We start from the raw sequence: 288,358 nt of genomic DNA, 5'->3' as shown, positions 1-288,358 counted from the left end.
GTGCGGGTAAAAAAAAAAAAAAAAAAAATATAAAACAAAACACAACAAATTTGCGTGGTACGAGCGTAGGTCTATATTGTCACCCCCTCCGAATAACCTTTCTGTCGATGGGTGTATTTGTCACACGCAGTGCTTAGTAATTTTTTTTTCCACCTCAGTGCACACAAAGGATTTTCGTGTATAAAACGAGACGGGCAATTTGTATCGTAAACAAACACACACACACACACACACACACGCACACGCGCTAGCGGGTGATTACGTTACGAACAAAATGGTTCGCAAACGCGTCGGGAAAATGTTGTACAAAAAAAAAAAAAAATAAAAAAAATTAACGCGTTACCTCGTCACGAATTCTCTAGTAGGGGTCGGTAAAAAACACTCACACGCGCAGCATTGTTCGACAACATAATGAACGAGCATTGATTGGAGACGGGAGGCTGCTCTAATGAACCGGTAAAACTGCAACGTTTTGACCGATGGGCACGGCGCGGTGTTGCAATTATTTTACGGCTGCATATCGGTGGAGGGGAGGGAAATTTTTTATTTACATTGTATTTTTTGTTTTTTTTTTTCAACCCTCCCTCACGAGTTTGGTTTATCATTTTGTTTTTACTAGTTTGGCCACGAAATGATGGATGGTCCCGGCTGTACATATTTTATTTTTTTCCATACATGCACTACTATATTATACTCTTCTTTTTTTCTTTTTTTTTTTTTTTTTTTTTTTTTTTTTTATTCAACTCCATTCCTATATGTATACGTTTTCCCGTCTATCTCGTTCTCTCGACTCGGCTTATCTTGTCATCCTCGCCCGCGTTTTTAAACCATCCGCCCGTTCCTCCCTCTCGCCACTGCAGTCAAGCTCTAATAACTACACCGTTGAAGCCACTGGAATATAAGCTCCTTTATCATTTGATCCGCATCCTGACTAGGTTATCTTTGAAAAATGCATTTATGTGTTTATTTTATTATTTTGTTTTATTTGAATCGATAATGAGCTTTTGGACCATTTGAATGGGTAGATTACCTACTAAGGATACTTTGCGTCTTTCCCTAATTTTTATCTGCCTCTCTTAGTGGAAACGACCGTTACTCACCTGTCAATTATTCAAAGCTCTGATTTTTGTTTATCGGTTTATTTTCTTGGAACTCCTTTAAAATATTTAATCTCAGCACTATAAATTATGTTTTTTTTTTATTATTATTATTATTGATTTTAACAAAAATAAATGCTAAAATGCTACAAAGTTATCGCTACCCCAAAACACTTTTAAATATATTGGATTTCATTTTTTCAATGCGATAAAATGTGTGTATTAGTTTTAAAACGTCTTGTGAAAAATGTCTGAAATTTGATAAACGCTTTTGAAAGTTAACATGGTACGGATGACATAGTTTATCACTATATAAGCCACTCTTAACATTAAGGTTTAAAATTGATGACCACCTGAGGTTTCTAACAACTCATCCTATCTTATACGAGTATATGACCTATTTAAAGCCTCTTACCGATAAGTTTCGATGTGATAAATTTCGAAATTGAAATCGGGAACAACCCAGATCTTATACAAATTTTTCGGATAAAAAAAAAAAAAAAAAAAATATCCAAAAGCTTTAAATTGAAAAAAATGACGAAACTATAATTTATTTAGTTTTGTGTGTTATTAAATAATGGTAATTAAAATTATTTTAATGCCACAAAGTTTTGTACTCAAAAGTTTTATTAATTATGTTAAATTATATAATTTTTACTTTGGAAAAAATATCATTATCATAAGTACAAAACCCCTTATTTTCTATTCTTTGTGCGTATACAATTTATAATTAATTTTTATTCAACACATATTGCTTGTTAACACACCGGTACATATTTTTATTCAGTGGTTTTATTTCCAAAGTCAAAGTAAAAAAAAAAAAAAAATCATGTGTGGATTGTTGAATTTATATTCAGTCGTTTTTCGTATTAATTAAAATAAATAACGAAGTAATAAATTCATATAATTTATAATACAAAATAATATTTGGTATGCCTTAAATCATTGTAAATAGTCAAGTTACCTATCTATTCTTAACGAGAAGAGTCATTCTATTGTCTTCAATACTACAGTACTATTCGATTATATTTTGTCATCATCATTAAGTACCTAGTTCGCGGTCATAGATGTATTCGATTTGAATTCAATGATAAATTATTGCCCATGAAATACATTTCAGAATGGCAACGGCGTTAGCCTCAACTCTTCAATGGCATAGTATAAAACTATAAAATAAAGCTAAAATTTTTTATTTAGATATAGTAAGTAATGATATACATAACAAAAGTTTTGAGTTCATGCGATTGATATATTTTGAATTCGTTGAATTGTTCATTCAAATATTCTATTTTGTCAAAATCAGCAATTCAGATGTCTACAAAAAATAATGCATAGTATGTATTTTCGATATCTTTGAACTGCTGTTAAAAAATAAATTAAGAACAACACATATACAATTTTAAAAATATAAGAATAAAAAATAAAAATTATATATTATGTAGATAAATTGAAAAAAGCTTAGAATTTCAAGTTTTTAGGTTAATTATTAGCGGTTTTAACAAAAATAAAATTGATATTGAAAAAACATATGCGTAAATATTCCTTATTGTTCCTTGTTCCCTTTTTTCCCCTAAGAAGTATTGACTTTTTTCTTTTTACTCCTTTTCTCTAAAGTATCATCTAGATAAAATTTAGTACCAGAAACTAACTTCAAAGTTCAATATTAAAGCATAATTACCGTTTCTAGTCATCTACAAAAACATATCATTGTAAAAACCAATATTATTACGTTCAGAATTTAAATTAATTAAACTCAGACAGAAATGTGTTTAAAATATTAATTTATTCAAGTGCAACGTACTATAAAAAATTAGTTTGCCGAGTAGAAGCAATTTAAAAATAAGAATAAAGGGAAGTGAACTCACTAGTAAAAGTTCGATCGCAAAGTTGCTTTTATTAGGACTTATTTGTTTTTAATTAAACAAAAAGATATTTTACTGATTCGTTTTTCTACAAATTCTTGTACCGTACGTAGGTACAGCTGAAATCATTACTTAAAACTGAATACGTAAAGCAATGTTTATGTATATCACAAAAAAATAAAAATAATAACGTAAAAAAAATTTTGTATTTTTGTATTATAACTCACAACATGTGTGTATACAAATTAATAGATTTTTAATTGTCTTCTAATTATAGGTACTATAAAACATATCCAAGTTAACTCTTTAGACATAAAATCATCTATGTTGCGCACCTATTTGGCTATTTATTATATTATGCACAACTGAACTACATAGCATACAATCAATGAAACACTTTACATAATACTAATTCGATAAATATTGTAAAAGCATTATTTAACTCGTATTACACGGATTACAATTTGAAAATACAAAACCAGTGTTGATGATGCATCACATAAAATGATTACTTCACACACCGGTAAAAAAATAAAAATAAATAAAAAAAAAAAAAAGGAAACGGCTAGATTATAATATTTTTGCACACGGCCAAAGGTGTGCTGTAAAATCCTTTTAAGGTCTGCGTACCGTGATTTTCTTTTATTTCCTCTTTTTATTTTTACATCGAGTTGTTAAAACTTTACAAACTTATTTGAACAGCTGAATAAATTATCTGCATAAATAATGTAAGCTAAATGGATGTTTTCGTTGAAAAAGTAACACGCTTTTAACTTAATTCTCTGAATATTATCATAATACTTTTTTTCAACTTGTTAGGTCGCTGAAACTTTTATTTCGTTATGATTGGTTAAAAAACGCAAATCCCTCATGAGCATGAAAAACGACGGCACGTTCTTTGGAAATGCAATTCCCAATTGCGTGTGCGCATTTTTATGCTAGTTTATACTAGTAAACATTTCCAAATTAATTATATTGTCCATTTGTTATATTATAATTTGTTGTTGTAGAGATACGTAAAATTTAATCATTTTAAAACACTCTGGTCTCTATATAGTGATAAGGTAATGGTTATCGTTTTGTTTTCCTTATATATATATTATATTTATTTATTTATTATATGAGTATCACGTCGTTTGTAGCGACCACTAGGGAAATATGCTTATAGTACATTGAGCGCACATTATAAATAAAATTCACTTTACACGCATTATATCATGTGTAGAATCCTTTGGAATAAGATTTCTGATGATGAGATATTAACGTCTCTCTATTATATTATGTCGTCGTGAAATTTCTCGAAATTTAACCGATCAAGATCAATATTATTCTCATGTTATGGTATTACTCGTAAAACAAACAACCCAAGCCAAACTATCCGACGAAAATACGTACAATATGCAAATATGCATGCGTGGAATTCAAAGAATTTACATAAAAATACCACGAACAGAAAATATTTATTTTATTTTGAATGTTTCTTTTCAATATAAGCTTCCCATTTAACTTTTTAATTGTAAAAACTGAAATGATTTTTTTCTGTACTTTCAATAGGTTAACCCATACAATAAAAAAAAAAAAAAAAAACACAGGTATATGGATTTTTGGCATTAATTCAACAAAAAGAAAATCGTTAAATAAGAATTTCGATCCGTCACAACGTTGCCGTATCAAAACTTCAAAATGTGGATGGACAAAAAAAAGACCAAATGCCATTGAGCTAGAAATGCGGTAAACTTCTTGACCGTATTGTGTACACTCAAGTCTCACAATAGGCATAATCGTTTTTATCCGTTCTTTCCTTTGGTCGTATATTTTATTTGCTTTTCTTTTTTTCTGCGTGACATTCATAAAAAATCGTTCGTGAATTGTAAAAATTCTAACAAACCACTGGCGTCAAACATTTATTTGTTATATTCATAGCCGGCCTTACCGTCACCAGCTATTCTAGTTATTTCATATTATTTATAAAGGAATTTTACCTGCTTTTATGAAATAAGTTTTACCAATTTTTTACAAGCTTTTATTATTTGTTTCAGATTATTTTTATGGTGTTAACAAGAACGCTGTACCAAATTTTGAGTTTTGGTTGAAAAAAACAAATTAATTTAGGTGAGTTTTTTATAATTGTATTATAATGCGTAATTTAGATTTTAATTCAATGGCTTATTTTATGTTTTTATTTAAAACTTTGTTTAATGCATTTCATTATTGAAATCCTAATGACACGGTGGCTTAGATAAGCAAAATAGATATACAAGTATTTGCGTAATAATAATATTAATTATTCGGCTATCTCTAATTATTAATTATTTTAATACTATTTTGTGTTCGTATGGTTCAATAATACATTTATATTTACTATTAACAGTTTTGTAAATAATAAATCATACACTCACACATAAAAACTTTATTTTTTCGCTTGACCTGCAATTATCTTACCACATTTTTTTTTTTACCAGTAAAATGCTTAAGTCTAAGCGACTTTTTAATTGCCACAATTTCAAATTCTATTGAACTAACTACACCATTTTTCTAATTTTATTGTACCGTACATAATATTATTAGTATGCCTCTTGATTTGGAAGTCATCTTTGTAGTAATAAATAAATTGCTTAAATACATTGCGATTTTATAAATTAATGTATTTTAAATAACTATTTTAAAATATTATACAAGACTTTCATAAATTACATAAAAAAAAAAAAAAAAAAAAATGAGAATATTTTAAACATCAATCAAAATATACATTTTTAATTGAGTAAATATAAGCATAATTCCAATTTTTGAAAAAACTTATTACAAAGTATGAATATCTTCACTCAAAAATGTAAGGTTAACTATTGAATAATTCAGAGACATAATAAAACATGCACATTTAATACACATTATACAATTAGTATCAAATATTAAATAAGTTATTATCGAATAAATCGATGACAAAGAAGAATATTATGCCAAGGACGTAAATAATGACGCTTATCAAAAAATAAATTACAATAACTTTGTATGCATAAAAGTCCAAGTATATACATAATACTTTATTATTAAATTATTCAGATTGAAAAAAAAAAATTTAAATCCGATAAACGTTTGTACATTTTGAATCATTATACTTGAAACTCAGAAATGCGTCATTAGGAAACGTAAAGTTTATTTTTTATTTCCTTTTAGAGGGCCTCTTTCTTGTCAATCGTCATCAGTTCACAAAAGTAAAGTGTCACGTTTTTTATTGAACTATCGACAACTGAGTCTCAGATAAAAGATTTTATTCGTTTTTTTCACTTTTAATTATTTGGAACATTTATAGCAAGCTACACAGTAGATTGACATTAACGAAATTAAAGTAAAACTTTATAACCACTACGTATGCCAATGACCAATTGATAATTCAACCGTCCCAAATTTACAGACAATTAAACTCCTACACGTATTTGCAATCATTTTAAACTTCTCGACCACCTCTGGGGTTAGTCGTAATGGATATTATAAATAAACACGTTTTGTTTTCAAAGATCGTATATAAAGTTCAAGCATTGCTTAAACATTCTAAGGCATTTGTTTATTCTATACTAAAACTATGTTAAGGCGGATTGTTTTAGTTGGTCTATTCATTTCAATTATTTATGATATCTGGCTATAATATAACCGTTATAAATCAGTATTTGAAAATAATAGTGAATATTGAAAAGTGACGCTATGGATATAAACTGTCCTCAACTGTGCTGTTTCCATTAATAATAAAAATTGTCAACAAAAATAAAAATAGAATTATAGACAATTATTTATAACCATAATATCATTAATAATAATAAGCGATATTACCTAACACATAGAATATAGTATGAATAATATCCGTAGTAAACCTTTTACACATAATAGTATGATCTCATAATTACCTACATATATCATAAATTATATAAAATTTAACAGTAGTTGACAAAACAGATGGATTCAAAATATTAAAAAAAAAAAAAAAACAAACATTGTTAAACTATATTGATGTAATAAAAAATTAACCAAACAAATATTTATCGATATATTTGATCAAATGAAAACAAAGATAATCTATCGTTAACAGATTACAGTTGGTGTTACGATGTCAGTGTAGCTAAAGATTTTTACTTATACTTTATTTTTAACATATTATATTATATGTTTATATAAATAAATATTATCCTAATAATTAATTAAATAAAATTTTAATTAACGATACTTACACTTTACAACTAAATTTATACATCCCATATAATATTACGGATAGTCACAAGATTGATGCGATTTTACGTGATACTATTTTGCATGTGTAATAATAGTATCATTATTACGAAAAATAATATTATGCTCTCGACTCTCGAGCCCCGCATTTTTGATAATCGATGTTTGCATATCGCGGTGGTCGTAAAAATTGTATGTACCTAATGTAAGTTGGAACGACGGCAGACCCCTGTAGTAATGTTTTCGTTTTAATGTTCGTTCATCAAAGTGATTTTTAAACAAACTTTGTTTATTTTCTATTTTATGTAAAATAAGAACGAAACAAAAAATAAAAAATAAAACTGTGGTTTAGGGGGAAGTGGAAAATTTAAATAAACCATAAAAGTCTTGCGGGATGAAAAACACTATAATGCGACGAATGTGATCCCCTTCGATGCTAATACCATGAGTCCCCCACTACTCTTTTCCCGTCTCATAACCGTCCAATCGCTCTCTCCAACACTTTTCCTCCGTCCACCCTCACTCACAAGCTTCATATCTCTAGTGATTGAATTACGATGACGAATATTTGATGTGACTCCCGACGTCAAAATAAAAGTTTCACTCGGTGGTTAAAAGCCTCCGGCAGGAAGTGTAACAGCGACGAAAGCGAATTTTAAGCAAGGAAGAATACTGAACCCGAAGACTAAACTTGAAATTCGTTTCACAAAAGAAACCAGTAATTGGAGTTTCGATGAGAAGTTTTTTTGCGCCAAGGCCTATATCTTAAAATATATTACTTGTCACGTAGATGTTTCAGTCGAAGCTAAAATATATTTAGCCACGGAGATGTAATATTGTCATGCATAGAATATAATACACACCTACGGGCAAATAAATATTATACTTAAATTCACTCAAAAAAAAAAAATAAATAAATAAATATATATGTTTTATTTATATATACATTTGCTAAAGATTTTTAATGAAAGTCAATTTTTTCTCTTAAAATGTTTCTATCTCTCTCTTTTCCTTTGTGACTATCTCACCACCTTTCTCATCCACGGCCCCGTGTTTTTATATTATATTTCCACGAGTTTAATATTTTTCACCCCTCTTCGTGCTCTATCTCACTCTTTCCTTCTATATATATATATATATTTATATTATATACATATCATATAAATATACTGGAAGTGCGGGCAACGGAAGAGACCGTTCTGGGTGATGGATGACCCCGCATCTCTCTCATTCCGGTCAATCCAATAAACCGTGCACGGCCATATTTCACGGTTTTTCTCTGCTCCACTAACCTCTCCCACCACATTCTTTTTGCATCCAAATACCATCACTACTACCACTTTCATTTCCTCCTCTTCCGCCAACATTCACACACACACACCTTCGTCACCACTTCAATGCCTACACCATTACTACGCAAATCTCTATGGAATTTTTTAATCTGTCCAATCTCGTTCGGGCTCCATGATTATCCCATATCGGATTTCGAGATCCATCATTTTGGATAGCTATAATTCGTATACGTCGTTGTCGACGTACTACTATATAATATATATTTATATACATACATAAATATTTAGTTATTTCACTAGACTAGGATGACTCGAAAGGTAAGACTGATTGAGAAGCTTTAATTACTTCACTGAGATACCAAAATAAATAACGCGTGTAAGTATTTTTTTAAATTAATATTGCCTTTTGAATAAAAAGTATAACGAGTAAGCCTAAATAATATCATTGTGTTTTTTATTTTATAATTTATTTTTGGTTTAAGTCATTAATGGTTTTACTGTAGAAGCAAAACTTTGTATAATATATATAGGTTGTAGGTACTATATAGAATTTTAGTACAGAAAAAAAGAAATAATAATAATTTAGTCTTAATTGTTCTGTGACATTAAAAGAGAACGAGTTTTGTGTGTGTGTGTGTTTGCATAGAACATCCCTTTGAATAACTTTAAGACTGAATCAGATTACCTTGCAGATTATTTTATTAAAATTTAAAATTAGTATACATTTTTATGTGTCGTATATTCATCGATCATTAAAATATACATTACGTGGTATATTTTTTTTTTCATTTTTTATAATCAATGTAAACGAAATAATACGCGTTTCATAATGGCTCTATAAAAACAGAATGGGCCCATTAAAAGTAATTTATATCACGGTTTACTTATTTATTATCGCCGTGTTGAGTAGCACACTGTTGACATTAAATTATAGCATATGATGCAACTTGCTTACTTGCTGACGCTGCCGTCGCGAAAATCCCGTAGCGAAATTAGATTTTCTCGGTAATTACAGAGAGTCAACTTAAATGTCATCTTCATATCATAAACTAGTTGCAAAATAATCATATTATGTCTCACTCTGATTTTTGTTGTCAATACTGCATATTGTAATATTATTATCATTGTTATTATGTGGATTGCAGATCATTCTCGATTCAAATACGTGTGAAGTTATTACGATACCACACGTTAATAATATAACTATTGTGATTATTTGAAACGAATATTATACCATTAGCACGTAAAAAATAATCTTTTTAAAGAAAATGGAGATTACGTATTATATAGAAAATGTATTTAGTCTTATTGTCAACAATTATGTAGATATTTTGACATCAAACATTTTTTTTTTTTTTTTGTACACTATATTACTCAAACATTGATACTGTTGATGTCTTTACCAAGTTTTCTTCTTTTTTTTTAAAAAACTATATTTGTAAGATTTGGTCGATTAATTAAATTAATCATATCTATTATCTTTTTCATTAATTCTGACCAATTTTTCCTTTTTCTGATTCTTAACTGTAGGAATAAATGCAAACTTTCCGTCGAATTGACTGTTCGGTTTTTTTCCACTTGATTTCTTTCCATACAAAGTAAGTATACTGATCTTTTATTCAAATGAAATATTTACTTAACACAGTTTATATTTTTGATAAATATCTTTAAAATTAAGATCATAAATCATAAAACACGAACATATTGACACTGTAATCAAAGTAATTTTTAGTTCTATAAGTATTAGTTAGTACAATCAGGGGTGGATTTAAGGCACTGCGAACTATACAGCCGTATAAGGCGGCAAATATTTGGAGGGTGGCTTTTTATACGCAGCGAAATTGTATATTTTAATATTTATTCTTAATTTTTTTCTTGAAATTTTCATTTTCGAAATAAATAATTAACATTAAAACTATACTTATATAACCAAATAGTTATTTAATAAATTTATTTTATTTTTTTTCCTGTAGGTATAATAAAAATAAAGAAAAAATATTATAATTGAATCAAAACGTTTTTTATCGAACTTAAGTCAAATGAAAAATTAAGTGCATAATACATAGAAAATGTTATTATGTAAGGAAATTTTATTGTACAGAGATGATTTTTTCAAAATAAGGGTGGACATTTTTTTTTTTTTTTTTTTTTGGCATAGGGGCGACAAATTTTTAATCCACCCTGAGTACAATTAATTAATTTTTGCTACTTAAAAACAAGTTAAAACTATTAATCATTAGCATATTATTATTAAAAAATAGTTTCAAGTCTTTAAATTAATGTATTGTTCATTGAATTATTTTTGAAAAATATTTTGATCCATTAAACCTGTAATTACTGTATTATACGTATAAACTCAAATCATTTTTTACAATCACTATTTTTTTGTTAATTAATTTACATGTTTATTTTATTATTTTTTTTTTTTTACCTGAAACCGTACAATAACCAAATAAATCTTCTTGACATCAGATTTCCTTTGTTGTCCATTGAAATGCTATTTAAATATGAGAACAAGTGCTGGTAAATGTTCAGTGATTTATTAGCGGACGTTTGGTTCAGAATGTATATTACATTTACTCGATGAAACGCTTTGTATGTCCAAACGAAAAACATTATTTGGCAGCCATCCAACTACGTTCCCTTGACAGGAATAATATCCATTTCAAGTGCACTTGGTCTGTGAGATTATATGTGCTAAGCTTCAAAAGAAACCAAAATCGTCCAAGGGAGCATAATATCACCAGCCAGCTATACGGTCAGAGGGGGTTCATGTTCGTGCGTTTGTCATATGCACATTCAACCCTGCTTACCCGGGCCATTAAAATTGCAACTAATGCACTTCTCGTTTATTGTCATAACTATATAGAGTTTTTTATTTTACAAGACTATATTATTATTATTATTTCGAACGGTTATCTATCAAAACTCGTTAGACAAAAACGGTTTTTTGTTTATGACATAATACATTTCTGATAATCATTGTAGACAATGGAATTTTATTAAGACTATGCAAAAACATTTTTTTTTTTTTTTACTGTATTTGTTTCTGACGTGATTACTTCTATATTCTTTGAGCCAGTGAAGTAGATTAAAAAAAATTTACTATTATTATTTATTTTTATTTTTTAATACTATAATTCCGAACGTTACAGAAAGACATTATTTTTTTATTGATTGACGATTTTTAATAATAAAATTAGTTCAAAATTAACCTTTATTTGGTATTGTAAGGGTGTGTGTATTTTGACCATAATTAAAAATTGGTATTGATAAGAAAAAACAATTGTTTTTGAACTTAAAATTAATTATAATAAAGCAAAAAGGAATTGAATCTTTTTTTTGCGAAATGGTCTGTTTCAGAATGTTTGTTTTGATGACGATTAATATATTTTTTCCATTTTTCAATTGAATAACGCAATAGTCTAGTACACAATAATATAACGCGTATTCTGTCTGCAATTGATAAAAATTAGATCATGGCAAATTATTGTTTCTACAATATGATATAATATATTAAACTCGATGTTTTGAGGATACACGGTAAACGGTTGATAAATGTGTGTGGACAAAAGTCTATGAAGCAGAAAGGCATATTATGACTTTTTCTGCGTTTTCAAATATTAGCTTTGCTGTGGTTTTATAACAATAATCGTTGTATTGATTTTAATGGTTCGTTGAGTTTCAAATCCTATGTGCTCATAATATATATTTGTATTTTTTTAATCAAACGAAATAATATTTCATTTCGAGATAAATAGTCTGAAAACCATATTATGCTGGCTGGGTGGATATTTATAAAACACGAACGGTTTTGAAATAATTTCAAAATATCTACACACGCCATATATTACTTATCTATTTATAATAAATATCAAATTGTTGTTGAAATTTTATAACATATTATTACACCAATACTGTAAAGCATTAGTGCATAAGAGCGTTTACGATGAAAATGAAAAACAGAATATTAAAGTGTTTACCGTATATTTTTTTTGTAGTTTATTGTCGTGTTTTTAAATTTCTACGAACGTAACGTCATGAAGTTCAGCTACATTCAAAACTTATTCTGACAATTATTTGGAGCACGCAATGGTGCATTTCGTCGGAAGTACGAGTGAAATTAAAACGTGATTTTAGATTTTGAGCTGAGCGATAAATGTATTGATTTTATCGTATGTGTGAGGTTTTTTTCTTATATATAAGTACCTACACAATAAGTTGTTGATAAAATGTTTCTACTTTCCAAAACACGGATAGTTTAAGATAAAAATTGAATGTATTTTATACTTTAAAGAGATCAAAATTAAAAATTCCCAGTACTTATTTTCATAATTTAATGGAAAAAACAAGCAAACAATTATGAAAAAATGGGAAATTTTACATAAATCCAATCAAGTTTTTGACAAAATCGATTTTGTTTTTTGATATAACTCATAAATGAATAACCGTAAAAACTCACCAAATGATTATATTATCATTTTAATTAAGTATACAATTACATTTTCAACATTTTTCAACTCTTGTTGAGTATTGTTTATAGGCATATGAAGTTTTCAAATTTTTCAATTTTTTTTTTTATTGATTTCGATAAAAAATTATTCACTGAATCCAAATTTTTGAAAATGTAATATAAGATCTCACAAAAGTTATTTTTATAATGTACAAAAATATTAAAACTATATACGCGCAATTATTTTTATATGTATTCGTCAAAATCGTAAAAAATTGCAAACTATTTTATAGGTAAAAATTCATAAAAACTTTTATTTTTGTATCTAAGCTTTGAAAATTTAATACAAGATTTTTCAAATGTAGTTCATATTGAAATCATAAAGTATGAAAAATATAGAAAGACAATTATAAAGACTTATTTAAACGATAAATAACGATATTTTAATTATTTTGTTATATTTTAAAAACATTTTTTTGTGAGAACTTAAACTTAAATGTATTTTATATATCCTGAAAATTACTGTACACAATAAAATATTAGATCTATTTTAAAACATTACTTATTTATAAGTACTGTGAATGTATTTTAAATTGTTACTATTTCACAGATTTACAGTAATATTCTAGTATGTAATTACCTACATTGTTGGTTTTATAAATTTAAATAATACAATATAATTGTATACATATAATTATAATTATTAGGTACTAATAATTTAATAAATGCAATATTTTTGGGAGAAAATGTATCTTTCTACTTTTATACTAAAATTAAAATAAATTACTATAATAGTTATATCAAATAAACATATCACTTGATGATTTTATGCTAATAGACCATTTCCGCTTAGAATCATTTTTCGTATACCATGATTTATCATCGAATAGTAGTTATCCACTCGACGCCCCATGCACAGCAGAGCCTGCCTGCGTACTGTCAACCTTCTATTTTTCTTCAAATAGTTTTTTGAACTCATTTTATTAACATTCGAGTATTTACTAATAAAATTATTTTAAAGGATTATTTCAAAGAATATTATTTTTATTTTTCATATTTTCTAGTTGGATGAATGTATAATGAACAATTTTATTCGCCATTCATAATTTAATAATCATTATTAAAACATAATTTTCAGTTGACCTATATTTTATTGTTTTTAATTATTTTACAAAAAATCAAACTCTATACCCATTTATATATTTTATTGCTGGTATGTTTTATGTTCAAATTGTTATTCAGCAAATTTCTATGTAATTTACTACTATGATCAATCAAATTACTCTTGAGTATGAAACCAATTTCGAATCATTTTGAAGTTTTCGAGTTCAACGTTTTTGATGAATCGATTTAGTAAATTACTTTTCAATCGTGAAAAAAGCAATGAAACCATAATAAATTATTACATATATCGGGAAAATCGAGGTTTCTCGTACTAACATAAGTGTGAGAAATTTGATTTTCGAGTAGACATCTAAATAGGTACAAATTATAATATTATAATGAATATAGCGAGTATTGCGAAATTTCCCCAGCCGGAGTATCTTTCGAATAATCCCCATCAGGAAGTTCCCATGCATCGGTTAAAACTGAGAAAGGATCGCCGTTAATTTTGTTTTACCCAAAATGTAGTACCTGCCAATATTTCTCATTTGCGAGCGGGTAAACATATTTTCGCGTTAGTTGGTTACTAATAAGCCAATTCAGGATAAACTCTAAACGATATTATTGGATTATCAAACGTTGTTCAATGGACGTAAATAAAAGCTAATGAAGCATATACTACTCGTATATTACAACACAATTCGAAGCTATTAAGCTTCGGCCTCTGCAACCATCGCTTCGGTCGTCAAAACTAATATATTTCGTGCCACCCGACCTTTTAACGCATTTTATAGTTAAAAATATTGTTGTCATATATACGCAGTATGGTATTCGGGATGAAGAGTCTGTCAATTGGAAATAATTACCTAAGTGGTCAGACGTAAAATGAAAAAGGGAATCTATTATCGAACGAACGACAACCGTATGGGCAATTTAGATGTAATTTAATCCCTTTAAGTCGTTAGCTTAAAGTTTTGTCAAGTGTCAGATTAAAAACAGAAAACTATTTTAAGGGTGAAATCGTTGTGTCCTAAATATTATGTTCAACGTGGTTTGTGATATTTTTAAAATTATTGACTCAATTTCGTTAGCTTATATTGATTTGAAAGTTTTTGTTTTCTTTGTTATGTTTATATGTATTCATATATTTTAATCATAGTACTATTCAGATTTATGAAAAAGTTCAGTGAGTGTAAATTATTTTATCACTGTGGCCCAATATATTATGTTTGGTAGTTTCATAAATGCTACATTTATTTTATTACTTTGCTGGATAAATATATATATAATGTATTTCTTATTGAAATTATTATGATTTCATATACTATAAAAAATATATTCCAATAATATTGCAATGTCGTTATTACATTTTTTTTTTTTTTTTTTATTATTATTATTATAGTTTAAATATAATTTTAATTTTTTAATTTTTTTCATATTTTTTTTTTTTCATTGTAATACATTGTTATTAAAATGTTAAGTGAAAGGTTTAAAAAAAATAACTTTTACATCCAAATTCGATAATACAACGAGAACCAAAAAAAAAAAAAAATCTTAATGCGTTTTAATCACGTTTTAAGAGCTAACGCTATTTATAAAAATGATCGAAAGTAATATGTGATAATCATTATAATAATTTATTAAATGGAAAAAAATGATTTATTCATCAAATTGAATATGTAATTTACTTAAACGTGTTTAACCGGTGGAAATATAAAAAAGTTTTTTCCTGCAGTGCAGTAGTAGGAAAAGAGTCGTGTGTAGTTTTCTTCTGGTTTATGTATAAATTTTAAATATACGCATTTTTATTTTTGAAACGACTCACCATTTATAAATGTATAATAATAATAATAATATGAAAAATAAGTGTAAATAATGACTTTGTGATTTCCAGGAACAATTCAAAGCGTGTGTGTGCTTTTTGTGTAACAATATGTAGAATGAGATGTTTTCTTTATTTTTGAACACAGAGATTTGTGAATTTATTTTCGTTCCGTTATTATGAAAAGCAAGTCTTTTACTTTTCTCACGTACATTTGCACGTATTCGTATTATACTATTATATGTATATGCAATAGTCTACGTATACTAGGATCTTATTATCGAAGAGTTTTTCGAAAATTCAATTTTGATCACGACGACAACAACAACAGTGGTTAACCAACACAAAAAAAAAAAAAAAACACAAGAGTAAATATTAAAAATCATAATGTAAGGAAAATGAATAACAATAAGCAGGTAACACGATTCGTTATTTATACGTTCGTGTGCCATATGTGTGTATTGTAATATAATAATTTATAATTATTATTGTTTACCACCGGCGAATACGCTGAGCGGGGTAGCGTGCAACTGACACGGAAATTGGTTGTTGCAAATAATGCTTACGGTGTGACAACAGCGTTATTGTGCGGTTCTTCGTGTGTGAAAATAAAAACGGTATGAATCATGTTTTGTACTTAATATAATTTAGGTTTGCCTTTGCCAGCTACTGAAAATACCAGCGCCCGTTATTATTATTATTGTTATTATCTTTGTCGTCATTTTTGTTACGGTATTAGTGCCCCTGCAGTAACCCTGTCGCCATCGCAAAGTATTGTTCTTGAACGATAAAGTTCTTACAACCCCACACCCGCCCGCCCAATCACCACTTCACCAATGTGATCGAGCGCACGCACGCTAGATGGTCGGTTATGCAGGTATAGACCCCCGCGAACGAATTAACCCGGCGGAGACGGGTGGGTTGAAGAAAAAAAATGAATATCGTTATAATAATAATAAGAAAAAAAAAAAAAACTGAAACAATTCTCAACTGACTATAATACCTACTATTGCCGTTTCCGTTAATATATATTTCCTTCCATTGTGTGTACGTCTCTGTTAGGTTCAGCGGGTTGTACGTTACATATTATTTTTATTATTATTATGATAATGCGACAGTAAAAAATAAATGAGAACACGGTAAAAAAATATCTATTTATAACGCCCGCAGCATGGTAAATCTCGGTTCTATCGAAACGTGCAGTAATATTATTATAATAACATCATGTATTGTTATTATTGTTATAACAGTACAATATTATTATTATTATTATTATTATTATTATTGTTGTTTGTTTACGTGAGGGTTCGGATGAAACGACGAAACTCGTCCGAAGTCCAGTTTCCATACTAACGAAGCAAAGAGCGCTGTGTATGTTTTGTAGTAAGTCAACGATACGATGTACGGTGTAATTTGAATTTTGTAGTATTTTTGGTTAAACATTATACTACAACACAGCTCTATGCTTAAAATTCAACGCTTGCGGAAAGAAAAATGTTGTTGCGTCCAGTAGGCTTTTGTTTCACAACCGCACGTCTGTCTGCGCATGTACGGCGTCATAGTTGTCACGGCGATGCTCTCTTCAGTTAATGATTTCGAGATTCAATACTAAGACTAAAAACAAATACATTTAACTGTCCGTTCAGAATCTGAAATCGTATGTTTGCTAACAGCGGACCAATCGAGAAGAATATAACGCGATTTGTTTTGGACAAGATTATTGTTTTGCTTTTGATGGGCCTTCTTGGGGTAACCCGTGAACGTTGTGGTTTCACTAATAGTCATAATTAAAAAAAAAGAATTTCAAATCCGACACAACTGCAGCGGCGGTACAAAGAATGCACAACGATAGTTTAGACGGTTCTGTGGTGATAAACTGTAATACACATTATAATTATTATCTGCCACGTCCAAAGCAGCCGCAATCGAATTATGAAAAAAGCATAAACCGCACATTTCACGCATATTGGATAAAAATAAAAACCACACGCTGTGATCGTAATCATCCGAGCGTAATAAGTTTATCTTTGCGTTATGCAAACGCGGACTTCGCTGAAATATATGTTATTGTAATAGGCACAGGGTACATACTCAAATACTGCAGCCCATCACCGCGTCCATTCATAGACCATATTATTATAGTGGCATATAGTGCGGATATTCACATCCAGTTTACAAAGGACGCGTAATTAATGTCCGTACCGTACACGAGCAAACATTAAACGTCGAAACGTCCCTGATTATAATATGCCGAGCTGATGTGTGCAAACGCTTTTAACACGAGTTCAATATATCGCGTTGCTGGTGTAGTGACTTTTCCGCAAAACAAAAAAGTTTAAAACTAATCGCGTCCGCGTTTTTACGGCCGCCCGCTGTCTAATAGACCGAATTTTAAGTTGATAAGTATCTGTTACGATATGGTTTAAGACAATGAAAATTCGTTTTGTATCCCTCGAGCATAAAACGCGAGTTTTTGTTCCGTTTCGTCAACACGGTCGTTTTCTATATAACAGTGTAGTACGACGTATCAACGACTTCTCGCGACAGATTTTAAACATTTTCGATTCCGAAATCAAAAATGTTATACACCATCACATCTCATCGTAACGCAATTATAACAGTGTAATTACGTATCCGTTTAATATCCGGATTTACAATATGTAAAATAGTTTTAATTGCACAAGTCACACCGGAGCCGGAGAGAACGCGAACGATGAGACGGTGTTCCAAAACAATTGTTAGTAACTCGCAGATAATAATATCACCGATATCGGTGCGTGAAAGATTTAAAACTATAATACTCTTTTTTCGAGATCTTACCTCACATCGCGTTGTATTCGTTTGAGTCCGTCCGCCGAATCTGTGCGGTGATTCGAAAGTTATGGGCCGTTCGGGTTGATTCTAAGCTATATTATACGTACGAGGGTCGAGTACCTATAACCACAATTTACCAGGCGGTAAAATGATTTCATTTTACAGGATAGAGTCCGCTTATCCGTATATTTCCTCTCTGCATTATCGGCAGGTGACAGTATAGGACAATATATTCGATGCGTGTGTGTGTGTGTGTGTGTGTACTATTTATTTTTTTTCACCGGTGAGGCGGATGGCGTCAACCCGAGTTTTATCGGATAAACGGGGACGAAACGTGGAAAAGATAGTATGGCAAACTACCGGAAAGTTTTCCGTACGTCGGAGACGGGAAAAAAAAAAAGCGAAAAAAAGTCACCTCGCAGGTAGGTCGTGTACTCGGTAACCTGTGATTTATGCGCACCGTATGCGATTTTCTGCGGTCGCACGGAAGTGTTTTCGGGACATCGAGGAAAATACTCGGTGCACACCTCGCGGCAATAACAAGACAGCGGTGCGGGGGCGTGTTTGCGTTTCGATAGCGGCCCCTAGTATTTACGATTTTTTTTCCTCCGCCGCAGCCGTTAACTTTGAGTTACTGCGAACCGTGGGGCTAAAGGAGGAACGACGACTATAGGGCATCGCAGGGAGCTGGATTTCTCGCAAACCTCCTCCGGTGCGGCGTAAATGCCGTTTACTTGTCCCCGGGAAAAAAAAAAAAAAAAAAAAAAAAAAAAAAGAGAAAAACCAAAAACCACAGCCTGTAATATTAATAATAATAATAATAACAATAATATTATTATTATACACGTATATAGGCGATACGTGTGCAGTTCATTGTAGTGTGTGGCCCTTGTTGTTGTTATTATTATTATTATTATTATTATGGCGAATAATCCGTCGCCGAGTGTGCGGAATAGGCTTTTAAAAACAATACTCCTCTATATATAGACGCTTAATATGTATATATACAACACGCGCCCGTCGTGATGTCGGGTTGTCGTAACTGTTATTATCCGGCCACGTCCAAAAACCACCGCTGCTCTCCGAAATAATACAATATTAACGATTGCTATAATATAACGAATGCGGTCCCCCAGGTATATAACGTAATAACACACACACACAAACATATATATATATACATTCGCATGTATATACATATTAAATTATACACGCTTAGGGTGCGGTGCTCGGTTGTGCGTGCGGACGAGATAAGTATATAGAAATACAGAAGAAAATTCGTAGTCGTAGTATAACATAGATACTAATTTAATATATTATATTATTATGTGCGCGTCTAGGGGAAGGATTCATGGCCCGGCGATGGGGGGACGGTGGTGAGCGGGAATCCGAATGCACCGGCGGGGGTTAAAACGGGATTTCCCCGCCCTCTCTCTTTTTATTATCCACCAGGTAACGTCAATAATGATAATATATATATATAATATATAGGTATACATATTATATATTATAATCATCGCCAGTATTCGATAGATACAATAATATACGATAATGCATTCGCGTACACGAATTTTCACCCGAATAAAATGCCACCCGGACTAATAAATTATTTTAATGCTATATATGCTGTATGCGGTGACTGTTTACTGCAGTCGTGTTTTCATAAGAATTATTGTTTTCAATTTTTACCAAGGCTTTCTCACACGTAACGTATGTAGGGAGTACCTACGATGTAACGCAAATAAAATGTATAATTCGTAAGACCGAAATCCCGCTGCATCACTCCCGGTGCGAATACGCGTTAAGAATTCATAAAACATATAATATCATATGTAACGTTCTCGTATATAATAATATGTTCGCATAATAAATCACACGTCTCTTTATATATGTATTTTATCGTTTAACACGATTTATTAACTGTAATATATATGCACATATTTACGTGAACGCGGCTATGATTTTTAAATCGAAAAAGAAATCGTCCCAAAACGCGTACCGAAACATCCGAACGCACGTTTCACGAATGTTGCAACTGTCTGGCGCAGAATGACACTTCTGCACGGATTTTGTCCCGCACATTGTGTACGAACTTCCTCCATTAATCCCGTGACCTCTTTGTGAGTTCGCAACATAAAAAATATATAAAAAAAAACCATTTCCAAAACAGAGTTATTGTTGTTTTATGATTTGCGTCAATCGGTTTGAAATTTTCCATTCATACTTATACAAGGTGTACTTATTACTTGTACGACTGATTATAAATATCATACTATTTAAAAATTAAAACGTTTATAATCAATAAACGGGCTATAAAGTATTTTGTAATCGTTATTGTTAATTCGTGTAGACATTTTTTTTGGAAATAGGAACACCTTTATGATTTGTTTCACAGTGCGGTGTGAAATGTGAATAGATAAAAATAGGTAGACACTTACATATACAAATTATATTTGTAACTTTTAACATGTAGACAATTTAAGAGTTTAATTTGTTTTGATTTCACTTAGTATTTTTACTCGCACATAAAATAAGCTTCAATACATTGTATTTCTTTGATTAGCTAAGTGTTTCCAAAGATGGTTTAAAGTTTTCCCAACAGCCAACACTGTTGACATGAGTCTTTAAAAATTTGTCCATCTAAATATTACAACATATTTAGATATAATCTCAATTTGTTTTTCCTCCATTTACGTTAACTTTATTAAATACAGATATACTAAATTTTCATTTTATAATTTGCATAATATGCATATTTAGTCTGTTCAAAATCTGGATCGTATTTATTTTTTCATTCTGGATGTGCGCATTAATCATTTATCATTAACCGATATTGAATGGTCTATGAGAAAAATGGTCTTTTAATTTGCACATCTGTTGTTTCTCTTTTCAGAGAATGAATGGGTATAAAAAAAAAAATAATATGAAAATAATTGTTATTTGTGTGTATGTGGGCATGCTTGTATATAAATACGAAAATAAATTATAAACATACACATGGTAGAGGGTGAAAGAGAAAAATTGAAAAAAGTTAATACTTATTATTTTATAAAGGATTTTTAATTTTGAATATAAAATTGTATTTTTATTTTTTTATTCTTTTTTTTTTTTTGTTTGCATTTAATTTTTTTCATTATTCTAATAAATAATAATGTAATACAAATCATTGAAAAAAAACCTTTACTTTTAAAGTGTAATATACTTAAGGTTAAGTTGTGTAATGAAAATAATTGGAAACATTTCAAACTTAGTTTTAAAATATTTTATTTGTAAAAAAAAAATGTTAGTTTCTTAAAAAAAAAAAAATGCATTGCAAAAGTACTCATAAAAACTTACTTAATGGAAAACCATCAGAATATATTAAAAAATATTGCGCTTACTCGGCAAATTTTTATTTCATTAAAAAGTTTAAATAATAATCAATTTGTTACGTGTGAATTTTGTTTTTGATAATATTAGTGATGTTTGATTTTCATTATACTCGTATTTACACAAAACCATAATGATTTATAATAAAAACCACTCTTTTATAATAGACCTAGCGGTATGATGATAAATTGTATGTCTAATATACTTACCTCATGTAGACTCCCAACAGTTTGATAAAAAATTTTAATTATCACAAAAGTGTAACGAAAAGTGAGAAATGTGTACATCTTTGTTAAATGATCAATTTGATTAATTTTATTTATGACTCATATATATATATATATATATATACATATATATACCTAGTTTAATTATATAATGGCTATAATATTATGATGTGTGTGTATGACATAAATAGTTTGATAAGTGGAATGTTTTTATTTTTATATCCTTATTCGTACCTATCGATAAAATCACATTGCGGAACATAACGGACATATAATAATATCAATGGTAGATAATAATAATATATCGCTGTGCACTGCAATAATTCCATTAAATATTACGTTTTGACTTTTCGACGCGAACGGTCCGATTTCGTCCGATTCGTTTTCTGTGCACCGTACTTCAACGAAACCGGGTCGGCAGTGCATAAAAGTATTGTACCTTAAATTCGTTATTTATTAACCATTGTCCGTCGCGTGTACGCGTACTTTATTCAGTTACGACGAATTTGATTTAAAACGGTCGTCAGGGAGGTATACACAAGGGTATAAGAACCCGCGGCCGTTTCATACTCACTCGGGCCCGGTTCGATTTCTTATTTTTATTTTATTTTTTTACTATTTTCGCTCGCGAAGGCCAACGATATAGTACCTACGCACGAGCGTTTCCGTCGGCGAATAAAAGACGCGTATTTTTCTTATTTTTTTTTTATTTTTTTTTTATTTCGACGAACAACAACCTCCGCCGCCATTTCTGACAACGCGCCGCGTACCGCGTCTATAGTACTTACGCGAACGTACAAAAAGGGGGAGAGGGTGTACTCGAAAACCACGCGGATTTGCATATTCACCTCTAGCACAGCGCGCTTTGTACATTCGCGTCACATACGGTCCATTCGTATTGACAGCAGCTAATCTGCCGTAATGCGCGTACCACGTGCGACCAATAAATACAAGACGTGTACGTCGCGTGGCGGTTATTTTATTTCCTATTCGTTTCGTCTCGGCGATTAACGTTCTCCGCAAAACCGAAAACACTGCGGAGGGGAAACGAATTGCGCTTACCCACGCTCCCGGTTTAATATCAAGCGAATAGTAATAATAATAATAATAACAACAATATTAAACTACGACACGTAATATATACCTAATATATATATGTATAATACTATGTCGTTTGTGACGTCGTGCCACGGGAGATCTCGCGAAAAGCCCACTCGACATAATGATATAAGCCGCCACCGCAGCCGCGAGTTTCTGTCTCAACGCGCGTCATAGCCCGCGGCGGCGCCGTTTCCAAAGTTTTCCCGACGCTCGCGTTTCCCGTCCTCCTCGTTAAACCGGTCGAGAGCGATATTTTTTGCCGGTCGTCGGCCCCACCGTTTTCAATTCGGTACAGTACATAATTGTAGTGTAGATGTCCAAATAATTATGATATCGCGTTTCACGCGTCTGTACGGTTTAACTGGCGGCGGAGTCGCGTGACGACCGAGCTTGGCCTAAGATTTAAATAATTGCACACGCTTCCGTTGCTGCAAATGGGTTCCGGCTCGGGCAAATATAATATGACTAGCGAGCTCAGACGCCATTACTACTGCACCGCAGCACAGTAAGACTATACAACCACAGACGTGCGGCGACGCGGGCCGTGTCGTCCAACCTTCTCCCCGAGTGGTTTTTCCAAAAGTCCTTTTCCCCATCGTCGCAAATTTTATGACGGTATGTATAGCTGTACACACGCAGAACAGTATACGCCTACGCATCGTCACCGCCTATATATATATATATATATATATATATATTATTACATCTCGATCGGCCCTCTCGCCGTCGCCGCCGCCGTGCGGAATACATATTATATGCGTATGTATTATATATATACCGCGTGTAATGAAAGCTCCGTAAATACGACAACTATACACGACTTTATATACATATACATGTGTGTAATATTATAAGTTGTACTCGTATTTACTTTGCACGTCCTTTTATCCTCTACCGACGGTCCGCGACACGTTTAAACTGTAGGTATATGTATAACACACATCATACACTTGAAGCCCACTCGATTCCCAAAACATACACGACGTGTGTTTCCCGTCTCACCGCACGATCTGCTGTAAATAATTGTAATATATTGTATATTATATATTATATACACCCAGACGACCCCGATCTTGCGCGGATTACCGCGGACGGCCGTTGTTTGCACTCGGAAAAACATCGAGGAATTATAGCCCGCGGCGAATGAACGACGACGATTGGATGAGCACTATTGTTAATATAATAAATCATCGTTTTCTGCAAACAAAAATGTACGATTCAATACAAGAAAACACGCGATTGTCGCTGGCCCGCGCGTGACGGCGTGGATTACACGCGATATCGGATCAGAAAACGAAATTAAATGTGCGTCTCGCAAACGTTACGATAGAGGACCGATAGGTACCTTGCCTACTATACGATAGTCCCTCGTGGAGTCACGTAGTGTATTTACTCAGGTGCATTGATTTCCAACTAGTGCTTACATTATATTGTATAGGCGTACGTGTCGTTTTATCGCCCTATACGCCGGTCAGCGTTGTTTACGTATTACGAAATACGTTTGGCGCGTAATCGTAACGGTTTTAGAACCGGAAACGATAGACTTAACGCGACGTATATTAATCCAATTAATTATTATTACGTGACTGTCATCGGAGTATAGACGTCCAATATTTGGTATACGTCGTCGAACCACTCGAGCGGGGCTTACGTCTTGGTAGTTTTATAATGTGATATATTATCACAGGAATTGGCTTTTTTTTTCGCTCTCCAGCGGTTGGACCACATATTTTTACCAGATTCTATAGCGACATACGCAGCGGGCGCAAAATATATAAATTTCAGCCCATGTATTTATTTTTATTTTTTTCTCATTCTTTTTAATGTTTTGCTGACGGCAAGCTGTGAAAAACAATTAAAAGATAAACTCCGACGACGAAACTTTGCCCGTTTATGTGTTTGAACGGATGCCAGGGATTTTCCGGGTGAACGACACGGTCCCGTGGACAGATGGTGCGGGAGACAAGTCGCCGCCGTAAGATTTTGCTGCAATAAAAATTGTATTCTATACGATAAAAGAATATAATATATATATACCTTGGCGAGGCGGAGGAATGGCAAACGGGATGGAAAAAATGAACGGCGAAAAAAAAAAGGATTTGATAGGAAAAAATACGAAAAAAAAGAACCCGGAGAGGAATATTGTGTACATCGGTATTTTGATTTGATTTGGCTGTCGCAAGACGTGTCCTGAAACGGTAAATTCGTGGACGTTGCGGTGGAAAATTGTTTCCGAAACTTACTCCACGAATAAAATCACTCGGGGCTGACAGTGACGTGCCCCAATCACGTGGTATACATACATATATATATATACGTATCTATATTATACAAGTAGGTACCTATATATATATATATATCATACGGCTAAAGTACAAAATAAAATTTCGTACGCGTGATATTATTATAAATTGCCGAGAAGCCTAACCACCGCGCTCTCGCTGTCGATTATGACTTTTTGGTAAAAAAAATACGTATTTTGTTTTGCAGGACACGGGGAATAATTAATATTATATATACACTCGTATAATATAATATGCAATGTAAAAATGCCGCTAGGAGATAACTGATAATATTGTATCGTTGACCGGCCATACATTTTGTAGAGGTTTTATATGATGCGTATTTTGATTTTAGTTTTTTTTTCCCCCACTGCCATTATACGTGCGTGTCACCACGAAATAATATTTTGTCTTCAATACCTAATATAAATTAAATCAATTCAAGAAACAAATTCCTGTTGGACGGTGACGTAAACTTCAGCTTGTTGATATAATAATATATTTTAAATGGCTTTCAGAAGGATGAAGGACTTGGAAGCCAACGGTCATAAATGCTGTCTTATGACAGTGAATCACCGGAATATAAAAACGTTTAGCTATTATTTATTATTTAATAGTGTCGTTAAATAATTGATAGTATTTTATGTGTCGTCAATTTTATTCGAAAGTACATATTGTTAAGTCACAGTTTTTATTATTTGAGTTTTATGGAATACACTCGTAAGCGGTGTGTTTACTTAACATTTAAACACTGCTGTGTTTTTATACGTCAATACTAATGTGATATTGTGAATCGATTACGCAGGTTTTGTGCATGCTTCAAAAGCTTTTTAAAACGTAGATACGTTTTTTGCTCGTATCGAATAGTATAAAATAAAAATTATGTACCTATCCATTTACTATAGTATAATAATATTATCTTTGTGCATTGCATATTATATATTTATAATTTTAACTTGATTATAATACGTCTATTTTAATCATACATTAAACTTTCAACTATTCGAGTGCATAATATATAATATGATATTAATGACGTGAGTTGTAATATTATAATTATGAAACTAAGTTTAGTGTTTTAACGGATGAATGACAGTGCTAGTGCCTATGTGGATAATATATTTCATGCATACAATTGAAGTTGACTATCGTGGCAGATATTTCCTCTCATTTATATATGGGTCAGCTGGAGCGCCAAAAATATTGTACATTTACCTACCCGTAGTGTGAAATTGGCATCTACAGGGATTTTCAGTAATTCACTTAATACCGAAATAATGTAGTTTTCAATAAAATGAACCCATTGTATGAAAATTATTTTGCAATAAATAAATACATGTACAAATTTACGAATATTGTAACATTTATGTGTATACTATAATTTTAGATTAAAATCAAAATTCATTACTAAATAAAAAAAAAAAATATAAATATATATTAACACAGGAGCAAAAGCTACATCGCAGTAATTGGAATATAGAATACATCGTAAAATGTATTTCACGAAATATGTCACGATGTAAATATCGTTTATAAAATGAAATTTTATTTTGTATTGAATGTTAAATTCATTAAAGATTCATTCAATAATTGTATAATTAAACTTACTTACTATTTTAAATTGATTTTAATAAACATAAATAAAAAAAAAAAATTAAATTATTTTATTAATTTATAAATAATTTTAAAAACTAGAGCTGGGTTGAGTAAAACATTTGTTAGAGTTTAAGGGTCTTTAAATAATTAATAGGACTTTTGTGTTTTAACATAAAATAGTGACCGATAACTGATTCATTAAATTTTAATGATACGTCGAAATCAACAATACTGTAAACAGTATTTATTTTTATTATATTTTCACATAAATAGTAACAAAGTATTACACAAATTTGACACCGGTAAAAATATATAATAGTACTATATTATAATTTTCTATTGGACATTTATTCATTTTATATATTATATTATAGTTATTGGCTACTAGTGTTATTACTTTTTTTTTTATCACATAAAATGTTGATAGAATGTGGTTTGGTTTTATAACGGTCGTTAATTGGGTGTAACTTATCGATTAGATTTTTATTCTCAATTTTGTTGACATGTTAATATTTAATACGCTTATGGTTTATTTTATTCGTTACTATACATATATTATGAATAATTATGATATAAATTGATCACAATCATTTTCAATAAGACTAATACGTATGTATTATATTATTTTCTTAGTTTGAGTTTATTATATAGTATCAGCTCAAACATCAAACATTCTACCCAATAAAATAAAAACTGTATCTATCTGAGAAAATAAAAATAGCATTGATATTTTATTTTTAATTTAACTCTCGTGAGACGGTTTTTTCGTTCTTTCAACCCTTAATAATTCTGGTACTGTACAAAACGAAGACATTCATAAGCGTATGTCATGAATTTCAAGAAATGAACTCAAAACTTACTTTGCATTTTCACATTGCATATTATATTCGACGACTATTAAAGAAATAACTTGGAAATGTCGGCACTGTTGATATTCTTGTTATTAACTTAAGAGTTTGTGACGACACAGTTTAATACTCGATTGTTGATTGTGTGCGCTGGAAACGCATTGTTTTAAAAAAAAGTATCTAGAAAATAAACCATAATATTTGATTAATTTGTTTTTCTCAGGAGACATAAGAGTACGTCTTTATTTTATTATCTTCTATCAAGTAAACCAGAAACGTTTCGATTTTAATGAGATTTAATATTGCCATAAATTAATTTACTTTAGGAAACAATTTGGCGTTAGATAAGTATATATTTTAGAGTGTATGCAAATTATACATCAATACACATTTGTACAATTCCATTCCGTTATGCATACATTAAATAAGTTAAATAATAATGTTACGATGAATGAGATAAATTATAATACATCTTTATAAGGAATTTAATTCATTACTTTGAAATCAATGCTTGACATTTATAAGTGTGAAATATTTTGACAATCCGTAAAATCATAAAATATTTTGTGTTATGGTAGTTTTTGTATGATTAATATTGATCGCAATGTCTTACTGCAGTTATCATAAATTTATAATAATTTTTAATATTTGTTTAGTATATTTTTCTTGTGAACAGTATTTTGTTTGAGTTAAGTATATTAATTATATTTAAAGATTATATTTGTTTAACATTTTGAACCACAAAATGTGTACATAAAATGATTTAATATAATTAAAATAGTTGTATACAAACAACAAAAATAATATTTAAATACGTATTTACTTATTGTGGTTTTAAATGGAAGTATCAACATGTTTGGAGTAAACTAAAATATATAGGCAATGCAACGATATTTTGAAATGAAGTTATCCCAAAAAGTATAATATTTGAATATCACTCGGTGTTTGTTTACAAAAAAATAAATAGTACATATTGTACAACGTAAAATTATAATTTTAGTTTTTAACACAATGTATATGTATTCCTAACGTACGATATCGTTATAGAACTAATTAAAACAAACAGTTTAATTTATTTTTAAAGCATTTGTAACTTTAGTTTTGTGTGTGTTTCGTAATTTCATTACGAAAAGTGCACGCAACTTAAAAACTTTAAAAAGTCTAAATATTAGTGAGAAAGAACAAGAGTAAAAGTAAGCGAGATAAAGCGAGTGTAATATATTTCCCCCTCTTTTCTCATAAATTAATAAAGTAGAAGATATAATTTTATTCACGCATTTTCCCCTTGATAAAATACTATATGCTTTTTATATTATTTGATTATAAACTAATGATAACGATATAATTTATCAGACGGACTTTACGCCATCCATATTTATGTGCTTAAACTTTTTGATATTCGATAATGAAACTTTTTAAAAACCATTAAATTTGTCCTGTCCGTACCATGAATCATCGTGATATATACTAGTTTAATTCAATGCCCATACAATATATACTGTCGTCCGCGTTTACTAGTTCGCGTTATTAAGATATACGACTAGCGCGTGGTTAAAAAAAGAAAAAAGAAAAAGAAATCCTTTCATATAGTTCAAATTTAGCACCGCTGGTAAATTATACACTGATAACTATATAGTATATTAGCAGGTATAATATGATGCATAGTATCATATTATATTAAGAGCGAGTCCTATTGTTGTACAGGTTTTATTTATTTCTATCGAATGCCAAACAATTTTGTGCACCGCCGCTATCGCTACATTAACTCAATTTCGTGGCGCAAGCACAGCGAAAATAAGCACGTTGCACATGTATATAAGAACGATACACGCCGAAGGCTTGCCACATATTTGCACGCGTTACATCGCCAACAAACCTTTACTTGGGGTTGGTGCGTTATGGGTGTGTGTGTGTGTGTGTGTTTAAGGAGTGCTTTCTCGTCGCAACGCTCTGTCGGTTTATTATTTATTTATTCTAGTTTTGAAATTCACTTTATTTCGTCACTCGGTCGATTTAAAAATAAATTGTACCCCTTAACGTGTTATGCAAATCGAAGCACAGATATTCAGTGTATATTATACACGCACACAAAACAACCCGTGTTCGACCAACCGTGTTACACAATTTTGTGCGACCTACGCGCAGTGGCATTCGCTCGGGGATAAGGCTTTTCGAAAAGCCGGTTAACTATGTGATCGGCCTATGTCCTCACCATTATATTATTATTATTATTATTAGCATTTTCGTCCGTATCTTCGGCCCATAGTAATTTAATCGGAAACGTGTTCTGAATATAATACCTGTGTATAAATATATGTACGCTTACTATTGTTGTCTCTAATCTATATAATACGATAATAATTACGTCATATTATTACAAAAATCAATTCACAAAGCCCTGTTGTACTGTTGTACTGTAACCAGACCCTAGGATGATATTGTTTAGAAATGAACGGATCACCGTACAGTCTATATAGTTCTATGGCACACGTCTGAAAATAACGAAGGCAGAAATAGAGCTTGTACTTCGATGTCCCCTTGTCTAATACATTACCTGTAGTACAGGTACCTACAGTATAATGATGCATACATACAGATTTTATCACAATAATAAATATGATAATCGAATATAATGGACTTCCGGTTTGGGTCGCTCGTAAAAGATATGCGATTGTTTATCGCCCCGTGTTTGGACACCTTCAAGACGATCCGTTCCCTGAAATTCGAGGACATGCATTGTTCATTTGCTTCGATATAAGTTATTGGATTATGTTAAAATTGCGTTGAAGCAACGACGGAATTGAATTACAAAGTTAATTTTACAGTCTCCCGCGGCCATCACAGCATTCGCGGGTGTTAAGCGCTGTGAAATTGACGATTAAACGAAAAGTATACTGTGATCCATATAATATATACTTTTTTAGTAATTTTGGATATTTGATCATGTTGTATAGTAAGAACGCGACAAGAAGAGCCAGCATTTTTTTTATAAACATTAAAATAATGTCTATAGAGTAATATATCCATCTAATGTTGTTATACTATAGTGAGCTAGAAATGTATTTTAACATTGTGAAAATTTTCAATTGTCATTTTCTAAAAACCTTATGTTGAATCACGAATGAAAAATATTATTTTTAAAGATTTTTATCTATTATGTATTAACCATACGTCAACCGTCAATTTTTTTCAAAACATTTTTTACAACTAGCAATTTTTTATCATCACCTCTCTTGACACGTTCCATGACCAGATGTCAGTACCAATTACCAGTTTTTATTAAGACTTTTTGTTAGGCCTTTACGAAAAATACACGGCATACGCCACGGAATACACGAAGCAAACATTGTCGTTAAAAAAACACAAAAAAAATAGCAAAGAGCATAAAAATAATCAATAAAACAATTAACCTGTGAATCGTAATAGAAAAACAAATGTAGCGAAATATATTAATACGCTACATTTAAAACAGTGGCGTAAAATGTAGCAAGTTACATTAAAAATAAGTTAGTAGTGGTAATAGAGAGCTGCTGTTATAAACATAACTGCAGTTTCGTCTCGACCACTGCATAGTTTTATTGTAGCCGCCGTAGATTAGCTCGGATATTATATAGGTAAACGCATTATCATATTGTATAAATACCTGCAACGACGTCGTTGGCACTGCCTTGTATTTAGTTAAATTGCTATAAATTTTATCAAATGTCTAGTGGAAATGACATTTCGATCAACTCGTTCTACACTCAGAATTTCATTATAATAATACCGCACGCAATTACCGCGCAGTGATATTTTAGACACGGGCGTATATTTATTTTAACTTGTGAACACAATTAATTGGCATGGCGAGATCCGTTAGATGTCAAAAGTTTGAATTAAAAAATAATAAAAGCTCGTACCGCTCGCTCGCCGTGAACGGTGGATGATTAGTGAATGTTCGGGACACCCTCCCCACACCATACACACCCACCCACCCACACACACACACACACACACCCCACTATGTCGCCGAACACAGGATTCCGCAGCCTCTCGGCGACCTGGTGTTAATCTCTCTCCATTCTCATCGTATCGGCCTTTTGATCCTATCCTCGTCGTTGAGTCCTTATCGGCATTAATAAGATTGATGGCATTCACTGTAAATAATAATATGTGCAGCACGGTATCCCGAATGGCGTGTCGCGGGTTGAAGGCGCTCTCTTTCGCGACTACCCCCAAACGTTTTCTCCGAGTCCTTGCATGTATCAAAGTCAAAGTGAATAATAATGAAATCAATGTAACTAGAAATGGTTTGTCAAAGCGGGTGTGCTTTGTTATATTGTATAATTATATTTTCAAAGAATACGATATAGTGGCGTTGATATTTCGTCACGACCCACTACGCATCGCAGTTATAATAATGATAACAAATTCGATTCAATATTATCGTACAATAATAATATAATGATACACTCTCCGAGTCCGGCGGACTCGTCCTGGTCGCAGGTACGTCGTCTGATGGCGTCAGATTTTGTCATTTTGGTTTATCTGTTTAGGAACAACTCAATTTCGTTAACGAACTAATCGTTTCCGAATCATTTTGTATAGGTACCTATATACATAGCTGTTTACGATCAAATTATATAGGTATCTCATTTCGGAGAAAACTTAAATGCATTTCCACTATCGTAATAATAATAATCATAGTAATAATCGTATCCTTTGTATAAATCACGACCACTGCAGGAGAATAATAAAATTCGTGTTATATTTACAAATAATAATAAAAATAATAATAAAGCAAAAAACTATTCTACTCTCAAACATTTGGTTTTTTTTTTTTTGAATCATGCATTAAAATCATTAAAAAATATATAAAACCAAGTGAGCGTTTTAAAAGTAATTCACGTTGATTATTTCAGTATTTCACTGTACGTCTACTTCAATAAATACAACGACCGCTTTTAGTTAATTCATTAAATATCCGGTGAATTTTGTAAAATGTTTTCATGATTAAAAGTACTATGAGACAAATAAATAACTAACACTTTACTTATACAGAATAAGTGAAAACTTATAACAATACTTACGGTCTTATCTATGAAATGAGGAAATATTATTCTTTTAAAATTGAACTCATTAGTGAGGATTCAAGATAAAGTAAAATAAGTACCTTGAAATAAATTTCTTAAAATAATCAAGCATAAAATTATATCCATTGAAATAGTGTTATTTGCTCTAAAATTTAGCAGTTTTATGTTGTGATTAATATCTAAAGAATCCATAAATCATCATTAACATTTCAAATGCATTCAAATGATTGTTCTACAGATTGTCCATACAATATTAGATCTCAAAATAATCTTTTTGAATAATTAGATATTATAAGTAAAAATTTACTTATAAATATTTTATATTTTAGATTCTAAGTGATGCGATGAATGTATTGATTTTAAAATTATGGTTTTTTTTTTTATGTATATGCACTATAAAAAGTTTAAAAAAAAAATGATTTTAGTGTAACTCGAAAAGATATACTTGAAATTTTCACTAGATATAAATATAAATATTTTATTTACAAAATATAATTTAAACTGTTTATTTAAAAATTCGAAATTTTCACTTAATGTTTTTATTTTGTGTCAAATTCTCGTGGAGACACTTTTATATCTATTAATATATTTTACGCATGACAATTAAAAATGCAATGTTTTTACCAAAAACTAATTCAATCTCTAATATTACTAATTGTAAACGGAATTAATTTACCTAACATAACAATATCTAATATAAGGAATAATTTGTGATATTGGCTGATAGACTATCTTCGCTCAGAATCATTTTTCTTATGCATTTATATTATACCATAGAATTCAAACTTAACACATTCATTATCATGTCACTTTTGAGATTTACTGTATAGCAGAATAGTTACAATTTGCTCAATTTTTTATATTTAATTTAATAAAACATGTTTTCTTATAAAGAACCATGGTTATACCAAAAGCGGGGCGAGTCTAGCTGAAAGTAGTAAGACACCTAAAAAGTTCATCTATATAGTTACATAACAAAAATTATTTTATAAAATCAATTTTGTCGAAAAAGGTAGGGAAGTATTTTCTAACGGATACATTATGATTAAAAATGTGTAAGTCTTATTAAATCTAACACGAGAAGTAAAATTTAAGGAAAATTACTTTTGTAATAAGTTTGAAAACAGTTTAAATCATGTAAATGAAGTTGTTAATATTTTCGTTAAAATTGAGGCCTAATCGATAAAAATTTTTAAAGTAATCACTATACACGAGTAAAATTGTATAAATAGGGATTTTATTTTTTTCCTATTATTCAATAAGAGATAATTTATATTACCTTAAGCATTATGTTATAATGATTTATGTTTCTGTAAATATAACTTTTAAGATTATAAATATTTATTTATTTTATTTTCAAATTTATAATACGATAAAAAATAATAATTACTAGATACAATGATGTGTTTAACACAGTGCAGGTTATACCATATCATGTTTATATTATATTTAAGCAGGTATAGTTATACATTTTTTGTTGAAGCGTGTGTTTTAAATATTTGGAGAGTGATTAATTGAGTAATTCATTCAATGGACTGTTAATAACACGTCGAGTTCATTTTTAATGTAAATAGAAAATAACTGTAAAGACGTATTATGCACATTTGAATTTTGATTTTGCCGCTGTTTTTGAACAAATTCACATAGATACATATTAGATGGAAAATAAGACAATATAACGAGTTAAGTAAAAACCGTTGTATGGCAAACATGTTTATTACCAACATCGATTCCAAGTTATAGGACATCGCTTGGAAAACAGGGTTTTTTTTTTTTTTTTTTAGTTTTCACATAACTCGTAAGTTGTAATTTATTGAATATTTTCTAAAAGCCAGAAAATAAAAAAAAAGATATTAAATTACGGTTTTAAGAAACAAAGTCTTGTGTCGCACGCTCTCTTGTATTATACAAAATGAATTGCCATTTTAAAATTACTAACAAATAAAACGACGTTAAACTACCTACCTACATTATATTTTATATTATGTTTATAGTATAATACAGCGTATGTGTCCTATTTAATATCATCAGCAAAGTAACTATGTTATTCGAATTCCTTAGTTGGTATTTCATACTTTGTAATATATTATTATCTAATATCATATTATACGTAAGTACTTCGATCGCCAAACCTTGGGAACAAAACAACCGTCGGTGAATTCATCATTAAATATTTTACTATAATAATGAGCGCAATGTAAAATGCTTGTTCAAACGTGATAATAATAATAATATTGTCACTAACTTCGTCCACGCGTTGATGATTCGTGTAGCAGAGGTGCCTACAATAACGATAGTAGGTACTAATATGTTCGTTGCCGAAATGCAGTAAATTCCAATAAATCAAACTTTCGTCGACCGGAAGACACAATGCGTTTGATACTAACCTCATTTTTTTTATTATTTTCTCATTTTATAGATAGGCCGTGATGTGTACACAGTGTACGCGTATTAGGTACGTACGGTGATTGGACGAACGGTGTGCACAGAGTGAACACGACGTCGTTGTTTGCTGCAGGTACAACGTTGTAATGTTTATATGGGTTATATGGGCGAAAAAGGCTGTATTAGAGTTTTTGGCGTGTCAGTATGTGAAGGTTAGAGTTGGGGGGGGGGGGGGGGGCGACGCGGGTATAAGCGTACACGCGATTCACTGAACGATGCATTTTATAGTAATAATAATAATAGCATAATATGTGGTACTGAAAACGATTTCCGCATGACGGCTAAGAGGATTTCGTTCTGTCTACTTTCATTAAACTCGGTGGTGTGTGCCATGTGTGTGAGTACGTATTATCATTATAATAATCAGTCGGTGCGAAACGCGAGCGGTGATTAGACGTGATAACATTGCACGGCGAACCGTGTTTCCGGGGCGCGAGGTGGTGAAACTTCGGCTGTTTGGAATGAGAGCCGACGTCGCGGAAAACTGAGAGAAACTATGTATAATGATAATAATACGAGGTAGCAGTAGCGCCGTAGCGGTAATAATAATAATAATAATAATAATATATAATATTAAACAGGTATTCACAATCGATATTTCCCGTGAGACGTTGACGCGGACGGTATAATATACGATGTCGGACTGCGACGTACGTTGCGGTAATAACGTAGGCAGGAAGGTATATGGTTCGGTCGTAAAAATATATTATAATCTCTTATAAGCTCGCGTCTGGGTATCATATCCTACGCGCTAACACCCCGTCACAGATACTAACCCTTTGACGATGTCGTACCATGGCCGACCGGATGTCCTCTGGATCTGTCTTCCGCGAAAATTCGGTCAGACCTTTCGTAAAACGCGATACAAGTAATAAACGTTCGAATGACTGATTTTCACGAACAATATTGTGTACATTATTTATTTGTATAATTATTTATTATACGTCCATAATAATAATAATAATAATAATAATAATAATATATTTCATACAATATTATATTAAAAGTGTGTTGTGCGGTGGTCGCGTGTGTACGTTACGGATTGATTGACACGACCGAAGGGGAAAAAATCGTTTTCCGTTTTCGGTTTTCTTGAACGGATACGATGTTATCTGGTTTAAACCTGAATGACGTGAACGTTCCGGACTCGATCCGTTCGGAAAGCGTACACCTACTCGTGTTTATTGTTTAGATTTCGAATATAAATAACAGGCGTCTTATCGTAATGCGCCTGCATATGCGTATTATTATTTTGATTGGTTTCGTTTTCGGCTTTTGTCGAACTCCGACGTGACACATTCGATCGAAGATCATTGCAGTACCGACGATAATATATTAGGCAAGTACCTCTATATACTGTGTTTTATACGACAGCTTACGTCGGGTAAAGGGGCCTATGCGATATGTCACGAATGCAAACTTTTCAGGGAAAATGTAAATTGTATAGCTAAACAACACGTATACGTCAGAGAAGTGTAATGATTACACTGATAACTGTGTGGTTTAATATGATTATTACTGATTAATAACGACATGACGATGACGTCATAATATATTATTATAAGTTATCGGTCATTAGTAAATTATTTTTGTCTAAAATTAAATTGCGGATTACTAATAAGTTTTCACTTGTATGCATATTAACGTTTAATTGTATAAATAACTTGAGTATTTTATAAAATAACAAAGATTTAACTGTCAAAGGAACTGGCTTACACCTCTCTAATTTTTTTTTAATGTTAGTGAATTTACAGCCAGCTAATAAAAAGCAAATAATAAAATTGATTTTCAAATATTTTTTAATTGTAATTTAAAGTGGTAGGCGTGTAATGAAAAAACGCATAAAACTCGTCAATATTAAATATATTAAAATTAAAAATAGTTACTGATAAATATCTTGATGCACTATTTTTTTTTTTTTTTTTTAATTAGGAAGTATTTGTTTTCCTATTACGAAGTGACTATACAATATAAAAAAAAAAGTGACTTAAATAACCTAACGTTTCATTTAAAATATCAAGTACGTACCTATTGACTAAACTTTACATTAAACAGCGTAACGTGCCAAACACATTTTTGACTTATCATTAGTAAGTAATGCTAGTAATATAATAGGCAGAATGGCGACTCAACCAATTTGTTTACATGAAAACATGATAATACAATATACATACATATATGTATAAAATACAACGATCAAAGGCAATACTGAGAATTGTTTCCAGAGATTTTCCAAGATTTCCGTTGTGTAAATCGAAGTCAATTAACCATAAGTTATAATGGCGCAGTGTACTACCTGCGTGTTATGGAACTGCTATAATATTTACATTAATATCAGTTGAATTATGTATAAAGGGTATACATTTTATCATATTTATACGCAAATAACGATGATTTGTTAACGGACCTTTATTTCGTTATATTTATTGGTTTATTACCTATTGTTATTGCGAAAATCTTAATTAAACGAATTGTGTATTTATAGTTTGCATAAAATATATACATAAATTATACTTAATACAATATTTATATAAAAATAAATATTAGATTTGATTTTAAAATTTAGTTATTTTATTTTTTAGAAATCAAAATAGGTATATCAATTAAGATAGATTACCTTATAATAATAATTCTAAATCTTTTAATATAATTTAAAACTCATTTTATAATTATTATAAACATTTAATTATTTTATAAAACTTATTATATTTTAATTTTATTAATACAAAAATTTGTCAATTAAGTAATGATGTATTTATAACAACGGATGAGTTGAGTAGTTATTTAAAAATAAACTAATTTTACTGATCACGATCACAGTATAAAAAGTTAAACAAAAATTCTAGTTAAACATTGCAATATTTTGTTCGAAACACACATTATTTTTAAATTTTTAACTTCTTCTATAAGGTGGTCTTTTATTTATTCAAAAATAAGTTTTCCGCTTTAAACTGCTTTGAATGAATTGTGTATAATGCACTCATGATTAACAAGTTCGGAAAACACACGACTGAACGCGTTTTCTGTTTAAATCAACTTACGATTTATTCGTGAACACCGGTGTTGTTGCTCCAAAATTTACATTTAGTCGGAGCAATGTGAAAAGTTATGAACAAACTTCATGTTGGTGGTAATTGAAAATAACTTAGGTAGGTAGTCTTGTAAGTTGTGTTATCTGATATGTGCGAGATTGTAAGAATTGCGCTGGATTCGATTTAAAATATGTAAATTCTTGGAAATTATGATTCCTAATTCCTAGCACAGAAAACAATCGATTGTTTTAAGACGTTAGTGTTTCGATACGTTAGTTTCAAAATGTATAATATGTTAAATAGATTTTGGTTCATCGGTGCATCAATAATTTAAATAGGGAATATTGCTAATTACCATAACCATTATAATATCGTATATATACATAAGTAAAATATGTAAACAATAATTGATGACGGTATAAAAAATTTAAAAAAAAAAAACAATTTTTTTCTTTTTTTACGATTTAGTAAAAGCGTACGAATACTTATTTTTATGATATATATTTTTTTTTTTTTTGTTTCATTCAATAACGTTCGTTATTTATCGTACTATTGTGAAAATAAAAGAAAAACCAGCAATGATGATGTACATGATGCTCAGAAGAATAGAACATTTGTTTCTCGACACAGATTTCGTAGGGATATTGTGCCAGTAACACGTGGACTGCTTACGAGTGCGCGTGCTGCAACAGAAAAGTGTTGGCGGAAACACTGTTGACAGAGTGAGGGCGATTGCAGCGTGTGTATGGTGAGTGAATAAGAACCCTTCAGGGGGGAGGGAAAAAACTCTAAGTGCAAATGATGTGTTAAAAAAAGGAGGGTCGTAATGACGAGGACAAAACAGCAGATGCGTATATATATCTTTATATAAAGTATAATATATATTACATAGTGTATTATACATCGCGTGTAATCGGAATTTTAGTGATTTCTGTACAGTGTATGGACTGTATAGTATATATATATATATATATATATATATACGTATAATCTTTCTTTTTCTCTATTTATCTATCTACCTATGTGTGTGTGTACCGTACACAATAATACATTGAAAACGCCTCGAGAGCATATACAGGTATAACATGTGTAGCGTATCGATTCGGGGGTTGGATGCGAATAGTTGTTGTGAATAAGTACGTGGAATTCTGACGAGCGTTGTTCAAGACGCGACCCACAATGAAATAGTTCACTGGCAAACGAGCATCCACACACACACACACGCTAAAAATTTAATTAATACGTAAGACGTGCTAAAATCTAAAACACAATTGTACGAGTGTCTCTAAATTGCCCCTCGTTAATTTTATCGAATTAAGGCAGCGAAAAATATCCGAGATAGAGAAATAATGTTTCGCTCAGCCGGAGGACTGCAAAGGTTAGCTGCAGGTCATCGGGATCCAGGGATTCGAAAGACGTAACTGCGAGACTGGCCGTAAATAACCACGGCTCGGTCTGAGTATACGTGTTAATTTTATGTTGCGTCTCCGCGTATAAGGGCGTGACTGGACAACAGCGTCTTCACGAAGAAATCGACACACGTTTATTGTTGTTCGAAAGTTTTCGAGAGAACTAGTTAGCGAAAACTCGGAAACATAAACAAGAATCTTCGCGAACATCGTAAAGAAAAAAAAAAAAAAAATGCTCATGATGCGCCGTAGTATATTACATAATATATATAGGTAAGTACTGTGATGTCGTAGCCGCATGTGTGCGACGTTTTATTGAAATATAGCGTACGACAGAAGAGCAGCCTTGCAAAAATTTTCGATTTTTTTTTTCTACAAAATAAACAGCTTGCGTACAAGCTGTAAGTAATGTATACACACACACACACACACACACATATATATATATATATATTTATGTGCTTACGTTTAAATTCACTGTATATACCTAATATAATAATATAAGCTGCGTGTATATTTTGATGAATTAGTTACGTGCTATTTTGACGGCTCGTTGGATGTGAGAACGGTGATTTGGCGGGCAAGGTAGGTAACAAAAAAAAAAAAAAACGCTCGCTGTTCCTCGATAAATACGCGTATTAAATATTTTGCGTTTTATTTATTTGTTTGAAACGTTTGTTCGTCTTTGTCCTGTTCTCAACGAGGCGACGTTTTTCTTAGCTTCATAATATCACATATTCGTATTATATTTACGTGTGTGTGTTTTAATATTCGATACCCGATCGATTTTGAACGTTAATACTGTGGTATAATATTGTACAATTTAGGATAGTAATTACGCACACGGATACGCAGTCTACAACTCGTGCATTGGCCGAGCGAGCTGTATGTATACGAACCCTATATAATGTCGAATCGTTAGACAGTTTTCCCGACAAAATAACGAGACTGGTGGTGAGAATTATATATCCGAACCACCTGCAACTTGCAGGTGTGTATATCTCTTTAAAATAACATGAATATACGGATGGGCGATTAACTTGTAACATTTGTTACATCCAATAAAGACAAATAGTATATACACTTTAAAATTTACCGACACCTAAAATACACACTCGGCACTAACTTCTTAAACAACACACGGCAGTGAATCGACGTTCGCCATTGAAACGTGCGTATTCAAATAATAAATTTACTAATTATTATTACCACTTCCGTACAGTAAATTTCTGTTTAAAATATATTGATAATTATTCTAGATTTATAGACGAAACCGGTCTCTTTATTGACATTAAACACCTCTAGCAGCACTTGTGCGCTCAAACACATACGAGTAGCTGTGGAAAACTTATCCTTAAGGGGTATAAATCCTTCCTCGGAACACTAATAACTTATATAATAATAAGGTTCCACCGAACGCGATAAAAACTATAGTCAGACAGTTAGTGTGTATTATCTGTACGCGCTTTGAACATAATATCATAATATATATTGTGATGCGATGATAATAAATGAAACGCGTTACACGCGAGGCGTCGGATGTACACCACATGAAACGCGAGTAGACACTGTGGAAAGGCAATTTTGACGCAGACTCGGGGACAAACGGAAGAACGATGTCACGATCGAGACTATACACTGCGCTAACGTGCGAGCGCGAGGGTTGTTTGTTTTAATTGATGGCATGTGCAATTTTAAACCGTTATTGAGTAAATTGTTATTGCGATACATCATGTGTGCACCGCGGCGTATATAAATACGAGTAATACGACGTAGAGTGCTGCACAGACCGCCGAAGGTGATAATAATATATGCGTATACATACAGTAGGTATACGCACATTGGGGTTGCTAACAAATCGTGGTTTTCGTCATAGTTGTCGTACGTGTTACAGTGGTAAATATATACTGCGTATAATATGTGTGTGTGTGTGTGTAAGGGTGGCAGCAGGGGTAGTCCAACACACACGCACACACACACTCGTCGGAATTGTTTCGGGATAGCTGCGATGTTTAATTACACTTGACGAACCGAAACTCCTGCTCGCCGCCGGGCCGGGGGGAGGGGGATAAGGTGGCGCGAGACGGAGAGAGAAAGGGAGAAAGGGTGAGACGAGAGAAGAGTCGTATAACGACTGCAGCAGTAGGACGATCCGGATGGTGGTGGCAAGGTATTTGTGTGAAAAGGTAAAAAGAGGAACGCCGCCGCAACTATCATCGCCGGGCGGGGGACGGCCGGGAAGACGCACCGCGAAGGGTTTTTGGCGTTGGCGCGCCAAGGTCCATTAATTATTTAAAGCGGACGGGCAAACAAGAGACAGAAACACACAGAGAATGGATGTACACGCGTCCGCGAAACACGGGCCAACGCTAAATAAACTGCTACGGCGGAGTCGCGTGATGGAGGTGCGGCAAAGGCGGAGTAACGGTAAAGTGTGTTCTGGCGGTCGGGGGTTGTCGAGGGGAAGAACGGCGTAGGCCTACACCGCCACCGCCGTCTAATGCTCTTCATTGCATCGGACGGGGGAGGGGGAATGGTAAAGGTTGTCAGAAGACTTTGGAAAGTTCACCGCCGTACTGCAGTTCGTTGAAATATATTATCGATTTAACAAGTAACCGGGTATAGAGTGCTGTCGCCAACGGAGATTTCACAGCCTCCACTGCCGCCACAGTTCTTAAATTTTTTTTTTTTTTTTTTTAAGATGAAAATAAAAACGAATCGATTAATCGCGCTTTTGAAGAGTGTCCCGACGGCGGTCATCCGCGGCGGTGTTTCGAGTTTTTTGATTACTTTGCCCCGTCGTCCTAATGATTTTGATCTGCAGTCGTAGTCATGGTTTCCGTTCTCGTATTTATTTGAACGCAGTTAACAAGTCAAACAGATGTTCGCGATATTAATATCATAATTATACTGAATGAGATCATTTCTTACGATGTTGTCTTAAATATTGTCTCACAACCGACAACCGTTATAATGATTGAATACTCGTATATTGCGTACGTCATTTCCACGCTAATAGTATTCTCTCGATGATATTACCTGCCAATTAATGTGTTCAGAGCAGTTTTTTTTTTTAATTTTTATTGTTGTTTGCTATGAATTATTTTATATTGTTTGTAAAAAAAACATGTACAAGTCATTCATTCACAAACAAAACGAATCGTTTTTTATTCAAATTATTTTTTTCCCCGTGTTTATAATATACTTTATTTTAATACTTTGTTCTACAGTTTTACGGGTTGTTACATTTTTTTTATCTGTAGTGCCCTGTTCTTTTCTTTTTTTTTTTTATCTTAACCGATGTGATTATTGGTAATCGTCTAGCATATTTTCGAAGAAACGTTCGAATGGAAGTTATAAGCTATTGCATTTGCGAACAAATTAAAATATCAGTTTGATAAAACGTTTCGCCCTAACGACCAGTATAATATCTGATAATTTACACCGTCAAAGCATCAATAGTCTGCAATATTTGTATTATCAATGACATTACCATAGAATTACATTATTGTACCCTTAACGTAAACATATAATAATATAAAGTACCTAATCGAATAAACATTAATTATTCTAATCTAATATACTATATATAATTTATACATCAATCATAACAATCGAGTGTGTAATCGATAATTATTACATATCAGTTGCCATTTAATAATTGACATGTACTATAATAATATTATTAAGTAGATTTCCTACTAAAAATTTCAATTTCATTATATTTAGTGGTACTGTCAATTATTGCGTAAAAAATTTTAAGTTTAAAACAAATAACGGTCAATGGTACCTACGCGATTTAATTACCCTCAAATACTAAATAATTTATTGACACTAACTTTTCTCACTCTTTACTCATTTGTCATATGTCAACATATATTTTACCTCATCGAGGATATTTTTTTCTCGCCCATCGTAACGCTTTCAAGCTGTAATTAATTGTTTGACTTTTTTTTTTTTTAACTATAATAATATACCACGCAAAGTGCATTAAAGCAACGCTATTAACACTTTATGTATAGTCGTTTAGTTTTATAAATTATAGGCAGACGCCGGCTACTAGCTGTTGAATAGTTTCATTAAACGTCGTTAAGTCACAATGGATTTAAACGGAGTTTAACATTTTTAAGTGGTTTAACAACTAAATAATTAAATCTCACTCACTGCAACGAATCTCGCTAAAATATTTCTAATATCAGGAGAGGGGAGGTTGTTTATTAAATAGGTACGTGTTTGAACACTAAATAATAAAATCCACTCGAAACAACTATTGTTTTAATTAGTCAAAATACTGGTGGCTTGTTCGACAAATTTTCTTACCGAAAGTTAAACGGCTGATGCCGAACAAGTTTATTGTACTGACCTGATCCACCATACTTAATTAACGTTATTAATATAGTAAATTGGTGTTGGAAAAACAATATTCTGTGGACTTCAAAACTGTTGTTGACTGTGTAATTAATTTGGTTCACACTAATTATTTACTCTTTGAGAATGTATAGTAATATTGTATGTACTATACGCCAAATATCAACACGCGTAAACGTTTACAAAATGTGCGTTTATTGGAACTTCTGAAAGTCAAATTCTATCGATTAGTCGATAGTTTATGTGTGCGTGTCTGTTATTTTTGATACACTATATTATAATATTATTATTACCCGCTTTCGGTTTCGTGTTGGGGTACTTTTCGGTACATTAAATATTCCGAGTGGCTCGCGCGTTTAAGATAATGACATATAATCATGACAAAAACACTAGTGCGCTTCGGGATAATACACACCAATTTTCACGGGACGGGCCCATATATTTCCCCGGCACAGCGATTATAATTTACAACCCTGAGCTGTACTGATTTCCGTCGGTAATTTAAGATACTGAACTCAATGGAAATGTACATACACTTTGAATAGGACATTTAGAACGTTGTAATATACAAAAGCATGTCTAAATTGTGATTTGTAGCGCTATATTACTTTCATTACTTTTCACTCGGTAGATAATAATAAATTAATGATAACAATAATATATTTCAAAACAGAAATTATTCTTATGCATTCTCGTTAATTTAAATATTTAACATTTTTCATCCGGTTCTCGAAAATCCGTGCATTCCAATACTTTTTACAAACTAAAATACTAAAGGTTATATATACCAATATATAGCTATATGTACGCATATGTGAATTTATCTACCCTTTTTTCAACCGTATGAAATATATCTCCCATATTTATTTCACTGAAAATATGTTGTATAGAAAAACAATTAATTTTCAATCGTTCCACTTTTTTTCTATTTAATGTCTTCTCTAAAAATAACTGTAGAAAGTATAAAAACGAACAACGGAAATTAAACCTTTTTTAACGATTTTGAAGAAGCTAGTTTTTTAATAAATTGATTAAAATATAACTTGTAGGATTCCATAATTCTCATTTATAAGGTCATTTCATCGATTGATTAAAACAAAATGTCTTTATCGTATACTATACATTTAATTTACGGTATGCGTACGTATTACCTATTGTGTACGTTCGGTATGAATTATTTTTAATCAGTACTCTCGGCAGTACGTACACGATTAAAATACGCATTTTTTTTTTTTTTTTTTTTTGATCGAAAATATTTTGTATTTTAAAAATGATAAATATTTATACCATTCGAAACATTTATATTATGTTATTTTATAATTTAATTTCTAATTAGTCTGTAAAAAGTGGTGCAATGTTTTTATACGTACAGTGTAATAGTACACCGTGTAGAGTTTGCACTGTTTCGTATTTTCAGAAGTAATAAAATCACAAACAAGTTTGAAATTGTTTTGTGAAAAAGTAATTTTAAAATGATTAATGACTCGGATCTACTAGATATCCAATTGAAAATACGTAACTCGTGGATTATCCAAATTCCAAATTCATATATACATGTCTAATGTATATATATATATAGTATATACATTGTTGTCAGCTACACCGTAAAATTAATAGCGTTAATATTAAAGATTTATGTTTAACTGTGACAATAAAATAAATAAAAACTCGTTAATTTCACTTTTATTTATCACGGTTTCGACCTTTTCCGTGTACATAATATTATCATACATTATACTATACACTATATTATGTTTAACGAGATCGCTGTTGATTCTTGTTCGATTATAAATCATTAAAGATACATAGTTGAACGGTTAAATAGTTCGTTAACTCGTAAAATAAACGAATTAACGCGGTGCAGTATCGGATACGCGTATAATATACGTACGAGTACATAGATATATGTTATTGTACAGCGATATAATGTCACTACATTAACGCGAAACAAACTAAAAATCATTATTTTCTGAAAACGTTTTACGTTGCGGCGTATAACATACAGTGCACCGAGTTTAATTCCATCGGTTTAGATTTTTCATCATACCGCAGTCATGGTCACCCGAATGACCAAACATTCAATACGATTTATATGTAAAAGCCGTGCGCGCGTACAATCGTATTAATATAATATTGTAATAATGAGCATAATATTATTAAAAAGCACGCGTACGTTCATTATGTGCGAGCCAAAAACCATTATTTCATTGTCAAATATCACGTATATCATAAATAACATTATATTACACATCGAGCTCGATAAACGATATTATTATAATAATAATTGGTTTTACAGTCTCTTAAGTTTTTTGATACCCCGCCGTGTCAATACCATACGCTTCGTCACGCCACTGCGCTACCGCGGCAGTAGTATATTTATTAATTTCAACCATGACTGGTTAAAATAACCAAAAAATAGATGCACACACAACCCGTAACGATGCTTTTTTTCTAATGGATTCTGCGGGAGTCGAAATAACGCAACATGTATATACTGTATATTGCGTACAAAGTATACATAAACGATGTGTATAAAAATATAAATATCATCCCACGTGGCTTCGAGAGGCTATTTGGAATCCCTTTTGCACGCGCTTACCCGCCACCACGCGCGTGTGTGTGATATGTACGTATGATTAAGGGCCAACACACTCACCCTGTAGAACTGCAGTGTAGGAGCTACGGTTGAGCTCGAGTCAATATTCAGGTAACTTTGGATGTCACGAAGGGAGGGGTCCATAACATTGTATTACGGTGACCGAATCTGCCCTCTACTATCTGCCGACTGTCTATCACGCGCTATGTCGTAACCTTTATAGAGACGAAGATGCTTGGGAAAACATATAAAAAAGTAATACTCGTATAAGATATTTTTGGGGATGAGAGAGAGAGAGAGAATGAACGAGTTCATTATTAATTTTTTACTAGGTACTTTGTGGTTTTATGCGAGTTTTTAGACATTTAACGGTGGTGATACCGTCTTTTTCGACCGACGATTTTCCTTTGTTTTTCCCTATCGGCTACCCCCGCTCCCTTAACCTTTTCCACCGTTGCCAATTGCGATTCCATACGTATTTTATTGTGCGGAAAACGGCTTGTTTTCAGACTCTCCCTTTATTTTTTCCTTTTTTTTTTTTTTATTATTATTAAACTTTAATTCGTTTTCATTCGTTTTCCCCCTAGATCGTGAATATATGCCGTCAAAAGGGGAAAAATAAAACGTTAAAAAAGAAACAGACACAGACCCATCGCCGTTGCGTACCGTATAATAATGTCACTAAGCAATTTCTCTCCTTTGCGATGAAACTATAAAAAAAAATATGAGTGGTTTTCAATATAACTACTACAATATATTGTAGATATTATATTATCCATAACTAAATTACCCTTCCTTCGGTGTATGTGACATTTTTAAATCAATTATGGAACAAGTCGATTGCCACCATCACTGCTACCACTGAAGTCAGTATTATGGCACAGGGGGTAGCAGGGACATACTTTTTCCTTTCGGAAATTAAAGTTGAAATAAAACGCGTTGGACATTTACGTCCAAATTGAGTTTTGAAAAAATAAAATATATATGATGCTAACATCATACAAACCAAATTATATTACTTCATATAATATAGTTTTATTATTTTTATTTTTATTGATACGTAGTTTTCTTCCAAAACTGTTTGGGAAAATGTATATTGAATGTTTTTAAAATTAAATTTACAGTAAAAAATGTTGAAACTCTAATAGTGAACCGAGGCAAATGGTTTATAATTTATATTAAAAAACCTAATTAAATTTGAAATAAAATGTTCTGAGAAACCCATCTATATATATATATATATATAATATACATGTATACAATGTCTGTAGAAGTTCAAACCCATAACTCACCATACATATAGCACTCAATATTGATTTAAGGCGGTTAAGCTTTTTACTAGGATCGAATAAATTTGGTATTTTTTTTTTATCGTCAAGTGTTTTAATTGAAAATTCTAACCAGGTACACGTTGACTAAAGATATTTATACATAACTAAAAACCGTTAAGAAGAAAATAAAACAATAAAAAATGTGGATAATTATATAGTATCAACGTTTTATAATAATAGTGTTTGGTGTTGCAATCGTTTCAAAAATAAAATATTTCATTAATTATTGCGTTGATAAAATAGCGTTGTATTAATATCAATTAAATTTACATAGAAACCAATATAAATGCTAAACTTTTTTATAAAATACAATGCAATTTTTAAGTCAACATTATATTGAGATTATATCATCATTTAATAAAACTACTATTTACTTTTTTTGATCAATGTATACGTACGTCTGGAATTGAATTTTAACAATAATTTTAAAATGTATGACATTATACCAATGATTAAGTACCCTATTACAAAAGCGTTATATCATGACTTTAGGAATATAATGATACAAAAACATTAATCACAAACTATTTTATAAATTTTAATATATATAATAATATGATCATCACTAAAAATGTGTTTGAATAATCAGATTTGTGCAATACAAAATTAAATATTTATGTACCAAGTAAAATAGTAAAATAATTTTTACTAATCATGCAGTAATTTTAATTGACTGATATTTTAATTGGTTTATGTTATTTTTCTAGATTGTTACAAGTGGATTTTGAAAACATAAACTTAAATAAATCAATAAGGTAAGAAATATTTTACATAATATTATTTATTATACCAGTATATAGTTAATTTAAGATTACAAAAGAATTAATATAGTGATTTCACCCATTTTAGTATGTTAATGTCACGTTGTTACAGCTGTGATTGATCCATAACTCTTGTTAAAGTTATTTTGAATTGATTGTAAAACAAGAATAATTCGATTTTGAGACGAAGTCAGTCGAACAAAATCCATGGTTAAAACATGATTACAACAAACGAAATACGATCCTATTTTACATTTAATACGGTGATTGATGTGTTAATTTCTACAAACATTTCAAACAAAAAGTTAATAATATTTCTCCAGTACATTTAATAAATAATGTATATGTATGAACATTTAACTAGACTAAAAATGTTCAATTAAAAGTAAAATAAATGAAAGAGTAAAATGTTAATGTAACTATAATAACATTCGGGAATACGTAGTAGTAGTTATTGTTGTACATAGAAACATAACATTACAATAATATTATAATTCCTTAATACAAATACTATAATTAAGTTACGATATTATTTGAATACGATATTTGTATTAATCAGAGGATACTATAGTTTATATGATAGTTTATACTATTCCAATGCAAATACGTTTACTTGCTCTTATGTATTCAATTTAGACTTATATCGTACATTTAAAGTCCTATTCAAATAACAACTGTATAACTTATGTTTTGAACTAATAGAAATATGATAAATGTAATTATTAAAAATCAATTCAAATAATTTTTTAGCTTTTTTATTGCATAGATTTTAATGAATTTTAAATATACTTTAATACATACATTATTGAATAGTTTTTACTCATGAATATGAATACGTATACACCGGACATTATACTGCAAAGGTTACTCTTTTTTATAAACTAAGTGAAAATCATAGCAAAAACTAAACTTTTCATTATACTTTAAACTATTATCACATTAACACTTACATTTTCTTCAATATTTACATGTTTATAATATTGTATTTTATAGCGGACGTTAAATATGTATTATACTTTTATATAATTATTTAAAAATACTTATGAGAACTATTCTAAATAAATTTTTACTAGTATTTAGTGAAAATATATATAGAACATAAAGGCAGGTTAATATGTCACTTAAAATTGTGCATAGTCTATTCACGAAAATTTAATTAGATTCAACGACTCTTATAATTTAATTAAAAAAATATATTTTGAAACTAAAAATTAATGATAAAACTACTAAAAGTATAAAAATTGGCTATTATTAGTTAATCATCAACATTTTATTTTTTTTAATTTATTAAAAAATCGATAGCCAATTTCTAATTATACAATGATATATCTATTGAACTAAAATCAACCTTTATTAATTAATTCTCGGTTTTTAGGTATATTATTGTATATTTATTTTTTTATTTTCCAATTTTGTTTTATACGCCCAAAAGGTTTTTGCTCTCTTGGAATCTGGCTATTGTAACATTTTTTATATTTATTTATTCATTTAATATTTATATATATACAATATACAAAGTTAGGAAGTAAGTGAGAAATCTGCATTTTCACCACATGACAAAGTGGTCCCCTGTCAAAGAAAATGGACAAGAAACTTTGGTCACCCCACGAGAAACCCTATTTGATCCTATCCTACATATACCTACGCTAATATTCTTTCACTTTCACTCACTCTCAAAAGCCCACCGAAAATCTAAGCACCTCTAATCCAGTCCGATATTTGACCCCAAACATTTGAGTTTGCACAGTGGACCTCACTAAACAAACGTACCACTTTTGCCAGGACTTGATTTTCTTATATATATATATATATATATATTCTTGATTTTGGTAAGATAAACACACTGGGCTTACTAATGCACTGCCAGCTCTTATCCGGTTAAAGGAACCGTCGCATCGTCCCAAAATCGTGGTTTGTTTTACAATCGATGAAACTTTTCCTCCCAGTGCATCTATTATAGTGGAAATGTGTGTTATAGCAGTGTTGGATTTATTAAATTCACCAGAGAAAATAATTTATTCGTGTTTAGTTTTCTCATTTAAAAAAAAAAAAGAAAAGTTTATTGCTATTTTTTAAATAATTTTTATGTTGATTTTTAAATCAAATTGCAATTTTTAACTCAAACTCGTAAATACCATATAATCATATACTCATGTTTGTATTCAAGAATATAATTTAATATTTTGCTCTTATTTTTAAAGTTTCTTTGAAAAAAAAGAATTGTAATATATTATTTATATGAAATAAATATAATTTCAATAATATAATGGGTTTATACAATAAATTAAAACATATAGATATTTTGATTTTTTTTTTTTTTTTGACAAATGCTTTATCTAAACATATTATTTTGCTTAGGAATATTTTAATTGTATTTAATTATGGGATTTCTATATAATATTATAGCACCTATTTAATAAATCATTATATAATAATGAATTATATTTTTTAAACTATTATACGACTATATAGATTTAAAAAACTATTAATGCTTTTATCCTATTATACTACTTTCTGCTAATGTTTGAATCGATATGTTTATATTATTTCTATGAGTCATTTTTAAAAGTCTTATAAATATTAAAATAATAAAACTTCCTCTTCTTAAAATTATATTTCAACTGCTGTATTTTTTACATTTTATATTCCCATAAACATTTCATTACAATTTATTTTATTATATTGGTTACTGATCACTGGTTTGCGGCTATATTACCAATGTAAGATTAGTGCCAAACATCCGGTCTCTGATCCTTATTCGCGCTGTTTTTTTTATAACTTTTAATAAAAATGAATGTTTCAACTTTTCGAAATTTGTTCATAATATTTAACGATAGCGTTATGGTTTTATGATTTGCAGCTACTTTTAGAGTGTAACTGCTAGCGGCTGGTGACATATTATGTATCTTCCCGGTTAAACATTTAGGTCAATATACGGTTGTAGGGTGGTTTGAACAATTCTTGTGGATACTATCATAGCTTTCTGTTGTTGTGCGTGAAGAAAAAAAGCAATTCCGAAAACTTTAGCCGTTCGAAAAATATCATTGTAAGTTTTGGCGGCCGTTTAATCCACCTTAATTGGAACAGCGGTTCGCGCCGGACTCAATAAATAACATAGAGAGGGATAGAATGAAACTTAAAACCTCGTTTTGTGTAATGGGAAAAAGTTTTTGGCCACCACCACCGCCATTGCCGCCTGTCTGAGCCCTGGGCGTTTTTATGAAACCAGCTATAAATATGAACGGTTTTCAGCCCCAGAGTGATGTTATATACGTGAACTCGGTGAGGAAAATGATGGTGTCAAGGGATTTGATATATTGTTCAGCACGGACGTTTTCTCACACATTGGAATGGCGTCGGGAAATCACAGTTTTTTTGAATTATAAGGGGTGTGTATACTCAGGTCAAATCTTTTTTGATACTCACAAAACACTCATGATGGTACAATATAGTACCTATTCGGTATTCGGCCGTCTGTATTTAAGACGATAATCTGTATTTTTTTATCGAGAAGATGCAGATATGAGAGGGGAACAAAAATAGAGGGATATATATATATAACCTGCACGTAGAGTAACTGTAAAAGAGACAAATAGAGTTGGAGCCAGTAAGAGAGACTTAAAAAAGCACGATAAGTCGGCTTTCCCCAAGCTCTTATCGTCGTCACCGCTGCAACGTTCCCTTTAAATATTTAAAACATTTTAAAAGAGCTCAAAATGCATTATACGCTCGACTTGTGTAAAACTTACATTCCCTTTGCAATGGTTTTTTTTTGAGAATTCTGATTTCCATCCTTTGAACTTTTTATTTAATAACATTTAAATATTTATCTTATCCTCTAAGTTTTAGTTATTAAATTAAATTATAAATAGTACGCAGCTTGTTTTTTACCGAAACTATCAATATTTGTTCACAAGTATGAACATTTGTTGATTGTGTCATAGTAAAATATGATAAAACTTTTATGAGTGATGTTATGAAATAAATATAAGAAAATTGACGGTTGTATAGGTACATTTCATACAAGTTAAATTGTATAATCTAATATGTATAATATTTATTATTTATACTTGCATGGTATAACTATAAGATATATTTTAAGGACAAAATATGATGTACTGTTTTTAAGATTATAACTGGTAAATATCTCTTAGCTAAATTAAATCTTGCTGTTTTTTTATTTAATGACTTTAAATGTATGTATATATGATATTATACGAGGCACAATAATTTATCTATCCAGAAAAATTTAGACAATAATAAAATATAATAGCAGTACATTATATTTTTGTTAATTTTATTGAGTATAATTTTTTTTTATTATTGAGAATTTTAAATCACATTTTTAAATATATCGTGTATAGAGAATAACATTTTGATTTAAATAAACCAAAATAAACCCCATTTTAATTCAGCTTTCACCAAGAGCTTTGAAAAAAAAAAAATATTATAAATTATTTATGTATATTACACGTGGCACATAAGGTTAGATTAGGTATAAATATACCGCGAAAATTGAGTGTTTGCCAAACATTGATTTTTTTCCCCGTAGGATCTCACGTATATTTTGCGGTTTTCCGTAGATTTATCACGTTGGTCTCTCCAAACCCTTCGGAAATAAATATAATATAATCCTTTACCCATTATAGGCCAGCGGGTCCTACTCTGTCATACTATCAACAGGAAGTGGGAAACCACAGAGCGCGCGAAATCATAAACCCTCATAATTTTAATCGTATGATAAAATATAGCGTATTGATAAGGGCACACGGCCGAGTTGAAAATTCTGATGGCCGCAGAAAGCACAGAAACACATGCAGGACACGTTTATATAAATAATATTATTCACACACGACACACGATACGTAATATACGTACTGTACGTATCCACAATCAGAGTTCTTCCACGCAATAATTTACCGCCGATTTAATGCGTTTTATGTCTGTCACACCAATAATTTAATGTGTATTATTATTATATTGTAAAACCGCGGGGTATCCGCAACAATCGGTCAACTATATGCGTTTATAATCGTATTGTTGTGCGTATTGCGTACCTACCTATATCGGCTATATCATAGTTTTTGAAATCGATCATTTGTTATTTCTGATTTTATATTTGTTCGTATGTGCGTGTTTTTTTATTTCGAGCTTTAAAAATGACAAAAAAAATTATCAAATGCGCCGTCGTTTGCGAAATATTGATCGACCGTGTGTAATTAGACGTGAATACGACGAGCGGATGATATAACGACTTTTGAAGGAAAACTTGCTCATAACAAAAAAAAAAAAAAAAAAAAAAAATGAAAATAAAATAATAATATTCATATTATGCCCTCTAATATATAGGGAAACGACCTTTTAGGGTTGGAAAAATTAAAATTAAAAAAAAAAAATCGAAAAAAAGGTCCATGTATTTATAAATCTCACAGAGTATACCATGCTATTTTTTGTTGACATATTATTACGAGTGAGCTTTGAAATATACGTATGGAACAGCCAAGTACGAAAGAAATTGTAATATACAAATAAATAATAGTGCCTGCAAATGGTACACGATAAATCTTATCCTAAATATATTGCAACATTATAAGCGGCATTTACATTTTTGACGTAGGTACTATTTTTCTTGAGCTCGCCCAGTAAACGGATTTCATTATAATAAGTAAGAAATTAGCTTTATACATTATTATTAATATTAATAATATTAGATGTCAAAATCATCAATAAAAAACAAAAAAAAAAAAACCACATGCACAATATTCTAATCTTATAACATTTGTTTGTTTGTTTGTTTTTTCAATTCCGGATTTGAATTGTATTATGTACGAATAATCATGAAATTTTCATTTAGAAATTAATGTTTAGTCATAAAACTAATCGATTTTACAAGAAAAGACGCGATTATATTATTATCTCGTGTAAACCTTATTTATTATTTTTAAAAATTGGTTTTTTTCTTTCTTTTTTTTTTTCTACACACAATTTAAATTGTGTTGGCAAAGTAGATATATAATTGAATCTCATTTCAAGTTATATCTTAATGAGATCATCACAAACTAAGTATAACAATTGCGATAATATACCTTCCCAAGTACTTAATCCCTAGGGCAATGATATACTATGTTTGTATAATACACAAATACATAGATTGTATAAATTTGACTTTAGCGACTGTCTGGCCACGCGCTCTATCTACGATATGGCATTTACGCAGATTACTCGAGTATTACTGCAGTATACTTTCACTAGAACTAACTAATACCTATTACTGATTAATACTGCGTAGTATACTTCCAGTTCAAATGTTTTATTCTATGGCTAAATATTTAATACTGCTTTGAAGTATCTGTTGAGTGTTACTTTTGAATTTAATTAAGAGCAAACATGAATTTGACATCAACGAGGATGAGTGGGGAGCAATAAATAAACGCTGAGCTCTGAATAATAACTAATGTAAAACGCGTCGTCTCGTTTAGTAGTAAGTAATTTTTTATTATTTCAAAATGGCGAAATCCTATTATATAAAACATCTATCCTACTAGCCCTTTGCCGGGATCAGTCGCGTGCAGTACACTATAAGGACTCCACGAAGCACGCAGCTTAGTTCCCGTATACAAGAAGAAAGTTTTCTTCTTTTATTATTATTATTATTATTATTATTACAAAGCCCCGTGTTTACGGTAAAAAAATAACCATAATCCACCAACAGCTTATACGGTAACGCGTAATAAATAACAATGTATTGTTCAAAATTTATGTATTTTTCAACAAGCGGCAAAGTTCAAAAAATATTGTTTGCAACCGTCGTCTCCGCTGGTTTCGCAATATTTTAAGACGTGCAAAGTTTGAGCTCGGTCGTATACTTACTTTCTTTTGTAGATGCACTTGATCCGATGTACAAACTATGAAATGATAACTCGTATTTACTATTTTACATGCACGACAAATACGATTTTAAATCATTTGTTTGAAATATAAATTCATAAATCTCCTTATAAAACATTTAGTACATATAGTATTTCTCGAGAATTATTCAATGTTCGTTTTCCCATCATATCTTCGACGAAAAGATTATTTTTCGAATTGTTTGAACAATGTTTATACATTTGTTTAATATTGATGATTTTATCGTCGTCTATTTATAAACACTTAAATAATATATTATTGATTCAACGTAACGTATATTATATTTTATTTGAATAGCTACACATTTCAGTCAACAAAATATTTATTCACAGAAGATATAAGGAAATAATTATTAAACCGTACCGTATTTATAAATAAGTACGTCGTTTATTTTAATTTAATACATTTATGAACGACATCAAATGCGATTGTTAATTATTACATTTGTATTTACTGACGAATTTTAAGGACAAACACGTGTAAAAATATACTGTCATTATGGGCGGTACTGAGAAGGTATTGTACGTTAATCGTACTCGACAAAAAAACTTTATTTAGATTAAAAAATCGTATTAAGAACATAGTTATTTTCTTTTGTATACATTTAAACTGGATGACGTAAAACGGCGACAACCCATTATATCATTATAATCGCGTACGACACGTACCTAGTAATGTATGCAATATATATAATAATGTCATTATGTTATTATATTATATAGTGTATACAATAGGTGTGCCTACCCTAAATTATATAGTATATATTATATATGTTTGTGTGTGTGTGTGTGTGTGTGTGTGTGTAGTATTCGTATTATAATGCTGCAACGAAAACGGTCGGTTCGCTGCCGATAAGTCTCTCTTCGCGCGCGACGAAAAGGGTGTCGTTCAGCAGGCAGTACAAAAGAACTGTTTTAGAAAACGGCTGCGGTGGCGGTGGCGGCGTAGTCCTCGTGTGCGAGGGTGAAGGGTTTGCGACGCGTTTTATTCGGTTCGCCGGGTCTGACGACAACGACATAATAATAATAATATATATATATATATAAATGCATCACCGCTTCCGTAGTTACATAATTTTGCGCAAAGACTGCAACGAGGACGGTTGAACCAAAAGAGGGGAAGAGACGACGACGCCGTCGTAAGGAGGCGTCGGGAACACGCACGTAGACAAGCGCGGGACAGCTCACGGCGGGGTGGTGCGCACCGCGAGGGTGTGAGACAAAAGACGCGCTATCGGGCAATTAGTGATGGAGTTCGAGGATAATGTGTATGATGCCTGTACATAAATATATGCGTGTAAAATATTATACGAGTATACTCTGCGCGTGTATGTGTGTGTGTGTGTATGTATATTATAATGCGTATGTGTGTGTTATACGTACGCGTGCGTGCGCGTGTTATTGTGTATAGGTGTCGTGCTAACCAACACGACAGGAGGCGAAAGTGTGTGTGTATATGAAAATGAAAATGAAATAAAAAAGCGCACACGGCGAGGGGGACTCTGCACTCTGCAGTGTGGGCATTGAAATCTTTGAAAAGGGTCTATATATATATAGAGAGAGAGAGAGAGAAGAGACAAGAGACGCTGCGCGCGAATTCACCTGTTTGTGTGTTATCATGACGGAAGGGGGAAAAGAGAACCGAATAATAACGGTTGTGCCACGGCCCACGAGGAACCACCTCAGATTCGTACGATATTATTATATATATATATATATAATGATGATGATGATAACAATAATGTTATGTGTGTTCGTAGTTTTACGCGAGGACAATGGCTCGTAGACGAACACGTTTAATGTTAATAATTAATGCCCGGTCGAAGGCGCTATGTATTTTATAACGCGCCCGTTTATATATATATATATATACATTTATATTTTATATTATACCTATACCGTTGGGATGATCCCGTTCGTAGTCCGAATACGTGAGACGAATTCGAGAAAACATTCCGTTTTATACGGCGCGTTATTATTTTTATTTTTATTTTTTTTAATCAGCATCTCTGACACGTATATAATAATATAATATATATACATTGAGCGGCTATATAGAATGACGACGATTCCGGCGCGTGGGATTCGCATGTGCCCCCGAAATATTTTAATATCCTCGCCGAACGCTTTGGACGAGCGGTGGTGTCGGTGGCGGCGGCGGCGGCGGTTTTCGATATGGCATTTTTCGTCGAATAAAAATGTTAATGAGAGACAGAGATACCGGAGACACGTGTATAATAATATATATTTATATATATATATATAGATATAGATATATATTGCCCTATAGTTCCGCAAGACCACGACCGCGGTATATTATAGTCACGTGCGAACGACAAAAGCTCCACTACGTCGATATTATATATTATTATACATATTAGGTTCGTGAAACGCATGCGAAAAACAGTCGTCCATTCAGCCTCGACCGATGTCGCACTTATAATCACTATCTGTATTATTATTATTTCCGTTCACACCTTGTACAAAAGTTCATTACGTCGGTATATTTTTTAGTCCCTTTATAATTCATATATTATGTTGAGTACAATTGATATATATATTATATTATATTATAGTCTCCGCGTCTACTGTCTACGTATACTATAATATCATGAAAAATTAAATATAGGTATCATCGCAGTTGTGTTAGTTTTGCGCAGTATGCGCATCTCCTTCACCTCCGGCCTACGACGTAGTTCTCCACTTCTGATTGGTTGATTTAGTCTCCCATGTTATTATTAGATATTTTATAGATAAATTTTTTGTCAATTTTTATTTTTATTATTTTTTTTTTTTAGCATAAAATACTGGCTGAAGCACATGATAATTATATTTTATTCAGTGACAGAAATAGTTAAGTAGGTACACATAATAAATTAGGTAACGCGATTTACGAATTACGACGATAAAATTGTTTTTTATAAATCTACCAAAGAATAATCATTTTTTTTTTTTTTGATTATACTGTGGATCTAAAATGAATTGAGGACATTTTGTATTTACGCAGCAATAATAATATCAGCCAATAATAAGTGGAGAACTACGGTATAGGCGGAGTGAAGAAATATTTGAGCAAGGGCCGACTGTGTATCAAAAAACTGTGATAATACCTATCTAATTTGTCATGTATAATACCGTGTGCGTTTATAAATAATAAAAAAAAAAAAAAAAACAGCGGACTAATGGACTAATGGAATAATATAATATAATATCTATGATTTATGCACGGCGTACAACTGCGGAACAATGTGATGAAATGTTTTGTTGGCAATTTAAAAACTCAAACCTATGCATTTTCGATAAAGTTTCGTCTGGAAAAATCAGTTCTACGATCATAATATTATTATATCACGACTAGGTATACCTTTAAATTGATATCATTAGATAATAAACAATTGATGAGTAGCGGTTTAATCACGTGCTTCCGGTACAGCTATTGAAAGTATGAAATCCGGTACTGCGGTGTCGTTGCTGAATTATTTACACGATTTCTTTCGACCCATCGCATCATCCCTGTCGAGAGCTATAATAATTATTGCTCATGAATTCTGTAATAATAATATTCAAATCCGTTAAAACGGATTGCGATTGAAGTTCGGTCTGTAGAGAATGAAAAGTAGCAAAGACCTGCGATTCCCCGGCGCGGTACCGAGAGTGCCGAGCAATGTAGATTTACGTGAAATCGAAGAAAAAATGACGAACGTCGAGTTCTCGATGCACGATCCGCCATTTTTTAATAATATTCTTGTCCTAACGGACACCACTCAATAGTGGACCTCTCCAAATAGCGGACGGTTTTTTGGGAACAAACTGTATATACTTTCTACTAACTTAAATATAAAACTATTAACCGTGTGTTATTCGATAAAATATTGACAATATTAAAACCATTTCGATATTTATCGACACACAATAATAATTATGTTGTCGATATTAAAAAATCGATCGTGTTTTGGGTGTGTATTATTGTCATGTATTACACGCGAGTTCCCGCTTTACCGGCTTTATCGCTCGCAAGTCGTAGTCTTACATATCATTATATTTTAGTGTTTCCCTAAACTACCAATGAACCGTAACTGCACATCTCGCCAAAAACCGACGATGCTCTTATTGAGAGAAGGATAAATCGTAATAGTCTTACGGTGTGTCTTAGCGACGCAATACGCAATTATTTATTTTTCAATTGCGATATCAGGTGTACAATGTAAAAATAAGTATAATCTGATAACAGTTTATTTTTAATCAAATGAAATGTTATTGAAAGCGAAACAAAATAGTGAGATTTGGTCACGGTTGAATTTTTAAGACATTGTATCTTTAAATTTTTTTTTTTTCAAAATTACCAACTGGGATAATACAATAGTATTATGATTGATCAACGAATCATACAAATTATACAATTATTGTCAAAATATCATTGTAAAAATATCGAACCACTAAATAGATTTTTCACTCGAAGATTTTAAGTTTTGAGTGGTTGTACACAAAAATAATGCAGGACGTTTATAAAGATTTCTTGAATGGTAATTAGTGATTACATCTCCTAACATCAATTATTTTTCTTATATGATATTATATTGTTATAATGTAATTAATATTATCGTTTATCAAAAATATCTCAACTCCCAAGGAGTTTCTCTGTCTTTACTGCTTAGTGCTTACATACGTGAATGGACAATATCTTAAGATTTAAATATATATTTTGCGTGGTTTAAGTATTATAAAACATATGAGCATGTAACTAAAATATCTACGTACCAAATTAAATAAATATCATTGAAATACTTTATATTTTAACGATTTTATTTATTCAAATAATTATTTAAAAATATATCTTGTATCTTTTTGAAAATGTTCAATACACTTTTATATTTAGAGATAAACATTGATATACATTATCTAGAATCGAGTGTCCCTGCGTTACACACGTGTTGCTTTATATAGAAAAACAAAATATACATTTATTATGCTTACTGCATATAAAATCGATCAATAATCGTGTAGGCATCATTATGTATGAGTACGTATGAAAGCTATATTTATTCAAAACTATATCACGACCGGATGTTTATAATATGATATTTTTTATTGTACTATTATAATATTCCTGGTAGGTATGTATCAGTTTTCGTGTCTTACTCGGCGCTTTAGGACGCGAGATCATATTATTATAAATTTATGAACAAATCATAACTACCTGATATCTAGTTATCGTGATCATCGATTTTATTATAATCTATTAAGTAGTTAAGTCTATGTCACGTAAACTACGAGTACTCAGTGTTATTATTATTTATGAATATACAGTATACACTACTTTTAGCTATTAATATTTTTTTAATAATACGCATAATATACTTGTTTTCCAGTAATTATTATTCATGTAAACAATACGTTAAATTATTAACATCGATGTCTGTATGTTAATTCATTTTATCAAAGCTTAAATTTAATCTTGAAACTTCGTGGTTTGCTTGTTAATTAATGCTTGTTGTCTGTTGAGCCGTTCGATCTACAAAAAGTGTACCTTCCAATAATATGATCTTCTCGGAATAAAATGACGATTCGTTATTTTTGGTTATAAATTAGTACGTATTATAAAAACTTGAATATAATTTAAAAAATATAAATAATCTACAAAAATCCTCGGTAGACTTTAAAATAATAATAACAATAATTTTGTATTTTATTTCACAGATATGCATAGTATACATAATATAAATACATAAAACAAAAAAAAAAACAATTTATAATAGTTGTGTTTTTAAAAAACATAATTCAATCAAAAAAATAAAACTAATATATTAACTAAACAATTAATAATATTATCTTTAAAAAAAATAATATCATAAAAGTTATAATAGAAATTTAACATTAGTATTAATTTATTTTTCGTAACTATTAAAATTGCCGATGTTAATACCTAATTGATTATACGTTTCAGTGCTAATATTAAAAGTATCACTTTTTCTAAATTCTGTATTGCACTTACTTCATTTAAAGTACCAGTTTACAGATCGTATCGAGAGCATCCAGTTATAGGGCAAAAACATCAATAATATACGCCTTAGTATCATACTACGAAATTTATTTTTACAGTTGTACCTATTATAATATTGCAATACGCTGCTGAAATTTTAGACTAACTGCACTAATTGCTTGTTTTACCTTTGAAATTGCATTGGTATGCATGTACGCGTACAATACCTGCGTACACTTCATATTTGATATATGACCGCGTTTTTCTAATTACTAGCAAAACTAATCATGAGTAAACAAGTAATAATTCCAACGTATTTTTTTTTTTTTTTAAACTATTGGACGGGTTCATTTCTTCGTTAAATTATGTATCACGATAATGATAAATAATAATCATTTTAATGAGTCAAAGACACGACAGTCATGTTTTCTCGTGATTTTATCAATTTCCTCACTATCATAACTAGTGGTGTACATGACGCAAAAACGCTGTGACATGATTTATTATGCGAACAGTAGTCTTTATATTTTGGTCCCTCTTTGTAAACAACATGAACGGCCTACTCGTAAGTCACTGCTCCACCCTAACCATCATATCTTACAGATTATATACCTACCTAACTCCCCCAAATGCATTATGAGGATTTGTGGTATCTCAAATAATTAATACGTGATTAAAACCAACAAACATATAAATTCGTTACGTTTCCATGATAGCGGTTTAATATGAAATGTCAAACACATTGATTAAATTGTGTTTATTTTAATCATGAGGTGCATAGCGATTAGCGTCCAATAAATCAATAAATCGATATGGTAGGTTTATTCTTTTGTACCTATATATTTTTTACCATTCGTAAACGTTAAAATTCACTATAATTTTGACTGTAATGGCCACGGTTTTAACAAATCGTACTTAAAATAATTATTTATTATGCATAATACTATCTTCTGTACAAAATAAAATAAATAAATGTTTTACCTTTTTTTTACGTATCAGAAGCGACATAAATAAAATGTAACTTTACGTACATACCGTATAATTTAGTAGCATCTAGTTAAATAAACACATAAAATGCAAATAAATAAATGTATAGAAATCACCTCCACGTGGTATATCCTAGGCCACGGTGGTGATGTGATCATTAACTACAAATCGTTTCACCATAGCGCATACGGTATTTTTATCGACCAATCATAATCAATTTGAAAATGTTTCACCTAATAAAATACTTAATAAATAATATCGTTGTAACTGAAAATTGATTTTTAGAAGTTTTTGTACACAAACACGGAGGCATAACCAGGCCTCATACATTCATGTAGTTACTAAAAACCCCTTGAATAATATATTATAATAGTTGTATACGAATATTCTCCTATAAATTCCCGAATATTTTAAATAAACATAATGTAATATTTAAGTTAGTAAAAAATAAAAACATACAAACAAAATACTTGTCTTATAAAATATATGAAAAACACATTATGTTAGTTTATAAATACTTAATCGCATCCTACCTAATAATTTCTTATTTACTTCAAACATAAATAAATCCCTTCTTTATAAATGAATGGTTTTTATTATACTTAAAGAAAAGTCAAATATTATTTTTAATTGTTTTTTTTTTCAATTATTTAAGCGTCAATGTATTGGTTTTGATTTTTGAAGTACCTATAATGGTAATAGTATTTTCAATGTTTTTCAACATATTTTGCTTTTTGGTAGACATCAAAAAATCGTCACTAATAACATAAAAACTACTTAAAATATGTAAATTCAATAAATGGTAAACGGGTAACCGTTACTACGTTTTTCGTTGATTTACGCCGTCAGTTATATTTACCTACGACACACCGCCATCCGATTCGCGCGACGACTTACGATCAGTCGTATCGTGGTCCGCGAATATTATAATTCATGTTTTCACTACACTATGCCGTGTAGAGTGTTGTACGTAATCAACTTTTAATAGTCAAGTGTTCTCTATTTCACCTCTTGCCGGATGTAAATTTTCCGAGGTACGCGTTCCGGCCCATTTGTAAAGGTACCTACCATATTATTATGGTACATACTTCAGCTACCTATAGTACATAATATACGGTTTACAGGTTTCTTGTGTGGAATAACAGCGATAGTTGCACACTGCACCTATATGAAATGTGCTTAGAATTTACCGTTTTTACGTATAACGTGTGCCGTTCGTTTATGAACCCGGAAAATCTAAGTGAAACCGTCGGTAAAACTGCGCGGCGTAACGTAATAATGTGATATATAAATATTAATGAGATAATATTAAATTTTGCATTATCGTCGATTCGCATTATTCGTGTATTCATGTAGACACATTTTTTAATAGGAATAGGCGTATTATCACTTATTATAGATTATATTGCTACAGTCATATACTATATAGATCACGAATGCTATTATAGACGTGCGCCGTTATATTGAATTATTGTGGTCTGCGGCAGTCATTTACGGCTTGGGGCGTAGGACGCGAATTCGGCGAAACGAAAGACAAAAGCGCCGCAAGTATAGGCCGTGTCAACCCTTAGATAACGGCGAGTGCACATGTCAGCGTGCCGCCTAATATAATTAGGTGCCTAATTTGGTGAATTCCTGATAGAGATACGAGCACGGCTTTTTTATTTTACATAATTATCGCGACAAGTCGGTTTGACGCGAACGAATAACTTAGTATTGAGACTGTCAGTTATATATATATTATATAACGATTGTAAATAGCTAATTGTTCCAAACGGGTCGGATTTTTTCAATACGATTGTAGTACATATATGTAGGTATTAGTTTGCTATTATTTATAAACGCGGTATTGAAAATGATGTGAAACGTAACGAAAATAACCAAATTATTATTGTTTAATAGGTACATTTATAATAATATAAAATCGCGTAGGTAGTCGAAAACGAATTCTTATGGAACACGACTTTACTCTTTCGGGTACATTTAAAATCGTATTTGGCGTACGCAAAAATGGAAATAATTTTAAACGCGAAAATCGGTAAACCGCGAGTGGGCGGCGGAACAAGCTACAATAAACGTCGTCCTTGGTCGATAAACGAAAAGCCGCTTCCGTTATCTGTGTTGTATTATAGTAATACGCAGTCCCGCGCGACTTATATTCCGCTCACGCTGACGTCGCGACTACCTACGTTTGAAATCGAACCGCATCGTCTGCCATCGAACACGACCGTTTGAAATCGACCGGCGTGCTTTGTCTGACCGAAAAAAAATAGGAATTTTATGATATCATCATCATGCTCTCTGACGGAGTGTGTAACGCCGATCGATAAACTCACGTGCGCATTATTACTTTTGTTTTCTATTTCGTAGTGAAATATAATTCGGCGTTTGTGTTCAGCATTAAGCGCCGAGCAGTGCGTGACAATAATATATTATACGAAAACTAACTGACGAAAAATTTGACGAAGGGTTAAATTAAAAAATAAAATAAGTATTGTTTAAGACCTACCGGTATTCCGTATCCGGTCCACAGTAAACGAGTCGCAACGTTCGCGAACCACGATTTTTCCAGCCAGTGTAAACCGTGTCCTTTGCCCGTTTCGGTTTTGAACTCTTGTTTGAAATCGTTTGGAAATCATTTCGAATACCGTGCAGATATCATTACGTTATTTTAGGACCACTGATAATATTTTGAGGGCTTTATTTTATTTCATGCGGGGTGGCTGACCCTACTACCTTTCCGGTTTACTGTAACCATCACTACACGTATTGTTTCATCATCGTCATCGTGTACTACGTGAATACTTTATTAATGATATTATTGTATAAAGCTCATGTTGGCTGGGTAAACAGTAAACACGCATACGATATTTATGTCATTCGTGCGTATTTACCTTTATATGATGTATTATTATTATTATTATTATCATTATTATTGTTATTGTTATTTGAGTGTCCATAACATTATATTCTATAATAGTTTTCAATCGGTTTTTATCAAAGTTTACCGGTTTACGCCATCATAAGATAGCTGTTACACTCGAAATTATATACTAACTGTTATTAACGACTCGGTTGTAAAAATATTGTTACAGAAATAATTGACAATAATTATGTATGTACATGTTTAATTTTTTTTTTTTTTTCATGTTGTTAGCTATTTTTTAATTCAGAACTAAAATATTGTTGTATGACATAATCAAGAGCTTAGAATTCGACGATGATTATTTTAGTTAAGTATTTATTTTCTTCGTGATACTCACCGCGTATATTATGATGACATTTAAAATAAAATTATAGGACGGACACCATATATAAAGTATGCCTTTAGACTTTGGTGCACGTATTGCATTGAAAAACGAGGCTATACTGTGTTCCCGTTTATCGGCTTTTATGAGATTTTTTTTAAATCCACCATTTTTTTTTTTTTTTACTTTGCGTGTCTCCAATGCATAATAGCCCCGTGTATCTCGAGGGCTGGTGACCTCGATATTATAATATTACATATTCCGTTGAAACCATTAACCGCCCGTGGTGATTTTGATCTCCCCCGAGGTATGAGAGGACAAAAAAACGTTTTACATGAAAAGGATAGCATAATAAAGAGTTGTGAAGCAAAACCCTGTTCTACAGTTTTCGAACGTTAAAAAAGTCTAACAAAACTCGAACTAGTGAGAATATTTGACCCTATTTCGCAGTTCCGTACCGCCGAAGAACTTACAAAAAATACATGTTTGAAAATGATGGTATGCGATGATAATGAATATTAAAAATGGGATTAAAAGTCAAACATAAAAATTACATAAGTATAAGCTATATACTAAAAATTCAACAAATCATTCTACATTTCTACGGTCAAATTTCTTGCACGTTTAAAGCTTTATAATTAATGTTTTCGTTTAGTTATTTTTAGTGTAGTTTGTTTAATTAAAATTAAATGATTATTGTAACTTTCAAATTACATTTTTACTGTAGACATTTAGAGCTGAGTAACTTTTGAAGCGTAGCATGACGATAATAGATTCTCAAGAATGATCACGGTTATCAAAAACTTCACGAAAATCAATTATTACGAATTAATAATAACGTAAAATAATGTCGTATTTCAATTATGTATTTTAATTTTTAATCAATTACAAGTATAGAAATTACAATTCAAAAACAAATTAAATTCTAATTTTATTTTAAAAATCAATAATATATATACAAATTAAAAAAAATACATACTTTGTACGTTTACGCATTTTCATTGAAATATTATAATTCATATTCATTATCTATGATAAATAATAACTCAACTTAATCTAACCTTATCGTTTAGATTTCTGTCCTGTTCAAACTAATATAAATTATTTATATATATTTACATACATATAAATAATCATAAATATAATACTATACTTTCAAATGAGTGATTTGTACTATATTATTTATTGATTTATTAGCCACTTATAACGTATTCATGTGATGTTTTGTGAATATCTTAGAAATAATAATGGAAATAACTTATTTTGTAATTTAAATAAATATGAAAGTCATTACCATGGACCAATGAATATTTTATTTTTTCTCAATCCTATTTTCTCAACGGAATACTCTTGCAAGTTCCTCATTCACAAGTTTATTATAGTATTTATTTTATTATTTTATTGATATTAATTGTTTTGTAAAACTAAATTTATTTCCTTAAATTGTATTTGTAATTTTATGATTATTATTGCTCTATACTTGATTTACTCAACAAGATTAGTTTCTTTGGTTCGTTTATTTGATAAGAAATCAAAAACCGTGTGTAAACTTTTGTAACCTATTACATAAGTATAACACATGTATCATATTGTAAAATTGAATCTATGAAAGGGAATTGTCCAAGATAAGCCTATTTCAATCTCAAATTATAATTTATTAATTATTTTCCTTTACTAGTTTGTAGTTTTTTTTTTTTTTACTGGAAGTACAAAATAAAAATCAAGTATAAAGGTATCTGACCAATTTCGTGGCTGATTCTTAATTATTCAATTTTGGTAGTCATATGTTAATAACCTTTTGAAGTCCAACTAATTTTTTATTAGCATAGTATTATGAAATTGACGTTTATTTCAAGAGAGAAATATTATAACTATACATGCGTTTCTGATGTGTTTCTTACTTTTGTAGTGTTGTAGACTCGATGTCCATTAAAATAAAAATTTGTGTTTTTGTATTGATTATTTTTTAACATTAAGTAGTATTATTCAAATTTATATTTCTATGGACATTCTTTTATACAAGTAGTGGGATTGATAAAAATGATCAAATACGTGTTTTCCTTTTCAAATTGTCATTAATTTAAAGTCATGTGGGTTTTTTTTATCTATTGATTATTTTCAAGCTCCAACAGCAATGGTTAATACTACAGATTTTTACTATGAGAGAAGGTATGGTTTTGGAACACGAGTATATGTGGCGAGGATTTGTCTCTGAAAACTCGGATAGTTACCCATCCGGGAGTTAGCAACACCGACCAATGCTTGACCTCAGAACATATTAGTGACATAGGCCAACCACTGTGCCACACCAGGCCACCATACGAGTTTTATGTATTTTATGTAGGTCTTAGCAAATATAATAAAGATTTTCACTTTAATAGACATCAGGTCTACCACGCTATACAAAATTAAAATCTATTCTGACACCGATAAAGTTAAAAAACAATTGTTAATTATAATTGACGTTCTTTCTAATCAGTATAAATTCTAAAACGCTAATTCTATTATAACCCATAATAAATATTTTTGTACTACATATACAAATTTAATACATTAAACATATTTTTAAAAATAAATATAGACCTGTTTATGAATATTGTGTATATTATATATTCACTAGACCCTAAACAACTTTTAAATTTATACCTACATATGAGCTTATAAGATTGATAATAATAGTTAATATTTACGCGTCCATTTACGATTTACCTTATATGTATTTTTTTTAAAGTTATACAACAGAAATAAAATAAAACTCTATAGTATATTTGAAAAAAAAACTAAAAAAATTCTTTTTAAGCTAAAAAGGTGATAAAAGTTTTCGGTTCCTTGTAATAACTAATAACTCAATATTAGAATTTATACGTAAAGATTTTGAAATGTAACTTCTTTAGTTCATTGAATTATGAAATGCTTATAAATATTGAACAGTAGTTTAATTTTTAACATTAGTTAAGTATGACGTGGCTGTCAAGTAAATTTAACAGTTACCTTAATCACAATGTCACGCAGCTAAAATTATTTTTGGAGATGATAAGTGAAAACGCTTTTGAAGAAATATGGCATTATTTAAATTGAATGTCAAATATTTTTGTATATATTTTTGTATAAAACGTGACTTGAAGAATATAATATGATTATTATTTTGTCAGTAGTTATATCTATTACAGAATATACCTAGAGTATATTTTATAGCTACAACTTTTGGGAATTCACTTTGGTAAGTAGGTATTTTCTGAAGTACCACAAATTGAAATTCGGCACTAGTGTCGGTCAAATAGAAAGGGATTTATCTTGCGAGTTTTAAATTTTAAATTACTGTATTATTTAATGGATTAACGGAAAAGTTGTTTTTTCCGAGTCCTAATTGAATCAGAGGAGATCGCCAACAACATCTGATGGGTGAATGAAAAAATTAAATCGCTAAAGACCATCGCTGCTGAGGGATTTAATATTTTTCTAATACACAAGAGGTGGGTTTATACAATAACTGTGAGTAAAAGGAAAATAAATCCATGGGTTTATCGCTATAAACAAATATTTTTATTTTTTTGAAATATACTGTTTACTCGAATTTTTCTTCCTTATGCTTTGTTTTTATGACAATGAATAAATAAAGTAATTTCCCGTCTTGCCCGGTTCGAGATAAAAAAATAAAATTCGATAAAGCCTTATTTTAAATAACTCCCTTGGCCTTTATAAGCTTATACACGGGACGCGCATCAAGTGCTTTTGAAAATAGAACCTATTCTCTGAAGGAGAAAAGAGAATAGCACAGTAAAAAAGTCTATATTTCATTTTAACAACAGCAACAACATCGTCGATACTCATTCCGCCAATCTTTACTACAATGCGGTCAACAAACGATTGAAACATCGTCATAGATGTTCTAAAACCAACAACTGTTCGATTTAATATTTATAAGAAACTGTATGTAAAATTCACAATGAAATAAAATTCATATTCAACTCAACACCTTCACGAGCAAAGCAATAACGCATAAAGAAAAAAAAAGTCGAACGTCTTTATTTCACACTGGTATAATAGTTATATGATTGTAAATTACAACCTGTGACAGGTCGGCTGACAGCTGTGCCTCATTACTGGGTTGGCAGGGTTATAAGGGCAGGGTTGGAAGCTATATATTTCAGCACCCCCCCCCCCCCCCCGAAAACCCCCCCCGTTGAGCCATATGAGTTATTGTAAAATATTATTGTCGAGGGGCCAAACATAGATATTATTGCATTCTAAAATGTTGTGTGCACACCCGCCTGGTCGTTGTAAATAGGGGATAGGAAGTGACGATTTTACTGCGTCATTCATATATAGCTACACGTCCTATACACAAAAACAATACCGTATGCGTACACCTCATATTTAGTCATTATTTTGTGCACGTTCGACAGTGCAGTTGGATGTTTCAAAATGACATGTGTACAGTCAAAATGCCTTTTGCTAGTCGGCAACATTATTTAATAAAATATGGAAGGTTTGGACTTTAGTGCAGAACATACACACACACACACACACACACACACACACATACACACATACGAGTATGATAATATTATGATGCGTTTATATTATGCAGTAGGCAGTGTCACGCGTTGTTTTGACAAATTGTATATCACTCATTTTGATTTGAATGTGTTTTATTATTTAGCCTCTTCGATTGCGATAGTAATTTTAATTTTATCACATAAACATTTAACAAGCCAATAACATAAAAATCTGGAACAAAAACGCTTTAAAATACAGCAATATCTTTATTTGATTTTTGATTGAATATTAAATTTGAACTTTGAATGTCTATAAAAAAAATAAGCTTTTTTTTTATAGTTTTTGGTTCCAATATGAAATACGTATGTGGAACCTTGTATTAAATTGTTAATATTTTTTACAAACAAAAATTTGAAATAAAATCAAACATTTTGCATGCTTATAAATAACTCAAAAAGAGTAAAAATACTATTTTAAAAATAATATCAATCATCAAAAATACCAATATAAACATTTGATGAAAATTCCAAGTAAGTAATAGCAGTTATATTTTTCTGGATAATTATCATATAGTATAAATAATAATAATTTTGTGGAAAAATTCGTTTTATGTAAAAATTCCCGTTTTTCTCTAATTTGTTTTTTCAGTTATTAGAAAAAAGTACTTCTAAAAATAACTTTTGATCCAAAGTACCAACTAGATTCACTATTTTAGAAAAAATGGTATTTAAATTGAAAATTAAATGATTTTATCTACTATATAGTATATTTAGATGAAAATAAATAAATAAATAACACATCTTTGTAAAACCAATAAATATTTTATCATCTGCTTTGATTTAAAAAAAATATTATATATTTATTAATTCAATAAAAAAATGAATAAATTTTAATACCAATGACTTGTTCCTAATTTCTTTAAACTTTAACAATTATTGTATATATTTTGTAAGTAAAAGTACATACTTAATTATTATAATATTTTAATATAATATATTGTTTACTATGTTATAGTATGTTTAAAGTTATTTTATATTTTTAATTTCTTAGTTATCTAGTGTTTAAAGTCTAAGCTATTATGCGATGATAAACAATTATTTTGATTCTTAAATATTGTGTTAATAAATTGGAATTGAAAATATTAATACAGTAAAGTCAGTAAAATATTTAGATAAAAATCGTATATAGTCGATAATCGTTGTAGATAGCTATTTTATGATGAAGTAGAGATGTCTTATACTCAATTTTTATACTACACCAGATTTCAAGTTTATCTATTTATTACTATTGTTATTATAGGTTTTTTACGAGGTAAAAACTTGAATGCAGTATTGAAAAGGTATAAATATAATAAAATAAAAATGAAGTAGTTGAGTTTACTGTTTGGAAAAAAAAATCCTATTGACACTTTTTTTATTCGAAAATATAATACTATACAAAAGCAACTTTTACGTTATAAATAGATAGTAAGATAGTTAAATAATGTGTACGCTTAAAAATATAACTATAGTTTTTAATTAACCTAAGGAATATTTATTTGAAAATGTAAATGATTTGTATTTAAATAGAATAATAAATTTGAATTGTCATTTTTTATGCCCAAATAATACAATTTTATGAAGAATAGTAGGTATCACATATTTCACAATGACAAAAAAAAAAAACCTAGGAATTTTATTGTAATTTAAATTAATTAGAGCAAATTTTAGTTATTATTTAATGATTTATCTTTTTGTATTGTTTATTTATTACGCATATCATACATTTCTAATATACAGCTACAATAATACAATATGTACCTACTTTTATCTTACGCATAAACATAAGCTTGTAATAATAATATGTAATAAAATAACACTAATACAAATATTATTTGACTATTTTCACTTAATGTAATTGGGTGTAATAACGCTTTGTAATGAATTACTTTTATTAGTTTTTATGGTTCAGCGGCAATGTACCAAGAACTTTGCGTGTTTAATACCATTCATAATTTAGAATAATGTTTCCTCCTTGAAATAGCATTCATAAGCTGACCATAATTGATAATTACACACCATTTGATTCAACACACTTGTTCGGTGGATTGTAGTGTATAAATTATTATTACACTTAGGGTGCCTCAGTCTAGTTTTAACCCTTACTAACCGAAGAAAAATGTTAGTATAATGGTAAACTCCGATATCCCGCTTAAACTTTCTACTCCTTTGACTACTTGTATTGAATATGCGTACTTTCTGACTATCAAAGATTTAACAATAAGGCAATATTGCTGAAATACTTATTGAAACACATTTTTCTTCGCTAAAAAGAAACGAAAATCGTCCAACAATATTATGAATGGGTTTGACACGATGGGCTTTACACAACTTAAAAAAATTCCACAGTAAATAGAAAAAATAAATTTCATACTGATTTTTGATAGATATTGAACGAATAATATTATTATGTTTGGAATTTTTATTCTTGATTTTACAAAATACAAGCATATGATAATACTTTAAAAATACCAAGCAATGTTTAGAATTTCATTATCGAAGTTTGATGGTATAGTAATTATTTTTATTCCCCGGGGAAACTTGGCTGGACGGAAAACCTTTTTAAAAGAAATATTTTTGCAATATTCGATTATAATGTATTCTAAAATGTAGCTTATCTTGAATCGATTAAGGACATAATTTATCGGATAGTCCGAAGTTAATGTTCGACGAATAAAACCGATCATGTTTCAAAGAATATAATATTGATATTGCGGATGTAATCCAGTTGTATTATAATGTATTCAAAAATGTATATAATTGTATGCTTAAAGTATTAGATCAAAGTAACTTGTTTAGTTTATTAAAAAGTTAGAGAGTTTTAGTACGAAATTTCTCATGCTATATATTTAATATTTATATATATATATATCTGAAATCCAGTTTTATTTAAAGCTCTAAAAATTCGTTACTGGAGTATACATGTTTTTGACAGCATTTATGTAAATATGAGCGAAACGTTTGAAGTGTCACGGTGCACGTGCTTTTTTACCATTTTTTTTTTTTTCATTTACTCTTATGCCATATTCTTTTTTTTTCTTATGAATATTTGGCTACCGCCATCACTATCGCCGTGTGAACTTCACAATGCATCCCCACAAATTTCGTTTGACAAAACAGCCGAATATACGAGAGTGAAAAATATTTTCTACCACAAAAGGTATTCACGTCGCTGCCACTGGCTTCTGCATGTAAACATAATAAATTATAATAAGAACCATTCATTTAATAAACATTGTATACATAAAGTGCTTGAAATATTGTAAGACGGCATCCAGTGAGTATGAACCGTTGGCTATTTCTGGTATCTACTCACGGTGTGTCAGTGACAGATTAATAACGTGCGGCGGAATATGGTCTACGGATTAATAATATTACGAGTATTACAGACAAGAAACTTAATTATGCCAAGTTCAATTTAACGTAGGCATATATTTAAATTAAATTAAATTACCCGTATGATATATTTTACTTTACCGATGGATTGGTAACAGTACACCCTGCACAGAGCAAGCGATGAAACGAGACTATAATTAGGCACACTTGTACCTAAGGTACGTATTAGATCGAAGGATTATTTATTATACGTTTACAATTATTATAATCAAAAACAGTTACACTAAATAAAATTACATATGATAGAACTCCGGAATAATATAAAACAAATGTAAGATAAAACACGAGCATGGCATATAAAATAATGCAATATATGTTCATTATAATAATAAAATATAAATACCTACATGTGAAACGCCATTAAAATATTAAAATTAATTAATTTATTCAATTTATACGCAGACTTGAATAAATTCCAATTCCCAGAGCGTTAACTTATTGAATACATTACTTCATATTCTTGACGATTCAAAACAATAAATTCATTTTCAAATATGACACTTTTACAAACATCATACTTTGTTTTAATTAATTTCAGGGTGTGACGTTTTTGAAATTTTAATTGGATGTTTATTAAAAACTTTGTAATTATAAATAATATAATAAGTGTTTATTTTTAAAATAAGATTTAAAAGCTAATCTTAACTACATATTTTGTAAGTTAAACGCGTTCTACCCTAGTCTATTATTATCCTTATTGATCAACGACGAAGATGAAACTCTTTGCATATAATACACGTCGTACTACAATATTATGATATACATTTCGAACTGATCAAACTGCTGTGTATTGTATTTATAGTTTTTGAAACCTGTAAAAACGTGGCTATTAGAAAAATAAGCAGGAACAGTTGAAATGTTAATAATTTATATTTAAAAGTAACGTTAATTAATTTTACTCTACCGTGAAGTAGGTACTTTTATCGGATCACCGCAAAAGCTGTTTATTTTTGTTAATAATTATTATTGTATTTATTTGTACCCTCATAATAAATGTGGAGTTGGCATATGGTATACACAAGCGCACACATACGCGCAAGCGCGGGCGCCCTAGCGTCGGTGTAGGGGTGTACCATGTACGGACATAAGGCATTATATCGAAATTAAATTTGGCGTCAACATGGTTTTTGGATTAATTTCAAACAACATCCTTGGATTATTTACGACCAGCTGTTTTGTTAGGAATTCCAATAATATCCCGCGTATGATTTAAGTGAATCGACGACATCGTCTACACACTCTACATCGCTGTTAAGCGACTCGTATTTTGTACGCTATACGGCGATAAACCAGCAATTTCTAACAGTCACAGAAACCAGAATCGCGTTAGTATTGTTGCGTCCGTGAAATTTATTTCCCTGCAAATTCTGAGATCGTGGCGATTAATATCGTGTCTTTAAAATGTTTTCAATGATTGTATTCAATATTAAAATGAGTAACGATTAAAAAAAAAATTTAATGTTTTAATTCATTTTCATATTTCGTTAACGCTAATTTGTAATCACAGCATTAAATATGGCGAATATGGCGTGATTCTTCAAATTCTTAAAGGAATACTAAGTATGTAAATAATCTGATAACTAGTTACCTACATGAAGGTAAAGTAAATATATTATAAATTATGTTTAAAATTTTAATAGAATACTTAATAAGATAAACCATCTAAAAATATACATTTTAGTATTTTATATAGAGTTAAAATGGCACAGCAGTATTATCCAGGCGTATATTTTATTTAAATATTATTATTGTAAAATAATAAATATTAAAATAACGTATTATGGTTAAAATTCCAGGAACAACTACATTATATTATTTATAGATATTTTTAAATAATTCATAATAGATCTGTCAATGATATGTTAAAAATATTTATTTTTTTTAAATAACTATAATAAAAATAAAAATTATGCTTACATTATTTTTAAATAATTAAAAAAAGTACCTGAAACACTGCAAGTACATACATTTACATACCGATAATTTTCTCAAGACTACCTCAACTTAATGTTATTATATTTTTATATTTAACTTCTCTAAGACGATGTATTAAAGCTTTTTATACTATATTATTATTAAATTGTGCATAATTTTAGATTTATTCAATGTAAAAAATTTTAAAATATTTATTTACAATTATAAAGAAAATAAATAAAGTTGAAAATTAAAAATTTAACATCTAACTTAACCTGATACGTTGTATATTTTTTAACATGTAATAAAAAAATATATTCCGCACCACAAAGATTGCCTTTTTAAATAACATTTTGCTTGGTTTTTAGTGGCATAGTTAATTAGTCAGGTCACTTTTTTCATTAAAATGTTGTCTAACTAAACGTATTAATAATAAATATCTCACTTTTTCATTGTATAGATTTTTTTTTTTTATTATTATTATTTACCGTTTTTAATTTATTCCGTTGGGCTTAATTGTGTTTCCCAAGGGACAACTCACCTTTCGGATAATATCACTCCCGGGACAACGGTTTTGTGTATAACTGACATTCGTTTCTAACTGCGCTTACGCGATCGTTATTATATTATTATAGGTGTGTACATTTCACTAAACAGATAAATGTATAAAATAGAATTGAATAGAATCGTTCAAAAATTAAAACAGATAAATTTTTTTTCCTAAAAAACTGTTTTTTTTTTATATAATAGCTTATCAAGATAAACACGTTCAATTAAATATAATTCGGTTCGAAAACAAAATAAAATAATACAAACTTGAAATAACATTATCTACTGAGGTTGTGAAAATGATTACGATAAAGATCACCATGAAAGTATAATGGCCACTGTTTCAAAATATTTATGTGCAATTTATGTTTCAAAAACAACCGGATATAAGATAATAAAATTGTGTGACGGGTCACACAGAGAGAACAAAATGATTATTCTTAAACTGTTTTGTTTTCTTAGGTGTTTAGCTGGGAATCCGGAGGATTTATTACACACGCATTGCCAATTTTCTTTACGAGCTTAAACGTAAAAATAAAATTTTACTATTATAGGTTTGGCAATTTGGCATAATATGCTCTATAATAAATATTAGTGTTCCATTTACAATACATTAACTTTAATCTAGGACTAACGCATTGTTACAATGTGCATCCCCCATTGTTAAAAAATAACTGTGATATTCTATTAATGGTAAAGAATGCATTATGGTGATAAGTCATAAATCATGTTTACATCTTATTTCTGAATATCTTATCTTAATTATTGCTATATATTAGCCATTAGATCTTTTAGTTTAACCATGGCTATTATACATGATGTTGTTAAATATTTTATGATTTAAAGTGAAAATAATTGAAACAATACATTTTTTTTTTTTTTTTTTTTTTAGTGGCCAATAAATTAAGTACACATAATCGTAAGTATTTTTAAAACTAATAAATAAAATTATAATATTTTAATATAATATGGTATACATGTTTCAATGCGGATACAAATTTTATCATTTTAGATTTTAATAACTTTTTTTTTTCACTGTGCAGTAAGTATTGTAGAAAAATATTTATTTTCCTATAAATATTTTAATTTAGTTTAATTTGCTTAAAATAAAAAAAAAAAAATGTTTAAGTATTAACATTTTTTATTTTTTTTTTTTAATAAGACTAAACGAGTCTTAGTAGGAATTAAGGTGTAGATTATTAATAAAGCATCTTAAAAAAAAAAAATAAGAATAAAGAATAGGAAATTATTTAAAATAAGTCTTCATAAAAAAATTATTTAATATTCAGAATATAACTTTTACTTTAAATTAATAACTAAGCTCCGAAAAAAATACATAGTGTGTACTCAGCCACGATACCTAATATAATAATAATTAATATATTTTTCATGTTTGAGATACAATTATAATGCGTTAGTACCTATTATAACACCCTCTACTGTGCACAGCTTCTGATAAAGTTTAAGAAATGTTGAAAGCCTTTTAAAATGTCTACAACTAAATTTACTCCTAAACATTTCTTTTATTGATGGATTATACTTAAGATACAACTTTCAGATTTATTAAGTTAAAACAAAATATTTAATTTATTATCTGATTTTTTTTCTCATACCGTGAAAGTTATAAGCACATTAATAAATTATATAACTAAAATTAAGTATGACACTTACTGCCTTTAAAATCGAATTAATTAATATTTATAACTACGATCTACAGATTATGAATAATTTCGAATTCAATGCAAAAAGAAGTATTAAATTGAAATGTGCACAAATCATTATTGCTTCAAGTATGTTTGGAAGAAAAAAATAAACTGCGATAAAATAAATAAACCTTTTATAAGATCCTACAATCATACTTCAAAAATGCTTGGAAAAAGTTTTCCAACTTGTAAAATTATGCGATTGCTATTAAAAGTTTAAGGAGAAAAATTTTTTTTTTCAAATTACTTTAATCATTTTCGATTTTATACACACGACACACATTTCCGTATTTCCGTTTAGCCCGTTTAGGTATAGTAGTGAATTATTGTTTACACCAATGTTTTTTTTAACGATATTAAGCGCGCGATATTCTTATACTTATTTAGATCCGCTTAATAACAACAACATAAGGAAATTACCGTAATCTTTATGGATCCGCCGCAGCAGCGATTTGGTGTAATAATAACATTACGTAATTATAACACCATTAATGGAAATTCTATTCACATTAATGGTGTCGCGATTAGCCTGTTAGCGTCGTGAAAAGTTGTGTGTAAAATATACACTCGCGTATTTACTGTATGTATAAACCGTGAAGTTCCTCGCCGCTAAACGGAAATTACAGCGAAACGTTTTAACTTTTGCCCGAATAACGTCGTCGTTGCTGTAGGATATAAAGTATGTTTAAAAACTTGGCCATTTCCATCCATTAGTCGGATGCTCGGGAAATCTATGAGTCATTGAAACGCGCGCGCGCGCGCACACACACACACACACACACACACGCTAGTCAGACTCACTCGCACCGGATCGCACAAACACTTAAAGAACTATACTGTGCGTACAGTGTATAATGTACATCGCACGCAATCCCTTCGCGAAATCCGACGACTGTGAGACGGGGAGAGAAGTGCGCTAATCTCATCCCGCGCGGTATCCGCCGCTCGTCTCATCCCGCGCGGTCGCCGCATATCCATCCCCTTCGCCGAGTTTAACAACACCTAGCAACTGTCATATCCACTACCCCACCGTCCTACCGCCTTGACGTACGCGGCTCACCTCTGGGTTCGTCATCAGCGCCGATCGTCGTGCTAATTGTCACAGTCGTTTCGGGTGGATAGTTAATCCGCAAATCGCGATTATTTGGCTAACGGTTTTATTAGGCATAGGTACGACGGATTACTGCGCGTTTTTGAGCGATGCCGACACCGCGGCATAGCGAATAACAATAACGGCGGTGATAATAATAATAATAATAATAATAATATAATTTGTCTAATAGTAAAATATCATAAAACGGGTGTACCCCTAGTACTGCAGTCGTACTATTGTTTTACTCGAAATTATTTAAAATAGAGCTTATCTTTAATTATTAAAATCCACCGTGTCACGTATTTCGATAAAAAAAAAAAAAACCGTTTTTATTTGCTGAAATTACGAGAGATGCGTACGACTGTTTTTTTTTTTTTTTTTACAAAAACAACCAAACATTATATGCATATACCCCGAAGAAGAAATGACAGAACATATTTATAATGCTAGAGCTCTTTTTTCATGAACATGTAATATCATTCGTTATTTTTTAATAAATTATTATTGTTCTATACATTTTATAGGAGATGCGTACTAAATAATTTAGTTGAATTTACGTATGATGACTCTACTGTTTAATATGTGTATTGTACGGTTTCAAGTTGAAACAATAATAATATAATGAAAGCTACTGCAGGCAATACCGTATACTTCATCCAAAGCTCGCTATATGCTATTTTATGACAGTTTTTCCTTGAATTTGTTCTTATTTAGTCGTCGTAAAAGCGTTATATATTATTATTTCCGGCGTACTGTATCCTAGTAAAGTTTTAGGTGATAGCTTTCATCTTAAAACACAATTCAACTACGTCGACACAGTTATTTTGTTTATAGTACTTATAGTAATTTTTGTTTGCAAATAAAGTCGATTTGTCTACAACCTTTATAAAAATATTGATAAAATTATATTATTTAAAACAGACAAATCACCCTCAATAATGTCTACCATTATAGATAATAAATAATATATACTTAACACTATTTTCTATACCTGCACTAAATAAAATATGAGAAGTAATTATACAATAATGGGATAAATTATTTATTAATCATGGTAAATTTAATTTATATGGTACGACCAACGGATAATAAATTATAATATATACTATAATATTATTTTTTTTATTTTACTTATGTTTTTGTTGTTATAACTATATTAACTCATTATAATTTATTATAAATAATTATAATAAAATTAATTAATTTAATTGCACAGTCATCAGAGTATTAGTTGTTCTACTATAACCTCTTTCAAATGAAAATATGAGAGTAAAAATGATGATATAACTTTGTAATCTCAAAGCCGATAATAAATTTAAATTTACATAATTAGATAAAACTTAAAGGCCGACCGTTTTAAATTAATTGTTTTATTTAATTTAACGTTTATTTTGCTGCTCTAAATATCTCTGGATACAACGACGTGGCAATTAACGACGCCCGTGTCTGTTTTTGAAATTAACGGCCTTTCTGTTACAGACTTCATTCTGGTGAAAGAATTAACAGGGTGAGGAGAAAATGCATGTGGATGTTGATGAAAGAAAAAAAAATAGTAATTTGCAAAAAGTGCATTTTAGTAATCGAATCAATTATTATTTTTTTCACCAATAAAATAGATTTACAATATGTAAGCAGCACAATAATTTTGTGTTACTGTGATGACTTAATTATTAATAACGAAATACCTATATATACCTCAACTTTTAAACATATTTTAAGAATCACAATTTTGATAGAATACTTAATATTTAAGTTAATAATAATAATAGGTTCTTTTTTTTTTTTTTTTTAATATTGTTGACAAGGTTTTCCCAAAAGCGTAATATTATTTCGCACCATACTCGAGTAAAACTCTAAGTCAAATCCACTTTAAGCCGTATTTAATGTTTAAAATGTATCTCAAGTACCTAAGCATGTCAGCATATGCACACACAGTATAATGGTAAGTTTTTATATTATGCGTTTTATCACCTCATACTATAATATAGCTATGTATATAGCTATACTTGTATAATACACTGTCACATTATATTATTTCTTGTCATCTTTTTCTGTAACGGATTTTTTTTTATATTTTCAGTCACGTACCATTTTAATAATAATACCTGGTCGATTTTAAATTTCACTACTTAACGAAACGGTTGCAAATAAATTCACCTTAGATATTATTTGTGTATTGTAATATAATAGCGTCTCATTATATTTCCAATTGTGTTTATATTAAACTACGTATTGTTTACTTTTTTATTTATTTAAACAATATGCATATATGGTCGTTTTTGAAATTTAATTTCTTTTGAATACAAAATAACGATCATTATTTAATAACTAATACACTTGAGTCGCTATTTAATATTTGAAATATCTAATATACATGTTTGGTTGATCATATAAACATATTCATTGAATTGTGTCCGGAGCATATTTTAAAGAATAAAAAAATAAAGCTATTTACGTTTAGACTAAAAAAGCTTTTCTGGATTCTTTTTAACCAAATGTACAAAATAATGACGATTATTACGTATTAAAATTCAATTAACATAGAACCCTAGTTTTTAAACTAAAACTAAAACATTATTTACTTAAAATGAGTAGTTAAACGACGTTAACCTGAGAGTGATTTTAAAAATTTAAAGTAGGTAATAATAATACGTAGTCATGTATGCATAGTGTAAACCACAAAATATTTTCCATTATTTTGACTAAAACTATATTTTGTTATTATTTAAATATATTATTATTATTATTAAGTAATTATAATATCTTCAAAAAATTTTTGGGATTAAAATTTAAATCTATTCACGAATAGTTTATTCTTCACTATGATTAATATTTTCATTAGAAAATAATGTAATATATTCATAATTATTTTTGTAAATACCTTAATATACATTATAATTAACTGTATATTTGTATGATGTGAACTTTATAATTATATTTTATGTAACAAGTATACCCACATTCATAAATTATTTAATCAATGCTAAACACTGTTAAAATGCATTAGTTTGATTAAAAATGACGAACCATTTGCTAGACAATGATTCTATCGTATTCGTTAATTCATCTTTTTAAATTTATATACTTTACCTGTATGGATAATGTATATTAGACAATTTGAAAAATTGTGAATATAAATTTTTAGCAATAAATCAATTAAATAAACAAATTTTAGTATATTTTTGATTAAAATTTTATTAACAGTCAATATTGAAATATTTGAAATGTATAAAATTGTATAGAATCATAAAATAATAATCAATTAAAATATTTGTATTTATCTTAAATGTTTTAAATTATTATAAAGTTTATCAAATGAAAATTAAGGTAAAATAATCATATTTAAACATTACCGAAGAAATTTGGTCGTTGTATTGGATTATATTTTTTAAGTACTGTAACCTTTATGCTAGGCTATTTTATGATATTATAAACTTAATAAAAAAGTGATTAAATTTTTAGTTGAGTGGATTGAAATATATTAGGTATATATAATAGTTTCAAAATGATATATATATATATATGTACATTTGTTTTTTGGACGTAACTATTTTCGGAAAAAAAGTACTTAGAAAGTTGTATAGGTATATATATATATATATATAGATTAGAAATTGAATACTGCAGATGGTGCCTACTTGAAATAGATCATTATTAGAATTGTTCAGTAGTTTTCTAGGCAATTTTAAAAAGACTATGGGAAAATAATAATATTTATTTTACACCTTTTTAATAAAATTAACTTTAACTTTATTGAGTGAGTTTTTTTTCAAATAATTAGTACATTGATACTTATTTACTAGTCTTAATAGTTTTTGAATTTAGAAATAGTTATTAAGGTAATTTGATGACTTAGTATAATTATATGTAAGTAATGCATATCCAACAATCATAATTTATTTTCATGTGCACTTAAATTTTAAGAACGTCTTATAACCTATATATATAATCAACCTAGTGCCATTTCAAATGTATTATTTAATCTTATTTACCATCGCTTTAAAATGTTTATTAATATAATATAATACCGAGAGAAGCTAAGTCTGAATCACTGGTCATATATATTTGTTAACTATACATAATTTTAATGATATTTATATAACTAAGTGTACATAAGATTGAATTAACAGTATAATATTGTACATTTGTACTATTGTAATAAAAATATAGGACTTATTTAAGTAATACTAAAAATATAACGTAGATTAAAAGCGTTATCAAATAATAATTATAGTATTTATATCTACTGGCTACTTTTATTTTACATTTGAATGAATGTTTAAATACGAGTTAATTATTCAATTACATTAAATAATAATAAAATTATCATGTTTACAATAATTGATAAACATCTTTTTTTTTTTTTTTTAGTTAGATTTTATTCGAAAATTTATCATTAACTGTTTGTATTTCAGTATTTGTTATAACAGAAAAAATAATATATAGAAAAAATGAATTATTAAAACTTAAAAGTTATGAAAATTGGTTTTGGTTGAAAATGGTGTGAATGGTATGAAAAAATATGATCTCGTTTTCGTGTGCTAAAAAAATTCAGATGTAATAATGAATTGATTTGTATATTCAGCATAAATCAAAATTCTTTATGTACCTATGTACACTGTACACATTTTGATTACTTTACATTCAACCCTCACACACACGTCTTATTATGTATGTTTCTATGTATCTATATATAAATCGGACAAAATTTATATTATTTATTAATTTATGACTTAGTAAATTAATATCACGTGAAATAATAATATAATTTATTACACAGAAATTATATAGTAAAAAAAATTGTATTTTTCAAACAATTTAATTAAATAATTTTTTTCTTAGAAAGAGAATATAACATCACAATGTTTGATTTTTAATTAAAAAAAAAAAATAAACTTATAAGAAAATGAAATACGTACATAAATATATTGTACTGATCTGAAAAAAAGTATAAATCATAAATAGTAAATAGGCACAATTTGTTTAAACACATGTTCAACATTTTATTAAGCAGGTTCGTTTTCCAATGAATATTTATATTCTGTAAAGTGATAAAAATTTAAAACCAAATATAAATAAGTTGAAGAATTATTGAAAAATAAAAGTATAAAATAAAACTAATGGTTAGTTTATCCACATATAAATGATTATTGACGTTATCTATTAGTCGTTAAAATAGCTGTAAAGTTTAAACTTTTATAGATAGTATGGCTATGAGGCTGTGAATTACATTTAATGTATATATATAATATAGGTATATATGTCCAAAACTTTCCAATTCCCTTGTCGACGCAACACCAGACGGTCGTTTAGAGACTTTGTTTTTGGGCAATTTGTAATTACACCACGTGATGCATAGAGATTGATCGATTTGAGTTAAATAATTGTTCAAAAGGAGAAATAAAAAAATAAAACCCTTTTGAGCTTGATTACTGGACATTTATAATGTGCACAACACACACACACACACACACACGTGTACATAGGTCACAAGCCAGTAGCCACATACAAGTACTACAGTGACATCAAGACAAAAAAAAAAAATGTCTATTTTATTATATTATAAAAGTCATTACGACGCCTGTTGGTTTAATTAAACGTTAGCTATACGTAGCGGTGTCATGATTGGAGGGTCTGCGGTGCGTACACGCATTTTATTGGTCGTTTTGTGTAATAACGAAGAAAAAGGGAACCCATGTAATCGTGTCGTATTAATATAGAAACCCTGACATTTGGTCACACTTTTCACCCTCAAATTGCGTTGTTGGATGAAAAAAAATCTGTAGGAAACAATAATAATAATAATAATAATAATAATAATAATGGTGATATAAATAACGTTCAAACAGTAACTCCTGATTTCATAAAACATTGTTATGATTCACGAGGAATTTATGGGAAAAACGAAAGATTTTTTTTCTCAGTTCCTTTTCACATTATTAGCACATATAGTAATAAAATATAAAAACAAGTGACTACATAATACAATTCTGTAATTTACGTGATTTGAATTTCTCTAAAACGATATATGACCCTGACATAGGGTCAAAGAGAAAAAAATAAATCATTTGGATAAAATTGAATTATATGCGCCGTACAAATGAAAACTAAACAAAAAAAAAAAAAAACAAATTGGTACGTGTTTTATCCGAATATCTCATCGAATAAATAGAGATACATACTCGTTTGATATAGAGGTTCATATATATTCCAAAGTGTGTACACAGGACTTTTTACAAATTCTTAAATTATGGAATTGTCTTTCTTTAGTTTCCATAAAATCATATACATATTTTATGTTTTTTTTTTTTAAATGTTCAGCATGATAAAGCACGTATACCACTGATCCTACACTAATTATAACGTTTGCGCCGTATGGTTATTACTCAATTTATTAACAAGGATTTAAAAAAAAAAAATTATAAATTACTCAGCGAATTAATTTTAACGAATATTTAAATAAAGAATACTATTTCATTTGTTGTATTACTTTATTATGCCTTACTGAATACCTATATTTTACTGAAAAATATATTTATTCTGCATTCAATGTCAATACAGTATTTATATTGTATAAAAACATAATGCATCATTAAAACATAGTCAGGTTGTTAATTGAGTAAATTATTGTTCTAAATAGTATTAAAAACAATGAAATATTTTGATAATCATTTAAGCAATGTTTATATTATTATATATGTTACGCATTCATACACTAATCTTAAGTCAATAATTCTATATTTTGTTTTTCATATTTTTCTGATGGTGATAAAAGGTTTACTTATGACAAAATTATGTTATACTATATTTAGAATTAATACTTTTAACGCCAATCAAAACAACAATCCACCGAAGACAACAATATTATGTTTTCTGATAGTGACGTTCTATAGACCAATGCAAACTGTTGACTATTATTTTGAAAATATGAAACTTTTATTTATGTGTGTGTGTGTGAACAATATTATTAGTGGTAATAATATAGTGTCTTGACCGCATTTTATTATAACGAATATTTTACAATTCTTTTAATTCTCTCTCAATCTATTTCTTATTTGATTATATTTAAGGCATCAACACATTTAATGTGAAATAAACTGATTTTTTTAATTAGTTTGGGTTTCACGGGGTTGGCTCCACCAGAACAGTTTTGCGTGAATCACTTATTTTTTCATGGCGTTGCTTTTCCCATTTGATCAATATTATTATCTCTTTGGCTTTAAATAAAAAAAAAAAAATAAACATTGTGTTTGAATTTCATAACAATAGAGTTATAATATAAATAATTTAATATTTGTTAAAGATATTAAAATTACTGTTAAAATACTAGTAAAAATATGAATATACATTTTGTCATTTTGTATATAAATATTAACAAGAGAATTGACAAATACTAGGTATACATACACAACTACTATAATTATTGAAATCTTTTTTGACCTCGCAGTTTGAAAATCAAAGACTTATTGTGTTATAACTGTTATTATTCGCAGTTATTATATTTCATGGCTGGCGTCTGGTAATGTCAATACCCACGAATAATTTTCTACGGAATAAAACGTTTGTCAATAGTATCTAAATGCTACGCGAGTGTAAATATCGGAGAATTTCAAACCAAGCATCGAGTTTTCGCGAAAAGTCATAACTCACAAGAACTACACATTCATGAATAGATAATATAATAAAATGTGCGCGAGTACCTGAATAACAACAATATCTCTGTAAAATGCGACATCGTATTATTATTATTATACCTACACATAGACGTGCACAATATTATGCAATATAACTGAAATGCTCTCAAACAGTGGAAACCAGTGTCGGGGGCTTACTCGTATATTATGCAATTGCATCAGTTGCGGGTGATTTTGACACAATCTCGCGTTGCCGGCTCGGAGACGACGAGAACGACGAGTGGAGGTGAAACGGTAGACAGGTTTACGGGGAAACAACATGTACTAGTCTCTCGATTTTTTGTTGAAAATAAATAAATATAATCCTTGTCTGCCGTGATATTAAATATACACTATGGGTGTTCTACTACAGCGTGATGTAAAGATTGGCCAAGTGCAAAAACTCGTAACATTCAACTCGCACCGAATACCTACGGTTGAATGGACGCTAAACCAGTGAATGTTATTCACACGTTATATATTTTATATTGTACCTATATTATAAACCTTCTAACAATCGCCAGAAAGGATTTTCCGTTTTATTTATTTCCCCTTATTGTCGACGAATAACATATTATTATTATGACCCGCAACGGAATTTCGCGCGCTCAGTTGCCGCGTATACGTATATAAAATAATGTGCGTATAAATTATACATTATTATTATTATCATAGGTGAGTGTTGCAAGTGTCGTTTTTTAAGCCTTTACTATACGCGTATAAATTATTCATGGCGTGCTTGTTAGATGTGTGTGTGTGTGTGTGCGTGAAGTATATGAGTAGAAAAACCTTTGTGGGCTCCATCAATATTCGATGTGATATTATTCAGTACTACAACGCCTGTGGGAAGAATACGACGCGTACTCGGTTTTATTATGGAGGTTTCCTATCATAAAATAATGTCATTGCCGGTGGAACGCTTGGCGCCATCCCGCGGGCGATTTCGTGTGCTGCGGCAGCCGAATGTGCTGCGCTCTTCCTAAGGTCTTTGCGCTTTCGAATGGCCGCCGGAGCTTTTCACCGCTTGAACGCGTTATGTGTACCTACGTGTTATGTAAATAGTTTTCGCTCGTTTATTATCCTCGAAAACTTATCACGACTAAGTACATATTGTTATTATTATTATTATTATTTTTTTTTTTTTTACGTAGTTTCATGTCAACGATAATCTTCAACAACTTTTGACAAAGCTTTTTGAGAATTTGTTTACCTACTTTCCGAGTACACATTTTATAAAAGATATTATTATTTTATCATAAACTACTACTATAGTCACTTTTTACGAATAATATTGTTGTTATTTCATAGTTCCGACATATTTTATACGTGCTTAATAATATTAATATATTACGCGTGGTTTAAAATCAGTGTTCATCTTAATAATTTATCCAAAAACAAAGAATTGTAAATAATTTAAACTAATTCCATGTTCTCATATTCTTATATCATTCAAAAATGAAACGTTAATACCTACCACTGTTTTTTATTCAGTGTTTGTTCGTAATATTTTTGTTAAAAAAAAATCCTTGATTAAAGTAAGAACCATACTAATAACTTTTTTAATTTTGGTATATAAAAAAAAAAAAAAGATAATACAAATTATTTGAACTTTATTTGAAAATCATTTCAATTATGTTGAATATAAACCAGTTTTTAAAATGTATTAATAGCGTTAAAAATAAGCACGAAATTGTAAACTCAACAAAGGGCATGGTTCATTAATTGATTTTCAATAAAAGTTTAGAAACGAATACAATTTCATTTGTTTGATCATATTATCAGTGATCATTGTAATCATCAACATATATCAGATCTCACAAATACGAGTACAGTGCAACAAGAAGTAAACATCGATATCGAACCCTTTATCATCTAACACGACAATATAAACTGAATAGTTGATTTTAGCACCATTGTTTTTGTTTTTATACTAAAACTAAATCAATACTACGAAAATACCTCTTTACCATTAAATTCTCGAGAATATTTCAAATGATCGATTTATGACAATGCACTAAATGGTCATGATGATATTATTTCTTGTATACGTACATATAGCACAGTTGATAACAAATTATTTGAAATTTAAATGTACGATTCATCGTAAATCAATATAGGTACTCGTATTATAAACTTACTAAAAATACGTATTTCAAAATTATCTCACATAAGTCGATATTAATTAATGTTGCTTTAGAGATTATAGTATAATATTCTGTCAAACTTATAAAATAAGACCATATTTTTACAAATAAATTTAAAATTCTTTAACGAACTATAAAAACTTTACTATGGTGGAACAATCCTTTAGGTTAATTATAAAATATAATGTGCTTTGGTATATTTATTAGTTGTATGCACAAAATTATATATATTTTAAGTATAGGCAGTACAATGATTTTTAAACGAACTTTTCAAATTTATATTTAAAAACATTAAAAAAAAACTGTTGCGAAAAAAAAAAACTATTTAAATATTATCATAACGTTAATTTTTTTAATAGCACAAAAGACGAATGAACGAGTATTAGTTGATGGAAATTTATTTAATTTTTATCCATTACGATGTAATATTTGCATGGCAGTGTTAATAGCAGGCAGGACATTTACATAGGTAATTGACGTAGAAGACTATTATAGTTTGCTGTTTAATACAGCGGGCAATTGTTTTCATTACTGTTTTGTTTTACACTTTTATTCTTTTCTTCATTATATACTTTAAGCACACACAAGTAATTTAGATAAATAACACTATATTATTTCTATAGGTATTCACACAAACCATTGTAATATAAATACAATGCATATAATATATTATATTTTATACACACTCAGTTATAGAATTGATATTTCCCACAGACTGATGGTCTTAAGCTTCTATTACACCCAATCCTTTACGGGGATTTATCTTTATTACTATTATTATTATTATTATTATTATTATTATTATATATACATAAAAACACACACACATTTTTTTTTTTTTATCGATATGATTAAAATCGTCGTCGCATTTGATTGGATTATGTAGGACATAGGGGGACTAACCGCTGCAGAGAATATAAAATACTTCACACGGTTTTTTTTTTTTTTTTATCCTGTCATAGCAATTTTTTTGTCGATCACATTTGAAAAACGAGGGCTTTAAATCCTCCGTCGAAGAGATTTTATGCACTGTGAGATATTTTGTTGGTACGCTCGCAACAATTTATTGATAATTAGTGATTGAATACCTCATAATAATTATTAAAAAAATATTTAAATATCAAAAATAAAATAATAATATAAATTCAAATTCATTTTATTTGCTACGGATTAATATCATTCAAGTAGGTACTATACTAAATGCACATTCATATATCAAATACATAACTCTTTAATTGTTTCAACCGCTGTGTATACATATAATAGGAACTAGAAATTAATTTGTTACAATATGGATACACATTTTCAAAAATAATTTACACAGATCATCGTATATTATGATTTTATATTTTTAAACATTAATCCCCATCATCGAGAGATATATTTATTTGTGTTTAAAATTTCAACTGTTTATTACGTATGAATACATATTATGAAAAGCTTATAAGACTATGATTGAAAATTCTGATTAGATGATTTCTCATTGACTTTTAATCATGATTTTCACCAAAATCAACGTTTAAATTTGTTTTCAAATTTTATTCATACCGACGTACTACATTGTAACTAAAAACAAAATAATGAAAAACATTTTTTTAGAAAATATCTGTGTCATTATAGTACATAAGCTTTAATAATAAATTCAACAAAATTTAAAATATAATAAAAGGAACATATATAATAATTTAGGGTAGATTAGGATTGTACCCTAGCTGTAGCTATACAATTTCCAAGACATAATTATAATCAATCAAATAATAATAATAATAATAATAATATATTTTTTCTGGAGAAAAAAGTTTTACAAATATGAATATATTTGAACTACGATGATGCTCAGTGTTGTTATATTCTTAAAACGTACATTTCGAAGTTTCAAACTATTTGTACTCATAACTACAAATAATTTAGTTTCCTGGTATCAAAGATTTCAACAGTGCACTTATTATTTCAAAACTACATTTTTCATTATAATTTTCCTGAAAAAGCACTCGATGAATTATTAATGAATATTAAAAATTCGTTTAATTACACCATTTACAATGTTTCTATTAATGCTGGTTGAGTAGCATTCGTGGTCAATATGAAATATTTTTATTTTTTTTTTTTTACTTGTTCACGACGATTTTGACCTAATTAACTAGTTCCGAACCCAAGTGACTCATAACACGCGAAATCGCTGGTGGTTTTGTTTTAAATTAGTTTTTTATCGCCCACCAACAGCAGTTGTAAAAACCTGCCAGAGAATTATACGTGGAAACAGTCTGTATGCTTTACCGCGGCAATCAAAGGTTCGGTCCACCCGCACATCTATCTCTTCCCCTACCGTGTACCAACCCAATCCCATAAAACTGAAAAATCGCATTTTGTAAATATTTGTACTGAGGGGGTTTGTTTTTTTTCCAACGTTGTCACTGCAACTGCTGTTGTAATAGTATAGTAGTAGTAGTAGTAGTATTAGTAGTAGACAAAAAAATAATAACACGAAATTGCGTGTTAGGTATTTTCCTACCTACTCCGCTTGCTCTTCAAGGGGGTAAACTTTTTCCATTTCTCCGTCAAAATCAAATAAAAGTTTCTGTTTCTTATATATACACACTCATACATTCACATCACAGACGAAAAGCGTATGTGCAGGAACAGCAGCGAGTGAAATTTTTAAACGGAAGACATCGGGATATATGAATGTGGTACTTTTTTCGTAAAACGTACTGCTCCTTAGTCCTTAATCTTAAAATATATAAAAGCAATAATAATAGTAACAGCATAAAGTTACTACTTAAACCTCGAGGGGACGGTTTGTTTTATTTATTCTACATTATTTCATTTACTTCTTCACCTCCAAGTTGTACATCTCTCAAAATCTTAATAATATAATAAATCAACACTTTTGCTTATATCACATTTTATCATATTACAATATGATATATATATATGTATGTGTGTGTGTGTGTGCGTGTTTATATGTGTTTGTGTGATGACATTATTTTTATTCTCGTAGTTTTAAAGCGTTCTTACTTGGTAAATTGTTTACATATTGTTAGAAAATAAAAATTGAATTTCGTCGCACGCGCTTTGCCAACCGAAATAATAACGTCACTTTGCGTCGGTTAAAAGAAAAATATAAAAAGCTTTGTTCGTATCTTTTTTTTGTTTAGAAATCATTAGTAATGTAAAGAAAAAATATTTGAGAAGTTTTTTATGAGGAGACTGTAGTGAAAAACGACAGTCTTCGAAGATTTTGTGTACAAAGCCCCAAAAAGTCTGTTATGGAAAATCAACCCTTTTTCACCTATTTTTCCTTAATATTCAATTATAGAATGCTTGGAATCATATGGCATTATTTCGTTGACATTTGAATTATTTGGTTCGTCAGCTCTTCTTCTTTTAAATGTCAATAGTTTGATTCTCGTTTTTTTTTATAACTCGACTATTATATACAATACAATATATCTCATTTTCACAGATAACATTCTGCAATGTTAGGTATTATAAAATGATTGAAATGAAAAATGATTTGTTATCGATATTTTATAAATTTTAACTGTATATAAAATGTAATATTATAAATTATTTAAATTAAACAGATTTACAAATACATAAAATTTTAAACATTTATTTATAAATCTAACAACTATTCTCACACACTGTTTAGAATGACGAATAAATCAATTTTAATATCTATGATATTATGTTATTTTGACTACATTATGTAACAATAATTAATTTTTCTTACACATTATTCAGTAGATATATGTATTATAGTAAAAAAAAAAAAACATAAATGTATGTTTTTGTTACCAATAGAAAATAAAATATGAACAAAAACCAAAAAAGTGATACCTATATTTTATTATGATGATTAAGGTTAAAGTATAAATTTGAAAACTAATCAAAAAATCATAATACTTGATATAATGTATTTATAGAACAAATAATATATAATAATTAAGATATATTTTTCATTTTAAAGGTGTTCTGTTTTTATGATTACAATTACGAATATACTCGGTAGTGCTTTGCTATTGTTTAAAATGAATTTACTTAAATCATTATTTGAAAAATTGAGGTTTTTTATTTCTAATGCTTAACGTATAAAATAATGATCAATTAAATATCATATTATATTGTATGAATACCTATATATCGATTGAACTATTGTTTCTGAGTTCAATAGGGTTGACATGAAATCCGGTCAGTACACTACTACAGAGTAGAACTTGTTCCCGGTTGTCAATAAAATGTTGTAAAAAAAAAAAAACCCATGAAAATCACATACATCAAAACACTGGCATACAGATGCCCGTAAAGTATACACACACACATACATATAATTTCGGTGGGTCAAATATAAAATATAGAACGGAGTGGAAAACGGAGAAATATTGCAATAATTCTTTACGATCGAAAAAATTATACCTACCTTTGTGAAGTTATCAATTTAAATTTTGAACGTTTAAATCCAAAAAATACATTGACAATTCATAAATCCTGCACATACATTATCGATTTAGGTTAGGTCGGGCTTAAAACAGACAATTGGCATTGAATCATTTTTGTCATTGTTTGGTTTTTACTTTTACGTTTCCGAAATTATGAATTCATGACAGCGTCATTGGTCCATTAGCGTTCTATACACCATCTAGTATGGATATAACATAATACAAATTATTTTAGAAGAGACCTGATATTAACATTTAAGTAATAATATAGGGGGCGAACTCGTCATCGTGCAGGGGGAGGTTCGCCCCCGGGGGAATAAATCTCCGCAGCGGCGGCGGTGTCCGTCGCTGTATCGAATGGACAAAGCTATGTATATGGTATTTGGCAATGTTGACCGAGATAATGGAATGTTCATGTCAAATCGCGACCTGGGGGATGACGACGGGCAGGATCAGAGAGATGGGGGCTTTAGTCTCGACCCTTTTGGTTTCTGTACAATATATTTATACAATATCGATCAGTATATAACGCGTATGTGTGCGCGCGTGTGCGTATCGCATAAAACTCGCACACATCCACAAAGGCCTATGACGTTTGATTGACTGTCCCTCGTCCTTGTCAGCCCGCCTCTTATTTTTCATGTACATGGAAATGCACCAGCGGCAAGACGACAGTACGATACACATACTCACTCCCTATCTGCATTGCACGAGCTGTACATTGTATTACCAGAGTTGAGATCTCTGTCCTTAATGCCTTTAGCTCACTATTAACTACGTATTATAATGCATTAAAGACCGGTTTTCAAATTTAATTCCCCCCTTTTTTTTTAACCAGCTTTAATATGTATGTGCGCGAGCAAAGGTCTAGGAGATTAAAGACCACTAAAACACATACAACATATAATAGGTATAGCTGTTGTACGTAGCGACGTATTTTTCGTCGTCTGCGTGGTATGATGGACAAGCGGACAGGTGGTCGACAGAGTGTGGAAAGTAGCGTGCGCGAATTATACGAGTGCAGTGTAAACCGTGCTAGAGGTGGCGACCGGAGAGCGAATGCTTTTGTAGACAGAGTTAATCTAGATTAATAGAGTTCAATATAACCCTCGGTACAAAATACATGTACAATCTACATACATATGTCATACACACATTTAGATACTTACATACGAGTAATATGCTTTTGTAAGTGTAGTGTGCAGTGTGCTATTGTGATCATACAGTACGCTACCTCTCTGTTGAACGCTAGCTGTGCACAACTTTATTATACCTACTCCGCTAACCTTACAGATTTTATGCGCACCTTAGCATCGTATGGGAGTGTAGTTTTTCAAAATACATAAGACATTTATGTCAAAACACATTCCATTGATCTGATTTTGATATGTTATGAAATCGCTACGTCGGGAATGATCATTATTTTTACGTATTTTTTATTCCTTCGATCATTTAGTCAATGACGGAATCATTCAACACGTTTAAAACATTTGAAAAATTAATTTTTTTTTATTCAAACATCATTACGGATATAAAAAAAAAAAAAAACAGTGAAGTGGTTCCGTATAACGGAATACACTATGTAGGTCCGTAATTATGTAATTGTAACGGCACATTTTTTTTCAATTAGGACATGTTATATAGACTTTAATTTTTACATTTTCCAATTTAATGTTTAAAAAAAAAAAAACTATAAACTATATTGTCGCTAACTATACGCCAACAAATATAAATCATATATTCAAACTTATTACGTATAATAATATACACGTACGTATTATATGTATATATTATGTGATATAAGAGTATTGAATAAATTTCAATAATCTATACTCTAGAGCCCTAATAATTATAATATATTGTTATTTTAAAAAGCATAGTTTGTATTTACAGTAAAAAGTTTTCGTATCAAAATATACTATCTGGGTTTAGATATAAAATATATCACAATAACTTTATTTAAATTATATTAAAAATGATTTAAATTTAAAATTATAATTTTTAATAAAAGCTAGCTGTACGAGTTTAGCGTTAAGTATAAATATTTTAATATTTTTTCGCATCCGTTTTAAAAATACTATGTTACTTTTTTAATGTATATTTAATTATTTAACTCAACAAATAACTTAAGAAAAATTATAAAATGTCAACAGATGGTCTGTTCTCCCAACCATAATATTTTCATCATTAATAATGGTAGAATATAAATTGATAGTTTTTACAACTGTTTTCCTGACTTTTACAAAAGAGTATTGTATAAAATGTATGCCAAAAAGGTATGTTCTTTTCTTGTGATTAATATTGTCATTATATTGATTAAAGTATGGCTATAATAATATGTGTTCTCTTGTTCATAATATTTATTATTCTTCACATATCCAAAAAATAATGTGGAAATTCCGGTATTAAATTTAATTATGAATTTGTTTTATTTTGAATGATACTATACGTCATTATAAATGTATTCTTAATATCACATTATATTATATCAATAGTATAATAACTATAATATTCTAGCCGATCTTTAAATGAACACTTTCATAAAAAATTATTAACCCTGACAAGTGTTTAAATTTGTAATGTAATTATAATTAACACAATTTTTCATGTATCTCTAATCAAAGGCATCAGTCATTTGCATAAAAAATTCCGTATTATACGCGTTAAAATGAATAAGTATATACGTAAAAACCATTTGAGTTTATCAATCCGGTAATCAAACACATGTCTTTGAAGAGTTTAGGTGTGTATTTCGAGTTATTTTCTCGCATGTTTATTGAATTTAATTATTATATATTAATAAAAAGTTTTAAACATTCATATTCATAAATAAAAACAGAAAATTATTGTTCATTAAATTCTAGTATAATATATTGAAGAGTTGAAAGGTTTTTCAGTCATATAAATTAAAAAAAAAAAAACAAACTTTTTAATTACAATTAAATGTATAATATAAATCAATTCATTTTTTATCAAAATATTGACCTAATATCGTTACTTTATTTATGAATTATTGTTATATATCAAACTTTTTAATTTGTTCTCATTTTCATAAATCAATTTGTTCCAATAACACAATATTATTATTAAAATGAAGTATTTATTTCCTTAGACATGTGGTAATAACACAGATATCTATTGCCTATAATGACATTTTATTCCATTATATTATTCTGTATTTGGTTCAAAATCAAAACAAATAATATCGGAATGATTATATTATGTATTCGTCACAAAACGAATTGAACACGAAAAACTTTTTCCCGCTTTCAATAATAGGTCTATTTCGGTTCAACGAGTTTTAACTCGATTCGCACAAGTATATAGTAATGGGTTTAATACGTGTGTGCGTATTAAATAAAGTATAGTCTCCGGTGATTTATGTTCTTGTATTCGGCCGACCTAGGAGTGTCTACTATTCAGGCAGACGGAGTATTGACGTTCAAATAGTGTGTTATTCGAGTGCAAAAAGCAGCAAAGTTCCATCCGTTAAGCGTCCATCCAAATCATGTTTCACTTCTTGCGAACGCATTTCGTTGAACTAGTGGACCGTGTGTGTATTGCCAGGATTCTCGAGACAGAGAGTCAATTACGTAGTTGTCACAAAACAGAGCTTTTTAAATTATTTTCGAAGAACTTGGGTGTGAGTTTGTGCACACGAGTGTATACTTGGATACTATATATGTATATAATATACTACTTGAGCATAATACAGTAGAGAGAAAACAAGCATTGTATTTTTACACAAGGATAAAGCAGGAAACGTTCGTTTGAATAAACATCATGGCTGATCAGTTTCTACTCCCATCTGAGCTTCTCCCCTCCTCCTCCTCCTCCTCCTCCTCCTCCAAACAGCCCAGTACAGCCGAACGTAAGTGTTGTGTATGTGTTTAACAGCCGTAGAAATAAAATTTTCTTTTTTCTCTTTACTAACGATTGCTTTGAAGTACCTGAACACATATTTTACCTCCCTCCCTTTTTTTTTTATTAATTCCATCCCAGTGATAATTTGACCGGCTTACACGACAATTTTCAACACTAACAACGTTTAACAAATCGTAATTATTTCGTAAGTCTCAAAAGCAATGTTTAGAATTGACAGTTGATTTGCAAGAAAGCACTTTACGATCCTTCGTTAAACTATGTAACTCATAATTTATTTAGGAAAAAAACTACTTTAAAATTACAGTTAAAAAATATTTCGATTTAACTGCCTAAGAAATAGTTATTTTAGTAAGTACCTAAATGACATCCATCGCTTATAACAATTTGTTAATTTGCATAAATCAGTAAAATGTCTTTTCTGTGTTTTATATACTATATTATAATATTAATATTTTATGAAAATAAATCTAAATTGATTATACAGACGTATTTTTTGAAGCGAATTAATTATTTATTTCATATAACTTAGGGATTGTACATGACGTTTATTATAAATAATAAAATTAATTGCTGAGATATTAAATATCAAATACCTTCATAGCTTTAAATATGAATACTTTTTATTTGATAAATCAGTATCTTTACGAATTTAATATGAAAAAGAATGTCATATTTTTTTGGCGTCTTATTGTATTTGGAAAATTTGGATAATACAGTCTAAAAATTATTTAAATCTTTCATTTTAAGATGAATAGAAAAATATGAATTTTCATTGCTAATACAAAAAAAATTAAAACTAGTTAAGAATGTTCTAAGAATTAAGTTGGCAACTTAGACATTTTTTAGCTCTACTTTTTAACTCTAAAATCTAATTATTGCTTAATATACGTATGAACCCTCTAAGTGAACGTAATAAATAAAAAATGGAATCACGTAATTATTTTGCTTATTGTAAGCACAGAGTTCGCCTGTAATATACCAAAAAAAATGTGTATATATGATAATAAATTTGTATCGTTTTATACAAGAAGTACGCAGCATATATTATTAATCATTAATCGTCATGTAACCGTACTTATTGTTTGTATTTTAATTTAATTTATTCTATTCTATTAAATAAATACAAAATGACTAGACATTTTTCTATTATTTTTTCAGGTGTTTTTGTCGTTAAAACGAAGAAGAAACCAGCCCGGTAAGTCAAAAAATTAGTGATATTTTTTTTACTATACTTATTATAGTCTTTATAAATAATATGATTATTGCAACTATATGGATGTGTATCTTCTATATTATTATTATTATTATTATTATTATCATTATCATAATCATTAACGCTAACTATTGTCATTATCATTATTTTCATCGTTGTCGTTGTTATGGAGTGGAATTTATACTAGTTATTCGTGAGAGGCATATAAATTATGCGATCCCAAAATATTTTCTTCTCCCCCTTCCATCATTCTCTCACTCACTCTCTTTTTATTACGCGGATGTTATAAACTGCCAATAAATTAGTCGTGACCGTCGCATGCCACATGGCGTTTGAGACGACAAACTATACGAGCAACAAGGGGTACAAGTCCTTTGCAAATAACGTAATAAATGCCGGTGGACAAAGCATCGCACCACTAGAGTTATTCAGTTGTGACGTTAAACGCTTTATCATAATAATATGTATTACGTCCATACATTATTACTTATAATAACAGTGTTGATGTGCAGCTCGTTATTTTGGGTTTTCTATAAGGCGAGTTGACGAATTTTGGTACTGCTAAAAATTATAAACTAATAAAACTATTTGAATCGAATGATGGATTTAAAGCAAACAAAATAATAAAACACTGACAGGTAAATAAATAATACACGAATGAATAACTGTAGAAACGTATAATATAATGTGTACATTCATTTACTCTGAGTATTTATAGTAAACGATATTTTATCGATAAAGGCTTTTTATTCAATATTTTTTATGAAAATTCGATGTATTCGGAAAATGGGCGTTTTAACCACAATGATTTTAGAAAGAAACACAGTTGACATTCCATTCGTTTCAGGATAGTTATTTGATCACTAACTTAATACAAAATAAAACAAACATTATCTTTATTATTAATCAGGATACTGAAATTACTACTTTAGTGATCAATAAATCGTGAAAAAATGTACGTTGTTCGTTCAAAAATACTAAATGGTTATTTATATTTGTTTACATTTGTGTTTGATTCGAATTAAAAAGTGCTCGTTCTCAATGTTGCATTTGATAATTTACTTTGCCATAAAAACATTTAATGAAGTAAATATTAGTTGTATCGGTTTTTTTTTTTTTATAAATAATTCTATTTTAGGGTTTACATCGTCCACGAATGCTAAATTGTATTTTAAATATAACGGGTACACAGACAATAATTAATTTTTAATATTGACATTTTTTCGGGATTTATTTTTATTTTTTAATACCGATTCTGATCACGTGTATTCGTGTATTCTAAAATGATATGATGAACTAATAGATATTTTTAAACTGTTTTTGGCGTAATTCAAATTAAAATAAAAGTAAAAAAAATAATTTCACTGATATACATAATTAGATCATTAAAATATTAAGTTAAGAATGTTCTTCCTAAAATTACTATATAAAATGAATAAATTAAGAGCAGTTTATCTAAATTAAGAAAAAGGTTTAGCAAGAAGAATATTTTATAATTTTTAAAGGTTTTAATAATCCTGAATATTTTTAAATTAAGAAAACATGTAAAATATAAACATTTTTTTTTAAAAAATCGTTAATTATTTCGAGTAATTTTTTTTTTTTTGTAATATTATAGTGAATTATAATGTTAGAAAAATATATATATACATATATAAATACTTATCGAATAATTAATATAAATTCAAAACAATACAATACATTTAGGTATCTAAACATTTTTAATTTTTTTAAATTCTTCAGTAAAATAATAAAAAAAAGTGTACACAAAAATATAATGGCAATGTTTTTTAATCACTTATCAGAATATTATTAAGTGATAATTTTTAAAACGAATTCACTAGTATTTCCTGGTTTAATTTTGCGTATTTCCAATAATATGATAGTTTAATTTAATCAAACGAAACTCAGTAAATCGCTTTAAAATCACATAATATTGCGATTATCCATCAATATTAACTTTCTGTTAAACAATACATTAATTGTAATTTATATGTACTAAAGTAGAATCATATTGTATAACAAGAGTCAGCAAAGTGCTAACTCGCAACTTTTTTGCATAGGCTTACAACTTGTTCATAAGAATAAAAAACAATAATAATTAAGTTAATAAAACACTACCAGTGTATAATTTGTGGCTTCCTTTAAAAAAAAAAATAAGATAATAATATTATTTTATTTTATTTAACCTAGATTATGCCTTATAAACGTATAATAAATAATAATGAATTTTATTCATGTTGAAATATATATTTTTTTGACGATCTTAAAGTATTAAATCTTATATTATTTGAATTATAATTTTTAATTTATATGTATTGGTATAAATTCAAGATACAACGAACAACATAATACCGTCTACAATATGGTAAACAATAGACTTTAAATACACAGTTCTCTACATTAGTCACAATTATAGTACCAAAGTTTGTATCCATAAAATAATTAATAACAACTAAAATCAAAATTTATGATTTTACTCTGCTGAACAATGAATACAATGACTCGTTGTGTGTCTTGAAACTGCTGTCGCGTCATAATAGTGTAATACATATTACAATATCTTCTTAAACTATGCCATATGTACCACCCCAGTGTTTTCCGACAGATTCTTAATGATATAAATTAGACATTTAGTCATAGTCAATTAATCTTTGAGAAACTTTACTATTAACTTTCTTTGTGAATTTAACATTTTGTAAAAATAAAATTTCTAATTAAAATTGACAACTAAAATATAATACTTAGATATTATAATTTATAGTGTATAAAAAACGAAGATTGTCTATTTTCTTCGCCATTAATTTTGTTATAGATTATTATTTAAGTTTAAGGTTTACAAAATTGATTATATTACTATAACTGAATTATTATTAACTTATTTGAAAGTTTCTCCACACCCTTAATTACTCATAACTGTCAACCCACTCTTATAATTGATATTAAATTTATCATTCATGTTTTCTATCTTTATAGTTTATCATATGCACTTCAAAAACAGACCATTGATAGTCTTCTCAATAAATTAATTTGTTTTAATTTTTTTAATGTTTACGGTTTATTTAAGTACCATATAGCATATTATATGAAATTATATAATACGAAATCAGTATATGTTGATGTTGAATGATATTATAGGTATTTCATTTTCTATAATCTCTATACGAAAACCACGAACAAAACAGATCAAAGACGTCCATATCACCTATTATCGATGAGTACTAACATAAATATTCAGTAAACAATGCCACTTATAGATTGCTTTGTGTTACTCTGCATGGTGAGCATTTTTGGTTTGTATTGTCCTTTTGTTTACTCCGACATCGTTATATACGTAAAACCCTAAGCTCTCCGTTTAATCGCAGGTGTTTAAAGTTTAATTGTTTAAAATACAGAAAAACTACACCCTATGTAAGTACTTTCTATTTACATACATAAATTATTATTATATTATATTAGGTGTATTACTAATTTATGTAAATATTCAGTTTCATTTTATTGACCACTTACTTAATATAATATATACTAATACACTATGATTAGGGTACAAAGTCTATTAAAAATATGTAGTTTACAATTGTATGTAGATTATATCGTGCCCAATAACTAGGGTATATTTAACGAAAGTTAAAACTAAAATATTGTGTGAGTACTTAATTTTTTTAAAGTTACTCAGCTTTTTTAAAAATTAAAACAAAACATATTTTCATACGGTATATGAAAATTCATAATTCTTATAGTTACATCAGATTATTTAATTTTATTATAAAGCTACGTAAATCAAATTTGCTTGAGTTCACTGATTCGTAAAAAGAAAAAATGAATGTACAGAATTTATAATATCATGAACCATCAACCAATAATTTATATCCCATTTTTAGTTTATGGTTAAAAGTGATTATGTAGATAGTGTGACTGACTTATAAGTTAAAATAAAGATACTAAAATGTCTAAAAATGTTAAAAGAAAATTCACTTGCTTGAAGTAACTTTTTTAATTAAAATTAATAATATTTGAATATCCCATTATCTATTTTTTAAACGTATATATAATTAAATGAACAACTATAGAATAGATTAGATATTTAAAAGTAGATAGATTATAAGAGGGTTTGTAATTGAAAATCATTGTAAAATATTTAAAGCATATTTAATATATAGTTGTCAATCGATATTAAAGTTCAGCACATAAACATTTTAGTAACTATCTTTTTTTTTCCTAAAGAAGTCAAGAATTATTTGTATGGTTATTATATGTTTAGTATAGATAGTAAATATACATATAAAATAAAGTATTTTTTAGTTTTAATATATGAAACAGCAGTGATTGTAAAGAAAATTTTAAAAAAGAAAAAGATACCACTAAACTAGATATTGCTACCTATTTATTTGCCGTAAACGATACTTACACTTAATTGTTTTATTAATTAAAAATCAAAAAGTGTTTATTAATAATTTTAATTATTATTTTTTTAATATGCGTAATATGATTATATGTAAATATTATTTAAGAATTTGTTTACCAACAAATAATTTAGAGGACGAAATGTATAATGTCTTTAATTTTAAAGGGATTTCGACAGTATTCGTTAATTAAATTATGTACTATAATTTTATATCATAAAACGTATTTAATATGAACTATAAAATATTAAAATAAATTATCAAATAATCTTCTCCAATAAATTCATATGATTGTCAGTCTATTATTTGTTTTTTGTTTAAAATAATGTATTAGGTATTTTTTTTCAATTTATGATGGTGTAATAAATTGTATATATATTATATTTTTTTTTAATAAATCTAAAACATTTATCGTATTTAGTATTCCTCCGTGGCCACATATCTAAAATCACATGTGAAGTAATAATAATTTACTAACGCTTTTCCACTCCTAAATGATTGATAGTTACAACAATGCGTTCCTCTAGGACTATTGGATATCGAAGGGGCTCACACGGGAACATAGAATTGTATTATAATGTGCCATATTAATTTTCATCTGTAAATAACACACAATGATCGTGATAATCAGTAACCTATAACCTTGTAACTATGGTAACTATACAACCTCGATATTACTATATAGGTGCATTATATTGTGATTATTATAGCAACGTCACTCACGATGATGACGGTGTCAAAACTATTTTAGACAATCTAAACACAAAACCACTATCCATCTAACTACCTTTCTATTAAAGAGAGGCGGTATCGTTAACACCTTCGGATAAAGTCTAATTGTAAAATAATTTTATAAAATATGAGAAATAAACAACAGTAACATTGATAATAAATTAAGCCGCTCTTCTGTATAGTGAGTATGTAGTCATTGGGCCGACCACTATAATGAATGTATTAAATTAGAATTTAATAGAACATTTTTGCAAATAAATATCATTTACGTATTCACTATACAATTATAAAATATTTTGAGAACATTTTTCAGTAATTCATTTTTGAGTTACAGTAATTACGATATTTCAATTTTGACGAAAATTTGTTTTGCGCAAGAACGTTCTATTTTTTTAACTGTTTGTTTTATTTTTACCTTTAAAAAATGCCAACAAGTTACTGAATTTTTACTAGAAACTACTACGGAGAAAACATTTTTTCACAAAAAACGTAGAATTATATACACATAAATCATTGCTAAACCATTACACTAATCGCTCCACTCTGAATCTAAAAATATGGAATCGGATAATAAATTTAATATATTATTTTATCAATACTAAAACAATTCGAGTTTCTTACTCAACCCGCAATAAACGTTTATACAACAGGTATCCCAAAAATAGGCAATAACGATTGATCGATAAATCACAAGCGTTAGTGACACTTTGGAGCAAAGCGCCGAAAACAAAACCAAATAATCGTCGGTGTATCCACTGAGTTCAGTGACCCTGCCGCCTAAAGCTGCGTGTCAGGCTATGTTCGCATAAAGTATTCACCTATATTAGAATTTCTGTTATACGCGTATGCACATATTATAGTTGGGAAAGGGTCGTTTTTCGTATCGTATAGGTATAATCTAGTGAAATTTCCACCTTATATCACGACACGGTTGAAAACCCTATTTACACAAACACTCTTGCGTACACAAGCACTGGGTTCTATTGAAAAACGGGTACAGAAATGTGAGTGTGTTGTAGTGGTGGTGGGGGGGGGGGAAATGGGGGGGCATATTTCCTAGGTTATATAATACAGTACGGTACCGCCGCCATCGTAAAACCGTCGGATTAAAGAGCCTCTTTCCCGGGCCACACTTAACTGTGATTTATATTCATTTATTGGAAGCCGCGGGCGCACGTAAGTGCTCCTCTTGTACCATGAATTATAAACCAATAACAACTTAGATATATCTAATGGAGGAGATTTTTTCTCATCATCTCCCGTCCGTCCACTTATCACCTCTGCGAAATGCGCACCTCGTCCTTTTGCCCTTCGTACATCCTCGTCCGCCGACGCTACTGATTTCCTCCTATAAATCATCTCTTATTATTATCTATTGCCAGACTCGTGATGTTTATTAAACGGGTGGACGTTAAGAGCATACACACGCGTATGAAAATATCGTGTGTCTACCGAATAAACTTGTATGCACTAACATCGTATACGCATCGAAACTCAAAAGGCTTCGAAGTTCATTTCTTTTTATCAGAATTATCCTCTTTTAGTTACTTTCTGTATAATACATTTTTCATTTATTTTTTTTTTCGTCATCTATCTTACATTGCTTCATTGGTTTTCTGGCCTCCGGAATAAAATGCCTTTTTTTTATGCAAATAAAAATAATAATCATGAGAAAAATCAAAAATCTTTATGCGTTATTTGTTTATTTGTTATTAATTGTATAACTTTAAAGTATTATTATTAAAAAAAAAAAAATGTGTTTTATAACATCTATATTTGTTATGAGTTTTAATTTATAAAAAAAATGTCCACAAATTTTCTAATAATAGTTATAAACTAATGTTTCTTTCAATCAATATAACATTCATTGTCTAAATAATTTTGTTTTTATTTTATGGATTTTTTTTTTTTTTATCGTCAACAAATATTAAATAACTCATAAAATAAATTAAAATAATACAATATTATGAGATAATATTACAAGTGCTGACGCTTTGGCTATTGTGAAATTCAAACGATTCCTTAAAAGTATAATGTTTCTTTTTACTATTTAGTGAAGTGATAATTTAGCGAAATTACTGACGATAACAATACAAAATAAAATTCTTTATTGTTCCAAACTTTAATTTTTATATTATACATTTTATAATATTCAATTTAACTTTCATAATCGGACAAAATTGTATTATGTTCTTCTATTCAATATGAAATTTTGAATATATGTATATTGTATTTGTAAAAAAAAAAAATGTTAGATTAGAGTTTAAAATAGTTTGACTTTTAAACGTATAAAATAATACTGAAAAAGATATATGAATTTTAAATTTGATATTGGAAAAAGTATGATTTATTAACATGATTTTTGTAATTCAAAAAATAACACATTGTAAATATATCAATTAAAGTTTTAAAATTGACTGGCTGTATAAATAAACTTAAAAACCAAAAATAGTAAAATGCTTTTTAGAAATATTGTTAAATGAATTCCAAACAATTGTTTTGTAAATCAGCAATTAGTTCAAACTTTGTACTAAAAACTTCAAGTTTCACGATGTACCTATTATATAAATAACCATAATAATAAAATTACAACTTGTAACAAATGTTTAACTTATGTAATTAATTATGTTCATAATACTACGTTATGAACTGTATTATTTTGGAGTATAGATTTGAACTTTATACATTAAATAAATTTAGAAACAATTTAAAATCAACAAATCAAAAATATTGTTTAAAATGTTTAAAATCGAAAACACTGTTAGTGGTATTCTGTAAGAAAACAGTTAAACTTGTATTATATTTCAGATTCTATGTGAAGTTTTTTTTAAGTTTACACGTGCAAATGTATATATTATTTTAGATTTAAATCGGAGTTTAAAGGCTCTGCACTTCATTAAGTAGTTCTTAGTGAATTAAATTTATTATTAAATGTATGTTAATCCATTGTGATTCTAAGCTTTGTTAAACTGGTGCACACTTGTATATATTTAATTAACTAATATATATATATATATATATATATATATATATATAAATTTATTATTTGTATTAAAATCAAACTTATAATGGTTCAAAATAAAATTAAATAAATTGAATAAATTAAATAAATATTGTCGATAAAAAATTCGATATGTTGTGTGTAATTTTAATTTATTTAAACTTTATTTGTTAGTAATGAATATAATTATATAATTTATTACATCATATGTGACTTAAGCGTTTACTTTCTTTAAAGACTCTTCAAAAAATATTTTTAATTTCTAAAACGCAATTGTCAACTATGAGTTATACTTAGACAGTTAGATTTTAGTTGATAAAATTGTTAAATTTGTAAGAAATTGGCAAAATATTCACGTATAATTATATGGAACTACCTATTTCTTAGTTAGGCTAATACCGTGGAAAATTTCTATTGACAGGGATACTAGGATATATTATTATCCAAATTTCAAGTATTATAGTTATTATTAAATATATTTAAGGTTTATTTTTTTGCATAAGTTGTATATATTATAATGAATTGTATTTAATGTTTCAATAACAATATAGTTATTGTAGTGTTATTGTTGGTATCACGAAACAATGATCAGGACTCTAAATTTCAGTAATTAATTCAATACTTTATTGTACACCATGATGGTTATCATACTCTCGCAATACGAAATACTAATTTAACTAAATATTTTGCATGTAAATATAGGTTTGAAAAAATGTTCAATATATTTTACCTTTAACATAAATTACAGATTAGCTTTTAACATAACATTAAACATTTAATATTATGAATTTTACTTTATGCATGATATTTTCAAAGTATATAGATTAATAATTTGAATAATATATTATTACCTATTTATATCATAAATGGTATGAACCTATTTACACAATTTTACAATAAGTTGTATTTATTGAAGTTCATAATATATATATATATAATATGTAGATTAAGTTAAATATATTATTATTATAATAACTGAGTATTAGTAATTTAATAAATTCAACGTTTTTGGGAAAATGTGATTAACCCACTGTAATAGTAATTGTAAAATAAATTACTTTGACAACTATATCAAAAAAAATATTATGTAATATATTTAATAATAAATGCTTTAAGACCGTCTCCGTTCAAAATAGTTTTCCTATACAATGATAATATAATAAATCATTCAAATTAACATATCCATTAAATTGATCCACTCAATACCTACTATCAAGTAGAGTGGTACCCACTTACTCATATTTTTAGAATTTAATTTAATTTTTGTCTTAATTATGACCATCTGACTTCGTGTTAAAAGTCACTGTTTATAAATTTAAAGAAAGTCGTAATATTTTTTGGCAGTGAGAACAAGTTGTGGTGAATTTATTGGCTATAATATTTGAAAACTTTTCATATTGGCTTTGTAAATAATATTTGGTTGAGTGATGAACTGGATACTGTCCAGTTTTGGTTCTATGTCCTGATTATTTATAATATAAAAGTATTGCTTCTCTCCTGTAGTTGAATTATTATAAATCTCATTCTTTATTTGTTTGTCAAAGCATATATGGAATATTTCCAAAGAAACATTGTTTGTATAACTCGTTAAGTAGGTAATGTTTCAAGTAAAAATCTTTAAATTTATAGCTCGGAACAGAATAAATTCTTTGAAAAATAATTCCATTTATAAGAAAAATACTTACTAAGATTCTATGAATACAAATATGTTTGAATTTCTATCAAACTTTAGAATTAAATAATATTAAATATGATACCTATAAAATTTATTTTCTTATTCTCACATTTGTTTGAGTCTTTTTGCAAGTTAAAGTTCATAAATCATAATTCTATAAAATTTATATTTATAAGTTTGTTAGTACTAATGCTTTACTAGCCATATCTTACTACTGCTTTAAAAAAAAAAAAAAAAAAATAAATAATAATAATAAAATATATCATTATAAATATGATCGGTATTTATTGTATAAAGGGTATACAAATATTTCAAAAGGATGTTTTATATATTTTAGTATATTCTAAAAATCAATGGTGCTACTAAGTAGGTAACCATTTGTCTGGATATTTTTTTTTTTTTTTTGTTCCTGCGAGTTTTTCAATCGAATGAATATATTTTTACTTAAAGATCAAAACATAGATTTCATACATATTTAATTTGATTGTATAATATAATATTATAATATACGGAATGAATTCATTGAACAAACGGATAACCAAATTCCAAATATTGAACTCTTTACATTTAATAAACAACACCCCCATAGGATCAGCCAATACTAATATTCATAGTCGATAAAAATTTAAGCGATGTATTGCTATTATTTTACTCTTTCTGCCACTACTAGGTGAAATAATGTTTCTGTATATTTTTAAGCTTTAATTATTTTAATAATCAGCTTTGTTTATTTACTTTGGAACCAGTGGTACTATTTTATAATTTATGTAAGACGCGTTTTGTGCGCCCTCGGGTTTGCTACAATCATCGTTGGGCCCATTTACACGGATTGTTACGATTCGTTAGGTTTTTGCATTTAAAATGCAACACAACAGTAATTCTGTGTTGATTCTTTACCGTCTTTTTTTTTTTTTTTCATTTTTGTCACAGAAGAACTTCAAAACAGGATTAGCGAATTCCCCAAAACTTTTGTTTTTGCATATCCATTGTCACAGTTAGCTACCGTCGTTGCATCCGGTTTTGAGTCACGATAAGCGAATCTAAAAATAACAAATTTTCAACGTCCCGAGCCCAACCACCCAGATAAAAGCTAATATCGAAGTATTGGCTATATGTCTATACACCATAGGGTCTGTCGATATAGCAGTAACTTTTTTCTCCCCTTTCTGTTGATATATATACTCTCTTTCGTATTTTCCTCTACCCCGTAAACACATTCTCTTTTCACTTCTATTCACTATCTTTTTCTTTCTACTTCCGCATACGTTTGGAAGGGCGACTTCTAAACACCCATGCGTGTGTATATAATAATATATATATACATATATGTGCGAGTTTGTGTATGTGTGTGAATCATGGGAGCTTTATTTAGGCTCGAAAATAAAAACATATACGAAAAAGACGCCCCCAATGGCAATAAAAAATACGACATGAACTGTTGGAATACAAACATGCTTTTTCATTTTTTATTTATTTTTTTTAACTGTCCCCCCACAACAGTTCAATACGCGAACACGAGGCATTTTTTATTGCAGACTAAATATTCATATACATTTTTTGACTCTAGCAATAGCACCTTTGGTGAAATAACGCATACATTTTAATGTATAGTGATAATATTTTATTATAGTAAATAATAAACTATTAAACAATTTTTTTTTTTTGTTTTCGTGGAATGATTAGCAAGTAAATTTGAATGTTAATAAATATTATTCAATCTATCGTTCAAGCGTAATTTAAATTTTTACAGACATTATTTGTATATTTGTCACTTAAATTTTTGAATAATTATTATAACACTTATAACTTATTACTTTTCAATGTATTGTACTATTAACTTAACAAATCTTAATAAACTTTTTTGTAAATATACGATTGGTACGTATAAAAATGGTGTTAGACGGGGCTCTGCAACTAATAAACTTGAAACTTAAATTAACAATAAACTAGATATTCGTTAATTTTTCATCTTAATTGTATAAAAAACATATAACTTAACCGATTGTTATAATACAAATATGTGCTAAGTGAAATTAAAATGATTGTACATGGATACCTTGGCAGAAATATTTACCAATAATTGGAGACACTTACTATTTTGTTATTTAATACGAGGATTAAAGGCATTTTATCTTTAGGTAATCTGAAGATCAAATAATTAAAGTAAGAACCAAAACGAGCATGAAACTTCTTATCTATTTTTTTTAATTATGAAAAATGAGTTGCTATACCGAAACTCGAATACATAATATTTTATTAAATGTATCACTAGTATTAATGATTCGTAATAATGTATTAATGAAAGATAATTAATTCAATAAACATGATTATAATTGAATTACGGTTCTATTATATTTTTTTTTTTTATATAGCGATTTGAGTATATATAAAAAAAAAATGGTGTAATAATTCTCTGGTTTTTCACCTTTACTAATTTACATCACTCTGATATTTTTTGAAATATTAAATATGATTATAAAATGTTATAGATTAGCAGGAAAAAAGTTGAAAAAATTCATTTTTAATATTAGATTATTAAAAAAGTTCTGTTTCACCATACGACTTCGTTTGAAAAAAAGAATTATATTTTTTCTATAGAAAATACACTTGAACGATAAATATAATTATATTTTACTTTAGTTAAAAACATTAAAATATTCTCGTGTCATTTTTTACTAAACTACTGAAGAAAATATTAAATTTTAAATATAAATTTCTAAATTAATTAGTTACTCATTAATTGCGTTATAAAGTCAATTATAAGTGTAATATATGCATAAAAAAGAAATATAAATATAATGATTGGCCGTAATACCGAATACGTCAGTATATTTATAGATATCAATATGTATAAAATTAGTTTTACTGTTACGTTTTTTTTTTATTTAATTTCATCAAAAAGATTTAGTTTTTATTATTGCCAAATTTAACTATCTACTTTAAAGTTATACAGTATAAAATGTAAACACGTATAAATATTTTTAATTTAACACGGCCCTTAGAAACAGTGGCCACTGTGACCACTTTGATAAATTTGCAATTTTACATATTTTATTTATTTTTACAAATAAACTGTACATTTATCTATATAATTACTTTAGATAAGTAAGTGTTTTCTATTTTTAAAAGTCTACATAGCACTGTGCTTCATAAGAATAGCTGGTTCATAAAATTATAATAAAATAACTCATATATTCAAACCTATCCTTTCCCCTCATAACTCGTTAAACGTCAGCCTGTAACGATTTAAAGCACTTGATTGTAGATACAAAAAACAAAATAAATAAAATCCAACACGTTCCAAACAAAAAGAAAGAAAAAAAGAGAAATAAAATAAAATAATAATAAAAACCTTTAACGTATTTCAACGCACCACTTAACTTCACCAACCAATAAATAGTTTGCTACGTAAATTTTTTTATTACTATTCAAACATTTTTACAAGCGTCTCCATAACACTTGAATGATATTGAATAGTACATTCGTTGAAGAATTTTTTTTTTTTTTTTTTACATTTATTATAATCATTGTTTGCACCAGCAGTAGACGAATTTTATTTTATTTTTTACTATCATTTCATTTAGAGCCGTGCAAGTGTATAAAAACAGCGTCGTGAAAATATTACTATGTCGAAATATAGCGGAGCGAAATAATCTTATCAATGTTCAAATTTATGAAATGAAATATAAGATAAGTCCCGTTGTCCCGTCAATTGGACTGGCATGCAGGTCTACACGTCACGCAATCGACGTGGTCCATTCAAATGAATAAACTCAAGAGACAAAACTACAATGAACAACAACCCACAAAGGTTCGCGCTTATTTGAAATAATGAAGTAATGGACTTTTATTGTCCAACAAAATACCACTTTAAATTAGCGAACAACCCTCGTGGGAATACGCTATATACATATTATATCGTGGTCTCCGTTGTGGTATACATGGCATAAACTCCGCAAGAAACAGTCCTCAGAGTACTAGCGTTAAGCCAAGTAATAGTTTTCAAGATATAATATATCATGTTTAAAAGTTTATTATACAAAAAGAGTCACTTCGACCTTTCTCTTGGAGCAGCCTTTTACCGCTATGCCGTATATATTCTCGAACCGTGACGGAAAAGGAATGCTTCCTCGTTATATTACCATAGGGCAATAAATTTTTATTCCAGCTGCTTCGGGGTGATTTAGCATTAGTCCTCAATTTTATTCGGTACACTTTTTCCCCTTTTAATTTCATAAACCCTAGTTTAATTAATGCGCGTATGTATCAAATTATACTGCATAATGTATTCAGATAAATAAAATTATTTATTTTTGCATACATTTTACTAACGTAGCGTTCGAAACATTTGCTTGAAAATCACTTTTATCCACATGGCACTTCGTAATTTTATGTCTACCTTATTTACGAAATCGATGTCTACATAAAATGAATCACTGTACGGCGTTTTAGTGAAAACGATTTAGGCGCTTTTAGGAGAAATAAAATTATTTATATATATATATATATATATTAACCGATACAATTACATATAAGCTTGCTAATTTCAACTTATTCTTAATAAAAGAAAATTACAAAAATGAATAGTTAAACATTTTTAATTTTAATACGTTTTAAAGGGTTTAACCTAATTATTATGCACAGACTTGATGACTTAAAAAAATTAATTAATTATAAAACTTAATGAAAACTAATCATATTTATTTTTAATTATTTTATCGTTAACTAGACATAAATATATATATTTTTTTAATCATTTGAATACTACTATATCCGTATAACTACTGTAAAAGTTAATCAACACTCGCTGATAATTTATTGATAATACGTGTAAGTACTTATTATGAATATTTGTAAACAATGTATTTGCGTTTTACTATCAAATGAACATTATCGAATCAATTCGATAGGTATTGAGTGTCTGAAGTAGATTTATAAAAATTTGTTAATCGGCATTTTTTTTTATATTTCTTTTTTTTTTAAATCTAGTTGAACTAAACCAGTATTTTTTCAAACTAATATAATTTTATAGAAGCATGATGGGGTCGGTTAAAAAAAAAAAAAAATTAGTTTCACTAAAAGTAATCTAATGCACTTTGCCTCTCATCGTACGCTAAATACACATACATATATATATATATATCATATACAACGAGCGTAAAGCGCAGCTGCTGTATGTTTATAACAAATGGCATATGTATGTATATTCGAGTTCCTAATTGAAAAGGATTTCTACCATCAAAGCTCCCACTAGCGCTCTTGCCGCCGCCGCCACAGAATTCGACACGGATCAAGATATTTATACCCTCAGTGGCCGATGCACGTCAAGTGTCTGATAAATACACATCGCAGTCGCACGGCTAATAATAACAATAGAAAACCGTCGAATTCCGCAAAATCGTGCTGTGATTAAGTATATATATATATAAATATATGTGCGTGTGTATGGGTGTATATTTTACTACGATTGCGGAGTTGGGTGCGTGTTATTGTTTTGTCGGTGAGCCTCCTTGAAACAGAAGCCGCCTCATGGAATAATAATCCTCTGTGCTGTATTATTATTAACGAAAGTGGTCGCTTGTTTGCTTTTTTTTTCAAATTCCACTGAATTCCGTTCGACAAGTGCTCCGTTCTGAACCAAAAGCTATTTAAAAAAAAAAACTTTTCGATTTAATAGTGGACGGTGAACGAGATGTTTTTACACATCAATGTACTACCTACCATTAAAGTTGTTTCTCTGCGGCGTCGACTTAAAGATATTTCCATACAAAAACACTATTTGTGATAATAAGTATTGGAAATATTTTTTCGTACATCGAAAAATGTACATAATTTATTGGTCACGTTAATTATTAGCGTTTATTAATAACGCAATTACAAGTGGCAGTTCACAAAATTCTTTTAAACATATTATTAACACTGTTTCAATAAAAATATTTTAGTACTCTAACTTTAATCTATTGCGCGTTTAATCAATCACATTCGAATTTACTTTAAATATGTTTCAAGTTACCCCCATCTCCCTCGTTATACTATACAACATTCAAGAAGGTTAAAATCAATATTTTGTTTTCAAAACACGTCAGCATTAAATTATTAATTCAATTAAATATTTAATGCATAATGTATACAATATGCAACTGTAATTGCATGGTTGTTTATTCGAATTTGATAATGTTAAGTACATTTAAAAATAAAAGATATTTTATTATGTGTCACTTGATTGATCGATGACAACTAATTCAATTTATTTTCTGAAAATCATATTTAAGAATAAAAATATATTTTTGGCGTTTATCTTTAATTCTTGAGAAGTATAATATGATCGAATTATATTTTAATAAAAAAACATTTTCTTTATTTTTATTACATTTTTTTTTCAAGTAAATAAACCATTTAAATTTAGATACCTATAGTTTATATTTTATAATCTACCTTTGAATTATTTATGCTTTTTAAAAAATTATCATATAAACAGTTTTAAATAAATTTACTTTGTATTTTTGTCTTCTATATTATTTCCTTTCATATTCATATATTACTAAAACACATTATGGTAATAATGATTACGCTATCATTGTAACATGTCATATTTACTCTTACCTGTCACTAATTATATATATATATATATATATTCAAACACTGAATATTATATTAATAACAAAACATTATTTCTTTTAACGTACAAATTATGAAATCGGGGATGCATTAAAAAAACTTCAATAATTTTCATAAAAAATAAATAGTTAATTAATAATAATTTCTCTTGTTAATAACTCTACAATAAACTTAAACATTACAAAAACTACAATGAACAATGAGCAATAATATACCATCTATCGTTCATAACTAACATATAAATTACATTATATTATTATTAGGAATTGAGATACTTAGGATCCAAAACAAAATACTAATTTATTATTAAAAGCTATCAAATTATTATTTTAACAACATAGAGTTATATTAAAAATAATGTTTAAACCAAGTTTATTCATTAATATTTGGAGGATTTATATCTACAAACATAGTGAAAATTGCAAAATAGTGAAATATTCCCGGAAGGCGTTACAATATAGGAAATGTTTTCGTCTGTGAACTGATCCCCTTATTTCTAAAAACATAATCTCATATTTAATGACCATGTGAATTCCATCCATATTTTATTACATGCATTAATTTGAAATGAATAGGGCTATCATTATTAATTTATATTAAGTGACAATGAAATAATGATACCATAAAGTTTTACAATTAATTATCTTGACGTGTTTCGTGTTTATTTTGATAATATAATATTTTATATGACTTTTATTTTAAAATGTATTGCTTATTTTATTGATATATGTATGATTTTTTTTTTTTTTTAGATTAGTAAACAGTCTATAAAGATACTTTGTGATTACATATTTTGCATAATTAATAATAAAATTAATGAAAATTGTTCATTGATATATCTACAAGATAAAGTCTCTAGATAGCCTTATGAGGGCATTAAGCTAAATCGAGCGTTAAACTGAATTGTCAAATTTAAATTAATTTTTTTTGAAGTTATCTATAACTGACACTATATATCCCATATATTATTTAACCTTTTAATTTTAATTCTGGGAAGACGAGAAGAGAGGTTTAATTTATTTAATAGCATGAACCCCTGAATAGTATTAATTAAATTATTATAATAATAGTATCTGTTTTTATAATTATTTACCAATATAATAAGCCATAAATAATAAAAACTTATTAAATAATTATATATTAATTATCATAGTTAAAAATAATCGATACGTTGTTTTCTAAAGGTGTATAGAAATCCGTATTTTTAAAAGCTAAATATTTATTGTAGTAAATATCGATTAATATGATAATATGTTTCGTCAGGGCACCGTCATCTTATTTAATCTGTCCAAAGGGTGCATTATTCTAGTCGTATTGTCCGTAGTCAGTCTGTTTAGGTAAACAAAACAACCCTTTTAAAACCACTGTTATACGTTTGTAGCTGCTCCCATTTCCTTGTCATCTATTTGATGGTTTAAATAATTACAACTACCCGTTACCGCAAAACGCATTATGAAGAGTTAAAACTACTTTCATTGTCATAGAGAACATTATCAAAAATTAAAAAAATAATAAAAAAAAACCACCGCAATGGTTTTTTTTTTTTTTTTTAATTTGACGGTGATCATATTTAAGTTTTTAATGTGTTCCTTCTACTATTTGACTATAAAGCAACGGAAGGACTTTGTCCCTATTAAACTTCACTTATAGTCATTTAAATTATACAGTACCTACTCACTATACATGATCACGAGCCCTCCATAATAAAAATAACGACCACACCTTGCCATAAGAGCGTTCGTATAAATTTAATATATTTTGAAGTGATGTCTTGATTGGTTTCCGTTAACAAAATTATATTACTTGTGTGCGTATATATAGTTAAGTCTATAAGTCAACGCGGTATACCACTGTGACCACGCTTTTAAGTCAAGTGTAGTCAGGAAATAATACCATCATATATGTGTAGACTAAAGTGTTCAATGTAAACCCATTAACGAAACATTTAAATATTAAAATCCAACTAAATTGATCGAAAAAATAAGAAAGTAAAATTATTACTATTTATATAATTCTAAAATCATTTACAAGTGGGTCAAAAATAATTGCCTTTACGTGATAAGGCATTAAATTGAATAAAATATTTTTAATTAGTAACTTTTTTTTTTACAAAACATTTTTATCATCATTTAGTTTGTATATAAATATGTAATTCATAATATTATTAAATTATTTTCTTAAAATAAACTAAATAAATGTGAATAGTTAATTATTTTATTTGAAGGGTTTCTAGCGAATATTTTAAACATCGAATTAGTTATACTAAAATATAAAATATACACTGTATAGATAAAACTTGTTGGTGTATAATTAAAATATATCTTAATAAATTGACGTGTGTAAATAATATTATTAATATTAGGTAGGCGTAATATAAAACGTTAAACATGGCTTACGTAAAAAGGTTTATATTGAAAGATATTTGTATTCAAATCTCAAAGCATTGTATAGACGACAATTCTTCGGTGTACAAGATACATGACAGGACGTACACTTCGTAGAGTTCACGAACTAGTTCGTTATTTTTCTCATTATTTACACCGACTTGTCAACGAATGAATTGTGCTCTACCGTCGAATGTCATTGGGATAATAATATATACCCTTGGTGTAGTATAGATATCGATATGACTCAGCCAGGCATGGTATAGGGGCGTACGTCAAACCACGGTGTATATAATACAAGGTTTCAGGTTTCCAAATTTTGGGTCGCTTTCGGTCAGCTCGCAGTGAGAACGGTCTTTAGCTTTGTTTTATACGCGTATAATAATATGTGCATCCCCTGTATGTGTGTTTTAGTTAAGAGGACGCTGTGATGAATCAGAGTGTAGAGCAAGGCACGTGGCGAATCATTATTGAAAATGGACTCCTGTAGGTTGTATTAAGTTCGCGCTAATACATCTGCACTAGACAAAATCGTGGTTTGGCAAACCGGCAGTATCCAAGTACTCCTTTGAAGAACAGTTAATGAATATATTTTCCTTTGAAGTTGATCATTTTCTTAGGGGAACTGATATCGAGTTATTCTGCCGAACTTTGCGTTAAACAGCTGGGGAGAGGGAAAAGTGGTAAAAAAAAAAAGTAATAATAATAATAATAAAAATGCCAAAACAAACGATGGCTGAACTGGAAACATGATAATTAAAACGGCCACCACCGTTACCGTCGAATGCAAATACTGTTGATTAAATACTGTAACGTTCCTGAATAATAATTACGTTCGATGAATTTTTTATATAATTTCATCACACCGAATTATATTTTATTTCGTTATACGCACTGGATAAATAACAAGAGGTTTCACGATAAAAAAAAAAAATGAAGACGTGCGTGATTTCCGTAATCGGGATGAGTTTGAAAACAAGGATTTGTACAAACACGAAATTTTAGTGAAATTTATGGAACTCTTAAGTCACGTCATGCTTTCATCACTTTTAAAATTATTGCAGAAAGACAAGAGAACAAATTGAAGAGTGAGAAATCCAACGATAATTCGATAATTTTGACCGAGTTTATTATTTTAGTGAAATTCTCGAATTATTGAAATTCATATAATGTACAAGTATATAAATTTGCATATATTTAAATTTTATTTTTTTAAGTATACCAGAAAAATTCAAAAAGATATATGGATGCAAATAATTATCTGTAGATATTTTTAATTGGATTTTAATTCAAATTATATTTCTGTATAGTATGTTGAAGAGTTATTATCGTATTTATTTTGTGTGTGTGTGTGTGTGTTATTTTGAACTTAAATTTGACCGACAGATAATGCCAGTTAAGTCTATAGCGTTGTATATAGTTATTTCTATTTATGTAATTGTTTTTCTTTAAATAACTAAGAAATATAATACATCGTAAATTATATACCTATTGTAATAAACAAAATAATATATTTTTTTTTTTTTTTGAGTTAGAAGTTTGGGTTACGGGCTTATTTAAAAAATAAAATAATAATATGTCAAAATTATAAATAACTTTGTACTATTAAATAGGTAAGTATACCTTTAAACAATTTTGACTTTGTAATTTTCCTTTTTCCTATTTGAACGATGCGAGACGAATATTTAATAAAACAAAATGTCGGATAATTCTAGGAAATGTAATACAAAATACTGAATTGAATGCATTTTTCGGTTAAAAAAAAGCTATTTATTTGTTGTATGAATCCTTAAAACATTTTTTAATTTACCTGCACCCTTTGATTCATCCCTTCTTTCATTGTTTAGCTCTCATCAATAGAATATAATATGTATAGTATCCAAACTTTGAAATTATACTTATTTTACAAATTTAATTTTAAATTAATTAACTTTGAGTATTTTTAATTAAAATAAAATAAAAAATAGAGTATATCAAATGAAAAAAAAAAGTGTTTGATATCATGATAGATTTGTTAGATTTAAAACTTCTGTATTGCATATGTATCCATTAAACCTTTTAGGGTTAGGTTATATTTTTGTGAGCTAAGTACATTTAATAATGAGTTACAAAACTTAAATTATATATTACAAAATTATATTTCTATTAAACACAATATTTTTTTAATATAGCTATAAATTAATTCAGAGTATAATAACTAATCTTGCTTAAAACTGATAAAGATTTTATTAAATCTTTAAGTTTGCTTAACGTCTTTTTGTACTGAAATTTTTCTATGTAGGTACAGATAAAATAAAAACAATATAATCTGTATTCATTGTATAATATATAAATGTGTACCCACATGTAAAATAGTTTTCTGTAACAAAATATATTTTATAAACATTTGAAAACATCGAAAATCAAATTTTTGAGCGAAACATAAATAATATAATACATGTTTTTTTTCTTAAAATTAAAATATAAACTATTAATAAATACAAGATACTAATAAATTTCTAAGAATGTATTTAGTAGAATGACTGCGGTAAAAACCAAATTAAACTTTTTAATTATTTTAAATTTTAATTCATTGTTATAAAATATTTACATTGAAAGCAATTCATTTTTCATTCGTCAGTATAAAAACTAATACTCATGTTTATTTTTAAAGCTTTTCTTTTATAGTTTTTGGACATTTAATTATTTTGGAAGACGAAAATATTTATTTTATATTTTTACACTGAAATAAATAAATAATTTCTTTTATTATAATTTTTATTTTAAAACTATGGTAAAAACATTTGTAATGTATCCCAGCATTTAAAAAATTATCATTTAAAATATTTTAGGTTTGCACTACTATATTAAACAGTTTAATTTAATATTAAGTGTATATTATTAATGTATTAATTTTCTAAGCAAAACTCTTCAGAAGTGTCAATTATGAGAATTTTACTTTGATTTGAGACTTTATTAAATAATAATGACTGTAATAGTGTATTTTAACTGTCAAGTAATATCGTCATTATTGTATAATTAAATATTAAATATATTAATTTGGTTTATTTAAAATAAGTGATATTGACATAAGAACTTTTATAAAATAAAAGAATAATAAATCGTGTATAAAAATACTAAAATTTTACATGTGTTTTTGCTAATAATTAAATAAAAAAATTTACTTTTTACGTATTGCACACACATTAAATCGAACAGTATAAAATAATTATTACCTAGAAAAAACCTCTATAATCAAAATCGTGATTTAAAGAAATAAAATTTAAACTTTGTCAATTTATATTTTTACACAAAAATTATGATGATAATTTTATTTTAAAAAACTCAAAACGTCGTATATCAAAACTCAAACATAACGTTTTCAATTTTAAAATTAAATTGTATAATATTTTGTAAAAAATAAAAATACTGTCAAAAATAGGTATCTAGTATCTACTACTTTAGAGTATAATATTTATATATTATAGTGTTATTTATTTTCTAAATACTTAAAATAGTTAAACAAAGAAGAATTTAAGCTAATTTTAGCTAACTAAATATTGTTTATCTAAAACGCAATTGCATATTTACTTAATATTTTAATTTGTGTTATAAAAAAAAGTTAAAAATAGTTGATATTAGTAATTTTAATGCATATAATATGCATTATGAGCGTTAAAATTATCTGTAAATATATTTTCTTTGGTTATGATAAACAATAAAATTTGTAAAAAATAATTTTTTTATCATAAATAATCGTTTTTAAATAATATCAATTATATTACTTAATATTATTGTAACAAAATACATTATCCAAAAAATACCCCTTGTATAATATTTTATTTCCATAAATTAAAAATTAAAATGAAAACATTTAAATATTTTAGAATTCACCTGTCCAATTTATTTTAAAAATTCATAGTAGACATTCTTATATTTTATCATTTTGTTTTTCATAATTTAATTTATTTTTAAAAATACCTTTAGTTGTTAATGAACCTACTAGAAGAACTTTTTTTCCGACAACATATTTGATTTCAGTTCATATTCGTTTCGCACATACCTACCTTCAAAAAAAAAAAAAAACTCTTATTTTGTCAGAAAATATTTTTAGTTTCGTGTTTTTGAACTTACAATACGTGATTTTCCTTACTTTAAGTTCTCACCTGGACATGCTGTATTTTATTTGCGTGCAAACGACTTCTAACACGCCATGATGTTGCATAGATATCTCCAATCTACAATTTACCATTTGTTTTGGTAAATTGAATAAAACTGTCTGTTCGAATTTGAATTTCAACAGTTCATAATCGGTATTTAACGTATCCATTATTATTATTATTATTATTATTTCTGTATAAAGTTTCTACAATTGTCACGCAACACAACTTTATGCTCTATCAGTACTTACAATTGAAATCATTTATAAAGTGTACAAAAACATATTGTTATTTATAATAATATAAATATGTTTTTTTTTTTTACTATTTTGAGGGTATAAACACTATTAACTGGCAATTGTTGACTTAACATCAAACATTATACATTTTTTATTTCGATATATGTCATGGTCAAACATTTTAATACAATTAACTTGTGACATGTAAGTTGCATTATGTTATACAATGTTCAAATTTAACTCGAGTACTATTAATCTAATAATTTTTTTTTTTTTTTGGGGGGGGGGGTCGAATAATTAAATCAATGGCAGTGTACTGAGAAATTAAAAAAAGATACTTATTAATTGTTGTGAAAACATTTTTCTTTTAATGTTTTTTAGATAAAAATTACAACTATTATAATAGGTACCCGCATAATATTTTAATATGCTTATTTACATTTTGAGTGGAATAATGAATGTGTTGGCTTTACAATGACGAGTATGTGAATTTTGTTACCTTTTGTATGCTTTAAAATTTTGTGAAGGCACATTGCAGGTGGTTTGTAGTTGTAAAACGAATTTTTTTAGGAAGATGGGAAAAAAGGGCGTTAGTTATTAAAAATATCCTGTGCTTTTCTAAATAATCGAAAAAATTAAAAAGAAAATTATTAATATATAATTAATTATGTAATTTTGAAAACATTTTATTTCGATTTGTTCTATTTATAGGTCTATAGCATTTTTTTGTTATTTTAACAAATGATTTAATTCACAAAATTTCATATATGGTATAATTTATTATTTACCTATACTTAGAGTGATTATTTTTTAAATTATTATATTTGCATATATTTTGATAAGTAAATGCTGTATTATACAAAACAAATTGCCTTTAATATAAAATATTGAATTCATACATTTTTGTTTATGATCTGTTTTCAAATAATAAGACAATGGAATTTATTTCTTTCTGAAAAAATGATTTGATAAAATTTAAATTTATTGAATTTCAGCCAACTTTTTTACTAAATAAATTTCCCTTCAATAAATTCGTAAGGGCCCTTATATGACTTATTTTATTTTATTTTTTTTTTTTTGTTTTAACTTCCAACACCTTCCGGTCATTATAATATTACAACAGGCCTCGGAAATCAGATTTCCGGTAACCCGTCCTCGAGCCAAAACCGTCATCAACAAACACACAGACCCACGAGCCCGTTAAAAATAAATAATAACGAACGAAATGGATTAGGTACCTCGTTTTCATATGTACCCATAATATTGTACATAATTTGGTCATTATAACGATTTCGATCTATAATAATACCACAGTCAATACCTCGCCGAATCGTTGAACTGTCCTCTCCGCTCTACAGCGTGGACGCGGCCAGGAACACGTTATCGCTCAATTTTATCGAAAAAGATTGCGTGTTCGGCGGCACTAGCACGGGTGGGCAGAGACCACAATTTTTTAGCGCGATCACGATTTTCATCGTCGAGTGTGCGGATGTGCAATGGTAATTTATGTCTATCCCGACACCGGCTAGGTATATGGGTATGGGAAGAGGGTGCGTTGATGTCCGATTTATCGCGATTCAAAGGAATATGAATATTTAAAACCGAAGGGGACGCACATGTTATCAGCTCACACCTTCGAATTCACGGAGTCCTGTACACGGACATCGCGATATACCGCTACCTATACCGAGGTTGAATTGCCACTGTAGCCTCCATGGTTTATATGCGCCGTAATAACAATGATACACGTTCTCGGGAGACCTACCGGCAAATCCCGTCGGGTCGGGTGCGCAGTGATGCGCCGTGCTGGAGGAGTCGGTGGAGGTCGTATACGTATATAGCGGGGTTGGCCAGTTGTTGTGGACCGTGTTGTGTTAATGGCTCGGAATAACACTGATAACGACGAGGATCATCTCCTGCGCGTCCTGTTCGCCCTTCCTGTTGCCTACAAATTACCCCATGCCCGAAACGGTGGTCGGGACTGTCGGGCCGTTGTGAATTCCCGAGAGTCGCGACGCCTACTGCGCGCAATAATAGTGGCGCGAACGCGTGTGGCTGATCTTTTGTCTCGGCACACGCGTATAGGCGTTATTATTGGATTTCCCACGTGTCCGATATTATGTGTAGTACTGTGACCGCAGAGTATGCTTTAAAACGAAGTTCGAACAATGTATTCGCTTTGAAAATTCGATTCCGATATTTCATGTAGTCCATTCGAACACACGTTTATACTTTGTATACATAAACCAAACTGCAGTTACCAACCGTAAACCACGCAGCATACGTCTTGATCGTTTATTTCAAAAAACAATGTTTTAAAATAGGTTCAATTTAAGTTTGTTTAATTATTAGCAGCACTAAATGTTATGACTTATGAGCAATAGTATTGTCTTGATCTAATATTATTATTATTATTGATGGTACATCGTTTTATTTAAACTATACGTACATATTTTCGTAGTACTGAAAAAAGATATTTTTATCTCATTTTATAAAATAATTATTATTAAGTTATTTTTAACGTGTTTAGTGTATCGAAAAATCGTCATTTTAGTATGATAATTTTCAGATTTAAATATCACCTTTATCATTACGAATTTAATTTTAATTGTTTTACGTTTGGTTATTCTCAAACCTAATTTTCCATAAACACAAAACTGATACTAAGAGTTCATAGAAAATATTTTATATTATATGTATATAACAAAAGCTATGAAAAAAAAAATAAGTATCTGTTGTAGATACTTGAACATTGATAGTTTTGTGAATTAAATTAGGTTCCTTAGTAACTACACAGTTTTATATTTTGTATGATAAATAACTAAATATTCATGAGACTTTGTGATTATACAGTCCAATGAAGTTCTGAAAACAAAAAACCTAATGAAGTATTTCAAAGATCCTTTATCAAATTATTTATGTTCAAAGAGACCAGTAAAAGTTTGAGTTTAGTGTTTCTTTATACCGTCGTATGAAAATGACAACATTGTTTCTATATTATATAAGTTATATATTTTTTTTTGTTTCTATGAAACAAAAATTAATATTATGTAAATCAAAATAATATTTAAAGTACTATTTTTACTAAAAACTGCTTAGATGTATTTAGGTTCAACAGCAAAGGATACGGGATAAGACTCTATGTTTTACAAATAAGCTTTAAATACATTGGATCTTTAACTTTTATATAAATTAATTTAAAAAATATATTTAAAAATATTTATGTTAGTACTTAATTATTAGTATAATATCAACGACTCCCATTAAAAATACATAATCAAATAAAATATTCCCTTTAAATTACTGTGTTCTTTCTTCCTAAAATATCATTGTAAAATGTTCGTAATTTTTATTACCGATTCTATAGAGTTATAAATTATAATGATAGTCATTAAATTCCTACCGACTGGGGACATCTTAGTAAAAAGGTCATTTTACTTTTATATCGTTAAAGGTTAAGAATCCACGCGGTCTTTGCACATTATAATGGCACTGGGTTAACGGGTTGTCATCGCTTAAATTAGTATTCCGGTAAAAGGGCGCGGTTTCCCTGTAAAAATAATACCAAAGCTCCTAGACTAAAGAAGTATTGATGGGCTAAGTGAACGTGGCAAAAACCAGTAGAAAAAATGAAGGAAATCAACTAGAAGTTTTTTCTCGACGAGCATGTATAATAATATAAAATTACGGTTTTGGGGATAATGACGATTGTGCCGGAAAACAAGAAAAATCGCGTGACATTGACCAACGTCACGCTAGCAAACTTCTTACTTTTTTTTTACCGTTGTTCTAATGAACTTTGTTTGTTTTTTATTGATGGTAGAATTATTACGATATATATTATTATATATTGTACCTATTGAAAATAGGGTTTTAACCCGTTTAATGAATTATTTTACCATAAGTCGTTATAAAGTTTGAATTTATTACAAGAATGTTTGAAGTAGATCTTCCCGAATAAAATATGTTATACTTCATGTAATATAACTTACTATATTTTTTTGAATTGCATTATATATAATTATATAATAATAGAGTAATTGATTTTTATCGTATTTCTAGCCAACAGTCATCAGCTGAATTCATCGAAAGTTATTATTCTCTTAAATAATATTATTCATACACTACATCATATTATATTAGATACCTATGTATACATATGATATTCGCAAACAAAACATAATGGATCATTGGTTAACTTCAAAGTGACATTAAATGATAGGAAACGTATAAAATGAATGATTTCATGGCATGTATGTTTTGTTTAAGCAGAGGAGTACTAATTTAAAAGCCTGGAGCTAATTAGATCAAAGACTTTATTAATATAGGGTGATTAATTAGAAGGGAAATATACATTAATCTATTAGCCAACATAATAAAGTATTCTCATAAAGTTATATGAAAGAAACATATTATATTGAATAGTTTCATTTGGAAAATTATTATGCTATAAAAAAATGTCGCATTTATTTTAATGTGAGTTCCTCGAATGAAAATAGAAAAGTGTATTAAGGTATTTTTTTTCGTTGTATTTTCTAATACAATATTTCTTTCAAAAATCAATTTTTTCTTTTAGCAAAATTTATATAACTTAATTTAAATTATTTATATTTTCATAAATTATATTTAGATAATGAAAATATCATAATAATACACTTAAATGACAACTAAAGTTTGATTTCAAATAATTTTAATGAGGAAAATTTATTATATAGTATATCTAGTTCAGTGTGAGTAGGTAGATTTATAATCTGTTTATCTGTATAAATTATTATCATTTAAAAAGTATATAAATCCAATTAAATGGCAGTTCATTTACAAATTTAAGAAAGCTTGGATGATACATTTTAGATCTTAAATTTCACCATTTAAATAATAAAATAATATATTTATTTTTGTGTTTTGTTTTATATGTAATATATATTCTATTCACGCTTACATATAGCAATAAAATAAAAATAAACCATTCGACAAAGTCTTTCATAATGATATAAAATATTATTGTGTAATTATCAGGAATTATAAAATTATTTTTAAGGTAATATTTCATTTTATTATATAACTATACATATATTTTTATTTATGGAAAAATAATATTAAATAAATATTTTTTTAAATTTGTCTACACCTTTCAATTCCAGACAAAAACTTAGAAATAAAAAAAATAAAATAAAAAATAATCAAAACTTAAAATTAAATTAATTTGAATTATGTGTAGTTAACTTACTTACCTTCTAATAGAAATCAACTTGTTCACTGAAGCAGATATTCTTTTATCTTATTTTTGTTATTCAAAAATTTATTCTACGTTTAAATCTTAAATGACAAAAAAAAAAAAAAAAAACTGACTTGTGATTTATTTTATTAGTAGTATTTTAATTATACAAGTTTTTTTTTTTTTAAACATTTAAAAATATTGTAAGTTGATTGTAATTTAATTTATTAACAACCATTATTTATTTTTTTTTTTTTTTAAGTATCATACTAATAAAATATTTTAAAATATAACAGTGATACTGGTTTTATTACATTGTTTTTATTTTTATGTGAACTATTATAGTAACTTTTCAATTTATATAACTTAAATAATTAATAACAAAAATAGTATACGCACTTAAACCCAATTGAATATAAAATTTGTGAAACAAAGATTAGGTTATTTAAAAATAATTTTAAAACCATAGTTATTTATGAAGTTAATTTATGTAATCGATTTTCGTGGTAGTACATCCCAACTTAACTTAGTAAATTCCTTAACAACTTCAATTGTTCTAAATTTAATTGGCTTTACTGCATATAGTGGTCTTAAATATACCTATATAATTATACGTAATTTCTCGCACGGGCATATTTCCAGTGGTTAAATTGTTATTCAGCAGCTACCGCGTACCTTCAACACACGTTTACGGCTTGTACGTAAAAATAAAAGCTTAATAAAAAAAAAAAAAAGAAAAGAAAAGAAAAAAAAGTCCGACTTGGCCACGTAAACGGTTTGGGTATTATAAACGTTAAATTATTAATTTTCGGTGTTTAAACACGAGTGGAAGGAGGTGAAACTATTCGGGTTTACGCGGGATTATTATTGCACCGGAACCCTCCGAACAATTCCAGGACAAAACGCCACTTTGCATATTTAAAATATCCCAGGCCGTCCGGAGTTATATTAAAACATACCGTGGTATATTCTTAGCATTATTATTATTATTATTATTATTATCATCATTATGACTATAACCACTGGGAGTAGGTAGAACAAGTCGAGGTGGGGGAGCGACCAGAGAGGGATGGTTGCATTTTAAAATGTAATCCGTTGTGTGTGTGTTGTGTTGCCGTCGCTGTTGCTGCCATAACGAGTGGCACACAGGCACCCAACACGACCGTCTATGCCATCTTTGTTTCCGGTCCGTCGCTCGTACACTCGTTATCATTTTTTTTTATTGTGATTTCCCCTTTTCACTCGAATTAATATAACGTACATAAATATATGTATAACTATAGTGGTCTCCGGTCGTGTTGTACTACAAAACTTCCCTTGAAATATTGTTTTTAATGCCACTCTTAATTGCGGTGTGCTCTTTTGTACTTACGTGACTTGAAAAGACACCAGATGATGTGTCTGAGACGACCGACCAGCGTATTACGACGGCTAATATCGCTGTTGCAGTTGAACGTTGTGCGACACGTGTTTTTTTTTTCTCCGAGATTGGAAACAAAAAAGATATAGCACAACGATATCACATTAATAATATCATGTCAGTTGTACGATTTAACGTCAACTCTAATTTTTTTTTTTTTTATTTTTAAAATACTTAATATCTTTTAATTACAAAAAAAAATGTATACTTCGATATGATATGGTATTGCACTTTATGTCTTATACATATAAACACATCAAATATAAAATCAGTTTACGCATAGTAAATTTATCTGAATACCTACTTATAAATGTACGAAAAGCAGGTCAAAATCACCATATAAAAACTAAATTCAATAAATCTGTTTTTCCATACATTTTTATTCGGAAACATTGAAATGATTTAATGCTTTACGGTCGAATAGCGAACAACTTTAGTAATGACAGAGCAGAACATCAGTCGACAACATGTAATGTATGCAAAAAAAATTTATTCGGTCAGTTGAAAAAATAACCTTCAAGCAGTTTTTTAGTGGTATATTATTGTAGGTATGTACAAAAATAGAGATTTGTGCAGTGCCTTGACGTAAAACGCAGACTTGCTAGTCGAACCGATTGGGCCAGCTACCTTGAATCATAAAAACAATAAATTATTGCAGTGCAACAGCTATTGTATCTCGGGTTCGATTTTCTACTATAAAAATGTTCTTCGATTGGATTACTGAGTTATTGCGGGGGGTTAATAGAATACAAACGTAGATGTAATGTGGTTATTCACAAATGTCTTGTTCCTTACACCATACAAAGGCAACTACATATTTTATACAGAATAATATTATCGTGACGTATTCTTTACGTTTGCCTATGTTGAATCGGTAAATCATATGATATCTGTCTAGCTACACGTTAGGTTCACGAAATAAAAACAGAAAAATAACGACACTGATTTTTTTTTTTTTGTTTGTTTTACAGATCATTGACAATGCCGCCGGCTTTGTACGTAGTGTTTGCCGTATATGTGACGTTTGTCGTATTGAAAACCAACGCCATTACCATTGAAGAATTGCCGCCAGGTAAATTGTCGATATTTCTTCGCTTATAGATATAGATAAATAACCGAGAAAACAGATATAAAGAGAAAACAATAGACACCGCTGTTGTTTGTTGATATCTCGGCAAACCCGTAGGTAATATGGTAATTTACCGTTTCTCACCGACAGCTTGTCATTAAAAGTTTATTTCCACACGAATGGTGCGTAAAATAAGTAATATTAAAACGCTATTTTTTTGCAATCCGGCGGGGGAAAAAAAACTTTTGAATTTTGTCGAATATATTTCAAAAACTTATTGTATTCTTTTCCAAAAAAAAAAAAAAAACTCATAATTTCAGTATTACTTTTGAATTTTGTCCTTGCAACCTCAGCAGCAAAAAAAGTTATACCGCATTTTATTAATATATTTCTGACGCTGAAATTTATTCGTGAAAGAATTACGCCACACATTGGGTTTTATTTGAATTTAAATTTAACGCCTGTGACGCCAACGCCGCATTTAATGTAGTAAAAAAAAAAAAAAAATTATCGAATCAATATCGTGTGTTGTGTAGATGAGATTAAACGTTGTATAGGCGTCGCAGTCGATGTAATACCAAAGAGGTATGACTGGGACTATAAACCAGAATATAGGACGACGGAGTAGTGTAACCGCCGTACAATGAGGATTATCCTCGAAAACGAACAATCGAGTGACGCGGAACCGGAACAAAAATAAAAACGTGATCCTAATCCTCTTAATAATAATATAATAATCGCGTCTCGAAAGCTCTTCGGGCGCTCTTCCAGGATAACTCGATACGGTCTGCTCCGGGTAGTGCGTAATACCCAATAGTCTTCGGGTCGACGACACGCGCGTTTGTCGTTGTGTCGGCGCTGTGTGTGTGTGTGTGTGTGTGTGTGTGCTTGTGCTGTGTGCAGCTTTTACGGCGACGGACAGAGTGGTGTGGGATGTGCACGATGACGTGGAAAACGCGACGATTTCCGTCGGACTACGAGAGAGAACCGCACGAGATATGATGATGATATAATATCATTACGGCGGAGTCGAGCGATTCGGGGCCGGATGGACGACATCCGATAGCATCGTATACCTACGCGTAACACACCCGCGTACTTACACCGCTGCGTATATCACTGCGCGTGCATATACCGCATACAGTCGTGTACGTACCTACATAACGAGTCGCTATACGTACGTATACTTAGGTACACGCGGCTGAGGGGGTGCAACGTCTGTCTAAATCAGATGCCGAGGAGGATATAGGGCGGCGTGTGTCGGCGATACGATCCGGTGCAGGCTGCAGAGGACTGCAGGGCTGGGGTGTAGTCGGCGTTCAGGTGGGAGACGTGTTTTACACGGCCCGACGCGGACGACAGCCGAGGAAAGTGCTGCGTTTTGTAAGCGCGCGTGTAGCATTTCTTGTCGTCGTGTAACCGGATCGACCGCGGAGGGATTGGATTTCTCGAACGCGCGGGCGTTACCGCTATCGCGCCGACACTTACAACCGTGTATAATATACAAGTGCGTTTGTGTGTGTGAGAGAGAGAGTTGTATACCACAGTCGTGTAGCCACGTCGTAGATATTATATATATATATATATATTTATATATACCTATACATTTTAGAGGGTGGATAGAATAATATTATCGGCGGCGGCGGCGGCAATAGTGTGAGGAGTTTTCTTTGTTCGACAAATCGATCACGCGGCGGCACCCATACGCCGCTGTAAAACATTATGTGAAACGCTAGCCCGCGAAGGGCCTCCGACTTGCAATATCGGCGGAGTCGTCGTTATAACAATATTATTATATTATGCAAAACAAACGGTTATTACTGGCGCGCGTAAACCGCATTTTTATTTACCGCGATATATTATTACTATTATTATTGTTATTATTATTGCGACTATTTGATGATGATGATTATGATAATAATAATACCGCCGCAGTGTTGGGAGCGTTACGTCACATTTCGTTGTACATGAGTCGAAACAAGGTTAGGCATACGCACTATTCATGAGCCCAGACCGTTTAATTTGATTACCGAGTCTCCCCCCCAAAAATGCCCACGTTTGACGACTATTCAATATAATTATTTTACCGCTTGTAGAATTGGAATTATTTGAAAGTTAATAAGATTCTACTTTGGTCCGGTTTTGGAGACTATTGTTAGTTTTTACATTTTAGTTTCCCGTTATAATAGTTATCATGATAATAAAAATAATAAAAACGCAAACATAAATTTTTGATTTTTTTTTTAATCTTATATCTATGTATAAAAATAGCACGAACAGGATTATTAAACGTAATTTATATAATGTTTTGTGTATTATAAGTATTTTATTGTACAATAGATGCTATATTTCATGATAAAAGGAACAAACATTTTTAAAACACCAATAGGGAGATGTGTCTAAGTCGGTCAAAATTAAGCACCCCTAAAATACGACTAAATATCAGCCTGCACACTGTAGGCATGACTAATTATTATTATAGTACCATACGTCATGAGTTAATATTAGTGCTTGCATTTTTAGAAGGGGTGCAGTGAGACAGAGTTTCTCTGCTTATTTTTTTTTTTTTATTTTAAAAGCACCTCAACTAATAGGTAAGTAGTACATAACGGCTAAGGAATATCAAATATCTAGGCATCTATCTAGACAAAAATCTAACTAAATTTGGCCTACCATATTAATGCAAATCATTAAATCTACATCTATATTCTCTAAGACATCGTCTCTGCTCTAATATGTCACTATATTCAAAACTTCAAATTTATAAATTATATGACCAGTCATGTTATACAGTATCCAACTTTGGAAGTGAAAAAACCAAATAATTTTATCTTATAATCCTTCCAATAATAATTAACCTACGAATAATAAAAGTTGTTCCATGATATATCAGTAACTACAACCTTCAGAAAGACCTAAGAATGCAAACACTTCCAGAGCTTGCTTCTTACTGCTTAAAAAAATTTCACAGTGACACTCAAAACCATCTTAACCCTATTATATCTATCTTCATAATCCTTTCAACCCTATTAATCCCTAACGCTGACTTGAAAGAAACTGGGCTAGAAACCTACTCTAACTCAGCTTAGCATTCATTATACTTTACTCTTTTCTTTCTTTATTTTTTCGAAGTGGGGTCAATGGATTAATTCTTTTTTCGTGTTATTCTTGCCTTTTATACATATATTGTGCTAAAAACTTACTTATTGTATTAACGTATACAAATTGTATTATGTTCTTAATAAAAACAAATAAAAATAAAATAAATGACTAAATGACTATTGTTTAAAAATATAAAAACTAAATTACTTATAACTTGTCGTTATTGTATACATTGGTTTATTGTAATTATTTGTTTGAGTTAGTTGATGGTTAGTGATAAGAGAGGGATTTATTTTCCATCAAAACTTAGGATGCATATTTTTTAAGTCTCAAAACTCCATCTATTATCCATGTTTGTGGGTGAATTTTTTTATTTTATATAGTTATAAAAATTATGATAATATAGTGTAAATTATTGATACAGTAAATGCTCGATGATGAATTGGTACTCGTTTATACAAATAAGACTGTTGAGCGTGCGACAATGTGTAAATGGACAATAACGACTCTGGTTATACATTGTTTGTTTAAAAAAAGTATTTATAAGTACTCATATTGAACAACTGGCCGTCTGAAAGCATATAAGTTTGACTTTTTCTCTAGTTCTGTATCAAATAGAGTTTTGTTTATAATATTATATTTTAATTTTATTGCAAATATAATCATAAAATGCCTGTAAAATATAAAAATGCCCAACAATTCATTGTAGTTATGTATATCTACATATTTTATTACATCAGAACTCTTTGGATTGCAAATATTTCACTTTGAATATAGGTATGCGTTATTAAAATTGTACACATAAATAACTTAGTCAAATTTAAATGGGTAATATGCTTATGACTTCATGGAAAAATAAATTACATCGAAAAAATATCGTACGTACTCGTATATCAAGTATTGTCTCTAACAAAAACTTGTAAAGATGTTTTTTTGAAAAATTTATTTGTTTTTGATTTAAATTGTTCTCGGAATTTATTTTCTAATTTTACATAAGTATGTTACGGTTAATTGAAAAATGTGAACGATCTCCATGAAAAGTATAAAATATTATAATATCGCTCTGTCAAAAACTTTAAAATAAAATAATGAATAGTATGTATTTAAAAGTTCTAAAAATATGTAATCAACTAATACGTCTTTACAATGATTTTAAATTTAGAGTAAAACGTTAAATTTATTAGTGATGCGTGCAATTACTGTTATTTTTTATTGTAATTACTCATAACTTTTTAGTATAGTTAAACAAATGCTTTAAAAATTGCATATAATTCTATTGTAAATAACATCTAATTACTGTATACTTTCTAAAGGTAATTGTAGTTATATAGTTTCTTTAAGTGTTCTTTAGTCTACAGAATACTTGACAAAAACTATCAATGCGAAAAATGGAACAGTTAACAGTGGAGTTTACAAATTTTATGTAAACAAGTCTGATATATATATTTAAAATATATAAGATACGTATTTAGTCAAAGCAGTTATTTTGAATATTAGTTTTTAAACAATAATTACGATTCAAACTGTAACCTAAATCTAATAAAGTAGGTTACCAAGAATTGCTACAAATCGTTTTGTACAGTCTTACGATTACTTATCACTGCAAACATCTTTTTATCTTTTTTATTATAAAACAATAATATACCACTTAGTTTACACAGGTAAAAAGTTAAATTACAAATGAGTATCACATGCCTAATATCTGTGTCATGTCTGGATTTTATTATCAAAATGTTTTAATTTTTCTAAATGTATTTTTATTTTTATGATAATTAACGTCATTACTTGAGAGATGTTACGAATTTATAAATTGTGTATAGCATAGCAATTGCACGTGAGCAGCGTGTGGTATACGTGTGACATCTGTGTCCGTTGTATGCATAAAAGACAATAAAAACATGCAGTGAAGAGTGGTGGTGGTTAGGTTAGATGTGGTAGGGGATTGAAATGTGTTATAAAACTTCTGGTATTGTTTTACCATGATACTTAGAAAAGGTTATCGTGTGATCGGACTAGCAATATGTAAAACGTGTGCGCATACCTACACCTTTTCGTGTTTTTACCGTCGTACTTGGTCTGCGGCGGTGGTTGGCTGCAGGAAGGGCGTTTTGAATAAATTTTTTCGTACAACTTTATACATGTATTTTATGATTACGTCTAAAGGAGCATTTCTTATTTGTTGTGAGCTAGAGAAACGGATATACGTGCCCTTTAAAAGTCACATAAAATTGGCGGGTCCGAAACAGACGCATTGCGTCCCTTTTTCCCTCCTATTACCCACGCACTACATAACTCGACTCAACTTCTTATACATACATAACTGTTATTATTATTATTATTATTATTATTATTATTATATGGTTGCTTTGGTTATACGTGAGAAAAATTATATGGCCTTTGCCAATTTCATATATACTCACACATTTATACGTGTATATATGCCTAATGTCATTCGAATACAGCAGCAATTCCATTTTAAACGTTCTCTCTTTGGATTGACCAACACGATACGTCCATTTGAATTCAAAATTCAGTGTGTTGTACCAAAAACCGATCACCAATGCTGTTGAATATTTTATTTTGAGCTAACAAATATTTTTCATTGCGGATTTTTATCATGAAATATTATATAACTGCATATATTTTATCACTCCATTAGTATCTCTTTGATAGACAAAATAAATATTAGTATAAATATTTATTTTATTTTAACAATACTTGTTTAAACAGCTTACTAGTATTTCTAGTATATAAACGCAATGCTTAAAAAAAATATAAATTGAAAAAAATATGCAATTAATATTATTTTTTATTTATAAAAGCAGAGCAACTTTTAAAATATTTTATGAATATTACATTTAACTTCCATATATTATTTAACGTAAATTACACTAGTAAGTATCTCGTTAAAGAATTTTGATATAGTATTAACATGGTTTTCGTAATATAATTTTTTATAATGTTTATTAATTTTCTTATTATAATCATATTCTAAAATAATAAATATAGTAATGAATTACTATACGTTAAATTTAGATATTTTCATCGTAACTTACGTAGAAACAATCAAGTTTTGATTAAAATCTTTCAATATACTTGGTATTATGAACAGTTAAATTTTTATTTAACATACTTTAAACATAAAATAATATAAGCTTAGTTAATAACTAGAGTTTATTTCTAGCATTAATTATTTTACCATTATTATTAAAATGTATTTGATTGCATTTTTAATGATATTTGTATTTTAATAAGTTTTAATTTTAAATAAAACTGTCAAAAAATATGTCTCATATATTTTTTAGTCTTTCCCAATTACACTTTTGGCATTTTATAAAAGTTTCGCAGCCCCTAGAGAAAAAATAAAAATAATGTTAAAAACCGTTCCCTCTTTCCATGTTTAATGTATTATTCTACGGAATACGCAAATATAAATAAAAATGATATAATAATGTTATTATTTATTAATAGATATATTTTCTTATGTTTCCATTTGGTTTATAAATTCATATCTAATACAGCAGGGAACCAAATTAAAATTGGATATTGGATAATAATATATTATTGAGTATTCATAGTAACAACATGGTTCTTCGAAAAGTCTATCCAAATTACTATTTGGTATTATACAATATACATGTTATTTTAATGATACGAAAGTAGGAACATAAAACCCTCCAGTAACACGCGGGTTTGATTACTTCTGTATTTGCTACTTATAATGTTCTCTAACGTGCACTGTATACACATAACTGATTAATGGTTATTATTAAGCAAAGTAATATCTATGTATTTATACTTGATATTAATATGATTTATAATGAACATTAAGGAAATTCGTATAATTTAAACTAAAAAAAAATAGGTTGTCCATAGTAATTTAATGTTATTAACATTAATTTGCTTATAAATATATATTGCAGTAAAACGAGAAAAATAATTATAGGAACAATATTCCTTTGGAAATTATTAAATTAATATTTGTCGTTCTAAATAGTGTAGGTATATCATGTATCTACTATCACAAAAATGTGTAAAATATAATATTTAGTTTAAACATAAGAAATAACTAAATGGATATATTTTGGCTTAAGTGAAATACAAGCATAGAATAATAATAAACCTTTTACGCTAATTGTAAAATTTTCTAATAAACCAAATCTGCTATAAATAATACATTTTATAATATTTAAATTATAAATTATATAAGACAACATTTGATATTTTATAGTTGTTGAATTATAAAATATCGAATACCGAGAATTATTAAATATTTTAAGACAAGTTAACATTGTAACAGATAGGAGAAAAAAATTAAAATATAATATATTTTTCGCTAACAAAAAGATTGTTTGAGACACCCTGGATCTGTTAACACAATATTTCGTAGTACACGATTAAATACCATTATACATATACCCATTTTTTTTCATACACCTCACCCACCTTGTCTGTGAATACAAACCAGTATAAACGTTGCCCTTTAATAGTAAAGTTTAAATATCGTGTTTACTCTCCTTCCAAGTGCAGCTGTGGATAATCCATCTTGGAGGGGTTGTTTTAAACAGCTTCCGGCTAGAAGCAAGAAAATAATAATAAACGAACCAGACACGATAATGCAGTATATATATATATATACAACCAAGTAGTCGTGTTTAAGGGGAAAGAAGAAAAAGAAACATGCCGTGTCGCATCGCCGTTTTCTCCCTAACGATGATAACAATATAAATCGAATATTTCAGCTATAGAGTCGTTATTCTACGTGAATTTTGTTACGCCCTCGTTCCATCCGACTTCTCCGGTGGATGTGTATCAGTATACATGATAAGGAGCAATAACAATCGATCCAGGAAATTATTTCACAAATCTTCGAGGACTTCTGTCCGGGACTCCAGATATGGTGAATGAACAGTGAATACAAAGTGTACGCGTACTTTGTTCGTATCTAGACTACCATTGACTTTACCTACGTTATGTTTGAGATGTGGCGGATAAAGGCCACTACAATGGTGGGGTAATTCAATTTATTGCCGGCGCTTTCCAAAGTCATTTTTATATCCATTTGTCCGGGGAAACGACCGCTGTAAATGATCACTTCCAGCGTTTATATATTTTCTATCATTTCGCTATTATCTCCCAGTTTTACCGATACCGCCATGCAACCGGTCATCGCCTAAGGCACGGAACCCGAATATTAAACGACGCCCATGATTTTTAATGTCTTTGTTCCGTTTAATATTCTAAGCCAGGTGAACGTGGTTTATACTTTATCTTACCCGACCTTCCATTTTTTATGACTTTTAGACATTAAACTCACAAAACGTAGTCAAAAATGTATATAAAAATATAAAAAGAAATAAAAGCCCTCATGCATTTTATTTACCGTCAATGTTTGCTTCGATATGACCGACTCGTACGGGTACCATATAGGTATTCGATTTGAATGAAGGTCGTTATCGTAGAGTTACAACAAGCATATCCTTTAAATATCTAAAAACATTTTGAAATAAGATGTTTCTTGTGAAAAAGTATTATATCAAAATTATTAACAACAATAAATTTATAGTAACCTCTTCTTATGTGCAAGGTAATCTATTTAATTGTTATGAATCACTATTTCGAAAAGGTTTAACCTTTTTTTTTTAATAATTTTATGTCTTGGAAAATAACATTTCCGAACATTTTTTACAATTATTTATTGATATAATATTTATGTTTTTACTTTTTTTTAATGACGTTATAGTAGTTATGTTTTTAATTAAAACTTCTATGAAATATTTATTTTAGTATATCCCAATACATAATAACTGATTTTCGAAGGAATGGTTAATTATGTGTAAATATTTAAAGTAACGATGGACGGATTACAGTAGTACAGGGGTAGGTATCTCGTAGGTATCCACTGGATACTTCGCTTATCTAAACTTAATATCCTTACACATTGTAGTTAACTAAATATTCGTATAATATTCGATGATAAAAATATACATTGTCATTCAAAAGTTTAAAAAACTTAACTAAGAAATTACAAGAAATATATATATTTTTTTAAATGTTGTTAAAACGAAAAATATAGAAAAATAATTTTTCCAAATAAATTAAAATATAGGTATATTTAATAGTAAGTGTAGACACTTATATAGAATCACCTTGTATTTTAATTATTGTCAAATATAAGACATTTTTTGTGAATAAAATGCATCGATTTTTCATTTAATATTGCCGACGAATCATTATCATAGATCTACACATGATATTGAATAATAATAAATATAAAGAATAGTATTTTCGTCTTGGGATTAAAAAAAAAAAATACAAATATCACCATAAAAGTATTTCAAAATACACTTAATACATAACAAAAAAATACACTTACTTATATTATAATATTTTCTTTTATATTCTTCCAAAATAATTTGAATGTGTATTTTTAGAATTCTTGTGTTGAATATCTCCTTTATTCTTTTTAAAATTCAACTTATTCAAAATGTGTTTGCATGTTTGAGTAAAAGTTGCAACAACTAAAGGAGGAGATGCTGTGTGTCGATTTTCCAGGTTAATACGTGTTGCCCCTTCCATATCAGTACGTGTTTGGAAAACATGATGTAGCCTCTGCTCAACCCCCAAGACGCAATCCCAATAAATATCTTCGTAATTTTAAACTATAAAGTTTGGTATTTTCCTGAGTAAAATGATTTATCATGCAATTATTATTTGCCTTTGCTATGTCGAGTTTATACATATAATAATACAGTCTTTGATATTTACAAAATATAAAATAAAGTAATTTATTCGATAAAATTATAATAACCATTTGATTATATATATCAATATTTAATTTAAAAACTAAATATTATGACATTATTATATTGAGTAAATAATTTAACTTATTTGAATCTTGTCATCGTTAACATGGTAACTTAGTTTTAAGTCTCATTATATCAGAATTTAATGAAATTAAAATGCAGTTTCATGTAAGTATATAAAATAACTCTATCTGATTTTTGTACTAATACGATCAAACAACTTTTTCTTTTTTTCTCCCGCATAAAATAAAAGTACTTTATTAAAAAATATACATTCAATAAAATTACCTTGTACGAATAATATAAGTATTCTAAATACTTTATACTTGAAATAGGTGCAGCACATCTTTATTCACTCAAAACGATAATTCACTTTTAAGTTGTGGTAGGTCCTGTAGACTGATATATTGAAAAATGACTATTACACGTCGCATTAAGGCTACATTCAAAGTCACGCGCCGACGCCCGGGGACGTGCAAAAAAGTTTAAAGAGACATTTTCCGCGTTGTGATTTACTGTAAAAATGGCAATACGCGCGATAAAGTGATTTTCTAACGCACACATTTAATTTACTGAGACATCCATCATGCGCATGGTAAAAATACTGTACACAAGCACAACACTATAATAATATGAAGTGCATTATATGCACAAGTTCATTTAAAACTTTCAAATTTAGTTAATGTCCCGGAAATGTATTTATCTACAGCCTGGTTCCGCGGAGGGCCGGTTATTCCTTGTTAATTTCCTGAACGAGCCCAATGCCGGGGACCCGGCCACTTTGTATTACTAATGCGTTTATCTTGTCGTCGTTTTCGGATTTATTGCCGGTTGACGTTTAGTGCCCCGAGTATGTACGTACGTGTGTAATATTGAGAGAGAAGGGATGGCTGTTTCCCTTACGGTATCGTCTACCACGTGCGCGGGGATTGTAGGGGTACGACCGTCCGATACCCTACCCCAGGAGATACGCCTCCCCGTAATAATTTCACCCTGTCAAAGTCTCGGGCCAAAAGGAGATATATACACCCAACACCGCACCCCGCCAAGCTCCCTTGGACATTTTCAGTCTGTGTTATTGTTATTATAAGGGTCATTTTCTTTGAAACGATTTTTTTCTTCCCGGACCTTACATCCTCCTATGGTCGTCAGCCAGCATCTTTATTTGTTTCCGAATTCCAAAAACTACCACTATACCATGTACACCGGATATAATAGAGGGACATCGACCCTCAAGCATTTCATATACATAGATTGTTTTGTATTTTTTTTAATTTAAAAAAAATTATAATAAGAAAGAAAACAATTTTAGTATTCAAACAAAAAATATGTAGGTATGAAGGAAAACAAAATTCTTTAAATTTATGTATATCGACTAAACATTTTTGTTAAAAATTATGTTTCATGTATCTGAAAATAATTTTAAATATAAATTTAATTGGTTTTGGAAATATGTATACACTCCTAATATGTTTTTTTTGTCTTCAAAATAAATTATTTTGGTATAAGAAAGATTCCATGCCCTTCGCTGTTATTTGTTTAAGTATTATTTTATCAATATACATTAAGACCAATCAAAAATGTTAACCATTTTTTAGGTATTTAAATTGTTCAAACGACTGAGAAAGGAAAGAGTTAAGTGTGTGTATACGTTTTTTGGTATGTTTGAAGTCCTTAAATCAGACTAAACAAATCGTCTTTCAGATATTTACTACGTAAGCATGCTTTTATCTCGAGTGCATTTATAATTTGTCACTTCACGAATCTGACCAATTCGTTGAATTTTAATCGAATTCATATTAACTAGGTTTACGACTTATTAATATTTTTATGTAAAATAATTGTATGTACAATTTATATTGTTTAGAAAAATGTAAATTATTATGCTTTAAACTTTTAACTTGAAGTAATACACGTTTTTGTCTAATGTTATGCTAACTATGTTTTTTTTTTTTTTTTAATATGCTTAAAGAGTTTAATAAGTACTTCACATTCAGAATAATATCTAACTTATTATGTTGTTATTATATTTTGGATAATCACTATAATACTGCATATCCTATTATAATTCGCACAAAAACGCATTATTAATTCTCTCTCTCTAATAGCTTTTTTTTACTATCTAACAATTGTGAATAAGTGCCTATTATTATGCAGACAAGAAGGAATGCATTTATCGTTGTTATATAACCTTTTACAATGGGTATATGAGGGTTGTTCACCAAACTAGCTATGTGTTTGTTATTGATTTGCCGTATAACGATAAAAAACTTAGCAATCGTATCAAGTAAAGAGTATACTTGTTTGCTATTTTAGAAACTTGAAATAGTTCTATACAGATTTTTTTTAGTTGAGGAGTAGAAATATCTAAAATTGTTTTATATTCAATCAATATGACAATATCGTCTTATAACTAGTACTTGTATTGTTGAAATAGTTTATGAATATTTAATAAAATAAACATAAACTAATTTTTTTTTTTTTTTTTAATTGGCTTAACTACTCAATTATTCAGTTAATTTGGTCAGACAGCACTATGACATTTCGTTCTTTTAATGGGTGAATAATATTTTTTATTTTATTTTATTTTTTTTGTTTTTTTAAACTGTGATTTGTGGTACTGAACTATGTGCTAAAACCCAACAGTCAGTTATGTCGATTGTTCTGATGTCACCAGTATTTATAAAATGACAATCAATTTTATTTTATTTATGGTAATTTTATCTTGTATTTTATAATTAAATCATCGTTTATTATTTCACTAGGTACCTAACATTGAAAGGATTTTTAACGAAAATAAATTATGAATGATGTGTAAGGTCAATTTTTTTTCCAGTGATTTCCATACCCCTATTTCAATACATACTAATCAATATAAAAGTACATGTCCAAATTACAATCATTTCTAATTGCATCGATTATAAAACAAATATTGTAAAATTAAAGAAGAAAACAGCTAAATGTTTTGGAAATAAATTTACTGTAATATTCAAACGTCTTTGGATTATCTAGAGTAAAGAAAGCCATCATAATACTTACTACGATTCTTAACAGTACAAATTCTTAGATACCGAACGCTCGGATATCATTCGAATGTTTTCCAGAAAAAAATCGAAACGATAAAAAGTATATTATTGTAATATTATATACTATGTAATGCTTGAAGTGTACTATACTACATTAACGTTGTATCTGCCGCGAAATAATCGAGTGGGGTATTTTATTTCCTATGCTGTTTGCGAACGCCGAACCCTAGAAATAATATTATGAATAAAATAAAAGTTCCCCGCAACGCAAAGGCGATCCCAGTAAATAGGAACACTTATTTATTCGTTACCTTCTGGCAACGCCACGTCGTGTGTGCAGTATGTAAAACAAAAAATAAATAAATAAATAAATAAAAACCTACTGCGTTTTATTTCCGGTTGCACAATATTCTCGATGTCAGTCTAGACCGCAACGCAACCGTACTCGGCAGAACGATAATGTACGATAATGCACGCGAAGTACGGGTAGGTACTTCCTCGTCGTCGTCGTCGCCATCATCTCTATCGAGGCACGTACGTTGCAACACACGATAATCGTGTCGCGATCGCTCAGAATCGCAGCGCGCGTAAATAGTATTGTGCGTTATAACATTAATAATTGCATCGATTACAATATAATATAATAATATCCGTATAAACGTGCGTTCGGCGGTACGAAACCGAATTTGTTATGTAGTAACAATAATATAAATGCCACCGACGACACAATTAGTTGCGGGAGGAGTCGGTTGTTGTACGTTCTCCTCCTATCCGCAGCGGCCGGACGGCGCGGTTTAATTTGATTTTAATTACGTTTCTGCGGCGGTCCGCGGTCGGGGCGGATCGTGGGTCTGCAGCGCGCGCGATTTATTAAACGGCCGGCGACGACGCAAACGACCCGTGAAATTCGAGAAAACCCTGTCCGAGATTCTGAGGCCACTCCCCACCCCCGTTTTCCTTCCACGTCCCCTTTCCCAGAGTCGTATCGTTTTCCGAGTCCTGAGAATACGATCGCCCGGCGTTTCGGCACGATAACTCTTGAACAGTCGCCTGCACAATAATGCTGCACACGGGTTATTTTCACGGTACAAGACGATTGCTGGTGCAGGGTACCCGATACGAGAGTGAGAGTTATTCGCAGGGAAATGGTTATTATGATGGGGGGGGAGAGAGTGGGAGGGCATCGCGTGGGACTCGGTTAATTTTCATTGTGGCAATATGGTGGGAGGGGAGGGTGTAATAATAATACTTTTCTCGTGTACGACTGCTGTCCGAAACGTTTAATTTTTTTTTTTTTTTTTTTATCATTTACAGTTGTTATTATCCCGCGTGGTTAGGTTTAGTTATGTATTTATATGCGTTCCGGTCACATAATATAAAATGTGAACTAGTGTGCGGTTTATACTTTGAATCATTTAATGATTTTAATATCATCTCGATATAATTTTTATTTTGATATCAGCTTGTATATTATTTATTATTAACTAATTTAATTATAATATGCTAAAAGAAAATTAATACATATCTAATTAGGAAAAAATAACTTATACCAATAATCCAATCTATGTAACCATTTTAAATAGATAATATTCTAAAACCATTCATTTAAAACATAATTTTTGAAGTTGAATACTGCTATTATGGACCTTATAGTTACATGTAAAAAGTTCAAATATAAATATTTACATTTTAAAAATATTATTATTGGCTTGCCTCTGTTAGTTTTATTTTTTAAATGTATATTATAAATAATTCTTGTCTATATGGTTTAGAATATTGGTTGAAAATATTTCATTGCATTGTATTTTTTTGTGTTATGACTTATGACCAATATAGTATAATGATGTTTATTGCTAATAGCCAATACGAGGGTTTAGAAAATCGATAAAATTACATTATCCTTTTGATTCCATTCACTACCCCGTAAAGATGTTACTTTATAAATTGGTTATTCACTTATTTTTGAAAAGTTTCGAAAATAATATCTATCCGATAGTTTACCAATGACATATGAAAAATGAATCCTAACTACAAAGTTTTTACTCCAGAAGTACGTTAAAAGTATATTTGTCATACCAAGTAGAATTTAATGAAGTCTTTACTTCAGGAATTATAAAAACAATTTTAATTTTACCTGAACTCTCTTAGATCTTAATTCCAACTACTTTCATACAGACGTGCATTTCAATAGGCTTAGAATACTAAAAAAATACACGTTTGAGAATATTAAATGTTTTTACCTCTATTGAATATTATGTAAATTGAGAGTTAACTGGTGTGAATATGACTCCACTTATACAGTTTAACGGTTAGAAGGCGCCTGGGTTATCCACCTCTGTTATAATATAATAACTTTTTTCACATTACTTTACTAAGTCATTGCATATATGCAGTAAAATAGGTTTTTTAAATTGCACGTGTTTGTGTGTATTATTAAAGAATACTCGACTTTTGTCAAGTGAGTTGGATTCAGGAATACAACCTTTTGAAACTTTACTGCCATAACAACAAAGAAAAACTTTAAAAAAAAAAGACTTTTTTTCCTTCTCATAGTAATTTTGTACTCATGTACGATTAAACACCATAGTCGACATTAAATACTTGGATATTTTCATTTTTCATCCTTAGTAAAAATATTTAAATAAATAATTGATCAAAATATATTGTTTTATAAAAAAAAAATAATATTTCTATACACTAAGAAAGAATATTGACGTTTGTTAGTTATAAAGTTAAAATAATAAATAGGGGAATAAAATTGTATTTTGCTAACATTGACAATTGATCATAATAATTATCCACCATCGCGTTCTATAGTATTCCCCTTTAGACTGGTGTTGCTTTTTATGAAATAAAACACCCCATTTCTAACAATAATCCCACACTAATGCACCAAAGTCCATACTTAGTCTCTACTCCCTTTAGGTTATTTGTGACAATTATTCGAAGAGGGAAATCTAACAAAACAACTTCTAAATATAATATAAGTAGACAGTATACAAATATTACTAGAAATAAAAATAAAAAGCCTTAAATTAATATTTTGTTCGTGTATTTTTAATTTTATTATAATTATTATACTAAAAAATTAAACATAACATTAGAAATAAATTAAATTATATTATTATGTTGTATTTAAAATCAGACGTCACTGTTCGAATTTTGTCATTATTAATGAATCAAAAATATAAAAAAACATTATTTTAGTGAATATGTCCAAGTACATTACTGATTCTTAAAGTTTAGTACCAATTATGTATTTAATTACCTCAAATAGATTATTTAATTGAATTATACACGATTATTCTCTAAAGTAAAACTTTGAAATCAAACTTCCAGTAAATAATTTACATATTATATTGTAATTTTAAATCACTTTCAACTTTGAATTTTTAAAATTAATCAGAACTTATAAGTTATTAAAAAAACATTAGCAAATTTTTATCAGAAAAAAGTATTTTTTTAAATTTTAAAACTGAATAAATATGAAACTATTGTTTATAGTTGACATTTAAAATACACTTTATTTAAACACTATGCAAATCATCTAAATTTTGTATATGTAACTTTATTAAAATATATTTCATAGGTAGTTAAAAAAATATTCATTAAAAATCAATAAAAACTAATATTTTTTTGTACTTATAAAATAACGTATAAGGTTCACAAAATTGAATATCAAACACCGATTTTATCGCACCCTTTTCTTTGGTCTTCATTGGGTTATTATCAAAGCCACACAACGGTGTGTTGGTACTATAATGTTGAAAACGATTTTATCTTAACGCTCGATCGCCCTTCGCTTAAACACAGGAGGTATTCTTTATTTTTTATTTTTTTGTATTTTTAAGGTTTTCATCATTCGTTTGTTATAAAATCTATCCACTTCAAAGATATATATATATATATTTAATGGAAATTATAAAATAAACAGAATTGAAAAAAAAGCGTCAGAATTAAAATTGAAAAAACAACGACTAGTAGTTGCTACCGTGAGATGAAGATCTCAGACAACTTTTTAGAACTCCACTCTTATCTACGACAGATTGAAATTCAAATGTTAAGTAAACCCATAGCAGCGTATACATTATATAGTGAATTTAATTTGAACTTCAACACAAGGATTAGTTAACTTCGTTTCACACACAGCCCGCCCCTAACTGCGTCAGAAACTTATATGATCTTATTCACTCCGAATAACTTTACTTTTAACATAATTGTCGTTCTTTAAAGCGTAACTAATTTTCTTTTTTATATAATCAAATCAGATTTCTTTCACAGATCTTTGCCAACACAATATCTTTATCGGCCCAATTTGTTTAATTTGTTCGCTGAGAAAACTCATAAATGAAGTGTTTCCGAGCTTGGCGCCAATCGGTGTGCCAATTTCGTTGGCATTATTAAGGCGATTGTGCCCGGCGGTCTTTTGTAATCGGATACGCACGCGGAAAACTTTTGAGAATTACGTTTCCGGTAGAAACCAAAAGTCTTAATATACTTCTTCTCCGGTAATCTTGCACCGGTGTTATGTTCAATAACTATTACCTCAGAGCACTACCATTCATTTGAAATATTATATAAATATAAAGATTTAGTTACGTATTTTATTTTGAAACATTTTTTTGTCGATATCCAATAAATTATATAATCTTAATTATTAATTGGCAAACGTAACAAAAAAACAAATAATCAGATCCAATAATTGTATCTATAGATTTTACCAGCTGCATTTATCTTTTTACAAAATTCTAATGTTATAATTTTAAATATTAATACTCGAGTAATATAATGATTTAATAACTTGTATGCCTTTTGCTTAGTGTGACATATTTGTAAAACCATACAGTGTACCCAATATATTTAGATATGTAGAATTTAAAACTATGTTGACACGTAATTATATTTAAACTTAACTGTCAAAATCATAGTTAATTTATTTGGTGTTTAAATATTTTATTTGTATCGTCTATGATCTTAACCATTTAAAAGTCATAAATTACTTTGAAAATCAATATTATTTTTAAAATTATTTTTTTTTATTATCGTTCTGTAATAATCTGTTGTCAAATAATCAAATGACTTATATATAGATCCTTAACAAATACTACAATTGGCATAGGGTATGAGGGTAGTTGATTCTGATGATATAAAATTGGCCAAAAGAGTGAGTGAAAAGAGAAAAGGAAAAAATGAGAAGGTAAATGGACCGTACGGAAATCCGACCGCTCCACTAATTTCACACCATTAAACGTAATTTATCGAACGTTTATCAGACATCATTTCCAGTGTTTACACCCAATAAAACGATTCGGGAATATTATCGGGCTTTCTTTGGTTTGTAGAAATTTTCTATAGGACCGACGACCAAATGGACACCAGTTGGATACGTTGTTAATGATTTAGCAGGTATTATCATTAATATTTTTAGTTAATATAATATTTCTTCAGGAAACTAAATCAACACTTTTTTTTATTAGCTACTAGTATAAAACTATAATAGTTCTCTATTTTCTTCTAATTTAGCACCAATTCAACCGATTCAAAAACAAATGAATTTATAGAATTTCTCATGACGGTCAAACGAGACTAGTTTTGCAACTTAGATACGTAGATGCTGGCTAGTGAAGTTTCATTATCTATGCGTATTGTTTCGTTTGAAAAAAAAACTATTCTCAATATAAATTAGTTTACTAAAAATATTCAAGCATTCTATAAAAATAAGTTTTATGTACTAAGTATAAACATAATTAAGGATTTTAAAAATCTGTTTTATGTCATCATAAATGTTAAATGTGCAACTTTACTGTTTATTAACGTTCTAAAAAAAAATTTATCAACAAAGTATTAATATAAGAATATACGATTTTGAAACTAAATACCTCCTTCATTTATTAATCTGAAATTTATAAATTAAGCTTAATTTATAAAATTATAATTAATATAAATATATAATGAAGTATCTAAATTATTAAGTTTCTATCAGGGCGTACACGAAATATGAAATATTAACAAATTATCTTTGACTATATATTAAAAAAAAAAAAAAAAAAAATGTATAATAATTTCAAATTTAAAAATACCAGTTTGCACTAGTTATTTAATTATTTGCATATTTGTAGTACTCAATTATTCACACTTGTAAATCTGTTAACAGTGAAAAAATAATCTAAGTGACAGGCAATTATATATTTCTCATAGGGATTACATTTGTAATAAATTATCATTTTATCAATACCATTTCTTGATTTTTGATTTATTTACATTAATTATTACAGAAAATATTATATATATATATATATATATTGATATATATATTAGTATAGAGAAGTACGATTTATTTTTAGTACACATTATTAAAATGTGTTTAAAGAGATTTATGATTTTTTTAATTAGGATTTTAACATAATAGTCCATTATTCAACATCAGTTGTATAAATCATATATACAAAAATTATAATGACTCAGTGTTATTTTAATTTAAAAATATATTGAATTCACATTGAAGATATTATAATATGGATAAACTTAAATATAGGTAGGTACCTATTATTTGACTAATATAATTTAGATTCAATTATATATATACAATAATCATGATACAATTTAAAACAAATTGAGTGTAGATTAAAATAAATGATGAAATACATTTTGTGTTAGTATAAATAGATGATCTAATAAATTTGTTATTTTTTTAATAAACTTTGTATTTTATAAATCAATTTTTTTATTTATATCCTAGCCAATACTTAATTTCCTGTCAATGGTAGTTTTTGACATGTACCAATGTTTATATGTAATCAAAAATATTATAAAATCCACTAACGTATATCCTCATTTTCTACCAAGTAAAAATACATGTTTGAATACCAGTTTTTTTTATTTAAAATAAAAAAATGTTTAAAATAACCAAATGATGGCAACATACTCTCATCAAAATACTTTCATTAAACATTTTAATATATCATGGATTAGTAGGTAATTAAGTTATGTATTAAAAAACTGAATTAAATGGTATTATTCAACACATCATATTTCATATATGATAATGTATTTATATAACTTATTCATGAAATCTATAAAAGAAACTTAATTAATACTTACGAAAAGTTTTTTTTTTTATTTTATAGAAATAGATACACGAAAAAACGTTCAACCATTTTTATTTTTCAAATAATATATTCATACAATACATTTTACGTTATGAAAGTATACAATCACTTATAAAGGGATTTTAAATTCAACATAGCAATTCTTTATGTTTTACATCCTTGCAATTTAATACATTTGAGTTCTATATAGCTTATTAAGGTTATTATTATTTTTTGAAACATGTTTTTATTAGTAAATAAAACACGCTGATTTAGTTCCGCTTCGCAGCCCGGAAGCTTTTTTTTCTACTTTTGCGAAACACACGTGGTAAACACAGTCGTGACCCGAGAATTTGTTTTCTCGCGCACAACAATGAATAGTGGTCACGTATTCCGGCGGAGGCAAAAAAGGAATAAACTTTTTCTACAATTGAATTCTGTCGCTGCTGGAGAAATATCGCTTTCCAGGGATAATAATTGTGACCGAAAACGAGGTGTATCCCTCTTTTTTTTTTTCTCGATCAACTATTGCCGAGGGTGTAAGGTTAGATAGATTTTTGTTATATTTCAAAAAGTGTGAGGATAGCTTATAGCAAGGAATGATAAAGAGTGCAGAGATAAAGTGCTTTTCGGTCGCAGCAAATCTAATTTTCTATCACGTGTTTACGAAATCCAATAAACTCGGCCATCTTCCCTCGCCGTCCTTACCACCAACTCACCAAGAAGTAGTCGTTAGAGCCCTGCGGATTTCCTATACACTGCTACGTGATTCCAGTTACAACGATTATTTATTAGAACAAATGAGACCCACGGATGAGCACGATATTTTTGGGGCAGAACAAAAGACCGATTCGCATTTTTCAAAAGTCAAGTGAATATTTGTTTTACTATAATCCAATTATTTCGATAAGACAAAGAATAACTTATCGTTTATTCAGATAGAGTAGAGATCTAAACGCATTGCGATGTTAAAAACGACAATTAAAATGTAATTTTCTGGTGGTAAAAATTTCATGTAAGAAATTAAGATTAGATTAAACACAAAAGTTTTACCTTATATTATTTCTAAATATTCTTGATAAGTGACTACTCAAGTAAAAAAATATAAAATTATTGTACATATTAAATAAATTGTCAAGTTAATTACTGTAAACACGTTGGTGTATTTAAAGTTTCAATACTTTCAAACATAAAATATTAACTATTTAAAACTGTTTAATGGTATTTTCTATAGTTTCATTTTGTAAATTTTATTGAGTTTGTGTGGAAGGTATGAATGATTGATTTTAATAAGAACTTGGTCCGTTCATTATAATACTTGGTAATTAATTAATCAAACTACTTTCTTAATAATTATAATATCAATTCAATATTATAATGAAATTTCATCATTTGAAATTATATTGTAATCGTTTGAGGTTTAACAACTCTAGACTTTTCTCAATGAGTGAAAAAAATGTACTTTTTCTTCGATTTTCCTTTTTCTCTGGAAACTCATTAGGAGTAGGGGAAGAAATCTCTGCTTAGGATTTGAAAAGAACGAAGCCAGTCTTAACGAACCGAAATAATTGAACCACACATGGCCCACGTATCCGTATTGAATGCACAGGGGCGCAGAGCTCTAAATTAAATTTCGTTAAGCTCTTTTTTTTTTCTCCTTCTTTTTGCTTTCCTTGTGCCGATTGAACGAATTTACGATACCAAGTAACAATAGACACACCGGACATAAACCTTAACCGAGTTTATTACGATCTTTTGAACGGAAAACGTGAACATATGGATAAAGCGTCTAGAATGGACCGATAAAAATTACTGTTGCGAAAAAAGGTCTCCAGTAATATAATTAATAATATATTGCTAAACATTGTATGGAGTGAAGTACATTATAAAAATATGAATGAATGATACCCAGGTAATTGACTAAACCGTGAAAAATATTATTATAATCCATGAAAGTAAATCTGTTACTATTGAATATTAAAATCCAATAAAATATTTATCAACAAAATAGATTTTGAAAATATTTATAACTTTATTTTTACTATTATGGGCAGATTTTATATTTTTAATCTTAGATTCTGAGTGAAGCAATAAATTCATTGATTTTACAAGGATGTGTTATTTTTTTTGTGTATAATATCTATAAATTTAATAATTTTTGGGTCAGTAAAAATGCTTCGATTCTTAAAAAATGGAAGTGGTTTCTGATTGAAATTGTATTTAGTTAATACTCTGGAAGAAGAAAAGTAAAAAATTCCTATAAGTACATTTTAATCAAATCGACCTACTGTAATACTAAAAGTAAAATAAATAACTTTAATAGCTTATCAAAAAAGCACAGCACTGTCTTTACTTAGAATCGTTATTTGTATAGGATGATATATTAAAACTTAACATATCCATAATAGTAACTCACTCGACACTTAATGTACAACAGAACGGTACCCATTTGCCTACAATTTAACATAATTATATCATACATACCACTTAATAGTATTATATTAGGATGAAACATTAAGTGGTCTCTAAAAAAACTGATATTTAGGCACTTAATTTAAACATAATATTGTTATATAAATAATAGGTAGTTGTATTTATTATCTAGTGGTTTATTTTTAAAATATTAATGTAATATACAAGTGGTTCATGACTTATTAAAAAAAAGTATTTATTGAATGATTTGTATTAAATTGTATTGTTCTTATTGTCACATTATTAGTTAGTGAAAATCTGATAAGCCACAGTGATTTAAAACAATATTATGATAGTATATATGTCTGAAACCATATCATTTTTTATTATTAAATTTGATAAGAATTACATTTTCAAAAAATAAAAGTAAAAATATAGGTAGCTTAATAACATTAAAACAAATGTTATAAGTGAATTACACAATATAAGATATTATTGAGTACAGTCGCATTTTGTTATTATATTATTAAAAACGTATGATTCATTTCATTAAAAGTAAGATTCGATTGAACATAACGCATTGGACCGTAAACATATTGTATCTGACAAAGGTAACCACATACGCGTCTTGAAGTCATCTGGACATGTATATTATTTTCGAATACTTCCCCCCTCCCACACTACGAACAAATATTGCATTAGGTCGTTTCAAGAAATCGAAATTACGGTCAATATTTGTTCCGGTTTCCAACAAATCCCCTATACTATTTTTTTTTTCACTACACAAATAGAATGACAGTAAACCCTGCGATTTGATGATACTAATAACGCGTCACCAGTGAGTGGGTAACTGTTGGTATGGGGATGAGGGTTGTGTACAGCCTTCAAAAATATTCTAGAACGTATAATTGTATAAATATACTTAGACATAAAATATATATATGTAATAAATTTAAACATGATGGATTATAAAATCAAAAAAACAATTATTAGAAATATAACATACTTACAACAGACCATTATATTACTATGTATTTTTATATAATAAATCATATTTTTAAAAAAATTATTGTTCACGATAGTTGGCCAGGGTTGTGAATGGAGAAAATAAATTTCAAGTTTAAATATCTTATTTTATGACACTTAAGTAATCTTTAATATTTTCAATACTTATTTATTCGATACGTTTTTAATATAGAAAAACAATTATTGTTAAATTCGTTTAAAAAAATATACTTTCTATCATTATAAACAATATACTTTTAAATTTAAATATTATACCAATTAAACTTGTGTGTCATTGTTATTCTAAAATGTATGTATTTCTTATTATTTATTTAATTATTTTAATCATTTAAGAATCGTTAACTATTGTTTTGATAATATATTGATACATTTTATTGTTTTATTACTATTGTACTAACTGATTCAAATTATTTTAAATTATAAGTCAAATATAATTTCAAATAAAATATAGTAAAAAATTCTACAAAGATAAAGGCTTATTTATAACGTTTTGTTTAATCCATACAAAAGCATTACAGTATTGTCTTTATATTCGTGTTTGAATCTCTCGACACATTAACATAATGAAACAAAAGTGTTAGGCTTATTAATCCAATTAAACCACGATACCAATATATTTTTACTCGTAAAAAGAAGTACACTAAAAATATTATTTTAACGCAGTCCTTACAAGTGACCTATTATTATTTGTAAAAAAAAAAAGCTTTCGTGTAAAAAAATTAGAAATGTACACGTTTGGAATATCATAAAAAAGTAATGAAAGAAAAAAAGTATAATACACCTTTGTAAAACTTTGTTTTGTTTCTATAAAAGTTTGTGGTTATTTTTTATATCACAATTCATGGACACTATTTCCAACAAAAAGCAGCGAAGCTTTGTCAGACTGTATTTTTCCGACCATCACTTAAACTTCTGAAATTCTCATTTTCAAGGGATTTCTTTACCAAATAATCCACATACATGTGAATACAATAAGACCTATACAAAAGTACAAATAGAATATTCTGTAAGTGAGAAAAAAATGAATGAAGGAAAGGCAAACTTTGACACGGGATTACTAACGCAAGGTATTAAAGATCCAAGTGACTATTTTGGACGCATTTGAAATTGAAATCTCCCGTAGCGGATATCGGAAGTTTGGTAGAAAAATTTAAAAAACAGTATTAGGCTATATGGTGGGAGGTGTTTTTCTAGAAGGAGGGTCACCTCTTTACTCTAAACTATCGTGTATTTTTTTTTTCATGTGAATAGCTATGTACACACATAATAATAGCCCCCAATGTCTTTACCCTCCATTTAACACAGTCTGGCTACGGAGACACACGATAAACTCATACATATTGCATGCATGGTCACTTGTCGCCATACCCAAATGTTTAACCACCATCGTGTAATTTGCAAGATGTATGAATAAATTTATCTATACAGAAAATAAATTAATGTCATTATATAAAACACACCTAATAAATATCCATAATTATTTTTAATACAGTGATTTGTTTACTACGAGAATACGGATAACAAATTTTAAAATATTTTTATAGATTCAAAACATAAATGTGGATTTTAGAATAAACTTATTTTAAATAGACAGATTTTAAACAGATATGAAAAAAGTATTTAATAATTTTTAATTGACTTTAAATCAATATTGATAGAATCTAAAAATAGTAGACCAGATAACATTTTTACTGTTTACTAATATTTGATGTTATTTTTAAATAATTTAAAAAAAAAGAATCACTTTAAAAATCTATATCATACATATCTATGTAGTTCAACATAGTAGGTAAGGCATAACAATATTTTATGCGAAAAAAATAGTCATAACAAAAAAAATCAAACATAAATTCAAATATACATTATTCGTTTCCTATGTATAAATAAATAAATATACACGTAAACATTCTCGATTAAAATTCCATTTTAGACTCGAACGTCGAATGGGATAGAAAAACGAGATTTTATTACCGATATGTCTGAGCACCCTGCAGAAACATGGCTCCAGTTTATATTGTACAAACAGTTTTATATCCGGCTGAAAATCATTCCATTCAACACGCGGGAGTCGCCTTTTGGTTACCCATATCCTCATCAATGTAGGTCAACGGTCGAGCTCTATAAAATGTGAGAATGAAGTTTTTCATGTATTCACCCATACATACATAATCAAGAATAAGCGGTTGAGCTGACGTCATTATGAACCACTTTAGACGGCTCTTCAAGTTGTCTGGACGATATAAGGTTCACTCGTCATCCTTTGTTTCTCTCGCCGATGCTTTTGAAATTTCTATCTGATGACCTGATATAAGCCAACACGTGAAACACAATAAAATATTCAAGAATCATACTTGGTCAGGATTTTATGCTATAATTGAAATAATAAGAGGACAAAAATGAACAATACTCCTAATAGTCCTAATACAAAAATATTATATTATGAGAATTGAAGAATTGAAAAATTGAATAGTTATTGATAATAATAATTTAAGGTCAGTAGTTGATGAAAAACATTAATTATTATTAGATAAATTAAATCAATGTAAATAAATATGATTTTAACTTAATATTATTATTTTTGAAATTTACTGAAAAATCTGATTGTATTTATAAATACTTTAACTAGTTAAGTCAGAAAATTAAAAAAAAAAAATAAATAATTTTTCAATTAGTGAATGTGAACATTTGATAATATTTTCCAATCATAGAAACGTACATCTTTTACCAAAACTATGTACATAAACAATAGGCAGCATAATATTATCTACCTGTATAAATTGAAAAATACAACATGCGGCTCATTGTATAACCAACGCAGTTTATTCGATTCGCTCAGAATTTTAAACCACATAATTTAGTTAGCTGCAGTTTATTTAGGGATATATTTATATGTACGTTTATTTCAAAATTTATATGTGAACGAATCTTAAATACGTATTGGTAATAATGTAGGTCATTTATACATGATAATTTATTTTTTATAAAATAACACTCATTATTTCAAAATCAACGTTTTAGAAATAATTTTTGTTTACTTAATTTTCAGTCTAAATAAAACATTTTTTATCATTAAATTATTTTAAAATTTTTACTTTTTAAATAAAAACATGTATTTTTTATTTCATATTCCAAAGCAAAATATTTTTCGAAATATTTTGATACATGAAAATCAAAATTTGGACAAGTTATTTACGAGTTACCTATAAGTGTTTAAAGTTTTGTAAGCGGAGTGATGGTACGGAGAAACCACACACAAATTGTTGGACTGCTACTCCGTTCATCAAAACTTTAAATACTATTATAACTTATAGACAACTCGTTCGAATTTCAATTTATATAAATCAAAATATTCCAAAAAATATTCTGCTTCAGACTATGAAACTAAAAATAAATTTTGTCATTTCAAAAAATCAAAATCTTAAAAAAACATAACGATAAAAATATATTTAAAAAAAAAAAATGTTGATTTATTTAAACTAGGAATAAAGTAAAAAAAATATTTTCAAAAATGTTAATAGATTTTTAATAACGATTTTTATTTGATAAAAAAAAATCACTCAGTATTTATTTACTAGGATAAAATAACACATTTCGCTGTCTGATGAAATAATAAAAAAAAATAGAAAATATTTTATTATAACACAATATATGCTGTCGATGAATGACTGTGTAATAAATAAACCGAGTGTCCAACAATAGAGGCTTGGTTGTTGAAATAGGTATGTACATCATAAATCAGTAGTTGTATAATACATGTACATTTAGCACGTGATGTATATTTATGATTATAAAATATGTATTACTCGTGGTACATTTTACAACTAAACAAACTTCGAGTATTATTTTAATTGTTAATTAAATAATATGAGTTATTAAGAAATCAAAAAACGTAAAAGGAATTCATTATTCAACCAAAAATCTATTTTATAAAAGGCAGAGCTAATTTTTTGTAAACTCTACAAATTAAATAACACCATACGAAGAACATGTAATTTATTTCAGTTATTTATTAAACAATAAGTTATTGCGTATTTTCTATCAAATAAAAATAAAAATATCATAAATGATATGAAACAATAGAAATTTAAAGGTCAAATAGTCAATCAATTTTTATTTGGTCCAATTTAAATAGTCAGTGTTATATTTGAAATATCAAATTTCATTATTTTAGACTGAGTTGTCATCATATGGGACCTTTATAATTCCAATACGAAATCAACATAAGTGACAAGGTTACATATTTAATAACGCAGTAAATGTCAATATGTATGGAATATGTAGTATTTCGATTCGATTTATTTGATTTTATGATTTGTGTTGAATTTGGCTCGTTTACAGGAATCCAATTTAGGTAGTTTTATCATTTTTTTTTTTTTTTTTTTTGGAAACAGACCAATACTTAACAAAAAGGAAGAGGTGAAAACATCTATATTGATTTAAAAATGTTTAAGGTCTCTACCTCCCTGTATTTTTAAATTATAATGAATTATTTCCCTGTAATACATACGGCCAACATAAATTATAACAATAGTAATATTAGCTAGAGAATTTAATTTTATTCGATTTATGATATAGCTTCAGCCACTGAATGAGTATTTTATATTTTTCAGCTCTATAATATCTTGAGACATTTTTTTTATGGTAATATTAATTGAAAGAAAAAAAAAATATGATGATAAATTTAAAAATTAAATCCCAACCCCATTTTGTAAAGTTTGTCCGGAAATGTTTGGTATGACGGAAATTGTTTACAATCCCTTGTTCTGGTTCACCGACGCGTATTCTATAAGCATTAAACCGTATTACCAATATGTTCATTTTAAACAATTTCTGTTGCCAAGTCTGTGAAATTTTAATTTTAAAATTGTATTCTTTGGTATAATATAATATATGTTTATGACAAATAATTAGTTATCGGTATAACAATATATAATTATTATCCTCGTATGGTTTATTTACTTTATTAACGTTATATTTTTAATTTAAGACTTATAAATCATAAAAGATACGCCTTTATATAGAAATTAATATTATATCGTATTTTTAATTAAAATCAAAATTATTAAGTTTAAAAAATAAGGCACAAATATAAATTACCTGCATATAATTCAAGTTACAAAACATACGATCGTACACAACCAATTAAAATTTAATTTTTTTTTTCTAATATTATGTATATACACGCAGCACACTAGTAATAATAATATCTAAATAATATAAATCATTATGTAGTGTTGATTGTTGATATATTTAATTTGAATTAATAATACAAAATATGCATTCACTTATTCTTAATAGACCTTTTGTAATTTTAAATTTAAATTTAATATAATATACTTATTACTTACGTTAGATGAATGAAAGCAATATTTTAAACTTCTATAGCAGCGTTAGGATTTATAACACAATCCGTGCAATATGCCAATTTTTAACAACGGCACATTAAGTTTGAACACGGTTTTAATCAGATTAATTGAAAATCTTTGTATAAAAGCACCCTTCTATCTAAATCATTATCTGAGGTAATTGTATATATTTTCAATGTATTTCTGTCCATTTCCAAGACTATTTGCGAAAACCGAGACAAATCTACCGGTGGCGTAACACTATAACACCATATCCTATTTCGGTCAGAATTTTTTTTTTCCTAAATTGTATCCACCATCCATCTATCACACTTTCTAGATGTGTGCAATGGTTCCAGATCGTAAATTTCTGTACCCCGAGTGTGATGGCGTAAAAACCACTCAGCAGTGGATTTATGTCTTTTTTTTATTTTTTAAATGTATATTTATTTTTATTTTCCGTTTTCAACGAGCTCGCGTTAAATAGTTCTACCGCCACATACACGTATGTCGAGTGCGGTCAAAATAAAAACCCCGAAAACTCCAATAATGACTCCAGTCGGATACACGTTTCGGATGTAGATGTGCGTTCGCGATCGGAATGCCATGGCTCGGATATATTATTATTACTATTATTATTATTATTATTATTATTATTATTATTATTACACACTGCGAATGACGTGCCGTGAAATTCCACAAGATTAATGGGCCGACCTGCCCAAAACCGAGGGAGTCGTCTATAGAGCCGTCCGAGGATGTGATGATGAGGAGGTGGATATGGGAGGGGATTTGTGTGCATATGTTCGTGGCACACACACATACACACACACACAGACACACACACACACAGACACACACACACACACACACACACACACACACACACACACACACACACACACGCTTGGAGAGTATTGCGGTCTCCCAGTGGAGGGAAAAGCGGCAGACGATAATTATCACGAGGTTATACGCACCACGCCAACGCCGCCACAAATGCTGCAAGGTGCGAAACGGACATTTGAATTATTACCGTTACAGGATAAGAGAGTCGGCCAATGGAAGTGTATATGGCACACATATCATACAAAATTATATGACGTATATTATAATAATATAGTCGCGTTCGTACTGGATAAATAGTAAAGTTTACAACTTGCGCTCCGAGTCACCGCGGGACTTTATTGCGCGTTCACACCACACCGCGCGGAAGGAAAACCAGGCGGACAAATTGCATGAATACATATGTTAAAGAACAAAATAGTGCGACTGGAAATGATCGTGTAGTTCGGTCATCGATTCCAAAAGTTTTGTACGCCCGACAGATAAAACTGTATATATTATCGCTGTAGCGGTGGAACAAAAATAGGTACATTGCACAAAATCCGAATAATTGTTCAGACACAATTTCTAATAACGATGCATTTATTGGAATATATACGTAATACTTTTTGTTCACATACACAATCACATATTGCTGCAGTCGTCTACAAAACTTTCTATATGTTTACAGTGATATTGCTAGATAATAATTGAACGTTTACGGTTATTTAATGGGTGATTTAAAAACCATGTGCTGGTGCATGATTACTACAAATTAGAGAATGTAATATTATGTAATTCGCAAAAATATTTTCTAAGTGTATCAATATACAACGAACTCTAATATTATTTACCAACCATAACCCTAAATATAAGATTCGATAAAAATATATATTTTCGAAATCCATTCCAAAGCGCAATCCATGTAATGTAATAAACTATATACTACTGGATGAAATAGCAACAACAATAACTGTCCCCTCGAACATATTGGGCGCCCATAAGGCGGATAATACATTTAAAATGATTGTGATAAATGATTAGAACCCTGTCCAAGTTATAAAATGACAAGCAATAGTCGATAAACTAAAATGACTAACAATGTTGTTCTGACGGACTGGATACTGTTTATTATTAAAAACTATAAATAAATGCCAGAGATCTATTTATATACTTAACACTCTCAATATATTTACGATTAAATATTAGTTAATGTGCAACTTTTAAAAGTTTAATACTCTTCAATAACGGACACTAGCTTAAGCATCGCACATAAGCACCTGTTGGATATCATAAAAATAATATCCCTAATAAAGAAAGTATACAGTCACTATGATATCGTATTATATCTTATTAGTTACTATGGTAATAGTTATTTAATATTTATTGAAATAATGTATTATTATTTAAAAAGTACAAGTCATTTGTATTAAATACAGATTTTGATTTTTTTAAAGATAATTCATGAGGTTTATTTATTGTTAGTTACACGCGTCATATTGTTTGTATATATATAAACTACTAAAATAATACATCTTAGAAAAGTTAAAATAAAAATAATTTCTGTAATTTAATTTTAAAGTTAATATTATTTAGTCATTATACGAATCTTATATTTTAATAATTCTTTCAAATGTTCAATTTGAATAATCTTGCACAAACATTTTTAATTTAATTTTTCTAGCTTTACTTCAGTTATAACTACAATTAAATTATTTTTTATCTGTACAATTTACTTATATTTTCTCAAATTTATAGTGAATTGTTGCTCTTTAATAATATTTTAACTAAAAATAAACATCATCTTCTTTTTTTTGTTTGGAATATAACTTACAACTTTAAACAATTTTAAAGATCATTAATTATGATTTTTATATTGATTACCTATATTGTACCTACGTCTTATTTTATCATATTTATTAAAATTAACATCAGATAAATACCTAAGCTAACAAAAATTGGACATTTTGTTGTCAAGACGTAGCTACATTATGTTTTTTAAGTACTTATTTAATTCAATTATACATGTAACAAGTACAAATATAATAATTATTAATTTATATATATATATCTTACGTTGAGTTTAATTGTTTTTTAGACAAATATTAACACTTTCACCAACAAAAAATTTAAAACAACATTAGTATTTCAAAATATGATTGCCGTATTACTTATTATTTCAATAGTAAAATAGTACTAAATTAAGAGAAACAACATTATAGATAAAATATAAAGTTCATTTAATCAATGTTTAATATTGATGTATTTATTTTTTGATCTATGTGTTCTAAATGTTGATATTATAATATAATAAGTTATTTTTATGCATGAGAAACAATTTTAAAGAATATTATATACTGTTCAATTTTTAAACGAATATTAATTTTTAAAAAGCATTCTAGTGGAAATTCTATGTCAAAAACAACCCTAAATGTTCTTTCAAAATTTACAAGAAAATATCTAAGACTATTTTACCTACAGATTAAATATTACTCTAAAAGTATAAAAATAAATATAAACGTTTTGATACAGTTGATAATTAAAATTTAAAATTGTAACTTTATAGCATGATATTAAATGTTTATGGATAATTATTAATGAAAATAAACAATTAAAAGTACGTTGAAACTAATTTATTTATCATAATTTACTTACGAAAATTATTAGATGATAAATATAAACATATCAAATATCATTATGAATACCCGTAGGTAATCATATTAGCATATGGATGTATTTTATAAAAAACATAATTTCAATTTACATGACAACATTAATTTTATTATATTATATACAATATATTTTCGAATTTAAAGGAAGAATAATGTAGAATGTCAAAATACTTGTCCTCTTAAGAAAGTTTCAAGAGAAATTCCACTAGAGTTTATTCAAAAAATATTTTAAGAACTGTTAAATATTGTAGAATGTATTAACAATCTATACTTACAAATTCATTGGACAAATTTTTTAAATTTTCAAATTTTTAACTTTACTCTACAACAGTCGTCTATTCATATACAACTCATTCCTGTAAAAGATAAACCATTAAAATAATGTTCTAACAGATAGTGTACAGGCTTAAGAGTATCTATTTATGTACTCACGTGTTTATAACAAAAACCTTTCTATAATTCAGTGTAACATAAACATTTTATAATTTTAATCATTCAAAAAATGTTTAAATCAATTTCTAAAAAATATTATTAGTAATTGAAAATATAATTTAAACATTTTAATTGCTATTATTGACACTAATGGGTTTCTATTTTCTATGGGTTCTTACTGAAACCAGATGTTTCACAAAGTCGTATGAATCGTTGGTACATCTGTGTCAGATAACACAACTTTTGATTTATAAAACTTTTTTTTATGCAATCAACCGAAATTTTCTATCAATATAAAAACGTATCAGCTTGAAAGCTTTAAACGAAAAATATATTATTAGTGAGATGAAAACCAATAAAACTTTGTGACGAACGATTTTAATTGAATTTATACTACCTATTGTTTGATGAAAAATGTCCAAGACAATAATCTATGACGTAAGTAAGTGACGTTGTCAAAACAAATGAAACTCGAATTACGTTCACCTTGGTTAAAAGTAATAAAAATATAATCAATGTTATTACTACAGTATTAATATTGTAATCCATATAGATATTAGTCAACAGCGTAAAATATTCAAATGTCTCACCATACAGGATAGAACTACTTGAACGTACCCGGACATATTATAAACCGACAACCGGGTTGTACCAAAAGAAGAAAAATTATAACACTCTCACCCACTACCGCGGTTGTACACCATGGTAGTAGAGAATATTATTATACTTAGGCACCCTCTTCGCGGTGCAGCGAGTACAACGGCGACAGACCGACCGGTGCCGACGACGAACGATCGCAGCCGAACGTTCCTCGTGCCGACGCCACGGCCCGGAGACCGCGACCGACCCTCGACCATTCGGCGTCCGGTTGCGCTGTCGTAGTGTTGTATCGTCTTCCGCGCGGCGTCGTTACCGTCCTTGCCGCCGATTCCGATCGTCTTACGTTCGTTCGTGTCACGCATGTGTCTTGCGGTTCGAGTTCAGTGCGTTTTTGGCGTTTGTTCGGCCTGGTGTGAGCTAGGCTATACAATTTCGTCGATTTGTAATGCGCGCGAACACGCCGAAAAAAAAATAAAAGTTGACTTTCCGATGTAGGATTTTTGCACGATAAAAAACTCGCAGTGCGTGCGATTCGAGTTTACGTCGTTTTGTTGCCGACTATTATTGTTGTTGTTGTCGTTTTTTCGTCGCGAATTCATTAAATCAATTTGTGTTTTTGAATAACGAGTGAGCCGACGACAGTAATAAAGACCCTGCCGACGGGGAAAATGCGCAAAAAATGGATGGCGACCGCCGCCGTCCGGTTGTTGCTATTTGCGCTTTTGTTCGCCCAACACGGACCGACCGCGACGTCGTGGGCCATCGACGATGCGAGCGGTTCTGCCGCCGCGTCGCTGTTGGCGGCCGAACACGAGTCCGTCGTCGACAATTTCTTCGCCGCTTACTTCGAACAGCCCTGTTGCGTCCGTCCGCGGCACGTCAGACACCACAAGAGTGAGTCGCATTTATTTCGTATTTGTATAATACCGTTTAGCTGCACGCAGGTGCAAAAACAAAAATAAAATGATCGCGAAAACACGGTCGGGTACGGTTAAGCGCATGTTGTTTACACTCTAACCGCATCGAAAAACGATTCAGACATCTTGAGACTTGTCGTAGAGACCGCGAATGTTTTGTAGCAGGTCTCTCGTACTTAGGGTACGCATAATATGGACGGCATTGTGTGCAGTGGCTCCGATCTCGGACAAAAACCGGTTATGTCTCTTCGCGATATCGCCGTGTCCAGTTGACTTCGATAATGATTCTGTGGGGTAATGTTCACCATCCGGCGGAGCACAAGGAGCCTTTTTTTTCTCTGTCCCCCCTCGTCGATGCATTCGCAGCATATTTTGCGATAACGTCGTATTCACGCGGCGGGGTAGAAGTACGTGTATTGTGCTCGATAAACGTCGTGTGGTGAAGATTTCTTTGTGGAATCTGAATTTTTCGACGGCCAAGTGTTATAATGTGTGAATATTATAACGCGATGATCTTATTGTACGATTTTTTTTTCTGATTTTTTCCCAGCACCGATGTAGGAAATACAGTTATACTTATAGTCAAATCTGCAGAGTTGCATTTGTGCGTGCGTGTAAAATACTTTATTTAAACTGATATAAATATTATGCGTATTTATGTTTATCTCGAATGTACTCATACGTCCCATAACTATATAAACCTTCGTACGATAGATTGCTCGTAAATATATCGTGTTACGCGCCGGTAAACTAAGTACCTACTGTTTGTTTGAGTTATTAAATTGTTTAATTAAAAAGTACCATTTAACGCAACTGATTAAAAAAAAAAAAAATTAATTTTACGTTTTACAATACAATTTTAATTTAATATTATATACCCACGTATAAATTGAGTGGAAGTCATTTTTTAATTTTTATAAACGATACAAACTTTTCAAAATTAGTTAATTCATTTTCATCTAAATTAAATACCTTCCTGTTTTTATAGTGTATAGGCCGAGGTATAGGTATACTAAAATAATATGAACTAAATCATTAAATTACAATACCATTATTCTTATACAATAAGCATGAGATACCTTCTCATAAATAATACTGAACTTTAAAATAAAAGAAAGTAATAACTTGTGTGTATTAGTTTTTTATAAAAAGATAGTAGCAATTATTTATAAAATCACCTAAAAAAAGTATTATAATAATCTTTGACATAATCGGATTAAAATTATATATGTTGTGGAGAAAAATGTTTGTATCGGAAGGTAGAGAAATATCTCTTAATGACTTAATATAGTGGGTGGGTTCACTTCAAAACCACATGGCACAACAAATAACGATGTACATCGCTTGTTCCTTCTACATAGACAAAGACATTGCATTTAAATTCCATGTAGGTATAGTTTTTCTTTTTAATTTTTATAGTATCTTAAACAAAGTTAAAATTAAATCGTTACAATTTTATTAACAGTTTTAACACAATTTGTATTTTAGTGTAAAGCGTGCAACATTTTTAACAGCATATTTTATATGAAAACTAAAAGATATCGAATAATTAAAAACAAAAAAATTAATTAATTTAATCGAAATTTGTTCACGAGTTAACATATCTTTTCTTATTTATTTTTACTAAAAACAGTTTTCAAGGTTGAAACTCAAATTCTAGCTAAAAATTATTATTCAGAAAAATTTCGGTTGAAGTTTTAAATTTTCAGTATGATTTATTGTTATGAAAAAGTCCCAACTATATTTCACAAATATCGGTTCAGTTATAGAAAAGATAAAAACAAATTAATGTACATAAAATACCATTTTTATTTTTTTGTAAATTCATCTAAAATTTCATATAATATCGTTTTAAAAATCTTAATATTAATACAGTTTATTTATTAGAACATAGTTTAAATTAATTTAATAAATGTAAAATAAATAAAGTACACAATTACTCGTGTTATTAATATTGGAAAAACTATATTATTTTACGTGGGTGAACCAATTCAATAGATTAATAATTAATAATACATACTGATTTCTGTGTTTGTATTTAATTTATAATCATTTTCTGGACTAAATTGTATTTATCATAGTATGGCTATTGAGTATTGTTTATCTACATGAATAATAATATATTGTACACATTGCGCTAATTTATAATAATCATTATTCTTTTATAAAAATACATAGTTAAATTAACATTTAGCTTATAAGTTGACATAATTTGTTGATTTTTTAATATTTTAATAATTCACCTATGATATAGGTAACATATTACTTTAATATTAGTATATTACCTACGTTATTTGGTTACGTTAAATTATTTATTCGATGAACTTACAAAATATTAGTAACGTTTAATAATGCGGTTTCGATTTAAGTAGGTACAATATAGACATACAGGTGTACATTATAAAATGCATATTTGATATTATCATAGTAATTCTCAATTATTAATTTTGTAATAAAATCCAAAATAAATTATTTTAATTTAATATTTTTATTGTTAATTCTTACAACGCATTTATGGTTTATAATGTTATATCATCTTTATTTTTCATTAATATGTTTTAAATAATAGCTAATATTTTAATAAAAATTAAATTTGAACTTTTAATAACTTTTTATAACCATTAAACGTTGTTTTCCTTTTAAATTATATTATTGTTTAAAACGATTTTTATCCATTATGTATAGAAAGACATTTGTATATTTTGCGGCCGAATTGGATAAAGCATTCCCTTTAATCGAACATATTATTATTCGTTTTGCTGTCTTTTTTTTTTATTCTTGTAACTGCGCCAAAACGCGTCTGACGGTCGATTATTTTCGGTCGTTTTTTTACTACACCATCGTCTTTCCCCTTCTTCAGCGGTACCATCCAGGAGCCGTGAATTCTATGTGTAGTAAAACAAAAAAAAAAACCAAAGTACCAAAGTACTTTTTATTGTATACAAATACAACCAAAATTCTTCACTTGTACATGCATGTTTTGCTAGTAACTCGTTAATCGCTTGTCAGCAAGATGAAGTGCGAAAAATATTTCCCCTTTTTAAAAGAATAGAACATAAACGAGGGGCGTGCCAGGCACTCGTCGAACTCCTATTGTTCCATTTCAAAAATATAACTTAGGGACGGGATGTAGAAAAAAATCAAAGGGGTTTAGGTGTGAAAATGTGTTTAAAATACTTAAAAAGAACATGTATTACTAACCGACATTATAATATAATGCTTCATTGCATGATAAACATACAAATACATGTACAAATATACTTATTGTACTTATTAATTTTTTTTAAAATTATTATCCTATTCATCTATTTTATTTTTATTCGTTTTCTAACCCAAAGTTTTTTTTTTTTTTTATTAAGTTTTATAGTTGATAATTTAAAAATAGTAAAATTAATATTATTTAGGTGCCCTTTGAATGTGCAATATTTATAGGAAGACCGAAAAAAATTTCAATGTTCTTAAGCCAATTGTAAAATTGTAAAATAGATTGAGAAATAATTAATAAACTATATAAGGGAAAAAAATGAGGAATAAATAATTATCTAGTGAACAGTGGTCAACGTGAAATGTTCTACGATGAATTATTTTTGATAATCATCTTTGTTATTATTAATATTATTTTTAACCACAAGTATTTTCTAATAAATTGCTCGGGCGTGGCGGAAATACTTTGAAACGGATTCTGCTAGAATTATCATTTAATTGTTCATCAAATCTAATGGAATATAATATTATATAAGTAGAAGTATAGATAATTTAATAGGTATTTTGTTTTGAAGAAATAACTCGAATGCCAGTCGCGCACGTTTGCCTGTTGCCGTAATGCTGACTCAAACATGGTTTTTATTTGCTATACCGTTGAAACTTACTAACATTTTATACTCATAGCATTTATCGTATCATATCCGCTTTTCTAATTTGCGAACACGGAAAATGCATATTAGCCGTCTTCGAAGAACACACTGTCATCGAGCAGAGACAGATTCGTGTGTGTTTATGGTAATTGGCTTAGTGCTGTGAAGGAGCCAACGCACATATTATACACGTTAATCTAATGAATATGCTCGTATTTTACTACTGTCTATCCACGAACATTCAATGTATATAATATGCCATATCGCAGAGCTTGGGGTCGCCCACACGTGTATGATATTATCGCTGTCGGCCCGACAAAGTATATACATCATTATAATATATAATATTATAATAAACAATTTTAAAAGTATCTATATATATATATAAATATATAAATATATTATCTGTTATTTGTTTACGTACGCCGAATGTGAAGACATTTTTATAGGCGATGCCGGCTATATAATATTGTTATAAAAAGAGAAGGTCGTTCGAATGTTACAACTTGCTGTAGGTCCGCATTTATAATATTATATTATTTCTACTGAGAACACGATTAAATGTTATGTGATTTTTTCAATTTTTATAAGTGCATTAAACATAAACCTGGTACGGCTCTTATTTCATTGGTCTTATAGAGGTTTTCTCATGTGAAAAAAATTGCATATATTTTTAAATTACGGTTATTTTCAAGGAGCATTCATTAATTCAGTTCTATGTGTTGAACATGAATACTACATTTTTATATTAACACGGAAACTTGTAATTTATGTCAGCAATTTTTTTGTCCTATGGGCATATATAAAATAATTTCTTATATATTTTTAAACATTCGAATATTTGTGATAATATTATTGAGTGATATTGAAATAACATTTTTGATGAACGATGACTAACGATTTTAGTACACATTTTTTTTTTTTTACAATGTATTTGTTTCAAGACTTTTTCTTTCTTTTTTTAATAATTCATTCCATTTGTATTTTTATGTAATATGAAAATGTTATTCTAAAAAATATATGTCGATCCTGTAGCCTTATCACTCAATTATTACCATAAACTGAAGATTTTAATTTTTTCTTAAATATAAACGTATTTAATAATTGTATGTATAGGTATAATACATATTATTTTTTTTTTTTGTAATTCCCGAGGGCAAAATAAAGACTATGCTGTGGGTTTAGACCGGTCGTTATTAAATGCCAGACGCTGGATTTCGACTAATTGTTGTTTGTCTACTGATGTCAGAGGAAAAATATGTTATTACGTGGGCACATTGTCTGTTATGTAAATTGTGTATCCAAATTTTGTTTTATCTCATCGGAATACAAAATATGGCAAGCTTTAATGTACAACATCTTTCATAAGTCCAATACTGGCATAAATTAAGAAAATAATCTGGGAAATACATTTTATGTGTACCTAAGCCATTTTTGACTTCCATCACATTCAAGCTTCTAATATATTATCTTAAATCACTGATTTTTGATAAACCTACTTAATATTAAGCTATACTACGTAACTCACTGAAAATCTATTTACGTTAAATACTTATATGCCAAACTTTAACATAATAATTTATAACGAATATCGTGTTATTTAATTAGTACACTGCTTGAGGGCTATTTTAAACATTACGAAATAGTTTATTACTATTCAGCTGTATATACCTTCAAAAATATTAAACGTAATCTGTATTTTCCAAGAAATTATCATACGTCTAGTGATAGTATATTTATTTTGGTACGAAATTCGTATTATTATTATTATCATCATCATCATCGTACGTACTTTAGTAACAGCATGTAGATGACCAATAATTGCATAATAATCTTTATTTATAATTCGATAAAATGTAAATGAGTAAAATGACGAATAATTACAGTAAATTTGTTGATGATTACGATGAAATATTGTGTATCCGTGCACGTTTATTATCGTTTATGATAATCGAGCGTATTCCGCGTATGGCTGTAACACAAGTAATACAGCGTATAATAAATGACACTCGAATTTCTAACTCATTTGTTGGTGTTAATTACCGGTTTTTGATGTCAGAGTTGTACTGTATGTATAATAACGTACGTATATATACGGAACACGGCATATTATTATAACAATATATTCTATTGTGATCGACTGTCCAATCAATTATGATTCACAGTTGTTGCTGACGGCTGAAATCACCCCGTCTTTTGCGTGTATGTATAATAATAATATTATGCATATAATGGTCAAACTACGGCTAATACCCTATAGCTATATGTCTGCACTGATGGATCCGTGTAACATCTGTTGACAACGAAAAACCTGCTGTTTCCTAAGTCCAGCCATGTATCGCCGTACGCAACTACGATACGTGTCGAGTCTCGTATAGCAATATATTTCCCTGAATAAAGTATGCGATTTTTTTCTACTCGAGACCGAAATTATATTTTTTTGTTTTCGTTTTGTCTTATGTCACATTTTTTACGGGACGTTATGAATAATTAAATCTATTATAACACGATAATCAATCAGTTATTACATATAATATTTTATTTATTGATTTATAAAATTTTTATTTAAAATTAAATCAAATTGATTGAGAATAGATATAGCTGTATAGGTGTATATAACATAATATTGAAAACAAGTAGTTGAAAATATTCTAGACTTTTCTATAGAAACATATATGTTGTTTTTTTTTATAGATTTTCGTTGCATGTATGAATGCATATCGATTGATTAAAATTTTTAAAAACTAGTTTTTTTGGTCATTGGTTGACAATAATATTTCAATTAGTAAATACAAAACCATTAAAAACTGGTTTTGGTTTTATTTGTAATAATTTACTTAATACAATCGGTTTTTTAAATAAAGTATATCGATGGTACTATTATTGTTAGTAAACTGAGGCTGATAGTAAAGTTAATCACTTAATTAATAATTGATATTTTTTTACTATTGATCAATATTTCATTTACCGTTTGTTTCTATCAAAAATACACTAACAATTAAATGTATACCACTTACAAAACCTTACCTAACTCAACGTAAAGCTAATATTCGTATTTTTCTTGTAAATTTGAGATATTATTATATAATTTAGATGTTAGAACTTCACATAAATTCTCATCGTTACTTGGCTCTTATTGCAGCACATTTTAATTATTATTTCTGGGCGCGTAGGTCCTTATTCTTTACCTACACCTAGTATTTTGAAATGAAACATACGTGCTTTTCTTTTAAGCCCCTGCAGTTTGGCCAACAGGCATATAATAGAATTATCTTCCCACGACCGTTTCATCTGTTTGAGTAACATGCACTATATCACCAAGTATAAGTAAATACCTCGGTCCTCGGAACACTTATGATGATTATAATAATAACACGAGATTGTGTATTTGACAATCTCGAATGCCATTAATCACAAGAGATAGCTTAAGATAATCGATAGTCGTAACCTTGGGCGGATCTTGTTTAGGCACCTGTCCACGAATTTATTTTGACCGAACGACGAAGTATTAATAGCTCAAAGTTAACGAACGTATTGAAACAAAATTAGGGTTTATTATTTAAATTGAAACTTAAAATGTGCTAGGTGTTTTGTATAAAACAAATCATGAGTATAAAATCTCAGTCTAACAAAAACAAATATGTATAAATGTATATTATATATTATGTAAAATGTACTTGTATATATTACGGGTACCTACTACTTTATAACTCAAGTCAATGTTCTGTAACCTTCTAATAAAACCGGTTTAACGTCACGCGGAATATATAATATTATTCTTTTTTGTTTTGTTTTGATAATATGTATAATAATGATTCAAAAATGTAATTTCATATAGTTTACACATTAATTTGTTTATACAGTATTTTGTCTAAAATAGCTTTGAAATTGTTTAGTAGTAATGCATTTATTTAATATGAAGATAATGTTTAATAAGTTATTCAAAAGAAATGTTTTCAACTCTCAAACAGAAAATATATATATCTGTTATTTTTTGATTTTTTTAATAACGAAACTTAATGTATATTTAAAACCATAAAATACGCACAAAAATAGAAATATCTATAAAAATATTTAACTAATTATAAATGTTAAATAATGGAGTAGGTTTATAATTTAAACGTTTAACGGCTACAGTAATAATATTGTAAGTTATCTTAACGATTTTCCACGTTTCCTGATTTTTATATGGCACCCAACTGCACCGTGCCATAAAATACTCATTGATGGATCAGACCTTTTTTACCCCTCTCGAAAACCATATGGAAAGAGGGGGAAACCCCTCACTGAACAATTGAAATAGGGTTCGCCGTCGTGGTAATTATCGTCTTCACCGCGGACAGATGAAGTTGACGTTTTGCCGACCGTAATTAGAGTGTCGCCATGGTATTTCGTACCTGACTAGAATCCCGAACGACCTCGTCAGCTACGATTCAAATCCCAGTTAATAAATTTGCCCGTCGTCAGTTTTCAATTGATTTGTCTCATTTATGTCCAATGGAAAATGAGAAAACCTCATTGAAATTAAACAAACTCTGATTTTTTAAATTTTTATTACGCTTAAAAATGTATATTTATTTTTAGATTGTTAACATTAAAAATTAACGTATTAGCATTATTTATTCAAATTTTTAAATTTATCAATTGTTTACCAGTAAAATTTCTGGGAATTATCAACTTTATACTGAATTTGTACAAAATAGGAAATACCTAGTAAAATACATTTATCATATTATTTTAATATCTATATCATTTTTCGGTAATTTATTGTATGCTGGTATACAACATACAACAACAAAATAAAATACACATTACGTTTATCAAAAAATTCTTGTGTATGAATATTTTTGAGACATTGATGATTTGTGATTAACATATTACTTCTGTTTAGAAACTGAAATACCTATTAATATAACATAGGTATGTAGGAAAACCTTTATTTTGCTTATTGATTGTACGTATAATATACGTCGTATACGTATAAACGTTTTGAACACTCGGCCTTATAATTTGTAACTAACATAATAATATATTATTTAGTAATAATTTAATCACATAAATACCAATTTATTATGTTATGTCATCTTTCAAAATATGTATAACGTATGCCGTATACATTTATAAATATTTTAGTTGCTTATTTCTAATAAAATAATTTAAGGATTGAACTAAACATATTGTAAAATTTTTTACATGAAATAATATATTTTTTTTAAATAGAAGATATACTAAAAGAAAAAAAACATTCTGTAAATATTTTGTTTCGAATTTGTTTTTACCACATCAGAATTATATGATATTCATTAATTAACTTTAAAACTTTAGTAGTTCATGTTTAGATTACGAAAAACTAAAACTTTTACCCCTTTTACGTAACTTTCCGAAATAACTATGTAGGATGTAGGTATACCTACTTTATAAAATAGTTTTTGCTCGGAACTTAATAATACAATATACTAAACATAATTTTGATAACGCGAAAAACATATTATATACCTATACTATGTTTATATTTTATTCCCTAGAAATATCAATATGTTTTTAAGTGTTTAGTAGAATCATTGCGCCCAAGTTTTACTTTATAATGGATACGGGCGCTGACGCATTTCAACAAACAATAACACGAAAGTCTAGTCCCTTATTTTTGTACAATATGCCATTAAAATCGTACCGACCACACATGCCTTGTTCCCTAATAATATTGTGTCTAGTGTGAAAAACGAAATACCTTCTTTTTTTATTTCTTCCAAATTCTTATGTTTTCTCAAGAGAAACTTTTGCCGTGTCAATGGCAAGGGATTTTATTGTTACCCGGGGGCCCCAAAGTTTCGCCACTTTATCCTGGCTTTTGAGTCGTAAATCGCATGGGTCGGTCGAATAGATTGTATACATTTTTTCTCTCGAATATATCGGAATAACTGCTAGTATGCAAATCTGTAGATATAAATCTCTTTCGTAGAGGGGGCGACTAGGCAGCCGTGCACGAATGCGTATCCAAAATGGCCGACACAGCCGTTCCAACGTATTATTATCGGCCGGGTGTATAATGTCTTGTGTGTGTGAGCGTGTATTTGTGTGTGCGTGTGCACGTGAGTGTGTTCTGTTACCTACCTGGGCGACAGGTTTCTAATTAAGACATCAAGAAACCGGCCGTCGGCGGCGGCGAATAACTCCCATCGTGTGTAACAAGGTCCCCCATAACAATGAATATACGTTGTATGTATTATTATATTCTATATTTTTTTCCATTGGTCTCTCTTATCCAATTAACAAAACCCACCAAGAACCCATCGACAAGACTATTGTCCGTAGCCCGTACGGTGTAATAATTGAGTTATTGTTACACCGAATGTCTAGGTTCAGACTATACAATAACGGACATTTTTGATATTGACCATGAAACAATATTTTTATTTTTTTTTTTTTAATTTAAATTTTTGATTCTTTAAATTACTATAAAAAATACATCTCTTATTTTTTTTTCTTTTCTTTTTTGTAATCCAGGAAAATATATGAATTTTATACTTTTAAGTTTTTAAAACGTTATTTTGGTTTCTAATAAATCTAATTTTATTATTTAGATAATTTATTTATTTGTTCATATTTTCCATATTATCTTATACCTATTCTTATATTGTGAGTATAATATATTTTTGTACATTAAGAGTAATTTTTAGAATTCTTGTTTGGTTTTTTCGAAACTATACCTTTTAAAACTTATCTTTGTTATAAAAGTTATATGAACTTGGTAGACCAGACCTAAATAAACGTTTCTGATAATCAAAAGAGACACCACTCATTCTGTTTTAATTTGTATAAGGAGTTACGGAAAGAGGGAAAATTGTTGCGGTGTCTTGAAAGGTCTCATGGGGGTTCGCGTGTGGAAAACGACACCTCGATGGGATCGTAAAAACTACCGCCACCGTTCTTTTGGTTTCATCTTGTATATTCTTCTCCTCTTTTTGTTAATAATTTAAATCTCATTCCTTTTAAAAAGTCTACCGGCTATCCCACAAGGTAGCCCATCACTTTGACCTGACATTAATAATCCAACAGTCCCGCCACGGTAAACTTGTATAAAAGAAAACCAAATTGACGCCGTGCTGCTAGGGTGTTCCCCTTCATTTCCCTATAGGTTCAAGCAAACTGACATGAAATTTCCGTAGAGTAAATGGATGGAGAAAGAAAAAAGTAACAATATGTAATTTTTTAAGTGCACTCTCTTATTCTACGACAGTCTATTGTTCTGTAAAAAAAGTGTACTGCGTTTTGTTAAAACGTGTAATGCGACCCAGTTAAAAACTGTAGCAAGTACATGCACATTTTTCAACTTGACTTCAAATTTTAATGTAGAAAAAATGTATTTTAAAGGTTAAGTGCTGAAGACAATTGTTTTTAATTAATTATCTCAGAATTATTACACAACAAAATGTTTTATAAAAAAGTTTAAATGAAGTGTAGGTGTAGTTATGAGAAAATTCAGTTATTGTGTTAAAATGAAACAAGATTGAAATCAATTTATGATATAACTATTATTCGAGTTGAAGTTATTATTAACTATTATTTATTATAATAATACGTAAAAACAATTATGACGACAAACAGTAATTATCTTTTAAATCTCAGTGTATTTTTATAGAACTATTTAGATTAATACATATAATTATTATGGATATATGATTATAATGTATGTTTATACTAATACAAAGTATACGAGTATATATCCCTAAAAATTGATCAAGTCTTCAAATTATGAATTTAAATGAATAAATATTTGTCGGAAACTATTTACTTCGTTTAAAGTATAAGTTGTGAAACTTATAGTTTATTTTATAATAATTGTGTTCACTTAAAATAATTAATTTGTTAAAAATAACATTAAATTAAAAATGTATTATATTCAGTTCTGTTTTATTATTTTAAATTTAGAATCAATAGTGTATTAATTAATTATTTGATAATTGATTGTTGTACAGTATATATGCACATTGCACAGAAATTTAGTAAATATCGTAAATGTATATTATTAAGTTATATAATTGACTAATATATTTTGTATACGCGCGACTAATATTTTTAAAAAATGGATGTTCTATTTTTCAATTGTCATATTTACACCAATCATGGCTTGTTTTAGATTAAGACTATTGAAATTGAATAATCAACAAATGAAAAATTAAAACCATACAAATTAAATAGTATTATTATTACGTTGTGAAGGGTGAACAATTTACCAGTACCGACAGCACTCATAACCTAACACAAAACAATAACCCAACAGGGTTCGGGGGAGACTTTCGTGGTGTCATCATGGGAACAAAGCGACGACGGACCCTTTGGTTGAGAATTTTAATTAATTGCCGTCCGTTATTATACTCGGGTGGTCAAGCAAGCAGACTGGGAGGGGGACTTGATGGATCGGATGGCTGTTAACGACCGGCGTTGTATCCCCCTGTCCCCTAAAGAGGAACACCATTTGAGAATGAGGGTTTTTGTATATGCTCCTAATGTGTATAATTTTCCTAAGGTTGATGACGTTTTAATTGGCAGAAAACGCCGAAAAACTTGATATACCATTAAAATATGACACCTAAACTTTGCTAAACAAATATAAAAAGTTTGATTCGAAGGTGTACAAAACTTTTAGTTAAAACTTTTACTTCAATTATTATTTTTTTCTACAATATTTTTATAATTTATAGATAATAGCTAGTCAAAAGTATAAGTATAATCTCAGATTTAGTTTTAAATAATAATAATAGTTCAATAACAACATTTTGACATTTATTTTTTAAACATTATATTAATACGTTTTCAATACCAAAACGAATTCCGATGAAATGTAACCACGTTTTATTTTCACGAAACTCGGAATACTATCGTCAGCAAATAAAACTGAAAACACTTCGGGGAAACATTTATTTGGTATACAAGTAATAGCAATGGATCCCTAACCAAGAGTCCCATGGGACACCGTTGACTTGTCTTTAACGGAAAGTCATATTGTTTACGTTCAAAGGGGCACCGTTAGAAGAACTGTAAGTTGTAGTTTTATATTATATCAATTTATTCGACTGGATCACAGAAGTTTTTCTGATCAATTTTTAGATTTTTCATTTGTAACTTTTAAGTTTCTTTTTGTTGGTCTAAATAAACATTCTAGTTGATGATATAAAATAATATTAAATTACTAATAATTTGAATTACTTATCTAGAGTTCTCTCAAAGTTTATAATAATTTAATAAACTTATTTCAATATAATCGTAACATTTTAAATTCGTAACTTTAAAAAGTTGTCAATCTTTAATATTGTGTATTAATGAAATACATATTAAGTGAGGGAAAACTCGAAAGGATTTTTATGTTCAATTTCACAAGTGACTTATGATTATTAGTGCTCTGTAGTTTATACAAATATAAGGTTAATACATCGAAGCATTATAATATATTGAGCTGAAAATATTTTTTTATTTATTTGGTTAAGTAGTAACCCTAAAATAGTTAAATGTGGTGGTGCTTATAAATCGTAATACGAATACACGATCGAATGTAGAATACAAAACCAATCTAAGGTGAAATTCGTGTTTATTAAAGGTATATAATATAAACATACAATATTTTAATAAAAAGTAAATAAGGTTCAAATGTATTAAACTATTATGATTTTATTTCACGTTTTTGAATAATTTGTCAATATATTTATTATTCAGTTTCTAATTTATGCATCATAATAAATATCATATAGTTTTGACCATAATTATTAATTAATATTGTTAGAATTTAAAATAGCATATACGCTAGCTGTATACAACAGTTAGTATTTTATAGGTCTACATATTATGTCTGATTTTAATTATTCTATCCAAAACAGTAATAAACAATAAGAGACTGCTCGTATAATTTTAGTACTTCGACATCAATAAGTTTACTCGAGTTTAATATTTTGGACCTAGCACGATCGCATCATAAAACAGTTCATGGTTGGTCTAAGTATCAAAAGCTGAATTGCAGCAATAATAATAACTATACTGCGTGTTAGTTGTTGACGATCGCTTGGAAACCTATAAAAAGGCTAATCATGGAATTAACAGTTGAAATATTATGAACCAATATTAATTCTGGTAGAATTTCATAGAAATACCTATGATTATATAAGTACTATTTTCTCTCGGGACATTGGGGTAATAACTTTAAGAGATTTCGCAATATCTCTGAGGGATAATGAAATTAATCAGTATAAATGTGAGGATAGTGGCCGATGACAGAGACCTCTATTATCATGGATCACAATAATCTCTACTTCGTATTTATTTTTGACACATGTAGTCTATCTTATTTTTTTTTACTGTTTGTCTTACATTTATGATGTCTAAAAGTTACGCTTAGTATATACTTTTAACCCTCGACTTTCGCTGTCATTGAACTCTGAGGGTCCGACCCCTATTACAGGGCAAGCGGATTACAATTTCTCTACTCGTGAACAAATGACAATACATTTGGTATACGTAATCACATAACCCTTTTGGTGACACTACTGTTGACAAAAGTAAAATAATAAAACAATTCCTCGATCATTGATCACATGAAAACGAATGTTTTGTCAAGATTATCTTTGACGGTATCGGTTGTTTTATGAGGTTCGATTTCCTGGTGCGCAGCAAAACGTAGGGTGTCCGGGTAGAATGTATATAGTCATAACGGTGCGAATCCATCAGGCAGAATCTGAGAGCGGAAAATTCGAAAAGACGGTTGAGTAATGGCGGTAATATATTTTGATGAAGTTCCCCGTCGTGGATGGGGTACTTTGGGTCATTTCAGAGTAGTGGAAATTGTGAAAAACGTGCGTTAAAAAAAAAAAAAACACCCGTAGAAGATGGATAAAAAAGAGAGGCTTTAACCCTGAGACGTCGGCCTTAAATTTGACAAATCGGTCATCTCCAGAGTGTCACTTGGCTGCTGTAAAGATACAACAGAAAAAATAAAATAGAGAAAACTTTTGAGCTTAGAGTCATTATTATAATGTAACAGACAACCGAGTCCAGTGTTATACTAATATATATATAATGATAATAATATTTTATAGTAATTAATAATATCGTTTAACATGAGGTATTTATTTCTAAAAGAAGAATAAACAATAAAAAAATGAGTTGTTCCGGTTATAAAGGACGTCGGTTTAAAAAAAAATATGGTACTGGTGAGATTTTCTATTCATATTAAACAAGTTTTGAATTAAATCACAATACGTTTTTACTTTTTGGATCGGCCATCATATTGTACATATAAAAGTTTTCACTTAATAAAACTATTTGCCTACGTCAATATTGAATATATATATATACTTAAGAATTTTTAATTTCTTATTCGACGTACCTATATTTTTTTGTTTTAAAAGCAACAGCGAAACTATGATTATTTTTTACAACACGTCATCAAAAAATAGACATTGAAAAATAGTTATAAAAAAAATAAAATATGTTGTCTATAAATCGTCACAAATATATTGAGTTTTATTTTACTTTAAAATATCTCAGATGTATTACTACCTGAATATTAAATAGTTTGAATGGATTTTGTAATTAAGAAACTGTCAATAGCCACAAGTATTTGTAATCGATAGATTTCATTTTGTATTTTCATAGACGCAGGAAATTGTTTCTTGGCTATATGGAACGCGCGGCATCTTAAATCTAAAATATTTGTATTGATACATTTAGAAAAGAGGAGGGTAATGTCTGCATTGAGTGTTCTGTAACGCGTTGCTTGTAGCAATGAATGCTATACACCCGGAGGGAGATTATTCGTTACCTCGTATAATGACTCGTGAGTAGATTTTTTCGTATACTCTTGTTGCAAAATCAATTGCATTTTGGTTTGAACAAATCTAATAAACCACCAAAGGAAATTGCCTTTTGCATAGAAAAAATTAATAATTTACCAATACATAAATAGAAACTACCTAATTTTGTTATGCAATTGAAAGTAATTTAGTCGTACAGGTAATTAACGGTTTTTTTTTTTTTTTTTTTTTAATCAGATATAGTATACAATTAGTTTACGCAAATTGTTATGGACATGTGCGTGTTGTTTTGTGGAAAAAATGTAATATATTTATGATATCGATTGCACGAAAACCTTTTGCCACCTTTGCAGTGTGTAAACGATGCAATTTTATTGTATTTTTTTTTAACCATTGACAGGGAGAAAAGGGTGAAAACGTAAATATGTTTCATGAATATTTGATCGTTCAAACTGGGGTAATAATAATGGCGTGTTTTCTGTTTTGTAGAAATGGGGTGGGGGGAGTAATTATTGACTGCTGCAGGTTTTTTTTTTATGTTAATCGTCATAGGCTTATAGTTTTTAGTTAAAAAAATGTATATTTCACCATTTTATAATGGTAAAACATTTCCATTGGCGCATGCGGTCGGGTCTATTCTCGTGCTATACTGACCAGAGCCCTAAAACATTGCAGTGTTTTCTGGTGTTTTCGGTCAGACCTAATATGTATGCTCGACTGAACACTAGCATAACACTTTAAAATTATCATACATAAGTAACACACTATTTTTTTGTTATTTAGTCATGTTTTTATTCATTTCATGGGTCAGCCTATACAAATAAATATTACGATAAAAATTTACGATGGTTGGTGAAAAATGTAGAGACTATTCAATGTATTGAGAGATATATAAATAGATATTTCCATAATTTATTAAATTTGAGGTATTAACATTTTTTAATTTATATCAAAATCATCTGGTACTGATTGAAAGTAATTTACTTATATGTATTTAAATTAAACTATACAATAGTAGTATTGTTTGCAAGCCATATTTTTATAGTTTGATTAAAATTATAGAATTTAAATATCTTTATTTAATTAAAATTATGTTAATTAAAGGAAATCATTTTTAATAAATGAATGCACTCAATGCGTATTATTTAAATAATACTAGATAATTTATACACAGTATAAATAATAATAAATTAGCTTTAGTGTTATTCCGTTTTTGTTTACTCGTACTTGGATTCATTTAATAGCTGACGGCTGTCAAGTCTTAGAGTTTTCCTGAGAAACTATGTTTAAACATACTCGCTAAGCTTCTTTGATGCACTTAGAATTCCAAAAACAAGTATGAAAGTCGTTGAGTTGAGCATAATTTTTTACTAAAACTCATGATAATGTTATATTGTTAACTAATTTGACAAAACATTGATAATTATTTTTTTCTAATCTTCATTAATAATATCTATACATACAATTAATTTTGCTATGGTTTAAAAATGTTTCTGCCTTGTATATTCAAATCATTGAAACATCGAATTATATTTTGTATAAAAGGATGCGTTATGATAATAAATATAATATAATATTATATTGTTTGTGTTTAGGTCCACAAATATTAATGGACTATTATTTTTATTATTATTAAATATTTTGACAAAGACATTTTTTTTTTTTGCTTTTTCTTTGATGAGAGGGTTGTTATACAAAAGAAAATTAAATACTGGGTATTCTTTTCCCCGCTTTTATCATGAGAGCTTTTATTTAAAATTTGATTACTTTTTTGCCACTTTAAAAGCCCTTTTTCTCATCTTAACAGGATATGAGGTAGTAAAAGGGGGTATATTCTAGCATATACATACACACAACGAGAATTCAACTCCCCCAATTATGAACCGCCCTCGATTTTTTTATCCATCTTTACCGACGCCTAAACCAAAATTCAACTACAACAAGATTCGATTGCATTTATTTACTGATTCACAAAACCTATTTACCACGTTAATTCAATTCAGAAAACCATTTGCTGCATAAAGTAAAGTTCCATCGTTTAAATAGTGATTTTAATATTTTATCACTAAATATTATCCGTAATGCGTTTTTCCAAGTGCCTATTCGTATAATATTATAATATAACAAAACCTGCAAACGGTACCTATTTGTATTTGATTATTTTTTCCTGGATATCAAAATGCAATTAAATTCGATTGCTAATTTGTGACAGTTATTTCGAACCGAAACATGGCAATCAGAAATACTGTTAAAAATGTCCGCTAAACACAATCCCCTACATTGCATTAAACAAAATTTAAATAAATTTAAAATGAACCACGCCAAAAATATTTTATTCAAAATTAACATTCTCCCCTTTGATATTTTTTTACGATTATTTTTCTGTTTTTATTTTCCTACACATAAATACATTGTTTGTATATTACAGTATCTATTAAATATGGATGCATTTTAATGTTTATATTATTGTCATATTTTTTTTTTCACGAAACTGATAATATAGTTTATTGTATGACACATCATTAGGGAGAAAATAATTTTTTTCATGATCAATTTATTTATTATCATCTTGAGTGAATGACTTTAAAACGTACACATATCACAATAAAACGAAAATTACATTTGAATCGTTTGAGTATAATTAATTTGCGTTCCCTTATTACAAGTGCTTGTTATTCGTGTTAAGAATTATTCGTTGAGATCTCGAAATATTTGGAAGTAAACCGAGAGGGTAAACTGTATAGTATTCGATTTAATTAAACCAGGGGACAAATACCGTCATGGGGTAAGATAAATATTTTCATTTCAGTGGCGGACGACATCTGGCGCTTAGGGATTTTTCAATATGAACCAAAGACTCGCGGAAGTCAACAGATTGGATCGGGCGGAAAACTTTATTGGCGATTATATTAGCGGACGGATAATGATAGGGTTTTTTTGCCCTTCTTCAATTTTTATTTTTCCAACTTCGTTTCCCTTCCTACATTTACAAAGCAACTTTTTATATTAACTTCACGTTCACGTTCATTATGTATTCAAATTATTGGACTCAGAGACACGTCCCACCCAGAGGTCCCAATGGATTTACATAAAATCTGTTAATAATATTATCCAGACCGCAGCATACGTATTTATGCACTATTCAGTTAGTTACGGAACAACTTATATTGTTTTCTTTTAATGAAAAACATTTCTTGATTTAACTATTGATTTTTACATATTTTTATGTTTACAATTAAATATGTATGATATAAAATTTAAACGATAAATAATTATTTAAAAAAAAAATAATTTTCATTTTGTACAGAGTGCCTATATAGTAAAGTTATGGAAGACGATTTTTATAATGCTTAGTTTTCGCCCAGCATTCATCAAAGATTTGTATCTTATATTAATTTATTTTTAGTCTACTGGAAGAGAATCTAAAATACTGATTAATCAAATGTCTTCAAATATATACATATAGGTTTACAGTTGTATTATTCTATGCCTGTATCGAGTATACAATAAAAATAAAAAATTGTATATTTTTAATTTTCGTTTTAATCATAATAATCTTTGTATTGGCGTGTTTAACTATCTTTTTTTTAATTTTTAGTTTTTATTTTAGTATTATTTCATAATAATTAGTTCCAAAGAAGGAAGACGTTATTAATTTTCATTATGTTTAAGATTAATCAAAAGGTGGAGCCATAGTCCGTGTGTTGGAAATTTTATTTATGGTCTGGAAATTAAGTACCTACCTTCACCGGAGTATACATATTATAGTCACGGGTATTATAGAAGTACAGATGTTAAAATACAATAGATACATATAGGTACCATAAGGTACCTGTCTATAAAATATAAAACCCTCTTCGTTTCTCACATTATTTTCACTGAAATCATTCAAACGTTCACAATCGTACTTACAATTTTTGCGTGCAAGAATTTAGCATTGTGAATAAAATCACAAAAACCTCGATATGTTTTAATTCCAGACGGTACGATTTGAAAAAAAAATGTTCCAAAACGAAACATCAACATTTATAACGTATTAGCAAAAATACGATGTATATGTTTCTCTTTTGTTGTTGCTGGCGGCTGCGTCGATTGTCTGATGGAAGATATAGATAGTATAATATATAATATTGGGAATGCACTTCTCGAAAGAACGGCTGCGTTAACTCTGAAGCGTATCGGCATCGCCATGTCACCGCACACACGTGTAATTTGTCAAGTCACGTGTAAACGTAACCCGAGAGAGACGTTAACACGTGTATATTAGTTGTGGTAGTGGTGGTAGTAGTAGTGATAGTGGTAACCCTCCCCCTTTTCCATCGTGTCCAAACGATTGTGTCCGTAGGGTGTCCCTCATATATACATTATATATTTATATATATATATATAATATGCTCGTCGCAGACCCATAATACGTACACCTGTCAAGCTCAAGATAGTTCTTATTCTCTTTCGTGCAGAGCAGTTTTTATTTTGTTATTATCATTCTCCCCCCCCCCCCCAAAAAAAAAAAACACAAAGGCTATACCCACCTCATGTAGTCACGCGCAAGCGTATACACATAAAATAATATGGACATTGTCGGTGTAAATCGTCGTTAAATCTTTATATTCACACGACAGCGACAAAGGAGAAACCGTGGTATGTACTGGAATAGTTTTAGGGGTTTTATAGTGAAAAATATTTAATACAATATCCGGTTACTGTTGTTATGCTCATAACACCAACCGTGCGTTGGAAAATCTCCAACGTTTAGCCGTGGTTTAATGTTGTAGACCACTGCTGTTTTCATTTTACTTTTTATATTTATATCCAAAATATACTCTAATTGAAATTTATGGAAAAAAGTAAGGGACTGTGTTTGGTAATTCTATACCATAAAAAACTAGTACCTGATTGTCATAGAACATCAAATGTTTATTAATATTATTTTCATTTTACCAAATTATGTCTCTATAATTATACCGATATATCGAGACATACGATACGAGTTTGGTAACTAAAATCATTCAGCCGTGTCTAATATTATAACAAATTCATTCGAGTAAAATGTTTTCAAAAATAAGATTTCACTGCAGTACTTAAATGGAAATATTGAGATGATTAAGTAACATATTATAATAAATTAGTGATGCAAATTTAAACAATTTATAGAAACAATATTTAATTTTATAATAAAGATAATTATGAAGTATGAAACGGTTTTTCAAACATTAATGCTATATTATATTAACTTTAACTTTAATTCCATTCGTTGAGTTGTTTTTTTTTTTTTTTTTGAAACCATGATGTAGTATACATTTTAATAGTAAAATTAGATAGGTTTATACTACATAACAATATAAATAATAACTATCTCCGTACTCTAATAATTAATATACTATTTGTATTTACACTATTATTGTAACTACTTTTTTTTTCTTTTTTTTTTTGCTATATTTCATTATCATCAGCAAAACAAAAAAAAACTGTATTTACAGACGTCTTCGTCGTGTCCAACGGTGTATTGCAAATATTACTATACCATTTATACGCACAAGCATCTCGTGCTTACATGTATATACATACACAAATAAATAAATATACATCATACAATGCATATTATATATATATATGTACATAATAAAATATATGTATGTATAGGTATGTATACATATACAATATGTATAATGTATATTGTGTATATTATTCGTATAGTAATCCGCAGCTGTTCGTTGTTGGCGGCGGCGTTGGCTATGTGCGAGTGTGAAGTGGTGGAGGGGTGATAGAATGGATATAATATAGAGAGACAAAGAGGAAAGAGAGATTTACGCGCACCCGGTATATTATACCATTAGGACGCACCAAGATCGGGCGGGCATCATAATGGCTGAGCAAACACCACTCGGTGTTTACATTATTATCTCGAATGTCGAGTTTGGAGAATGTATTTACTGGTCTATAAATAAAATCCCGACGTGCTCACACGCGCGCGTGTGTGGGTCTGTGAGTCTGTGTGCGCCTGTGTCTGCGTGGACTGCTACGACCGTCTGAGCATATGATAATATAAGCCCTCCACGTACTCTAACCACGGTCCACGATGACGTTTCGTTAATAGCTCCCTGTGAACAATCGCCGCTATCACTGGGTGGTGTGCGAGCAAGTGGGTTAGTACCTATATATATATATATATATATTATTTTGTACAGCTTAATTCTGTATGGTTATGGTTTGAAGTCGAGTACGACGAGCACCGACTACCAACTCCTAAATTTCAGAAATTTAAACAATAATACACATATAATATAGTCGGGTATATAGCATACGATTCGTACAATGCTGTGTTATTGTGTTGTAGTTGTGCTCTGCGGGTCGTATATCTCTATGATATAAAAATGCAGAACTCTGTATGATTTACACTGTGTATTGAAAAATCAATATCCAGGTATAATATAATATTTATAGATCGACTTGATTTCGTTTTTTTATTTTAAATTCAAGTTTTATTCCGATAAACATTAGGTGCTGTTCAAGTGTACCATTATATAGGTACACGCATTCGTGTATACGACATCACACACGCCCAAACATAATATAACAATTACTATCAAAAGGATTTTTTGTTTTGTACTCGAGTAATGTACGCACCCCTCAATGGTGAAATTGCACATTTACAACTCTCCAATACGTATTATCGGTAGCTTAAAATATACTTGCACTTCTGTATACGTAGATTATTTTCATTCAGGGGCGTTAATGACGTTTCATCGAGACAAAAGCTCTTTTTGGGTTCAGCGCGCTAATCCTTTTCCTGCCCGTCGTCCAAGAGGGTCATGGCATGAAGTCCTGACCGACAGAGGGATAAGACTCGCGTAAGCATAAACTTTTATATTTACTAAAACCCTTTTTGTAAAATGTTGACTTATTTTTCCATTTTCAACAAAATTTACTTTTGCGTATTAAAATTATTTTAAACAGAATTATTCAATGAAATATTAACGAAACCTATAGAAACGTCGTAATTAATGAATTATAGTATCATGTATTTTATTATATGCATACGTGCATAACACTTGATTAAATTTAATTACAAATATGAAATTGATAAAACATGTTTTTGTTTTCTAAAAAATATAACTTAACATTTTTTGTAATGATGTACTTATACTTTTGTAATTTAAGTAGCTTATTTGAGTGGATCATTGACTGAAAACGAGACTAACTGTTGTAGTTTTTTGACTCTACTTCAGTCCCCAATAATTCCCCTTCATCTATAGTGTTTATAATAAGATTAATAAAATGAACAAATACGCCACTCAAATTTCAATTTTATAATAGTTTTTCATGCATTTCTGCGATCTTTTGAAAATGAGTTCTCTCGTTAGTTTAAAATGTAATAAAGTTATTAAAATAAACATTAAAAATATTCGTATTATACACTTAAACGTTGACATTAACATTTGAAATTCAATTATTTAATTTTTGAAACGGATGTCAAGTTATATTTTATTTCATATTTAAAAACAATATCAAATACTATTTTATTCATTTCAACATGTTTCATCAAACTAATGAATTTTTTAATTCAAGCAAAGGTTAACAGATGATTTTTTATTTTATTCTATAAATAACATACTTAAGTTACATAATATAATCTTATACACAATACGCATGTAATTTAAACGAATTTATAATATGATAATACTATTATTATATATTATATTATACATATTTTAAGTATTGCAAAAAGACTCGCAACAAAATTGGGGAGGGATAAGAGTATATTTCAAGTAGTATACGAGGGTTGTTACGTATAAAAAAAAAAAAACAAACTAATTCATTGTTATTAAAAGTATCATTCATTGATGTCAAATGTAAGCAATGATAGCATTAATGATGATGATAATAATAATATTACGTTGAATGCATTTTTCAATTTAATTTTAGTGAATGTAGAAAAAGGATAATACCAACCCCCTTCTCATGGTGACATAACGGCGATCAGTGACATTAAGAGAGATCACAAGTATTTGAAAATAATGGGAATACTTTATAATAATATACTGTATACGATTTTATTCCGCATGTAATTTTTCATTTTATGTACCTAATGTTCAAATTCTTTATATACATTACGCATTAAGAATTACACGCATCGGCCGTATCGCAAATTAATTGATGCTGACTCGACAATGGTAGTTGGCGGAGCAACGTCCAGAGTTGTGTAACAAATGTTGTTCGAGATTTTATAGTCTGCGGCGGGGAGTGAGAGAAAGGTCTTGTTTTATATGCCTTCTGTTTTCTGACTAGAGAGTTAACTGGTTCCACCCGTCTCAGTCACCGCTATTCCACGTGATCCCTCGGCCCCTCGTTCTGTAATTACAACGAGCCCCGCAAACTTTTCCCATCCAAAATTTCCAAAACGAATCCCTTGGCCGATCGTGAGGCGCCGAAGTGAAGGAAACGTCTGCTTTTCCCAGCGCGATCGTAAAACGGCTGACTTTCCGTTACTCCTCGTCGCCTTGTCCTGTTTATCCCACTTCTTCTGTCCGTCGTTCTGGAGTGTATTTCATCTCGGTGTCTTCTCTCCCGTCGTTTTCCTTAGCGACCTGCCAACCAGTCGTCCCCTCCCATAACACTCGATTTTTTCCACCTCGGTTACCAGAGAGTTCCATTACCATAAAAACACGACTTGAACACATCATGATATACTCAGCTTTTTGTGATCACTCTGTCTGTGTGCAATTTTTATCTATTTTATCGTACATATAAGTGAAACATATGTGTCAGGATCCACGCATAGAACTTCAATAGACTCTGATAAAAAAAAAAGTGTAAAAAAATACTGCTATACTGCGGGACTTAAAAATCCCCAGAGTAAACTCAACAAAAAAAATGGCGATGTTTACTTGGCGTTTTATATTCCTAAAAGAAAAGTCTTATTATCATCAAACACACCAGAATAATAATAATAATTCAAAGGAACATTTTTGATCTAGAAAATATATCATGTTGTATATTTTGAGGACTTTATTACATCATATTTTATTTATATAAAATCAATGCTTTAATGTTTTCAACATAAAACTTTTACTTCTTTAAATATAGCGTCATGGTAGCGTGTTTATGCTTAATATTTTGGTAAACTTATTTAACTAAAATTAATTTTATATTTTACGTACATATGTATATTAGGAATATGAATTTTACCATGAACCGTTTTATATTATATAATATATTTTAAATACACTTTATACGCTTATGAACTTAACGTGTTTTACCAAATACATTTTAAAAATAAATCTAAACAATTTTTATCACTTTTTAAACATATTTAAATAAAACTGTTTAAAATAAATAAAAATAAAATTTGAGTATAGCCTTTTATAGTTATATTTCAAAAATAGTTTATTATTGAACAATTAAAAATTTAAAATCATCTTTATTGTTTATTATAAAATAATCGAACCAGAATGTTTCACCTTCGGCGTATTCTTCTTACAATAATTTATTTGTCGAATGACTATCCTTATTCTGAGTTTAAATCTTTGTGTTATGTTGATTATTACTGATTTAAAAATTATTATTTTTTTACTCCATGATAAATTATTTATTTTATTGATGAGTACATAATAAGAGTAAAAGAACCAAAAAGATTACTTAAAGAAAATAAATTATATAATACTTATTTTATTTTACAAATTATGTATAAGTATTTTGCACAAAATATCTTCAGTTTTTTAAATGATTTGTCTCGTTTTTGGCAACGAAAACGAGAATCAACGATTATTACATAATAATTTACTATTATTAATAGTATACATGATCGAAAATACAGATATTAAAGAAATGCACAACGCGACTTATCGTTAACGAATCGGCATGTTCGATAAAAATAGATTACCATTTGAAATGTAATTATAGCCATATCATCGGTAGGTACCTATTATCGGAAAGTTTGCGCTCTTCTCTTCCGGTTGATATAAAACAACGTATATTGTGCGGCCTGGCACCGGAGCTGATACATAGATATACTTTGCGGAAGCCATAAAAACGGTCGAGATTTAATCGGAAAAGCGGTTCTCTATACGGAACACCTACAACACCGGGCATGTGTGAGGTGGTAGTATCGTGACGGGGATGGATCAGGAGGTAGGGAACTGGACGTTCTTATATACGAACTTGCAATTTATGGTGGCTATTAGGAAGGAAACCCCGCGGCCGGAACGCCACTGTTTCAACCGCTTCGCCAACCGCTGGACCGGTATATGGATGGTATAGTTTTTCTTCTTATTATTTTTTTCTCTTAACTTTTTATATTTCTGTCATGTCGTCCTCGTTTAAAATGTATAGCCTTAACCTTAGCCGCAGTAACAGTGGATATTGTGATCGAACGTTTATTCGGCGATGGTTTTCGATTAACCAATGAAAAATACTCATATATGTGTACAAAATATTACGTCGTTTTAGATAGAATAATGTATATAACGATTGTTGTGTAGCTATCTATTTACAGTGCACCAAAACAATAATATTCATTGGACGCAATAAAATATATATATATATATATATGTTAGTATAATGCATAATGCATAATGCATATTGTAGTCGAAAATTTACTCCTGGGTCTGAATGTACTTTAAAATAAGAGCTATATTAAATTATTATTATTATTATTATTATTGCGTAATGCGATCTAGACTCGACTGTCCACGGTCTATTAAACTTGTATAAAAATAATAAAAAGTATTGTCGATTGAAGTACTTGAAAATATACCTAGATCATCAATTATCAGCGAATTAAACTAATGTATAGTAATACGATTATTTATGACCTACATGATATACCAATGGCAAAAAACTTATTCTAAATAAAAAACATCTTGAGTTTTAAGGTTTCTAATTGATATTTTGATATGAGCTTACCGTGCAGAATCTATTTATTTTTAATATTATATATATAAGGATAGAGGGTTAATATGCGTATTCTGTATACAGTTATAAACGATCCCTGCAGTATACTTACTGTATTAAAGATATTTTAGTATTTTACTCTCAAACTGGAAAATAAAATAAATTTTTATAACTTAAGCATATTGAAATAAAAATGAGAAATTGCAGTATTTTATATTCACTTAAAAAAAAAAAAAAACCGTTATTAAATCCATAAAAAATAAAAAAAAAACTGAAATTTAGTTTTAACTTTTTATGATGCGTTAAAATTGCATACCTAAACAGGTATTAATATTTGAATTTATTAAAATATTGTTTGTCATATCCACAATATGATGGATATTACATTATTATACATAAAAATCCATTATTCATTAATATACTGGATTCATATAGTATTTTGATTAAGTGCATAATTTTATTTATCCTTACTTTTTTTTTTAGCTTGAATTGTGAGCTTTGGTTTTAGTTCAGTATAAATTTTGGTTATTACTTCACTACTCTGAGAGCTAACAAAAAAATACCCTTCCGTTAAAATTGTGAAACAAAAGAATACACGGGCCTACTGTGAATGTTTAATCATTAAACTTTAATGTATATTTTATGATAACGAGCTCTTTAATTGTTAACATTTCATTTTAAATAAGTCGTACCACCCGTACGGGTTCAATTAGTATTATGCATGTGACTCACGCGTTACTTTTAAACAGCACTTAAAGCACGCCGATAAATTCAGCCAGTTTTATGATGTGCCGGTTGAGTTCGCATTCATTTTTTTTAACTACTTTCCTACGCGAAAATTAGTTTTTCCAAAAAAATCGCGTGTTACAACATACTGTCTTTAGTTTATAGGATTATAGATTTTTAATGAAGTCTAATAACTAAATCCAATGAAGCCAACTAGAGTCTAACACGTGTATGAACTAATAGTTCATAATGTTTAATGCTGTAAAAATATATTTATTAGTTACTGATTATTTTAGTATAATCCATACTTGAATATCATATGTATTACTTATACTTAATTTTGATTTTCAATTTTATGAAAGATAAGAAAAATGATAATAATAAAAGAAAAATGTTTTATGTGTTTGTATACTCGTATTATAAACTAATAGAAAGAAGAAATGTGTTCTTCTTAAGAACAATAATTGCAAATGTTTCTTTGAACTTTTTTTTATTAATCAATATAAAAAAGAATATCTTATCGTGATTTGTAAACCAGATTAGTCAATACATAAAAAAAAAAAAAACACTCATTTGGTAGATAAGTTTTTTTTTTGTTTTTGGAATCTTCAAAAAAAAAAAAAAAAAAATGATTATAGATTGCTCTAGAAAGTTAAATCCTCCGTAAATAAAATGTATTAAGTGTGCAAAATGCATGTTTTAATTAGAAAAAGAGGTTATTTTATCGGCTTTATAAAATATTAAAAGCATTTAACAGGATAAAGTTAATTAAATGCATAACTAAAATCTATCTGTCATGATGTAGCTTAAAAATTCTGTTATAAAAAAAATATATATAAAATATTTTCTAAGAAAAAAAAAATCCTTTTTAGACAGTATAGGTAAACGCACGTGGAACATATTTCACACACGCGAATGAAATACGTTACACTTACTTGTAACCAATATTATGTTACCTGTTTTTAATGTACGGTGAAAAGTGTATATAACAGTTATCACACAACAACCCCTCTATAACAGTAATTGGCCAAAAGAATTACAAAGCTCGGTATTATTATGAAGAAAGAAGCGAAACATTTAAAAAAGTATACTGTATTTTATTATTATTATTTTTTTTTAACAGTTCTGCTGGTCGAGGGGGATGAATAAAGTATAAACCACGCGTTTAATTCGGTCGTTAATTATGAAATTATTATAGCATAAAATCCCAGTAAGCCATAAAAGTAAAATAATTGTTCACCAGATTTCATAATGTGTACCAAGAAACGATAAAGTTAGATACAATTTTTTTTTACGAAGATATTTATATACTAAATGCATAATATATATATAAACATTACATATTATATTATATTATATTTATTACGTGATATCACTTAATTAGAAATAAAACATTTTATATAATGGTTGGTCCAAACACTCCAAACCAAGAACACTTTTCACACATATTGTTATTAATTAAATTCCGAAATTGCTTGATATAATGTACTAATGCGTGTAATACACAATTTAATTTCATTCGAAACTATTTAATCAAAATGTTTATTGTCCCTTGTTCGGTCAATGATAAATTGTTCATAGCTCGGTTATAAATTGCATTTTACAATTCGTGTTTATTACTATAATGTAAAATGAACATAGAAGCTTAAATAGTTGGTGTATTTTAATAATCTATCTGTTATCTTAAATTTAAACCTTAAATATATTATTATTTCAAGCATACCTAAAAACGTTCGTTATTTCTTTATTTCAGTAAACAAAAATATTTTTTTTAAATTAATTGCTTTTCTTTTAAAAATATTTAAGGTTTTTATGTCCTTTGAATACAGATTGATCGTTTGTTTTACTTACCTCCTTTCGTTCACCGTAATACTTTTATACTGCAAATGAAACCCCTTGACCCTAAATACTACTTGAGTTCATCTCGAGTTGTCTGACACACACGATACGTTTATTTTATCACTCAAACACCTTAAACAGAAAATCATAAAGGTCTACTGCCACACCTTTTATAACGGATAAGTTCTTTTCCGGACAATTGAAATCACCATGAAAACGTTGAAACTACCAAAGCAGTACATACATAGACCCTTTGTCTGCTCGCTTAAAATTGTCTATTCTTTCATCCAACCCTAGGCAAATCGTTATGTATTTTCTTGAAAAAAAAAGGTCAGGTCTATTACAGACGCTCTGGGTAAATTGCTTTCCGTATTATACTACGATCAAAGGTCACACACGTTTTCTGACGAACGCCTTTTGTGTCAAAAATAAAATCCATAAAGAACTTGACGAGGTTTTTAGGTATAACTGATACATTATTATTACAATAATGTTCTTCGATTTTATTTTTCTACATTTTCTGAAGTACCCGTGTTCTGACTTCTGACTGCTCAGTGAATACCTTACTATTGAACAATTTGGCATTTTATCAATTAAACTTTTACTTGTATATTGGTTTTGAGCTATCATAGTTGTTTACTTGTGGCTTTAAAAAAAAAATTGGTTTTATTCTTCAAAGTGACTGTTTTTGTATCCGTTATATCGAAATATTGACTTATTATATTTACGAGCGCATATGTGACATTGTTCTATTTTTTTGTTTTCTCTTGTTTTCCTCACAGTTATTGGATATTATTCAAAAGCCGTGTGTACCACATATAACTCCCGTGAGAAACGATAAATTTGCTTGTATGCGAAATTTGTTCACGACGGGTGTGCGATAAAACAAGATTACCTCGCGGTGTAGGGTTTCATGGCGGTACCCTCCAGCAACCACCCTCCCCTGGAATACGGCCCAGGTATCTTTTCTAAAAATCTCACTGCGGGGTGTGGTTGAAACACCAATGTTGCGTGAATAGCCAGTACGATTCTAATGAGGGTTCAAAGTGTGACGAAAAATACAAGAGTCATAAATAAAATGTTACAATAAAATTATCAATAACCTATAGTTGTAAATTTATAGATGTGATAAATTGTATGCGCTGCTAATTTAATATATTAAATTGAAATCTAAAACAGAAATAATACCAAAAAAAAAAAAAAAAAAAACAATAATATATCTAAATATTACTGAATTTGTATGTATAATATGTATATATATATAAAGTGTGAAGTACATTATATTTTTGTTAGAAATTTTGAGAATATTGTATTATTTTAGTTATTGAACTTTGAACTATTTAAATCAACACATTGAACAATAACCCCGAACATAATATTGTGTATCTTAAACCATTTGTAACCAAATATTCCGGTAAATTAATTTATTATATTTCCCAAACTATAACTATTGTTCAGTCAATAGAACAGAAATAGCGCATAGGGTTATAAAACATTGATCGTAAAATATATATTACTAATATTACTCTAATGAAATTCATAGATACATAATATACATTCTAATAAAATACATTAAATCATTTATATTTATGTGCATTACTTATTAAATAGAAAATAATTTTAATTAAAATAATTTTACTTAATTATGGAAATTAATTAAGGATAATATGGTCTCTTCTCATAAACATTTAAAAATTTGCATAAATAAAAAGCATTACTCTTACAAATTATACAAGTATTAATCAATTTATTCGTTTAAAAAAATTATTTTTAAAAATTATTCAAAATTAATTCTTGAATCTACCAAAGATGATTTTTTATAATAATAATGAGCATTATAATTAAAAAATAAAATTATGAATAATACACAGAACTTTACTAATGTATTAGGAATTTAATAATATATTGCTCTCTTAAATGCAAGCCAGTAGTATATTTATATAAGTTTGGTATATTATTTGCATTGAAAAATAAAAAATAACCATTTTAAACGGGTTTGGTTAACTTTACAGTGTTTATAAATGTTTTATTTTTAAACTTTATGTGCTCATAAAAATAATTTACGAGTAAATGTAAAAAAATATATTGAATACAGTAATGAATATGAAATGAGCAAAAGATTAATACCAAAAACTAAAAATGTCATTAAAAGATTTAAAAAATTTTGAATAATAAATATTATCATGTTATAACATTTAAGTATAAATGTAGGTATCGTCATTAAATTGATAAATTGTATAAAAATTGAAATTTTAATTGTCTGTAAAAAAAAAAAAAAACGCCGTAAATCAAATGTTGAGGTATTTTAAATATTAAGAAAATTATACTATAAATATTATATAATATTCATTGTATACATGCTCAAGTTTTAATTACCAACATTTAAAAAAATAAAATAATTTATTATTTATCATCGTAGTACACGTAACTAATATACGAGTATTTAGTCATAATTAAGACTTACTGAAACAAAAAAATTAATATAAAAATGGTAAAATATTGTACCTATATAAGTATATTAATTGTATTACGTTATTTAATATGTGATATTCTGGAAGATATCAATTAAAATATATAGTTAATTTACTGTTTCGGGTTACAAACGTAGTAATCAAACAAAAGGAATATAATATATATATATATATATATATTCAAAAACAGATTAAACAATAATTTGTCATTATATAGACGTGTAACAATAATATAGTTATGTATATAATAATAATTATAAGTACTTACGCTGTATAGTTCGCTCAAAACGTGCTCGTGGCAATATTGTAAGTCGCTTGAAGTTTGTGAAACACTTTCGTCTTTCGTCGGGGTATTATTATCATCAATTAATTCAAAACATTATAACTATAATTCCATTCCAGTGCGCTATCATAATCCCGTAGTGCAGGTAAACTACAGTTGTTGTGCGCACGATGCAGGACGCGTGTTGGTCTATATAACAAATTACATAATAATTTGTTTTTGTGAATTATTTCCTTCGTAGTCACACGCGCGCAGTCGATGACATGTGACATTTCGAAAAAAGTATTCAGGCAGACCGAAAATAGAATCAATCAAGAATTCTGTATACGGTCCGTTTCTTCAATTTCGGGTAAACGATTACAACACTGCGCGCATGATGACAACGACAACGGACCATATGATATGTCCGGGGCGAAGAGCTGATGGTGTGACTGAGAGAGATGGAGAAAAAGACAAGCCGATATCTAACCCAAATATTATTCTCTCTCTCTCTTTCTCTCTCTCTCTCTCTCTATATATATATATATATATATATATATATATATATATATATATAATATGTATCAAAAACAATTAAACTTGGACGTGAACGGACGTGAGTGGCTTGCTGAAAATATAATATAAAAACCATCAAGTCTTATGTTTTTTTTTCTTCGTTTCTCTTTTCATGCCGCTTTATCCATCCCTCTTTCTCTCTCTCTCTCTCTCTTTCTCTCATACACACACACACACATACCCACAACTATCAAGCTACATTCCCCCTTTGATGTCTGCAATTTTGTTAAACTTTATACGTGTATATATTATACTACTGCTCTACCTCAGTGGTCTGCTGCGCTCCACCCATGGACTGCCTATCTAGTGTATCATTTTATTCATAAATACGGCTCGTTGTAGACGCCTCTGTACGAGTGTAAACTACACAGAAATTCCTAAACCGATATTGCGTGATTAAATCGTTCAGAAAGATAGAAGGGGATAAGGAGGAGGTGTACTCCAACATACACGTGTTTCAGCGAATTAACGTGCCTCGTTAAGACCCAAAAATTCGTACCGGAATTAATACAAACCTTCGTGAACTATGTGTGAAAGCGTCTTTACTACTATACCCCATCAATATGCGCGTGCGTTGTTTTACTGTCATCACTCACTCGGAATGAATGCATCATGCATTTTTGTACCGTAATATGTCGAATGGTGTGAAATAACGAAACTTTTTATACACGATTCTTGAATCCTTGTGTATGAGACAGATAATTTTAGTTCGCTTCTTGAAAAATGTAATAATAATTGTGTTTTAATTAAATTAATATTCGTATACATTTCAAAAATGATTACAATTTCTTATCATGAAATTGAAATGAACAAATTTCGGTTCGAGTGGACATTTCTACGCTTTTGTATTGTTTTGAAACCGACATTCCTACAGATACAATGAAATATCAACTTTGATATTGTTCAAACGTTATTATTAATTTGATTCGTCTTAATGTTTTTCTAGCATAATAAAATGGATAATTGTATGTACATTAATACTTACCTAACGTATTTATTTATTAAAATGCATAAAAAGTATTTATGACACGATTTTTTGTTATATTTATTAATATATTACTACACAACTTGTTTACTTAGGAAATTCAGAATAAAACCGTATAAATATCCAATATCGCTTAAAATTCTGTAAATCGAATGATATTTGTTTCGTTTTATTGTACCATGAACCAATATTTATGATTATCTACGTTTTTATTTTATTAAGAAACAAAGACATACATCTATAAAAATGCAAGAACATTATTTGCGTGTACCTATAGTAATATCCAACATTTTATAAAATAACTTTTCATTTTATTTTCAATTTTGACTTTTTTAGATTTTGAGCGGAGTCGTGAAGTTTGTGGTTATAAAATAATATGTGTATGTTTTTTTGTTTGTCATAAACATTTGGAGCTACAAAAATCATCTTTAACTTTAAGGGTGATTTTGTGTTGTAAATTCGATCTTGTTTATACTTTTAGGTGCCAAAAATAAAAATAAATCAAAGTTTTTATCATAGTAATTGAAAAAAAAAAATGAAACATTTACACAATATCTGTTTTTGAGTAAATCGATCTTGTTATTTTGCTGTGATTCATAAATTGAATACTGTAGATACTTAAAATGTTTATCAAATATTTATATTATAATAATCTTTTAGACTTGATATAAATTTCAAAATATCTTTACTCTTTTTGAGCTATTTTCTTGTATGCTTAAAACTGTCGACTTTGTTTTAATTTTCGTTAGATTTATATTGTTAAATATTTAAACTAAAAATCTTGAAAATTTAATATAAGGTTTCTTGTAAGTTTTTATACTACAAATAATAATAATAAAAAAAAATACAGGTATTTTAACATACTGTATTAATAATTAAAAATTAAATTACTATAGTAAAATAAATTAACGATAGTATATTACACCGTTATATGTAGAGTCAGACAAATTGATATCGTTCAGGATGGTTTTTCGGGCACAATGACCGATCAATGAATTTAAATTTAACATATTTATTACATTTATCTATAATTTTTGCGAAGTACACTCGAAAACTCATATTATATATAGCAGACTAACTTTCTTAGTTTTTTTTTTTCATTTATTCTGCCCATATTTTTATGCGTATTAATACTGATATAAAAAATATTTAAATTTGCTTTTACACTTTGAATTCATATTCGTGTGTAGATTTTTGAACTGCATTTTTTTCTAATATTAGTTTCGTTTTGTTTGTCAACGACTCTTAACGGGCGATTGTTTCAAAGAATAAATATGAAATATTATCAATATATAACTATCCCAAAGTCCTATTCGTACATATAAGAAAATTGTGCGACCTTTGAAGCGTAATGGCATCTAAGGAGGTTGAAAGGGGGGTTTTAATCGGACCGGATGTACAAGTGAGCATTTTTCCAGTTCGTGCACAGCCTTTATTGCGTTCCGCAGTTGGCATAGTTGGGTGAATTTTCAGTATCTCTTGTATTAAATTGTAATTTCACTAAATGAAAATAGGCTTGGTTTATTTATTTTTATTTTTAACGCGGAGACACGCAAAAGGGGTTATGAATAACCGAGGTAGATCCAAAGTCCGTGGTAGTGCTCCTGGGTAGGAGTGTTGGTCGTAAATAAAGATTTATGTCTTACCGGAGTACCCTCGATAAACAACCGTACCTCCACTACGTAGACGCACAGAGGCTTTTGTGTTTTCCGAGCTCATTAGAAACCAAGAGCACCTGTAGACGTTCCGTAAATTTATCTCAATTTATATTTAACTACTCTACATATGTATTAATTTTTTCTGCAATACAATCGAAACGCAAGTCGAATTTTGTAAACAAATAAAAATGCGTATAGTGTTGGAATGTGTCAAATCTACTTTATTTTATTTTATGGCAAGCGCGTGTAAAAAAAAAAAAAATAAATAAATAAATATGCCTTCACATACTAATGTGAATCGGTTTTGAGGTAGACATCTACATATTATATTCTTATCTCGAGAGAATCTGATTCAAATACTATTTCATCGGTTCAACGAAGAGCATAAATCATGACGACTTAGCGGGAATAACGATAACAACAAATAATCCTACGAAATTCGTTTTTAATTGTTAATTTTTTATAATATACATATTTTACGTTGCATGCATTTTCGCTTAAAATTTATGCAACTAAAAATTGAATTTAAGATTATGATAAGACACAGTTTATTAATTTAATATCTCGTTAATTTTTTTTCGATGGGTATACAAGTATTATGTAACTATAATATTATAAATTATTTTTTTTCTTTATTATAATAAATAAATATATGATCATTGTAATAGTATTCTCAGATACTAATTGTTAAAAGATTGTTATATGTATCATATTATAAGCTAATAATTGTGTACCTACTTTAAATTTGATTTCTATGAAGAATAACAAATATAATAAAATTAAAACTAATGATAAAAATACTACAATGGTAATAAGTTTATATGTATTGTATTTAAATGTACTCACGATGACAGTGTATCTTATTAATATGAACAAAAAAAAAATGCATTCATGACGGCTGTGGTTGTCAGATATGCTGGGGAAAAAGTTCAGCTGCCTTTAGAAAATGGATTCACAAAGCCGTAAAAAACCGGTGATGTTGACGTTTTAACTTAAAATTTTTTTTATTAAAAACAAAATTCAGTTTTTTTTTTTTTTTACTATACTAGTTTTATACGTCACTGGCCGAGTACAACAACAAAAGCTGTATTGTATGAGTTTTTGACTGAATTATATCATAATGAATTAGAAAATCTCGGGCTAATTAACGGTCTGAAAATATTTAACTATAAAAATAGGTGTACATAAAACAAAAAAAAAAAAAAAAAACATTTTTAAGTCTGGTTTTGAAGTATAAATGTTTACTTCTTTCCTTTGAAAATCTCACACCTCACTTAAAGTCACATAAAATAAAGGTGATGAGTACTTCAACTCAGTTTTATGAAGTTAAGAACTTTTAACACGATTTAATCCAAACAGTTTGTATGCTTATGAAATGTGCTAATTCTTAAACGTGTTTTAAATCTAAATTGAATATTAATTTAATTATGTATTTCATGATAGAATTTAACATACATTTTGCAGTTATGAAGTTTTTTTGAAGTTTTTTTTTTTTTACTTAATTCTAGCCGTTGATTCAATTCTGTAAATAAATCACAGAGTTCACACGAATTAAGTAACTTCTTTAAAATTATTTATTATAAAGTTTTATCGAATTGTACGGACATGTGGATTTTGTCATTTTAAAATACCTCAGCATAAGTCACGTCTTTCAAAAACTTTTATTCGCTTCTACTTTTTCTCATCCCCTTTCATAAAATTTTTGACGTTGTAACGATTGATGTCGTCAAAGATCAACCTCCCCCGGGTTTAGGTTTTAAACCCAGTATTTTTATTCAGTTACAAAAGATAACGTAACCGAACGGCATGCACAAAAAGTATTGATTGGTTAGAACTACCTTCGTTCATACTCATATTTCCTGACGTGTTATTCAATTTTCGAACCACATCGGCTATTACTTGATTGAATCGAATGATTTTCCGAAAATGTTTAACGCGTTGGTCACAGCGAAAACGCACGTAAAAAGAAGTTCATCATCAGTGATTGGGGTAACAAAATAAAAAATAAAAATGTGAAAGAGCATTTACCATTTGTTCGTTTTCCCGCAAAGACCACCTCTGGCCTTAGAAATTGGCTCACGTTGTATAGGCATGTGCACGCACACATACACTTCTCTGATTCAATATCTTAAAACATTGACATTTGGGTGATGAGAGAGTGGGAATACGGAATATAAAAAGAAAAAAATGTCCGCGGAGGAAAAATAAATAAAAAACAACATTCAATAAAGCATTATTTCTATTCCTTACCTCTTCCTTCCGGAGTTTACTCGGTGGGTTGCAGAGCTATCGGAGTATACGTAAAGAAGAAAACTTTCAAGGATGTAAATAAGATGACGTGCAAAATATTGAGCTCCCTCGACACATTTTGTCAAAATCCCTATTGTGAATGACTTTACGGCACGAATGGGTCTTACGGAAATTTCTGTGTAATATTATATATAAGTTGTGTGAGAGAAGAGAGTACTACGTCGATAATATTGTAATGTATCAAAAAATCATCTGTTGAATCGGATAAAACTGTTGTATTTAATTATTGAATCATAGTGAATAAATTGTTTATGATTTATGCACGATAAATAGATGCCCTATAAATTACAATATTATACTGATTTACGACAATTATATTTACTTAAAGAGTAATTTTAGAAATGAGGACTGTGCGCAAATCATAAGTCGTGATATTGTTATAATGCGTTACGCATTACTTGAACTATAATCGAAAATATTTTTGTTCCAAGAGAATGTTGTGAATACGTCTTGATGTTTATTTATCTTTGATTTTGTTGTTGTTGTTGTTTTTTTTTTTTTATAACCATTCAACGTCCATCTACTTTAGTTGCTTAACTATTTACATTTTTAATTTGCGTTTGATGTGAGTGATGTACAAACGAAGAACGAAACTTAGTCGTTTCCAACCGTGTAATTAGAAATGTTTCTGATGTATAGAATTTGATGGATTTTTGTTCGGAAAGTTTAACTAACAGCTTTTAGAGCAAAATCATTTTTCAAGAGAATTATTTAAGAATATAAATGCACATTTTACAAGACTGATTTTAAAATACACTACGCATTTTCTTTAATTAATATATAATTACTTAATTTATGTACTCAAGTGTCTAGTAAACACTGTTGGATTTGCTTGAGACTACTACTGCATAACGTGTTCATTAAACATATTCAATTTCTTTACACTTGTATTACATGATTGTAGCAACCAACGACATCTGGTACAATGCATTGTCATCGTAGAAAATTATAATATTGGGTATTTATGTGATATTTTTTTATTTCAGCAGCGACATTAAATGTTGTCCTCTTTGGATATTATATTTCTTTTAGTCTGTTGTATTTTTATATGTGCATATAATGGCTCTTATTTTTGTAATGTACAATATTCTTCTAAAACAACTATCTAAATTTAAAACTAAAATAATCGTTTAATATAATATTCTAAAGAACAACAATATTTGATACGACTTTTGAATATAGTATGACATGAGTTACCACATAGTGTTTCTATAGCTGCCTAGATTTTTCTGATAAATTAATAAACTGTGTTTTTCGCACAATAATAATATGGCGTTTGCAAAATAAAATCGTTTTTATCTTTATCACTTATAATTTGTATGACGTGCTAGTAGTTTAAACTTTACACCTATAGCGCAGTATTATTTCGATACTAAAATATCTTCTAACGGCATTTTAATCGCCGTGAAACATTTGTATAATAATTATGGTGGCCTCTCTCTACCCGACCGTGTACCATTTCGTGAATAATATTTTCTACCCGTAATTTGTTTAAGTTGAACTGTATGTATATCATAAACGATATATTCTTCTGTTGTTTTTGTATACTATACGCCCAGACGAGTCATAAAACTTCTTCAATACTCGACGAAATTGAAAATAAAATATACCGCTTAAACAGACGGCTAAAACCGTACTGGAAATATATGATTACCCTCTCGATATTACCGGGTGTTGCCAAGCACACTGTAATAATAACGAGGTGCACACTCGTGTATGATAAATCGTTTTGGTTTGTATTTTTTTCTTTGTATTTTCGCTACATACGTTTGGGACGTCTTGCGCCGGAGTCAGGCAGTAGGGAGTTAGCCCGTGCACATATAATAATAATAATTGAAGGCGTTACTGCGCCCCGGGGACCGTTACGTACCCTCCGCACAGCCGTCCTTCTTTAATATATTCAGATGTGTTCGGCACTAATTTAACCCGAGAAAGGGAGAACTTTTTGGAAACCTTCTCAATCATAAATTAATTGACGAAACCAATTTAAACCGTAAAAATTCGTGCATATGTGCGTTTAATGCTTTTTGTTCTATCTAATCTTGTCCGATGAAACAATTTTATCTAGTTTATTTAAACTAATGATCATTACAGGCACGATGCCGTAACACTACATGTAGTGAGCATTTGCGCGCGCGTATGTGTGTGTGTGTGTGTGTGTGTGTGTATGTGTGTATGGTACAGTAAATTTTAAACTTTCTAGTGGGAACAAGTTTTTATCGTTCGAGTTCGGACCGTTGCGCTTCGTACGATCAAAGTTTGTTTCCGGCTAAGGTCTAAACATGCAGCCGCTAATAACTTACAGCATGTAACCTGCGAAAACAAACAAAAAATCTCTCAGGCCTCGTTGGTTTATAGAAATGTAAGCCATAACCTTTTAAAAACGTACGTTTCATACAATAAGCACGCAGCGTTGTTTCTGTTTGCATCATTTACGTGAAATCTTCCGTATCCTATTTCGATACGATTGTTTTTCTCGATTGTACAATGATTTTGTACACCGAAAAACTACAATACGCACTAAGAAAAAGTTTTGAAAGATGCAAATTAATGAACATTTTTGTTGATAACAGTTTTCGTAAGAACAACAATATGAATTTAAACATGAATAAATTTGAAAACGCAGAAACTAAGTCAGTATTGTGTAACAATTGAACACAATTATTTTCACATGTTATACTACATTATTAATTATAGATAGAATTATTTATATTATTCAGAAATATTAAGACATGTTAAGATCTCTGACACTAATAGTTTTTAGTTTTTAAATCAATAAATTAGTTCAGCCCATAGTGGATAACGGTATATAAACGCATTCTGTTATAATGGTTCTCGAATTTAACGAAACAAATATTTCTTTGTGTAAAATATTTTTTTTGATATGTATTCTCTAATAAAACAGTTGAAAGATAAATAAATAAAAACTAACATTGATCTACAATTTGCATAACATGATAAATTATTTCGGTTTAACACTATACGACGGTTGATTAACATTTAGAAATGTAATAGGTGCCTAATGTAATTGTATTGTTGTACCTACCTATATGTATATATATATATATATATATATCTCACGGGCCACCTCGGAGAAGAACGTGCCTTAATCTCCTCATCAGTGTGGGCATAAATTTACGGTCGTTTGTTTGTCTGTTACAGATCACGTGCGAGAGTTATCCTGCGGCCGAATGTACTACAGGACTTTTCACTTGGATGAAAATCGTGACACATTATACGTCGGTGCCATGTAAGTTTCATTTGTCATTCTCACACACGCTGCTCCTATTTTTCGCCCCCCCCCCCCAAACACCATTGACCGGCCATTTTTTTCAAGTGACAGGTATATATGTACTGTACATAGTGTAAAGTGTATACAAGACTCAGCATCGTAGAGATATATAATTTTTACCTTATGAAATGCCGCTCAACAGGTCCAGAATATTAAATAATACTTAATGAGACGTATTTTTTAATTTTTAAACACAAAACCATAAGGTCAAAAGTAAGGTTAAGTACATTACATTGTTGAGTTTCCCGTTTGTATTTATAAGCTTTATGGCCGCGTCACAAAAACACAATTACTATGTTATATTATTATATATTGCTTAAATACTAGTAAAAGTCACACATACACCTCGCACATAATTTTATATTACTCTAAAGTGTTGTCGACGTGTATAATAAAAATTCGTGCGCTACACCATCGAATAAAATACATTTTTTTTTTGTTTTTGTTACCACATTAATTCTCGTTTTTAACATTTATTTTCTTTGAAAATTGCACTACACGCTATGAATAAAATATTTGGTTTGATTTATTAATTTTTTTTTCATTTTTTTTCGCACGATGACGCCATGAACGTATCATGCCGCACCTCATAAAATGATATAAATTAATAATCATATAATAATATGCGTATAACAATAATAGTACGTGTACCTATGCATTTCGCACCACCAATATGATTAATTACAGTTACGCCTTCGTTTTTCTGTTTTTCAAACATAGGTTATTCATGAATGAATAGAACACGGTAGTAATTCATTACACCTATTTAACGTTTTTAAAATCCGTTTCATGTTGAACGATTATTGCCGTCTGCGAATAATACGCAATAGGTACGGTTTTTGTTAGTCGTTTCCGTATACAATTCGATTATTTAATAGAACGATATGCAGATCGGGTTTGATTTTTTTATGATTTTGGTTTTATCTTAGTTTAACTATGTATAATATCATAATAAATTGTTATTATTATTATTATTATTATTATCACCATCGTAAATATACACGATGAGAATGTGATGATCATCTTCATCACCTCCGCCCATCCCAATTCAAACAGCTGAATGTAATTTTAGAAAAATCCATTTTATGCGTCCGTTTGTGTTTGTTCTTGTCTTTCATTTTTTTCTTTATTGTCTAAAGCGAAAATTTCAATAATCTGAATTCCCTATTGGATCGCACGGATACGAACGCTGCAGTCTCATGCGTTTGCTTAACGATACGTGACGTTACCGCAGGAAACTGAAATATTATTCCCGGTGTGCTGCGACGTCGTAGTTGACGGAGGCTGCATGGCGGACCAATGGAGGGGAGTAGGACATCTGTTACGACTTTGCTACCCGCCACCGCCGCCTCCACCGTTTGTCGCTGTGTATAATATTATATAATATATTATTATATGTTTGTGAACGTGTGTGTATGCGTGTGCACGCAGGATTATACCTCAGGGTCATTGGTTTCCTAGCACGCGCCACGCAGTTTCCGTTTCGATAATAATTTCGCGTTTCCTTTTTGTGGGTTGGAGACTACCGTCGAAAATCCCCTTTTATCCGGGGAACCGGTCACCGGTGATGACGCGGAAAGAGAAGAAACGAAATAAACGTTGGTCGTTTATCGTATATTTTACCTCACCAATCCGTTTTTTTGTTTTGTTAATTTCTTTCATTATTTTTTTTTTTTTTTTTGAACGTGCAATAAAAATTTCAACACGAAAAGGTCACCAAAGTCTAAATTTACCATTAGTGTTTTTAACAATATATACGACACAGCTCATCGTGCACCCTATCGTGGTTCATATATACGGCGGTGCGATAAAGAAAACCCCTACAAAGCATCTCATTACTGAAGAAAATCGATCTGCCCGCGCGTGTATATTATATAGGCGCATATTATATTATATGCAGAGAACGTTTTTTAATAATTATTTATGTCGATGAAATAAGTCGCTATTACACGCATAAGTAGTATTAGTAACAGCAGCAGCAGCAGCAGTCTAGTGAAGGTGACGGCGGTGGTAATCTACCGAAGGCGTATGTATATAATATGTATAGTGTATTATATTTCTATACGCATTATCCTTCGTGCTATATAGTCCATTTTTATAAACATAAAAAAAAAATAATAATAATAACGTCGTCATCCTTAAATTTATAATATGTGGCACCGATAGCGTTTCGTGATCAAATAAAAAAAGAGTCAACCTCGATAAAATTTAAAAAGAAAAAAAATCGCTTATGCCAACCATTCAAACGATTTACCTTGCAAGAAAATGTACACAAACTTCCTACATCACTTATACTGTATACCCGTGTAATAACAAAATAATTCTTTTTACTATAATATTTTACCGTACTCTAAATAAAGGTATATAGATAGTTGAACTATGTTGCAGAATGATTAGGTACTATGTTTTATCTTTAGGCCAAAAACTTATTACCTCCATTAGACATTTCATTATAACGCAATATTTTAAACGAGAATGTAGTTTGTAGTTAAAAATATCACCGAACGTTCATTAATTTTAAATGGGTTATATATGTATCATATATGTTTAGGGGATAATGAGAATACATTGGGCGAAATTTAACATTATGATAATGTGGTCGTAACACGATTTCTCCAATATTAATGCTTTGCCATCCAGAGTACAACGCCAACAAATCAGATATTATTATAATGTTATAATAATAATACATACGTATGCTAATGAATTTCCTTAAAACCACAGGTATAAAATATTTTATCGTTGTAGATAAATATATTTTTTTATACTCACAAATCGGTTATTCTTTTTTATTTCATCCTCAAACTGTGGTTATGTGAAAGCGAGTCAATACTTTATCTCTATTTGCCCGTTTAGATCTCAATAGCCTCCTTGATATTTATCCTTAATTTGTGATCGCGTGACTTAGTTTTTGTGCAAATGATAAGTAAACAGTGTTTACATAACATTAATTGACACTTGAATTTATGAAAGCACGCTCGCTTTCTACGATGGTATAAATAATTCCAATTTAAAAGTCAATACCAAACATGATTATTAGATAAGAAGCAATAAATTAATATCCCATATTATATTAAGTCTTAATAGACATCGTTTAAATTGTAACAATTAAATTTGATAGATTTAAATTATTGACGCATAAAAATGTCCAATAATAATTAATTTCACGCTATCGGTTCTATTAATATTTTGTGAACTATACACAATAAGGAAACATATTACATAATACTGTCAGAAAAATTGCATGAATTTAGAACCTTATTATTATTTTATATGGACCATAAAGTAGATAGTTATTTGTTTGTTGTTCTTATTTTTAATGTTACGACTTTGAGAATTTTAGTGGCATTTGAGATAATATTAACGGCCATTCAAGTAAACACATCGAGGTTTTTATAGCTTAGTTTATTTCCACTGTGCTCTTTGTTTTACGCCCATACCGCTCTTCCAAAAAAGGGGTATTTTCTCCGTTTTCTCTCCGGGTTTCCTTCCAGTTGGCTCAATTTCATGCGATTAAGATAATACACGAGCTTGACAAAGTATTGCATAAACTGGCCGTTCCTTTAGCCTGGGAAACTGCACATTACGATCTGACAGATTTTGACAGACACGGTCGGGTTGCTGCCCCCTGAGCTCAGTGCTTACGCTAAAAGTGTTCTTATTCTCTTGGAGCTTAGGATATTAAATATCATCATGTGACCAGTAAAATACTGAAATATCGGGTTAATTACGTTATATTTAATCCGTAAATGAGATAATTTTGAGATAATTAAATAAATATATTTATATTATTATTTAACCAAATTAATTTGACAATATTAAACTAAAAAGAAAATTAAAAATTGTTCTAATTGCATCATATTAATCGTCTAACTTTTATGGTATGCATAAATATTATCGTAGTTAAAAAAAAACCTGATTAAATAATAATATAATATTAAACTTTATCATAGTGAGGTTTTATGTTAATTGATAAATGACTGTAATCGACGACAAACTGACCGAAAAAACAAAAAACTTTTTCTGAACTTATTAAAATTGGAAAGAATGAGTCACACCGAGCATTTGGTTTAATGCCAAAAATCAGTCAATCCGGATTTCCTGTGGCATAGAAAACGCTTTAAAAGGACGGAACGATGGATGTTTGGGTTCCCTATTCACGCGCACGATAAGTCTGTGGGTCGTAAAATAAACGCCATTTGCGATAAAAGTTCTTGCGTTAAAAACTTTATTTTATTATATATATATTTTTTTTTAATACTTTCGTCTCCTTGTCCTCTTTCCCGAGTTTTGGTCACACCGGAAACGGAAGGTCCGGTTCCCGTTGACCGCTACAGATTTATTATTGTACATTCTCCTTGCTCTTATGTACAGTTGACTCTTCGGAAATACACTTGGTCGACCCTTTTTTGGATCAATCTGAATTTCTAGACCAGTGTACCAGTGAATGGGGAGCAAGAGCCACAACGCATCCTGTTAAGAGGAGGGGGACGAAGAGATAACCAGAAAAGTTTTTTTTTCAACTTTTTCTTATGTAACACTATTGTTTCGGATATAAAATGGTATATTTGTTTTTTTTCGTATTCTATATCTAAGTCTCACTTAAACAACGGCAAGTTTAATCGAAAGACGTAACAAAAAAAAGTAAAAGAAACTAAATGTTTATCTCTTCTATTTTTTTCCACTTAAATAATATTTAATGGGCCTCAAGTTATTATTTCAAAAAGTCTATCCCTAAAATGTGTTAGGAATTTTTGTTCATTACTTAACAAATTGTCAAAATGGTTTCTTGTATAACAACAAAAAAAAATATTAAATTTTACTGACTTAAAAATAAAATAAGCATGCATTTTTTTATTATAAATCAACAATTTATAATATAAATATTTAGTTAAATCTAACCTTATTAGAACCTGATACACAAAGAGAAATTATTGAATTACTTTTACAACTATTGTTTATGATTGACTAACAAACTTTTGATCACGTACCAACCAAATAACTTTGTTATGTTACTTAACGATTGTATTATTATTTTATTTTATTTTTTTTTTTTTGTACTTTTGACAGATTTGTCGGAAAATTGAAACATATAATAGACAGTTAATATTGTAACAGACGTGTGTACATGTCACAGATTAGTGTCTATTCTACACTCAGCGGGTGGTTACTTCGTGACCTAGGTCTTCACTGTAAATTATAAACAATATTTTATGATATTACTAGACTTATATTATATGTACTCCTGTAAAAATTTCATAAAATATCAAAATATATTATCAATAGGATTAAAAATTCAGCATTTTAATAATTAAACATAAATTATATGTTTGAAGTTTGGATTAAAATGTCTATATTTAAAAAAAAAATATTAAATATTAATATTCGATTTATATATAATATTGTACATTGATAATAAATTACTATAATTAATATAGTAATGAAATTAATATATATACATGAAAATTAAATGTCGGTAAGCGTATATATTTAAAACGAATGGATCAATTTGGCTCATTTTTTTTTTTTTTATGTTCGAAATAGTCTGATAAAGTTTTTACAAAAAAACAAGAACTGGAAAAATTATCAGGAAAATAAAAAATTTCGAGAAAAACTGAAAGTACTTTTTTCAATGGGATTTTTATATGAACTCGTGTATTTATTAAAATTTGGCATGTACGTTGAGTATTGATGTCAACAATTTTCTGAATCATTCTCGAAACGCCTACCAGGTCAATTTGTAGTTAATAAATTGGAATAATTCAATAATAATTAATCAATCACAATTTTATATTGAAAACTATGTTATCCAGTTTTTAATGAAATTGGTACTTTTAATAATATAATAATATAATATAAGTACATCCAAATCAAAATATTTTAGGTTTATATTTAATATTATCATCATTAGATTAAGTTAACATTTGTATTAATTAACTATTATTATTTATTTTCTTTTAAACTTGTTAAATTTTATTATTCGACATATTATATAAATAAAACTTAAAGTACCTTACCCTAACGACTTATCGGGCACAAAAGTTTTAACGCGATATCGTGTCACGAAATAGGGTTACCAAAAACTATATTCATTGTTTGTTTGAAATGCAAAGCATTTATGCAACTTTAAAAGGTTTAATTAAATTCAAAGTAAATTATTATCAACTATGAGACATTGCATAGGTTTCGTAGGTGACATTATTTCGGCGGTGTTATAATCTGATGTATATTTCAGCGTGTCACTTCCAAAATCGTGTCGACCGCATAATGACGTGTGGCTTCTCACGCCCAACACATTTTACGAGCCTGTCGGAGAAATTCGGTTTACAATAGTTATCGTACTTACGTCAGATCGTTGATCGTCAATTTATCAACGTGACTTGAAGTGAACTTTAATTACAGCATAATGGCTGTAAGATTCATTTACCTAGAAGTTCCGTCGGATGAGATACCGATATATACTCGTTAGCTTCTACAGCATATATATTTTTTTCGTTTTAAAACCGTTTCGTTGATGTGTTTCGGGCGACTTACGGCTGGTCATTACTACAGTATTTCATTAGCATTACAATATTAGTGTTGACCATTATTTCTCCGGGCCTTTGTACTTATATTATATAATAGCACTGCGCCGTGTCGGGATACAGGCCAAAAAGTCCATTAGTCCGACTAATCCTTTCCCGCTGGGTCCTCAAATAATATATTAATATACTTAGAAAATTACCAACTCAACATTTCCCGTGTACATTAAAATGTGCCCCCCGCGTCCTATACTACTGCACATAATATTATATACCATGTTTATGTATTTATATACATATAAACAAGAAGCGTACAAAAGGGTCCTCTAGAACTTGGTCTTAAGTTCTCCGTCCACCTATCAAGTTTTTACAAAGAGTCAGAAAATTTATTGAATTCGAACGCGTTATCATGTTATTATAATGACTATAGTATATAGTATAAAACTATAAACACGTATGTCATACTTAAATCATTATTATTACCATAATTGTTTGTATCTATTCACCCGAACGGTGACAATAATATAATAGAAAACTTTTCCGGCAGTGTCCGCGGAAGATAAACTAGCTAATACACGCGTGAATATGTAGTAATATAATGATAATATACAGAGGTGGCGTGTAGGAATTTTTTCGAGACAAAAACGCAGTATTGTGTATACGTACGATACGCCAAAGAAATATATATACACACAGAGTATCGGATTGATTAACGGGGGGAATGCGTACAGCGTAGATGCCAGCAATAGAGATGACGAGGTGAGTTTAACACCGCCACCGTTCTTTCTCAGTAGAGGATGGTAGAAAACGGCACGGCGTGTAGATTTTCCGCAACGTACGTGGCAACGTCCGGTACGTGGCCGGAGGAGGTGAGAGATTTTTAAAACCTTAACGATTCCGAGCACACGTCCAGCGCTCGTATAATATGAGACTACTGCAAGAGAATTCGGTTGATTCGATTATATTACACACGCCTGTGTCTTCGACGGGATTGAAAAACGCTGTCGACGAGTTTACGAATGCCGACGCGGTCGAAAACATCATCTGCGATTCGTCGCCCGACGAGATCGAAGGGAGCACCTCAGACGGAGTTTGTGTTTTTTTTTCATCTTTATTATTATTTGTTTACTCGTATACGAACGATTGAACTGCATATGAGACACGAACCCAATCAAATTTATCGGGTATTCATTCTGCCGGAGTGGTTAAGATAAACCGTTTCAAGTATTATCGTCAACATCGCCACTAGGATATCATACTTATGCGTATATATATTTTAATAGAGTAAATATTGGAACCTAAGTACTAGTAGCCCTATCTCAGCGTTCCTTTTAGAAATATGTATTTTGTAATGAAAAAAATAACAATTTGTACAAATCAATTAGGCCATAAATGGACTTAGTATACGGATAAAATATAATAATATTATATTCAATAACATCCAAGTGCCTACAATGAAAAAAATGCAGTTTTATTATACCTACTATAAAATAATGTGTATATTTATAAAGATTTATATTTACTTTTTATTATACTAACCTTAAAATGGTTTGACTAATTAAATTAATTATAAAATAAAATAAATCCAACGTGAAAATTAATCATTATTTAAATTTTACGAATCGACTTCATCAGGAATGATATTTCTTACTTCATTCTTGTATGATTCAAACAGATGGTGCGTCATACAAAATGCGCGTTATTATTAATACGTAGCATTGTTCTTTATTTTTAACAGAATCAAACTCCATAAATGATTAAGTTTTTACGCGTCATAAATTATTTTGTAATGTCGATGGCAATACTGTCTTTAAAAGTTATGAAATTAAAACATTAAGAGATATTATTTTAAAATGAAAAATGCAGTTTATAATGTTGCGATAAACGGTACACGCAAGTACCTAAAGTAATACACAAAGTAATAACGGTATATAAGAACTTTCCATGAATGTATCGAGCGGTAGATATATTATAATATAATGTTATTTCCCAACAGTTATTCTCTAACTAAAATTAATTATCAAATTATAGCTATGACTAATAAAAAGTGTTCTGTAGAACTATACTTGTTCAAGAAACTATTCGACCAGCTTACGATGATCGACAATTAATTTGGAGCGGAAATCATGCAAAGATTTTTGTTTTTCTTATTATTATGTATATGTACAATTATTTAATATTATATCCTTACATAAATGTAATTATATTATAATAAGTTTGCTAAATACTAAGTTTGAAGACGTATCTCCTCAATAAAACAATATAATCTGCCTAATTAGACCATGACGAAATAATAAAACGTACTTGGAAAACGAAATGGTTGCAGATATTTCATTAATGCCACGATAGAAATATAATAATAAATTAATGAACGTATTAAATCTAATTTTTTCTGTAATCTTTGGTAAGAGATTTTTGGCTTCACAATTTCTTAAAAATGTTATCGTGCAATTAAAATACAAAAAAAAACTCCGTCAATTAAGATTTACAGATGATTGCGATTATTTATTTTAATTGACCATAAATATATTTTGTCAAAAAATTCTTAACCTCACAAATCATTTAAGACTTGAAACATAAAAATGTTGTGGGTAATTGAGTCCGTTATTTTTTTCTTGGTTCTTACGTCAACTTTACCTTACTGACTGACGTTGACGACCCTTTTCTATAGTTGTAACTGAATATGAAGTTTTCGTACAAACACGCGTCTGTATATTTTTTGAAGGTTCCGTGTTGGTCAAAAAAGAAAAGAAACAACACACGAACCCCTTAGACCCGGTACTTTTGACACCCATATACACCCTGTACGATAATTTTTAACGTTCGTGACCAGATCGTAGAATAGATTTTTATATTATATGTGTATATTATATAGGTATTTACAGTCGATTCACGTCCGGAAAACGGTTTCCGTGTGGCAAACTAGTGTGTATCTAGCGTCAAAAGCACACACGCAAAAAAAAAAGCGTACTGTAATTGACGAGAAATAAATGTCAGGAAGCTTTTTTTTTTATATTCATTGTGACGTCCGTTATTGATGTCAAATTTACCTTTATTACACATGGGATTTGAAACTTCACTTAAACTTTTTAAAGTAAATATTTTTGAACAACTTTTTTGTTTGGTTGTATTATTATATTTCATAAAACAATTTTTACTTATTTTTAATAGATTGGTGGACATTTTTAAATTAATTAATTTGTATTTTTCCATTGTCGTATATCTATTAAATTTTCTTGAAAAGGTACATATTATACTTATATAATTTACGTTTGACGATATGATAATAATATATTATTGGAGTCGATGTTTGTACGCTTATGAAATATGTTATTCCTAATATTTACAGTCTACCTATTATTTATTCGTTAAAATGTGACACTAAATATCATTGAAGTCTTCTAAATTATGACAATATTTTATCTGATGTATGTCTATTAAAATAGCATTATACTTTTCTTACTTAAAATAATTTATATCTAAATTAAATCGAAGAATTTAATGATCAAAACGAGTTCAACGTAATTTGCAATATTATCATAAAATACCGAAAAATATAGTAAGACAAGTTAAATATTTGCTTAATTATATAAAGCAGTAAAATTAAAAATGCGATTCTGTATAATATTTTACTTTTCTTGACTCATTAACATTTTATATAAATATTAAACATATTTTATCAATTTGAGTTGTATTTACAATTTTTTTTTTTATTATTATTTATCTATAAATATTATTTTAATGTAATCTTAGTCAACTATTACTCGGTCATTTTCATATTGTTTAATATATTATATGTTTAAATAAATCCATGCGATAAATGCATACCGGATTTTTTATTCAAAATCTTATCTATTTTTTGTCTACTGTAATCATAACAATATTATTAAATGTATTGATATGCGAATTCAGGGAGTTATCTAAATCTTTACTTTTGTGCACTCAAACTTTACTTAACTCTAACAAAATCAGCGTTTATTTTCTTTCCTGCTTTATACTGTATATTTTTTGACCATATTCAAAATGTTTAAGTACCGTAAAATCATTTAATATTTAACAAAACAATAACATTTCAAACCATACGAAATTTACCATAGAGCACAATAAAAACTTAAAATATAAAACTACAAAATCAAATAGTTAATAAAATTATTTTGATCTGGCTTGTATACATGTTTTGTATAAAAAGCCTTTATTTGGATCTGAAAGTAAGGAAATACAACTTTTACATAAACATTTCTACTTAAGTGAATGAGTTAGCTAGTAGTATAATGAACAAAGTTTAGGTCTAATAATACTTAGGAATTTTTTAGCCCAAAACTATTGACACTTAATACATAACATTAATATTTCATTAGTATTATGACTTTTGAGCTTTTGTCGATCGTTAATACACTTTATTTCTCTCTAAAATACGATTTTTTGTAAAGTTTAAATTGTTAAACTTGGATTATATAAAATATGCAAATACCTATAAATTTACCTACCGTGCTATACCGAAATAAACGTTTCTTTCGAGAATAGACATTACGTTTTCATAAACAAAACAGTTCAAAACTTTGAATGTAAGTGATACGATACTTCAAAGTTAGGCTTTTTCGTATTTCTAAGACCGAGTGCAGTCTTAATTTAATTTGTTGGGGCGTAACTAAACGATATGTCGAACACTTTCGCGTTAACTTATTTGGCACAGATATCTATGCGGCTAATATCACGTACAAGCGCCTATGTGTTAACTGTTAATTCAAAGTATATTTTGTTTTTATTATTATTATTACTATTATTACTATTATTATCAAAATACTTTATTAACATCCTTCCGGTTCAAATCTCACCCCTCGAAAAAAGTTTGAGCATTTATTTATTTATTTATTTTTTTAAGAAAAATATGGCGATCGTTATATGAAAGTTTTGACGAGTTTATTCCACCGGTAACAACGGTAAACTTTTGTTTCAGCAAAAACATTTCAGGTAATTTACAACATCGTCCCTCTACCACTTTCAGTATAGTTCTTATGTAAGTCCTTCGCTGAACTATTAATCAGCTTAGGTATGCGTGTCGTTGATAGTTCGGCAACCTGACCTATTATAAATACTTGAGAAACTATGTAGACTTTTTGTCCGACACCTGCCCGGAACTCCAAGTTTTGGATTTACGTAATTTTTATGATTCACTTTAGGTTGCGGATCTTATGATTTTCTAAATCAGCCATTCAAAATCTGTCAAGTATGTTTATTGTTTATCATTGAAAATTAGTTTTGGGTTACTGTTAAACACGATTAACGTGGTATAAAAAGTGAATTTCCAACGAATTTAACCCAAACTTTTTCATGAATATATACACTGTAATTGAGAATCGTCTTAATTGGGACGTATAAAGTATTATACCATCTTCAATACCGATATAAAAAAAAAAAACTCTTTGTATTCGAATAAGCATACACATTGAAAGCATTTTCGTTTGCTTTTTAAGCGAATGAAGGGAAATTGAATTTGCTCAACAACAGTTTCCACGCCATTTAATCAACTATAACCGAATACAAATTTCAATTCAACCTGTTTCATTGGTCCCCACGTCGCAATGGTCTTTGGTAAAAAATAATATAATACCTACCAGTTCAATATACCGTTAACCGTTTAATGTTTAATTTAAGTATATTAAATTTGTTATCCATAACAGTTCTAAAAGTGATATCATATTTTATTCTCTCCGTCTTCACCAGTTTTCCACTCCCGTGGTTTAATAGTTATTCGTGGTATTGTTTTTCGAGAAAATTGTACGTATATAAACAAATAGTTTATTTTTACATTATAATATATTACACCGGTCCACAAAATTATTTTATATCCAATGCGAGTTTCATGCCATTTACATATTTTATACTTTAATTTCGACCAAATTATACATAATAACGCGTTTAATATTAGCATGACCCAGTGTACATGAGATATCACAAGTAGTCGTATGCGCATGTTATACATTATTAATATACTTTTGTTGAGAAATCACGAAATATTTTTCACGGGACAGCGATAGTTAAGACGATACCATTAACGAAATCAAAATAATACAGGTGGAATGGGCATCCAAAGAGTCGTATATATAATATTATTATGGTAATAACCTGTCGTATTAGGCGTGTTGATCAGGCAAAACGGGCACATCCGTGTCGGCAAAACACGCGCAACCCTTGCGGCGGCCGGCGGGTATACAGTATACACGCATGAATGATACCTTCGTGCGGCCCGTGGATTTGGCTTACATAATTATTATCGCTACTTCTATTTGTTTCGCAATGTTTTTCGGTGGGTCTTGTACAACGGAATAGGGCGAAATGATACCCAAAACCCAAACATAATAATAATAATTATTATCATTATTGTATTTTATATTCGTAGACAGGCAGCAGTCACGCAATTACGGCGAAGTGACAAGGGGGTAGAGCGGCTTTTATATTCAAATTTAGCGGAGCTTTTAACCCAAATCATAATATCAGTGGCTATACAAAAATTGACTATAGTTTTGAATTTTTCCCGAAACGAATAAACACCAAAATACACCCCACTGAAAACAGGGTTAATTTCCTCTTTTCCTTTATCCTCAAAATATATATATATAAAAAAAAAACAAACAATAATAATTTTCACATTGAAATATATAAATACAAATAACGTTGTATTTCATGCGATGACGGCTGTTTAACATTCAGCAGATGGTATGGACAACATTATTCAAAAAGATACTGTCGACAATCTCGTTTGCTATTCTTCCGGTTTTTTTTTTTTTTTTTTTACTTTATTCAAAACACTCGACTTCTGGTTACTATTTTTGCGCATAAAAATATAACTATAGGGAGGGCTGAAAATCCTAGCTATATAGTAAATGTAGTGAAATTCGTGACCGCCATTGTCTCAACAACGATTTACCGGCGATTTAAAAAAACTTTTTATTCTTTAATCCATTGTACTATCTTTTAAAAACAATATTATTACATTACGTATTTTAATTGATTAAATATACGAAACAATGATATACCATAGAATTAAACCTCACGAAAAAAAAAAATGGTAAATTTAACATACTAGTATGTTTATCTTTACATTATATTTACGTAGCTATATAGAAACAATTATGTACTTACTACTTAAAATTATTTTGACTGCTACGAAAATGTTATGAAACTATAAACACTTAACTGCACATACTAAAAATACATTTTATATTTATAATAGTATGATCCATGAATAATTTTTTCAACTTATTTTTCCAAAAATATTTTAATTTAATAAACTCACAAACGCTTAATGCTTGGATGTTATCGAACAAGACGGTAAATCATCCCTACATTACACAATTGTAGCAATATATACATTTTAAGGACATTAAAAGTAAAGGGATAAAGCGAGTGAAATGTGAAAGAAAATCCGATAATTAAAAAAAACTTATTTAAATATAAAAGTTTGTTTTTGACTGTGTAAAGTTTTTTAATAATAAAAAGAATAAAGGTCGCCATGAGGTAATAGGTGTTGTGTTTTCTACATTCAATAGATTTCTTCTTTTGTCGTTTTAGAAGTTCGTTTTTTTTTTTTTTTTGTAATTGAGTAAAAGCAAAACGATAAATTACTGAAGTTAACGTTCGTAACATGTTTTACAGAGAAAAATAAAGGTCCTGTTAATTAGAAAGTTGGCCAGATGTTTTGGTCGTCCAAAGGTTTTAATTGGAAATGTCGTGTTTAATGTAAATTCCGTTTGATTCTATATACTGGCGTTCTTCAGAAACTGATATCTCAGTGTTAATGAGAAAACATTTCTTACTCCTCGAATTTATGTATAATTTACTTAATACACTATTTATTTTGCAAGTGATTCAAGTCAGTAAAACTCAAAAATAAATTATTTACAAGAATTAATCCTTCAAAGGAATGCAAGCACAAATTTCTTTTAATTATAGAACATATATAAAAAATCAACGAGTATCATTTTGTAAAGACAAATTTATTTATTACCTAATTGCAAAATAACTTTAAGAGGATACCAGATAAATTATTTTGTATAGTATCAGCTTACTGTATTACTTATCTAACCATTTAAATAAAATAAGGTGTATTTACAAAAGTAATATTAGTTTACTTGTTTTAATTCATAACATTTATAAGAGAAACTTAATTTATTAAAATCATTAAGAAAAATACGGCCCTACGATCAATATTTTTTTATAGTAAAATATTGAACTGTTTTTTCTCTGACATACTCGTATTCTAAATTAAAAATTTTTATTAAATTTGGAACGGTTGACATTGACCCATTTTTCCTCTATATGTAACAGCTGTAATTCGAACGAAATACGTTCTCATATGTCTGATTATGACATCGATATTTCAAATAATTACGTTTACTGTTCGATGTAAATATTTACTTTTTCTGAACAATGAGATAATGACGTAGGTATATTGAAAAACAACTAATAGATTTAACGTCTTCGTAATCATTTTAATTTTAATGAATTTGCGTATACATAATCTGCATATGCACCAGGGCATTGGTGGAATTAATGTGAAACATGTAAACGATAGCGATTAAATTTTCATAGGATGAGTTTTCGCCTTGTTTCAATACTACAGTGGTCAGCGTATTATGTGTAAAACCGTAAATTTGTTGGGGGGTTCCACAAAGTGCTTTTCATCCTTTTGAACGATGTATATAATATTACGGTGTTCGCCGGTTTTATTAATATTCTGTGCTGTGCAGCCATTGTAAATCGTGTGCTTATACGAGGTAAAACAATTATAATGGGCCATCTCGACTAAAACTAATGTTATCAATTATTGGCCATTGGTTTCCAATTCTCGGAGGATTTTTCCGTTCGCATTACTAACAAACGAATATAGAAACCTAATGTTAATACGCGTACATACGATGGCGGTTCGCTCGATCGTGTGTTTTTTAAGTTGACTGAAACATGATAATTCATTAGGTATATCGATAAGGATTCACTGTCCGGACATTGTTTGTGATATTGGCCACAAGATAGTCACCGGTTAGTAATGTCGTCGATCTTGGACATGCCGCGTACTCGCAAAAGGCGTTACCGCGTAAATCACTTCGATCCACCGTAGGATTTATATCCTTTATTCGGTTTGATGTAGTTTATATTATTATATCGGGATGGAACGACGAGGCGTGGTCGCCGGAGAACACGAGCAAGGCGGTCACCCATCCCGCCCGTCCAACAGCCGCAAATTAACCACCACGTTTGCCTTTTAACCTGATTGCATTTAATCGGTTGCGGTGCAATATATTATGTATATATAAATACCTGTATAGGTGTCGGACACAAAACTATAGCTGTACACTGCATACCGCGTCCGAACCGGATAACGCGACCCAACCCCTCCCTCAACTAACCGGGCGCTGAGTACTTGTAAGCTCGCCGGGGTCGTATAACTAACTTCCACTACAAGGTGTAAGTATAATATCATAATTTCCAGTGGAATAATTCAAATTCAGCAAATTCCCGAAAATGTGAAATAACGGTCGGTTCACGCAGTGAATCATAAATTCGGACGGTATTAACTAGACTATCTCTATCTTCTCTCGCTCTCTCCCTCCGCCTAATTTTCGCATTCCCGCGCCGTATATATACCCATCTCCCTTCCACTTAACCCTACGTCGTAGGTATGAATGTGTGTGACTTAAAGTTTTCCGAAACAACTAATTACCTATTACCTATACATGTACTGTTGTGCACGTAAATTTCGACTAATTATCCAACTTTATTATATATTAGTCATAAAACGTTTATTTCAAAGTTTATTCGGTACCTAACATCTCTCTGATTTACGATACGCAAATCGTTTAAGCATGATATAATATAGTTTGTTTATTTCTCTATACGTTTACCACGCGCGTTCCCAAAATATAGACAAACGTTTGGTGTTCAAAACTGCATTTCTATATTATATACATACCTCTACATGCGTATTAATAATGACACGAATTGAATAATTTATCACCGCGGTGGCGGTGGTTGCTGTATTGTACCTTATTCATATTCTTAATAATAGGATCTGTCTAAAACCTGACGTAACGTGTTCAGTACAGGTTAAAAGATAATATTCGGAAATAGTAAAAATGGGTTTTTGACATAACGCTGTAAGCCCCCGAGGGATGGCATACCTTTTTTTTTATTTTGTTTTATGCTTGCGCCGCCGTAAAACCCGTTAAATATTAATACTGTTTTCGCTCGAATGCACCATCTTCCCTTTACACATTTCAAAACCAACGCAATCAGCCGAAAAAACTGAGAACCATAGTGGTTTTTCATACTTATATTAAAAATAAAATCACTCAGTTATCGAGTTTATTTATTATTCAATAGCTAGATACGTAAAGATTAAGCGCTTAGTTTTCACCTTTTGACGTTTTGACGAAGAGTCGTACTTTGGCGTACGAATGGATCTCGCATAACGACAACACGTTAAATCCAGTTTTATATTAACGTTTACTTTATACAAATGCAGGGTCCGCATCGCACTTTTATTGACAACCGCGTATATTATATTGCTTTGAATAATTCACAAAACATATTTCGCGTGTTTTTAATTTAATCGCAACATTTCCGTATCGGATTCGATGCGAAAAGAGAGATTTTGAGTTCCCCAGAGTATTATAACCCCTCGTCTGTGCACTTCTCGGCAATGCGCTTAGTTCGTGCATCGTTCTTGGATCTCCGGAATGTGGTAGTGACGTGCTGAGGGAGGCGAACTCTACTCTCCCGTGTGTGACGGCTTAGGACCGAGACAAATCTCATTATATAGCTTTTTGCCAAAAACTCACTGCAGGTATTACTTGAAAATAATATTGCGATGATGGCGAGGAAGCCAAAAGTGATTCTGCCATTACCAGCCGACAATGGAATTACAGCGGTGTGGCAGCGACTGCCTAGGCGATAATTCAATATAACTCTATGCATACGCACGTGCATCATCTTTCTCTCTCTCTCTCTCTCTCTCTCTCTCTCTCTCTCTCTTTCTCTTTTTCTTTATAAATATACAATAAACCGGTAATGTGTTCACGCACAGTTTGGTAAAAAGATGGATATTAACGCGTCCGGACAGCTCATATATTATCATTGATGACTGATTGGTATTTTTCGATTGACGATTGATCTTTCACGGGCAGACGACTCCATAAACTTTGTTTTCCGACTTTGATAAGTGTCAAAAGATTTCAATGCTATTTAATTTCAACGTCGTTTTCATTATAATTATATTATTAATTGCGAAATTATTTTCCGTAAATACTTATAGAATCTTAATTTGTCGTTGTTCGATATTTTGAATAAGTACTTTTCATTATTCAATAATAATTTATATTATATCCTCATATATATAGTATATAAAATATAGATATCTGAAAATAATTTCTTAATATATTACTGTTATAGTATCTACAGTGTACGTATCGTATATTATGTTACATATTTCCTATGATGTTTACCTTAAGGTTGTAATTTTTACTCAATCATCATTTATCTAACAATCGAGTCCATGTATTGAGAAATTAAATATTATAGTGTATTTAAATGAGACATGGCGTAATGCTGTATATATATATATATTTTTTTTTATTATTATTTAAATATTCAACCGAATATTTTAATATTTATGTTTATTAAATTTAGTTCCAGGCTAAATTTTTACCTATTTAATGTGGTTGTACTTGCAATTTATTCTTAGCGCTATGATAATTTGAATATATTTGTTGAATGTTTACGAATATTTTAATTTTAATTAATCTTTTAAACTCCGGTGTAAACTACCTTTTTCATTCTCGGGAAAACTCTCAAAATTACGTGTCCGAACATTCATTATTGCCTCCGTCTCCATGGACCTTTACAAACGCCGTCTTCTTCGCCTTCGTTTATTGTCTACGCCAAATTGAATATGTCGCAAATGAAATTTATCTGCGCTCGTATTCATAAACAAAACGTCCCTCTCGCCAGTACCAACTAATGTATGTCGAGAGATAAACTTGCAACTAAAGAAGGGGGAGAAAACACGTTCGGTCCTTAGAAATTTCAAAAGTTCAAATTAAATTATAATGTGTATCTTCGTTAGACTTATTAACCAGACTTGTACCCTGGCACGAATGTTTTTTCGTTAAAATCTTATAATTCAATTAGAAATTAAATGTTTTCATGACATTTCCTGAGCATTTTCAGTAAATATATATACTTTTTATTATACACAAATTTAATTTGACATAATTTTAATCCTAACTTTTTTTGATTAAATTTAAAATTAATTTTCATCGTATTAAATGTTATATTAATTTTCGAATTATAAGACTGTAATGTTATAAAGTCTAGACCTTGTTTTTATTTTAAGTATTTTAGTTTATTTTTATAATAAATTAATCAATATTCATGAGTTCATATATATAAACATAAAATTAAGTATTAATGTATTTCGATATATTTAATATTTAATATTTGCTGATTTATTGGTTATCTTCAGAACATAATGTAGTTTATATTTTTAGTGACGTCTGTGAAAAAAATTAACGCTGTAATATTTTATCTTATATTCAATATGTATCGTATGGTTTTTTTTTTTTTTGTATTAATTAATTTAATTTATTATAAACAGTTTATAACTATTTTTGTTAACGCAAGCAATTTGTAAACATGAGCAATTTTTCACGATATTTCTTTGATTTTAGAATGTCGTAAAATGCTTTATTTATGCTTTCAAGTGAATTTTGATAAATCTCTGATAAGTTCAGTAATCTATCTATTCTAAAATTCTAAAAGAACTGTTTCATTTTTGTGATCAAATTTTTTCGACAAAACTAACCATTACTAAAAACTAATGAGTGTGTACATTCAAACTAATATTTTATCTATATACCAATTAGTAGTTAAATTTATTTGTAATAATATAATTCTATTATCAACCAATTTTTTTTTTTTTTATTGTTTACTTTTTTGAACAATAGCATTTATTTTAAATTAAATTTTTTCAATCGTATTTTTTTTTTTATTTTTTTTTTTGAGAATTATGAATCAAAAATAAAAATAAAATTTTAAATAATATTAGTGTAGTAGTAGTAGACAAAATAACTTATAGGTCAAACTGCTACACTTATTTACATTTTTAAAAGGTATTTTTTAACTAATTAGGTACTCGTTCAAAATTTATTTTGTATATACCTATTTACTATAAATATCTGAAAAGTATTTTGTTCCAAAAAAATAAAAAATATTTTCTAAAATATTGTTTTGTTATAACTTCAAGTTATGTAGGAAAAAAAATAATAAAGATATTACTGTTAAATAAACACCCTGTATACCATGTGAAACAATTTATAGTAGCATCCGGGAGCTTTAGAAAAGCACATTAAAAATAAGTATGTAAACATTTTTATCCGCGTAGGCTTATACCATAAATAACGATAGTATAGTGACACTAAATAGTGACTCATAAATTATTACGACTCCGATTATGGTGTGCAAGACAAAAGCAAAAATTATGTTTAAAAGTAATCTCAAGAGGAATGAATCGGTGTTTCATAATTTTATATTTCATAATATATCGGAACTATTGTAAACAACCGACTACCGTGTACGTATACGCTAAAAGATAAATTGAAATTTCCCGGAAACACCGTGAACAATATTCCTTACAAGCCCTTTTTTTTTTTTTTTTATATAGTTATTTTATACAATAAAATGTACTAAAATAAATTTAAATTTAGGAATAGAATACTGAATTCATTCAAAACGATATGTTAACTACGCTGAGGTGGGCGGTATAATACTGTCGAAAATTTTTGTTTTTTTTTTTTTCGTCGCGTTGTACGCATGACGTATAATATTTTAGTCTCACGAGTTGTCGGGCAAATTACGTTTGTACCGTGTTATACTTAATGTCTTATACTTTATGGGTATTCGACGTTTTAAAATTGTAAAAAATAAATCAAGTCATAATTCCCGGTATCTGAGAAGGAGAACTTGTTTCGTCGCAAAAATTTCAAGCCCGAAATGCAAAATGAAATTACTTATACTGCATACGAAAAATGTTTAACGGTAAGGTACATAGTATTTGCGCACTGATGTAATTACTCTCATTCCGCACTCGAAATACATTCGTCGCCGAAAGTGTGTTCGACGTATATTATAAAATCTTTTTTACACAAAACATATATATATAATACGCGAACGTAACAATAATGTGCTGAATCCGTTTACCGTATTTCGCGAAGCGGAATGTTCGCCAGTTTGTATTCTTCTCTCATTTTGCAATCATTATTTTTTTCGCCAGCCCACAAAGTTGGTTTCTGTGGAATAAATTCTTTGGTTTCATCACAGCGGCTGCGATGCTTACGAATTGATCCCTATTACATAGTCATCAAATGTTTTTGATTAGCTCGCATTTGAGCTATCTTTTTATTATTAAATCCGTATTAGTCTGCAATCCTTTTCGGTTTACGAAAATCATAGTGTATAAATATAATACACAACAAGTCCGTTCAATATCGCGCTGCGTCATGCTTCCAAAATATTTCGATGTAATGTGAGCACGGCAAAGGCTAACGAAAAGTATCTTGAGAGTATAATCATAATTATTATGGATAAACATCGATGGAAAACGATATCTTATTGATTTTGGAAAAAATACGATTTAAAAAATGACAAACTGACGGTGCATAAGGGATTTTTGTAAGCTTTTTTTTTTTTTGATACTTTTCCATAAAAACGTTTGACGGTATTTTTTTAACCTGCTCTCCGACGACCACTAAAAGTTTATTTGGTAATAGCCAAGTTTAAGGAGTTAAAGTGAGATAATTTTGCATATTTGGAACACGTTGTCTAATATACACAACACGTTCACGGCAAATGAAAAAAAAAAAATACATTAAAACTTAAAAACTGCGCACTTGGGTTTCGTGAAAACAATACACGTGCAATATATTGAATTTTTGTTTATATTGTTAATATTAAATATTTACATACATATTTTGTTTTATTTTATTCAAACTGAATTTAATATTTAAAATTTTTTATATTTTTTTATATAATACGTAAATTTCTATTAAAAGTAGGTATACATAACATTATTTTCCTTAGAATTATATGACGATATTATTATGCCTATCACAAATGATTTTTTAAGTTGTTTATGCAAAATAAACCTTTCATTTTATGGTTTGAAAAAAAATACCGAACATTTCATCAATATTACAATTCGTGTACAAATACCATTGAAATTAATAATATAAAATAAACTTGTCGTTATAAATATTAATAGATTCAAACTATCGAACAACCTAATATTATTTTATCTGTAAAGTTATAAGCTAATCTATAAAACTATCTCTACTTAATATTTTATATTCGATTTACTAACAATAATATTATAAGCTTGGTTAATGTATTAAATTATTTTCTACCTACTAATATATATTTTATTAAAACCATTCTCTTAATTTTTTATTGAATACAAATACAAATAAAATCGTATATATATATACATATGTTACACATCTTTGTTTGAAACATACTATTCTATTATTTACAAAAAATCTAATTACACATAATTTATTAGTAAAAACAAAATGATAAACAGTACTTTTAAATGTTTATTTTATCGAACGATGATGGCAATAAATATTTATGAAAATTTGATTTCGGGATGTTATAAACTTTATCATTAATCCAATGCGCATTGAAAAACTTTTCAAGATAAACGGATGTATTTTCAAGGACATTAACTATCAACAAGAACGAACGACTACCGTGCGATGTCTCCGGTCGTCACCCTCGTCATTGTTAATTAATGAGAATTAAAGTAAATCTATGCAATATTAAATATCGATAGGCTTTCTTTACACTCGCATTCACCGCGCCGCGCCATACATCCACAGCGCGCATGGTATAAACCAAACAAACAAAATAAAAAAACCAGATCTTAACCGCGGTATCTCCACTGCGAGTTCCGCGGCGGCTCATCATTGCCGTATCGTATGTTTGTTTTGTGAACTAAATAACGAGCCACACTCACACAGAAACAAACGCACACTCATATATATTATATTTATACATATATATATTATATATATATAATATAGTAAATAGCATAGAGTTTGCCAGTCGAACCGTGAAATTAAACAGTCGCCCTCCCCCGCTTCTCATCTGGTCTCTTCCGTTGCAGCTATAATGCTCTCTCTCTCACACACACACACACACTGTGTGTGTATATATGTATACTTGAATTCTCTTTCTCACTCCTCAGTCTGCTACCCCGTCACTGTTGTCGTACTCCGACGATTGGCGCGTTCCGGTTCGATCTCTCGCCGCCGCAGAAGAATAGCGGCACGGCGTTCACCATATAATATAATATATTTATATACACTGCAAGGTCGGAGTGAGCTTGTTGTAGGGGTCTGCAGCTGATTTATACGCCGTTTCGTTATGACATTCTAAAGGCTGTTTTTAAAAAGCCGTCCTTTCACCCATACCGCTTTCGCTGCCCGCCCACCTCCGAATTATTGGGACGAAAAATTCCCCGTCAATTTGTACCGCTCTCGCCCCGCACCGGAGCCGGCGTGGCACCCACTGGGCGCTCGAAATGAAATTAACGCACGGTTGGGTAGACGAAAAAATTTATAATTAAATAAAAAGTCAACGCCGGCACCGTGGTATGAAAGTAATGGTAATCTGGCTGGATATTGATCTCTGCTGCGGCAATGTGCATACCGAGGGCGAGATGGTTGCGCTAACCCCCGCGAGGCATAAAAGAAATCGTTCGTGAAATAAAATAACTCTTGATCGGGAATATTACATGAGTATTTGGTTTTTTAATTGAAACGCGGTAAAAATTGTGTCACAACCGAACGCGCAAATAAATCAAAATAACTTGAGCTGTATTATGCAGTCGTGACGAGATGTACAATTACCGTTCCATTATTACGGTTTAAAATTATATTGTTATTATTTTTCTCCAATTATGACGTACTCCAAAATCAAAATATTAAACAGAAGTGAACATTGGTTTCGCTTCGTTTGCATTGGCACCATTCAATGCTGTATTGTCGTTAAAAATGTAATAAATTATTTTAAACCGATTTTCGTTTATTATTATCGACAATTTTTATATTGTAAACAATTTTTTCTTTAAAGATTTTTAAGATATTTAGATAATTCGAAGTAATAATGAATCTGGCAAATCTCTGCGTATATTAAAAAAATGTATAGTCAAGTTAACTGATAAAAAAATATATATTCATATTATTTCTAAACTTTATTAAGTTCATAGTGATTTTATATAGATATTATATATCAATAAATTATTGTGGTTGTACAAAAATTGTGATAACAATTTGTAGTTAGTAATTTTATTTTTATTATTTTGTCAATTCATTAATTTAATTGTGTAATCATTTTTTTTAATAAATGGAAAAGTACCTTATCATTTTAAACAAAAAAATTTAAGGCCATGATTGTTATTCTTGTATTTACAATAAATATCTTATTTATAACATGTAGAAGAGTCAAATCTTTAAAATTTCATTCATTCAAAAATTTTTAATTTCTATCTTAGATATAATATTATTTATGTTGAACAAAGCTGTAATAATTATTTAATAAAGGTTTTACTTGTTGTCTGCCAAAAACTATTATATATATTAGTGCTGTAGAGTTATAAATGAAGTAACGTGCATATTGTTTTATCCTTCGAAAAAGAATAAAGAAAGAAAATTTAAGCAGATAAAAATCATTTACACCTAAAACAATAAATAATAATAACTATATAATCTGACCAGGTCCGTCAGATGCTAAAGAAACATTCAGAAATAATGACATTAATATTAATGGTTCGTACAACAAGTAGTCGATAACAATAATAATTTTGCTCGTTGTTAGTGATGCTGTGTCGGATTTGTAAGATCGTCTTGATAGTTTGATACGGGACTTATATTCAGAAAAATTAGCAAATACACGTTCACGTCGCAATAATCAATTTAAGCGTTATAACTTGAAAATTAATAATATGAACGGAAAATCTTTATATTACCAATTAATATAGGTCAGGACATTTTTTAAGTTGTATGTTTATCGTTGTTGAAGATTTCAAAGAACAGTGGTACGTTTGACAACAATAATAATCTTGGTGTGGACAACCCGGCACGAAAATATTATTCACTGTTCTCGGGTCAACGCGAATATCTCGTTCGAAAGGTGTGCATAATACCGTTTCAGCTTTTTATTTTAATGTATTCGGGAACACGATAATCGTGTTCATAGCGATTTACGGTTCTCTTAGCCCGCGTAGATGCGTGAAACATAAGTTTTATAATGCTACTGATCGCACTTCTTGAGATGAGAAACTACTCAACAACATCGAAAGTATATACGAACACATGCAAAGATTTAGTTACATTTTGGGAAGAAGATTTATTTTTGTTTTTTTAATATAGCTAACGTTTGAATAAGCAATTCCACTCACACTACCAAACTCTTCTATTTATGTTTTATTTATTTTTTTTTTTTTTTGTCTCTTTTCTAATTCATTTATTAATATTACCGAGCTTATGTGCTCTAAACAATAATCGGTACATAAAACAAAAATAACAATTTATACCTTTACCTAATAATAACGGTTAAAAATCGAAAATATGATTAAATTTTTATCGAATACCTTTGAATGCTTGATGAAAGCAACGGTTTAGGTCGAAAATAAAAACCACGATTTCAAAAATAAAAGATAAAATTCTCTCCAATATCTATATATGTGAATTCGAATGCATGCCAAGTTAATGCAAATTTTGACTCTACGTGACAAACTTTCACGTGGAATAACACATTTCAAGTATATTATTATTATTATTATTATTATTGCTATCGCCTTCATTGCGTTGACACCCTAGACAATCATAATAATACACATTATACGATTATACTGGCGCGCGAATATCATTTTCCGTGCATACGTCTATCGACAAAACTTAACTCTTTGATACGCCTGCAGACGTCCGTCTCTTTTTAGCATGATCATATTATTATTATTATCATCATCTTGCCCGTGACGTGTGATGCGTAGTGCTCTATACCAAACAAACATTCCAATTTCCAAATACACCCCGTAATTAGCTCGACAGCACATATTCAATTTCATATATATATATAAACATAAATTCTGATCCCAAATTAATTCTAAAGTTTAATCATTTCTCTGTCATCCCCTCTCCCATCCCTGGTCAATATTCCAAAGTCCGCACACATATATACGGAAGCCGGTGGTACGAATCGACCTACGCGAGTTTTGCCTACTGACAGTTCACTGTGGGGTCGAAAACTTTTCAATCGTCTAAATAGTGACAGGCCCTTGTCTATTACAGTACTAATCACCTTAGTGCTCCCACCCTTCTTGAACATTCATCCATTCGTACTTCGTTAATTAATTAATAATATAACATTGGTTAATTTGGTTTTCAGGGATCACGTGTACCGGCTCAACCTGAGCAACATCAGCCACTCAAGCTGCAAGGTACGTACAAAATATTAATTATTCTTTAACGTTAAAAACAATAACTTTAAGCTTAACTATTTTTTCATTAATAACCTATTACACTAGATTGAAATAATTTCAAATAAGTATTTTTGAGTGTATATAAAGATACAAAATAATTAAGTATCTTCGTTACACGCCCATTGAATTGTTGTAATAAATAGGTACTTCTTCAAAATAAAACGTATTATTAAAGCTTAAGGATCTTTTATATTTAATGGAATTCTTATTGCAATTGATTTAAATGACTTAAATTAAAAATGTTCAACAAATATGCCTTATTTATATAAACACTTTTATAATACCACTTATTATGAGCTAATATCTGAATAGATGTGTATTGAAAAAAATAAAACCTTTAATATTAGAACGTCTTATGCGCCAAATAATTTTATTTATCACGCAAAAAAAAAAACAATTATTTTTAGTGTTTTACACTCGAACTATTAAGGCTATTTTAAATTGTTAAAGTAATGATAAACATGAATGTTTAAAGTACACTTCAAAGGTTAATATATTAAAAATAATCTAATAACATTAACAAACATATTCAATTTTCAAATATTTTCAAAATAATTTAAACGAATAAATTATTTTAGATCTCATAGTACTAGTATAATCCACAATATCATTTCCCTTCATACTTTCAAGATCCTTTAAACCTTTACAAGTTATATACTAAAATACTGAATATTTAATACTAATTTATATTAATTTAACAGTATCTTGTTAATACCGTTTTGTTCATCCAAGTTGATTAAATTATTTATTGTTACGTTATAACATATTCATATAATATATAACCAAAAATATTAGTTTTAATATAATATGCAAAATAAGCTTATAATTTAAAAGAATGTCATTAATATACTTGTAGGTACGAATATACCAACTATATCTACGTAATTATACGAAGTTTGTTATGTTTACTTATGGTACCTAAATATTCAATATAATCTTGACTACCTACCTTTAAAAATTCTTGTACCTATGTCTAATAATGAGTTTCAAATATTTTTATAAATATTTGATAGTATGTGTTTTTTTTCGAAATTGGCAAATTGGCAGTGCTTCAGGCTATTTGGATCACATTCCACGCTATTTACCTTATATCATACTTATATGTTTATGAGCAATATGTATGTGTATGTTTTTTATCAAGAAATGTTATATTATTATATATTTTAATAGTTTACGGACAGTATATATATTTATATATATATATATATATATTATGACTCCTAGTAAAACGTAAAATAAACAACTATTAATATAAATGGTATATCATGAACCAATGTTATTTTTTGCAACGAATATCGGAATAAAGAAAGTATGTAACTGAATACAGACTGACATATATACATATATGTGTGTAATATAATGTTTTGTATGTATATAGAAGAAATGGTACTCGTATAAATTCAATTATATTGTAACCGGCGAATACACACAAAAAAAAAAAAAAAAACAAATGCCATTTTCTTGTCAAATTATTTCAATTAAACTTCCTTTTTTTAATTTTATTTATTACAAGTCAAATTTTTTAAAATATATTTTTATAATTAAAAAAAAAAAGTATAGGTACCTATAGTAGTTTTAATATCCGTTTTAGTTTAATATCCTCGTTACTTTTCGTTGGGAATTGTTTTAGAGAAATTATTTATTTACCTGAGGGGATATTTAAAGAGTTATTAATGCTAATAACTTTTCAGTTAAAAAAAATGTCTGACAAGGAGACGGTGAATAACAAGTAATAGGGAGCTTTCGTGGCAAGGAGTAGGAGGAGGTGTTCCGGGCGTTTCGAACTAATTTCAAGTTGAAAGAACATTCCGAAATTAACGGTACTCTCATTTACACGGTGAAGCAATTGTGGCAAATTAAAATCTTCAAAATTCTCACTTTGGTCGTACATCAACGATGCAACCTAATTGCATTCTCAGGCCCGCGCCCGGTGGGCTTTTGACCGCATGTAATTGCTAGGCATAAATCACAAGTCCTGTTTAACCTCGTTTGGAGAATATAGTGAAGGCAAGAAGTGGAGAGACAAAAATTTCGGTATTTACACGCATGTACGCTGAAAAGGTCAAAGGTCGTAAATTTTAAAAGCTGCTCTAGTCTCATTTATCGTTATTAATATTACATTATACATATTATAAAAAATAAAAAATAAAAAACCTAAAAATATGATAAAGGGAAACTCGACTTTTCACTCACCTGAGGCCATTTATTTTGAACTTTTATTGAATTAAATTCGTACAGTACACTGAATGTGAAAAAAAAACTATGTTACTGTATCGTACTCGTATTTTTCTAAACAAGTTTAAATCCCTCGAGGTCGTCGCATCTCACCATGGCACAATAAATCGTAATTAAAATAATAACTTATAGCCAACAGAGCAGCAATGTAGGTACGTAATGATCCCAATACTACGCTCATACTTTGATGGGTATACATAGCGATATTTTATGTGGTCAACCCTTTTAGAATCACCAACTCTATAATGTTGGTCGGTTCAGGAATTTTAGGTACTGAAAATCCATAAAACGGTTAATACGTCTTTAAACATTTAAGCCAAAAGGCTTCTATCTGCTTCGCTGCCATATAATGATATAATGTAACGACCTCGCTATATATACCATGTCTATCATTCCTGTATCTATGTATACATACACACACACACACACACACACACACACCCAACCACCAAATAGCAATGACATTAAAGTCGAGCTTTTCAACGTAATTCGTCCGATAGGGAAGCATTTTACGGAAAACTTTTTTTTACCGATCTCCCTCCTCGTGGTGACTGCATAGCGTTTTGTTTTTGTTCAAATAAGCACACAAATCCGGTTGCAATATTCTATATTCAGCCCTAGAGTAAAATATTTACGATTAAAAATAATTTCAGCTAATAGAAACATGTAATTACAATATTATTGCTCATCCATATAAAAAAATGCATTTAAAATTTTATCATGGATTTATTATAAGAATTGAAAAAAAATAAATATTTTATGTTACTAATCGGAGCTTACAAATTTATAGCGAAAACTTACACAGGCCGTTCGTAATGTGTAATGCTTTCCCACCCCACTCCACACACTGGGTTTACATTGTACATAAGTGGAATTTAATCCGGAGGGTGAATTTTTGACATTCATTATTATAATATTGGCATTTAAATAAAATAGAAATTATTTTCATTATTATTAAACGTTGTATCATTAGTCCGAGCCTTTTGTATTAACATTTTATCACGTTCTCATTATGTTATAACAATACTTATTTTTCTTCAGAAAATCTTAAATATATACTCGCAGTATTCAAATGCTAATTATAATTTTCGCTATTAAAGAAACGAATAATAACTCCGGAATACATATAAAAAAAATATTCAGCTATTATTACATATGTCTTTATAATTTGCTATTTTCAAATCAAAATAAATAAATGATTTCATTATAATAATCACAAATAAAGAGTGTACGTAATAATATAACAAACTAAACAAATGTGAGTTAGGAAACTATCGTACTTATCGTATTTAAATGTTTCATTTTTGATTTTGATTTCACTGCTGACTGGTGACTAAAAAAAAATATTTTACTATAAACGATATTGAAATGTTTTAATTTAATACGGTGTACAAAAGTTTCATCTGAAAACGTATTAAAACCACGGGTCGTATAACGTAATTTAAAGTTGAATCCGATCATCTTACATCTGGAATGTTTTAATAGAAGAGATTCGTCATCGAGGTATACGTACTTTTCGTACAAGAATTCGTTTTAAGTAACTATGCCGAATCTCACAGTCGTCTCGTTGCCAAAAATACGGTCGACGATTTTCTGATTTTCCTTAACGAAGTTTTGTCGAATGGTACAAATGAGAATTAAGCGTGAGAAGAGGGTGCCCCAAGCGAAAGAAACTTGTTCGTCGTGTACATACGTTTTACGTGCGTGAATACTTGAAGCGGTCTAAAGAAGTTTACCGCTTTACGCTTTGCAAAATATGACGAACTACGTTTCAACATGTTCACGTATACCTACATTAATTGCATTTAAAACCAAAAATTGTAAACTTTTGCTACCTTCAAGTGAACACAAATTTGTATCTTTTTACTTTTTAAAGAGACGTATTTCGGCAACACTAATAATGCATGCAATATTTCGAGAATAAATCATGAGGCATAAATAAATATTTTTCAGGAAATTATTGTTGGAGAAAACTTTTTAATAATAAAAAATAAAAATGTCTTAAACTATTATGTGATCGAATCTTGTATATTTTACTTGTTTTATGACGAAAATAATATTATCGGGAGACCTACGAGTATATATCAATCCTCGTTTGTACAGAGTTGTTTATATTTAAATAAATACAACAAGTATTTATTGAATTACGTTAATCCACAATTATAAATTAAAATTAAAATGTACACATTTATTTTATAGTAGGTAATATATAACATTTATGTGTGAAAAAATCTGAGACCGCTCCGATGACTGAAAACAATAATTTAAACAGATTTACATATTTCTATATTAACCGTCATACATGCAATAGATACATCATAATATTACACGTATTTCATGAAAGAAATACGCAAACAAAAGTTTTGAAAATGAATTCAACTTTTCAGAACCCAAACAAAACACACAATAACTATGGTTTCATTACATGCAATTTTACTATATGTTTTTTCCTGCAAATTAAATTTTTTTCCAAACATACAGTACGTGGTATAACGTGTGAAAATCAAATTTGACCAATTTAATGACGACTCCCGACCGCGCATAAACCAAATTGTCCCTGTCGAAGGAAAATCCACCCAACCATTATAAACCTTTTTGTATGTGTTTTTTTTTACGTATATAGTGTCTGTAAAGGGTTCATTAGTAACGCAGAACAATTTCTTTTAATGAGACACTTGTAACAAGTTTTCTGGTAGACAGTGATATTGTTTCGCCGACGACCAATGAAACAAAAAAGAAAACCATAGTAAAAAAATATTGTAGTACAATTTATTTTCTCTTAACGAATTAAACCAATGAATACTATTCTTTATAATACGATAGAAATAAGTAGACTTGTGTTCTTTTTAACTTATTTATTAATACCTTTGACATTAAATTCATATTTTTACTTTTTAACAACGATTGATAGTAATTTAGAATCGGTACATCTACACGGATAACTTTGTAAGTCGCGTGAATTTAATTTCAAGCCCTAGTTTATTATACTTACACATTTTTCACTACCCTCTCATATTATTACTATTATTTTTGCGAATAAGAGTGTTTCATCACCCACCCTATAACCGTCACTACAGGCCATGTCCCAACTTATTCCATTTTCCGTCAAAGACCGAATGAACCGTTATGTCGGGAAATAAGCTGCGGCCGAGTAAATGAAAATCTATGGCGTGCAAAGAGTGAATGAAGAGAAAAAATAAAAGGAAACGAGAATTGTTGCAAATTAGTTTTACCAGAAGAGAAATTTCAAAAACAGTAATGAGAAGGTTAGTATACTCGTCTATCATCTCTTTCAGATTTATCAGCTTGAATACAGGATTTACGTATAGGTTTAATACAAATAAGTAGACAAAAAAAAAAAATAAATAAATAAATTAAACACTTTTTATACGTTATTTTTTTCCATTTCATTCTTACAATTTTATTACTTATAATTTTACTTTCGCCTCATTATTAACGAGTCTAATTAATATTTGTGTCCTACCTTTTATAATGAATAGAAAGCTTTTGTCTCTATATTCTTTTTAATTAATAATCTTCTTGTCTGGTCTCATTGGTTAAAGTAAAAAATATAATATTTATTAAATATGTATAAGATGAAAATAACTATAAAGCTAAATAATTGAAAATGCAATGTATAGACACTGAAATTGAAATTGATATCATGTATTCCGTGTAAAATATTGTTCTTTGTAATTTTTTTTTCTTTATCTATTTAATAGAAATATTGCTGACATTGATTTTTTAGATATGAGCGATAATAATATGACGTAGAATATTAACGCTTTGTCGACGTATTTAATCAAATAAAATGAAATCGATTTCATAGCCACAGTGACGGTTAGGTGTAGTGTAGTGAAATGGAGGGTAAAACTACGGATTTGGTGCTGGATATATTAGCTCGGAATGGATTGGTCAATCCAATACAATAACGTGACGTCTTTTTAGTCGTAAAAACATAAGAACCAAACATCATAAAGTGAGTATATAACGATATGTCGTATATGCGGATTGTCTTCGTTTTCCTATCTTTTTCTTTTTTTTTTGTTTTTGGCGGGAACGGAGGGCTATTTTTATTGGTCTGGATGGAGTCGAAAACGTCCACAAAACGGCGCCGGCAGAAAAAAGAGATTCGCATACTGATAAACAAAAACCTCTCCGCCGGCCTATTATTAAACGACCCGATATATTCAGCCGCCGCGATGATATCAAAATCCCTTAAAGATCTCTACCCTCTATACACACCAAACACCAATGTCTCGGGTAGCCTCGACCGACTGTCCGCTCATATCCTATTTGCGGACTCCAAGATATTATTATATTAAATTAAAAGTTTGGACTTCGTCCTAAAACTGTTTATTGCTCTTTTAACGCTATGCAGCTGCAGTTGCATCGTTTCTCTCGTCTCTCTCCCTCTCTGCGTGTCTCTATGACACTTACTTGACTGCTGCATGCTTATATAATATGGAATGTAATATAAAACGTGTGCACTCGTGACGGTCTCTTGATGAAAATATTCTAAACGATATAATGATAATACACGATATGATCGATTTCTTTTATATTATATTATATTTATATTTATAGTATATAATATCATTATTTATAGTATGTATATTATATCATTATCTACCACTCATCCCCGAAACGCGGCGGGATCTTTTTTCGCGAGCAATTTCCACGACGACAATTTATCAACGGCAACTGTCCTGACAGTTATACGTGCCCCATTAGCTCCAGAATAACCTCATATTATTACACCACACTGAAAGTGTACCTTTAAGTGTATACATGTATAACATGTCTTGCACGTTCTTGGATCCGTTCGGTTTTTCACGTGGCCCGAGATAATATAATTAATTATTTCCAACGGTGGTTCGTGTCCCGCGGCTAGGAAGATGATTTTTTTCTTTCCGCTGGATTACATATTGTGTAGGTACATGTAATATATATGTATCCGTGTTCACGTGCTCTATAAAGATTTTTTCCTTAATCGAAAAATCTATGTAAGTTTTGAATTTTGATCGTTGATCTAATTTTTTTTTTTATTATTATTATAAAAATGTACAGTCTAAACACATACCTAATACGTATTTGTACGATAAGCATATATGATAGCATATAGATTACATAAAATTAGCGGGCGAAAACATGTATGAAGATCTTGACCATTGACGGAACTCCAAATTACGGAAAAAACGGATTATCCAAAGATAAAAATGTATACTTTCGCCAAAAATTATATTTTTTTATATTTGATTTTGATTTATTCGATAAGTATAGGAATATCGTATTATATTGCTATTTCTTGATCATTAAAATCTATTTTTAATTACGTTTATCCGTATATAGATACAAACATTTAATTATTTGTAATATTTCATACCACTATTAGTGACCACTATTGGTCATTTATAATGATATGACCATCGTAAAATTAATTTTACAATCTAAAGAACACAATAAACTGATTGGCATTTCATTTATTTTTTTAAAAATTATTGCACCTCTTTTGGCACACCAAACGAAGCGTTTATATTTCAACAGTAGATCGTCATTAAAATTAATTGTGTACAAAAACCGTATAATTTGAAATAAATACAAATATCATTTAATTATTTGGCATATGATTCCAGTTTCATTTTAGTTTTATAGATTATTTAATTTAAATTTATAATTTAAAATGGAAATAAACGCTCATTCTGAATTATTGATAATTAAAATCTTTTTTTCTTCTTTTAATATCATCCAGAACCTAACTTTATTGTAACAAATATTATTATAATATTAGAGCAATCATTTATCTAAGATAATTCGTACACGTAATCTAATTTTTCTGATATATTTACAAAAAAAAAAAAAATTTCATTGTACAATAAATTCATAAAAATTAAATAGTTGATTCTTACGTTTTTATGAAATTTTAAACAATTAAATATGTCTATAGTACAGTATTAATATTAAAATTGGAATACTCCTCTCAAAGTCTAAAGTAAAGTATAAATAATATATTTTTTCGTAATAAATTGATTGATGTACAAAATAATATTTTAATAGTAAAATTGTAAAATTTATTAATTTCTAAATATTTTTATCTAAAAAAAATATTATATTGTATAAGTATATATAACAAAAGTAGTTTATATTACATATATTCTTAGTAATGTGGTCTTAAGAGTGAATATAATTTACTAGTGTTGTTTAATAAAATGGGGTTAAGAAATAAATTAAAAAGCCATTATGATGAAACATTCTCTATACCAGTGTAATCGAGCGTTGCGCTTTCTTAAAATTATTATTTAAACGTATAATTATAAATTACACAAAAACCAGTAGGTAGTAATCTACATCTACATTTGTAACACGTAAATGAAACATATCGTCTTATAGAATATGAAATAAACGTCTAAAAGTGAAATTTATTGTAATATTTATATTTTCGTTTCAAACAAATAGAATAATTTTATAAAGTCATTTATATATAAAAAAAAAACATCAAAATAAAATTTTAAAATGCATCTTGAACACAAAAATTGAAATAGGTAAATAATATATTGCGTGGAAATCGTACCGCTATCAAATGATATTAGTCTAGAATGTGCTGTGCAGTGTGCATGGTCCCTTAAAACATTTCTTAAAAGAAACGTTTGATTTTTATCCTCAAATTCGTACAGTCACGTTTGTGATAACGCTTCGCGGCTATCACGTCGTATCGCGTGTAATATATCACAGTTATGGTGCACATTATACAATCATAATATATACCTAAAATTAGCGTTCTAATAACGATTTAATTGTTATTTAGTTACCCATAAAATGTCATTCCGCCGATAAAACCGAGCTGCCGCGCGTCGGTCATCTTCGTACCCCTTCCTCCCGCATTTCCCTTTGTCGTATTCACCCCCCCAAAGGTCGATATAAATTGCACTATTTTTCATTTAAAACGGTGTGCACGAGTAGTGCGCGCGACGGTCGCTACTGTATTTGCAAACAGTTATTAAAGCCGCAAAAATCATTAACCAAACCCCTTCAAACGTGTTCCACGACGACGATTGGGCCGGGCAAATTGAAACATGACTACTAATAGCCAGGGCAGTATTTATTTATAAACATTGAGTATATATTATACACATATATATATATATATATATTTCCCTGTACCCGATTTGTTGTGTCGCTCTAACCGCGGTCGTGTGGTAGAGTAAATAAAATTTTATTGCGGGACAATTCACGATAAATATAAGGCCGCAGAGCTTTTATTGTAATTATTGTCGTCCCTGATCGGTGCAGTGTCGCCGTGCTCGCGGCCTTCCCTCCGGATATTTTACGACGGGATATTTGCACCAGAATAACACCCACCCCACCTTATGCGAAAAAAAACTACTCATATAATCTATATATATATTATATTATATATATACTATCGGCGTATTACCGTCAGCCGTAAATTAAACGAATAGCTTATTAAACTGATATATCCCCACTTCCTCCAACCCTAAAGTAGGTGCACCGAGTATATATACATGTTATTTATTAGGGCGATGCACTGTGCACAGGATTTAAGCCGACGTTTCGTCCGGTCGCCACGAATATTATGGAAAAACATTCGGCAGCCCTCTGCGGCGTTAGCGGGGTAGCCGCCTTGGCCGCCCCTTCTGTCGTATAACGAATCCTGCTCCGAAGTGAAAATAACAATAATATCGAATAATAGTAATAATAAGTCTCGTCCGTTTCTCCCCTAGGGCGGTACACGGGTAATATATTACAATATTTTATTGTCGAATTTTTAAAATAAAATCACACATTTAATTACGATAATCCCATTGAAAATGGACGTTTTTATTTGATATCGACTTATGTAAACGTCCTGCAGTATCGTTTATTTATTCTATTAATAATTATTGTTATAGATACTATCCTTCTATTTGTTTATTAATGTTTCTATAAAGTCAACGTTTGCTTTTAATCTATAGTTAAATATTCTGTGCTTAATCAAATTGTTCTTTATATTTTAATAAATTATTTATAAAACGAGTATCTACAGGTACACTTTATTGATTTATGCATATCAATTTTACTAGAATTACTTTTTTTTTAATGTATTTGCAAAACAATTGACTAAATTGTATATCATTTAATAACACATTCTTTGTTTAAAATTTAAAATATTAAAATATTAGAACTCGAAATGTACCGGCATACTCCAATCCAACTACAAATCATGTTTGGTTTTCAAATTTCAATAATAATATATATTGAAATAAAATTTTAAAAGTTACATAAAATATACGCAACAAAAACACTACTTTCCCTACCTATGAATAGGTATTTTTTTGATTATTTATATTTACTTTTTTTTTTCAACCAATGTGTTGAAATTCAATTTTAGATTTCAATTTCATCGTAGTCGTCGTTTTCAAGTTCCATCCGTGAGCTCATTTGTGTTCGAAAGAAATTGTATTATTTTTAAACTTTACAAAGAATAACTTGTTACAAAATATATTCACATTTTTCTCCTTAAACAACTTATCTCACTTATTCTTTACTTTTTAAGAAGTTCCTTTTATATTATCAGATTTGTTTGTTAAAATATACAACAAAAATTAGATAATATTTAAGTTTATGCTCAATAAAAAAAAAAAAAAAAAACATTAAATCTTATGTAAATATATTGTATAGTTATTATGTATATTATGTTATATTTAAATGGAGAACAAAAAAGAGATTTTTTAATAGATTGAACAACTTTCCTTTCATTTTTTACTTAATATTTTCTCAACATTAAATTTATACGATCAATAATAGTTCATCTTTCTTTGTCAGATGTGTATAAAGTTATTATATATTTAGATAAGACCCAATCAAAAGTCAAGTCAATCCTCTATATATAGTTTCTATATTGACCTTCCTAATGGATTATATATAAGTCTGAGACTAAGAAAGTATTATTACAGGATTACACATTATCACTAAGTAATTAAATACATAGTTTCAAAACTAAATACATAATATTATATTCTATTTCAGGAGCATTACTGTAAACTTTGTTAAAAATAAAAACTAAATTCTCAATAATAGTTTAGAATAATTATAATATTACAATAAATATACATCTATAATATATAGGCACCTTTATTATATTCCAATAGAAATAATAAAATGTTCTATAATATTATCTAATAATTTGTGATTCTTTGACTGATTTGGAAGTCTGCAATTTATAATAATTTCTGCTACCAATAAAATATACAAAAATTGCATTATGAATTTTTAGTTATCGATAAGATTATAAAATAATAATTGAAATAAGCTATTAATCATTTTTACTTTGCAGCATGTAAGTAAATTACTATGTAAATATTTATTTTCACCCAACATTTTACAATATATTAACCACGTAATATATTGCTGCATCAATAAATTGATAATACGTTGAATTGACGATGATGAATGATTAACGTACGCCACAAATTTATGGTACTACACTAAATTGAAGACTTCGTATTTCTTGTATAAGGTTTAAATTATATATAAATGAACAGAATTCTAAACTATTAAAAAGAAAATTAACTTAATGTATACAATACTACAAATCTTATTTTAATATAAGTAAATCTAATTTAATTTATTTTTTATTAAAAATAAAAATAATATAAAAACAAGTAAAATAATAATGAAATTAGTTATGATTTTTATCCTTAAAAAATAAATCTTTATTTCGAGATAAAACAAAAAAAAAAACCCTATAAATCTGTCCATAGTACGTGTTGTTGTTTTCATCCAATGATGGTCTATATTTTAACCTAGCCTGAGATTGTTAATATAGTAAAGTTCAGAGTTTAAATTTCCGCAATACATCACGTAAAAACTTGATTACTTCAGTAGGTACCTATAAATTAATTAAATTTTATACAATTAATGTGACACGTAATATTGTATTGTTTTAACTGTAAAGTTCAATCCAATCTTATTCGTAAAAACAATTATTTTTTCTCACAATTTTCATATTATATTTTTTAACTATGACTTCGTAATAAAAATTTACTTTATTTTATCAAATATGATTTATTATAATAGATGATTTCTTATATTTTTATTATTATTTAATGATTGTTATATTATAAAATGTACTTACAATTGATTTTTAAAGACAATAGTCTCTCGATTTATTTTTATAAATTGTATAGTCGCACAAAATGTGATGTTAAATATTATCATGAAAACTCATTTCGAATTATTTATTTCAAGTGGATGTATTTTGCCACATTAAAAATTATTAATTTAACTTATTCTTTAAAGTGGATTATGCGTCCGTACATTTTTAGAAGTATAAATATGTTATTTTTTATTTAATATAATCAATATTACTTTTTAGAAGTTATAAATATATAATCCGATAGTAGATCCGAGAGTTTTAATTCTCGAGTGTTGGTTTCCGACACCTAAGAAATTTAGTGTCTAAACATAATATCCAATATAATATATATATATATTGTGGTCGCTAACCTTACACCTATTGTGTTTTAATAGAGTTTATATTTTATGTCATTGTAGAGAGTAAATTCTCTACTAGAATTTATACGCAATGGTTTAGTTAGGTATATCATACTTTTTATACAGAAAAGTTTCACGCAAAACGTCTGAGGTTACGAAGACGGCAAAGACGTATCTGGCGGATAGATCTGTATAGCGATCATTATCACGTCCATTTATTTTATTAAGCTACGACGGTAGAGAGATATTTGAAAAAAAAAAATTTGAGAAAATCGTTAAAAAAAAATACGATCGACAATTTAATACTTTAGTCTAAAAAAAAAATTCAATTATCCAAAAAAACTTGCGAACGACCCGAAACGAGAAACCTTAACAACACGGTTTGTAGCTCGATTTGAACGCGCGTGATTATCGGCACATTATTGTGACTATTATTATTGTTATTATTATTGTTATAACATTCCGATTCATTATCCGTTCATGGTCAAATCGTTTCGTTCGGCCGGAGGTTATGCGTACCGCCATCACTGCTACGCGTACGTGTATATGTCATATATCCACTACGCCTAACACGCTCAGCAATTCACCAGATGACAATGGAATAATAATAATAATAATAGTAGTAATAATAACATATTATTATAATAATATAACAATACTGTACCGAATCTCGCCGAATTGTCAAAGGCGCCTAACACGCTCTGGATTGTTTTACTTACATTTTTTTTTTTTCACTCGTTTAATCCGTCTCCTGATATTATAACGTTTGTTTCGGTTGTGCTGTGCGCGCTTGTACAACTTTACTGATGGTTGTGATGAACGGCATGATACCCGATTGTAAGTAAACGTGTGTATTTGTGTGTGTATGTGTGTGTGCGTGTGCGAGAGAGAACGAGAGAGAGAGAGAGAGAGAGAGAGAGAGAATTTGCGTTTGTTGGTGGTTTATTTGCACATCAAACTCACTCGCCTCCGCCAGCAAGGCAAAACGCTCTTTGATTATGCTAACCCTATCTTGCCGTCACGATTGTATATACTCATACTCATCCTATCCTATGTATCTAACCCTCTTTTAAAGTGTTCTGTGCGTCTTACTATAATTAAGTGCCTTGAAACCGCTCGGGTCCATTATTTTCACGACCAAATCCCGCCAAAAACTTAATGTATATATCGTATAATACGGTTCGAACGGTTGTGTGCACTGAAAATTCGCATCCCTGTGCAAAGTTCGCTGTTATATGCATAACCAAATACGATGATCGTTTACCTAAAACTATTATAAATATTATTAATATTATTATTATCCAATTAACGTCAACAGTAGGACAGTAGACGATTTTTTTTTGATTTTTTTAATCTGTAAACGCATTTTATATTATAGAATGTCAGAATAATAAGTTAAAACGAGAGAGATGAACGTTTAAAAATGCTGTATACAGCAGTGGCCTATTTATGTAGAATATTGTCGGTGTTCGAAGTTTGAACACCCCACAGGTAACAACAAAAACTTTTTTACTTTCACCGATTATTGTTTACTTAAATATAAAAATTAATATTCAAACAATAAACGCAAACTTAAAATGTTTTTATAATTATGATTGTCTTGTTTGCGTCTACATTAACTCGTTAAAATTAAAATCAAATCTTTAATTATCCATTATATTCGTTAAAATAGATAATAAATTATACTATAAAGCTGTAAAATGATTATCAATAGTTGATATTATCGATGATTATGCTTGCAGAATATTTTATTTTGAGTTGATGCAGTTTATTTTACATTATTATGATGTTGTTCAAATGTTTAAACTCTACGTATAACATATTTTAACCAACATCAAAAGTCACCTCATGTTTCTATGCAATAATTAGCTATTATTTATTTATTTTTTTTTAATCTTTTGTGTTAATAACTTTGGGTTTTAATATTATATGTTAACCTTCAATTTTCTTTGATGAATTTCGCCTAAACGCATGCAAGGTTTCGCGCGGACGAATATTTATTTTCACGCAAGAATACGTAAAACAGTAGCTGACTTATATTATGCGCAAGCAATAACATTTTCCGATTAAACGGCATGCTAGCAAATTATGTATAATACAGTCACGGCTCACGACTCACTAGTAGATAGGTATATATAGGTAGGTTGGCGCGACCATCATCATACGCGGGCGGAAGGGATGAGAGTTTCGCAGCTGAGATTTTGTCAACGTCATCTCGTGAATAAAACATTGTCCAACGCTCGACTGGCCTTTGTGAATTTTTTTCGCCTGCCAACTCCCTCGGTCTTTTACGTTTCATCGTTCGAAAAATCCTATATATGCGCACATTTACATGTTATTGAGGTTGTATTTTGTGCTGTGTCGGAATAATTCATTCGTATATTATACGTCGTAAGGATTCTTTTGTGCAGATGTTATGGAATAATTTGCCCAGAGATTGCGATGGCAGCAGGTTTAGTAGTCTATACCGTATACAGTTCAATATTCATTTGTGTATAGAAAATTATACATCGCGGAGACGACCCACGTGGGTTAGGTTACATACGGCCCATTGCGCCGGCAATGGCGGCGACGAACTTAATACATAATATATTATATTATTCAACAAAAAAAAAAACTAAAGAATCAACGTGTGCGAGTTTATTCGTAGAGAAAACAACGGATAATAGTGCTTAATATATAAGCGTGGCACAGATGAGGAGAAGGAGGAGCAAAAGATAAAATACAATTTTTCTATCCCTTTATCTTATTTTTCTGCACTGGCCTCGTGCGAGTGTCATAAGAACGTGCATTTGTACAACGGTGACGACGACGTAATAAAACGTAATAAGTACAAGACACGAGTACATAAATTTCATGATATAATAGTTACGCGTTGGTTTAATGTATACATATTTTTATTTTTTTATTAATATACACTCGATCTCTTGTACAATGCCGGCCGGGATGTAAACGGCAATAAAGAATAAAATAAGAATAACGCGCGCACAACTTTGCATTAAAATCGCAATTATAGCGATTTCAATTTACGACCCGGGCTGCGTGTTGTTGTTCTGCTGAGATTAAAAATAAACGATTTTCACTCGGCCGCGCCACCAACACCGCTGTCTCCCTCTCATTATATAATGAAGTGATAACTCACCTCGTTTTATTGGTCCTTTTTGCGCGTATAACCGTTTTGGCCTCTTCCCAAAAAAACAAATCTCATCTCCGTTGATTAGTAAATACTTATATTTAATAACTATAACGGGAATCAAATTAACCGACCCCTCGCTACTAAATTCTCGTTGTTTCGGAATTACTAATTTTATATCTCGGTATTTCGTAGCTAATTCGTTTTGCGGACAAAATAAATGACTCCAACAATAATAACGTGTATATACCATGTTTAGTTTTTCCACGTGAATTTGCCGAGTTAAGGGTAACATTAATCGAACTCAAAATTATTTTCGTTCCACAATGAAATAATTCAATTATGTTCTCTGGCCAATTAACAATTCATGAATCTCGATCCACCGCTTGTCTTACCCTTTTAATCCGATAACGCGTTCCTTTGCAGAACTTGCTGGAATTATACGTTTATGCCGGTACGCGTCTTATGGGAGTTAGTTTAATTCAGATTTTATTTTTAGTAACGCTCAAAGAATGTTTTGATCTCATTTATATCGTATTATTTTATTTCAACCTGACTTAGGTAATTATTTAAAGCATTTTATTATACACTATGCACTTGCTGCGTAGTTTATTATATTATTTAATAATTAATTTGCGTTTTGTCTAATTGAAAAATATGCGTAAGACTAGTTTTAGTAAAACAAAAATGGTTTTAAAATAATAAACAAGCTCATAATAATTTTAAAAAACAAGTGTCTGGGATTAAAATAAGCATTGTTAAAAAACAAATTTAGTGTAAAGATTGTGTATACAAATAATAATGATTTACGAGCTAAGAAGAATTATTATCGTAAAACTTTGTTTGAATAGATTGTTACATAATAATTAAACTAAACGATATTAAAAAATATATATTTAATGTAACTTTCGCGTATTTATAAGTAAAGGATAATAATTCATTAAAAAAAAAAAAACAACGACGACGACGATCGTTTTTTGCTCATAATTTTTCACGCGACATAATAAATCTATGCATTATTATAATACACACACACACACACACACCAATACCACCCACATTTAAACAGCATATTAAATGTATTTTTTTTTTACGTGACAAGTACCGAGTATAAGAAATAGTATATTACAGTCCGATTGAGAAATTCAGAATCGCATTTTTACTCGGTTCATCGAACACTTTACTTATTAACTTAAAATTATTATGAATCGTACCTCGTTAACGAATAGCTCTATACACTCGCTATTTCGCCGTCGCGGTGCAGTCTCCGCAATGTGAATAATAAATTCGCTTGTCTCCAAATATACATAAATATATGTGCTTGTATGTGTGCGTATGTACGTGTATCTGTGTGTGTCTGTGTGTGTGTGTGTGTATAAAGAGAGAGAGAGAGAGAGAATTGTACACAGAGAGTTTGGAAAACTTTCCGGTAATCCGATTGTTTTCGCCCCGTCCCACCCGCTCGGCAACACTGTATCCCGTTCGACCGGTACAATTTTCTCTCGAGTCGCCCCGCGTTAATCATTGGATCTAATTTCCACTCCCCCCCCCCCCCCCCATCATCATTCACTGCCTAACTCTATCTCTCTTCTTCTCGATCTCACTAGATCGATCTATCTCTCTCTTCTCGCCGTCCGAGGTAAATTAATGTATCGGGTGTATATTATTGCCGGACGACAAGCGAGCGAATCCCGCGCGCGCTTTGGCATCGAATGCGTTTGGCTGAGTTTCAAATTGGACACACCCGACCCGGGCCGTGATGAGGGATCAGCGAGGAACGGGGAAAAAAAGTAAAATACTCCCTCAAAAACGGTAAATCAACCCCTTCCCGCACAAAAACTACGGAAATAGCCTGGTTACCGTTCTCTCCACTCCGGCACTGCAGTATCGTTCCTTCACATCGGCCGTACCGAAATGTGGCCCGCCAACTAAGACTATGCCGTTCGACAGGTAAACGGGAATGGTGTTTTTTTTCCTTCTCGGGAGTGTAAATAGTGTGTTGTAATTTTCAATAAATGGCGTATACACTATACTCGCGTCCGCCAGCACATTTCGTTTACGGCGATTAGTAAGACTTCTACGAAACATAAATATTACTCAATTATATTATATTAATATTATAATTAAATAAATAGCTTGTCTTGCACTGTCTGTCCACCTACGTATCCACCTATACTACGTGTATAATCTCCACAAATGGTTCCACGTTCAAACTTAATAATTAGTACGTTAATTTTTTAATACTCAATGGAAACCAATTATTTATTACTTAAAAACTATCAACATAATTTACTCTAGATATTAATCTATTTAATCAAAAAACGTGAAAAAAAAATTAATTTTTTTTTTATTTTAAGTTTGAATATTTCAAAAAATACAAATAATTATCTTAATTCTAATCCAGAAATAATTTTTGAAAATATAATATTTAAAGAAAATGTCGTTTACTAGGATAAATACAGATGAGATACCTAGGATACGTCGATGTTATACCATTATATTTATCTACGAACCTATATATATATATATATATATAATGTATTTTTATCTTATATTATATCAAAAATCTTTTATTATAATAGATTTATAATATATGAATAATAATAATAAATAAATACATCAATGATGGATTGAAATAAATATAATTTTACTTGGATTATAACACAAAATACGTAGGACCTCGGTGTAGCATAATATATGTTAATGATATGTACATAAATGGTAATACTTATTTCATTAAATTTACACATTCCACAGAAAATCTTTTAACATAATCAGTATTTCAAATTAAAAGTACAAGTTTTTAATATATTATTCAATAAAATTATTCAAACATCCTTTTTAATAAATGCGAAATAATAATACATTTCTAACGGTTATTATTTTCAATATTATTTCATTTTGTACAAGTCATCGAATTACTCGAGATATTATTTATATTATACTTTCTTTACAAACCGCAGCAATATTAATAATAACAATTATTTATAATTACTATTTAACATTATAGGTATAAACTCATTATAATTGTATATTATTATATATTTATTGTTATACAATTTTACAATAGCGATAAATCTAAATAAAAGTTTTCCTTAAGGGCAGGTATGAATACTAAAATGAAACATAATATAGATAAATATAGTGTGTAATAATCATTGAGATTATATTTTTGTGACTTCAAGTAAAATAGTAATTCCTAACAAGACCATTTGTTCATTAAAATAAATAGCAACGTCGCAAACACATGACTCGGAGAACAAGTAAATATGTTTTAACCACCTAAACACAAACTCGAAAAGTTGTTCAACAGTTGTATTAAGACATATTCTCTTTAGTTTCCCTAATTATGCATTACAAATTTTCATTTTGTTTGCAAAACACAAGTTTTCACGGGTTGTTCGACGATGTGTACTAAACAATCGTTACATGGCCAAAAGTTTTCACTAAAATTAATATTTATTAATAAGAAACAAAAAGAAAATATTTCCGTAAAACATTTTTCTAGAAAAAACTTTACAAACCATATAAGACTCTTGTACTGGCCAACAATATATTTGTCAAAATAAATATGAAAACTAGTAAGTTTGGTCAAATTTATCGGATGTTTATTTCAGAAATATCTTAATATCTCTTCAGAAAAATAACTAACAAAAAACTAAAAAATCATTAAGGTAAAAATGACTTTTTTTTTAACTTGGACATGTCTTATAACAATGACTCACCTAATAAAAACTTTTAAAAAATACGACAAGGAAACGCGCTTAAAAAGTTTCAACAAAATTTCACTTTGTTATCATTTGTGCTTTTTTTGTATTCTAATAAATCCATGACGTTTAAATGACATAATAACCGATTGAACCTCATTTTTTTCTTCATCAAAAATACTTACAATGCACACCGTTTAGTTTTTGTCTTGACTTTCCTAGCTATCTGATCGTAATAAATTGTATATAAAAACAATTCGAATCTTAATCAAACTGTATACAGAATTTATTGCATCGATTGATACCAAATAAACCTACTACTGAGACATGATTAATTTGAAAATTTGCATTAAAAAAAGATAAATATGTACTAGTATTATGCAAAACTAAAAAAATATTTTCTGTTTTCGTGTAATATTTATGTGCAAGACGATATGAATAAGATATTTTAAACAGAAAACTGAATTTAATTTGTAATATTTTGACTACAATTGATTTCGTGTAATTTTAATTTTATACATATATATATTTATATGTATTTGATACTATAATATCATAATCAATTATTCATATTTGTATATTATATTTGTTGATAAAATTTAAAGTATATTAATGTACAGTAAATTTATATTTTTAAAAGCTCAATTAAATTGTTGCCTTAAAAAATTAAACAAGTCAGATCTTCTTCAGTTCTCCAGTAATACGTTTATATAAATATAATAAATACAAAGAGTATTAATATAATATTAAAATCATTTTCGTGACAGTTTTATTTTAAAAATAATGTATTTAAAGACATTTTTTTAACTATAGACATGTAATTGACTTATGATTAACTTCCACTAATGTAAAGCTAAATAAATCAAACACAAAAACGATTTTGCATTTAAAATTAATTTTAGAAATCCTAGACTATAGGATCTATAAATTGTTTTATATTTTTCGTTATTCCAAAAAATCATTTTAAAACTACCACAAACTTGTATTTTTTTTTTTTCCAACAGACAGTAAACAAATTTGATCCATTCTAAAATGTTTTCACGTCTTGAAATTATATTGCACCCTCGAAAACCGACAAGGACCGTGATCTTTTACACTCGCGAAGGATTAGGTAAACTTTGCGGTGCATAATTCAAAACGTTGTAATGAGAACGACACCGGGGTTTTTCGTACACTCACTTGGATTCTCATTTCCAAGGTGTTTTAGCCACCGGTAGTTTTCCTTTTTTTTCTCTCTAAAATTAATGTATGTAATAAAGAGTCGGAAGAGTACCATAAATATAAAATAAAATAATAAATAACCACCTAATACGAATGAAAAAATAGAACAGTGCGAATGGTATGAAAATGACCTTTAGTAGTTTAACTTTCTTTTCTTTTTTTTTTAACAAAACAGAAAAAAAGTTGTAATTCTTTCACCAAATAATATTACTATATTTAAGCTTATTTCATTGTACTCTAATCGAGATTTATTTTCGTTTAAATCGAAAAAAAATAATAAAATATTACTAAGAGAAAACAAATCGTAATTAATTATTGTCGTATAACTTAATTTTTTTTTTCTAATTACAATATCAATCTTATCATAGCTTCGTAAAAATACTGACGCTTTTCACCGCCAAAAGTCCTAAACTTTACGTATTGCGGAACGTACACATTTTTTTTAATACAAATGTTTGTTATTTATACCAATACATTAAACCTTTAATGAGAATTTACGCGCCTCAGTAAATGTTGTTTTTAGATTATCTCATAGCTGTAGTCTTGTAGACATTAAAGGAAATAGGAAAAAATTTCCACAATATACTAAGACAAAAATAGCTATATTTACAATGTAGATTACAATTAATGGTTACGTCATGTGTTACATTGCAGAGATTCGATTTTGCACGAGTGGTGTAAATATGTATTACCATAATATCTAGTATCCATGTTGGCATCAGGTTGGTACAAACGCGGTTTGCTTTCGGATAGATATAATTATTTGACCCCCACAGGTGAATATAGGCATTTCGGGCATGCACGCGGACCAGAGGCCTCATATTTCAGCCGAAAATACAAGGCAAAGGCTTTAATTAAATCTACCTTACCCTCGACCGACGCCACCGCCGCTACCCCTGCCAACCCTAGTTGAGGAAAACAAATGCAATTATAATCGCTTTATGTACACTATGTACAATAATATGTTCAGCTACCCGGTGCTCGTCAGCTGTGCCAAGCTGGGAGTTCATTTGTGTTGCAATTAACATCGTCATAGGTACATCGCGCGCGCTTTAAAGTAATTTCAAAAACAGCGGAGACTAGAAATTTGACTCCCGCGTTTTTCGGCTTAACGACTTTTTTGTTTAGCATATTTTTTTTATTTGAATTCCTATCGTGTTCTTTCTTTCTTTCTTTTTTTTTTCTTTTTTTGAGGGTTTTTTAATGGAAGTCAAACGCATTCCACTCTGTAATAATTACTGGAATACTACCACCGCTGACATTTTTGGCTTCGCTTTTCCTACGCGAATTGGAAATAAATCGTTTAAGCATAGCAGACGTAGGAAGACGACGAAGACAAAGAGTGGATGGTATTAGTGGTGATAGTAGTGATGATAGATACACGTGTCGGAGTGTTCAAAGGTTCCAAAAAATAATTGGTCGATTGATTTTCAAATTCAATGTTTGTTTGGTAATTTCATTATGCGAATAAACACTTACCATATTTGTTGGTTGCTGATTCAATAGCTATGAGAAAATAGAAATAATTTCTATTATCCCTTTTTGTGCAAAAATAACACAGACATAAAACATATACTGAACAATGTCGAGGGTTTTCCATTTTGCTGCATTTAAATTTTAGAATTTATATTTACAAAATATTATATATTGTATATTATGTACACCATTCACATACTGTTTAGTATTTGCGAATGTATACGTGAATTACTACTATTTTATGCATTGTGGCAAAATGTTTATTTAAATATCATAATATAATATTTCTAGCGATGGGGTATATTATATAATTATCATTCAGTTATCACATACTACATATTTAGTCGGCATTAATTGAATTATTATTTATTTTTTATACGATGTAATAATAATTATCATTTACTTTTTAAAAATGAAATCAAAAACGGTTTATTTATTACCCGTTTAAATATTAAGACAAAACGTGTTGAAAAAAAAAAAATACTAATGTAGTTTAAATAATAATATTATAATATATAATTATAGCGCGGTGCACAAGTGACGGGGACAAAGTGTTAACCGTCTAAACTTTTATGTTATGGTCTTGAATTTTAATAGGATAACACGTTGCGACAATTCGACGAGAAAACTTGTAATCGCGTATCAAACCGCGGCGTTATAATGTCTTAATTTTATAGAAATCGTTACCATAAGTTCTCGTCCGACGAAAATTCGTTCGAAAACGTCACAGAAAATTGGTAATCATTAGAGCGGTTTTGTCATACCGTCAGAGAACCTTATATAATATGATCGTATTTATAATATGGATATGTATACGCTGATGCTTCTGAACACGTTGAGTGGTGTTGATGTATGTTAATGTATATATATAAACAATAGGTATGCTATGATATTATTCCATTTGGGAATTGGCGACGGAGGTGTTTTATTGCTCTATTCGTATTGTGTTTTCCAATTTCCTGACGGATGTATTGAAGAAGAATATTCAGTTGTTTCTTTCTACCATGTCTGTACGTCTAGTCAAATCCTGTAGTGTTCGCCCCGTTCACCGACAAAGCGGGTTACATATTATCGTCACACCCCCGCAGACATGCATCAATAGTCTCGTGTAAAGGGGAAAACAGCAGAAGGAACACACAGTGGAAGTCGGTTTACCAACTGTGACTAATACAATACATCGTAACATGACGTGTGCCGCACAACGGTGTGAATTTTATTTATTATTATCTCATACTGAGAACACACATTTCACGCGCATATATTATTTAGATGTATATTGTTATTATTATGATTGTATTCGACGTTGCAATTTTTATAGCGTATTAATTTATACTTATATATACTTAAATCACGTTGTACGTTAGGTACATAATACAGTTCGTTTTAAAATTGTACTATTAATTAATAAAATGCATTAAATTTGATATCTAATTCTTTTGTTTTCCAAATGAATGACAGTATCAATAAAGGTGCATTTTCGTTGTTAAAATATTACCAATCTCGGACAATTTCAAATGACTAATTTATGGCGGACGTTGTTTGCAGGCTTTAATATGAATCTTACGAAATCTTATTACTTCAATTCCACCTGATACTTGTATTAATGGCATTGCTAAAAGTCTCGATAATGTTTTTGCGAAATATCTCGCATTTTAGTCTTAAATTTGATTTGATCAAAATTCATAATAATAATGTCTTGCAGTTCAAAACATCATTTATAGCTCGTATTTTATTAACATTAATGATAATATGAATTTTGGCAAGCTGGAGAAAGCGTATACATGAGGCCAAATTGTCGTCATAACGTGTGCCGGGCTTTGTCGTACTTACCCACACACGGCCAAATAATTAATTTGATCGTAAATTGTGTACGTACTTGACATTCCTGACACATTGCCTGCCGCCGTGTTCACGTTTCACGTTAGCGCGTAAAGTTTGTCGAACATTTCAGTACGATATTCCGTTGTGAATTCATTATGTATGCCGCAAAATGCAATAATTAGATTTGATAAAATTTGATTATGGTATATAACGGTGGTTCACGTGTTTAAAGCGCGTAATTATTCAAATAATAATAGCAACGATAATAATCAAACTTCAACAGACTACGGTGAAAATATTGAAGATACCTACCTAGATTTTCTAAATTCTTTTTCCGACCGGACGTTTCTCGATTTCGATAAATTATAAAGAAAAAAAAAATAACTTCTTAATGCTGTTTTGAGGGCGGATATTCGTAGATTTCATTTCAATCTTGCGAATTCATCATTTCGGATGTGTAAAAATGTAATTCCGAACAATTCGATGTGCCCGGTATTCGTAAACGTGTGCAGGTAATATAATAATAATATGTTCAACCCGAATCTATCATATGTTTTCTGACGTTTTTCGCTGGGAACTAATACTACAACCCCGGATCTAAGTAAACAAAATCCTTCCTTATCACACGGTTGCCATGCCAATCGACAAACAGGTCTCTCGCGTATTTTTTCTTTTTTTCTATACATACATACTAACACACACATATATAATGTACATGCATATATGTAATATATATACATACGTATGAATGTGTTATTATAGGTTATTGTTTGCCCGTCTCGTCGACATGAATTGTTTGTGTGAGTATGTGCACGTGCGTTTGCGTATATATGCACCAACAGTATTTTATACCCTTTTCAATCCAAATATTTATTTAACCAACTTGATTACCTCCATAGCCGCCGCCGCTGCCAACGAATGAATTTAATCAGATGTTTCTGACCGGAAAAACGTAAGTTGCTTTATGCCGCGGGGACCTTGGACGTGCCGAGTGATAAGATAAACATTATTTTCAATGGTGAAAAATTTTTTTTTTTTTAAATGAGAAAAAAATGAAAAATTGAAAATAATGTAAATTAAAAAATATACTAATTTAATATAGTACAAACTTACCAATATTTATCCCGATTACGTTTCAAAGAATATTACTATTGGTACCTATATTGTTTTAACGTCGTATTGAACAAAAAATAATATATGTATATAACGGTTCGTAAGGTTAAATGTTACAAACGTGCGATTTTTAATAAAAATGCATTTTTTGTATCGTAGCAATGATACACATAAATTTGTATTCATTCGTTTACTATATACAGTATATATAATATCAGTTCTCGCTTACAAAGATGATGCACGATTTATATATCGTGAGCTTAGTCGAGAGGAATAGTATGATGAGAAAATTTACTTATGTAAAAATTCCTTCGCAAAAATATTAGTAATAATAACATTTTGTTAGAATTTATGTGTAAAAAAGTAATAAAAAAAATTTTCTATGTCAAATGAATAAAAAAAAAATCCTCATGTGCATAAATGCAATAGAATAAGTCTATTCAAATTTAAAATATTCAAATTTTTTACTTTCCGGAACTACATCAATCTAATTCAAGTGTGGCATTATATGTGACTACAAAAAAATATTTATATAGTAACAAGTAAATATAGTTTCTAGAGAGAAGATAGTTGAAAATACACGACAGTGAAAACAATATGGCTCTGTGTTTCTCGGTGACTAGTAAATATTGCAACAAAAGGGTATTCAGACGTAAAACGCCATCCAATTTGTCTGCAAGCTGGGCCCCAGTCCTGGGCTAACAGTCGGGTGTTTGAGAAAACAGCTTTTAAAAATCACAGACAGAACGGGAAAAGATAAAAAGGCAAAAACGTACACAAATGTGTGGAAACCCTGCGGGAAATCAAGTCTCGGATCGATCGGATCGTCTTAGGGAGGTAAAAGAGTAGGAAATGCATGTAAGGACAGCGAGAGATTAGCGGTGAGGATGGATAAGAACAAGTGGGCATTTGGAAGCTATTAATGTGACCCTTTTTATTTTTTGTTCACGTTTCTTCTTCCTCTCCAGTTGTTTCCATTTTGAATCCGGTAATAGAAAAAAAAAATGAAAAAAAATCCGAACGAAATGGGAGCTAAATTGAAAAAGAGATTTACCTGAGGATTATCGAAAGTGTTGAAGCAGATCCATCTTTGATGGGAAAACCGCGTTTATTTTAAACTTTATTCACTACCAAGCATTAACTTTAGGCTCCTGAAAGATTAAGAATTAAATACGGAAGTCGTTCTGGGTTATACGTCAATTTTAAAACAATGGTATACGTATATACCTGTAATAAGTGAAGAATTAAATTACCATTTTATTAATTATAAGTAATAAGTAGCGTTGCGAGGATATGTAATACAAACATATAACTCGTTGAATAATATTGCAAAATTTTAGAATATTATACTGTCTAAGGTTAAAAACAAGTTCTTAAATAAATGTTATCTATTTTTCGCTAAATAATAAAAATCGCAGATTATGCATGAATGAAAAGATAGAAAAATTTTATTTTTAAAAAGTAACGTCTTAGCATTTCTATTGTTTATAGACAGAATATTATTATCGAGTTGTAAAAAAAAAATAAGAAAAATGTTAGTAAAGTAACAAATGAATATTACAAATCGTTTTCAAATAAATAAATGCATTCTAAACTTAGAAATAATTTTATTTGTTTAGAAACAATTTTGGAGTAAAATTATATTATTGGAGCTATCAATTTAATAACAAACGTAAAACGATGACATAAATGTTACTATATACTATTTTACGAATGAATAAAAAACAAAACGAATTGCTCCTAATATCTACGATTTTTATTGCGTAATCCCTACACACACATAATACTACATAATAAAAAATACTATTTGTCTTTTATTGCCCTGTGACATAGATTACACTTTATTAAAGGGATAATTTTTGTTTTGTTTCAGCAGGATTCCATAAATCTGGAACCGTCAAACATTATGAGCTGCACGTCCAAAGGAAAATCTGAGGTAATGTAACAAAAGTGAACTGTTCTTTTATTTTATTATTATGTTTTTTTTTTTTTTTTTTTTGTTATCGTTTAAAAATAATAATAAAATACTTGGTGTTAGACGAAAGAGATCTGAGCCGTATTTTACGCAAAACAGGTATGCGTGCGCGTTAGGTGGAGACTTTAAGCTTTGTTCTTTTTTACGTCGAGGATGACAGGAGGGAGCAATATGTTTACAATAACAATGGGGAACGAAAGAAAAGACAGAATTATTTCTCGTGCATGTATGTGTATGTGTGTGCATGCGCGCGTGCGTAATGTATGTATGTGAGTATAATATCCATGGGCAGAGACAAAGAGTAATAAATATCCCTGTATAGGTTGGACAAAAGAAGTTTTCTGAATGCGAAAATTCGGATTAAAAAAAAAAAAAAAAAAAACAACGACAAACCGATGTTATAGCGACGTAAAAAGTGAAATCAACAGTAGTAGAAATAATATAGGTACACGAGTTCACGTGTATACGTAAATAAAATCGACTAAACCTCGATCTTTGTATTACGCACTAGCCGCGTGTGTATAACTTTGGTTTGGTGCCATTTTCGCATCGAATTTAATTTGTAAAATAGCTCTTAATGCGTAATCCATTACCGTTAAGCTCGGACGGAAGTCAATAATCCAATTCCGAACTCGGGCTCCTTGCGGTTTATTAAATTCTTAACTTTCGGACCACCAAACGACCCCGATCGTGGTACTGGTGGATGTGCCCGACCGGTGATTGAATTAAATCTACTAAGAGAAGATATACCCAACATTGGCACTGGCCGTCAAAAGCAATTAGCATTTTAATTTGGACCCCGAACAATACCCAGACGCCCTACGAAGGTTAAATAGGATCGCGAGAGTGGGGAGGGCGCTACTGTTGACAGCAGAGAAATACGAGGTAGCTGCCACCGCCGGGGCCGACTGTAGAGCTGTAGAGAAAAGTATAGAGTAAGCACATAATAATAATATACCGTTCAGTTCATTTGACGAAACTCTTTTATTTAAAAAAATAAAAAAATAAAAAAATAAAAACTAATATATATATATATATATATGCATCAAAATATACATAAAAGAATTCCGTGTATGCATATATACTATATATAATATACAAAATAAAGTCACCGCGGAAAACACCCGTCAAAAACAGCACAATGTTGTTATCCGCATCGCTATTATGCAAAATAATAATTATAAACACATTTCTGCCCGAGCCATCACGGACATCGATGACAGAGTATACAACCCTTGATTCAGCCAACTATCAAAAACAATAATGGGGTTTACGATATAATAACGGTTTGATAACTCGGTCGAGGAGAAGAGGCCGCCGCCGTTCGTATCTCGTTAGTCGAACGTAATCCCGCGATGACGGCGGCGGACATATCCCGATCTTTCAATGTTTGTAGAAGTTAATCCAGATGGCCGCCGACATACTTAAGAAAATATATACGTTCGATTTTCGAGCAGAACGGCATCTGGTTAATATAAATCAATCACGATATAAGAAAAACGGTCCATGCGATATGATATAAACCCTATTCGTGATTAATATTTATAATGACATTTTCCTTTGGATTTTCTTCACTGATTTGTTACGTGCTCGCGCGCCAGTCAATATGAACGTACATTTGGTTTTACTCGTTCAAATATAATTTAACGTCTACTATTATTAACAGTAATAATATTATGCAATTATAGAATATTTTTTCATTTTTTTTTTTTTTTTATTTTTGCTAAGAATATTTACAACCTATTCTAAAAGGCACAACAGACAAATAATATAAGTAAATATTTAATATTACAATAAAAAAAAAACGATAGATATTATATTAGAAGTGAGACCATCCTACGATAGGACCAAAACTTTTTTCCCTCTTATTTTAAATAAAAATACTTAAATAACTATAAGTATAGAAAGTGCATTGTACATGAAATATTTAAATTCTTACCTTTCTTTTAATTTACCAGTATATTTTTATCGCAGATTGAGTATTTAATGTAATTTGTGATGTTAATGGATTTGTATAAATTTTACTGTTTCAATTTAAAAATAGTTTTGGCGCATAGAATTTGATATGTATATTAATGTGCAGAAGAAGTCATCATGCAGAAAGTGATTGATAATATAAACTTAGAATTCTGCAGAATCACAAATTGGAATCATACACCATAAAAGCGTAGATTAAATCTATTATTAAAGTTATAAAACGACTAAAGAGATAACGAAAATACTACTGTTTTAATTAAATATTTTATTTAAATAATTTATTCTAGTTTCAGTAGTGATTATTTTTATATGTGTAGAATTTATTTAAGTATTTTTTTTTTTACTAAAATAATATGTGTGATGTATATATCCAGATTGCAATTTAAAACTACGTGCCTTATACCTACTCTTATTATTAAAAAATTTTTTTCGCCAAATATTATACACCTTTTTAAAAGCGTACGACCTTAATTGTGAAGTAATTATATACAAAAACCAGCAATGTATAAAGTTGTTCAACAAGTTTGTTTAAAACTTTAAACGACTTTCGGTCATCAGTAAATATTTAACGACGAATACTCGTGTTTTAAATCCTTCCATTTTAATATTAGTTTTATACCTTTTTTTTTTTTTTTTTTTTATCAGGAACAAATTTTGTTTGCGCTTATAAATATCATAATACTGTTCGATGTCGAAAACTACCTTTTACTTATTACGCGTTTAAAGACTATAAACAAACTAAATTACTTTTAATTGATATTGAGCAAAGCGGTAATTCGCGCAACTTCAAAAGTGGGTAAAACAATATTAAGAAAACCCAAAACTTTTGAAAAATCGTCTGTCTTAAGTCGTTGAACTCCGACGCTTATCATTATTAGTGTTTCGAAATTCCTGCTCATTGGTGGCATGGATACAGTTTGCTATTTTCAACACCATTTCATTTTTACCCCACCAACAGGCTATTGTATTCTTTGTGTTTGAAAAAATAAAATATTAGTGGTAATAACAATAATAATAATAATAATAATAATAAAAAAAAGTATTGTTGTTGTTGTTGTTATGAAAGTGTCTGCAAGTTTAAGACGCGAGTGCAACCCCTGCGTAATAGGAACGACCAATAAAATTGTGCGTGCTGTATATGCGAACTTGGGAAATTGGTAAAGTTTGTGCGAGCTTGTGCGTTATATTTGAGGTTAATACGAAACTTACCGGCGGCATTTAATGTACGTGAAATGTCCTCCTCGAAGGTGTATAATAATAGTGTCCCGGTTTCCCGAGTCATTTTATGTGTACCTACCACTAGATATATAGATCTTCAGCTAGACCGTTAAAACGTTACCATTTATTATAATATATATATATGTTTCAAAATTTAACCTTCCTACTCGTTGCAAACACTTACGGCAATCGTAACTTTCAAGTATTTTTTTTTTTTAATTTATTATCGTACATGAGACGTACGTGTAAAACATAATTAATAATAATTAATTACAATATTATATTTCTAATTACGTCATGCATTATTGATCTCATATTAGTTTTAAGTTATTAAAGTATCAAATTATTTAAGTGTATAATATTTATTGACTATATAATGAGTAGCTACCTGCTATAATATATCCACGCACAGATGTTTGGTTATATTTTCTAATTACTCATCACTTTACATAAGTGTGTTATTAGTTTTTTGATGTACGTTCGATCGATCATGAACGCTTTTAATGTTATTAAAATTATTTTTATTTAATGTGGTTTAAAGGGGTTACAATCTCAAAAATAACATATTTGAACGGTTTCCTGCAAACGTCGCGTCATAATAAATTATAATCCACTAAACATCATCATACTCCGTTGTTCAGCTACCCAATGTGTTTTGCGTTTTATAATAATTACATCAAGTACATATTTATTATACTCAGTTTATTTAGGCGATCGTTTTAATCTAATTTATGTACCTAATATTCAATACGAGTTTTAAATATAATGATATTTTCCCCACATACATGAAATCGACATCGTATCGTACGACTATAACTTTGGGATTCAATTCATTCCTTTGCAAAAGGTGGTACGGCCTCAATTTTATTACTATTTTTTTTTTTTTTTTCGTAAGGTAAACCTCATTGTGTCTGAAATCTAACTTCCACCGCTCTCAACCTGATATTGGATAATTTATCCCCGAATCGTTACGGTCTGACACCGTAACGATTACGAACAACACATTTTCTTTTTATATTTTTTCTTTTTTACTTTTCCGTGTATACATCATGTGTGTGTTTATTGTGGCACAAGGCCGTGACGGTTCATTGTTAGATGTATAGCACATACGCCGTCGTACACACCGGTAAACAATAAAAATGGGGTGCGAAGAAAACACTGTACTTAGATTGGTGTAAGGTAGTTGTTGTTCAACGGTTTAGCACAGTCGAGGTCTAATGAACATTTGAAAAAAAAAAAATAAAAAATAATGTCAAAAAAATTTACAATATTGATTTGGATTACCTATTTGAGTAAAAAAAAAAAACTCTTGGAAATCTATAATTAACCATTAATAATCAAATTTCCTTATTACTTAACCTAAACTCTCTTACTGTCTCAACTCACAACTGTGTATGTTAATGTGTGCGTGCATGAGTGTGTGTGTGCGTGTATGGTGAACTGCGTGTAAACCTTTTTTGATTAATTTAACTCGTCGCTATGGAATCAGATTAAAATACCTACAGAATTTATTAAAAACGCAATATTCCGCGCTGCCTATGTTATGATGAAATATTGCATTAACATTATTATTATTATTACAACTACTACTACAAGTACTACTTATACAGCTACCATGTATACAGTACCAATATTGAAAACAGATTATTCAACAGAATTAATAATTCATTTTACATCTATGCTATACAATAATATAACCTAATAATATATAGCCCAAGTGATTACATCAGTATTACACACGTATCTACCTATCTTTTTTCAAATATGTTTTAAAATAAAATTCGTACTGAACATTTTTAATAAAAAAAAAATATATATATATATATATATATATATATATATACTTCCAAGGTTTTTAAATTTAGTGTGTTTGTTTGATTTCAAACATTACTTTTAGTACATTTTTTTTTACTTATCATTTCTAATACAATGTTTTTCGTATGCTTATAATATTTAATATATCTTTATGCAATGTAAACAATATAGTTACAATACTACATCATTAAAATATAGAATACAGTTCCAAACAATATAATATCAATTACAGTAAACTTCTATATCAAGAAGTCTTAATGAGCAATAAAATAAATTTGTACCATGAAAAAATCTTTTAATCAAACCTAAATAAATTTGGTTTTAATTTGATTATGATTCTCAAAAATATTTCGTTAAACATAAAATTGTATTAAATGAAAGTTTATTATGTGGAAGTTTCAATATAAAATTAAAAGTAAAATATCTAAGTCTTGTGTATAAAAATTGATTTAAGTTCACAATTAGTGTAACATTATAGGTTAGTAATGTTTTTTTTAACTCTAATACATATTCGTTTATTATATGAGTTTATCTCATAATTTTTTTCTTCTTAAATATCTTTTAAAATAATAATAATAATAACTTATATTATTTAAATACTCTTGCGAAAAAAAATTAAAATATATACTCATTGAACTAATTATTTTACAACGTTCAAAAAAATGTATACTTCTAGTTATAACAATTCGGAAGTCCCTAGCTAGTTAAACCAGAAACTGTATCAATTAAAAATATGACCGTGTGCCTATGTATGCATTAGTATTTATTCAAGAGGTGAAGTACTCTTAATGAACATTGTTGACCATGTGTTAATTTTCTGATCCTTTAATGATTCTCAATTGTGCTCGTATTGGAGTGTCTAAATTACTATTATAATCTTATTATATTATCTCATCCTTAAAAAAATCAAGATTCGGTGTTATTCAAGACAGACAATTTACAATTTACGTTTACTTTTTTTTCTTAGCTTATGTAACTGAATTTATTTACATAATATTTTCCATTAAAATAGAATTTTTTAAATATATTAAATATATAGTGATGATAGAATTAGCGGTTATCTTTGTCGTTGAAGTAAGAAACCCGTCATCAACACAGTTTAATTTATTTCCTGTCGCAGAATAAAATTATATAAACATCGTTTTATGTACTTAAAATAATTATTTGTTGACAGAAACAATAATATAGTGGCTTTTTCATCTGTTTTACATCATCATGATACGAAATTATAAAATAAGTGTTTATTTTTCCTTTAATTGCTATTACTTATGGAATCATATACTTCGTTTTATAAATCAGTGACAGCTTAATTTAACTGTATTTTAATACGAATGCTATTAATTATATAAAAATCGCTTAAAAAGTTGTTAATCTTATATATCCAAGTAAAAAAGCATTTAAATTACTTGTATATTTACAGCAATATAATACTGGCAATGTTTCTCAACTTGTGTGTCGCAACACAGTGGTATATCTCTGCAAAGTCTAATAATGTTTCGCCGAAATACATTAATTGACACAAAATGTACAAACATTTTTGACACGATTTACAAAAACTAGTAGGTATTTTATATAATTTCTATGATTATTATAAATATTTTATCAGTTATCGACATATTTTATATCACCAATATTTATTACTGCAGTTAAAATTATATTATTTCCATTTTACTACAATTTTGTAATTTATATTTCTATCATATATTTAATTGAATTATTTTATATTTTATATTTTCATGTAGCTAGTGATAAAAACCATCGTGAAAATCAATTGTATACAAACTTCCAGTTCCCTGTAATTCTACAAGTTATGATTCAATTAAAAAATTATAAATAAATAATAATAAACTAATATTACTCCAATCTACAAAATTATGAAAATAAATTCATCATTTTATACTAACTCGATTTAAAATAAGATCGGAGTACAATACGTTAGTCAAAAAAATCCACGTTATCTTATCCGTGATAATATTTGGCGCAATTTCACAAACAATAACGCCAGCTGAACGCGTACAGATGTAATGATCTATACGAATGCATAGTGCACCCATCATGTACTAAAATACTTTTATATTTTTATTTGAAATTGAAAAAGAAACACTGAACATATACTTTATTGTTACCTTTTTATGAAATATGATATTATATTCCTTTCTATTTACGAACCATAAAATAAGTTAGTGTAATATCAACTCTTGTGTATAGAAAATTTAAAAAAGTTTCAGTAAAACCATATAATAAATTCATTAAAAAAATACGCTGTTTTATCGCTAACTCGTGCTTAACTTTTTCCATTTTAACTGACAGTTAAATCAATATTGTAACACAAAGATAACAAAAACTAAAAGTATTCAATTTAAGATTACAAAATACATAGTTTCTTTGGTACATTTTTTGTTTGACTAAATGTTACAAAACGATTAATATGTTTTTGGTGTACCATTATTGTTTTAGACCAAATCAGAACAACGCGGCACATGAACGTGCAAAACGTATAAACCTCACCAACACATCTATACGAACTTTACGTCCCCAAAACACACTTTAATTTTTCGCTGCTTGTTGCGTTTGTTACGGTTAGATATTTTATGAAAATCAGTATTAGTTCGTTAAGTTAAAACAATCCACAGTTATTCGTACGTTTCAAAATTTATAATAAAATAGCGTACCAATTTAAATTTTCATTTTTTTTACCAAAGTATAAAGCATAATAAGTGCATTTTTTTTTCTTTCTCTTATTATTTCTAATACACTATGGGTACGCATATATGAATATATTATGTTCAATTATTTTTTTATCGGTAATTTACGTTCTCAGTGTTAAACGCCTTTTTCATTTAGACATTAACCCATTAAGTATGCGTAGGAACTTGCTCCAAACTACACGTCAGCGTTGTTTTTGTATAATATATAAATAAAATAGATTTTGCATAATATTATTACGAGTATTTATATCATATAAAGTAAGTGCGCTGTGTTTGGCTCGCGGAAATTTTTGACAAACGAAAAGACGACTGCGCTACGGTTATATGTAAAATTATATCATAATGATACATTTATGGACACATGGGACGGCGCAGTGCCCATATAATATGTAGATATAGGTACATATATAAATATTGTATATTATGGATATTGTATACGCAAACGTACGGGAATCGAGATCTACCGAGGTACCGGCTATGATAATATTATAATAATATCGACGTTCATAATGATAAACGTTTCCGCATATAATAATAATATATTATAATATCGTTTCGCTGCCCCGTTTTGCAGTTGAACGCAAAATGCGGCCGACTGAAAACCCCCCCTCCGGCGTAACGGCTACAATTTCCTGACCCCGCGCGGCGGTCGCGTATATCTAATATACGTACATACCAACCCCATATATACACCACGCACACTCCCGACGTATTATTATATAATAATAATATATAGGTAGGCAGCTATATTATTATTATTATTATTATTATTATTATTATTACAATATCCATCGGATTTCAATATTGGTCACACGCGTACGCAAGCACGCCGGCCGAGTCCCCGGGCGATGGTAAATAATAAAGATTTGGATATCGCATCCTGTTATATGACCGCACGCAGCAACGCGGCCAAGGCGCTTTGTCATCCGTTTTCGACACAAACGCCCATCATTCATACGAACGCAAGCGTTTTGAATACGGTTTCCGATTGTAATCGCGAAATCCCTCCTCGCCCACCACCGCCGTCGACGTCGTCGTCGTTCACTCCTAAATTATAATTTACGGGGGAGATGTGTGCGTATTCGCTGTTCGACGTTCGCACATATGCTAAAATGCGCACGGTACTACACATATATCACCTATGTCCTATATACGTACGTGAGCCAATTGTAATTTAGCGACGGTTCCCGGCTGGTGACCAGGCTACAGGAATGTGTGTGTGTGTGTGTGTGTGGTGAACACGATAGAGGATAGTGCGAGCGTGATGTTTTTGTGTGTACGGGCGCGAGAGAAAGCAATGATAATAATTTTCCGAGTTATTATTTACGATTGCCCGGCCGGACCCCGAGGTCGTATATTATTCAGTAGAGGTCAAAACATTATTGAAATTTTCCGTTTTTGCCGCCAAAAATATTCTCCCGTGCGACCACTGTACAGGTAATAATAATAATAAAAAATATCATCGAATAAATTGTATTTTATTCCCATATATACGTACGTACCATCCCTTGCATTATGTGAAAAAACACACCGAAATTTATTGAACGACGAACAAATTAAAAATATGTTTACCAAATATGAAAACAATTTTCCGTATTACATTTTTTTTCCGCTTATTCCTTATCAATTGTACATTTTATTATTATTATTATTATTATTATTTTGGTTTCATCCATCATATTGACATAATTGAATCGAGTACCTACACAATATATTACGATGGATAATAGTTCAAGGTAGATATGTTTATGAGTGTATTAGTATATATTTTTATTTATATGTGTACTTGAAATTAATATGAATATTTTATATACCATAAAATATTTTACTTATCCATTGTGAACGCATCAAATTAATTAGTCGAGTAAAAATATGTTTTCCACCTATTATCAACATTTTTGTATTACTTATTATATTATATAATGATATTGTCATCAAATTGAATACCACCATTCTGTTGTTAAATTTATTTGTTCGGATGTTATTACCTACTCTTTTTAATAAAATGAAATAAAAACCACTCGTTTTCATCGTCAAAATAAAGCCTCTGTGAATACCATACCACTTTTTGTATTATATACTTTAAGTCACTAAAGATTTTGTAGTCTTTACAGAATACATCATTTATGTGGACAAATAATTATTTTTAGCAAAAATATCTTTTTAAATTGTAGTAGAAAAAATGAAGATAATAAAATGTGCTTTAGAAATTAGAACTAAATATATATATATATATATATATATATATATATATATATACTATTATAAAAAAAAAACTTAACGCTTCTTTCTTCTTTGATAGAGAAAATAAAATAAAATCGAATAACCGTTAAATTATTTTTGAAAATTTCACTTGTACTTTATGCGCTTACGGTGTTAATGGTACGCCATTGGAAAGGTACAAAAAGCCATCTTCAACCATCAATGCGATAGGAGTTTCCATTCAGGTGGAAAAAAAGCATGTCTAAACGAAAATGTTTAATTACATACTTCTTTTGTAGTGTTGTTGACTACAACTTACTGTTGATGAAAAAAAAGGTAGGAAAATAAATGACTTTTTGAAATGGAAACACCAGAAATAGGTAACGACGGCCATTAGTTGATTGCAAAAAATATTTAACGCAGATATTGTAATTTGACATTTTTTGGATCACTTTTTACGTCATTACTTTAATATATTTTTAATTTTCATTAAAATAATTTTAACATGTCTACCGATATAGACAATTAGAACTTTTGTTATTTTGTTTCTTGTATCTGTCTATCTAATTCAAGCATATATTATTTTAGAAATAATAACTTCTGTTTGTATAATATCTTTTGGGTGGCTAAATCTCTAATATTTGTATACTTCTTACATTTATATGCTAATAACAGCCATGTTCACTATATTTTTGCCATCTTTCACTATACTTTACGATAAATTATATTTACTTAAAATAAATAAAGCAAGTAAATAAGTAAAAATGGGGACTTTATTTTCCTATAAATGAAAGAAAAATAATAATATTAACTCATGCACACTATTTGGCTATTGTATATTTGAATAACTATAGGTACATACATATTACATATTATATCTAAATCATCTGTATGATAAACATTAGATAATATATGCTATAATTTACAGTAAATAACTCCAAAGATGATTTAACTTTATGGTAACCAAGGTTACCAAACAGTTATTTTGATAATAATATTAAAATTTTAATAAATGTTTGTTCTCCCTCCTCGGATTATCTTAAATTGAACAGAGAATTTCCAATTTTAATCTCCTAAAAATATAAAATAAATTCAATTTTCTACAAATAACCTCTAACGAAGTAGTGTATGATCGACACATTGATTCTACTAGAAAAAGTTTCGAGACACATAACAAAAAAATAATAAAACACATATCATTGCAAAATTAATACATTCATCACTACGCTTAGAATCTAAAATGATTTTTAGACCTTTTTTTAATTATGGTGAAATGAAATAATGAAACAATTTTTCTCCCTTTCCAATCGCATCGTGTTTTCCTCTTCAAACAATTTTGGTCAACAATGTTAAAGTGTATCACAGATCCAGTCCTATTTAATAATAATAAAAAAAAAAAGCCTCTAATATACAGTTTGTGGTATATAACTGCTTCGTTTCTATACCTAAAAATCAATGCTTATAAGTGGCGATGAGCGAGGTATGTGAATAACTCAAACGCTTTTCCGAAGCGTATAAAACTGAAAAACGAAAGTCGGTAGAAATAATATAATTAAAGTGGCAATGCGTGATCTTTGATTGTACGCGGATTTATAAAAGGCTGCTCACAGTATGTAAATATTATACGAAAACAAATAATATCTAGTGGAACACACGTAATAAATCTCTTTGTAGGAGGCATTTTGCCGTAAGCCCGCTCTGATATCGTCGCGTACTGCGTAGTGATTGACAATATTATTGAATTTAAGGGGAGGGGGTGACCACGATGTCATATTGTCGTCAAAAATGCTTTTCCTGGTTCGAATTTGTAGATAGCAATATTACGAAACACGAAATTATATCTGACACCGCTTGTATCGATCAACAAAACATGATAATATTACAACGCTGCACGCAGAGTACGTGTATTATATATACATAGATATTTTGTATATTATACTCGTATAACTTTTTTTTTTTTTTTTTAACGCTCACCCCCACGTTTTACCACCATCGCATGCCACTGATATAAATATATACGAAACGTTATCAATAACGAAGTTACGCTGCTGAAACCGCCCATTATTGTGTTTAACTTCGGTCTCTATAGATGTGTATACCTATGTTTATGTATAGGTATGTGTATATATATATATATATATATATATTGCCATTTCCCCCGAGAGATTCGGCGCGTCTCGTCACAGTGGTGGACGCGCACGGAAATTTACTGAATAATAAAATATGTGACGTAGGCGCGTGTATATATTTTTATATTATCATACGCGTTCCCGAGCACGGACGACGAGGGTACTTTCGTCGAATTTCGTTTTCGTGCATATACCTATTTAAATAATAATATCATAATATTGTTTGTCTCAGCGAATTTCGTATTGCGAAAGAAAATTGTTATGCGGGGGCATGACGTGTGTATCATATGTGTGACAAACGCGTTGGGGCGTATTTTTACTTATTTCAGCAACGATGTCTATTTCACCGTTGTATCTGGATGATTCGGTCCATAAATCGTTACAGAGCATTATTCCTCACACACAGCCGACTGACGGGTATATTCCAAAATATAACATTCGGCAATACGGCATAGAATATCACGACGATATTTCTCGTTAATTTTATTTTTATTAAAATTATCCTGTTGAGAAGTGTTTTGTTTACCGTTTATTTTGATATCACCTTGTTTCGCAACTCACTCTCGTCCGAATACATTTATAAAATGTAAATGTTCCACTCGAGTTATAATAATATCTTTGATACGAACGTTTTCGAAATACCGCCTACTTTATTAGTGTAATATTATTATTGTCGATTTAAATTTTAAAAATGTGTTAAAATATGCATATTGGACAACGGTGATAAAAATAATAAAAAAGTTGAAAATATTTTTAATCGAATATACGAGAACCTTATAATTTTTTTAAGTATATTTTCAAATATTCTAATGTAAATTGTTATTTATGTTTGCTGCAACGAATTACTGAAATGCTATTAAATGTAGGTTAGATATATCACGCAATAAAATAAGTTAATGATACGTTATTGAAAAAAAATAACACAATGTGATAGGTATTCTATTATCAGATTTAAAAGTCTTATAATACATATAGCGTTCCAAAAGATAGTATCGCTCCTTATTCCATAGTGAAAAAATAATATATAATCTCACTGGAGAAAATATGTCTGTTTAAAAAATTAAAAAATAATCATAATAATAACGTTAATGGCATAAAAGCTTTTGAAAGCTACACTAATATGTGAAGTAGAAAATCGACATTTTTTTTTTTTTTTTAACTCAGAGGACTATTATAATAAGGACTTTTATTTTTAGTTTTTTTTTTTAAACAAAAACCTATTTTCCAAGTGATATTAAATACTTTTAATGAAATTATTATTTTTCAAGTGTTCAAAATTATGTACATTATATGATATTGTGTTACATTACATCGGTACAAAGTGCCTAAATTATTAATGTTAAAATATTATCTATACTATCGATTAGAGCTTTTATCGATATTTGATCCAAACACAAGTAGATAAATTATTGCGACGGAAAATGGTACCTACAAATAAAAAATACTAGAAATAGCGAATTAAATGATAATAATAATTAATAACGTTTAAATTTCATGGAATTTGCGCGATCAAAAAAAAAATGAGAATAGAAAAAACTCTAGAGTTGTCAACATAATTATGCAGTCCAACCACCCCAATCAAACAAAGTGGCCTGCGACGCACTGTCTACTCGTGATCCGCGTTCGAAGGACTCAACCCGACGTCGGTCCGTTACCATTTGTCTTCCTTTCTTCTCGTCCACTAGATTCACTCGCTTAATTCTCGTCATGTTTATGAAACTTTCGGTTTCCTTTAATACATCTGAATAAACTTTTGTTCATTTATTGTTCTACTCTGCGCTTGACCCAAAGACAATTTAATTAGACTACGCTATCGCTGTGATTCGTCTCTCCGGGCTTAACATTTATCAAAGTCTTTCGAGCCCTTGATTTCGCGCGGCCAGCCGTATTTAAATTTAAATCTCATTTATGTATATATATATTATATATTTATTTTTTACTTCCACAGAATTTCGATTGCCGAAATCACATCAGAGTCATCCAGTCGATCGGTGACGGTAGCCGAATATACATTTGCGGCACAAACGCGCACAATCCAAAGGATTACGTGATTTACGTGAGTATATTACCAGAACATATCTGTACTGTAATCTATAACACTATCTTTCTAATTTTTATGTTTTTGTCACTTTTCACGCACAGTCCAATTTGACACATCTTCCTAGACACGAGTACGTGCCCGGCGTGGGTCTGGGCACGGCTAAATGTCCGTACGATCCGCTAGACAACTCGACGGCCATTTGGTCAGAAAAGGGCAATCCGGGGCAATTGCCGGCTCTGTATAGTGGTACCAACGCCGAGTTCACGAAAGCAGACACAGTTATTTTCCGGACGGACCTGTACAATTTGACCACGGGACGCAAGGAGTTCGCGTTCAAGAGGACGCTCAAATACGACTCCAACTGGCTCGATAGTGAGTGTATATAATAAAGCAACGTATTTTGGCCATATTTACTCGTGATAAATTATGTCGTATTAATTAATTCCCATGTTATAATGTATCGAAAACAACGAATAGATCTGTCGGCGACCAAAAAAATACGCCATCGTGCACGTATATATCGGACTCTGGCCTGGTCGTAATAATCGTATCGTCGTAAATATTGTATAAAATTGTAATAATAATAGTATATTTACTGCGTTTATGTCAATCGCTTTTATACACCTACACCCATTATAATATATCGAGTTTATGCGTATACTATAGACGTGATATATAAGCCAATACGCGAGTTGGCCGACGCTTTTACGACGCGTGTTAGGGTTTAAGTTTTTTCTTATATATATATATGTTATGATATGTAAATGACTGGCACGCGTATATACTTACGGTGCTTCACTGCCTTTGGGGTCGTGTACCGGCTTATGGGGCGGGGGGGGGGGGGGGAGGAGAGAAGAACCTACACTATTTCGAAACGCAAACACGTATAACGGCTGGGGATAAAACGCCCGCAGTGACTTTTTCTGGGATTCTGGGAGGGCGAAGAAGTTTGAGTCGAAAGACAGAGAGGAAGAGAGAGAAAACGAAACGGAGAAAAAGTCGAAAACATCTCAAGAACCCCACCAACCGACCGACCACGTCTGGTGTATAATATATAATATGAGCGTGTATGCGTTGTGTGCTCGCGTGGTAATGCGGGCTCTCTCGGGTCTCCGCGGCCGTGTGTATAATCCGTCGCCGCGGATAACTGACAAGACGTGACAGCGCGCAGCGGGTGATAAATTGCTCGGCGGCGGCGTCGGCATCGGCTGACGACGACCACGACGAACGTCGCTTTTTACCCGGGTTTGAGTTTTGAGGGGGGGGAACGAAAAGCGTGCGTGCCCGTCTTTTCTAGCACCGGTTGATTCGACCCATAATAACGTCTAGCAGAATATATATAATATTTTAAGTAGAAATCCACAAACGTTTCGTTCCCCTGCGGCGCGTATCCCTCGAGTAGTACGAAGAAATTGAAAAATGATACTGTATAATTTCTTTGTTTTTCTTCTCGATTTTCAATTGTTTTTCCCACGACTCACGAGCGACAGACAATTACAAAGAAGATCACGCTCGGTTTTCAAAACAATTCGCCACATCTTACAGCGTGGACGACGAATATAAACTTATGTCATATAGCTTTTATCGCGTATTAATGGTCGATTTAATCAATAACATTATTCTATATGGAAAGAACGACATTAACAAATATATATACCTATTTATTTAAAAAATAATAATATTCGTTAAAGAGTTATGAAATATTTATAAATTTATTTATTTATTTGCTAGAAAACTTTGAAATAGAACTTTGACATTATTCGCCTTTAATGTGTTACCTTGGGATGTATATAATATAGGGTTTTTATGTATAAATATCTACCTTTTATATCACAACTGAGAAATAAAATATCGAATTCGTAAAAGCTTGATAAAAGCACTATTCTTTAAAATCAAAATAAAACCCATCGACTCAAATACTTTTTTTGAATTTTCAAAAGTAAAATTGTTTTGCACTAACAACAGTCGTCTAACAAGTTATTTTATTCTCCCTCTTTCACTGTATTTAATTGGAGTTAAAACCCGGTAAATTAGGGACACGTTTTTCGAATTATCCCATAAACGCGATAATGAAAGTCTTAATACCCTTCGGGCCAAAAGAGGATTTTCGAAAGATAATAGTTATAGTTATGGTCTAATAATAATGATGGCTGAACGGAAGTTTTAGATGTACTTGAACTTATTAAAAATGCATCAGACTTAGATTAAATGCGGCTATCAATTTACCTTAGTCAATACTTGATTCAAAAGCCTCTTGGTAGATTATGAATAGTTACTTATGTTAATGCTCGGAGAGATTGAAAGAAAATCGAGGTGAGACGACTATTAAAGTTAATCTTCTCGTGAAAGCGGTTTTTCAACGACGATAAAATTCAGCTGAAAAATCAATTGAGATACACAGTACCTATAGTCTTTACTCTTTTATACGTGTAACAACATAATACCTACTAAATAATCAATATACAAATGATTAAACTAATTCTAAACTAAATTGTTTACTTAAAGTATCTATTTACTGTAGAAAAACAAATTAAATAAAACAGAATTATCTTGAAATGCGAAGTTAACATGCTAGTTGCCAAATATTTTAACGAAATAAAGTTGTCTATTATATAATTTCGGTACGACCAATATTGAGGTTTATCGATTCGTCTGTTTGGACGAATGGAAAACGAGTTCGTATTTAAAGGGCTAAACCTTAATCATGACTGAGAAAATTATCAATTTCTATAGGGGTTCACAAGAATAATGATGATAACTGTCAAAGAATGTTTACGACTGTTAAACATATTATATTTTAAAATATCCATTTAATAATATTAGTTTTTTTAAAAACCTCTGACAGACGTAAAACAGGAAGTTTCAATTTTTAATTAATTCAACACATCGGTTAGGAAATAAAAATATAACAGTATGTGCAAAAGTCCAAAACCGCAAAGTTTTCACTTGAATGAGTTATACCGTCAAAACGGAAAACAAACTATTTCAATTCAAAGATTATCATGGAAAAACTGTTTATTTATTGTTCCGTACCACTGACGAGTCTTCAATTCAAGAGGGGGAAAAAGTTACTATTACCAACGCTCGAGTATTTTTTCAGACCGAATGGACATATTTTGGCTTTCGGTATTCGCAAAAACTTTTTAAACGAAAAGTCAAATTCCTCCACAATCGATTACACGCACACGCGCGTATATATATTATTATTATTATTATTATTATTATATATTACTACATGCGCCACGTAAATACGTGTGTGAGCCATAAAATCGACTTCCGTTTTTGTATCGTAAACAACGCGGTGCGCAGTTTTATTATTTCAATCCACTCGGAATCTTCTACCTCGTATTCTCGTGTGTATATGTTATATAGATATATGCCGGATTAATTCTACTCCCGCCCCATTGCTGGTTCCATCTCGTGTATAGCAATTTCACCCACAGCCCGGCTACGAAAACGTATTAACGTAATAACACGAGCTGCGTATTTCGCGAACAGATAGTTCATTAAGTTATTTTTCTGCTATTTATACGTTCGCGCGACAATATACGACGCATATCGTATATACCTACGATACTCACGTAAAATTTAAAAACACGATCACCGTAAACTTCGCCACCCGGGCGCAAAGTGACGTGTGTGCGTGCGACGCGCATTTAAATATAAAATTAATCAGTCTTACCGCAAGCTGTGCAGCTCTGTACGGAAATTTGTTTATACTCGCGCGCACTAGCGCGATAATCGTTTCGCAGTAAAAACCCGTGTAAAGCGCATAATGATATGATAACGATCCACTCGGTGCCGGTTTCAAAGGACTTTCGATCGCTGTAAACGCCTCTTTCCCCGGCGTACCGTACACCGGACTCGGTCGCCACTGATTAAAACAGTATATCATCTGCCGTGCGGAAACGTACTCGCCCGAGGTGCTCTTCTATAATATATTTATATGTGCGTGTCGCGGACAAAAATAATTTATATACATATATATATATATATTCCGACCAAAAGTATAACGGTCTGTAATATTATATATTATTCTCCCCTCGTATGTGTTTCCTATACGCGCGTTTGACGACGACGACGAATAATATTATTGGCCGCCGCCCCCGCCGGTGATGCCGCTGGTGTATAACTTTTGACGGATTCCACGCCGACCAACCGCCCCCATATATATTCGTATATCTTCTGTCGACTTAGTCCTGGTATAACGTAGGTCCACCACTCTTATTCGGTGATTCATATTTTTTGACTTCCCGAAAGATAACGCTCGCTCGCACCCTTTAGCCCGAAAAAAAAAAAAAAAAAAAAACTGTCACACGCTTGGCGGAGCGTAAACGAATTGACTGTATCAAAGGCCACTGTATGTATGCCACCGCCCGCACAGCTGTCGCCCCGAAAATCGTCACTGTCTGCTTGCGTATGTTATTATTATGTATACGCGTATATGCACTCCACCTAAACAGACGTGCGATCTCTCTCCCGCGGGTTTTAACCCCTCTAAATCCGCCGAGTTCTGCTTATAACTACTACGACGAGTATAATTAAGCCGCGAAATAAGTTTGAACGCGGCTCGTGATGGATGCGAACACGTCGTGTATAAGTACACGTTGTATAATGTGTGTGCGCCGTGTGACACGAGTGTATCACACAAACTTTTAATAAACGAATATACGTATACACGCATCACCTATGATGTTATACGTAACTCAACTCTACTCTTTCAGTCACACTTCCTACATCGATATTGCTATGTACGAGAATATCGAAACTTTCAGTGGATCGTAATAATATTATTCAGATTTTCTATCCATCTCCTCTCGTATAATCAAGTATATTATTAATAAATAATATATTGTATTATTTGCGAACACAGTATATGAAATACCACGAATTATTTACAACGAGTACATCAGCGATGTTGGTTAAACAATTTTTTTTTTTTTTTTTTTTTTCGTAGAACCCGATTTTGTGGGCTCCTACGACATCGGCCAATATGTCTTCTTCTTCTTCCGCGAAACCGCCGTCGAGTACATCAATTGTGGCAAGAGCATTTTTTCGCGCGTAGCCAGGGTGTGCAAGAAGGACACAGGCGGCAAAAGCATACTTAGCCACAACTGGGCCACGTACCTGAAGGCCCGGCTCAACTGCTCCATACCCGGAGAATATCCGTTCTACTTCAACGAAATCCGTGAGTAGCATTATATCCATGTCCACCGTTAGACTGGAATCGAAATTAACGTTTTCTGTTGTAGAGAGCATTTACAAAGTGCCGGATGACGATACACTTTTCTACGGCGTGTTCACCACTTCCACTACCGGGCTGATGGGATCGGCTATATGCACATTCCGGTTAGAGGACATCGATCACGCGTTTGCTGGCCGATTCAAGGAACAAGCCAGTTCCACTTCGGCCTGGCTCCCAGTACTGTCTACCAAGGTACCGGAGCCCAGACCGGGACAGTGCGTCAACGACACGGAGACATTGCCAGGTAAACATTATGACCAATCGGTTTAAATCGACATGATCAGATGTGAATGCAGTTTTCAATCGCAAATAACTAATGAAAAAACGCATTTGAAAAAATAAAATAAATAATTTTTGAAACTTTGTAAGCGTTATTACAGCGATATTATATAATGAATAGTGATAAAAAAAATATACCAAAATATGCGTAGTAAACGTACACGCGAGTACATATTTTGTACGATTTTATTTGATAATATTATGTAAATTCCACTCGCTTAATATCATCATTGTCGTGTTTAGATTCCGTATTGAATTTCATACGCAGTCACCCTCTCATGGACGAGGCGGTAGCGCACAAAGACAACGAACCGGTGTTCTACATGCGTGACTTGTTCTTCACGCGTCTCGTAGTAGACGTTCTCGATTACGTCGTGTTTGGAAATCATCTACACTACACCGTGTATTATGCTGCTACCAGTAAGTTAAAATTCCCTATCATAATATTGTTCAAATATTGTACATAAAATATAATTTACCTAATCCCGCTGATATGGTTGGTTGTGTGTGTGTGTGTGTGTGTGTGTGTTTGTGTGTGTATGTGTATAAATGGTTAACGATCTGCGATGTCAAAGCCTTACTTCTAATAAAAAAATAAAATATTAATAATATTATCGTTTATATTTTCCCTCGCGAGTTCCTATCAATATGTACAATACGCTTTATCGTTCTCATTTTTTATTTTTTTTTTTACTATACTAACACTGTTCGTCTAATTGTCATTTTTCACAGACGAAGGCCGCGTTTACAAAGTAGTCCAATGGTATAACGATGAAGGTGTACCCGGATCTGCTCTTCTGGACATATTTGACATCATGCCCGGTCTGCCCATCACGGCGATGGAAATATCTAGAAAGGTTTGTTTCTTCATTATTGCACATATTTAAGCTACCTTCGTTATTTATCATCCAAGTACGTGGTATTGAAGGATACGTGCATGTACAATACATGAGTACATTTTAATAGGGAGTATTTCTACCCCTCTGGGCGTTGGCGCGTAACACTTGATTCTGATTTTACAAAAGCCAATACCCATATGGCGTTTGACACCGGAAACTATGTATAATATATAAATAATAAAGTAAATAGTATAACTACCGCGTCGTGAAGGGTGCGTTTTCGTATATACGAAACGATATATTTTATAAGTGCATTCCAGATAACGAACCGTAATTTAAAAATAACAAAACGGGGTAACTATGGTTAGACGAAATCCGAAACCATTTTAAAAACCCGTCGAAATAGCCGATACCGCAATACCGTTGGGTTAACGTTGCGTCAATGACGAGCGACCTAGGCATTTAAATTTCGATCGCTCAGCGTATAAAATTTGACACGTAGAAAACACAAAAACGAGGTAATTTTACAAAATACTTCCGCGCTAAAAACCATTTTACGGTTCATCAGATGCTGCCGTGTAGCTAAGGAACCCTCACCGCCGCATTTCCACTCTCATTTTTAATGATCGTATCTGAACGATTAGTAATCCCCCGTTAACGAGCCTGCAAACAACAGTGGCAACGTGACTCATCGATTCGCGGGCGTAAGGGGAAAGACGCCCAGTGTCTATTACTCTTCTGGTAGTGTTCGACTATATAGGCACCGGTATAGTAAATTAACCTGTAAATGGCGTATATCTAATACTGGTTATATATTATATAGTTAACCAGTCAGTCGTGATTTGTTGTATGACTGCGTGCGCGGAATGGGATAGGGTAGTTGTCAAGGGAGAAGAAGAATGTGTTTCCTCGTCTCTCAAACTAACCAATTATTGCAGGTCTCCTCGTTTTCCGCGCGTCACCGCGATTCCGTCAACACTTTCGGTCTGCGACTGCGACCTTAAAATTATTGTTATTACAAATGTATTCCGGTGTCGGCTGTGGTGGTGCCTCGAGCACACAGACTACGAAATCGAATTCCGTCCCGTCTCAATAAATAGACATACATATATAATATTTAAACACGGTAAATACCTTTTGTGGTACACGTATGATTAATGTGCGCGCGTCCCTGTACTCCCCGAACGCTGTGCGATTGATTAGAGAAGCGCAGCAGTATCACCGCCGCTGCCGAGTTTTGGCACGCGAAAATGTATACAAATCTCATAAAGCCCAATCAGCAACAGCCACTAGCTACAGTGATACCCAGCCGTATATTTGTTTAGGACTTGCCAAACGTTATTCGCACTCGACTGCACTCGCGATAACATCGCGTCATTATAACACGTGTACCGTGGTATACATAACCCTCTAGTATTCCGTTAACCGCAATGGCTCGTCAGAGATGTATTTGAGATTGTAGTGCATCCCCATAGCTAAACACCGTGACAGAATAATAATAATAATTTATTCGAAATTTATTTTCGTGTTTGGAAAGACCCGGAAGTCACTCTGCTATAAAATAGCCGATGTCAAGTGTCACTCGTTATTGAGTAGGTACCGTAATGGTTTTTTACATTTAAATTAAATAATAAATCATTGAATACATTGAAAAACAATTTAAAGCAGAGACATTCTATAGGCCTAAGGTTATCTTATTGTAATTAGTTTAAACTATAAATTAGTTTTAATTTAATTAGCTTAAAAAATAATAATAATAATCACATATTATTTTATATGAACTTTATATAAGCTTTATACAAGTTATTACTTATTTATAAATCAATACCAATTACAGTGGAGTATTTACAAATTTATTTGGGAGGGGCGGGGTGACAGGGGTGGATCCAGACATTTTCCATGGGTAGGGGTGCATAGACAGCAAATAAAAAAAAGGTCAAAAGAATTTTATTCAGCAACTGTGAAAACTACACTTTCTACGATTTTTTTTTTTAGATCGTTCCTATATTATAAATGCATTTTCGTAACCCCCAACACCCACCCCCTCCATAAACACGCCACTGATCTTATTAGCTATTGCATAAAACGCACTGTAGAACGGTATGAATAAAATCGTGGCATAGTTGACTTAAAAATAAACTAAATATATTTCATGGAATATAGTGAGTAATAATAAACAAATATGAAAAGTTGCAAGTTTCTACGAACAATATTTTTTAAATAACAATAAAAACTAAAAACGTTACTCTTCGTTAAAAAATTGAATTTTAAATATCTATAATAAACATTGTGAGTATGTATTTCCTTATTTTTGACATATTTAAATTTCTGTAAGAGCAACTTAAAAGAAACTTTTTATTAAATTTTCAAAAACTTCTGGCTATAAGCGTAACAATCTTAGTCAATATTAATAAAAAAAAACAAAACAATAAAAAAACTCAAATATCTAAATTAATTCATTTTTTGATTATAGCAATCGATTTAGTCAAAAATTGTTTTTTAATTGAAACAGCATTTGGTGTCTTATTTATTATTAGTTAAAAATTAATTAATTAAATAGCATTGTTAATTTAGATAGCCTCCCTCGCTTGTTTAGTCACCGTTATACAATAATGACTTAGTATACGTTTCGGAGTCACGATATAGAATGTTTTATTGTATTATTATGTACACAGCTCATGTTTCTAATATTACTTATATATATTTCATTTTTTTTTCCAGCACAAAGCCCTGTATGTGGCGTCCGATGAAAGCGTCCGACAGATATACTTGTCAATGTGCACTCACCGGTACGACAGCTGCTTGCGATGCGTCCACGACCCGTATTGTGGATGGGACAAACAGACCAAGACCTGCAAACCCTACCAGCCCGGGTAAGTCAATATATCATATTACGGAGATGATTAATATATAACGATGACCGTTCGTTGTGGTTGTGGTTTTTTGCAGACTCTTGCAGGACGTGACCAACTCGTCGCGAAGCGTGTGCGAAAGCTCGGTGGTTAACAAGAGATTGACCGTAACGTTCGGCCAGAGCGTACACCTCAGCTGTTTCGTGAAGATGCCGCAAGTGCTAAAAGTGTACCCTGTCACCTGGTACCATCACAGCAAGGAGAAGGGACGGTACATGGTCTCGTTCAGGTAAACTTAATAATAATAAATGTGATTCGGGACGGTCGTTAATGTATAACCATAATAATAATAATAATGATAATACTAGTACATCGTTTATTATTCAAACGACTGCGGCTTGGGGCGACGAGGAAATTCTGCGAAGAAATTAAATCAGAAATGCGAAGCTCTTCGGGCAAAAGAGAATATTTTCCCAAGGAATCGCTGACGACTGTACACTATATCATAAACCGAAATATACGTGGTCCCCGTACACTCGAAGAAATTGAATTTACATTTATTATGTGCCTTCGAATGAGATGATATACCCAGCTCTCGGCAATTGTTTCGCGTTCAGCTCGCGCAACGGCTGTAATACGACCGGTAGGCGGGTATATAACGATCGGGCTCCAATTACGCAGTGCGCTTCACCCGTATATATCGCATATCGTTCTGCCGTGCCCGGTGCCCACCTCCGTCGACGACGTCGTCGTCCGCGTTTATAATTCTTAATTTTCCACCTCGGCTCACGTACGCGTCGAATTATACTACGCCCTTGTCTCATCTCCGCGATAACCGAGTTGTCCTTGCGTCAGAACCGTCGTCGTCTTGCGTCCCGCTGCCGATCGCGTTGTTATTAGAGCCACTTCCGCATTAGAGCATTCGACAACCAGAATACGTAGGTAGTTGCATTAATGGCGAACGCGAGCCATCGAATAATAATAGTATTTACGATGGATACCGCGACTTCTGCGGTGTATATATTATTATTGTATTCAGATCGCGTTGTGCTCGGCGTCAGTCGCCACTCGACGACGTTAAAAAAAAAAGTCAATTTTTTTTCTCAATATTTTTTTATCGGAATTCGATATTTTCGTTGTTCTGACGTGTAAGACGTGCTTTTCTTCTTTTACAGCCGAGTGGAAAAATACATTGCCACCGTCGAAGGGGGCATGGTGATCGTCGGAGCGTCAGAAGAGGACGGCGGCCGTTACGACTGTCAACTGGCCGGTGCCTTGTTGTGCACGTTCAACTTGACGGTGGACGCGCATCGGTGTTCGCCGCCGGCCCGCTCAGCGGACTACCATCGGGTGTACTCGGACTGGTGCCACGAGTTCCAGAAGTACAAGAGCGCGATGAAATCTTGGGAAAAAAAACAAGCTGTAAGTATGGTATAGCGATATAATGAAATAAATTCGTCGGCATACGTATGCTCGTGGGAGAGGCGAAGTCTGAGGTTGATAATAAAAAAAAAAAAAAAAAAAAAAAAAAAAAAAAAAAAAAAACAAGAAACGCGCTTTAAACATGCGATATCGGTGGTAGTGGAGAAATTTATCGATTGGCAGACCTTTTACTCTCCATTACCAAATAAATATAAACAAAGTTTGATAACGTTTCACGGGACGAGACCGAATGGTGTGAAAGGTATAGATTTTTGGGGAAGGGTAAGCTTACTTTCGGCTATCGCTATCCGACGTATTATTATTATTATTATTATTATTATAGCGTCTCGACGCCTTTTACCGAGCGAGGGAATTTTTTTTTCCGTGTTTATCGAACACTGTAATCTAATTATTCTCGACTCGTGTTTAAAGGGAATTGTTTAAATTATTCTACTCGTCGTTTAATAACGTTTAAAGTTATAGCCGCTGTATAAACGATGTTTTTATTATGCGAGACAGTAAATCAAATTTCATGAGGGCGGCAGTGGGGAAAAGAGGGTTGATTCGGAGAACGAGCCAAAAAGATACCGCGTGCGCGACGACTGACGCCAAGAAACCGTTGTATCGAAATCCACGGAAAACTTTTCGCAGCACCGATTAGCGTTTCGGACATACTTATATTCGGATAACTACTCGTCGAGTAATTGAAAAAGTTCTCGAGGAAGGGAATTAAGACGCGTACGATATTTTAATGCAGTTCGGAGACGACGTCATCGTTAATTATTCGGTTAACTACCACTTCGACTAATATCTAATATATATATATATAATATACACATGTTTATTATTTTATAGTACGAGTGTAATGTATACGTATTGTAGTATCGATTTTTCTCATATCACGCGAACATCTGTCGCGCCGTGTCGTATAATATATTATACAAACTACCCGATTTAATTGCTCAAATAATCGATATCGCAATAATACACGTACGTACGCGTAGTATTTAATATTATACGCCAGTGTAGAGACATAGTACGTATTATAATACGTATATTATACCAAAGCGCGATAATTCGTGTACAATGTGCGCGTGAATAATGTGTTCAAAGACAAATGACAGATCTCGGGATGGTAGGCACATAATATAATATACAACTGGAGGAACCAGTTTATCAGAAAAATAGTGATTCGCCTAGTTATAATTTATATAGCTACCATAACATACTTAAAAAATATTTTTAAATCCTCGATCCGTGTTCATCAGCGCGAATTAAACATTTATGTGTGTGTGTGTTCACTCGGTTTGGGGTGTTCGTGTGAACTATTTACTCGTGCCCTCTCGAACGCGTAACATATCTCACGTTTATAGCCACGTCGTAGTGATAACCATATATGAGAGTCAGAATATAGGTACTTACTTACCATCGATTACACTGTTTTTATGTTATTTTTTTTTTTTTTTTTTTTTTTTTTGTGTTTGTCACAGCAATGCAGTAGCTCAAGACAAAACGAGACCGCGATCGCCCAGGGTCTCCTGTCAAACGAATTAAACGCAAGCCCGACCCTGTAAGGAGGAGATACCATATAATAATAATATTATGTACGAGATGCCGCCGACACAACCGCCGCCACTACCACCACAGCCACCGCAAACACCAGCCCCGTCCCGTGTACACGCTATATATATATATATATATACGTATAAATATATATATATATATATATATATATGTATTGTATTATAATATGCATTTGTGTTATGATATAACATCACTGTCGTGTCAAGTCATCCCACCGCCGCGGAAAAAAAAAGTAAAAAAATGTAATAACAATATAATATAATATTGTATAAGGTAAAAACGTCATCATACAGTCATTGTCGTCGTCGTCGTCATAGTCGTTAAGTATAATATAGTATAAGAGGATTTTCTTCTTTTTTTTTTTTTTTTTATTAATGCAGATTCATATTTATTATACACACCTGTATAAGTGTTTGTATACATAATATTATATATTATCATGTACGGCTAATGTATGTACGCGTGTCGTACGTATTATATTATAGTATTATGTATAATGTATATTATGTACTTAATAATAATTAGACTTTAATGTACAGACTGCCTACATAAGCTTTAAACTATAACCGTGACACGAGCGACGGGCAATATTATACATACCTTTTTTTTTTTTTTTATTTTTAAACGATATATACATATTTTATCTACAATCTTCTGTGATAATGTAGCTGTTAGATTTTTTTTTAATAAATATATGAAAATAATATGTTATTATACTACCCGATTAGGCATAATATTTTATATGATAGGTTGAGCTTCATATTATTTTTCCAGTTTTTATTTTATTTTTTTAACTTTTTTTTTTAATTTCTTTTTTTTTTGCGTGGCTATTTATTATTATACATATAACGGTAAAGTTATGGTGCTTCGTTATAGCAATACACGGTCGTGACGTTTACAAAACATAACGCTATTCATAATAGTGTGTAGAACCTATATCATGATTATTTTATTACTATTATAATTATTATTATTTTTATGATTATTTTTACTATTATTATTATTATTATTATTATCATGTATTTATTTTGACAATAAGACTTGGTTATCACTAAGTATATTATTATTATTATTATTATTATCTCCCCCCCCACACTCTTAGCGTAATACAATCAACTTTGTATTTTTAGTTTTATTAGTATGTTAAACGTATTGTCTGTTCACTTAACTAAATAATGTACTTAAATTTTATTGATTTATATAAAAATTATTATTGTTTCCAATGCGATTAGAGCCTTAAGCGAGCTCAATATATTTTTTAAAATAAGATTTAAAAAAAAAAATACCGTTAGCACCATACGTAATTCCAACAAAATATTATACCTACACTGCGTAGCGTCTAGACCTAGCTAACAGTAACGCTTAGGCACACCCCTGGCGCTAAATTTATTAAATAATTATATAAAAATAAAAATAAAAATAAAAATCACAAAAAAATCACAGATAATTTTTAAAATATAATTAATTTTAACTCGCTCCTTCCCTTTTTTTTTTTTTAATTAGCAATATTAAATAATATTTCATCATGTGCAGATTTTTAACTTGCATGATTTAAATCTATTGTTTTAGTTTCATCGTAAGTACCACTACGTATTTTTTTCAAAATTCCATCCATTAAAAAAAAAAAAAAGTATCTAACCGTAATACGCATAAAAGTACGTACATATTATATTATATACTGTTTACGAGTTATTACTTATAAGTATAAATACAATATATATGTATGTAAATGATATTATGTTAATTTCACGTTCATTTTTTAGAGGCTACCGATTTTTCTATACTGTAAATACAATTTGTTTAAATATACTTGTTAAAAATATTTTATAACTTTAAGACAAGTCATTGTTGTACATTTATTATTTTTAAATTTTTTTTTTTTTTTAGTTATATAAGATTATTGTATTTAACAGTAATATTATTTTAAATAATGTGTACGTAAGACTAAATAGATTTTTTTTTTGTAACTAAAAAAATATGTTTAGTAAGAAAACAACAATAATATTTTTTTTCTAAAAAAAAAGTCTTATCAGTTATTTATTTTCCTCGGATCGCCTTATACGAAAAAAAAATGTTTTTGAACATTTTACATGACGTTCGCATGAATGTTGGTTCCCGAATCTCTAAATATCTAAACTATTGTATACATGTTTTATCCTTGTTATCATTACTTATTATTTATTACTCTATTGGTTATTAGTTAGGTATTATAATGAACGCTCTGGTCGCCACCTCTATCACCGTAAATTGCATAATACTATAATAGACCAATTAAAAATATATCTTACCCGTTACTTTGAATCGCTTATTTTCTTTAATCACCACCTCAAACTGCAGTAAGATACCGGAAAAAACGACGAACACCAAGGCAACCCGATAAAAAATGACATATGCATGAGTACATCGCTAGCTAGAAAAAGCCCAACGTCATAAAAAATTCCATCAGCACATAGACCATCGTGTGGTCGAAGGAGTGTCAACTGGCGCATATATTATGAGGGTTTCGAAACCCATGAAGTACCTAATGTGTACAATATGTATATTTGGTACGCCGAGCGTTATCCACTTTGTGATTTTCTTTCACTTCTTTATTAAAAAATTATTATTATTAATGAACTTGTAATTCAAACTCGGTGTCTACCGGAGCGCAGTCCAAGCCACCTCGCGACCTCGCGAGGTTTTACTTTATTGTTATTAGTCACGGTATAATGATTATTATACCTATAATATCTACGTAAGTATATACCTAATATTATATATAATATGATTATTATTACTTATTTTTTAATGTATCAAAATTGTTCATTTCAATTTTTTTTTAGATGAGTATGGGGTAGATATTTTACAGGCGTCCTTCAATTCAAATCGTTTTAATATTATTGATCTCATTCCTCTTCGGTTAAAAACACGAAAATCTACATATTCCTATCCAAATTAATAAATATTAGATATATCCAGAGACTGTTGCTATATTTGGGTATCGTATAAAATCTGGCTTGTACCAATGTTACAAGAAACGTTACAATTCTGCAAAAAAACGGTAGCCCCTATTATAATCGACTCCGTAATTTAAACTTTCAATAACCAATATAAATTTAAAACAAAAAATATGTATTAATAGTATCTCAATGAAATACGGATCTATATAAAGCTATAAAATGTCTATAGTTGGGTGTTCTTTGCTTCTGTTTAATTTCCTTTTATAGTCTATACAGACTTAGTACATATTATTAAGTAAACATTTTTTGAGAAGTTTAATCAAAAATTTAATGGTTTTTGCTTAACAAAAAATAAAAAATCAATATCGATTTTAACAAATTTTGTGCTATTTGCACAATAATACCCATATTTATTTTCTATCTATACCTACAGTTTTAGCAAGTAGATCAATTTTTGGTTTTTTTATAAAGCTTATTTTTATGTTGAATTTTATATTTTAATAGAATAATTATTTAAAAACTAAACTTTTCGTTACAATAATCGATACAAATCGCTATAAATAATAAATATTATATAGTAATTGGTACGAGTAACTGAAGCTTAGAGCTTTTTTTTAAAATGGCTTTGTGGTTTATTTTAAATTATTATTTTCACGATATACGAACTTTAATAAAATCACTAATAAACAGCATTCGTTATTGTTAAATAAATTATTACATTTATTAATGTCGGAACATTTTTTTATTTTTATTTTTAGTCAGATAATTATTATTATCTTTCAAACGTAACATTGCCATTAATAAAGCTTATACATACACATTACTTCCATAATATTATGTACCTGATCGAAAAATAAAATCCCTATAAAATATTTATTCTCGATGTTAGCACTAATTGGATTTTAAATAACTGCAGTCCAAACAGCAAAGGCGTAAAAACAGACTAATTATGGTGTTAGTGAAAAAATAAATGTATTCAAACGCAGCAGTACTTATGGCGTAATTATTTACTATTTTTCCCTCGCCTGTAGTATTAATGTACTTACAATTCATATCCTATAAGTATAAACACAAATCAATTTCAACAGCGACGATGGTGTCGATGAGTATAAAACATGCTGTATTATACTTTTATATTATGTTGTACACAAGTATCACAGTCAGTTAATTAATTAATTTTATTGTGTATATATATATATATTTACAAAAAACCAATCTCGTCTATCACAGTCTGTA

The 288,358-nt window shown here is 29.6% G+C and overlaps 1 protein-coding gene across 3 annotated transcripts; it reads left to right on the top strand.

The window, feature by feature from the left end:
- Positions 1-77,521: 77,521 nt before the first annotated feature.
- LOC112601157 (semaphorin-2A) lies at positions 77,522-284,557 on the top strand. 3 transcript variants are annotated; one of them, XM_025348613.1, is made up of 16 exons: positions 77,522-77,538; positions 98,718-98,754; positions 129,570-129,670; positions 204,453-204,540; positions 230,604-230,655; positions 257,771-257,833; positions 271,870-271,977; positions 272,064-272,334; positions 276,920-277,150; positions 277,215-277,451; positions 277,730-277,906; positions 278,219-278,343; positions 281,047-281,198; positions 281,275-281,466; positions 282,353-282,599; positions 284,090-284,557. In XM_025348613.1, exons 3-16 carry the CDS (start codon positions 129,580-129,582, stop codon positions 284,171-284,173), a joined length of 2,118 nt encoding a protein of 705 aa, XP_025204398.1. In that variant the 5' UTR covers positions 77,522-77,538; positions 98,718-98,754; positions 129,570-129,579; the 3' UTR covers positions 284,174-284,557. The 3 variants fall into 3 exon arrangements, with proteins under 3 accessions (XP_025204398.1, XP_025204397.1, XP_025204396.1); XM_025348612.1 differs by lacking the exons at positions 77,522-77,538; positions 98,718-98,754; positions 129,570-129,670 and adding an exon at positions 163,272-163,892 and having other exon boundaries at positions 257,774-257,833; XM_025348611.1 differs by lacking the exons at positions 77,522-77,538; positions 98,718-98,754; positions 129,570-129,670 and adding an exon at positions 163,272-163,892.
- The last annotated feature ends 3,801 nt before the right edge of the window (positions 284,558-288,358 follow it).

Source organism: Melanaphis sacchari, unplaced genomic scaffold (assembly GCF_002803265.2).
Source record: "Melanaphis sacchari strain LSU unplaced genomic scaffold, SCAv2.0 Contig75_pilon_pilon, whole genome shotgun sequence".
NCBI lineage: Eukaryota > Metazoa > Arthropoda > Insecta > Hemiptera > Aphididae > Melanaphis > Melanaphis sacchari.
The sequence above is the reverse complement of the archived record's forward strand: the minus strand, read 5'-3'. Positions and strand labels throughout refer to the sequence as shown.

What these genes read in the sequence shown, in the direction of transcription:
- LOC112601157 (XM_025348611.1), top strand. Translation starts at nt 163,667, where the DNA reads ATGCGCAAAAAATGGATGGCGACCGCCGCCGTCCGGTTGTTGCTATTT. An exon ending in TGCAAACCCTACCAGCCCGG is followed by an intron (nt 281,199 to 281,274) that starts GTAAGTCAATAT and finishes GGTTTTTTGCAG; the next exon opens with ACTCTTGCAGGACGTGACCA. An exon ending in CTTGGGAAAAAAAACAAGCT is followed by an intron (nt 282,600 to 284,089) that starts GTAAGTATGGTA and finishes TGTTTGTCACAG; the next exon opens with CAATGCAGTAGCTCAAGACA.